The sequence below is a fragment of the Polypterus senegalus genome, chromosome 16 (genome assembly GCF_016835505.1).
Source record: "Polypterus senegalus isolate Bchr_013 chromosome 16, ASM1683550v1, whole genome shotgun sequence".
Taxonomy (NCBI): domain Eukaryota; kingdom Metazoa; phylum Chordata; class Cladistia; order Polypteriformes; family Polypteridae; genus Polypterus; species Polypterus senegalus.
Genome location: NC_053169.1, coordinates 81,837,835 through 82,126,192, shown reverse-complemented (window position 1 = coordinate 82,126,192; position 288,358 = coordinate 81,837,835). Strand labels below are relative to the sequence as shown.

General features: G+C 39.6%; 1 protein-coding gene and 1 long non-coding RNA gene across 11 annotated transcripts; both read left to right on the top strand.

Annotated features, from left to right (window-relative positions):
- Positions 1-39,417: 39,417 nt before the first annotated feature.
- Positions 39,418-58,980, top strand: LOC120516798. The gene is made up of 3 exons (XR_005630917.1): positions 39,418-39,456; positions 57,572-57,760; positions 58,687-58,980. It is a non-coding gene; the product is annotated as an uncharacterized LOC120516798 (long non-coding RNA).
- Positions 58,981-74,567: 15,587 nt separating this feature from the next.
- LOC120516736 (girdin-like) lies at positions 74,568-275,803 on the top strand. 10 transcript variants are annotated; one of them, XM_039738623.1, is made up of 34 exons: positions 74,568-75,344; positions 75,437-75,537; positions 99,008-99,116; positions 159,354-159,423; positions 165,490-165,548; positions 167,911-167,994; positions 169,750-169,890; positions 186,201-186,370; positions 196,252-196,333; positions 196,872-197,030; positions 197,658-197,804; positions 198,010-198,154; positions 198,340-198,524; positions 201,053-201,190; positions 201,935-203,005; positions 205,571-205,698; positions 207,405-207,546; positions 211,320-211,496; positions 212,995-213,156; positions 218,100-218,377; positions 219,693-219,836; positions 230,138-230,324; positions 230,763-230,908; positions 232,252-232,344; positions 234,887-235,098; positions 238,795-238,878; positions 239,794-239,997; positions 240,133-240,201; positions 243,233-243,319; positions 243,669-243,749; positions 252,974-253,242; positions 260,444-260,927; positions 272,668-272,768; positions 274,924-275,803. In XM_039738623.1, exons 1-33 carry the CDS (start codon positions 75,282-75,284, stop codon positions 272,730-272,732), a joined length of 5,736 nt encoding a protein of 1,911 aa, XP_039594557.1. In that variant the 5' UTR covers positions 74,568-75,281; the 3' UTR covers positions 272,733-272,768; positions 274,924-275,803. The 10 variants fall into 10 exon arrangements, with proteins under 10 accessions (XP_039594557.1, XP_039594556.1, XP_039594554.1 ...); XM_039738622.1 differs by having other exon boundaries at positions 252,971-253,242; positions 275,393-275,803; XM_039738620.1 differs by having other exon boundaries at positions 252,971-253,242.
- Positions 275,804-288,358: the final 12,555 nt, after the last annotated feature.

The following is a 288,358-nucleotide window of genomic DNA, read 5'->3' as shown; positions in this document are numbered from 1 at the left end:
TGGCAAAGCTTTTATGAATTTTAAGAAAAGTAGTGAATTACACTTACAAGTTTTTATCAGATAATGCAAACCATGGTAAATCGGGGAGCGGCTGATAATCAGGGTTCCACTGTAATTCAAAATTATAAGAAACCAGAAGCCAAAGAAGTCCAATGCTCAATGATTCTAATCTAAAGTATAAGAAAAACAGAAACACCAAAAGCAAGAAATAAGAAAGCTTAAACAAAGGAGAAACACCAACGAAAAAAACACCCACATGAGCTAATGCAACAGCCAGGGCCAATACCACCATTAAGGTGAGTTAGGCATTCTCCTATGTTGTAGATCATAAGGTGGCAGGAACCCAGCCACATAGGTTACTGAACAGTTGGTTGGCGCACTAATAAGCTTGGTCTAGGACAAAAAATAACTTAGCACCAGCATTGGCAACAGTATATTAATTGTCGTATCAGATATTCTTGTTGTAATTTTTCTCTGGTAACATGAAATAACAAAGGGTGCAAGGCCTTCAAAATTGCCCACAAAACAAATCTCACTCAAAGGCAATCTTGGCCCAAGAAAAACAGGAGGCTTCAGGCCTGACTGGGCCTCAAAAAGGAGATCACACATTTAAATTCAAAACAATGGCAAAGAGTCTAAAAAATCTGATGAATGTTTCATCAGAGGTACAACCGGGTAAACTCCGCCTAGAGAAGAGACAAGTCCACAAATAATCTTTATAAAGGAGGATGTTTATTTTCAAAATGCAGCAAAATATAAACAAGGCTTTTAAAGAGCAAAGAAAGAAGAGTTGCCAAAAATGCAATCCAACTCAAACCAATCATGTCATGTGATTTTCTTATCTGCTTAATCCAGATGAGGATGGCGAAGGGGGTGGATGGAGCCAATCCCACCCAACATATGGTGTAAGGCAGGAACAGGTCAATTCACCTAGCATGCATGTCTCAAATCAAAATCCACAACAACTACCCAAGTAACAGAGCAAAATAAGTAAAAAAACGAGGAAAAATCCATGAAAACACAGTGGAATCCACCAAACTCATCAGTGTACGTTCAATTGAACTGTGAGGACTTGGTGTTCTAGCCTGAATATAAAGGCTGGTGGCAGTCCCCCAAAGATGAGGTGAGGGTGGCCCCGCCTCTTGTGGTTCCAACCACAAAACACAAGGAACTTGGTAGAACAAAACTATACACATTGAAACTAAATAATCACAAAATAAAATAGTATTGCTGTATAGCACATAACAAGAAAAATAATAAGAATAAATAACAACATCTATGTAAACAAAAGTAACTAAAGCATCAAAAAATCTCAAAAACACAAAGTAATTGAAACATAAGCCAGGGGAGGAAACATGCCTTAAACATGACAGTTCTGAACAGGTAATTGTGTATCTAATTAAGGAGACACTCAAAAATGCTATTTGATTTGGAGTGGGGTAAGGGGGAAGAGACCAGAGCAACACACAACATGAATCTAAAGCAGGTGAGGGGAATGGGCAAATTGCAAGAAAATGCAATCCTAACAAATGTCTTTTCATCGGATCTTTGTTCTTGACAGACACGACAATGTACAAACAAATCATCATACATAAAATGCATTTGTTCATTTATTATTCGCACAATGTTTAGTGAGCAGCTATTTTTTTAACTTTCAAATGTCATATTTTGCATCCCAACAATATTTTGTTAACAAATTTAAGTTATATTTGAGTAGTGAATTTTAATCTAATGTCTCTAATAGACACACATAAGTAAGTACAACACTCCTACAAATCAAGCAAAACACCACAGACCTGGTAAAGGCAGACAGAGAAAAATACAATTCCAGGCAGAGAGACCAAAGGACACAGCAATAAAGAATAGAAGAGTTTCATAAAACATGTAAAATGTTACATAAATGGCATCTGGTTCTTCAAGATGACATTTTCCACACAACTGCTTCTGTTTTATGGTGGAATTGATTATCCTGGTGACATCTGTGCCTGACAATGTGCAAGAACATAATGACTGCCATGGTGACATCACCACGGGGTGACCATCTTCAAAATCTGGAAGACTAGTAGGTGATTGTCACTTGGAAAATGGTAAAGATTATTCAAAGAACTGCAGGAAAATTGACTTCAGTATCTGTCAGCACAGCACAGTATAAATTACCCCCTCTAAACTCCAAACAGTCCCAGCTAAACTATAGGTCAGCGTGTGCAGGGTAATGGAAAGTCTAAGCAGGGATAAAATGAACAGTTCCATGCTTTAATTGACAGTAACATTAACATTCTTGAGGAAGACTGACAACTTTTTAGGAAAAGTCAGTCCTGTCAAATAAACAGGACTGACTTCTTTTAGGAGGTAAAAGATTCAGAGGATTTGTAAAAAAACAAATATGTATGTATATATATATATATATATATATATATATATATATATATACACAAGTGCCAGGGAGCCATCTAGTTAAAGAGGAAGCAGTGATTATTAGGAGGAATGGCTTGCAACAGACTAAAGAGAAGAAAGCAGCAGGAGATTCTTGAAATAATGCCTATACTGGTATTTCCCAATCAGACTTCCGACTGTTCTTATGCATTATAAATGAATGATTCAGGGAAGGATATGAGATCCAGGACTATGAAATTCACAGCTGACATAAAGCTTGTGGTGGTCGCAGATAATAATGAAACAGCTGCTGTGATGCACGTAGGGCTCGATGCTGTGCCTGGATACATAACACCAGTAAATGCGAAGAACCTAGGAAACAATTCTCACATGGATCCATGAAACAAAATTTGTATGCACATCTTGGAGTTGATGTAGACCAGTTTATTCATCTACCTAAAAAGTGTGGATGGTGTTCAGAAAAGCAGCAGAGTAAGCATTAATCAATCAGCCTGTCTTGATTATATATACTGTAGCACTGTTCATAGACCCTGCGGCATTGGTGTGGTGGAGTTTGTGTACCCCAGTGATCTTTAGATTTTTCTTTCATGTAGTAGCAAACTGGAAAAGAGGGAGAAGCCAAGACAATCTCAAATATGAGTTCCACAATCTATCTCTATCATTTTCAGGAACAAGGATTCTAGGATTTGCCAGTGAAGTCACATCAGGGAGAGGTCTACATCTACAACATCTAGGGCTGCATGTATAACGCCTTACGTAGAATTCACACTAAAACATGCCGTATGGACAAAACTAAAAATGAGCGTATACCCAAAAAAATTCAGATGCATTTTTCCCATTACAAATCCCAATCAACATGAATTTTAATGCATATGCACAAACCTACAGCCCCAACCCAACTCCTCCCAGAATTTCACTTATTTGAATATGCAATTCAATATAAATAGCCATTTCCATTCAGCGTTTTTGTTAAAAGACAATGCCAAAAGCATCTTGAAAAAAGAAGAATTTCAGCGAATGTGAAATGGAGGTTCTGCTCAGTGAAGTGGAAGCAAGGAAAAAACATACTATTAGGTGGCTTAAGCAGTGGTATAAGCAACTAAATGAAACTGAATGAGTGGCACAGTGAGGCGGAGGCACTCAAAAGTTCAAATTACACAGTGCATGAAATAAAAAAGAAGTGGTCACATATCAAAGTCAGTATGAAAATCACAAGTCACGGCCCTCTGTCTGAGTGTCAACACCACTGGAGGAGGTTAGTGGAATTCTGGAGCTCACACCAGAGCTGCTGCAGTTATTGGTGAGACACTTATAATTGGCATTTTAATGTTGCTCAGTCAGTGTGTTGGCGAATGGAGTGAGAAGCCATGTCTTCAGCAGGTACCCGATGTCACCTAAGTAATCGTATTATATGGTTACATCATACAGATAACTTACAATTTTGACCAAACAGGTGATTTTAAATGTTTTATCTTACCAAGAAGCCAGACATTTCACACAACACCATTTTCAAGTTTGTTCCCAGTACTACTATTTTTCAGAATGAATGAATCCTGAGTTGAGCCAGGCTGTCTTGCCACAACATTAATGAGTCATTTCTGCATCACAGATAACTTACACATTATTAGAGTGGAAATGCTTTCTATTTGCATTAGCAAATTCATTCTCTGAAGGCGTCTTTAATAGCAATGTGCATGCAACTGATCGCTCCAATTAGGTTTGGAAAACCGGATGTTGCTGCAAATTGCAATATGATTTTGCCTATTCAACTACAGTGTAAGAAAATCTTGTATATCTGGAGGTCAGGCGGATAATACCATCTCATACAGCTGGCATGGCGCAACTCAGTAATGACTGAGAAATACTCGATTAGTCAGCCAGTTCACTTTGCAAAAGCTCCTGTGGCTAAAAACCCGAGAGTGTATAGAATTTGCAAAGGAGCCTTTGTCTGCCTTTGTAAAGCCGGCACCAGTTCAGCACACAGCCCCAAGAGGATCGCTCTTGAAATCGACTCAGAAGCCAGTCATCATCATGGGACAAGAAATCATTTGCTATGTCTTCTAGCAATGCTAAAGCAGCCATGGTATTTGGAATAGTTTGGCCATTCCGTGCACATGGTCTGAGGCTGCTGTGAAAATTGTGAATATGTGTGTAGCATCACCCCAAGTTTAGTTTTTAGATACAGTCATATGAAAAAGTTTCGGAACCCCTCTCAGCCTGCATAATAATTTACTCTCCTTTCATCAAAAAAGATAACAAAGGTATAGTATGTCTTTCATTTCCTAGGAGTACTGGGGTGTTTTCCGAACAAAGATTTTTAGTGAAGCAGTATTTAGTTGTATGAAATTAAATCAAGTGTGAAAAACTGGCTGTGCAAAAATGTGGGTCCCCTTGTCATTTTGCTGATTTGAATGCCTGTAACTGCTCAATACTGATTACTTGCAACACCAAATTGGTTGGATTAGCTCATTAAGCCTTGAACTTCATAGACAGGAGTGTCCAGTCATGAGAAAGGTATTTAAGGTGGTCAATTGCAAGTTGTGCTTCCCTTTGACTCTCCTCTGAAGAGTGACAGACAGCATGGGATCCTCAAAGCAATTCTCAAAAGATCTGAAAACAAAGATTGTTGAGTCTCCTGGTTTAGGGGAATGCTACAAAAAGCTATGTCAGAGGTTTAAACTGTCAGTTTCAACTGTAAGGAATACACTCAGGAAATGGAAGGCCACAGGCACAGTTGCTGTTAAACCCAGCAGGTCTGGCAGGCCAAGAAAAATACTGGAGCAGCATATGCGCAGGATTGTGAGAATGGTTACAGACAACCTACAGATCACCTCCAAAGACCTGCAAGAACATCTCGCTGCAGATGGTGTATCTGTACATCGTTCTACAATTCAGCACAATTTTCACAAAGAACATCTGTATGGCAGGGTGATGAGAAAGAAGCCCTTTCTGCACTCACACCACAAACAGAGTCGCTTGTTGTATGCAAATGCTCATTTAGACAAGCCAGATTCATTTTGGAACAAAGTGCTTTGGACTGATGAGACAAAATTGAGTTATTTTGTCATAACAAAAAGCACTTTGCATGGCAGAAGAAGAACACCGCATTCCAAGAAAAACACCTGCTACCTACTGTCAAATTTAGTGGAGGTTCCATCATGCTGTGGGGCTGTGTGGCTAGTTCAGAGACTGGGGCCCTTGTTAAAGTCGAGGGTTGGATGAATTCAACCCAATATCAACAAATTCTTCAGGATAATGTTCAAGCATCAGTCACAAAGTTGAAGTTACGCAGGGGTTTTATATTCCAGCAAGACAATGACCCAAAACACAGTTTGAAATCTGCAAAGGCATTCATGCAAAGGGAGAAGTACAATGTTCTGGAATGGCCGTCACAGTCCCCTGACTTGAATATCATCGAAAATCTATGGGATGATTTGAAGCAGGCTGTCCATGCTTGGCAGCCATCAAATTTAACTGAACTGGAGAGATTTTGAATGGAAGAATGGTCAAAAATACCTCCATCCAGAATCCAGACACTCATCAAAGTCTATAAGAGGCGTCTAGAGGCTGTTATATTTGCAGAAGGAGGCTCAACTAAGTCTTGATGTAATATCTCGGTTGGGGTGCCCAAATTTATGCACCTGTCTAATTTTGTTATGATGCATATTGCACATTTTCTGTTAATCCAATAAACTTAATGTCACTTTTGAAATACTACTGTTTCCATAAGGCATGTTATATATTAAAAGAAAGTTGCTACTTTGAAAGCTCAGCCAATGATAAACAAAAATCCAAAGAATTAAGAGGGGTTCCCAAACTTTTTCACATGACTGTATCTCAATGTGAGTGTGGAAACTGACATACACAACATTTTTGTGTGTACACACCGTTTATACATGAGGCCTTTGGTGACTAACATAGCCCTGTTAGGCTTAATCATAGAAGGTGAGTCGGGCCACAATGTGTGTCGACTGCCAATGTGCTAGAGCAGTGTTTTGATTGTATACCATATCACAAAGAAGACAAAGTAGCAGATAAAAGCTGAGTACAATTTTTCATCTAGGAAAACTGTATTTTAAATGAGGAAGGGGAAAATATTGCGTGGGGTCATCCCCAAACAAAAATAGATCAAACCAGGTCAAGTGGTAAAAAGGTTGAGAACCATCCCGGTAGGGAATGAGGTTCAGGCAAGTCATGTGACAGGCATATGTGGTATTACTAAGCATGTACAAGAACATTAGAACTAGTCTACACTTGAGACGATATTAATGGAAGAGCATGCTAGAGACTGAAAGGTATGGCCTAAAAAAACCTAGTATTACTATTAATATAGTACTTATAATGAGTGCTCACCCCCTTGGATGTTCTCTCATTTTATTTTTATATAACATTGAATCATCTTAGATTTCATTTGACTTTTGTGACATTGATCAACAGAAAAAGACTCTTTAATGTTAAAATTGTAGACAAGTGAAAAATTAAGTCCCAAGCAAAGAAATATTGGGACTTCAGCCTAGCCATCCGCATTTACTTCTTAAAAAATACCAAAAACACAAGCACCCAATGGTGCAGAGGCAAAGAAATAAATCACATAAAAAGAAGCCACAATTGGGCTTCATGTTGTTGTCGTTTTCTTTTAGGTCAATTGCATGGGTGCTCTGTCCCCTGTCGTGCTCTATTCACAGAATAATACCTGCTTCCGTTGACCCTGTAACTTATAGGTGGGAAACCAGAAGGGGCAGAGTCAAGTGCTGTTACTGGATGTCTTCTTGCTGCTGTTGGAAAAAAAGGAGAGGACATGATTAGTGACAGCAACCCGAGATTGAATTATATACCCTAGAGGAGCCCTGAGGGTTATCCACAGATATGCATGCATGACAAAATTAAAACAGATTTCTGTGAAATAATCTAACTTTATTACAAATATAAAACACAAAATAATTAATCGTATAATTGATCACCTCCTTTCAATGTTCGATGGAGATCACCTGTCTGTATTTAAGGCAGAGGTGCCCAACTCCAGTCCTGGAGGGCCACAGTGGCTGTAGATTTTCATTCTAACCCTTTTTTTAATTAGTGATCTGTTTTTGCTTCTTAATTGATTAATAAATTCTTAATTAATTTTAATTGACTTGGTTTTTTAAGATTTGTTTCCCTAAATTTCTTCATCATTCCTCTGAAATGCTTCATTTCATTCCTTAAATGGCACCTAAACAGAAGTGAAATGTGAAGCGAGTGAGCCAACAGAAGACCAACTAAGTCAGGGCCATAAACTCCAACCAATTTCACTCCAACCAGTTGCTTAATGAGGCGCCGAGTCTTGTCGTTAATTATACCCGTTCTTTAATTCCATGGCTTGTTGCTGCTCTCATTGTGCAATAGCAGACATTTGCAAAATTGTGGATTTTCTGTTTTCTAAGAGCAGGTCAGCATTCCTGAGACCTTTAACTTTCTGTATCTCCAGATATTGTATGGAGGTCACAGTTTGCTGGTCCTGTTTTGGCTCGTTTTGTATCTCATTATAAGTTTGGCTGCTAATTAAGGAAAAAGAAACAATTGAGGGGTCTAAGCCTTCACGAGCAAAGCAAAAGGCGTCAATTAGAAGCAAAAACTGGTCACTAATAAAGAAAAGGGTTAGAATGAAAACCTGCAGCCACTGCGGCCCTCAAGGACTGGAGTTGGGCACCCCTGATTTAAGGGGTTTCAGATGATTGTACAGGGTGTAGCAGAAAGAACTCCCACATTTTGAAAAATCACTGTGGGGTCCCCAAAGCAGGTAGAGGGGTGCGGTCCATTCCGTTAGGTGCATAATAAAGTTTTCAGTCGTCACCATGCCGTGGTCGGGTGAGCATCGAGGCTTTGTAGTGGAGGCTTTTTTCAAAAATGGCGAATCTGTAGCTACGACGCAGAGGGTGTTTCGCACGCGGTTCGGTTTACATGCTAATGAAAGTGTTCCAGACAGGAAAGCGATTTTGCTGTGTATTCAAAGAGTAAGGGCAACAGGAGGTTTTCAAGCATCGTCCTCGATCCTTGGACCAACTAAAGGAGGCTATTCAAGAAGAAATTGAAGGAATTTCACCCGACATGCTAGTGAGAGTGATGGAAAACTTCCAAGAATGGCTCCAAATGTGTATCGGCCGTCAAGGCCACCATTTGGACGATATAATTTTTAAAACTTAAAGTAAAAAATCTTTTTTATATCTACATTTGGGAAATAAAAAGTTTTTGGTGATACCTCATAGCATTTTTTTTCAATCCCCCTTTGAAATGTGGGAGTTATTTCTGCCGCACCCTGCAGTATAAACACACTTGCATCAGTATGGTGGCTTGATGTACACAATGAAGACAAAATAACACGCCAAGCAACTTTGTGAAAAGGCGATGGAACAGCACAAGTCAGGGGATGGAAACAAGGAAATATACAAATCACTGAATATCCCTTGGAGTCCAATTAAATCAGTCATTAAGAAATGGGAAAGGTATGGCAGAACTGTAAATCTGCCTGGTGCAGGCCAACTACAAAAACTAAATGATCATACAAAAAGACGACCAATGAGGGAGGCCATTAAGAGACCTAGGATAACTCGGAAGGAGTTACAGTCTACAGATTGGAGATTAGAGAGACTGTGCAGACTTATCTTTTGCTTTTGTGCTTCATCAGTCACAGCTTTATAGGAGTGTTTCAAAGAAAAAGCCACTGCTAAAAAAAATGCACAGAGAGCTTTCCAGAAAGCACACGTGAGACACTGAAATCAGCTAGAAGAAGGTTCTATGGTCATATTAGACCAAACAGAACTTTTGGGCCGTCAGACTAAATACCATTTTTTAACACTACCCATTATCAAAAACACCCCAATCTCACACTGAAGCATGGTGGCTGTAGCATCATGCTGTTGGATGCTTCTCTGTGGCAGGCCCTGGAAGGCATGTGAGACTAAAATCAAGTCAAGTCAAGTCAAGTTGGGGAGCATGCACTGGTACATTGCGTTGCTGCACCCACTACACGGCGAAACAACCGGTTGGCAACCCCCTAGGCAGACACGTGATCCAGTCCTACCCTCCGGAAATTGCCCTCCATCTGCTGCAGCCAGGTGTTACGTGGGCGACCCCTTAGCCTGGTCCAGCCAATTGGGTCCCCAACAATGAGGATCCTATGAGCTGGATCACCCTCGGGGAAACGCACCACATGGCCGTAGTACCATAACTGACGCTCCCTCACAATGCAGGTAATGCGCCTTATTCGGGACTCCATGAGCAACTGCTCATTCGACATGAGGTCAAACCATTGGTACCCAAGGATTTTCCAGAGAGACACAGTACCAAAGGAGTCCTGTCTTCGTCTCAGGTCACTGGATAGCATCCATGTCTTGCCACCATATAGCAAGACAGGAAGCACTAGGACTCTAAAGACTTGGACTTTCGTCCTTTTTCATAGATATCGGGAGTGCCACACACTCCTTTCCAGCGACCTCATGACTCCTCATGCTCTCCCAATCCGTCAACTGACTTCATAGGAAGAGTCACTAGAGACATGAATGTCTGTAATTAAATCTCTCGACAAGGTCGACACTCTCCGCAGACAGACACACTGCTGATGACTGTGCCCAAGAGGTCATTAAAGGCCTGGATCTTGGTTTTTATCAGGACACTCGCAGGCCCAGACACTCAGACTACTCTCTCAGTCTTTCGAGAGCCCCGATCAGAGCCTCCATTGACTTCGCGAAGATCACAGCATCGTCAGCAAAGTCAAGATCCATGAATCTTTCGGCACCAACAGATGCCCCACAGCCACTGGACCCCATGACCTTGCCCAACACCCAGTCCATACAAGCATTGAACAGAGTAGGAGCAAGAACACACCCCTGACGAACTACAGAATCAACTGGGAAAAACGCAGAGGTCCTGCCTCCACTCTGCACAGCACTCACAGTACCAGTGTACAGGCCGGCCATGATATCTAGCAACCTCGAGGGGATCCCATGAACCCTCAGGATGTCCCACAGGGCAGCTCGATCAACTGAGTGGAACGCTTTGTGAAAATCGACAAAGGCTGCAAAGAAACTCTGCCGATATTCGCGTTTGCGCTCTATGAGAACCCTCAGTGCCAGGATGCGGTCAATGGTAGACTTCTTAGGTGTAAAACCAGACTGTCCCGGTCGCTGGTAGGTGAGCAAGTCATCACGGATCCTATTGAGGACGACCCTAGCAAGGACCTTACCCGGCACCGAGAGCAGTGTTATCCCCCTGTAGTTGCTGCAATCCAGGCGATCACCCTTCCCTTTCTAGATAGGGACGACAAGTCCCATTTTCGAGTCAGTTGGAATGATGCCAGTCTCCCAAATGTAAGCAAAGATTACTTGCAATGCCAGGAGGTGCCACTAGGGGGTGGTGCAGGGATTGCCGAGCCTTACTTCCATGCGCTTCCACCTCACCTGGACCACACTAACATGCCTTCATTATAGGAGCCTGAGTCGGGAGGGAGAAGACAACACTTGCTGGAAGAGTGGAGGCAAAGGAAGAGAAAAGAGAGAGATAAGCAGGAGAAAGAAGGCAAAGACAAAATGATGTTTTCTTATTGTGCTTGGTACTCTACTGTACTGTACTGTGCAGATGGGAAACCACTGAATAAAAGCTTGAGTGTTGTGCTGAACTTGTGTCTGCATCGGGTTTGAGGAACTGGAGCGCCCCCTGCAGGCCACAGAGTAGATTTGTTTTCAAGCTACTAAAGCTACACAGAAACTACAATGTTAATATCCTAGAGTGGCTGAGTCAGAATCCAGATCTCAATCCAGTTGAAAATTTATGGCTGGACTTGAAAACGGCTCTTCACTCTCAATCAACATACGAGCCTGAGTAGCTTTGCAGTGAAGAATCAGGAAAAATGGCAGTGTCTAGATATGCAAAGCTGACAGCGACTTGTGCACACAGATTCAAGGCTGTCATGGCAGCCCAAAGGTGCATTTGCACTGACTTGAAGGAGGTGAGTACTTAAGTGATCAATTATTTTTGTGTTTTATTTTTCTACTTAATTGGATCATTTTGTTGATCAGTGTCAAAAAGCGAAATTAAATCTAATGTGATTCAGTGTTGTATATTAACAAAATGTCAAAACTTCCAACGGGGTGAATACGTTTTATGGACACTGCAAAATATGTATCAATTCTTCATACTCTAGAACCAGGCTTTATCAGGGGTGGTCTCTGTCTCCTCCTCAGGAGGGCAAACATAGAGACCTTCATAAACTACTAGTTGGTGTTTGCACAGATTGAAAATAGACAAAGAGAAAATTTTTGACTGTGTGTATGCCATTATCCCTGATTCAGAGTACAGTATTCCACCATTTTAGAAAAAGTGGGTTAAATTCTTGAAAGGGTAGCACTTGCTGATTATGAAGTCCTATTAAGAGATTTCAGGAATGAAATGAAGAATAAGGGAGATACCTGGAGGGATGCCCTGTCCGTGTGGTATTTCTGTGCTGAATATGAATTGTCTGTGGCAAGCACAAGAATGGCCATAAGTGTATCTGGTACCAGAGTGTATTGGACAAATATCAGTAATTAACTTTGCAGTTATTGGACTCAGGGGCGGCACGGTGGCGCAGTGGTAGCACTGCTGCCTCGCAGTTAGGAGACCCGGGTTCGCTTCCCGGTCCTCCCTGCGGGGAGTTTGCATGTTCTCCCCGTGTCTGCGTGGGTTTCCTCCGGGCACTCCGGTTTCCTCCCACAATCCAAAGACATGCAGGTTAGGTGGATTGGCGATTCTGAATTGGCCCTAGTGTGTGCTTGGTGTGTGGGTGTGTTTGTGTGTGTCCTGCGGTAGGTTGGCACCCTGCCCAGGATTGGTTCCTGCCTTGTGCCCTGTGTTGGCTGGGATTGGCTCCGGCAGACCCCCGTGACCCTATTCGGATTCAGCGGGTTAGAAAATGGATGGATGGATGGATGGTTATTGGACTCAGTAGTACAAGCTGCAAGTCAGCGGCAGGGATTTCAAAAGCCCTTCATTATGGACTGAGCAGGGGAAGAGGCAAAGGTCTTTTATAAAGATATTTTCTTGATTAGTCAAAGTTCTGATTCTGTTAAAGTGCAGCCATGCCGACATCATTTGTGGCACACAAAATAGCATGTGATGAAAATACTGAGAATGCTAAAAAATCTAAACAAGGTAATATAAATGAGTAACAACTGAACAGAAACATCCCAAATGAATACTGACATGTCACTGACTGCGATGTTACAGAAATGATGCTAAAACTAATATCAAATGGGAATTAAAAAATGAATAACACATTGTGGCGGACGGCCGAGGCCCTTACCCTGCTGGGACACCTCCATAGTGGAAGGACTGGAGGCGAGAATATGTACAGGGCACTACCTCCATGCTGGCCTTTCTTGGTTACTACAGGACCTGGATTCCTACAGGGCACACTGGAACTTGGAGTTTGTGGGCTCAGCCCTGTTGAGTTCCGGAGGTGCCACCAGGGGTGCTGATGAGCCACACCTCGGTGTACTCCGTATCAAGCTAATGGCCTCCTGGAATGCTCCCGGGTGCAGCATAAAAGAGAACGCCTCACTTCATTCAGGAAGCCAGAGTCAGGAGGTGGAGGACAAAACTTGTTGCAGGAGGAGTGAAGACAGAAGGAGTGAAAGAAACTGAGAGAAGAAGGTGAAGAAAGGGACGTATGCTGCTTTATTTGTACTTATTGGAGCCTGTGTACTGTGCTGGTTAGTGGGAATGACTGGGAAGAGTTTCCCACACCCTAATAAAACCTTGTGTTGTGCTGGACTTGTGCCTCATATCTGTCTGTGTTGGGTTTGGGGAGCTGGTGCGCCTCCTGCAGGCCACAACATAGAGACAAAAACAAAAAAATAATCAACCTTCTGTTGTTGACAGTAGCCAACTAGATTGAAGCTAGACATTTGGATATCGAGTGATTTTGACCTGTCAGCTCTTCTGCAAATAGAAAATGAATTATGTCCTGGGAACAGCTAAGAGATACTGCTGCTCGGGATAAGTTCAGTTGTCACCTCTGAAAGATCTTTGAAAAGATAAACCATGTGCAGTCTGAATCTATCCAGTACCAGACCACTGTAGTAGAAACAGATGTTTAGAGAGGAGGCTGAAAGAAAATTAGATTCTGTTATGGTTGCAAGCTTAGGCTGTCAAGTTAAAGAAAGAAGCCTTCCATATGGTGTAAGCTAGAAGGTGCCCATATGTGACAGAGTACTAGTGGCAGGTCAAGAAAAGTTAAAGGCCTGCATGTGAAAAAAATTTGGTGAGGTCGTGTGGAATACATTTATAGAAGTGTCGGAGAGGTTCCAGAAAACCATTCAGTTCCTCAGAAAAAGTGAACAGGATGTTGCTCAGATTATTCCCAAAAATGGTGAGAAAATATCGAGTTTGACATTTTCACATTTTGTGAAAAAGCTTTTTCCAATGAATGATCAATGTATGATGACAGAATTGGACACAAGGCTGAAACCAACCTTTAGATGGCACAGTAGTCCATTGCAATGCGTACTAAATGAATCAAACCTAGAAAAAAAATTGCTTTCTCACTTTTGGATTGTGGGAGATAACTTGAGAAACCAGGACTGGAAGTGACCCCAAGTACTTGTTTGAAGTAGTCTGAAATAATGTTGTTAATACAAACTGAGGCTTCTCAACTAGTATAGAGTAGTTTGAGCCATACACATATGTTTGGGCTGAACCCAAATTTGTGCAATGTGGTGAACTAGAATGTGGCACTTGACAAGGATGTCCCTTATCACCATTGCTCTTTGCAGTCGCCATTGAGCCATTGGCTGTTTACTTATGAAATGTGTAATGGATAGCCCAGCTACAGACAGACACGACAGCACAGTTTATTATTACAAACTATATACAATGGGTTCCGTACACTCACAACTCCTCAGTCCTTTAATCCTCTCTTCCAGCCACCTCCACTCCTCCCTCTCAAGTTCCATCTTTCTCCTCCCGACTCCGGCTCCTCGAAGGGAGTGAGGCAGCCCCTTTTATCATGCCCCGGATGTACTCCAGGTGCTGATGATGGTCTTCCGGCAGCACTTCCTGGTGTGGCGGAAGTGCTGTCCTTCAGGGCTCAGGAACCATCCAGGTAGCCCCTTGGTTAACCCCCACGGGGTTCTGCTTCCCAGCTCCGTCTCCATGGCCCTGGATGGAAATCAGGGGGACTGCTCTCTTGCGTCCAGGGAAATTATTGCCCTCTTCCCAGTCCTTTCCTGAGCCAGGCGTCCCGGTGGGGCAAGGTCCCTGGCCACCTGTCACAAATGCATCAGAGATAAAGGGGATTACCAGAGAAGGACTTGAAAAGAAAATATCACTATATGCAGATGATATGGTACTGTATACACTCACCTAAAGGATTATTAGGAACACAATACTAATACGGTGTTTGACCCCCTTTCGCCCTCAGAACTGCCTTAATTCTACGTGGCATTGATTCAACAAGGTGCTGAAAGCATTCTTTAGAAATGTTGGCCCATATTGATAGGATAGCATCTTGCAGTTGATGGAGATTTGTGGGATGCACATCCAGAGCACGAAGCTCCCGTTCCACCACATCCCACCACATGCTCTATTGGGTTGAGATCTGGTGACTGTGGGGGCCATTTTAGTACAGTGAACTCAGTGTCATGTTCAAGAAACCAATTTGAAGTGATTCGAGCTTTGTGACATGGTGCATTATCCTGCTGGAAGTAGCCATCAGAGGATGGGTACATGGTGGTCATGAAGGGATAGACATGGTCAGAAACAATGCTCAGGTAGCCCGTGGCATTTAAACAATGCCCAATTGGCATTAAGGGGCCTAAAGTGTGCCAAGAAAACATCCCCCACACCATTACACCACCACCACCAGCCTGCACAGTGGTAACAAGGCATGATGGATCCATGTTCTCATTCTGTTTACGCCAAATTCTGACTCTACCATTTGAATGTCTCAACAGAAATCGAGACTCATCAGACCAGGCAACATTTTTCCAGTCTTCAACTGTCCAATTTTGGTGAGCTCGTGCAAATTGTAGCCTCTTTTTCCTATTTGTAGTGGAGATGAGTGGCACCTGGTGGGGTCTTCTGCTGTTGTAGCCCATCCGCCTCAAGGTTGTGCGTGTTGCGGCATCACAAATGCTTTGCTGCATACCTCGGTTGTAACGAGTGGTTATTTCAGTCAAAGTTGCTCTTCTATCAGCTTGAATCAGTCGGCCCATTCTCCTCTGACCTCTAGCATCAACAAGGCATTTTCACCCACAGGACTGCCACATACTGGATGTTTTTCCCTTTTCACACCATTCTTTGTAAACCCTAGAAATGGTTGTGCGTGAAAATCCCAGTAACTAAGCAGATAGTGAAATACTCAGACCGGCCCATCTGGCACCAACAACCATGCCACGCTCAAAATTGCTTAAATCGCCTTTCTTTCCCATTCTGCCATTCAGTTTGGAGTTCAGGAGATTGTCTTGACCAGGACCACACCCCTAAATGCATTGAAGCAACTGCCATGTGATTGGCTGATTAGATAATTGCATTATTGAGAAATTGAACAGGTGTTCCTAATAATCCGTTAGGTGAGTGTATATCTGACCCACAAAAATCAGTGCCAGCAGTCCTAAAAGCACTAGCAGGTTATCAAAAGATATCTGTACCTAAAATTAATTTGAATAAAAGTGTGCTTTTTCCATTGAACTCTCTAGCACTCAATATTAGACTGCATACCTTTCATTTATCTTAGCAGATTGGTTTAAAGATCTAGCGGTAAATATAAAGCTCCTTTTTAACAAAATTTTGCTGTATGCATAAAAAAAATTAAACAAGACGTGAATAGATGGTCAACCCTTCATCTCACATTAGCAGGGAGAATCAACACTGTCAAGATGAACATCCTTCCCAAGCTTCTTTTTCTATTTCAAAGCATCCCCATAAACATTAACAAATGTTTTTTTAAGAAATTAGATTCAATCTTAACCTCTTTTATTTGGAATTCAAAACATTCCACCCTTCCAAAGGGCGACAATACAGCGATCTAACACAGGGGTTCCCAGACTTTTGGACGTCAAGTACCACCTGAGGTTAAGTGAGTTGCGTTGCGTACCACCCGCACCTTGTTGAAAGGGAGGGAGAGCTGTAAGGGGGGGAGTTTGGGTCTAAACCGCCCCAAAATCTGAATAAAAGTTAAAGAATTGGAAGAAATTATGCATAAAATTAATGAAAACATTTGTGCATGTACATAAATTGATAAATTCCACCCCGAAACTAAATCCTGCCTTCGGCCTGTATGTGACGCAGTTACCGAAGACAAAATGGTGTCGGCGTTGTGCTTAGAACTAGTGACTACGATGCGCTACAGCGGCAGTGCACGTATAACAACAAACGCGAGAGGTTTCTGTGAGGCAGAGTTACCGAAGACTAAATAGTGTCGGCGTTGTGCTTTCATCTAGTGACCAAAAGCTCAAACAGTGAAGAAGTAGAAGTTGACTTCCGCGAAACGGAATTATGGTAACGTTAAATGAACTTAATACTGATTCGAATAATAAGTTTTATTTATTCAGATGACGAAATTTCACACCACACTTAATTTGGGAATCCGCGTATTATTATATTTAAACAGTTTCATTGGTTTTTGCTCACAACAGGCTTGTCATAAAGGGTTTTACACAGATAAATTAAATTTCAGGGACCGCAATGCGTACCACCTGAAAAGGCTCCGCGTACCACAGTTTGGGAACCACTGATCTAAAGCAGAAGAGGGCATGGCACTACCTTACCTTTCATTTTTATTACTAGGCAGGAAATACACACAGATTCAACCTGCGACTGCTGCAGTCTAGCTCCAGCCTCACTGGGTCGCATGTTTTGGACGTGCAACAAATTAGCATCATTTTGGACAAAAATCTTTGAATGCCTATCAGACAGCCTTGGTGTCTTAATCACTCCTAACCCATTGCCAGCTGTGTTTGGTGTACTTCCAGATGGGCTTTAACTCTTTCAGGGCTGATGTCGACTTTTGTCAAAATTCAGGAGTAGAGGACGGTAATCAGCTGTAAACTGCAACAAAACTCACCCTTACGTTTTAGTTCGACTCTCTTTGCTAGAAGGAAAGTTACAGAGCTTTCTTGATTTTACCTCAATTCCATACACGTGCAGGAGTAGCGAAGAGCAAACAACCTCTAAAATGGCACCGACATCTGTCGAGAGACCAAAGTGAATGTGCAAAGCAAAATACTCCATGGACCTTTTACATAATTTTGTTGAATAGGAGTCTGACTTGTCGGACTCCAAGTTTGATGCAAGTGATCTGGAGGTGGATATCAAAAACAAAAGTGAGGTATCAGCATCATCTGATCAGTCCCCAGCTGATCGTGGCGTTGAACACTTTTGTGTAGCTGATGTGCCTACAGAAGCATTTGCCTGGTAGGACCACCACTTCTGATGTCAAGAAGTACAAACCAGATTGTGTCACACTGCAACACCCACCACCACCCACCCGCTGTGTGAAGACAGCCAGGCAGCTAGCCCACCGTGCATTCCTGCTGACCATCGAGGTGCCCCCATGCAGCCACTGCTGCCAGAGATGCCAAGCATATGCCAACAGCAGCCACAGTGCATAGTAACAAACGTTTTATGTTGACTAATGTGTGAAACCATTTCTATGTATGCTTTTCAGAAAGAATTTTTTGGAAAAAAATATTCAGCCCTCAAAGAGTTAAGTGGAGAAGGATAAAGAAATCATAATTGCCTTTACCTCACTACTAGCATGTACAGTGGTGTGAAAAACTATTTGCGCCCTTCCTGATTTCTTATTCTTTTGCATGTTTGTCACACAAAATGTTTATGATCATCAAACACATTTAACCATTAGTCAAATATAACACAAATAAACACAAAATGCAGTTTTTAAATTATGGTTTTTATTATTTAGGGAGAAAAAAAATCCAAACCTACATGGCCCTGTGTGAAAAGTAATTGCCCCTTGTTAAAAACTAACCTAACTGTGGTGTATCACACCTGAGTTCAATTTCCGTAGCCACCCCCAGGCCTGATTACTGCCACACCTGTTTCAATCAAGAAATCACTTAAATAGGAGCTGCCTGACACAGAGAAGTAGACCAAAAGCACCTCAAAAGCTAGACATCATGCCAAGATCCAAAGAAATTCAGGAACAAATGAGAACAGAAGTAATTGAGATCTATCAGTCTGGTAAAGGTTATAAAGCCATTTCTAAAGCTTTGGGACTCCAGCGAACCACAGTGAGAGCCATTATCCACAAATGGCAAAAACATGGAACAGTGGTTAACCTTCCCAGGAGTGGCCGGCCGACCAAAATTACCCCCATAGCGCAGAGACGACTCATCCGAGAGGTCACAAAAGACCCCATGACAACGTCTAAAGAACTGCAGGCCTCACTTGCCTCAATTAAGGTCAGTGTTCACGACACCACCATAAGAAAGAGACTGGGCAAAAACAGCCTGCATGGCAGATTTCCAAGACGCAAACCACAGTTAAGCAAAAAGAACATTAGGGCTCGTCTCAATTTTGCTAAAAACATCTCAATGATTGCCAAGACTTTTGGGAAAATACCTTGTGGACTGAAGAGACAAAAGTTGAACTTTTTGGAAGGCAAATGTCCCGTTACATCTGGCGTAAAAGGAACACAGCATTTCAGAAAAGAACATCATACCAACAGTAAAATATGGTGGTGGTAGTGTGATGGTCTGGGGTTGTTTTGCTGCTTCAGGACCTGGAAGGCTTGCTGTGATAGATGGAACCATGAATTCTACTGTCTACCAAAAATCCTGAAGGAGAATGTCCGGCCATCTGTTCGTCAACTCAAGCTGAAGCGATCTTGGGTGCTGCAACAGGACAATGACCCAAAACACACCAGCAAATCCACCTCTGAATGGCTGAAGAAAAACAAAATGAAGACTTTGGAGTGGCCTAGTCAAAGTCCTGACCTGAATCCAATTGAGATGCTATGGCATGACCTTAAAAAGGCGGTTCATGCTAGAAACCCCTCAAATAAAGCTGAATTACAACAATTCTGCAAAGATGAGTGGGCAAAAATTCCTCCAGAGCGCTGTAAAAGACTCATTGCAAGTTATCGCAAACGCTTGATTGCAGTTATTGCTGCTAAGGGTGGCCCAACCAGTTATTAGGTTCAATTACTTTTTCACACAGGGCCATGTAGGTTTGGATTTTTTTTTCTCCCTAAATAATAAAAACTATCATTTAAAAACTGCATTTTGTGTTTACTTGTGTTATATTTGACTAATGGTTAAATGTGTTTGATGATCAGAAACATTTTGTGTGACAAACATGCAAAAGAATAAGAAATCAGGAAGGGGGCAAATAGTTTTTCACACCACTGTAGACTTATCTGGCTGAACTGGAAGAATCCCCCCCCAACTTTGAAGTCAGTGGGTAACTGATGTTCTATACTAGCTGAAATTGGAAAAAATTAAATACTTCAAAACGTTTTAAAAATATAGCAGGATCTAATCAATAACATTTTAGAATAATCTTTTATATCGGGTGAAAAGGATGCTCTTCTTTCCTTGCTACTTTCTAAGATTTGCTCTGGCTCTCCCCTCTTTCTTTTGGGTGGGCATTACATTTTGGCTTTGTTAAGTTTGATTTGATTGTATGGATTGTTATTTACTTTCAATTAAAATCAATAAAATACAAAAGGAAGTGAACCCAAGTCGTAAGCAGTCCCTGTGCCGCCATCCTATTTTGTTTGTGATTATATTTATGCAGGTTCATGCGGCATTGGAGAGAATTATTTGCAATTTTAGGCAATGGTAAAACCAAACAGATTACTATTCTTTCGCCATGATGGTCCATATGTCATCCCTGTGTCCGTCCATTATATGAACCTGCTTTCTGCAATACAGCATTGCCACCTCACAGTTCCAGGGGTTTACTAGGCTGAATTTCCAGCTGTGCCACGGCTTGGGTGGCATTTACTCATTCTCTCTATCTCTCTGTGTGGGTTTTCTTTAGGTATTCTAGTTTCCACACACATCACAACAATGTGTCAGTTAGAAAGATTGGTAATGGATGTAAGAGTGACTTGTCCAGGGTTGTTTCCTTCATTAGCCTAGATCTACTTACACATACAGTACGTGGGTTTCCTCCGGGTGCTCCGGTTTCCTCCCACAATCCAAAGACATGCAGGTTAGGTGCATTGGCAATCCTTAATTGTCCCTATTGTGAGCCTGGCATGTGTACCCTGCAGTGGGCTGGCACCCTGCCCGGGGTTTGTTTCCTACCTTGCACCCTGTGTTGGCTGGGATTGGCTCCAGCAGACCCCCGTGACCCTGTAGTTAGGATATACAGGGTTGGATAATGGATGGATGGATGGATACTAATAAAATAGTAGTTTATGAAGTATAAAATTAGTTTATGAAGTATCAGTAAATGGTGTGGACTATAGGGGGCTCTCTGGCTCCCCAAACATGACACAAGCAGGCCTAAAATAACTAGAGAGTTTTTATTTGTGGAAAATGTTTTCTTTGTAAGTGTTTCCCACCACAGCCACAAGTACAACCACAATAAGCACACGATACTTTATCTTCTTCTTCCCTTCTCTCTCTGTCTCTCTCTCCCTCTCTCTGTCTCTCTGTCTTCTCCACTACTCACAGCAATCATTGGCCTCCAAAATCACTGAATAAAGGCAGTGGGCTTCTTTTATGTTGCACCCAAGAGTCCTTTCAGTGGCCTGTTAGCATGGTTTGGAAGCACTTCCAGGTGAGGCAGAAGCCCAGTGAAGTAGGGCTCTGCAGTCACCGCAGCTCTTCCTGGCAGCACCCCCAGAACCCAAAAGGGTTGAGCCACCAAACTCCAACTCCCAGCATGCCCTCTGGGAATCCGAGGCACTGCTGCAACCTAGGAGTAGATCTAGCGGTTCTGAGGAGATAGTGCTCTGTGCACGCTCTTTCCCCCATTCTTTCATTATGAAGGCATCCCAGCCGGGGCCATTACTACAATGGATAGAAAAATGTACTTGTATAAAGTAAATAAATAATTGGTACCACAAAGCAATATTATTTAAAATGAATAAAATAGTCAAAATATCTAAAAACGAAACAAGGGATAAAACGAAGAAATGCTGCAGAGATTATTTCTTTTGTCTCATTTGAAAATTGGCATCAGAGTCAGACTCCCTGAGGAGGCAAGTGTGCCATTTGGTCTGAGGGTTTCTGAAACTGTACTTGTTAAAATCTTTGTAGGGTCCATTCCTAATTTTCTGTAGGGTCATCTGCCACACTTGAATAAAAAAACAGATGCATTTAAGCCTTCTTGCAGTCCATGCTACCCAGACAGGTTTGGTTTTGTATAACCATGTCATGGAAAATAACGTAATGTTCTCAAACCTACATAATTTAATTTAGAGTTGTGAACATGCTAATTGGGTGCAAGGCACGAACCAGCCATCGATGGAGTGCCAGTGAATCGCAGGACCGTTCGGCAGACACATCCATGGGGCCAGGTTAGAGTCACCGGTTAACATAACATGCATGTCTTTGGGTATGTGGGAGAAAGGCTGGAGAACCTGATGGAAATCCCATAAAAACTTGGAGAGAATGTGAAAGCTCCACTCAGACCTGCAATGTTAGATCTGTAAGGCAGGAGTGTAAGAGACCGGGCCTCCTGTTATGGAAAATGAGTACTCAATGAATGGACGGGCTGTTATTTTTATTATGTTCTGAAACTGTAAAATCTTATCTTAAACATCAGAGAGATGACTATGGTTATTTTCTGATTTCTAAATGATGAGCAAACTAGGGTGCAAGCTGCAAACTCGGTTAATCAATTCGTTGTCCTTCGGCCCAGCATTCCATCATCTTACTCTCAGTGGGAAGTGTGTACCAATTACAAACTCTTCAAATTCCATTTGTAGGTTGACAAGTGCTACAAGATTCATCAGCAAAAACTGTGTTTTGGGAAAAGAACATCTCCGAGTAAGCTTATTTTGTCATCAGCAGTTTGTCGACCAGGTCAGTTAAAGACAGACTAGCTGTGGCCTTCCATTTTGTCCACCACTCCTGAGATGTGATAAGAAAATGCTGCTTTGACCTTGTAACAACAATGGGCCTGTTCTCTTATGTTAATTCAGCACTTTAAATACATCTGCAGTGTATTGCTCCTGCTTTAATGCTGCTGAAAGATGGTTCATTTCGTAAAAAGCACTCTGGGTCTTCGTTGTCATAAAATATGCAGACATAAAATGAGTGATTTACACTAAAAGCTCTACATGATTGTGACTTTACTGGAAAAATCATAAAACTGCTAGATTTAGGTTAGACTTTGAGTATGCTGTATGTTAAAATGTAAATACAGACAAAATATCATGGTTTACAGTATCTTGGAACTTTGGTGAAAGGAATATATCAGTATAACAGTTTTATTTATCAGCATGAGCAAGGGAATCCACAACAACATATGAACATAAGAGATCTGGCAAACAGGTGGTGACCATTCAGTCTATCCAAGCCCTTTTGTTTAGCTAATAGCTAAGCTGTCTCAATATCTCCTCCAGACACTTTTTAAAAGACTGTCAAGGTTTCTGCTTCAACTTCTTGTCTCAGTAGTTTGTTCCAGAGTCCCACAACTCTTTGCGTAAAGAAGTGTTTGCTGGGTTCAGTCTTAAATGCACTTCCCCTTAATTTCCAGTGATGTCCTCGATTACGTGATTCACGCTTAAGCCAAATGAATGTTGCTGGATCTACAGTACTTTGAGGATTTTAAATACCTGGATTAGGTTTCCACACAGTCATGAGACTAAACAAGGGCAATTCTCTGAGTATGTCAGAATAGGACATGTCTTTAAGTCCCAGGATGCACTTGGTTGCTCTCCTCTGCCCAGCTTCAAGTGCTGCTATGTCTTTCTTGTGGTGACCAGAACTGCACACAATACTCCGGATGCTGTCTTACTAGTACATTATATACTTTAAGCATAATATTTCTTAAGTTAAATTTTTTTTAAGTTGTAAGTTTTTATGATATAACGTAACATTTTGTCTTATTAATTGCTTCTGTGCATAGCTTTGTCAATGAAAATGTTGTGTCAACATAAACCCCTAAACCCTTTTCAGAGGGTGCTTCCCATAGAACAGTATCTGCCATCTTGTATTTATAACTAGCATAGCTGAAATACCCAGTGTTGCCTGGGAGGAAAATAAAGTTTTTTTTAATTGTTTAAGAAAAATATAATTAAAAAAACCACAACTTTAAAAATAAAAATAAATTAAATAACAATGAAGACTCACTAATGTGCTTGTCTTGTGGTCTTGTATGTACAAAGTATGTTATCATCCAGTTGACGCTCAGAGCCGGCCAACTCTATTTAATTTCAAAAGCAACAGGGGTGCGGTGGAGGTCAAACATAAAGAATGCTGGAAGTCACCTCCAGTTCGCCCTCTGGTGGTCGTTCCGAGTGTCAACTGGATGATAACATGCATACAAAACCGCAAGATCACCCCTCCCCACCAAATACCCAGAAGGGGGTGGGTTAGGGTTGATTTCACCCCACAGTATTTTTAGTCGACCAATGAGAAACATGTGTGCCAAGTTTCATGAAAATCGCTCCAGCCATTCAGAAGTGATACTGGAACATACATACATACCCTTAGAAGGGTGGTGTCCTTCAACATCTGCAATAAGATGCTGCAGATGTTCTACCAGACGGTTGTGGCGAGCGCCCTCTTCTATGCGGTGGTGTGCTGGGGAGGCAGCATAAAGAAGAGGGGCACCTCACGCCTGGACAAACTGGTGAGGAAGGCAGGGTCTATTGTAGACATGGAGCTGGACAGTTTGACATCTGTGGCAGAGCGACGGGCGCTGAGCAGGTTCCTGTCAATCATGGAGAATCCACTGCATCCACTAAACAGGATCATCTCCAGACAGAGGAGCAGCTTCAGCGACAGACTGCTGTCACTATCCTGCTCCACTGACAGACTGAGGAGACCCCACACTATGCGACTCTTCAATTCGTTTACGTTAACATTATACAAAGTTATCGTCTGTTATACCTGCATTTTTTAACTTGCACTGCATTTTTTTTCAGTATTTAATTAATCTATCTATCTATACATACATACATACACACATTGACTTTTATATATAGAGATTTATATATTGTGGTCCATGGTCCGGCTTTGTATTGCGGCCAATACCCCCAGGCCGCCAGAAGGAGCCCTCACAGCGGCATGGAAGGTCTCCGAATTCCAGCAGAGCCTCATGGACATTGTAGTTTTTATGAACAGCCCTGCTGGATACCATGGGGGCCACCAGGAGCCGCTATAGCGAGGTTTGGGGAGTGTTATTTGCCCTATGCCCCGGAAGTACTTTCAAGTCATATGAATGGAAGGAAGGATGTACTTCCGGGGTGAGAAAAAAGAAACTTTTATCTGACCCGGAAGTGATAAGGAATTATGAACTAAAGGATGAGAACACTTCCGGGTCGGGAACTATAAAAGGACCAAGGGAACTCCCAGACAATGAGCTGAGTTGGGTGGTAGGGCAACGCGTCTGGGAGTGGAGGATTGGTTATTGTTATTATTGGAGTATTGTGTCTATTTATGAATAGTGTGGAGTGGAGGGTGCTTGGTGCACTTTATTATAATAATAAAAATAATTATTATTGCACTTTTACCTGTTTGCCGTGGTACCTGAGGGTTCAAGGGAGCGATAGCGCCCCCTACTGCTACATATATATATATATATATATATATATATATATATATATATATATATATATATATATATATATATATATATATATATATATATATATACTAACTGTGCAAGCCCATGCTGTTAAAAGCACGAGATCTTAGAAAGTATTGAAATCATCAGAACTACTCTGGGCATCTCTCTGTTATGAGGATTCGTGTTGCCGACGTGCTCGCATCGTTTGTGCATTAGCAGCTAAGCGACTGACTTTCTTAGGAGGTTTCCTTTTGCCAATGTGCTCTCCTCGCTTGTGTATCCTCGGAACTGGAGCCCTCAACCTGACTCTACGTCTCACTTCTGGGCCGGATAGACACACACATTTGCACGTGTAGAACTCTATTTAATTTCAAAAGCAACAGGAGCATGGTGGTGCTCAAACATAAAGAATGCTGGCAGTCACTTCTAGTTCACCCTCTGGTGGTCGTTCCGAGTGTTAACTGGATGATAACATGCATACATGATCACAAGATCACTTCACACCCTACCCAGAAGGGCCTGGGTTAGGGTTGATTTCACCCCACAGTATTTTTTAGTCTACCAATGAGAAACGTGTGATCTAAATTTCACGAAAATCGCTCCAGCCGTTCGGAAGTGATGGTGGAACATACATACATACACACATACACATACATTGACTTTTTTATATACTGTATAGATTGAGGTTCCTTTTGCCCACATGTAGCACTTTACTCTTTTCCATGTTAAACTGCATTTTCCAGGTCTGAATCTTGTCCAAGTCTTTTTCTAGTTGCTGCCTGCTCAGTATCTACCATCCCTCCAATTTTAGTGTCACAAAGGGAGTCAACACTACTGTACAGAAAACAATGGAATGACATCATTGTGGCCTCCTCAAAAAAGAAAGGTTTATGCACCAGAGATACCTTTTAGTTCTCTTGTCAGGAGATCCATGGACCAGGCGGTCTGAGATGAAATCCCAGCACACAGAGCTGTCCAAACCTGATGTGTATGAGTCTTCCAAAAACTAAAACAAGATTCTTGCCCAGAAGAAGTATTAGAGCAATGTTTTTCAAACTCTGGGGCTGCAGCCTCTAGGAATTCTTTTTAAAGATTGTCCCTAAATTGCCTCACATAGTTTTAAAATGAATATAGCTCCAAATGTTCTTCCCTCATTGCATTAAAGTCCTATATCAATGCAGTTATAGACAAGAGCAGTGATTCTCAGCCTTTCTGGTACACAAGCAGGTGGCAGGTGGTACACAAGAGTACAAAATAAAAAATGAAACTGATGGAAACAAAGTAAGCCTCACAAGGAATACTGATTACACAGCAGCTGAAGCCGAGTCTTCAATTCCACCTTTCTGTCTTGCAACGCTCCTACTGCCAGACTCAACTCCTATCCTGTTCTCCTCTTCCGTGTCAATTCAACATCTCCCCTTAGCTCACGTGGGGTCTGAGCTAACAGCCGATGTATTCCAGGATCGAGATTGTTCATTGGATTTTTTTGCAAGAGAGCATTTTCACAGATTAGTGCTCTCTTTCTCACACGCTGTCTCAGTCTATTTCAGGTCTGGTCTGCCAAGGTATATTTTTAGTTTTAGATTAACTGTTTTGGTCTGCCATCATTTCTAGAGTTGCTTTAGAAACTGGTAGAGTAATATAGAAGAATATACAGTGAGAAACAAAAATGAATATTAACAATTAATAATAATAAAATAAACATATCTAGCATTCAGTTTTAGTGGAAAGTTATTGCTTTGGACAGAATCAGCAATGTTTGTTACCTTTAAACATAGAAATCACTTAACCTCTAGAGGCAGAACAGTGCGCTTAAAATGGTCAAAACTGGAACCTGACATAAGGAGCTTCTGTGACATGAAGCAGGCTCGGCCTTCACTTTGACTTGGAAACATTTGTGAGTTGTGAGTATTTATCTCACGTTTTCATGCAGAATGGAGAGAGTAGAAACCAATAGTGACCAATGCAGTACAATGGCAAATGATCTGATAGATAGATAGATAGATAGATAGATAGATAGATAGATAGATAGATAGATAGATAGATAGATAGATAGATAGATAGATAGATAGATAGATAGATAGATAGATAGATAGATAGATAGATACTTTATTAATCCCAAGGGGAAATTCACATAATCCAGCAGCAGTATACTGATACAAAGAAACAATATTAAATTAAATAATAATAAAAATGAAAAGAAGTAAAATAAAATTAATGTTCGCATTTACTCCCCCGGGTGGAATTGAAGAGTCGCATAGTGTGGGGGAGGAACGATCTCCTCAGTCTGTCAGTGGAGCAGGACGGTGACAAAAGTCTGTCACTGAAGCTACTCCTCTGTCTGGAGATGATCCTGTTCAGTGGATGCAGTGGATTCTTCATGATTGACAGGAGTTTGCTTCGTGCCCGTCGCTCTGCCACAGATGTTAAACTGTCCAACTTTAATCCTACAATAGAGCCTGCCTTCTTAACAAGTTTGTCCAGGCGTGAGGCATCTTTCATCTTTATGCTGCCACCCCAGCACACCACCTCATAGAAGAGGGCACTCGCCACAACCGTCTGGTAGAACATCTGCAGCATCTTACTGCAGATGTTGAAGGATGCCAACCTTCTCAGAAACTATAGTCTGCTTTGACCTTTCTTACATAGAGCATCAGTATTGGCAGTCCAGTCCAATTTGTCATCCAGCTGCACTCCCAGATATTTATAGGTCTGCACCCTCTGCACACAGTCACCTCTGATGATCACAGGGTCCATGAGGGGCCTGGGCCTCCTAAAATCCACCACCAGCTCCTTGGTCTTGCTGGTGTTAAGGTGTAAGTGGTTTGAGTCGCACCATTTAACAACAAACCAACACATCCATAGGAAAAAGAGAAAAAAAATTGCATTACTCATGTCACATAATCCACATCAGTTATCAAGTTGTATGCAAAAAATGTTTCAAACACATGCTTTTTTGATAAAATATTGTTAAATATGTTTCTTCCAGAATTATCAGTGGACATTATAAACGGGAAACCAAAAGCATTATTAGAAATACTTTTTGAATTGAAGACCCATCTCTGCTAGTGATACATTAGTTGATTCAGAAGTCTTTCGGATGAGGCTTTTGGTTTCCTGTTTACTGCCTACTAATGGCACTAGTACTGTCCTCTAATTGAGTACTGATTCTCTTTAAATATGATGGCTGTCAAACAATTTCCCTGCCCTTTTGGTGCTGTACACTGGGCTTCTGCAACACTTTTCCTTTGTTGGAAAACCCTGCCACAATATACACAAATATATGTAGTCACAATTCTGGAGCACCTGGAGCAAGAGCCACTGTTGTTATGTTCCCTGCCATAACAACAACAACATTTTATTTCTTGTTTAGCCCAAAATCACACAAGGAATGTCTCAGTGGGCTTTGATAGGCCCTGTTTTTGACAGCTCACCAGCTTTGACTCCCTAAAGAGTGTGGCAGATGGCTGGGGATCCTGCCCAGGTGGGACGCCAGGAAGGACTGAGAGGGTTACAATACCACCCTTAGGCCACAAGAGGGCAGCCACCCTGCTCTGCCTTGGGGCCATGGGATCAGAGCTTAGAAGCTCAACCCTGTTAGGGCCTGTGGCCACTGTCGGGGGGCGCCTGGAGGATCTGTATCATTCCCACCAATAATTAACAATTCTGTTTTATATGTGTCCGACGGCAAGTAGATCTCATTCATCAACTCCTTTAATTCACTAACGCATCTGATTAAGGACAACATCGGAGAAACGTCATTTGGTCTAAAAGAAAGGTTTAATTGGGTGTTATCTGTGTATGACTGAAAATTAACTTTATGTTTTCCAATGGAACCTTGTAAAGTGAAAACAGTAATGGTCCCAGTACTGGGCCCTGCGGGACACCATATTTAACTTCTGTGTATAATGCTATAGTACTGTCAGCAAATTTCTGTATATACTGGAATCAATTTGATAAATAAGAACTAAAATAGTGTCACAAACTCGACACAGAGTCATACAAAGGTTTGGGGCAGCCACCTGTATAATTGGTTTTCTGGCTGCAAAGTTGTGTGACAGGTGTCTGGTCACACTTACAGGTAATATAACCTAGACACCGTTAAAATATCCGACCATGCCACCCAGTTTTATCAAGAGACTGGGAACTCCTGAAATTTACCAATAATAGCACACAGGTTTCTTTAAATTGGGCGGTGAGTAAACACACAATGAAAGACACCACAGTAATTTCAGGAAAAGTAACAGTAACTTCAATTACACAAGATAATAATAAGTACATGGAAAAGATAAATGAACATAAACAAAATCTAACAATAGCAAGAACAAATTTCCTTTTTTCGAAAAAAGGAAAACACACAGTCCACACTCTAAAGTCCGTCAAAAACAGAATTGGAGCATACAACCTTTAGTGGTGCAGAGTCCAGTTTGCGCACTGTGTTATCCCAACACTTAATCATTCAACTGTCCACGGATGCACTCTGTTCACCAGACACTCGTTTCCCAACAGAAGTTGTGTCAAATTGTTGAATCCCTGTCAGCGTCTCTTCGTCGTTCCCTTTTTTTCCACTCTGGGCTCCTTGTGTTGCTGTGACCTAAGCATGCCTTATTTCTCGTCTGCCAGCTTTGCTTGGTCCTTTGATGCGGCTTCCCTCTCTCGCTGGACCCACAACCGGTGTCTCCTTGTAGAGCTGTCTCTTCCTCCCTGGAAGTATTGCCGTCGTTGTGCCTCACGTCGTGCCAGCCACATACCCTTGTCATGTCAGCTCTGTCCGAGTGCCTTGGCTGTGTTCTGTGTCCCTTTGCCTTTTCCTGGCCAGATCTTAAATCTCCTTCAGTTCCTGGAATTATCAGTTCTGGACAATCAGATTAAACAATGGCACATCTAAATTTCCTGGGTTTAATAAATAATGAAAACACAAGTTAACAAAATGTATTGTTACCAACCATTAATGAGTACAGAGCTGCTGATTAGAAACCAATATTGTCAAACATGTTAATTGCCAAGTCAGGTAAATACAGACAAAAAGACAGACAGTAAATATCGATATCCTGTAGACAGCCATCAGAATAACCAGTTACAGGATAACCTAGGAAATTGAAAAAAGGTCCCCTTCTGACAGTTGCTTAAATGAATACAGCACTGATGTGCACAAAACCGAGTCCAAAACAGAACTGAGGGAATAGGGAAAAGGTGGAGGCTTTAACTCTTTGAGGGCTGAATATTTTTTCCAAAAAATGCAGTTTTCTGAAAAGCACACAAAGCAATGGTTTCACACATAAGTCAACATAAAACATTCATTGCTATATGTTGTGGCTTCTCTGTTGACAGTGGCTGCATGGGGGCACCTTGATGGTTAGCAGGAATGCACGGTGGGCCAGCTGCCTGGCTGTCTGTCTTCACAAAGCAGGTGGGTGGTGGTGGCTGTTGCTGTGCTAGGCAATATGGTTTTTACCTCTTGTCATCATAAGTGGTGGGCCTCCCGGGCAAATGCTGCTGTAGGTGCATCAACTGCACGAATGTGTTCAGCACCACGATCAGCACGGGACCAATCAGATGATGCTGGTACCTAACTTTCGTTTTTGACATCCATCTCCAGATCACTTGCATTAAACTCGGAGTCTGACAAGTCAGAGTCCTATATAACGAATCGTCCATGGAGTATTTTGCTTTGCACATTCGCTTTGGTCTCTCACCAGATGTCGGTGCCATTTTAGAGGTTGTTTGCTCTTCGCTACTCATGCACAAGTAGGGAATCGAGGATAAATCCACAAAGCTATGTAACTTTATTTCTAGCAAAGAGAGTCGGACTAAAATGTAAGGGTGAGTTTTGCTGCAGGTTACAGCTGATTACCATCCTCTACTCCTGAATTTTGACAAAAGTCGACATCAGCCCTGAAAGAGTCAAAGGGGTTGGGCTCATGAAGGTCTTCAGCCATTGGTGCGAGCCCGGACGTGACATCACAGGTGCCGGAGCCATCAAGGTCTCCTTCCATAGGGTCAGTCCAGGAAGTGACGTCAAGATGACTAGGTGGAATCTCTGGTAAATGGTCTGCAGGCAAGGGAGAAAAAGAGTCAGTGCACTCTGCCACATCCCGGTATGTCTCGGAACTGCCCTTACTCAAGCCCTTTAGCTGCCTCCCATGTGCACGTGTGTGACACTAGGTAAGAACAATGCCTGCATGCCCAATGTCATTGTCCTGCTTGTGTAGTAAAATAGAATGGTCAATGGGGTCAAACGCTGCACTTAAATAGACAAATATAATTACAGTGGAATTTTCTTCATCAGACTGTTGTTTATAACACGTGTTAATGCCATTTCTGTACCCAAACAAAAGGCAAGACCTGCCGTTAATTCTAGTGTGAGCCTTTTTGATAGGCCTCACCCACAAGGAGCTCAGCCTCAAATGGAAAATGGGAAGATTTCTGGTCTGCAAAATCCCAATATGGGGTTAAAGCTTTAAAAGTTCAAAGAATTTCAAAATATCCACACATATAAAGAGGAGAGAAGGAACACCATAAAAAAACTCTGGTCAAATAAAAATTAACCAAATTTCTTGAATATTTCAAAATTTATTTAAAAATAAAAAGAGAATAATGCAAAGCAAAGAAGTTCAAAAACAGAATCCAATAAACATTAACTTAAGACTAATAAGGGGTCTGAATCCTAAAATAAAATACAAAAATCCTAAAAAAAAGATACAAAAATCATAAGTCAAAATCAAGGATTACAAAAAATAATGCCAAACCTGATGTGAGAGCTTCAGCTTCTTCTTAAATACTTACTGAGGCATTCCCTAGTTACATACTTAGGTGGTCCCGCCTTCTTGGGCTCCACATAAATAATACAGATCAGGTAATAAAAACAGTAACAGACAGCAGAATAAAAAACAATAAATGAAATCATCAATACACAACATAAAAAGAAGAACACAATTAGCAATATTATACACAAAGTATTGTTTTGTAAAATGTGAAAAAGATTAAACTAACAAAAAAATAAAGTTCAACCAGGGCAAAAACCCCCTGGCTGAAGCAGAAGTGTAACCTCTAGCCTTGATTATCTTATGAATTCCAATATTATTTGATTCAGCCTAATTTTCAGATGTACAGGTTGTCCTGTTTTTACAAAAAAAGCTTAAAAAGAATGTGACAAAAAGCATCACTCTGGTGTAAGTATAAGTGGATTTATGCCATTTGGTTTTTTTTTTTTTATAATTTTAGGAAACAGGTAGAACTATAAAATGAGAAATTCACACTGAGGAGGCAAGGAAGTTTTTTGAAGACTCAGCAGTCACCCGATGTCAGTAATCCCCGTTTGAAATTCTCTGTCTGTTTCATTACAGAGTGAAGAGAGATTATGCAATAAGTAGGTCACAGCATTTTATGTCTGCCTGTCGAACACTGGACTGTGCAGTAAATCCAAGGTTATTGCAAAGGAGGATTGCATGTGAATATAAAAACTGAGAGTCAAGGCAAGAGTCGCATCATGGAAAAGCATTTAGCTTTGCTGCCTCACAACTCTACAGTCTTGCGTTCAAGTCCAAGTGAAGAGTTTGCCTTTTGTCTACTGGGAGTTTTCTTCACATCATCTAACTTCCTCCTTCATCACAAAATCATTCACGTTTGAGGTTAATTGGTGACTAAATTAATCAGGTATATGCTACGATGAACCAATACTCTGTCTAATGCTACCAGAATAGGCTCTGGCACCCCACATCCCATATTAGAATAAGTGATAATGGATGGAGAGCATAGACAGTTAAAGGAAACATTGACACCGTACACATTTCCTGTGAGAAAAAAATATATTTTTTTTTATGGCTTAGATTTTATGAAACTTGTAAAAGCATCATTCAGTCATTTTCTAACCCACTTAGCTCTGATCCTGGGTATGACGTGAAACTGCATCCGGCCCTACAAGCGGTCCTCCATCTTGCAGGGAAATCAAAGAGGCTGGTAAAAGGATTGACACTTCAGCCATCCTACAAAAAAATCTTCACTCAGCTCTGAGACGACAGACAGGACTCCTTTCTGCTCTCCACAGGACTAGCTCTGCTGTAGCCGACCACAGGCAGGCTGCTCACATTATGAAGGGGATGAAGGAAAGCCCTTGGGAGCCCCATCCCAAAAAAGTCAAAACCATTGGAGCACCAATGGGGTCAGGCCTGTTGGGGATCGGAACTGGTGTGGTGCTGAGGCTCCCCCCACTGCACGACAGCACTTGGGTCGCAATTTGAGGCGGCCCATCTGGGTGAGTGCGCGGAACATCTTATCTCTCTGGCATGATGATCATCTTCCACTGCTGTTGTAGGAGCTTCTTAAACTTTGCATTTCAGTTGCGGCACTCACTGAGGTGTGCAGACCTGGGACTGGCTAGATCTCTGTAGGTGGGTACACCTTTTATTGGTCTGGTTGCTCTGATGACTATCGTATTTGGGGAGTAGCTGTTGATGTGGCGGATCAGCTTCATCCGATGGTGTCCAATGTCACTCCTTTCAACGAGTGTATTATGAAACTCAGATTAAGACACTCTCTGGGTGCCTTGTCTATTGTCTCAGTGTATGCTTCGACTGCGGTGAGTAAAGTCTCGGTGAGGAAGACGTTTTATTCACAGCTTCACTCAATGGTCAATCGGTGCTTTCAAGGTGACACTACTCTGGTCATGGGTGACTTCAATGCGACCACAGGCGCTGACAGGGCTAGCGACTGTTGTGAAAGTGGCTCCATGTTCCTTGACTTTGCAAAAGGTCAGGGGCTCCAGATTGTTGGATCATGGTTCCAACACCCTGAGCCACATTGTTGGACTTGGTACTTCAATATTGGTGGTGCGGTGAAGGAGATCAATCACATCCTTTGGGGAAGGTGCTGGCTTACAAAAACTGCAGGGTTTACAGAAGTGCCCAGTTTGTGAATTCTGACCACAGACTTGTTGTTGCTACTCTGAAGATCAAGCTTAGGTCCAGTAGGCTACCACCTACTAGGAGAATGAGGTTGGACCTGGCCAGACTGCAAGATCAGGCTGTCTCTAACGGGTTTGCAATCAGTTTGTGTGAGGAACTTACAGACTTGGGTGCGACTGCTGGTCCTAATGTGATATGGGAGACCTTCTTTGACAAGACCCTGAAAGTTGCTGAGGGGTGTGTTGGTGTTACCAATGTTCCCAGAAGGAGGTGTTTAATCTAGCAGGGCACCGTGGATATCATCGAGAGGAGTTGCAGTGCACGGCTTGATGGCAGCTCTGGTCTGTACCAGAAACTGAGAAGGACAACTGTAAGGGCTCTGAGGGCAGATAAGGAGTTGCTAAGTGACACAATAACTATGGTCTAGTGACCGACATCCTGTTTACAGAGGAATCGAAGCATTGCACACATCTGAATCTGTTCCTCGGAGAGTCGCATTCGGGGCTGGTTTTCCTATTAGCTGTGAACCACCCAATCTCACTGAGACTGCACAGGTGGTAAACCAGCTGAAGGTAGGGAAGGCTGCAGGGATCTGTGGTATCCAGGGTAAACTGCTCTGAGTTCATGGTAAGATTGTGCTGCTGTCATTCTAAGCAATCTTTGCTTCCGTTTGAGAGACAGGTATCATCCCAACTAACTATAAAATGGGACTTGTCATCCCTATCTGGAAAAGGAAGGGTGATCACCTAGGTTGCAGCAACTACAGGGGAATAACACTGCTCTCAGTCCCGGATAAGGTCCTTGCTAGGGTCATCCTCAATAGGATCCATGATCACTTGCTTACCTACCAGCGACCGGAGCAGTCTGGTTTTACGCCTAAGAAGTCCACCATCGACCACATCCTGGAAATGAGGGCACCTACTCACTGAGCATAAATGTTAATATTGGCAGAGTTTCTTTGGAACTTTTGTCGATTTTCATAAAGCATTTGACTCAGTTGATTGAGCTTCCCCTGTGGGACATCCTGATATTTTGCAGGATACCCTCAAATTTGCTGGGTATCATGGTCGGCCTGTACACAGGTACTGTGAATTCTGTGCAGAGTGGAGGCAGAAACTCTACATGTTTCCCTGATGATTCTGGGGTTTGTCAGGGGTGTGTTCTTGGTCCTACTTTGTTCAATGCTTGCATGGACTGGGTGTTGGGTAAAATCGAGGGGTCCAGCGGCTATGGGGCATCTGTTGGTGAAGAAAGATTCACTGATCTTGACTTTGCTGATGATGCTATGATCTTCGCGGAGTCAATGGAGACTCTCATCAGGGCTCTCAAGAGACTGAGTGAGGAGTCTGAGAGTCTGGGCTTGCAAGTGTCCTGGATGAAAACGAAAACCCAGCCCTTTAATGACCTCTTGGGCACAGCCATCAGCAGTGTGTCTGTCTGTAGAGAGAGTGTTGACTTTGCTGAGAGCCTCTGCAGCGACATTTATGTTTCTAGTGACTCTTCCTATGAATTCAGTACACAGATTGGGAAAGCATGGGGTGTCATACCGTCACTGGAGTGGGGTATGTGGCACTCCTGATATCTATGCAAAAGGACAAAGGTCCAAGTCTTTAGAGTCCTGGTGCTTCCTGTCTTGCTATATGATTGCAATATATGGACGCAATCCAGTGACCTGAGACAAAGTCTGGACTCCTTCGGTACTGTGTCTATACGGAGAATCCTTGGGTACCCCTGGTTTTACTTTGTGTCGAATGAGCGGTTGCTCATGGGGTCCCAAATGAGGTACATTACTTGCATTACTTGCTACAGCCATGTAGCGGGATTCCCCGAGGGTGATCCGGCTCAGAAGGTCCTCATTGTTGAGGACCTCAGCGGCTAGACCAGGCTAAGGGGACACCCACATAACACCAGGAAGCAAGAAATGGATATTCTTTTCCATAGAGTAGGACTGGACTGTGTGTCTGCCTGTTTTGTTGTGTGGTGGGTGCAGCAATACTCTCTATCTGTGCATGCTCCCCAACCTGATCTGACCAGACCAATTGTATATGGTGTCTTTTGAAAGGTATTAGCTATTTTATGTTAATATTTAAAAAAAACACAATGCCATTTTGTTTTAATTTGGACATTGCCAGTTTGGAGCCAAGTTACTGGACGGTTGCTGGGGTCACTCCCCCATGGGAGTTGCATCAATTCTGTGATAGTGTAAATAGCTTCTGGGGGAAACATTCACTATCCAACTTTGTGGATATATAAGGAAACTTTTGCATTAAAAACTGTCTGGTGCTTATTTTCTGGTTTTGACCCTGCATTGTTTTTGTTTTTGTACGATGAGTTTGTCTTGTCCTTCGCTTTAGATGCCAGATCTCTTATCTTCCTGGTTTTGATCCTTGCCTACCTGTTGACTTCTCTTCCTGGTTAGCCCCTTTAACCCGTGTGCTCATTTTTTCCTGTTTGTAGAAGAAAAAGTCAGATCACTTAAAATGAGCAACGCTGAAGAAAAAAGCTTGCCAGAGTGATTGGAATTACTAGAAAAACAATTGCCCGATCTAGTTGTCTCTTTCAACCACCTGGTGGAGTAATTCTGTAGGTTAAAAGTACTTGCAGAATCAAGCTTACCTGCTATAAGGAACAATGATCAAGATCACAACCCCTCCAAAAAGGGGGATTAAAAACAGTAGCACGGCTTTATCAGTCAATGTTTGGTTATTTTCAATTAACAACGCAGAACATACTCCACTGAGGAAGCAGAAATAGTGATCGTTATTCCCTTTCTAATAGTCTAGCCACATGAATGGGTGGTTTACTTGTACAGTATATTACCAATAATCCCATTTGTGACACACTGGAAACCTTCCTGAATGAATTCCAGACAATGTTTTACATTCCAGCAAGAAATGAAGTAGCGATCAGTAAGCTACTTACTCTTAGACAAGGAAACCGTAATTTTGGTGACTATGTTATTTCTTCTAAAATGATTGCCGTAGACATGGGATGAAACATTATAACATGAGAACACAAGAAACTTGACAAACAAGTCCATCAGTCTTGTTTCTTTAGCTAATAGCTAAGCTGTCCCAATATCTCATCCAGATTCTTCTTTAAGGTTGTCAAGGTTTCTGCTTAAACTCCATGTCTCGGTAGTTTGTTCCAGAGTCCCACAACTCTTTGCGTCAAGAAGTGCTTCTTGGCTTTACTCTTAAATGTACTTCCCCTTAATTTCCACTGATGTCCTTGAGTAGGTGATTCAACCCTTAAACAGACTGAATGTTGCTGGATCTACTTTATCAATGCCTTTGATGATTTTAAATACCTGAATTAGGTCCCCCCACAGTCTCCTCTGTTCGAGACTAAACAGGTTTAATACATTGAGTCTGTCAGGCTACAACATGTCCTTAAGTCCTGGGATACACTTTGTTGCTCTTCTCTGCACAGGTTCAAGTGCTGCTATGTCTTTTTTGTAGAGAGGTGACCAGAACTGCACAAGTACTCCAGATGGTTGCCTCACTAGTGTTTTGTATAGTTTGAGCTTAACACCCTTTGACTTTAATTTAACAGTTTTTCTAATATAATCTAACATTTTATTTGCCTTTTTAATTGTTTCTGTACATTGCTTAGTCAATGAAAATTTTATGTCAACAGAAACCTTGAAAACCTTTTCAGAGGTTACCTCCTGTACCTCTGAGTATATTAGTTTCCGTGTTTATAAACAGTCTGTTCCCTGAAATTAACGATGAACTCACTATAGGCACAATTTGGAGAAAACTTTATGCAAGGTTATTGCTGTAGCACCACATATTGACGCTAGAATTAATGAACGAAAATATGAGAAGGTTCATTGAAAAAGCGTAGGGGTGCAGAGCGGCTGCATTCACTTCTTCTTCTTCTATATCTTTGTCTACTTCACAGGAAGGATAGGAAACCTTGGAATTTGGGCAGACTGTTGTCAGAATAAAAGAATGACAACGTAGAGCACAAGAAAATCTGTGGTACTATTGTCACCATTTCGGGTACGTGTGTGGCTAAATGTCCCAAACTGCAGGGAAATTGAAGTGCTTGCTTTATTGTTGGGTTATTGTGCTGGGGAGGCAGGATAAAGAAGAGGGACACCTCACGCCTGGACAAACTGGTGAGGAAGGCAGGCTCTATTGTAGGCATGGCGCTGAGCAGGCTCCTGTCACTCATGGAGAATCCACTGCGTCCACTGAACAGGATCATCTCCAGACAGAGGAGCAGCTTCAGCGACAGACAGACTGCTGTCACCAACCTGCTCCACTGACAGACTGAGGAGACCTCACACTATGCGACTCTTCAATTCCACCCGGGGGGGTAAACGTTAACATTATACAAAGTTATTGTTCATTATACCTCCATTGTTATCACTCTTTAATTTAATATTGTTTTTTTATCAGTATGCTGCTGTTGGAGTATGTGAATTTCCCCTTGGGATTATTAAAGTATCTATCTATCTATCTATCTATTGTGACAGATTACGGGTTTTTCTCGCACCCTTGTACCCTCGGACCACACGTCAGACACCAGATAAAAGTCCAATCATAGGATTTATTATAATAATAAAGTGCACAAAGCACGCTCCTCTCCACAATTCTCAATAAACAATCAAATACCAATAACAAATAACCAATAAACCAATCCTCCACTCCCAGACGCTTAGCCCCCCTGCCTCCCAACTCAGCTCATTGTCTGGGAGCTCCCACAGTCCTTTTATACTCCCTGACCCGGAGGTGTTCCTGCCCAACAGTCCACAAGTCCTTATTCCTTCCGGGTCAGGGTAAACAATGCTTTTTCTCACCCCGGAAGCCCGTCGCTCTTCCTATGACGAACTTCCGGTCATAGGGCACGAAGAACTCTTCGGTCCTCCCTGCAGCTCCCTCTCGTGGCCCCCATGGCATTCAGCAGGGTGGTGCATAAAAACTCCATTGTCCAGAATGCCCTGCTGGTCTTCTGGGGACCTCCATGCTGCAAGGAGGGCTCCACCTGGCGGCTTGGGGGTATTGGCCGGGATAAACAGCCGGCCATCCTCCACATTATCTATCTATCTATCTATCTATCTATCTATCTATCTATCTATCTATCTATCTATCTATCTATCATATAGTGCCTTTAATATCTATCTATCTATCTATCTATCTATCATATAGTGCCTTTAATATCTATCTATCTATCTATCTATCTATCTATCTATCTATCTATCTATCTATCATATAGTGCCTTTAATATCTATCTATCTATCTATCTATCTATCTATCTATCTATCTATCTATCTATCTATCTATCTATCTATCATATAGTGCCTTACATCTATCTATCTATCTATCTATCTATCTATCTATCTATCTCCTTCCTGTTCTTGCTGTCGCTGTGCATGCTGGGTGGTTGTCTCGAGTGTGAGCGAGTGGAACTGGTGGTGGACGCTGAGGTGAGTGTGGTGATTCTTTTTTCTTCTAATTTTCTAGTTTCTTATTTCTATCTTTTCTTTGGTGAAAACAGCTACACTTGTTTTTGTACTGAGTGGCTTAGGCCACGGCAGCCGCAATGGCTGCTAATCTTGAGCGTTTGAGCCGCCGCCATGGGATTAAACTTATATCGGAGGAGTTTGTTCCTTTAGAGGCGGGGGTTTTGGCGGTAGGCGAAGTGGTCGGATGTGACAATATTAAGTCAGCTTCACGAATGAGCGGGAATATCGTGGTTTTTTTGAGCTCTGTGGATTTAGTTCCGACAGTGGTTGAGAAGGGGGTGGTTATTAATGGCTCCTTTGTACAGGGTTCCCCTTTAGCCGTCCGTCCCGTAGAGTAACAATTTCAAATGCGCCGCCTTTTCTCAAAAATGAAACTATAGCGAAAGAGTTGGAGCGGCATGGGCGTCTGGTATCGAAAATTCGGCACATTCCTTTAGGTTGTAAATCGCCTGATTTAAAACATGTCTTGTCATTTAGGAGACAAGTTTTTATGGTTTTAAATAGAATGGATGACGAATTAAATGTGGCAATGAAGTTTAGAGTGGACGATTTCGATTATGTGATTTTCGTCACTTCTAACGAAATGAAATGTTTTGGGTGCGGGAGTGAAGCACATTTAATTAAACAGTGTCCTGAGAGACAGCAAGGGAGCAAGAAAACTGGCCGTACAAACACAGAAATAGAGGGGCAGAAAGTGGAAGATCACGAAATTGTGGCTGATGGCGCAGAGGCGCAAGGTGATAAGAATAAAATGCTACTAGAGCTGAAGGGCAGGAGAATCAAGTGCCGCCCAGAGATGAGCCGAATGAAGGCGGTAGTGAAACGGTAGATCAAACAGCGACTGCAGCAGAAAGTGTGTGGGGAGAAATTGATATGGATGAGGGAGGCAGCAACGAGACAGAGGAAAAAAGTGAATTTAAACGTCCTGCTCAAAAAAGGCAAGGAGAAAGAGAAGATCGGGCACGAAAGAAAATTGTTTTAAGTCAGGGCTCGGGGGTCGTTGGAGAGGATCCCGCCTATGGTCCTTGTCAGGAGGATTTTCCGTCTTCGCGGAGACGGCCGATAACGTCTCAAATGCGGGAGTGTCGGGGAAGAAACGACGACGGTAATATCTCCGATGGGTCTGCTGCCTCGGAGCCCCCAGAGTTAAAAGCCAGGGGGGGTTACAGCGCTCAAAGTGTGAAAGAGTTTTTGGTGAATACCGCCGGAAAAAAGGGGGTGGATGTGGCCGAATTTTTCCCTGACATTGACCTCTTTCTATCGTCTGTCCGCGGGTTGCGACGAGACAAAGCAGCCTCCGCAATGTTTGATGTTAAAGAGCTCGTGAGGCTAAAGAATTTAACAAGTAAACTGAGAAAACAGTCCAATCTAAACACCACCTAATGGCTAAGCCCCCTGTTAAATCTACTCCACAGTCTTTGTGGTGGTCCCTGTGTTTCATTGTGTGTTCATCTATCTATTCTGTTACCATGGCAAGTGTACACATAGGAACCCTAAATATTAACGGTGGGAGAAGTCCAGATAAGAGGGTCGCATTGTTTGATTTTATCAGACAAAAGACTTGAATGTCACCTTTCTACAAGAAACCCACATTGATGAGCAAAATCAGTGGGAGTGGAGCAGAGATTGGAAGGGGGACATTTTATTTAGTAATGGGACAAATGTTAGTGCTGGAGTGGCCATTTTATTTCTTGGAGGACTTCAAGTAGAAGTTTGCAGCACTGATGAGCTGGTGAAAGGGACTCCTGAAAGTGACGGTGAAACTTCAAGGCAGTGTCGTCACTTTCATTAATGTGTACGCGAATGAGGGTGAGGAGAGGCTCCACTTCTTTAACAAGTTAGGAGATCTTTTATCCAAGTGTGACCCTGAGGAAGTGGTGGTGTTAGGAGGGGATTTTAATTGTACACTTGATACCAGAATAGACAGAAATAATGGGCTGGAACCGCACCCTCGCTCAGCACGAGCTTTAGGTAAAATAATTAAGGACATTGGGCTGGAAGATGTATGGAGGGCTAAAATGGGGCCTGTCGGCAATACACCTGGGGGGACGAGTGGAAATACGATCTCAATGGCGAGACTCGATCATTTTATAGTTTTAAGCACCTGTTAGGTTTATTTAAGGTGTGCTCTATTGTGCCTACTGGATTCTCTGATCACAGTTTGGTGTGTTGTACACTTATTTGTAACACTTACAGACCCGTAGTCCATACTGGCATTTTAACACACTCCTCCTTAAAGATCAGAACTTTAAAGAGTTATTTGTTCATTTCTGGGGAGGCTGGAAGGCTATGAAGAAGGAGTTCACCAGCTTACAACAGTGGTGGGAGGTTGGGAAGAGTCACATCCGGGCCTTGTGTCAGGAGTATACCAGAAATGTCACCCAAGTATTGCGGTCAGAAATGGCAGCTTTAGAAATTAAAATAGCTGAATTTCAACAGCTTCTAGAGAAGGGTCCAAATGAGCAGCTTCAGGCGAGCCTGACTTCTGCTAAACTGGGGTTGGCTCACCTGCTTGAGACCAGAGCTCAGGGGGCTTTAGTGAGGGCCCGCTTTCAACGACTGACTGAGATGGATGCACCAACTCAATATTTTTGGTTTAGAGAAAAAAAACTCGCAGAGTAAAATCTTACATTGCATAAGAACACCCGATGGCAGTGAGACACAAGAGCCCAGTGAAATAAGGCAGGTGGTCCGCGAATTTTATGAACTTCTGTTTGCTGCAGATGGAGATGGTGGCAGTGAAGACCAACAGGCCTTTTTGCAGGACTTACCGCAGCTGCCCAATGCAGATGTGGCACAGCTAAATAGAGAGGTGACCTTTGCAGAACTCACCACAGCCCTGGGACAGCTGAAAACAGGGAAGGTCCGGAATCGATGGAATACCAGTGGAGTTTTATAAAGAGTTCTGGGATGTCATCGGCCTGGACTTATTGGAAGTGTTCGATGGAGTTTTAAACTGGCTTGTTACCGCAGAGCTGCCGTAGAGCCGTGATCACGCTGCTGCGAAGAAGGAGACTTGTGTCTCATTAAGAACTGGCGCCTGTGTCTCTCTTATGCGCTGATTATAAAGTTCTCTCTAAAGCCTTAGCCAACAGGATGGTCCAAGTTTTAGGGAGAGTGGTGCATCCTGATCAGAATTACTGCGTGGCTGGCAGGTCCATCTTTAATAACATTTTTTTAATTCGGGACATTTTGGCTGCTGCAGAACTGTTTGGTTTTCAGACTGGTCTTATTTTTCTTGACCAGGAAAAGCTTTTGACAGGGTCAGTCACTCATTTTATGGAATGCCATGAAGGCGTTTGGGTTTGGGGGGTCTTTTATTAAACATATTCGCTTACTTTATAGTGACATTTCTGGTATCATAAAGGTCAATGGTGGCTTGTGTGCACCTTTCAGTGTCAGAAGAGGAGTCAGACAGGGATGTTCTTTGTCCGGCATGTTATATGCTCTGGCGCTGGAGCCTTTCCTGGTGCACCTGAGGAAGGTGCTGACTGGTCTCTCCATCCCCAACTGCAACATGGACCCTGTGAAAGTCACTGCTTATGCAGATGATCTTGCTGTGGTCATCACAAGCCAGAAGGATTTGGACAAATTAACTGATTGTCTGAGGAATTACAGCAAAGCATCTTCGGCTAAAGTGAATTGGAACAAAAGTAGTGCAGTGTTGGTTGGGAACTGGAAGGATGTAGTCCTCCTCGACTGAAGGGGTCTGCAGTGGACAACTGGAGGCTTCCTGTACCTGGGAGTCCATCTCGGAGATGACCACTACATCCAAAAGAACTGGGAGGGTCTGTTGGACAAGGTTACAGCTCGGCTTGCCAAGTGGAAGTGGATACTCCCTCAGTTATCCTATAGAGGACGGATGCTGGTCATTAATAACCTGGTGACCTCCAGCCTGTGGCATAAGTGTATTTGTCTACAACCTCCACCTTTGCTTGTTCAGCAGATACAGAAGGCGATCATGGATTTTTTTTGGACTGGTACCCATTGGATACAGAAGGGCGTTCTATTTTTACCATTGGATGAAGGCGGACAAGGACTTATTGACATTACCAGCAGGATTGCTGCTTTCCGCCTTCAGACCATTCAAAACTGCTGTATCCTGTCGAGCAGAGCCAGTGGATGAACTTAGCCGTACTCTTCTTTAAACAAGCCAGGCATATGGGACTTGGGAAAAGTTTACTGCTGTGCCACTTAGATAAGATCAAGACTTTACAGGTGCCAGGTTTTATAAAAGCCTTCTAGCAGCGTGGCAACTGCTGTTGATAAAAAAGGACTGTGATGACCTCTCCACATTTTGGGTCCTTCATGAACCACTGTTCTACAATCCTGCTGTTGGCACTGCTACAGGACTTTCTGAAAATTGTATTAATCATTTCATAATACATGGAATAACCACAATAAAGGACATAATTGACTGGGAAAATTACACTTGGAAAAGTGCACAAGTGGTAGCAGTGGAGACAGGGTACACTCAGTCCGCCTAATGGAGAAGTTTCTGTGGCAGGTACAATCATCAATGGACAGGGAATCCATGACACTCCTGCACGGAATTTTCTCATCACAATTGAAGCCAACTGACGAAACACCTTTTCCAACGCTTACTGTGTCTCCGGCTGTTGAACTGAGGGATGGTGAGACTAATGTTTTAGCCTTAAGTTCTCTAGAGGCGTTATCTCTACCTACAGTGCCGGGGAAACAGCTGTACAGGATTTGTGTGAAGGTGAACAACCTGGAGCAGCTGAGGACACGAAGACACGACACACCATGGAGAGACAAGCTTGGAGCCCCTCAAGGACTGAACCCCGCATGGAGGTCGTTGTACAAGCCGCCATTGGCCAGTAGGGTGGGAGACCTGCAGTGGAGGTTGGTACATGGGATACTAGCGGTGAACTCCTTCTTATCGATTATATGTCCGGGGGTCTCAGATTGCTGCCCTTTTTGTGGTCTGAGGGAAAGTGTCTTTCATGCATTTATGTATTGTGAGAGGCTCCAGACCTTTTTTAGTGAAATTGAAAGAATAGTAGAAGGGCTGGGGGTCCCGTATAATGGCACGGTGTTTGTGTTTGGGGTTAGAATTACAAAACACACCAGAGAAAATATGAACTTAATTAATTTTATTATCGGGCAAGCAAAACTGTCAATATGGAAGACCCGTAAAAACAAGATTACTGGGAGTGGAAATGAAAATGTTGTTGTATTTTTAGAAAAGTATGTGAAAGTAGGATATTAGTGGATTTTAATTTTTATAAGTCCACAAATAATTTAGCAAAGTTTAAGGAAATGTGGTGCGTGAATAATGTGCTTTGTGTATGTGATGAAGATAATTTGCAATTTGTGCTTTGACTTTGGTGTTTCATTCCTTTATAAATTGGGTGGATAAATTGAGAATAAGTGGGATTGGAGGGTGGAAACAATGGGGGGGATTAGATAAATATATACTCCAAGAACAATATGAATATGTAATGGTTTAAAAATGAATATTCATCATTAGGAAAGTGTGTACGTGTTTTTTTGTAAGACTTAAGATTTTGAGTTTTACTGTGTTTTTTTGTATTTATTCCTGTGTTTATTTAATAAAGTTTGCTTTTAAAAATAAAATAAAAAAAATATCTATCTATCTATCTATCTATCTATCTATCTATCTATCTGTCTTATTGAGGTGGTCGTTTGTAGTCAAACCCTGAAAAATGTGGTAATAATTCTAGCCACTACAGAAAAAGATAACTGCTCCACTTTGATTGTCTTAGAAGGCACAGAGAATTTTATTAGTATACAATTATGAAATAAACAATGTATTTAACCAATTCCCTTATCTGTTTATCCAAAATGAATCTTGATTAACAGGGTTTTTGGAAGCTTCAACCCCTCTCTTCTCTATGAATGTGGGAAACCTTCATGTGAAACAAATAACCTTTCTTGTGCTTAATTGTCAAAATCCCTGTATCATCTTAGGATATCCATGGCTAGTGAAACACAACCCAGTCGTTGATTGGAATAAGGGCCAAATCCTGAAGTGGGATTGTGATTGTTTCCAGCAATGTATTAAAAGATCTACCACCACCCAACCACCCCCGGACGGTCAATTGTGGGAAGGTGGATCTTTACCCGTTTAATGCCAAGAGTATGAAGATCATAATCACTACATCTTTTACTACTAGTTGTTCACCTCTAGCAGAACAATCTGAATTAATTATAAAGGCTAACAATGGTCCCTCAACTGCAGCGTCAGGGGTCCAGCCCCCCTAAGCTCCAAAGACAATTAACAAAAACATACCTTACAGGAACTAATATAAACCACAATAACATCACTTGAAAACTTAAACATGTCATAAGAAAATAACAAGAAACTAGACTAAACTTAAACATTAAAATGAAAGAATAATGAAGAATAATGAGGAAGGAATAATAAAATAAACAAACTTAATAACTGAAAAGAGAAAGCAGGGATGGAGCCATGGTTAAATAATAACATAGCCTAGTTGACAAACAAATCGCGTTGTTATTTTGAGCTGAGTAAAGCATTATTAAACAGGAACACTCAGACTTGCTGTATAAAAGAAGGCTGCGTCTGTTAACCACCTACAGACTTGCTTGGGTAAGGCCATGTTCATTTGATCTTTTGCTTCAACTCATCCAACTTGCAGGGAAAACTCAGGGGTTGGAGGCAGGATTGGCACTCCAGCCACTGTAAAAACCCTCACATTGTTCCATTACATTTGAACAAGTGTGGTGCTGAGGTGTCACCCATTGTACAGCTGTGCTTGGGTCCTAATTTGGGATCCTGAGATGGTTCATTGTGTGGTGGTTGTGTCAACATGCTGTATCACTGCTGGTCTGAACCTCACTCTCTCGGTTGCTTCTGAAACATGCTAATACACACATTTCAAGACTCAGGGATGGAGTCTAAATTAGGAGAATGGTTGTTTTGCCTTCTTGAATGCTATGTGACTACAATTCTTATGCTGCACTGTGGACATTCATATCAGGGCTCGTCTCAAGGCATGCTGCCACCCAGTGTACGGGTGAATGACCTTCTGGGAGGCAATCTCTCACTGCTTCACTATTCTCCAGGCCTCCTAAACAGGAAAGGGGTGCTTCTCCACCCAAATTGTCCATCCATTATTTGGGCCATCCAGCTAGGTAAGGCACACCCACCCATTACTGCTGGGATGCCAGTTACACTGCACCCACTGCCACAGTGCCACTCCATGCCCACCTCCTGGCATGGCTGGGAGGGGAAATGAGAAACATCCCTTACTGACCATCAACTATACCTGCCTCCTGGCCCCTGTTAAGGGAACAGGGTCCATCCCTGCTGGGATGGTGGTCCGTCCATCACAATATGTATATATTAACCTTCTGCAGTTTATTATGATATATTTTATTTTGACTTGCTTCTCAATATAAACTCTCATGCTTTTAGGGACTATATTGCTCATCTAACATAAGGGATGCAAAAGTATATCAATCAGTGAAGTCCACTATATAAAAAATAGAGAGTGGGATGGCTGGGATCCTGTGATGTACACCTCATTCTAACAACCTCCAAGATGGGATACTAGCTGAAGAGAATGCAAAGCATTTCACTCAAAAAAAGGTTTACTTTACTGTTTACTGTACAAACTGAAGAAAAAGTCACACAGAAGCATGTGACTCTGATAAATGAGGCTATAAAAAGAGTAGAGACGCATCTTGATGAGTAATGTGCTACAGCGGCTTCAGACAGACTGACCTTAATAAATACACAGCGTTTCCTACAGTAGAAATATTGCACGTCATAATAGCAGAATGCTGACTCTATTTCTCCTCCCTTATTAGTTACAATAACACAGACAAGCACATGACACAGACCTACTAGTGCAAACCTGACGACTTCTTAGAAATGGAAAATTATAGGTAAGTTGAGAAAAGAAAAAAGCCCTTTTTTGTGTGAACCCCTGAAGTATTTTCTTTTAAATATAAAAAGTCATTGTACTGCACTCCTGCCCTCAGTTGTTCCATGATTAAATCCAATTTCTCATCTCTGCTGGTTAAATAACGTAACAGTTTTCTCCCTCTATAAAAAGCCGTTGTGCATTTTTCAAACTGGGTTCATGTTTTCCTTCATTTTGGCTGCCTGCCCATCCCTTTCTAAAAACACATGGACGCCAGGCACAAGGAGTCTTAGCCAATTTGAAGAAGAAAAAAAATAAATAAATAAAATAAGCCAATCTTCGTCTCTGTGCAAACCGGCATTATTTAAAAATCAAGTTACAACTTTTTTTGCATTTTAAATTCAGCACTGGCTGACCGTTACTCATCATAACACGTTTTTTATATCCATCCATCCATTTTCCAACCCGCTGAATCCGAACACAGGGTCACGGGGGTCTGCCGGAGCCAATCCCAGCTAACACAGGGCAGGGAGCCAACCCACCACAGGACACACACAAACACCAAGCACACACTACGGCCAATTTACAATCGCCAATACACCTAACCGGCATGTCTTTGGACTGTGGGAGGAAACTGGAGTGCATGGAGGAAACCCACGCAGACACGGGGAGAACATACAAACTCCACGCAGGGAGGACCTGGGAAGCAAACCTGGGTCTCCTAACTGCGAGGCAGCAGCGCTACCACTGCGCCACCGTGCCACCCTACGTTTTTTTACATTATATCAAAAATGGAATATATGGACTCAAAAATTAGAATGTAATAAAAAATTTCAAAACCATCATCGTAGTTAATAAAGAATGATATGGTATTGTAGTGAGTAGCAATGCAGAGTCCAGGGTTCAAGCAGTCTGTTTTCCTTCCAGATCATCTGATTTTCCTCCCACATCCCAAAGATGAATAAGGTAAGGCTAAATAGGTATGAGGGACTGCCACCCTCCTTCCCAAATCTGGTTGCATGCAATGTGCCCCTAAAGGCTCCAGACTTATGAAACCCTACAATCTGATTAAGTAAATTCAGGAGATAGATGTTTAGGTAGAGAGAAATAAGGTTCAAACTTCTGGCACTTTACAGCTAAATGTGGAACTCAATGAGGGTTTCCCAAATATTTAGGCACTTGGGTTGCCAGTAATTGAATCATGATAATATTAAGTAGCACGCTGTGTAAAAGAGAGTTGACAAGTATCAACCTATGGCTGTTCATTTTAATGAGTCAACATGGTGGGTGTTTGGGACAATGTAAAAGGATGTGTGTTTGATAATCTTCAAAGTAAATATAACCCTTGTGATAAAAATAACTCGCAAGAAAAGTCAAAAAGAGTTGTTGAATGACCCCCTATATTGTCCGACAGACAAAGATGAAAAGCATGTGGTCCAATGAATCAAAATAGATCACAGAAAACATTTATAGCGTTTTTATAGACAAAATGGTGGAAGGAAGTGACATGGTGGAAATGACATCATCGGGAATGGCCGGAAATGACGTCATTATCGCAGCACCAGGAGTGATGTGATCAGAGCTGGCCGGAAGCGACGTCCTTATGGTAGTGCCAGAAATTATGTCATCAGAGATGGCCAACACAGTTGCGTGTTGTGTTGTTGCAGCCATTTTGTGAGCCCAGAAGTAAGGTAGGCGTGTTCTTATTTTTCTTCTTTATTTCCGTTGACAAAGAGAAAGAGACATCAGTGCACATAACCAACCCTATACCTGGTGAAGTAATACTCATCTTTGGACTTGATGGCTGCTTCCTAATCGCGCATCTATGACACCGTATATAACCCTAATTATGTCCATAATTGTTTAATATGAACTTGTTCTTTGTCTTCTTGAAATTGAATCAATACATTTTTCATAGTGAAATGTTGTGTTGCTTTATGCCTTTCAGTATTTAGGAATTATGAAGTATACAACTCAATGCGACACATTCAGTTACAGGACCCAATGCTTTTGTTCAGCTCAACAATCCATTTTGCATCTCTGCTTTTGTTTAGTCAAGATCTCATCTGTGGGAGGAAACCAGAGCACCTGTTTGGTGTGCGGATATGTGTGTGTGTTAACCCTGTAATGGACTGGCGCACTGTCCAGGGTTTGATCCTGCCTTGAGCCCTGTGCCAGCTGGGTGAGGCTCCAACATCACCCATGACCCTGGTCTGGATTAAGCAGGTTAGAAAATGACATTGCAAGATCTCATCTGCCACAAGGCATGAACCTGTAATAGATGAGAAGATTTACAGATCTCTTCTTCTTCTTCTTCCTCTTCATCTTTTCCCACTTCTGTGTGGGGTCAATGTGTATGATTACCCTTCTCCAAACAGCTTGGTCCTGCACCTTCTCACCGGTCAAGCCCTTTTCCTTCACATCTCCTTTTACTTTATCCATCCCCCTCCTCTTTGACTCCTTCACTTTCTCTTTCTCTGTAGGTCCATTCCCATCTCTCTTCTTTTACTTTATCCATCCATCTCTGCTTTGGCCTCCCTTGCTTTCCCCTGTACTTTCATTCCCATCACTCATATTCATTGTCTCTCCTGTCACTTGTCACTTCAACTTCAACCTACTTCCTAGACTTTCTCTGTCAGTAAACCTAGTATCATGAGTTCTGAAGATGATGACACAAGTATACTGAAAGAGGCTACCTGCTGTGCCACCCTGCTATCTTAATTACTTCTCTATTAATTATTATGATATATGCACTGTGGTCCCCGGCTGGGGCTGGAACCCGGCCGGGACGCCCAGGAGGACGAGAGGAGGGCTTGTGCCTCCTCCAGACTGCGAGGGGGCGTCCGTCCTGGTTATGTTGGGGGCCTCGGGTAAAGGGCTTGGAAGCCCAGCTCTGTAGGGACCCTTGGCCACCACCACGCGGCGCCCCAGTGCCTTATTATCCCGGGGGCCCGGCACTTCCGCCACACCAGGAAGTGCCGGGGGGAAGACGACAGGGGACACCCGGACGGCTTCTGGGTGCGCAGCCGGCACTTCCGCCACATGGGGGTGTGTCCGCGGGAGATTGCCGGGAAGCAGCTGGAACCCATTCGGGTTCCTATAAAAGGGGCCGCCTCCCTCCAGTCTTTAGTGGATGTCGGGTGGAAGTGGACAGAGCTGGAGAGAGGACTGGAGGCGGCCAGGAAAGAAAGGCACAGGAACTGTGAGCCCTGGACTTTGGGGAATCGGTGCAGAAGGCACTGGGGTTTGTGGTGCACATGATCCTTGTATATATTGTAAATAAACGGTGTGTTGGGTGAAACAAAGATGTCCGTCTGTCTGTGTCCGGGTCAGAGTTCACAGCACCCTGTTAACATTGAAACCAGAAAACACTTTAAAAATGTCAGTTTTAAATATTTTTAGGTGTGGTTCTTGTATGCACACAATGAGCAACAGAAACTAGCTTGTACATAACATTCTCAAAGCTGCTTAATCTTATTCTATGTCACTAGAAGGCAAGGGGGCGAGGTAGGAATTAACCCTGGATCAAGAATCTGTCTACCATGGGACCCACTCACATACCCACCCATGACACCAAATTAGAGCTGCCAGGTCTTTCCAAACGTAAGAGAAAAACTGGAAAACCTGGAGAAGGAAAAAAATATCTGTGGGGAAATTAACTCAACACATATATTACCAGGTTCAGACTTCCAAACTACAATGGCACATTCATGACACGGCAATGTTAAGTGCTGTGCCAAGACAAGACTGTCAAGTACAAAAGCATCTCAGTCCAAAAGCAACTAGCCTACACACTGGGGTCTGCCAAAAACAATGCCAGGCAACTTTACAAGATGGGAGCAGATAAGCTGATGACTCAGTACAAATACTGACCTGGCATATATATATATATACATATATATATATATATATATATACAGTGCATCCGGAAAGTATTCACAAAGCATCACTTTTCCACATTTTGTTATGTTACAGCCTTATTCCAAAATGGATTAAATTCATTTTTTTCCTCAGAATTCTACACACAACACCCCATAATGACAACGTGAAAAAGTTTACTTGATTTGCTGTGAATACTTTCTGGATGCACTATATATATATATATATATATATATATATATACTCACAAGCAGCTTGGGGCCAGACCCAGCCAGGACGCTGGGAAGAACTGGGAGGTGGTGTGTACGTCCTCCGGGCCACAAAGGAGCAACTGCCCTGGATCGGGAGAGGACCACGGGAGAGGAGCAAGGAGGCTCAAGCCCATGGCTACCGCCAGGGGCCACCCCAAGTCTCAGAGGGCCCGGGAAACATCTATTGCTGCCACACCCAGGAACATGGAGGATGATCCTTCCAGGGACGCCTGGAGTGCTTCCGTGTGCTCTCAGCACTTCCGCCACACAAGGTGGGAATAAAAGGGGCCGCCTCCCTACAGTCTGGGAGCTAGTGTCGGGAGTGGGAGCAGGACGAAGCTCGCATGGAGAGAGGAAAGGCGGCCCATGGACATTTGAAGAGAGGCCCAGATTAAGGGTGATTAGTGCTGGGAGCACTGTGTGCTGTGCAGGACTGTGTTGTTTGGTGAGTAATAAATGTGTGTGTTTTATAAAGATGTGGCCTCAGTCTGATGGTGTCATGTCTCACTATATATATATATACAGGGGGTCCTCGGGTTACGACACAGTTCCGTTCCAACAACAGTGATGTAACCCGAATTTTGGTGTAAGTCGAAAACACACTCTAGCCTAAGTAACTTACCTATCTTAACACATTTGCAAAATCATAATCTAGAACATAAAAACACAAAATCTAAGCCTCAGAAAAAGGAAAAGGACATAAATATACTGTACTGTACACTTTACTGTAGTAATAGAAAAAATGAGTGTAAAAAAAATTCTTACCTTTATTCTTTCTCATGTCTCAATTTGTTTTTATGGGAGTGAGCGTTGTAAACTCGAAATGTTTTATGTCGAAACGTTGTAACCCGAGGACCCCCTGTATATATATATATATATATATAGAGAGAGAGAGAGAGAGAGAGTGATGTGAGTGTCACCAACTTGCAAAAGAGAGAAGGAGGTGAATCCAGGTTTATGGAAATATCAGCTTTATTGTAGTGAAAACAGGAACGGTCTTAGCATTTATTCAAACGGGAGCTACCACTTCAGTACACACAGACACAGCAATCAAGCAGTGATGTTGTTGCTCATCCTTCATTAACTCCTTTTTTAGGTTTAGGAACAGATGGCCTCCCTCATTAGGTTTGTTCAGTGGCTACAGATCAGTGGCTGGAGCCCGCTCATTCTGGAGGAGGGAATACAGAAAAATGAATGCAAGACCAGGCCAATGACTGATTTTAAATATTGGGCGATAGATGCATTACGCAGTGAGCCTGCAAACTTGTAGTTGCACTGGTGGCGAACAACCAATCCTTGCCTGCGTTAACAGAGTTTCAGCACACAGCACAGCTGTAGGGTTGTCAGGGTCTCAAAAATCCCACTATATATATATATATATATATATATATATATGTTTATATGTTACTGGGCCTCTTCATTGCATTATATATGTGTTTAATTACTTATTTATACATATGTCAGTCAGTCAGCCATTTTGCAACCAGCTATATCCTAACACAGGATCACAGGGTCTGCGGGAGCCAATCCCAGCCAACACAGGGCGCAAGGCAGGAACAAAACCCGGGCAGGTGGGCTGGCACCCTTCCTGGGATTTGTTTCCTGCCTTGCGCCCTGTGTTGGCTGGGATTGGCTCCAGCAGACCAGCAGACCCCCGTGACCCTATAGTTAGGATATAGCGGGTTAGATAATGGATAATGGAAAAGATGTTTTCTAATTATATTCCCTTTTTAGGCGGGTTTGTATATAGTGCGTGAAGCACCTATTATGATAGACGTGTATGTCTGTCTGTCCATCTGTCCACATGATACAACTTAGCCCCCTATGGATGAGTTTTGCTGTACTGTGGCACACTTATTCTTCAAGGAAATTTGTGAAGAAAAATCTAGTTTAATTGGGATATCTTGAACATATCGCACAGTACGCAGTTTTGAAATTTCAGAAACTCCCATTGAAAAGCATTGCCAAAATTTTCAAGCTCTGTCTTAAAAAAAAAAGAAACATTCTGTGCAGCTTCAGCTACAAATTATTTGGAAACTTTCAAAAACTAAATACCCATCATGAAAGAAAAAAATTATGCTAAATGAAAGAAATGAAAACAAAATCTACTTCTACTCTATATTTATAAAATCCTAAGCTTAAAAGTGCAACGATATTGTGCAACGATTTTATGTGATGTTTTTATGTAAAGTTTTATGTCACGCTTTAAATCGGGCTTATTTTAATACCTACATATATATGTTTGGTATAATTTTTTTCAGAATTTATCAGACTTTAATGTGATGTTGTTAGATTTTCAGATTCTTTTTCTGTTTTTAAATTATAAACTAAAATAACAGAGTAAACTTTCTTTCACAGGAACAAACTATTAAAAAAAATATCTATTCACAACACCAATGTTTGTATTTAAGTGATTTAGTTAGCTGAAGGTCGAGTTACGCTGACCCATTGCATACCACTTTAGTTTTCACGTGATTTTTCCTGTTATTTAGTTATTAAGTTTTTTCTAGAAGAATGTCAGTTAAAACGAATGGATCGTTTATTTAGTCTCTTATAAATACTCATTGAGTATAGTGGACCTCAGTTTAACAGGAATACTTCAATCAGTCAGAGAGTAAATATTTTATTCTCATTTCATGATTTTTACTCCATTAAATAATAATTAATTTTTCTTTTACATATTGATAGAATTTCGTGATTTTGACTTCAATAAATAATAATTTTTCTTTTGTAAATTTACAGATTTTACTAATATTCTAGCCACAACTGGGAGTTGGACGCCAAAGGTCACTTAATAATAACAAGAGGTTTGTTTTAACGTACCACGGCCTGCACTGAACACATCGTTTTCCATTTACATGTGAGTCACTTACACAAAATGTAGGTGAGGGTGCGAACGCGTGCACTGCAATTAAAATATCATTTTTACTATATTTCAATTCAATCAGAGTGCCACCCTTGGCCCACTTTCTATAGGTTGCTGACCCCTGAAGTCGATCATACTTGTTAAATATGCTCACTTATGCGCTAATAATTGCAATTTTGAGCATTTTTGGGGTTGCACTTTACTCTTACCTTGGCTCGTCAGAGTAAGTGATTGTACTGGGCAGCCACGCATTCTACCTTACTATTGTTACAGTCTTCTGTGATGGAGGCTGCATATGTTCTCCATGTTTGTGTGAATTGTTGTTCAGATATTTTGGTTTTCCTCCCACATTTCAAATGTGTGTATGCTGGGCTGATTGTAAACTGTGAACTGGTCCAGTGTGAATAAGTATAAATGTGTGCATGCATGGGCCCAACAATAAACTGGTGACCAGTCTGGCATGTTGGGTTCCTTCCTTGTGCCTAGTGCAACCAGTATAGGAAATGACCCCTTGTGAGCGGGAACTGGACTATTAGGTTAGAAAATAGATGTCAGCAATGCCTTTAGTAACCTTAAATAATTATGCAGAGATTGTTAAAACACTTTTTTTGCTGTTGTTTATTCAATATGTTCTGAGAATTTAGTGTACTCACAAAGGGTGAGTATTCCGAACACAAGATGTTTGTTAATTTCTGGAAAACGTTCACCATTTGAAGAAAACAGAATTTCTTCTGTTCATTATTCCGATTCTGGTCCAAATAAACCACTTATACTTTAGGTGAAGCCGGTGCATGGGCTGCCTTGGCATGTAAACATTTGTGACGTTGCAGTCTTCTGTAGGTTAGAATGAGAGGAGATAAACATGTAAGGTGCAGGAAGTCTCAAAACATTAACGGCCTATGTGAAGATGAACCAGTTAAGAGAGTACATCTGAGGGTGATCTCCTCCTGCAGGCATGGCTATTTTCTCAAGTTAAAGACGAGAGTTGAAACTATTTTTGGCACTCCCATGTAATTATACATAGCATGGTGTACTAATCTTTTGCAGCCTCCGGTAACAGTTCTTGTTGTGAGTTTTTATATCCAGTGTGAATCATTGGCCTATAAATGGAGCCTTGACAACCCCTCAGTGTACCTTCATTACAATACATACAGGCACTAAGATGCTTCAAAATCATAATTTATGATCTTTATTATTTCAATGTTAATTTATTGTTGTTAAGTGCAATTTCATTTATTAGCCAAGCAAGCTATATGATAATTACAAATATAATATGAAAAAATTGAATCATGATCAACACAAAACATAATGTTGCAACATAAACAGAGAAACCTCATGCAATGGATAGAAAAATATACCTTGTGACCAGTAGGGGACATTGCAGCACCAGTGACCTCAGACACAACCATCACAACACAAGGTCCGGTACAATAAAAGCTTTATATTTACAAATAACTTACTAAAAGGCCTTGAAAATCATCAATACAATGCAGTTCTTTTCCTTCACTTTTCCTCTCTCCTTCTACTCCTCCAGGTGAGCTTTGTCCTTCTTCCAACCGACTCCAGTTCACCTAGATGAGGCTGAGTGACTTCTTTTATGTTATGTTATGCTAGAGCATACCCTGATGGAAGCACTTCCGGGTCAAATTGAAATCCCACAAGGCAGGGATGATGGATCTCTGCAGTGCCCCCTTGGTGGCACCCATGGAGCCCAACAAGGCTGCCCTATGGGACTACAGTTCCCAGCGTGCCATACGGGTGCCCACACAGGCAGCATTATCCAAGGAGGCTACCACCTAGTGTGTCGGGGAGCATGTAATCCAACCAGGTTGTTTCCCCCTGTCCTTCCAGTACACTGGACTCCCAGGCTGGTATTGTTCCTCTGTCCAATATTGCCAGGATGCCAGTGTACCCACTGCCGCACTGACATCTTCTGCATGTATCCTAGTTGAGGCAGGATGATCTTTACCCTGTTTCTTGTGCCTCTAAAAGGCTGGACTCCCATCCAGTTAAGGAGTCTTGCCCCAACCCAGTTGGGTCACCCACCCATTCATGCCGTCCATCACGACATATACACACAAGAAGGATGGTTTAAAATACCAATTCCAACTATCCTTGACCAGCTGCATTCTGAAGTGTATGCCATAGACAAACAATGACAATTTTCATTTGGATGGTTCCATCATATGCGACACCATACTCACTGAAGGCAGACTGAATTCCACTATGGATACTGAGAAGAGAAAGAAAATACAAAATACTTATTAATGGCAAAAAAAAATTAATGTGTTAACAGCATTACAAAAGAGCAATATGAAACAGCACCATCAGCTGCCTTAATAAATTTATGCAATTCTAAAATAATGAGATTTCAACTTTAATGTAAATGCTGAAGCCAATGAGGCTCCTGTGATATTGATGGGTAGATAAGTCCAAGATTTGTCTCCATAAAGTTAAGGGCTTTGTCTCCTACATTAGTTTAATTAATTCTCTAATTTTTAAAGAGACCCTACCTGAGATCACAGGATACACCCTGAAGTATAGGCATTTGTAAGTTCTACAAGGCAAGGTAGGGTTGAAACATTTACAGTTGCATATGTGACAAGTAGGATGTTAAAAGCAGCCCTTCATATAACTGGACGTGAAGCAGAGATCTATGGTCACTCTTCTCAGTTCAATGCAGTGGTTCTCAAACTGTGGGGCGGCCACCCCTAAGGGGGCGTGAAGATATGAAAAAAAGAAAACAAGAATCGAAAATATGAAAAATACATTTATTGAAACCAAAACAAATTAACTTAAACTATATTCTGATACTAGAAAAATAAATATAGTGTTAGGTTGAGAAACGCTGGTTCAACGTATGAACCTTCTCAACATGGCAGTGAGTACCTTCTGGCACCCAAACTTCTATTCTTTCTCCCTCTCAGTTTTCTGATCCCCGCTTGGTCTAAGAAAAAGATTTGTTTTTTTCCTGTTACTGTTTGCTTCTTATATCTTCTTTCTCATTTCCTGTTTCTCTTTAAACACTATTTACTTCTAATGTATTCATAATAAACACGTATATATTTATTTTTCTGTCTAGACTTTTATAGATATTACTTTTATATTACATGTGTTAATAATTAAATACTTCTGTAATGGTGCCATTAGCCCTTGGCATCAAAAAAGTATTGATCCATCTCTTTATCTCTTTTTATATACAGTATATATTGTAAATGCCCCAGAAGACTGTTGGGCATTCCGCACAGGATGGAGGTGGAATCCTTACCCAGCCAGGATGCCAGAATGGAAGGATGGGCTAAATGGGGGCAATACCCGATCTGGACACCTTATGATCCTTGTCCTGGGTGGGATGCCTGAAAATTAGAAGAACTGGCAGGACAGCTTGGCAGGTAGAAGTTCATCCTCCACTTTAATAGGTGGCAGTGGACACCTGCAGGGCTGCATGGGAGTTGGAGTCCGTATGAAGAGCCCTGTAGGGGTCCCTGCAGATGGTAGAGGGCACTGCTGGGGGAGGATCTCCCAGATTTTCTTACAACCCAGAAGTGCTTCCAGCTGACTGCATTGTGTAACTGGAAGTACTCCCAGGTCCCCAGTAAAAGAGACTGCACTGCCTAGTACAGGCAAGTCAGAGATGGGAGTCAGAGTGGAGACAGGCAACACTCAACTGGAGGAGTTGCAGTTCAGTGGAGGAAGAGGGAGAGACAAGGAAGAAGAAACACAGTGTTTTATTGTTATGCAAGGTATTTCTGTAATAAGCCCCCATTTATTTGAACCCAGGACTATGTTTATGTGTTTGTGCTTGGGACTCTGTAACACCCCCTAACCTTCACAATATGTATATTGTAACAGAAAGAGAGGACAACAACAAAGAGTTGGGGGTGCCAACCTGGCCACTACCTATAATTGGTTCCAGCAAAATCAACTAAACCACGCAAATATTGTGGAGTTGTCTCTGCAGACCTAAGTTCAAAATTGAACTGTCCCAAGACAGCTGAGGTTCTGGTTTAGGGCTCTTCTGACAGGAAGAGGTGGGTCCAGGTGGATGGACACCACAAGTGACATCAGATGGGTTCTAGCCATCAATCAATCGGTCTGCAGAGGGAGGAAGAGAGAGAGGCATTAGGACACAGCACCAATCCCTGGATTGGTGGTAGAACTGCAGTCACTAAAGCCCCACAGGCACATGCGCGTGACAATATCTATATATACTGTCACATACGTGTGCATGGGAGGCAGTCTAAGAGCTTAACTAGGAGTAAGATACAGAACCAAAGGTTGGTGAATGGTACTAATGCCCTTTTTCCCTCTTCCACAGGCCACCAGAACAGAAACCCAACTAAGACTCCGCTAACTTCCGCCACTACATCACGCCCTCCTGCAGACCTCATTTCGGGCTAAAATCCCACACCTTCGTATCCTTCACCTATAAGAACCAAAGCTTTCACTCTGTTAGTCAGTCAATGTTGGACCAGTCCTTTGTGATTACTCTGTTGAAAATGTATCACTTTATTGCTACTCTATACAGGGTGGACTTCCCCAAATCTTTGTCTGTGTTTGTATGCTTTCTTCACAATACATACATATCTCTCTTTTATAATAAAAAATCTTGGGAGACGAGACTTTTTATCCTGTGATGAGATGTGATCTTTTGAAGAGAGACACTTTCACGTCCCACGAAACAAGACTTTGTGTCACGAGACTTAACCATTCCCGGGGCTGGCAATAAAAGACAAATAATAGATGACAACGTATAATGTTGTAAAGAATTAAAAAATGTTGGTGCGTTACACATGCAGAGCAGGTTAGAGATAATAGAAGTACGAATAATCGAAAGTCTCAAAAAATGATAGTAAAGATTGCATTAGCACAAACAAACGGAAATTATTACTCAGTAAAATAACGGAGCAGTGAAAAGATCGAATATATTGTTCGGATTTAAACTTTAAGTTGGAGACTTGTAAATCATCTAATTCATGATGCCATTAGGGAAAAGTAGTGTTTCTTCCTAATGAAGAGGTATATCCATGAGAACTAAAAGATTTGTTGTTTGGTGAACCCCAAAAGAAGCCGAGGATGTCTGGGGGAGAAGAGAGACAAAGCACTGAGACAAAAGGACAGCTGCTGTACAGGCTTTTAAATGTTTGAAGCGCCGCAGCTGATCGAGCAAAGAGGAGGTAAAAAAAAAAAACTGTATTTGTTTCCCATTGTATCACCGTTTAAGAGGGGGTTTTGGAGGAGCAACTGCGTCTCCTTTGGGTGCGTTCAGCCCCTCTCTTCACAACGCGAGCAGCAGAGACGCGAAGTAGCTGGCGCATAGCACAGGCCACGGGGGAGTTGGCGAGCGAAGCAAGCAGGGGGCAAAGCCCCCTTGTACATATATATATATAAAAATCCAACGTTTGTCTGTTTGTCTCTTTTCACGAGAGAACTACTTAACAGGTTTAGATCGGGTATTTTTCTATACTTTACTTGAACATTCCGGTTGATTTTGTAACTTCTCTCATTGCACTATGTATCATAGTTCGCTTGTGGTACTGATTTATTTGTGTGAATCTGAGAGACACACAGTGGGTTGAGGGAAGTGGGGGGAGGACCACCTCACTCACGCACCAGCCTCAGGGCATGAATCTTGCATCTGCTTAACTAGTGAACAAGAGAACTACTTAACGGATTTAGATCAGGTTTTTTTCTATAATTTGCTTGAACATTCCGGTTGATTTTGCGACTTCTCTCATCATGCTAAGAAACAGTTCGCTTGCAGGAGCGATATATTCACACTAATCCAAGACAGAGGCTGCAGGCCAAGGGGAGGGGGAAGCTTGACATCAAGAATGGTGAGCTGGGCAGCAACCGCCTCAATGTCCTTTTTCACTACTACATGGGAGAAGCTGCTGGGGATGGACATATATATATATATATATATACTGTATATATATACTGTATATATATATATATATATATATATATCCATCCATCCATCCATCCATTTTCTAACCCGCTGAATCCAATACAGGGTCACGGGGGTCTGCTGGAGCCAATCCCAGCCAACACAGGGCACAAGGCAGGAACCAATCCTGGGCAGGGTGCCAACCCACCGCAGTATATATATATATATACAGTGGTGTGAAAAACTATTTGCCCCCTTCCTGAATTCTTATTCTTTTGCATGTTTGTCACACAAAATGTTTCTGATCATCAAACACATTTAACCATTAGTCAAATATAACACAAGTAAACACAAAATGCAGTTTTTAAATGATGGTTTTATTATTTAGGGGAAAAAGCCAAACCTACATGGCCCTGTGTGAAAAGTAATTGCCCCTGAACCTAATAACTGGTTGGGCTACCCTTAGCAGCAATAACTGCAATCAAGCTGCATGATAACTTGCAATGAGTCTTTCACAGCCTGGAGGAATTTTGACCCACTCATCTTTGCAGAATTGTTGTAATTCAGCTTTATTTGAGGGTTTTCTAGCATGAACCGCCTTTTTAAGGTCATGCCATAGCATCTCAATTGGATTCAGGTCAGGACTTTGACTAGGCCACTCCAAAGTCTTCATTTTGTTTTTCTTCAGCCATTCAGAGGTGGATTTGCTGGTGTGTTTTGGGTCATTGTCCTGTTGCAGCACCCAAGATCGCTTCAGCTTGAGTTGACGAACAGATGGCCGGACATTCTCCTTCAGGATTTTTTGGTAGACAGTAGAATATCATGGTTCCACCTATCACAGCAAGCCTTCCAGGTCCTGAAGCAGCAGAACAACCCCAGACCATCACACTACCACCACCATATTTTACTGTTGGTATGATGTTCTCTTTCTGAAATGCTGTGTTCCTTTTACGCCAGATGTAATGGGACATTTGCCTTCCAAAAAGTTCAACTTTTGTCTCATCAGTCAACAAGGTATTTTCCCAAAAGTCTTGGCAATCATTGAGATGTTTCTTAGCAAAATTGAGACAAGCCCTAATGTTCTTTTTGCTTAACAGTGGTTTGCGCCTTGAAATCTGCCATGCAGGCCATTTTTGCCCAGTCTCTTTCTTATGGTGGAGTCGTGAACACTGACCTTAATTGAGGCAAGTGAGGCCTGAAGTTCTTTAGACGTTGTCCTGGGGTCTTTTGTGACCTCTCGGATGAGTCGTCTCTGCGCTCTTGGGGTAATTTCACACAGGGCCATATAGGTTTGGATTTTTTATCTCCCTAAATAATAAAAACCATCATTTAAAAACTGCATTTTGTGTTTACTTGTGTTATATTTGACTAATGGTTAAATGTGTTTGATGATCAGAAACATTTTGTGTGACAAACATGCAAAAGAATAAGAAATCAGGAAGGGGGCAAATAGTTTTTCACACCACTGTATACTGTGTATATACAGTGTATTGTCACACACGTGCGCATGGGAGGCAGCTAAAGGGCTTGAGTGAAGGCAGTTCGGAGGCATGCCGGGGTGTGGCAGAGTGCACTGACTCTTTTCTCCTTTGCCTGTAGACCATCCCCGGGGGATTTCACCTGGATCTCCTGACATCACTTCCGGGACTGAGCCAATGGAACTCGGCCACACCAGCTCCAGTCCCTCTGATGTCACCTCCGGCCACGAGCCAATGGTGGAAGACCACGTGCCAGATCCATACGACCTCACTTCCTGTCTCCCCTTTAAAACCTGCCCCTTTCCTTTGTTTCCTCAGTCTTGTTTTGGACTCGGTTGTATGCACTTCAGTGCTCTGTATTTCTACACGAAAACGACTTTGCAGCCAGGATACCACAATATACGGGTGGCTGCCCCAACTCTTTATCTGTCCATGTCTCGTTCTTGTGACAGTATATACTGTATATATATATACTGTATATATATATACTGTGTGTATATATATATATAGTATATATATTTGTAAATTAACATGACAGTACTACTAATATTACAACCACTCTTCTTTCACTGCTATTATTGACTATCTTAATATAATGCCCTATCTATCTATCTACATTGTCCAGACCATAACAAATGGCAAAGGAGAAACAGGCTCTTGGAGGACAAATAATGCACAGACTCAAGGGAGCATATCCGATAGACCAGAGATGCAAGCGAGGCATCTGCAGCAGAGCGAGGAGTCTTAGAGAAGTTTTTGTCAATGAGTATTTCTCAATTTACAATTACAATATTCTGACATTCAAAACAGGCACTTTCAAGCCTCCCCTGTACGTGTAACTTACTAAATTAAGTAATACATTTCTCCAGAAAACAGCTTAATTTATTAATATGAATGTTTTACTTCTTTACATTTTTTTTATTGCTGAATGCTCACTTTATAAACTCCATGACTTAATAAGTAACCATACACTGCAGCCACCCAGCATTTGGATTAGTAAAAACAACCCTTGCATTTTCAAAAGGCTAATTCAATTTATGCCTCAGGATTTCCTGTGCATTAAGCAGGCTACTGACATGAACATCTAATTTAATTTCTGATTGTTGCTCTTCATTTTATTGACAAGCCCTGTGCCTCAAGTAATACCACGTTTGCCATTAGCCTATTTGTACGTACACCCTGATCATAATAAAGCAGATGCAACGAGTTCACTTCTGATTGGTGAGGTCTAATATTTATTTATTTATTTATATACCAAGCTGGATTTCAAATAAAGTAAATACTTGACTTTTTCCACTATTTCATATTACATTAATTAAACACCTGGATTAGGATTTTAAAATCATTTGTTGATGAAAAAACAAAAGACTCTCTGCTCCAAAACTGTGAAGTCACGGCAAAGATTTAGTAGTTCAGCTATAAATAACATTGTCATTAAGGGTAATGACACGTACAGACATGCTAATATTAAAATGACATACTGGAGACTGCAAGGTATTTAAATGTCTCAGCAGGGACACATGACCATTGTTTAATGGCTGCATCCTCCTGCTTCTCAATGCTCGGAGGCGGAAATGTCTAGTCAAGCTTGTTCAATTGAATGACACATAGGGGCTTAGTAAGTAAGAGATCAGGAAAGAGGAGGGAGAGTGCGGCACACTGGACTTCTTAAGATTGTCAGGGCAACTGTTGTGCGATTCCTACACTGTCACCAGCTCAACCTGTAAAGATGCACATCTTGTCAGCCGAAAAAAATACAAACCTGGAAAATAATTATACAACTATTAAAACACCCTTAGCGGCCATGTGAGACAATTAGGGAACAAGAGCTACGTAATAAATCATTACATCATTAGGGTCATTTACTTTGCTCATGAAGTGGAGCATTATTGATGCCTTTGCTACTGTTTAGAAATAGGTTAACCAGTTTAAATGACAATCAATTCTGTAGTCGATACTGCTGCAAATTGATTACTGCTTTTGGCTTGTAAGCAATAATAGTATTTTTCTTAAACTACTGCACTGAAATCATGAAGAAAATAAAACAAAACATGTTTGCAAGATAGAATCTGACAAGAGTTTTTGGTCATTCTGTTTTGCCGCTAATTCTCTGGGCATGTTCTGAATTAAAGTTTAATGATGTTTATGTCTATGTTTCAATCGATACTAAAGCTAACCTGTCATTGTTCTCTTTTTTATTACCTGAATCTGAAGCAAACATCTCATTCCATCCAGTGTCCTAATGCTTATTAACATATGCTAAAGTGGATTGCACATATTTACTGTTAAATATCCAAATTCTACAGTATAATTGAGAAACAAGCGGCTGCAGTATAAATGTTGTGCAATACTTCTCATAGGAAAACAATGTCCGCTTTAAGTAGGTATCTGATGAAATACTGGGAGAAGCTGGCTAGTATTTAACCAGAAGACCCTGACGGAGTGAATAGTTGTCAGTTATCTTATGTCCCTGGATAGAAATTAGACTGATTACTGTGTGAACGCTGGTCCCAGCACAGACAGACGGACGACATGTTTTCACCCAACACACTTTATTTACACTATTTACACGGTGTTTGCTCACGTGCACCCCCAGTGCCTTCTCGCACCGAATTCCCCAAAAGTCCAGGCCCACAGTCCTTAGTGCCTTCCTGGCCGCCTCCTGTCCTCGCTCTCCAGCTCAGTCTGCTTCCTCCCGACTTCCACCCATGACTGGAGGGAGGCGGCCCCTTAAATAAGGCTCCCGGATGAGCCCCAGGTGTTCCGTCTTTAGCCACGCCAAGCGTGGCGGAAGTGTCGGCTGTCTTCCTGGCAGCTCTCCGGTGCCACACAAAGCTTCCCCGCACTTCCTGGGGTGGCGGAATTGCCGGGCTCCCGGGATAATTAGGCACCGGGCGCCGCCTGGCGGTGGCCACGGGTCCCTACAGGGCTGGGCTTCAAAGCCCTGTACCCGAGGCCCCTGCCTAACCAGGACGGACGCCCCACTCTGTCTGGAGGAGGCACTCGCCTCCTCCGTCCTCCATAGCGCCCCGCCGGGCTCCTGCCCCGACCGCAACCGACGGGATAAACCGCATCGGGCGCCGCCTGGCGATGACCACGGGCCCCTACAGGGAAGGGCTTCCATGCCCTCAACCCGTGGCCCCCAACAGAACCAGGACGGACGCCCCCTCGCGGTCTGGAGGAGGCACAAGCGGGACACGGGTCCAACGGCACAACCCGAAGGGCAGCACGCCCCAGCGAGGGTCCTACTATGTCCCCAGGGTCCAACACGGCACCCTGGGACATCTGTCTTCGGCACCTCGCCGGCGCAAACGCCCCTGTGGTCTGCGCCGCCGCCCGCTGTTCCCTCCTGCGGGTCACTGTAGTCCTCCCGGCGTGGAGCACTCGCTGAGCGCCCGCTCCAGGCGGGCAGGTCCCTGTCGACGCCGGCCTCAGCGCCGCCGGGCTTCGGCCTGTAAAATAAAGGAACAGAGGGCCAGAAGAACAGCCAGGACACTCACCCCGAGCCCGCCGGTCTCCGTGACGACCGTGCTCCTGCCCCTCCGACAGCCCCCAACTTGCCTGCTGAAGTCGCCCGCCGCAGGTTCCATGCCCGCCCGCGCCGGCCTCGGCACCGCCTCGCAGGCAGCTCGCCCAGCCGCCCAGGGGATCTCCTCTGTCCATCCAGAGGACGGCCCTTCTCCGACGCTGCACCCAGCGCCGCGCTCTCCTATCGGAGGAATCGGCATTCACCCTTCGATTCCTCCTTCTTCTCTTGACGCTGACGGTCTGGGTCTGAGCACAGCAAAGCTCAAATCCAGCCCGTCTGCGCCCAGGCAGAGCGACAGGAGACAGCTGCGGGCTTGAAGCGCAGGGCGCTAGGACCCAGGGCACTCAGCAGCCCCGATCCTACCAGCGCTTGCGTGTTCGATCTCCCAGCCTCGCTAGCTGTCTGCACCGACGCATCCGCTGTTGGGAGGTCGCCTACTCGGAGCCGGGCGCCCCGTAATCGGTCACGCCATGTTCGCGAACCCCCACTTGCTCTACGGAACGGCAACACTCACCACTCCCGCCGTGTTCTGCCTGCCTCCGGTTCCAGCGCGCGCCGATCCTCCGCCTCACTCGGTGGCTTTCTCGACGCGACCGCCATCTCCATCAGCTGCTCACACTGAGCGGCGAGAACACGTAGCAGCTCCTCTAAAGACGGCTTGGCGGGCCGAAGGGACTCCTCCGACACACGCCGAGCCGCTGGTGGAGAGAGAGAGACAGACGTCGGTGGGCTTACCTGTCCATCAGCTCCGCGACGCCTGCCTCCTCTGGGCCACTCCTCTGGCCCAATCGGGTCCTTCTCCGACACGAGACTGGCATTCCTTGGGCCCGCTCTATCCAATCATCGGCGGGCACACAAGACACACCGCCAATCCCGTGCCTGTCAGCGGGCGGGACCTCCGCCCGCTGCCATCTTGTCTCCCCTGTTCTGGCTGCGAAGGCGTGCTCTTCGCCGCACCGCAGCGCGGCTTCACCGCGGCCTCCTCAGCGGCCGCCGCCGCTGCCGACAGCCCGTGGCCCGGCGTGCTCCTGCCACAGACGCGATCCGTTCGCCCCTCCCCGCGGAGAACAAGGTACACCCAACCCCGCAGGGCAGGGTACTCACCCCCCCAATCCCGCCGTGCCGAGGCCCCTGCCTCAGTTTGGCCTTCAGCGGCAACGCCGCCTGGCTGTCCGTCTCAACAGCGCTGCCTCGGAGCCCGCTGCGCCCAGCGAGGCCCGCCTCCTCCGCACCCGGGATGGCCTCTCTTCAGTCCGGCGGTTTCCGGGTAAACGCCCCGGGTTGCCGCACGGGCGCTCCCGCGGCCAGTGTGTGGGGTCCGCTGCTGCACCGGGCCGTTCACAGACATTTTGATTTTGATGCAGGTCCCCGCCTTGCACCAGGCGGAGCATCCTGCCGACTACGCCACTGTGAACGCTGGTCCCAGCACAGACAGACGGACGACATGTTTTCACCCAACACACTTTATTTACACTATTTACACGGTGTTTGCTCACGTGCACCCCCAGTGCCTTCTCGCACCGAATTCCCCAAAAGTCCAGGCCCACAGTCCTTAGTGCCTTCCTGGCCGCCTCCTGTCCTCGCCTCCAGCTCAGTCTGCTTCTTCCCGACTTCCACCCATGACTGGAGGGAGGCGCCCTAAATAAGGCTCCCGGATGAGCCCCAGGTGTTCCGTCTTTAGCCACGCCCAAGCGTGGCGGAAGTGTCGGCTGTCTTCCTGGCAGCTCTCCCGGTGCCACACAAAGTCTCCCCCCGGCACTTCCTGGTGTGGCGGAATTGCCGGGCTCCCGGGATAATTAGGCACCGGGGCGCCGCCTGGCGGTGGCCACGGGTCCCTACAGGGCTGGGCTTCAAAGCCCTGTACCCGAGGCCCCCTGCCTAACCAGGACGGACGCCCCCACTCTGTCTGGAGGAAGCACTCGCCTCCTCCGTCCTCCAAGCCCCGCCGGGCTCCTGCCCGACCGGCAACCGCGACGGGATAAACCGGCATCGGGGCGCCGCCTGGCGATGACCACGGGCCCCTACAGGGAAGGGCTTCCATGCCCTCAACCCGTGGCCCCCAACAGAACCAGGACGGACGCCTCGGTCTGGAGGAGGCACAAGCCCTCCTCACGCCCTCCTGGCGCCCCGGCCGGGCTCCAGCCCCGGCCGGGGGCCACAACTGTTTGCTCTAGAATTTCTAACTTAATTATGCTTTTTCATGTCTAATCCTCTGTAAGATGATACAATTAACAACACAAGAAAAGTCAGGATGAGATTGGATTGTTCAGCCTCAAATAAAAATTGTTATTCTTCTTATCTATATTAATAAAAGGCAAAGCCTTCACTGACTGACTGACTGACTGACTGAATCACTCACTCACTCACTGACTGACTCATCACTAATTCTCCAACTTCCTGTGTAGGCTGAAATTTGGCAGGCTCATTCCTTACAGCTTACTTACAAAAGTTAAGCAGGTTTCATTTCGAAATTCTATGCGTAACGGTCATAACTGGAACCTACTTTCGTCCATATACTGTATACGGCCATAGCCTGCAGCTCGGTCGCCGTGTGAGGCAGAGTTGCGTCCCGCATCATCACGCCTCCCACGTAATTGAGTGCCTGCCCATATAAGGTAAATATTCACGGGTGAAAGACTGTGCTTAGCATATTCATAAGTGCAGCTACTGCGGAACACTGACACTGAACAAGCCTTTGTACACATATCAATAGGAATGCAAGGTGTAAAGCTTAAGTTTAAATTACGTTCATAGACACACTGCCGCTAAATATTCGAAGGCAAATTCACAACTTTATACCGGGAATGCCTATTCAACATTTTAGATTCATGAGTACCGATTTGGGTAGTGATCACTTCGATGAATGAAACCTGTTCAAAAAACGCATTACACAATTGAGAAGGCAGCAAAAGAATATGAAGCGAGTGACAAGCATATTCATGAGTGCAGAAACAAAGCACAGTGTAAACCTAATGTTTAAATTAAGTCCATAGACCTGCTGCCGCTGGTGTTTGTCATGCCCACGACGAATACGATATTCGCGAGATACAAGTTTAATGAGAGGACGCAGGGTATAAACGAGACTTTTGATCACTTTGTAACAGAGTTAAAATTGCTGTTGCGGAGTTTAAATTGCTGGTATGCCAGGTCTGAGCTAACATTAAATAAAGCCGTGGACATTGCAAGATCACACGAGATAGCACAAGTACAGCTGAGAAGCTTCGATGCATGTACTCCGAGCGGCTCACGTGAACTGACTTTGCAGGACTGGGAAAGGTTAAATTAAGTTCATAGACACGCTACCGCTAAATATTCGCAGGCAAATCCACAACTTAATACCGGGAATGCCTGTTAAACATCTTAGATTCACGAGTACCGATTTGGGTAGTGAACACTTTGATGAATGAAACCTGTTATCTTTACAACGGTTGACAAACACGGAATGTAACTTGAACACAACACGTCCTCCAAATACGAACCTGATTGAAAGAAAAAATGATAATCAAATCCTTGATGACAGCAACACTCATAACAGTGACAAAACTATTACATTGACAATCGTGTTACGTTATTTTAAAAATGTTTCCTTTTCTTTTTCATAATTTCTTTAACACACTACTTCTCTGCTGCAAAGCGCGGGTATTTTTCTAGTTACAATAATAAAGCAACTCCCAACTCCACTGCAACTCCAGGTACCCTACCAGTCAAAGGTTTCACCCATTTTTTCAGTTTTAATTAAAATTCAAGCAGTGAATAAATTGAAATGATACAAAGGTAAGTTGTAAACTGGCAGAGGTTAAAAATGAAGTTTACTTACTTTAATTTTCAGAGTTATACAAAAAGGATTTTTTACCGTTGTTTTTGACCTAACAATTTACAGCTTTTCAGCAGCAATGGGTGTTAATGAAGCCATGAAAATCGATGCAAACAATTCCTATAGGTGTCCGAACTGTTGTTGATTACTTACAAACCCTCTGTGCAGTGTTAGAACAAGCACTGTTGCTATATCCTTTGTGTTATGAAACACAAGAGTTTCCAAGCACAAACTCCCAAAAACTTCCAAAAATGCCTACTAGAGGAGAATATTGCAGTCAAACCCCTGCTAGTCACTCAGTCATTTTCCAATCTGCTTATTCCTGAACAGGGTGGCGGAGGGTGCTGGAACCCATCCCAGCTATCATAGGCAGGAATAATTCTCTGGATATGGTGCCAGTCACTGGGGGCAATTTAGTATTACCAATCCAACAATCCTGCATGGCTTTAGACTGTAGGGCACCGGGAGGAAACCCACAAAGACAAGGATAGAATAAACTCCATGCCTCCTTACTGTGAGGCAGTGGCGCCACCATGCCACCCACCTCTGCTAGTAATAAGGGAAAACACAGGATAATTATAAAATAAGATTTATTATTTTAAAATGTTCTTGAACAAATGTAAACTCAGTGGAGCACAAAAGGCAAAGAGGAGTTGCCTGAGAACACAATGTTCACCAAACGAACAAGTCCCAAAACAAAATCCAGAAAGTGAGGTCAAAACACAGGGTAAGAAGGTCAGATTTTGCAATAAATTTTAAAAAAGCACAGAAAAGTCGATAGTTACATTCACCAACTCCTAAATGCATTCAAATGAACCGCAAGGGACTGTGGGTGGCCTCACCTTTTTAGGACTGAGGGAGTCCATTGCAGAACAGAACCAGAAGACAAGAATTTGAGAGCTAGCAACTTGCATTATGGATGCGTCAAATGACAACGGCCTCCATATCTCCAATTGTTTATTTTTTCCATTCTTTAGTTTCAGAGTACATTGAGACTGACAGTGGTTCCTGGCCTAAGCAAACCCATTTTTTATTTTGCAATTTTAACGATGGCTTTCTGGCAACCACTCAATCCGTCAAACCTGCAACTTAAAGTCTTCACTTCAGAGTTGAAAATGATGCTTACTTCGACCACTGTCCTGTGATGCACCATAATGTCAAGGTCTCATCCTCCAAAGTCAAGCTACATCCTAACAACAAGTATAGAAAAAGACAGCCCCCAATTGTAAAGAAAAATTGTGCTACAAATGGCACATAATTTCAATTACGGGCAAACTAAAATCACACATTGAATCTTTAACCTTGAAAACCCAAATTGGGTACAACATATCCATAAAAATGATACAAACAAGCCCACAGAAATGAATTTCTGAACATAATCATAACACCAAACTCCACATTCTACTTGTCATGGCTTTGGGTAACAACTCTACTGGTCTGAAGGTAATGAGACCACAGGTACCCCTGTATCTCTATAACCGTAATTCACCATGAAAGGGCCTGGCTGGTCTTCATAATATGTAGCTAACCTCCATACATTTACTTTGGGAGCAGCCGGTGGTCATGGAGTCTCTTCTTCAAAGGCAAAAGAAAATGAGCAGTGAATCTTGAATTTCATTCATCAGTCCAGTTCTCCAAGTGGTAGGTAGTGATGGCAGCAAGTAGAACAAAGCATCTCTGTCCCTCTCTTGGGGTTTGTCATGGCTGTTAGTGCCATGTGTCTGCCTTTATGTGTCATTCCCAAGTTCAGATTTAGTTGGCCATCCTTTTGAGATGCAGCTCTCACCACAGTTGGTTTCTGTCAGTCAGGAAGAATGGCTGTTGAACTTTCAAAATCTCCTAGATGTACCATCTCCTCACACCTTTGAGAGAGAGTAAAAAAAATACAAAAAGAGGTGATGGTAGAACTATTTAAACTTATAAAGGGGATGAAGATGACACCATGCAGTTATTTAAAGATATATTCTTGAACTGCAACATTGGGGATGAATGAGAGCAGGTTAAAAGGAACTTTCTCATAGATGTTTAGAAAAACTTCCCATGTACAGTCGTGTTCCAACCCCATATTCCTTCCCAGAAACCATCCCTGGAGGGGATGCCAGTCCATTCCCAGTCCCATTCCCATACAGAGCCAGTATGAAGCTGCTTGATCAGCCAGACCTGCAAATCTTTGGAATAACTGAAGAAACTGGAGTTACAGTGGAGAATAAGAGACAGCAAGACCGTACAAAATCCACAGTGACAGTGATGGAGCGATGAGGCAACAGCATTAATGACTGGACCACCATTTTCAACACATAGATAATAATTGCCTAATATTCTGTGGTTAAATAAAGCATAGCATAACCCCGATGGAACAAGCCTGCTATAAAGAAGTGACCTCTTGCAGCCAGAACCTTGATTAGTTACTTCTTCTTTGGCTTGACTAGCTAACGTGGTGGCTTTCAGCACTACTTGCATGGTACAGGTAAGGTGTGAAATGCAGTGGGGGCAGGTGCCAGGAGGGGATTTCTTGGACCCCCTAATTAACCTTTTGGACCCTCTGAAAGTCTGAAAACCTAAATTGTTGAGGGTTGTCCATAAATCAATTTTAAAAGCATTTTATGGGGTTATAAGTCACCCAAATTCCTGAGTTTGCAAGAAAGTAGTGTAGCTGACAGTCAATTAGAGGCTGGGTGGGCAAGGCAGTACTCTGGACGCTCTACAAAGAGTGAGTGGGACCAGGGCCTTGAGTGGCAGCAGCCTATCTGGTGTGATGGACAGCTGGGACTCTTACCCAGCTGAGATGCCTTCTTAAGGGAAGAACTGGGTGAAGGTTCTTACACGGGGCAATACCTCTCCCGGGACGACAGAGGGCAGCACCCCTGGCTTGCTACAGTGTCACAGTGGTTGGAGCATGGAAGCTCACTATGGGACCCGTGATGACTGCCAGAGGGCACAAGGGGAACGGCTGAGCCCTCCTTAGCAGCACAGCCACCAGACCCAGAAGTGCTGCCAGAAGATGATCACTGGACTCCTGCAAGCACTTCGTGACAAATAAAAGGAGCCAACTACCACTATTCCGAGTCCCAGAGTCGGGAGGAGGTGGAGAAAGCTTGAGGGAGGAGTGGAAGCGGAAACAAGACAGAGGGAAAAGGTAAGAAAGGACGGTGTGTGTTTGGTGCTTATTGTACTGTGCTGCATAGGTGGGAAATGAAAGAACAACGTATCCCACTCTGAATAAAGCCTGTGTTGTGGTGCGACTTGTGCCTCTGTCTGTTGTGTCACGTGTTTGGGGAGCTGTGTGCCCCCTTTTGCTCACACTGGCAGAGAAGGGAAGCATGGACTCTGACGTGCTTTGAGGGTTTTCCTAAAAGAGGGTGTAGACTTGTACAGAAAAAGTATAAATAGGAGCCTCAACCAGACATTAGTGCTGGACTTGGTCTCAGTGTAGTGGCAGATAAAAGAAAAATTGCTGATTTGGTGATACTGACGGTGTTCGTGATGTAGAAGACCACTGTTTTACCCTCAGAATAGTCTGCTTGTGCCTTCTGTGCTGTTAAGTAACTAGAGCTGCAATGCTGGCTTGTGTCAGGGTGGTGCACTGGTTCATGATGTGCAGTTACCTTAATGAAGTGGCCATTTTAGTGTTGCACACACAGTATCCAGCTATTTATACCTCAAGAAAAGTGTGAGGCCAGTTAGATGTACAAGGTGATGTGATTTTTGTTGGCAGGTTGTGTATTTGTGTATAATGTCATTTGTCTACATATATCAACTGATAACATTCTCCATAGCTAATTTACGGTATATTCCATAGTATCAGAGTAGGGTGTTGTATTATATTATCCATTATGGATGCAATAAGAAGTCAAGCAAAGTGATACCTTTTATTGGCTAACTAACAAGATTACAATAGCTTTTGAGGCAACTCAGGCCCCTTCTTCTGCAATTGAAGAAGGGTCCTAAACTGCCTCGAAAGCTTGCACATTGTACTCTTATTAGTTAGCCAATAAAAGGTGTAATTTTGCTTGACTTCTCATAGTACCAGAGTAAGATTTCAGTGTTTAGCTAAAACCGGAGCACTAACAGGAACTCCTAATTACAATAACGCATTTCACACACTGGACGCGGTTCCAAGTTAGCATCCCAGCAGCCCAGTGGAGACACTGTGAAGAAAGTGCTGGCAAATAATCAGAGCCAGGTTGCAAGTTCACCTTGTGGACCTACAGGTCTTAACTACAAAGAGATTGCAAATAAAAGACTCATCTGTGTGGTATGTCCTGCTGGTCTTGACAATAGAAGATGATCAGTAATGCAGCTCAACCAAGGGCGTTACCCTAAAACGCAGATGATGATACAGCTTGATTCACTAAAAAAAATAAAATTGACAGTGGGATTTAGAAAGTGGTGGGACATGTGAAGAAAACCATGGAAATGTACAGAACTGCAGACAAAATGAACTAGCTATAAAAAAAATCTCTAGGTTTAGGCCAGCTATTTTTTTTTTTTTTTTGGACCATTGCCAAAGATCTGCAGATCATTCCAGGAGCCATGAACTTGAAGAGTTTAATGGAAAGGGACACTGAATTCCATGGGGAGCTGCCATTGACCCACATCATCCTGCTTTATACACGTAATTAAAACGATACGGACTGAGCAGTCCTACTACCTAACCCTAACTATCACTGTCTCTATAGTAACAGACCCATAACTCTCACGAGGCACGGATATGGAATCTGCTCCGACCTTTTCACGAAACAGAAAAAAAAAATCAAGTGAGCGGAATTAAATATTTCATGGGGACTGGAGGGGGTGCTGGAGTTAGAGGGACGATCTCACAGCCACAAACACGGGTTCAAATGTCGGTTCGATCGCTGTGACATCACCGATTTCCTAACAAAAGTAATGACGGATGGGTTGAGTGTCGAGTTGAGTTTGTCTCTGCCCTGAATGCGATGTTTCATTTTGATTGTTGAGCGACAGGGCAAAGTTTTGCTCCAAGTTATTTTGTGTTTGCTGGAGTTCGTACCATTTTCGTGGTAATTTCTTACAAGTCAGCCACTCCTATAAAGAAATTAACCCCGTACCCTCATTTTGTTGTAAATCAAAATTAGTAAAAGATCAAATTATTATAAACCGCAAACGAACAATAGTATATATATTTTTTTTAAATGAAGAATTTAAAAGCAAAGAAAACCAAGTCCAAAGCGAACGCAGGACACTACAAAACGTGCTCAGCGGCGCAGCTAGTTCTAATAATGCCAAGGAATCGTGACTGTAAGATCCGCAAGCCTCTTCCTCCGGAAAGCCGACACACAGGCACTATTTTCTTTTTTTTTCCCCTTTTGCTACTTTTAACCAAGCGGAGGAAGACCAAGGTTGAAGAAAAGCAGCCCCGGGAGTACGGAAGGGGGGTGCGGAAAGACGAGGAGGTGGAGGATGTGCTGGAGGAGGAGGAGCTGCCGCTTCGGCTCTCGGGTTTCCCTTGGCTTCGTGCGTATCCGTTATTTGGTTGGCAGTGCAGCTGAGCCGTGAGCTTGGAGGAACGTGCGAGAGATTGAGGCGTCGGAGCAGGCGCGTGGATGGCTGGCACCGTGCGGCGCTGGAAGGAGATCGAGCGGGAGAAACCTTTAACGAGAGCCTTTTCTTTAACGACGTAGGTTTTAACTGAGGCTCGGTGGATTTTTTTTTCTTCTCTTTTTAACGGGTTAACGCCCAGATGACCATCGTCACCACCAAAGAGAATTAAGACGCCCGTTGATATTAGCACCAAAGAAAAGAACCACTCCTGTTTCATAGAAGTGCGGATTTTAATGTAGAGGCTTTATTTTATCTAAGACCGAGAAAGGCAGGGGGGCACAGAGGAGGAGGAGGAGGAAGAAGAGGAGGTGTGGATAAAGCGTCGATAATTAGCTTGACCGGTTTCTTGGAATTTATCACTTTTCTTTCAAATGCCGGAAAATTCTTTAAGGTCAAAAAAACGGAGATGCGCATAATCGCACGATTCCGGGACTCGCAAGCGATTGGATTTACTGATACCCATTGAAATGATCGGGTTGTGGAATAATACGACCTTGTTTAGCTCCTTTGGATGGCTCTGAGGCACTTGAAACAAATGTCTTTTTGATTTAATTGGCGCAGGAAGCCACACGTTTTGTGCTAAATAACATTTCGAGAAGAGGCACTGGGGAGCGGTTTGCGGCTCCTCGGGATTGCAGCCATGGATAGTGAAGTGTTCACTCCTCAGCTGGAGCAATTTATGCTCACTCCTTTGGTGACATGGGTGAGTTAACATTTTTTTTTCCCTTTAGAAATATCCTTTTAAATGAGTTATCGACAGTAATCACAGACTTGTTTTAATTGTTTTTCTTTTAGATTAAGACATGTGGCTCATTTACCACGAAGGACGGTGGCAAACTTGCAGAATACATGGAGTTAGTGGATGGAGTGTATCTGAACGACGTAATGCACCAGATGTAAGTAACTTGCCGTCGGTAGCGCATTGTGAGGTTCCAATTCTGTTATTTCAGTTTGTTTATACTGAGCAGAAATCCCCCTCCATTCCTTTGGAAGCGGCGTCACTTGAATGCGATCGTGTGTGTTGTGCGCGCGTGTCCGCCTTATGACATGTTCAAGTGCAGCGCAGAGATCCGGGTTGGGGACTGAAGCAGCTGATCTTCCACTTGAGCGACCATTGACATGGTCCTCTTCTAAATGTGAAGTGTCATCTGCGCTCGACTGGAGCCATTGTGCTAGAGTCTACTGTCGTCAGTGTGATATTTATACTTGATACGTTTTAACATCAAATATCAACCTAATCCCGCCGTTGTGCCGTTTTTGGCCTATGCACCCAAAAAAAGCTCCTTACTGAAGTGACATCGCTTTCGAACCCTTGTCACGGGGACGGGGCCGCAGTGCTGCATTAAGCTGCTTTCCTTGTGCTGCGCCTCGATAATCGCAAGCTAAAATGCAGTGTTCAGAATGGAGATTCTGAGGGAAAATGTAACGGTAATGACTATTTTTCAAATTGCTTATTTTTATTTTTTAATAAAAGCTAACTCGGGTTGGCTTTGTTTTGGGTCTAGGGTTTTTTAAACAATACGCAAGAGTACAAGAATTTTTCATAACGGCAATCTTATTGGGTGCAGTCTATGTTTAATATTGACTTGTAATGGCTAGCAGCTTTACATATATTTAAAAAACAAAAATGAGAATGTAAGGGGATCTATCAGAATGTTTAATGTTGAGGCATCCTGGAATCGGATCCCTCTCATGGTGGTCTGACTGGGATCTGCATGTTTTCCCTGTTCCTGTTTGGCGTTTTTTTCCTTCTGGTACTTTTGATTTTCTTCCCAAAACCTCGAAGGTCACAACTGGTGATTCTGAATTGACCCTGGTGCCCCATTCAGTGTTTAAAAGAAATAAAAAATATATAATGTTGCATAGCGTGGCCTGGTGGGTAAGATGTTGAATGCTAACCCAAGTTAACCTCCTCTTTCTACTTGACTTGCCATCCCAAATAAGTCAGTTGAAGAATTATTGAAGTAGCATTTTTATGGTTTGTTCATTGCTTTGGGTACTCAACTCATCAAGTAAATAACTTATAAGTGATTAGAAACTTTAAAATTGCCCCATAATAAAGAAAGCAGGTTAAAAAAAAAAGGAAGGTATGTGACCTAACAAATGTGATATCTAGAAACAAGAAATTTTGAACTTCCCCGCCTGTATTTTTTTTTTCCTCTTTTTTCTTTTCACTGTTTGGTTGACTCCTGTCTCATTTCCCTCTCACACAAATGGAGGAGCGTGGTGCGCTTTGCCACAATCTGTCAACAATGTCTCATGACCAGGGCATTGCATACTAAAAGTTTATTTCAGGTTGGTTCCAAAATGGGAAATGAAAGCAGATGGGCTTTTCAACAATGGGTGTATTGAGGGCAGTAGAATCATTTTATTTGCTTAGACTTGTTGTGTAACTGGCACAACTGGCACTAGTGTGAACCTGTTTTCATGATGCAATATTATCAGATAAGACGCCACCTGATCGTGTCCTGTCATTGATATGTTGTGTGAGTAGCTCTTGGGTGCCACTTTAGTGTTCATATGGGACAATGCAGAGGACACGTGAATAAGCTTGCAGTCTAATTTCTGGATACAGCCAATAACATCCATATAATGGGATTATTTAATTGATGAATTCATAAAAAAATTCAGATTGCTTCAAAATATCCTTAGCTTTGTAATTACCCAGCAACATTGTTTTCTGAAACCATACCATCATCATTCATAAAGTAGTTAATAGTATTGTCATGAATGCAAAATATTTATTATCATCAGACACTTTTAGTCAAGTTCAAGGCTGCAGGAGGGCACAGAGCTGAGCGGATTCATGGCAAACTGGTTTGGATCCAAATGCTGGAGAAAAAAACTGGAAGTATCTGAAATAAGACGCCAAGTGGATACGGAGAAAATGTGCACAGGTCACACAGACAGGCTGAGATTTGAACTATGGTTCTCGGAGCCATCATGTTGCAACAGCACTAGCCACTGTGCCGCCCAGCCACTCTCTTTGAAATCCAAGTCAACCTGCTGTTATATGCTACTCCATTGTCTGAATTAAGGTGTCACGAGCATAGCATGTGGTAGCCATTTAAATATTTTACAGCATTGCAGCACTATACAAGTTTGGCATGCTAGCTCCTTTGTTTGTTTGTTTTTTTTCCTTCTTCTTAGAAGATAGACCAATTAAAGAAAGCATTTGGCAGCCTGTTTTTAATATATTGTTAAGATCGTTTTTTGCAGTATATTTTGATTTAATGAATGAAGATAACTTTGTAAATAATAATTTATAACCACTATAAAGAGCTCTTGTTGTCTGCAATTCCTCAGGAGTCCTGCCATATGGTAAGGGTTTATGTTTGGCAGGTGTCAGTCAGACTGTCAGACAGTATTTCAATTGTTTCAAAGTTTTCTTTGGTACTAGGAAGTCAGCTGTTGCCGTACGTCTCACCAGCGTCTCTCGTCAATAAGGGTTCTTTATCGAGTGGTCGAACAACAGTTGTTGCATTACCATACTTCTTCATAAAGCTCGCCTTTGTTTCCTTCTGTTCCATCTGCATTTTGCTTTAAGCGTCAGTAACATAAAGCAGCCTTGCATTCTATCAAAAATATAAAGGGACATAACAATATATTGTATACTCGTGTGTGTGTGTGTGTGTGTGTGTGTGTGTGTGTGTGTGTATAAGCCCATCCATCCATCTCCTAAACTGCTTGTCCAGGATAGTGGGGCAGCTGGAGCCTATCCCCGCAATTCTAGGGCTCAAGGCAGGAGCGATCCCTGGACAGGGCGCCAGTCCTTCACAGACCAAAGACACCCACTCTCACCGCAATGCTAACTCATCTAAATTGTAAGTCTTAGGACTGTGTGTGGAAACCCAGACAGACACAGAGAGAACGTGCCAATTCCATGCAGGGAACACCTGGGATGCAAATCCCAGTCTTTTGTCTGATCTTCTTATATAATACGCTACCGTGGCTGGCCGTTTGTCTGTCCAGGATTTAAAATCATGTGTAGCTCACAAACCGTTTGAACTGTTGACCTGAAATTTGGTACACATATACTATGTGACATCTACTATCCGCTTTTCGGGTGATGATTGACCTCCAAGGTTTATGTTCTTGTAGTGTAGAATCAACTCTCGGCAGCGGCCAGCAGGGCGGCCGTGTGGTGCATGCGTACGGGTGACGTTCTAATCCCTACAACCTTCACCGTCACTTCCTCTACCTCTTCATATCTTAAATCATTCTTGAGGCAGATTGAAGACTTAAGTGCCAGCTTAAGTGAAAAATTAAAGAAATCATACTACATAATTGCAGCATAAACACTGACGTAATCAGTTTTAACACAAAAAGATGTCGACGAAAGAAGAGAAGAAGCGGGCTGCTAGGGAGCAGAAAAGAAGAGCTGCTCAGGAAACAGCAAGTGCATCAACCTCTGAGCAAACAAATGCTAAACGTACAGAGAGAGTATGAAAGCCATGAATGCTCAAGTCAAGTGTGCAGTGCACCTTTACTGGTGTGTGATAATGTGTGTGTATAATTTTTTTTGTTTAATCACATCTTTATTGAAAGATATAAAACATACATACAATACAATACCAACAGTATTTCCAACAGCCATGCAGAGCTCAATGATCTGAATGGAAACAAAAGAAGAGCCTGCTTGGGCCAACAAGTGAGGAGTGGTACTGCATCACCTCCATCAAGGAAGTTAAAATGTTAGGGGGTTGTTAACTTGTTAAAGACAATGTAGGTTGTGACACGTCCGTGTGAGTGGGCCTGTGAGGACTAAGCTAGTTTCACTTCCAGCCTTCTTTCAGGTCTAACATTAGTGACCCATTAATTAGAGCAAAGTTGATCAAATGCAAATCATGGAGGGACCCAGCGGCCACAGGGTTACATTTCAGTTAAGGTAGTTAATGGAAACTTCCTTTTTTTTTTTTACTTGAATTTTAATTACCTTAATCTTTTAAGATTTGCAAACATTAATCGATTCTTGTTTTCCTTCATCTTCAAACGATGCTGAGATGCAAAGTGAGCCAAAAGTTGGACAGCTAATTTGGTGTTCCCAAGCAGAGCTCCTGGAGGGGCCACTACTGTATTTTTACTCCACTCATTTTCTTAATTTGAAGGCATTTTTTCACTATTCATGAAACGCATGATTTAATTCTATGGCTGCTTAGTGCTCTTATTCTGCCACCTTAGAAATTCCAGATTGTTGATTTTTATTTTTTCTGAGAGTGCTGTCAGACTGTTTTGCAGACCAGAACAAACAAACACGTACATTTTTCTTTCAGATATTTTTTTTTGAAGCATATACTGTATGATGGACACATCTTCTTCTTCTTCTTTCGGCTGCTTCCGTTAGGTGTTGCCACAGCGGGTCATCTTCTTCCATATCTTTCTTTCCTCTGTATCTTGTTCTGTCACACCCATCACCTGCATGTCCTCTCTCACCACATCCATAAACCTTCTCTTAGGCCTTCCTCTTTTCCTCTTCCCTGGCAGCTCTATCCTTAACATCCTTCTCCCAATGTACCCAGCATCTCTCCTCTGTACATGTCCAAACCAACGCAATCTCATCTCTCTGACTTTGTCTCTCAGCCATCCAACTTGAACCGAACCTTTGATATGCTCATTTCTAATCCTGTTCATCCTCGTCACACCCAATCCAAATCTTAGAATCTTTAACTCTGCCACCTCCAGCTCTGTCTTCTGTGCCACCGTCTCCAACCCATATAACATAGCTGGTCTCACTACCGTCCTGTAGACCTTCCCTTTCACTCTTGCTGACACCCGTCTGTCACAAATCACTCCTGACACTCTTCTCCACCCATTCCACCCTGCCTGCACTTTCTTCTTCACTTCTCTTCCACAATCCCCATTACTCTGTACTGTTGATCCCAAGTATTTAAACTCCCTGCATCCTCGGCATTCCACTGACCTCCATCTCATTCACACACATGTATTCTGTCTTGTTCCTACTGACCTTCATTCCTCTCCTCTCCAGAGCATATCATGCAAATAAAGCCAAGTTAGCTGGTCATCCATTCTCTCATTATTATTTGGCTGCTGGAAACAATTAAGGCTTCTGTTTCTTAAAAGACAGGTCAACTAAAATGAACACAAAACAAGTAAGTTCAGTTAGCAGAAGATATTGCTTATGAAGAAGGTGGTTAGCATGATAACCTGCAGCCCTTTCAGTTCTCTAGGGTCTGAGTTTGACACCTGCGGATTAGGCTATCGGTTTAAAGGCCCGCCATCCATTCACAAAATTAAGGTTTTGAGATTTTTTTTATAATAAAGAAAATAATCACTGAAAATGCTAAAACTCCTGAAAGTGTCCCAGACAAGTCCTAAAAATCAGTCCGTGGTATGCCGTTATTACTGAAATTTACTGAATGTATATTTGTGAGAGGGACGAGGTTTCCACTCAAACATTCTGTATGCACCTTTCTGCCTTTGTGTAATTTGAGTGATTAAAGTGCAGCATAACTTACATTAAGGTGTTTAGTAAAAAGCCTTCTTAACTGAAAAAAATAAGCAATTTAAATTCCACTGCATTCTTCATGATGCGACTTTTTATATATAGTATATCGCTAATACTTTTTTTTTTTTAAAATGTATAAAAAAAATTATGGCAAATTTTAAATCTAGAAAGAGGACAGCATTCTGTGTAGCTTATCCTTCAATTATCCCCGAGCTTTTGTGGCCTCCTGGATTATTTCATGAATTACCCAAATGTGGACAGATGGTAGGGGATGATGTATGATGAGCTACAGTATGCTGCGAGTCGGTCACACTGTGACCATTAAGCTATCAAGTTCCACTTTAAATGTTGGTCAGTGTGTTAGGCAGGGCGTTAAATCTGTGCACCCACAGGATGTTGGCGAGTTCAGTTTCAGTGATCACCTGATCTCTATGTGCCATTTTTCAGTAGGTGTAGTGTGAAATTCTAACTTGCATGTCTCACTGACCTGCAATGTGTTGCCACAATAAATAATACTTTCAAATATATAACTTCATTTTATTAACAGAAACAATAAATTGGCTTGCACTCTATCAGTTTCTATAGATAAAGGTATATATTGCATTAGATGATCTGTTCTTTTCAGTTAAGCAAAATTTAGATTGAATAGGTCTCTACAGCTACCTGAAATGTACAAGAATCATTGAATCATACACTTGGTCTCAAAACATTGTGGAACGTGACCCGGACACAGACAGACGGACATCGTTTTAGCACCCAACACACTCATTTATTTACAGTATTTACAATAAAATTCAGTGCACAACCCAGTGCTTCCAGTGCCGATCCCCCAAAGTCCAAGCCTCACAGTCTCCAGTGCCTTCCTTCTGGCTGCCTCCACTCCTCTTGCTCTCTCTGAGCTCCGTCCTCTTCCACCCGACTCTTGCTCCCGAATGAAGGGAGGCAGCTTCTTATATACCAGCCCAGATGGGCTACAGCTGCTTCCCGGCAGTTCCCCCGTGTGGCGGAAGTGCCGGCTGCGCACCCGGAAGCCCTCCGGGTGTTCCCAGTCTTCTCCCCCCCCGAGCACTTCCTGGTGTGGTGGAAGTGCTGAGGTCCAGGCACCAGGGCGCTCCCTGGCGGTGGCCACGAGCCACTACAGGGTTGGACTTCCAAGCCCTTTACACACAACCAGGCCGGTCGCCCCCTCGTGGTCTGGAGGAGGCGTAAGCCCTCCTCCGGTCCTCCTGGGCGTCCCGGCTGGGTACCAACCCCAGCCACCCACCACAACATGTTTCAAAGACCTGAAGGTTCACACAGAGATGGCTACTTGACGGACAAGCAGATTCTCAAAGAGGTAATGGTTCTGGTCTTAGGTTTATATTAAGCAACAGTCTTAGGTGTGGTTCTTAGCAGTCCTTGTTTTAGTATCAGTACTAAATTTCCATTAGGAAAATACAGATTTCCTGTATTTGTGGTCAACCTTCTCATCTATTATTGAGCCCACAGGCTAGTGGGGAGTTGATCCTTATCTTATGCAGACTGATTTTTTTTTCAATATATTTTTTCATCATGGTAATAACAGTTACAGCATACAGGTCATGGAATGCCTCATGATGTTTCAAAGTGTTGCTGTGTTCATAATATGGAAGTGTTTTTCAAAAGATCTTAAGCTTAGTTTTGCCGTAGGGGTATAGAAAATTCTGGTTTTTTTTTTTTTTTGCTGCAATTATTACAGATATGTTACCAGAATGTAGCAGATTAGAGGAATTATTACAATGATTACGGTAGGCATTGCAGACTTTAAGGACGACCTTGAAATGTTTTAAATTCCTTCTCGACAGACTTGGAAATTACTTCATCATTTCTCCTGAATTTGATGGTTTTCATTTTTTATTCCTAAACTAGATAAGCCTCTTTCATCAAATAGTTTTTTTCCCCCCCCCATTTTTTTTTTCCTGTTTTACAATAGCAGTTGTTGTCTGGGATTTCATTCTTTTTGTGTTTCTGTTAATGCTGCATGTAATCGGTGCATTGTGCAGTGGCTTGTCTGGATGTACATTGTAATGGGCTTATCAAGCAGTTACTGTGATTATATCTTAGAATCCTGTGTCTTTTTATATTTAAATGACTTCATAATTGTGTAATTGCAGTTCACCACTCCAGGCAATGTGTTGTCATGGAAAATCAACACGTCTTAGCTGATTGTGAACATTCAGTCTCATGTAGCATGAAAGTGTGCATTAGCAATGAGGCCGTGTCCTCCTGTGAAAGGGGACCCGCTGTTCAGCATGTGGAGTCTTACTGTGGACAGAAAAACAGGATATACGCCCGCCTTTGTGTGTAAATTTATGATACCTCGTGTTTCAAACCTGACGGCGTATGGGAATGGCCTTATTGACTGCTGTATTCTTCTTGAAGGGGCACAGTCATTGGTATTGAGCTGCTAAGCATTTCACTACATATTGGACTGTGTGTATAATTTGCATGTGACAAATGATTTGATGAACAGTTAACTGCTGGTTAAAGCAAATCAATAATAACAAGTCTTTGTTTTAGAATCTAAATCTTCGATCATCAGTACAAATACAAAATTCACATAAAAAGTGTCTTATGGTGCTTCAGTTTAAAAGAAAAAAATATATACAGATAGGGGTGATGACAGCAAGCTAGATTTAATATTATTATGTAATATCAGGTAGTGATCTTTTTAGAGCACATTTAATTGTTCACTGTACCATTATGTGATCTCCAACGTGAAAAAAACTTACATTACAGCATAATAAAATATTCAAAGAGACACTTTTTTTAACAATATGCAGAAACCAGTAAACAGTCAGTCTGTCAGTCAGTCATTTTCCAACCCACTATATCCTAACACAGGGTCACTGGGGGTCTGCTGGAGCCAATCCCAGCCAGGACAGGGCGCAAGGCAGGAACAAATCCCGGGCAGGGCGCCAGACCACTGCAGGGCACACACACACACACACACACACACACAATAGGCCTTGATGTTGTTTTTAAGGTGCTTTATAAATAAACTAGCAAAATACCCGCGCTTCACAGCAGAGAAGTAGTGTTCTTTTGCTGCCTTCTCAATTGTAAGCGCAGTCCTTCACCTGCGAATATTTTGCGGCAGCGTGTCTATTGGATAGCTGCTGACGGACGGCCTTATATGGACAGGCACAACTCCGCCTCACACAGCGACCGAGCTGCAGGCTATAGCCATATATATGGATGAAAGTATGTTCCAGTTATGACCGTTACGTGTAGAATTTCGAAATGAAACCTGCCTAACTTTTGTAAGTAAGCTGTAAGCAATGAGCCTTCTCTGCAAAGTTATACAGTAAACTCTCGTTTATCGCAGTTAATCCGTTCCAGACTCTACCGCGATAAATGAATTTCCACGAAGTAGGATTCTTTATTTATGAATCTAATATTTTCGCAGTTAGAGCATAGAAAACCTGTTTACGGCCTTCTAAATACGTTTTTTTAACATTACTGGTGACCTATAGACATGAAATAACACCCTTTAGTCAAAAGTTTAAACTGTGCTCCATGACAAGACAGAGATGACAGTTCTTTCTCACAATTAAAAGAATGCAAACATATCTCCCTCTTTAAAGGAGTGCGCGTCGGGAGCAGAGAATGTCAGCGAGAGAGAGGGAGAGAGACGGAGAAAAGCAAACAACCAAAAATCAATACGTGTTGTTAGAGTTTTTAAGTGTGCGAAGCAGCGCGTGGGAAGCATATCGTATATCATTGAGGAGTTTTATTTAATACGTAATATATGCTCTGATTGGCTAGCTTCTCAGCCATCCGCCAATAGCGTCCCTTGTATGAAATCAACTGGGCAAACAAACTGAGGAAGCATGTACCATAAATTAAAAGACCCATTGTCTGCAGAAATCCGCAAACCAGCGAAAAATCCATGATATATATTTAGATATGCTTACATTTAAAATCCGTGATGGAGTGAAGCGGCGAAAGCCCAAAGCGCGATATAGCGAGGGATCACTGTATATGGTTTCTATAAGAACCTTCTGATTTAGCTTGAGTAGCTTTAACAAAGCCCAAATTGTTTTTTAGAATTTTTTTTCCTCCCTGCACCACGGAGCACTCATTTCATCTGCCATGATAGTTTTTACCATGTTACAGGATGCACAAAAGTTACATAATCAAGCCACATCCTTGAGTGAAATCCAATCTGACTGTTTAAATATGGGCTGGATCAGAATCCTTCTATATAAAAGCGGTCAGGATTGTCCTTCCGTCCTGTGAGTGCTACGCAGGCGCGGAGTTTCACACACGCCCCGTCCATTTTGCAATGCGATGGGATTTGTAGTTTCGTTTTTTCAGGTGAAAGATGATTTTCTACTCCAGGCTGTGCGATATCTTCTTCTTCTGTCTTACTATATAAAAGCGGTCGGGATTGTCCTTCCGTCCCGTGAGTGGAAAGCGTAGCGGTATTCCGCTTATCACAGACTCACTACTTGCAGCTTGCGTGCAGGCGACATGATGTGAGCAGAGTTCTGGTGCTCCCATCGTTCCCTTGCTTTTGTGTGCGATGCGCTGGAAGAATAGACAAAATTATGTCTCTGGAAATAATTAATGTTGATGGAGTACAAATGCCTAACCGCATAGTAAATATCAGGGGGGTTCAAAAGGGCGACCTCAATATAGAAAAAAAGTTTAAATTTCATCACAAAAATAACAGAAACTACGAGTATTAAAGTAATACCGCTCAAATGCAATATAACCAAATTAATGAGTTTGTATAAAATATCAAATTGATCTACATATTGAATTGCCTTAAGAAGTGGTCAACTTAAAAGTCGGTCGCCTTAAAAGGCAGGTCAGCCTAGTTTAGTTCTAAAAATGGCCTTTGTTCCACCTCAAAAAAAACAATCGAACAAAATTTTTAAATCTGAATCTGGTCAGATCTGTGGTGCAGTGTAAATGGTACCATAGACACTTATGTATGGTATAATATATGGCAGTATGGTTGCACAGACGTTTGCTTTTCTACTTCAAAGCTTGGTGGCGCTGTTTCCAATTTCCCTGCTGTCGGTGTCTTTCGATCTGACTGTTTAAACATGGGCTGGATCAGAATTCAGTTCTAAAAATGGCCTTTATTCACCTCATTTAGACATAGACACTTGTGTATGGTATAATATATGGCAGTATGGTTGCACAAGCGTTTGCATTTCTACTTCAAAGCTTAAAGCCACATTATGCAAGGCAGGTTTGAGAAAAAGAAGCTATCACCAGTTTGATCCCAGTAAAAGAAACCTGTCTATGTCCAGGGGCCATTTGGAGAAGAGAAAGCCATACTCTACAGTAGAGTGTCCTGCTTGCTTAGGCCATCTGTAATACACTACAGTGTCCAGCATTGTGGTGGAATTGTGTGATGGGCTTTTTTTTATTTGCAACATTATAAACCAATTTATGATGGGCTTTGCTGGAGCTTTTTTGGGAACTAATGTAATCCTTGAGGGAAATAGGCTTCTCTCTCATTTTTTAAAATACCAAGAGAGATAGACAAGAACATGAAGTGTCATGAATGCAACAGCTTAGTTATTCACTTGCTAAGTCCATTTATTTTAGCACATGGCTGCAGGTGGCTGGACCCTTTCATAGGAGAATCTAAGCAAGCCAAGAAGCAACTATGGACTGGAAGCCTGTACATCACGGGGTCCTGTCCTTCTCACACCTTCACTAGGGAGTTTTAGGGTTTTGTATCCATCTTATCTGGTAATCTGGTCTGACTTTGAAATAAGGGAGAACTCCCAGGCTCCACACAGTGTTTCCTAGAGAGGATTCGAACCGAAGACTCCAGAGCTGTGAGGGTGCAGTGCTCACCACACTTGGGCCCTTTAATCAAAAGGATTAAATAGCCAGGGTTTCGTAATCTTAAGGTATGTGTCTGGAAACAATGAATTCCATATGCCAGTACTACAAAGGCCTTTTGGATACATGGGGTGTGTTATATAATACAGTTTTGCAGTTTATACAAAATTTATTAGAATTTCTCAAATCCAGGAAACCATTCGGTGCATTAAAAAAGTATTTTGTCTGATTACCACAGTCCAGCTATTCATCCCTGTCTATGTTATTATTGCTGACATGTTGTTTATGTTCATGGACAGCTGCTAGTTGCGTGACGGCCATGTGCCTATGTATGAAGAAGGTCTCAATGCACTTTTTAGAAAGATTTTTCTTTTTGAGAGTGCAGTAATGTAAAATTTACTTGTTAGACACCATCAAAGGATCAAATATTTTGAAAGATACATAACATTTTTAACCTTTTCCACATATCCAGTATAAACCTGAACACTGGTCTCTACATCTTGAATGTTCCGGAAAATATGACTTGTGTATTTTAATTTTATATGTTGTTATCTCACACAATGATCATGTTTGTTCTTACTTTGGTGTGCTGCTCCTGTTGTACCGTTGATGAAGATAGGATTTTTAATCGAAGAAACACTTTACAAACTGGCACACGTACTTGTTCTCAGCAGTCAGTATTTGTTGGGAAGATAAGCAGATTTTCTGACCGACATATTTTCTTCCATGAATAATATTCCTATATGTTAGACTTAACAGTCTTGCACCTTTTATTTTAACACAGAGGACACAAGCATGTAATAGAGAATCACTGCCATCTGTACTGTTAATCTCTCATGGGATCAGCAGTGCACTCTGTTGCACAGTTCATCAACAGTTATGCTGTCAGTGTAGCAATGGTGTCTTCAGATTTCAGTATGGAAATTAAAGTTTATTGCAGCATAATATAAATGATATGAAAAGACTTTTTTTTTTTTTTTTAAATTGTCATTTATGTGTCCTCTCCAGAGCTATTTCTTGCCAGGTACCTAATGATGCCTGGGCTAGCCCTGACTCCCTGCAGCAATGTAATGAATATATGGATGGACTAAATTTGAGAAAAGCACACATTAATATTGTTATGTCTTAGTGCAGTTTTTTATTTTTAGAAAAAATTGCTTATTCTAAAGCATAGAAATATATAGTGTGAAAAATTATAAATAACACTTGCCAGTAATCAAAGGATCCCATGGGAGATTAACACTTTAAAATGTATTGTAAATAACATTTGTTAGTCATCAAAGGTTCCCACTGGAGATAAACACTTTAAAATTTATTTAAAATGTATTTTTCCTATTATATATTTTGGTTTTTAATTGGCAAAACAGTATTCAGTGAGTGACCAGATGTGTCCGTGCTGCAGTAACCTGCTTGAGTGGCACGGCTACTTTGTTGATCCTGTTAATTGTAAGCCTACCAGTAGCAACATCAGTCGGAAGTAAGTAATGTAGGTAAAACAAATATGTAACTGTGAGGTGGCTCTGATAATGTCAGGTTTCTGTTTTTCCTGCAGCATCAGATCGTCGTAAACATACGTTTATAACAAAAGCACATCACATACTATATGTTAATAAAACTAATACTACTACTACTGGACTATGGAGGGGATGCTGGCGCACGCATGTTGCTTCTGCTCATCCCTGTCATCAACACTAAGCGCCTTGAGCATTGGAAAGGCGCTATATAAATAAAATGTAGTATTATTGTTATTACTACTACACAACACCAAGACAATGGGCTTGAATCCCTTCTTGGTCACCGTCTGTCTAGAGTTTGCACATTCCCCTTAAATAAAAAGGTTCCATGACTTGTGTTTGAAGTCCCCTTTTACTGGAGCTTTCTCTCTCTCTTCTTTTTTGGGGGCTATTATTATTATTATTTTACGATTATTAACCAGTTATATTTCCATTAAGATTGAGTTTTGGCCTCTGGCTTGTTACTCTTAATCTTAACTTGAAGATATGCTGCTGTCATCACAGATGCAGACCCGAGCGGTTGACCCGTATCATCTGCCTTTTGAGCAGGCTGGAAACTTGAAGTTGTCATAAGGTGAGCGAACAGAATTGGAATAACCTGATGGCTACCTTTGTCTATAACATCTTAAGCTTGTAAGACTCTTGACATATAATAAATATTCCTGTACTCTGCTGGTAGCACTGTGATCACCCCTGCCCATAGCACCCTTCTGCAGGAGCAGCTTGACTGAAGATGGAACGAATACAAAGCAAGGATAAAATTGGGGGGGTATATATTTAGAATGGGCCTGTCTCCATAAATCTGGAATGTTGGTTTGATTTTTTTTTTTTTTTTTTATAAGTTGGATGAACTTTTAGAAAGCAAGATCAGGTATCGTGGCTTTTTATATTGCGCAGAACCAGATTAAACCTCATATTTCAGATGCTCTTTTAATGCTGAACTGCTTTCACCTGATATGATCAGATGGACCAGAAAGGGCAGGAGGGGGACTGGCGCTGAGTGAATGAGTAATGGTAAAAAAAAAAAAAAAAAAGTGAGCATGTTACAAATAAAACTAAAATGTGTTAACCAATCATTTTGTCCATATTAATACCTAGGGAGATAAGTTACATCATCCTGATGAATTGTTATTTACTCAGGAACAGAAATGATTTACTCTGTGCTGATATTCTAATAAATTAATCATTCTGACCCTAGAATGCTGTTGACTTAACCTGGGGAACATCACAACATGCAAAGTTCATTTAGTGTGTTGGATTTGTGGATAAAAGAAGCTGGGCTCGCTCTATTTAAATGTCAATATTTTTAAATTAAACCTGCAGTACAACTGCGTAGATCTGACCACATCTTATGTTTCATATGAACTGGGAAGTGAGAATTTTCAACAATCTGATATCCCGTTTTGAACTTCAGGCCTGGTCTGTCAACTTTGTCCAACTTCAGACTATGATGTCACTCAAAAATAGTGACGTAAACTACAAACCTTAGTGAAAACTGTAGTATTATACTGCTCACTAGCACTTGGGTCTGTTTACGTCTCAATAAAGTTGTACACACAGTACTATCCAACTTACATCTGCGGACATGTTTCTGTAGTGTTTGGATGTGCAGTTGGTATCCTTCTATATAAAAGCGGTCAGGATTGTCCTTCCGTCCCATGAGTGCTATGCAGGCGTGGAGTTTCACACACGCCTCGTCCATTTTGCAATGCACGATGGGATTTGTAGTTTTGTTTTTCCAGGTAAAAGATGATTTTCTACTCCAGACTCTGCGATATCTTCTTCTTCTTTCTTACTATATAAAAGCGGTCGGGATTGTCCTTCCGTCCGTGAGTGGAAAGCGTAGCAGTATTCCGCTTATCACAGACTCACTACTTGCAGCTTGCGGTACGAAGCGACATGATGTGAGCAGAGTTCTGGTGCTCCCATCGTTCCCTTGCTTTTGTGCGCAATGCGCTGGAAAAATAGACAAAATTATGTCTCTGGAAATAGTTAATGTTGATGGAGTACAAATGCCTCAACGCGTAGTAAATATCAGGGGGGTTCAAAAGGGTGACCTCAATATAGAAAAAAAAGTTTAAATTTCATCACAAAAATAACATAAACTATGAGTATTAAAGTAATACCGCTCAAATGCAATATAACCATTGTTGCATATATTGTATAAAATATCAAATTGATCTACAGTGGTGTGAAAAACCAACAAACCCCCTTCCTGATTTCTTATTCTTTTGCATGTTTGTCACACAAAATGTTTCTGATCATCAAACACATTTAACCATTAGTCAAATATAACACAAGTAAACACAAAATGCAGTTTTTAAATGATGGTTTTATTATTTAGGGAGAAAAAAATCCAAACCTACATGGCCCTGTGTGAAAAGTAATTGCCCCCTGAACCTAATAACTGGTTGGGCCACCCTTAGCAGCAATAACTGCAATCAAGCGTTTGCGATAACTTGCAATGAGTCTTTTACAGCGCTCTGGAGGAATTTTGGCCCACTCATCTTTGCAGAATTGTTGTAATTCAGCTTTATTTGAGGGGTTTCTAGCATGAACCCCCTTTTTAAGGTCATGCCATAGCATCTCAATCTCAACATTTCCTTCCACATCCCAATGTTGTCTAGTGATTCTAAGTTGGGTCAGTGTGAGGTTTGATAGATTGGGCAAGGAGTAGAGTTGGTGAAAGTGGATGATTTTAAATACTTGGGATGGAGATATGCTCAAGAGAGGAGAGGAATAAAGGTCAGTAGGAACAACAGAAGACATGTATGCAAATGAGATGGAGGTTAGTGGAATGTTAAGGATGCAGGGAGTAGAGATGGCAAAGGTGGATGAGTTTAAATACTTGGGATTAACAGTACAGAGTAATGGGGATTGTGGAAGAGAGGTAAAAAAGAGAGTGCAGGCAGGGTGGAATGGGTGGAGAAGAGTCTCGGGAGTAATTTGTGACAGACGGGTATCCGCAAGAGTGAAAGGGAAGGACTACAGGACGGTAGTGAGACCAGCTATGTTATATGGGCTGGAGACGGTGGCACTGATCAGAAAGCAGGAGACAGAGCTGGAGGTTACAGAGTTAAAGATTCTAAGATTTGCACTGGATGTGACGAGGATGGATAGGATTAGAAATGAGGACATTAGAGGGTCAGCTCAGGTTGGACAGTTGGGAGACAGTCAGAGAGGCGAGATTGTGTTGGTTTGGACATGCTGGGTATATTGGGAGATCGATGTTAAAGACAGAGCTGCCAGGCAAGAGGAACAAAGAAAGGCCTAAGAGGAGGTTTATGGATGTGGTGAGAGAGGACATGCAGGTGGGAGTAACAGAACAAGATGCAGAGAACAGAAAGATATGGGAAAAGATGATCTGCTGTGGCAACCCCTAACGGGAACAGTCAGAAGAAGAAGAAGAAGGTTCTTTGTAAAGGACCAGTTCCCTACATTTTGGCTCTTACCCTGCATAGCACTAAAATGAATTTAAAAAGACTTAACAATGGATAGATGTTCATATTTGATTTATGTCCATAAAGGTCACTTTCACATTATAACACCATTTTACTATACACAGCTATAAGTAAAACACAAAATTATATTTTCAATTATTTCACTTGTATATTAATCCTAGTCACTAAAGTGTTAACCTCAGACTGGGTCCTTGGGTTGTTTTTGTGTCAGACTTGCATTTTCATTCGATTTTTTTTTTTTTATTGCTCCACTGATACTGATGCTGCTTGTCGTAAGTAGGTTACTTGTAAATGTAAAAATGCTCAAGGCAGTGTTTTACTGCTGTGCTGTCTATTGACTTCACTAAACAGTCAGCCTATTTATTCCTTTCTATTTTTCGCTGAAGCTTTCCACATTACAAATGCTCTTGTATGATTATTTTGAATTCTGCCCCTATGATTATATGCAGTGCTGTCTATTAACTGAACTTCGGTTTGGAAATAAAACATTTGTTCAATGTATCATGTATACAGACACCAAGATAATTTCTAAAATACAGAGATTTCTTTCAAGCAAAGCCCTTTTATTTAACAATATCCTCGTACAATACAGAAAATGAGTGAAGTGGCCCCCCAGGTGAGCTGGGGGCTGTAATTTTTTTTTTTTTGCATCTCATCACCTCTTCACGACAAGGAAGCTTTATTACTGGTTTGCACAATCCCAGTGTGTTTAAAAGATGAAGCTGCTTAAGTTGTGTATGAGGTGCATTTAACTTTTTTTTAGATTAATGAAAGCATCTTTAACAACATTTTCAATTCCTTTTAATCTGAAAATAAAACAACTAGTTGACATGCAAATATCTTCAATCAATTCTGCTCCCTAAAAGACATTAGTATTTTCACCCAGATCTTGGCTAAGGTCGTAGATTTGCTTTATTTGTTAAGGAATATTGTCTTGCTCTGTAGGTGACACTGGTTTGAGTGGCCTGGGTTTGAATCATTTTCTGACTCTTGGATTTTCCTTCTCCTTGTGTTTGTGTTGATTTTTCACCCGAATCCCAAAGTCAGATAGGATAGTAAATTAACACATCTAAAGTGGACGGTGTGTGCTTGTCTTCTAATAGGCTGACACCCTGCTCAGTGTAATTCCAGCCTGGCTCCATCTGTTGCTGGGATTGTGGAATTGGTTGTGATTTCCCACTCCCCCATTACCCAGAATTGGATTGAAGAGCTTTGAGAATTTATGTATGCAATTTGGAAAATACTCTACAATCCTAGCACATCTAATTTATTTTTCTGCTCTAATTTCTAAACATATTCAGATAAGTGTTGGTTTGTGTGTGATTGATCTGTTAGCTGATATGGGTGGATGGTGAACAGGCTGCTGAGCGGGCATGTCAGTTTGAAATGGTCTTTGAATGCTGCTGACCACTATTTAATATTTAAAATAGAGCATCTAATTTGAGGCTTTTGTATTGTCCTTATTTAGCTTTATATTGAAGAGGAAACAAATACTTAAAAAAAAAAAAAAAAAAAAAGTTCTGTACATGCATGTTCGCTTAGAACAGTTAAAGGCAACCTTTTTCGAGTTGCGGCGCACTAAGTCCAAAAATTTTCTTTCGCGGCGCACCTGAGGGACTGCCCATAAATCGCCAATAAAAACAGTTAATTTTACAAGTTTGAAAGACATTTTATCAATAAAGGAATCAAAGGATAAATCTTAAATTTAATCAATATGAACGTTGAGATTGTTTTTCAGCACATATGAGATTGATGCGAGGATCAATTTTCGAAAGACAGACGCACATTTCCTTGTCGATCATTTGAAGTCTCTCGCGTTTCTTAGACTTCATTTCCGTAAGTGTTCCGTTATCTCTTTTTCCAACATAAGATATATTTTTTTTTAAACATTATCTTTTTAATCAACCAAAAGTTCAAAAACCACTAGCAATTTTAAATATTTTACAAAACCGGCGCACCGGTTGCCCGACAATGGCTTAGTAGATAATTGTATTCTAATACTGGGTCAGTTGTATGCACCTGGTAAGATGATTTGGTTTTAAATTTATTCTGTAAGAGGTAATGTTGTATTGTCACATGTACAGTGAAATCTTTACTTGTATGTCAGAAGTGTTTTTCTGCATTTGAAGAAGTGTATTTTGTGCTAGTTGGCAGCTTTAGCAGTATCACAACTGATAGCATTGTATTTTTTTTTTAATTTTATTGAATTTATTAAAATCAAAGTACACTCCATACACAACTCGAGTTTCACAAAAAGAAAAAAAAAGGTTAGATACAAGTTAACCCCCACCCCTGAGAAAGAGAGCTAGGCCAGCAGTGTAAAACATTATGTTAGTAAAGACAAATGAATAGATAAAATAATAAATGAATAAAGATAAATGGAGTAAAAGAGGGGAGAGAATCTGCTTCATCAATTTAAATGCTTATTATAAAATGTTATTGATTAGATCCCGCCAGGTTTTGAAACATTTTTGTACAGATCCTCTAAGTGCGAATTAGATTTTTTCCATTTTCAAATAGTATATAACATCAGTTACCCACTGACTTAGAATAGAAGAGTTAGGATTCTTCCAGTTTACCAAAATAAGTCTGCGTGCCAATAGTGTAGTAAAGGCAGTTACAGTTTGTTTGTGCTTCTCCACTTTAACCCCATCTTGAAGTACCCCAAACACAGCTGTCAGTGGATTAGGAGGGATTGTGAAATGCAAGCTGTCTGAAAGACATTTAAAGATTTTGGTCCAGAATGATGTTAATTTGGTGCAGGCCCAAAACATGTCACCCAGTGAGGCCAGAGCTCGATTGCAGCGTTCGCAGGTTGGATGTTGGCCTGGAAACATTTTGGACATTTTTAAATGAGACAGATGCGCTCAATATATAATTTTAAGTTGAATAATTGTATGCTTTGCACATATGGAGCTCGAGTGAATTCTGTACATTGCTACTTTCCACTCCTTTTCTGTAATATTGGGTAAGAGATTCTTTTCCCACTGTTCTCTTGGATCTTTGAAAGGGAGGGACTGTAAAATAGTTTTATATATTACAGAAATGCTGTCTGAGTCCTCGAGACTGATCATTATTTTTTGCGGTATATAGGTAGGTGGGAGTTGAGGAAAATTGGGCAGGTTCTGTTTAACAAAATTTCAGATTTGAAGGTAGTGAAAGAAGTGTGTTGCTGGCAAGGTTATTATATTTAACAAGAACTAAAATCAAAACTGAAACTATTATTAAAAAAACATGTTCGTTAACTGAAATAAAATAATTAACAAAACCAAAATTAAAAACTAAAACTAAACAAAACTATTAAAGTAGCTGGAAAGGCGAACTGAAATAAAATAATCATTTACTAAAATATTTTTAGTTTTAGTTTTTGAATGAATATTCTTGCCGTTAGTCTTTAACCCTTGTAAGTTCTGCAATCCTACTCTAGATAAACAGGTTTAGATAATGTATATGTTGTTCTTAATCTCAGACGCTGTCTCTGTTGTTTTGTGCCTGTCCATACTCTTATTACCTGCTCCTGCTCTGCTCATTATGGGTTTACTGTTCTTATGGTGGGCTATTCAAGACTTACCACCCCTAACCTTGACACTACATGCTTGTTGTTCTTTGTTTCCCTCAATACAGCTCGGTGGGGTCTGCACACTGACTCAAGCCTAAGAGTCCTGTTCTTCCTAAGCCCTTGTGATTTTCATGAGAAAATATTTAAAAAATTATAAAATTGTGTAAAATTGTTCATATTCAATGTCTAGTTTTGATTATGTTTGTTTTTTTAGACAAAAACAAAACCAGATAGTAAACTAGGCAGTGTAGTAAGCTTCCACTAACATTAAACCCGTATCCAAATCTGTTAAGTGTGCAGTTCTGTCTGATTGTGACACAAAAGTAACTCCGTAGGCGCTCCATACCATTATTACTAAAACTAAAACTGAAACTAATATATATAAAAATAAAATAGAAATACATTTGTGAAATAAAAACTAAACTAAAACTAAAATACACAATGAAGGAAAACTAAAACTAAACTGAATTTCCAAGAAAGGTCAGAAAAAATATAGAAATAAAAACTAATATAAAAAGGCAAAACTATAATAACCTTGGTTGCTGGTAAGTTTAAATTTGGAGTGTAATTGTTCACAGGATGCAAAAACATTTTCTATGTACAGATTTCTAAGTGATTTAATCCCGGATGCTTTCCAGGCATTAAAAACTGCTTACGTTTGAGAGGGTGGAAAAAGGTGGTTCTTGTGCAGAGGTGCCACAGATAGAAGTGGTAGCATTGTAACGTGTTCAGAGTACAGTAAACTTCTTACTCCTATGTCCAACCCACATGCAACATATTGTACACTCTTACACCATGATAAACAAGCATTTATTAAAATGCCTAACTTTATTTTAATTAATAGAAAAAAAATGCACAAATTAGTGTGTGCTCACTAATGTTGCCAGCATAGACACTGGCTCCTGAATAGGATAAGAAGGTTAGATAGTTGATAGATTAATGGGTCTTTAACCTGAGAGAGTGCATTGGATGGAGACTCGTGCAAATTTGGAGGAAGCTTTTAGACGCTATCTGACATTGAAGTTTCCCCATTCAGTATTGCTAATATTGGCTTTGATTGGCCGCCAACACTGCACTGTATAAGCAAGTTCAGGAAAAACGGAGGACATGGATATTACAGCATAACCATAATGTTGTATATGAAGCATGATTATAGGTGAAAATGTTGAGTCTGAACCTTCTTTTTATTGTGGTTGGTGAAAATAAGTAAAGCCGACAACGCGAGTAAATAATTCAGGTATGTTATGTCACCGGCTTACTATGGGCATCTCCTGGCTCCATTACTCTTGTTATGTGTTTGTGATTTTTGTTGGATTTGCTTTAAGTTACACCTTTAAGAGTATAAGAGGAATGTTTGAATAACCAGATTTGGTCTGTTGCAAAATTGGGTCAGCGAATAGTGAAAGCAGCCATCTGTTGTTAATGCTGTGGCGTTTTTAGCTTAATCTGTGCTTTTTCTATTTATATGGACTGTATGTTAAGGTCACTGGTTTAATATTTTTCAGATTAGAGATGCCTTGTAGTGAGTGATTGCTCGAGTGAATCAGTTAAGTTTGGTTGTTCAATGTGTGTTATACATTTTTGGATGCAACTAATGGTTGTGGAAGGTTAACCAGCGAGTTCCCTATATTGTACGTTTTGTTTTTATCCATTTCAGGGTTGAAGGGACCAGTGCCTATCCCAACACCGCTAAACAGCTGCTGTGGGTAGGAAAAATATAACAAAAAACAAAGTACAAAACATCAGTCATAGGACACACATATGCTCACACAGGGGCACTGCGTCACCACCACCTACTCAAAGCTTCATGATGCTCCAACAATGATGGACGGATTAAAAGGCAGAAGTCTACGTGACCATCATCATCATCAAGTCCTTCCGTGAGAACCCTAAATCCAAAGAGGACTGTTTCATTTATGTTAGGTAGATTGCCCAGAGGGGACTGGGCGGTCTCATGGTCTGGAATCCCTACAGATTTTATTTTTTCTCCAGCCGTCTGGAGTTTTTTTGTTTTTTCTGTCCCCCCTGGCCATTGAACCTTACTCTTATTCGATGTTAATGTTGATTTATTTTGTTTTATAATTGTGTCTTTCATTTTTCTATTCTTTAATATGTAAAGCACTTTGAGCTACTGTTTGTATGAAAATGTGCTATATAAATAAATGTTGTTGTTGTTGTTGTAGAGTCTACAGTTATGAGAGGAAAACACACATAATGAGAAAAATGTATTATGTTACAAACAAATTCTTTACATTTGATATAAACTTAAGTGTGTCATTGAAAGTGTCACTTTGAGGCCAGAGTTCAGAAGCCATGTAGGAGGCTAACAAAATGTTGGATTATGTACAATAGCAGGATGTTTGGAGTACAAGTCCAAGGAGGTTCTGCTCAAGCTTTATAATGGACTGGTGAGGCCTCATCTGGAGTCCTGGGTACAGTTTTGGTCTCCAGGTTACAAAAAGGACATAGCAGCACTAGAAAAAGTCCAGAGAACAGTGACTACACGGATTCCAGGGCTGCTTGGGACGCGTTATGAGGAAAGATTATAAGAGATGAGCTGAGCCTTTCCAGTTTAAGCAAAAGGAGATGAAGAGGAGCCATGATTGAACTGTTTACAATTATGAAGAGAAGTAGTAGAGTGGATCGAGACTGTTACTTTAAAATTAGTTCATCAAGGACACAGAGAGACAGTTGGAAACTTGTTAACGGTAAATGAAGTACACATATTAGGAAGTTTGTCTTCATACAGAGAACCATAGACCTACTGAATGAGTAGTGTTTTAGACAGTAGGACTTTCAAAACTCCTCTTGATGTTATTTTGGTGGAGTTAAGTGAGCTTTGTTGAGCTGGTTTGTTCTAGTGTACATTTTTCAAATGTTTATAATGTTTCCATGAGGCAGCTATTAGTATGCTTCAAAATAAATAAAAGGTAAAATAAAAAAAAACATTGTTGACTGCAATGGCTTGAATCATTTAAAACGATATAACTTGTAATGCCTTATCCAGCCTCCATCCATGACTTAAGAGACCTAACCTAATCTGTAAGTAATTAGGGTGTAGTGTGAAGACAGGATATCTGGAGAAAAATCCATATAGCCAAAGGAGAACACGCAAAATCCATGCAGAAAGTGAAGAGATTCACACTCAGGAACTGTGAAACCTCAGTGGTAACTGCTACAACACCATGCCACCCAAGCTGTACTAATCTCCTCTTAAACAACTTGTTAGCTTGTGATGGGTGCATTTAAAACCTAATGAGACACGGGACAAAAAGGAACCTAGTGCTCCCTCCATAACTTCACCCAAATCACCATGCAACTTCTTAGTTACTTACCCAAGTTGTATCAAAATTGATTAAACTGAATGAAATTGGCATCTTTAAAAATCAAGTGCTTTGGGATACCGCCATAAAGCCAGATCCAGTTCCCGTCTTTAGAATTTTTATAGTTGTTTGGATGTTTCAGATTTTAAAATGCATTTTATTTATGTTCAGTTTGCACAGTTTCCCTAAAAAACAGTATTTCTTTTTATTCTAGCAATCCAGATGAATCTGCTCAAAGAGCAAACAGGAAAGTGAACAACGACATAACTCTCCGGATACAAAACGTATCAATTCTTGTCAGGCAGATCAAATCCTACTACCAGGTAAGGCTTGTCAAGTTATTTAATCTCGACAGCGCTTTGTCAAGGTTGTTGCCAGTCCTTTACTAGGCTTTCTTTTCTGTCATACGCATTAGTACTCCCATTTATATAAAATCTGCTTAACTACTGACTAGAACATTTATTGTGTACCATTATGTGTCTCATTTCTGACAATTGCTTGTTTGTTTTTCTTCTTCCCAAGTGATTTTTTTTTTACTTCAGATATCTGTGTTAAAATGTTGAGTGGTTACAGCAATGTGCAGTTCTTGGAGGAGAAAAACAAGAAAAAAGTACACAAAAGCAATCTGCCTTTATTGTCCTCTGCACAGATGTTTGTGGCTTATGTGATGTGGAAATAATGGCTTACTCTTAAAAGCTCTATTATGACATACATCGAGACTAATTTGAATTGTATAGCCTACAGATATTAAAAGGATGCAGAACAGATTTTGGTATTGCTATAGTTTTAAACTGAGTCAACCTTAGATGTTTTACAATAAATGGAAAGCAGCGTTGTTTTACAGGGGTTAGGCCCAGGACACGACTGTCTGGATTATATTTGCCATTCTGTCATGCCAACAAGGATTTCCTCAATGTTTTTCCACATTTTGAAGATGAACATGTTGTGTTAGTTGTCAAATTTAGTACTAGTATTGTCACATGTAGTATGTAGTAGCTCATACGTTCATGTTGGTCCGGCATGCAACACTATACCATTCCTTATGCAGCATAAAACAAGAATATATTAAACTAAATAGCTATTTTTTAGATAAGATGAATGGATTTACAATCAGCAGCACATTGTTTGTAATTCTTTTCCAAGAAACAGACCTTCATTTGGGTTTCACTGTATGTCTGCAGCGGTCTGCCCATATATTTAATGCTTTAGGTTGCCTGATTGTAAACTGCTCAAAAAAATTTAAGGAACACTTTGAAAACCCATCAGATCTCAATTGGGGGAAAAAAATCCTGCTGGATATCTCTATTGCTATAGACTGATATGGTAATGTGTTAGGAACGAGAGGATGCCACATCGTTTGATGGAAATTAAAATTCTCAACTTACAGAGGGCTGAATTCAAAGATACCCCGAAAATCAAAGTGAGAAAATGATTCGGCAGGCTAGTCCATTTTGGCGAAATTTCATTGCAGCAACTCCAAATCGTACTTGGTAGTTTGTATGGCTCCCACATGCTTGTATGCATGCCTGACAATGTCTTGGGGGGTGTTTGCTCCTAATGAGATGACGGATGATGTCCTGGGGGATCTCCTCCCAGATCTGGACCAGGGCATCACTGAGCTCCTGGACAGTCTCAGGTGCAACCTGGTGCCGTCAGATGGACCAAAACATAATGTCCCAGAAGTGTCCTATTTTATTGGGGTCAGGCAAGTGAGCATGGGGGCCAGTCAATGGTATCAATTCCTTCATCCTCCACGAACTCATACTTTCACCACATGAGGCCGGGCATTGTTGTGAACCAGGGGGAACCCAGGACCCACTGTACCAGCATAGGGTCTGAGAATGGGTCCAAGGATTTCATCGCGATACCTAATGGTAGTCAAGGTGCCGTTGTCTAGCCTGTAGAGGTCTGTGGGTCCCTCCATGGATATGCCTCCCCAGACCATCACTGACCCACCACCAAACCGGTCATGCTGAGCAATGTTACAGACAGCATAACATTCTCCACAGTTTTCCAGACCCTTTCACGTCTGTCACATTCAGGGTGAACCTGCTCTCCTCTGTGAAAAGTACAGGGCACCAGTGGTGGACCTGCCAATTCTGGTATTCTATGACAAATGCCAATCGAGCTCCACGGTGCTGGGCAATGAGCACAGGGCCCACTAGAGGACGTCGGGCCCCCAGGTCACCCTCATGAAATCTGTTTCTGATTGTTTGGTCAGAGACATTCACACCAGTGGCCTGCCTGCAGGGGGTCATTTTGTAGGCTCTAGCAGTGCTCATCCTGTTCCTCCTTGCCCAAAGGAGCAGATACCGGTGGGTCCTGCTGATGGATTAAGGACCTTCTACGAGGGGCCCTGTCCAGCTCTCCTAGAGTAACTGCCTGTCTCCTGGAATCTCCTCCATGCCCTTGAGACTGTGCTGGGAGACACGGCAAACCTTCTGGCAATGGCACGTGTTGATGTGCCATCCTGGAGAAGTTGGACTACCTGTGCAACCTCTGTAGGGTCCAGGAATTGCCTCATGCTACCAGTAGTGACACTGACCGTAGCCAAATGCAAAATGAGGGGAAAAACAGATGATGAGGGAAAAACTGTCAGTGGCCTCCACCTGTTAAACTATTCATTCCTGTTTTGGGGGTCATCTTATTGTTGCCCCTCTAGTGCACCTGTTGTTAATTTCATTAGCACCAAAGCAGCTAAATCTGATTAAGAGCCCTCTCTGCTACTTAACTGAGCAGATCAATAGGCCAGAAGTTTCATTGACTTGATGCTATACTCTGGTTAAAAAGTGTTCCTTTAATTTTTTGAGTAGTTTATAATATAAGGATAGCGTTCTGTCAAATGAGAGGATTACGTTAGTCCATCTGATGAATTTGTATTCAGGCAACACAATGGATAACAGGGTTATTGCTGTTGTTGAAAGGGGTGTTTAGAAAGGTTTGTTGAACTGCGCAAAAGGAGAAGTGAATCACCTGCATGTAGTGACTTTGCCATTCCTTTCTGCCGTGTGGATCATTCGACAGTGGGGTATGCCATTATGTGGGAGTCGTTCTGTGGTCTGAGATGTGGTAGGTCTGAGTAAAGCTTGATCTTTATTAAAATATAATAAGTACTGTATTGTATTCTTGCTTTGGACCTGAACAATGATGATTTATCACTTTATATGCACTCTGTAAATTGGCTTTTGGTGGTTGAGGCAAAGGATTAGCATACTGAATTTTTATTATGATTGCATTTTATTGTATGATCTTTTTTTCTGAGAATAGGCATGTTTGGAATATATTTGAAGTTGTTTGTCTGTCTTATCACTAAGCAGTAGAATGAAGGGAGTCTTATTCAGTGAGAGAAGCCTTGACGCAATGTTTCTTTTGAAAACATATTGGGGTAAATGGCCTGTTCTTGTCAAAATTGTTTTAAGGGGTTTACAATGTGAAAGACTGAGGTGATAAAAACACGTCTTCAGTCAGCCTGATAGTTGTTATGTCAGTTTGGTTCTGAATGGAACAGAAGCGTATGTTTATCAGGAGTGTTTCTAGAATGACTCTAAGTCAGCTTGGAAAATGGAAGGAAAGGACATTTTCTTTTTAGTAATATGAGAGTTTGTTTTTCCAGTCTTAGGGTTTGTTGCTACTTGTGGAGTGTGTGGAAGTTTTGTTTAACTGTGGCTTTTTCATTCTCGCTTCATTCTCTGGCTGTTTCATACTTTAAGTCAAGGAATGAACTTTCAAGCAGTTTACTGCTCTTGTATATTCCTTTAATGACAACATATTTTTTGTAAAGTATCATTTTGCTGAAAGAAACATCACACAGTTCTGATTACTATGAGCTATACAGTTATGAAATGGTTGAAAAAGAGAAATGTGATCACAAGTGACAGTTAATTGTTTTTCACTTTATTAACATAATAAGGGCATTGCTTTTAATTTCTGTAATGTGATGGTCCCTGAAGCTTTTTGCAGGATTAAATTCTGCTACAGGTATCATGCTTGTATTAACGGATAAACTGAAAGCTGCACAGTAGTGTGTATGTGTGCTGCCATAGCTTTAATTTTCCCTGGCGTGCTGATCGGGTTTTCTGAGCATCTGGCTCTTAGCTGGTGACAGCGCTGCTTCTTTATAAATGGCTAGTTCTTTAGGCTGTGCTAGGGTTTCTGTTAAAAGATGTATAAAATCACAGAGCACAGTCTAGCAGTTATAGGCCTACTGTTACTCAGATTCATAAAATTACTTTTGGCAGATTACTGCATTTGTACATAACAGATAATTGTATTTCTCATTTTTGCATTCTTCCAATTTGTTATAACAAATCTTTCTTATTATAATAAAAAAAGTACTGGGATGAGACGAGAATTTTTAGCCTGGGACGAGACATGACTATTTCAGAGGGATACTTTCATGTCCTGCAAGAAGAGACTTTGTGCCAAGAGATTTAACCACGCCCAGGGCCGGAAATAAGACAAAGAGTAGATGAAAAAGTAGAATGTCTTAAAAAATTCAGAAACGTTGGCACAATACACATGGCAAGTAGGTTAGAGATAATGAAAGTACGAACATTCAAAAGTCTCAAAAAAATAATAGTAAAGATCGCATTAGTGCTAACAAACGGAAATCATAACTCGGTGAAATAACGTAACAGCGAAAAGAGATCGAATATATTATTCGGATTTAAACATTAAGTCGGAGACTTGTAGATCATCTAATTCATGTTGCCATCAGGGAAAAGTAGTGTTTCTTCTCAATAAATAGGCGTAATTGAGAGAAATAAAAGATTTGTTGTTTGGTGAAAGTGAAATCCACATAGGCGACTGGCAGAGATGCAAAGTGGCTGGCACGAGCGTAGGCCTTGGTTCGCAAGCAAAGCAAGCAGGGGGCGAAGCCCCCTTGTCTTTAAATAAAAACATAACTCATCATTTCCAATGCATGTAATATTTCGCAAATATTCTCCAAGTTGAGTTTTGAAGGTTTCAGAATTATTATTGTCATCTACAGTAATTAGTAGCTGCAGGAAGATGCACTTCCTAATATTTGTCTAAAATCTCCCTGTTTAAAAAAAATCCATCTATACATTTGTAGTCATTTTGAAGGACAGATTTTAAAGTAATAGTTGATGTTGGACTTACCTCATTCATCTATCTGTTTTCCAAGCCAAGTCGACAGTTCAGGGCTGTGAGAACCTGGTGCCTGTTCCAGCAGCATAGGGTGCAGGGTAGGAACCAACCCTGGATGAGACGCTCCTCACAGATAACATCTAACACTCAGTTATATGGGGTCAGTTAAGAGTTGACAGTTAACTTGACCTGCTCGTCATTGGCATGATCCTAACTCCATAAGAGGTTGTTTTGAATTTCAAGTTTTAGTGATTTAATGAATTACCACTCAAATGTTTTGTGGTTGAGACACCACTGTAATCGCATACATTTGTTGTTTGCTAAGCAGACGAGCATATAAGAGTAGTATAGAGCCATGTTGACTGTCCGCTAACACAGCAGCACTGATGACTAGGGTCTGTGCCTTTGCATTCATTCATCAATCAGACTTGTTTATTCCAGTACATGGATGCAGAGAGCTGGACCCCCTACTATTGATACCCGATACAAAGCAGTAAAAATCCCATTTACCTAGACAACCATATTTGCATGTACAGGGGAATACCTGAGGGGAAAATTAGCAACATGCAAACTCTGCCCAGACAGTGAATCTGAACAGGGTTTGAACACAGAAAATTGGTTTAATAAAATTGATGGATGTATAATTTTAACACATCTTTTTACTATCTCCTAACCTCATGGAAACTCTTGGAAACAAGGTAGCATCATGCTCCGTCCTTGAAGTGCCTGTGCTAGTTACTGATTACTTGTAGTGGTTCATTTCAGAATGATACGACTGACACAGTGGAAACGAGCAGTTTTCTTAAGAATGTGTTTAACATTAATAAGTGTGAAAGTGTTTGTGGCGCCCTGCCTGGGGTTTGTTCCTGCCTTGCACCCTGTGCTGGCTGGGATTGGCTCCAGCAGGCCCCTGTGACCCTATGTTAGGATATAGTGGGTTGGACAATGTCTGACTGACTGACTAAAAAATAAAAAAACATTCACTGCATGCTGCCTTCGATGACTTGGTGTCAATGTGTCATAAAGTGGAGTTCACCATCAAGTTTGGGTTTGTCCATTGCTCTGTCCACCTGCTGCACCAATAAACTCTTAATTGCATTTCTTACTATTTTATCATGCTATCTTCTTTTTTTTTAATTATACTGGTATAATATGATCCTTTGTCTTCCTTATTGACACGGAAGCACTCTCCAGTTAACTGTGGCTGTACTACCTTGATCCACCTTTACAAGCTTAATTGGTTGATTGAGTTAATTCTGTGAAATGCATTGAGCAATGTTTCCTTATTTTTTCATAAGTTGCCACAAACAGAGTACCTGTGTGCTTGCCATTTATTTGTTAATTTGTTAGCTATCACTGTGACAGTGCATCTCATCATATCCTGGCGTTTAGAATGTGTTCAGACATTAGTGTTAATTGCTTTGATTTGTTTCATATTTTCTGCTTTATTCAATTGTTATATATTGATACATAACTATCTTTGTATTCACATTTTCTGCAGACTGAATTATTATTTCACTATGCATTTTTGTTCCTTGGCTTGAACCTCAGAATTTTGTGAGTCGTTGTTCTCCCATCTCAAAAATTGACTCCATATGAGTGAGTGTAGGTGTGTGTGCATACCCTAAAATGTACTGGCAGACCATCCAGCTTCTGTTCATGTACTGCCAGGATACACTATGACCCCTGCAACCCAATACTGTAGAAAGTAGGTTTGATAACACTGAACAAGGAAGATTTTGCTTCCTGAACAATTTACAGTGTACCTTATGAATTTTGGCCTCCTGTTCACAAAAATTGCCTATAAATTTTCCCGTCATATACTGTTTTATTGCAATTTCCTGTTTTTGTGGTTTCTTCTCATATTGTAACAATACATCCACGGTACTACATCTGAATCATCTGTGGTGGTTTAAAAGTAGTGGTGTGGCCACTAAGAATGCAGCTTGAACATAACAAGTGCAGTTGTTTCATTTGATAATGAGACAGACTTGCTAAAAATTGTCATTGAATTTGGTTCCAGGGCAGAAAATTATGGCACGAAAAAAAAATAGTTGACCCAACAGAGATGTTTTTTTTTTTTTCCTCCTTTTCATATAAAACTTGGACTGATGAAACATTTTATGCAAGCAATGAACAAGAAAGAGGAAGGATTACAATGTTTGAGACCGATGTTTCTATGAATAACTGATGCCAAGATTAAGGAAGGCAGTTATATTGGTCCACAAATCAGACACGTTATCAGTGACAAGTGGCTCAAAGATCTGCTTGTGGGTCCGTAGGAAGTCACATGGAAGACATTCAAGAATGCTATTGAGAATTATCTTGGCTACTGCAAAGTACCATGCTAGATCTGGCTGGTTGCTTCAAGCATACAAAACAGGGAAGTGCAACATGTTGCCGATGAATACATTTTCTGCATGCACACTTGGACTTTCTTACTAATTTTGGTGTAGTCAATGACAAAGATGGTGAAAGGTTTCCCTAGGAGTTTGCTAATGGACTCCATTAATGCTATGCGAAACATCAGATGACGGGTACAAATAAAAATCAGCAGCAAAACATTTTTTACCTAAACTAAACTTATGGGATGTGTCAGCATCATTAAGCGATTAAACACACTAAATTCAATAAAAGTTACTTTCATGTTTCTCTAAATTCCTTCTGATACAGTCTGATAGAAGCTGTCTATCATATGTGACCAAAAATATTTTGGGAAGGATAACTTTTGAAAAATACACTTAACTCCTAATGCATTTAGGAATGTAGACATTGTGAAGACAACTTGCTGAAGTTCAAACTGAGCATCAGTATGAGGAGAAAGGTGATTTAAGTGACATGTAGCATGGTTGTTGGTGCCAGACGGGCTGGTCTGAGTATTTTAGAAACTACTGATTTGCCTGTATTTTCACCCATAGCCATCTCTAGGGTTTACAGAGAATGGTCTGGAAAATGAAAATATCCAGTGAGCGGCAGTTCTCTGGGTGAAAATGCTTTTTTGGGGCCAGAGGTCAGAGGAGAATGGCCAGACTGATTTAAGTTGATAGGAAGGCAACAGTAACTTGAATAACCACTCGTTACAACCGAAGTATGCATGTCAACATTGAAGCAGATAGAGACAGCAGCAGGAGACCACACCGAGTGGAATGGGAGATTCATGGATGTGCAGCCAACAAATTTGCAGCAACTACATGATGCTACAGTTTTAATATGGACCAAAATCCCTAAGGGGTGTTTCCAGCATCTTGTTGAATTTATGCCACAAAGAACTATGGAAGTTCTGGATACAAAAGGGCATCCAACCCGCTACTAGCAAGGTGTACCTAATAAGGTGTTTGGTGAGTGTATTGTCTAGTGTAATGGATGGATGAATATCCATTTTCCATATTAATTACAGTAGGTTTTGGCTATTCATGTATTTTGTCTTTACTAACCCCCTTGTTCAGAGCTGTGAATTGTTCCACACTGACCTGTTAGTTAACAGCTTCACTGCTTTTATCAGTCACACGTGTTTAAGCTATGTCTATGTAAGTTTTTCCACTTTTTCAATGCTGTTCTTGCAAGATTTGTAAAAAGCTTTCTGAGCAACTTCAGACAACGGTTAATCTTGTTCAATTTGTATTGGATGGAAACCCTTCCATTATCGTGTTTATTATTAAGCTTGTTTTTTAATATCTTAATTGATAAAACAAGAACAAGAGTTTATATATAGTACAAAGACATTTTACTACATTTTGCCACATAAATGCATAATCAAACAAATATTTTTTTTATTTCTAGAAGTATTTTAACACAAAGTAACAAGATGAAAACAAATTATGCATCCTGTATTGGGTGGCGGGGGCACTGACCATGGAAGAACCGGGGGAGAGAGTATTTTCAAGACTTGTTTCTCTCCTGGAGTGATAGAGGGCCTCCCCCTTGGCTTCCAGTGGGGTCACGGGTTATGACCATGAAAGCTCAACCCAGCTGGGGCCCGTGGCCACCACCAGGGGGCACCTGGAATTTTGTAGGGCCCTATTTGGCAACACTTAAGCCACACCCAGACGTTCTGCCGGAATAAGCTCGTTGGGCAACTGGACTTCTTCTGGCTGCCCTATAAAAGGAGCCAGTTACCACCACTCAGTGGCTGAGTCTGGACGTAGTGGACGGAGCTCATAAGGACGAGTATACAGTAGGGAGAAGGACTGGCTGAAAGAAGGGACTGTGATGTATGGACTGTGTGCTGTGTGGCAATTAGTGTCCTGCATTTCTGTGTCTGGGTTAGGGCGGCTGTATGTGTCCTTGGGCATCACAATCCTTATATATGTATGTATATCTTCCATCTGGATATCAACAGTAATTTACCTCTGCCAATTATAATTGCAAAGAGTCCTCGGAGTACTAGGCATCATGTTTCCAATTATTTCCTGTTTAGGTGAACTTTAAAATGCTCAATTTTTCCTTTCTTTGTGTTTTCTGTCTTTGGTTTTGCTGCAGTATTTTAGGGGCTGATAGTACCAGCTAGAAATGATCTTTCTGCTGTTTAGGAAGATGCTTGCATTGGCTTACTGTCACTTTAATTACAAGCACGTGGCACTTTCCTTCTCAAGGTTTAGTTGCCTCATTCAAGTACTGGATAGTAGCAGTCTGGATTTTTTTTGGGTTTATTGAGTTAGTTTTCCTTGGCCTTTGATGATGTGATGGCAACAAATGGGTAAAAATAAGACATTGAATTGTTTTGTGTAGACCTCCATTGTTAAAGTTGTGTAACAGGGATTATCAGCAGTTATATTTGCAATCATTAAAGATGGGGTTTTGGGGACTTCTGTGTTCAAATGCTGCATGGCAGGTGCTGATCAAGAGTGTAGTCACATAAGAGGAAGGTGTGAGTTCTGTCCTCCCTGGCCATCGAACCTTACCTTTATTCTATGTTAATTAGTTTTCCCTAATTCTATTTTCTTACTTATTTTGTCTTTTTTCACTTTCTTTATCATGTAAAGCACTTTGAGCTACATCATTTGTATGAAAATGTGCTACAGTATATGAATAAATGTTGTTGTTGTGTGGAATATTTTGTTGAAAAACTAGATGTGCTGCAAAATAATTTACCAGCCAATCCGGCATCAGTTGCTGCAGTACAAAAGGAGGTAAAAAGACTGATAAGACAACAGAAAACCCAAGAAACAAGACCAAGGTTCTTTACATTTAACAATGTGAGAGCATAATGGTATAAAATGTAATCTGCTCATTTAGCAGCTGGCAAATGTAGCTTGATAAATATTCCTGCGACGATATGAGGATGTAGCAGATATACTAACTCGCAGATGTGTTACAACCATAAGAGATTAAAGAAATGTTACCACAGAATACTGAAAACGGCACTGGAAAACCACATATCTCCTTTTGAGATTGGAACACTCTGACTAGACTTAGTGGGGAATAACTGAAGAGTTTCTTTTATGTTTCTGAAGAGAGAGCAGGTAACTTGAAGATTGTTATTTTAATGGATCAGTTCAAAGTGTTTGACGTTTTCTGATTGCCATGTTCATTTGCCACACACGGATGCTTACATCTTCCTGAATATGTGGGGCTTGCATACTTTGTAAATAGTAAATCCATTTCAGGCTCATAAGGGACAAAAGCTTATAAGGTACAAAGCAAGAATTAACCCAGACTGGCGAGCCAGGCCACAATACTCTCTCTCTCTCTCACACACACACACTGATTTAGAACTGGCAATTAACCTAACATACCATCTTTGTGATTCGGGAGATAAACTGGAGTACCTGAAGGATAATCCACATAGACGTGTGGAGAATGTGAAAAACCCACACAAATGTCAACCAGTTGTGGATATTAGATGTGAGGCAGTAGTGCTAACGAATGCCACCACCATGCTGCCTCAATAAATTGTCTTCATTACTTTTTCTTGTCACAGTGTATAACATATTTTTAATTTTCTTCTCAGTTTTATCTGAAGATATAGACATTAGGACTCTATTTATTCATTGTTTTTTTGGGAGAAATTAGTTGAATAGGATTGGGGGGCTTGTTTGACTGAATGGCCCATTTTTGACATGAGTTTTTGAATGTTCATGTACTTGTTTAAATGCTTAAAATAATTTTATAGCATGTACTGTACATTCCTAACTTTGTGCAATTCAGATACAGTAGTAGATGTGAAAGTCTATTGTGATGGGTAATAGTTACACACCTTTAACAGTGGCAGGTACCAAGTTCATTTTTATATTAATTTGCAAATTTGAGGAACTTTGCTCCTGTTGCTGTTTCTTAAATTTGTAATAAAGAATGAATTCCTTTGAAACCCTTTCCTTTACAACTGACCCTATGCCTGCTTAAAGACATGATTCAGCTTGCAGGAAATTGTAGACCAGGAAATTCTAGTGATTCACATACTGTGCATGTGTTAAAAAGAAAGAAATTTTGAGTTACATCAGACCAACTTTGTGTGACAGGATAAGGACGCTGTAAACTTTTTTTTTTTCTCTTCTTTTTCAATAGCAGATGTGTTGCCTGGTGTTCCATTAGGATATAATGATCGAGTATAAGGCTCTCAACTTTTTGCATTATTCATCTGCGTTAGTTGTGGCACGGGAGATGAAGTTAATGATTCTGTCCTTTAACCTTAACAGATGCTTAGGGAATAGAAAGCCACAGGGCATTTCAGTTACTGTATTGTTTCAGGAGAACTAAGTTGCTTCCTCATCTACACAGTCAATAAAATGTAAAGTTTTTAGCTTCCTCTTATTTAAAAAATTATGTGTTACCAGATCAGTGATTAAATAAACAAATGCCTGTCTTTTCATCTCCCTTTTAAATAGAAGCTGGTGCTCATTTTTTTTTTCTTTCAGTGCTATCAAAAAAACAGAAGTAATTCTGTTCCTTCATGCATCAGCAAGTGGGACAAAAATAACATCTTGAAACTGGTGCCTTATCCAGGCCTGTTTCCTTCCGTGTGCCCAGTGCTGCCAGGATTGGCTTTGATACTCCACAACACTGAAACCCTGGATTGGATTAACCAGGCCTGAGCATAAGATGAGGATAACATTGAAGCAGCATTAGAGACAAGGAATGAAGCATCCTTGGGCAAATGTGAATCAGTCTGTCTCAGGGCAAACCCACGCACACAATCCTGCACTGCTCTAGGGGTGAAGGATTAAAACTTGAGTACCTGGGAGTGAACGTGCCATGACAGACTTGGGTTTTGAACCCATTAGATCCATGATCCAGCAGTGTTAGCCACAGGGCCGCCATGCTGACCTGGGTTAAAAAGAAAAGGATGTAACTTAATAACACTTTAAAAAAATAACTTGGTAAAGGTATCTTTTGTATGTAATAGTGGGGGAAACAAAAGACTGGAAATGGACATGTTAAGGAGAATTTCTGAAAATATAACATTTTTAACAAACACATCAAATGTTGAGTGCTGGAGTAATGTTAAAGCTGAGCATTTATTCCTCCTGATAGGTCTTTAAACACAGAAACAGAAAAACCATTGTGATTGTGGTTAGAAGAGGTGAAATGTCTTAAAAAGAAAATTGACATTTTTTCTATTATCTATCTACTGACAGTCAAGTAAAGATTAGCATACCTACATTATATTTATTTAATAGAATAATATTTAGGATGGAAAGAAATATATTTGTTTTTTTTTTTTTTAATGGCATATCCTCATACATTTACTTTACTGATGCCAAAAGTAATTGATCTTCTAGGAGCACATAAAACATTTTCTATGGGGTAGGAAACAGCAGATTACTAATGGCTGTTTGCCTTTGAAGAAAAGCGAGCTTTGACTGAAGCCATTTAGTACTAGTATTTCATAGTAGCTTCTTGTTTGAATTATAAAACATTAGGCAAGCAGTGGGAGGAATAACGCCTCCTTTTTTTTCCTCTTCATGTGACCTTACTGAGTAAAAAGACTGGAACTAAAATAGCTGAATGTTTTCCCACCATCGTAGCTGCCATAGTGTCAGTAGGGGTCACTTGAGAGTACAGAGCTGAACAGTTTGGGGTTCACAAAGGCTATGATCTTAGCTTTATCAGAATCAACTGAACTAATCTTCTGATGTATGTGTTAGAGTTTTCCTTTGCCCTTTAGCATAATAAATCTAAGCAGTCGATATAATTTTCACTTGGAGAGAAGTTAAATATTGTGGCACAGAGGTGCCATAGTTGCTGCAGTGTGCAAAGTGGGATGACAAAACTTTGCATAGATTTTGATAATTTTACTAAATGATATGCAGTTGTTGATAGACAGCTATCAGATAATCGTAAAGGGGGACATCAAAATTGAACAGATGTCATTAGGTGTCACACACCACTGGTTCTCCCAGCTTACTAACCTAAGACAAGGTGGGCTGAACTTTGATAGCTTTACTGTGTGTGCCTTCAAATGCGTGCCAGATGGTTTGCTGTAATAAGGAATTTTATTGTCTCTGTAAGAAAGAAGCATGAAATGAAAACATAACTATTTTGAAGTCGTGTGACATTTTTTGCTTTATTAAAACAAAAAATAAATCCCAGTTGTTAAAACATCCATCCATCAGTTTCTCATATCCATGTTTTCAATTTCTGGGCTGTGGGGAACTCAAACCAATCCCTCTTATGTGGCTCACATGTGGAAACACTAAGTGGGAGACCAGTCTAATATAGCACATACTCCCACACACAGATTTGCTCACGCCAAGCCAGCTTAGAAATGAAATCTTCTGCAAAATATACGAAGAGAATGACTGGGCCAGAAATCAAAGTGGAATATCGGGAGCTGTGAGGCAGCAGCACTAACCACTTGTAACCTTTTTTTTTTTCTTTTAAAGAATCATGTTTCTTTAATTACTTTACAGTTATTGCTTTTTTCCAATGCATGGCAAATATTTCTGAATGTCAGTGCTGATATTAATCACACAATTGTGCAAATGTGTTTAGAATTTTCTCAAAATAAAAAAAAAAAAATGCACATTCGAAAAGTATTGCCACATGTGGCCTGTGTATAATACTTGAGAATGTTTAACTGTAAGCGGTGCCCAGATATTGCAGCTTTAAATAACACAATCCATTAGTTTTAAAAACAAATGTGCGTAGCTAAAACAATTGTTTGGGAAAGATCAGGATTTGCTTATGTACTGAATATTAATAAGGATTTTTGTTTTTAAATATAATGTTCCTAACCATATGATATACAGTGCATCCGGAAAGTATTCACAGCGCATCACTTTTTCCACATTTTGTTATGTTACAGCCTTATTCCAAAATGGATGAAATTAATTTTTTTCCTCAGAATTCTACACACAACACCCCATAATGACAACGTGAAAAAAGTTTACTTGAGATTTTAGCAAATTTATTAAAAATAAAAAAACTGAGAAATCACATGTACATAAGTATTCACAGCCTTTGCCATGAAGCTCAAAATTGAGCTCAGGTGCATCCTGTGTCCCCTGATCATCCTTGAGATGTTTCTGCAGCTTAATTGGAGTCCACCTGTGGTAAATTCAGTTGATTGGACATGATTTGGAAAGGCACACACCTGTCTATAGAAGGTCCCACAGTTGACAGTTCATGTCAGAGCACAAACCAAGCATGAAGTCAAAGGAATTGTCTGTAGAGCTTTGAGACAGGATTGTGTTGAGACACAAATCTGGGGAAGGTTACAGAAAAATTACTGCTGCTTTGAAGGTCCCAATGAGCACAGTGGCCTCCATCATCCGTAAGTGGAAGAAGTTCGAAACCACCAGGACTCTTCCTAGAGCTGGCCGACCATCTAAACTGAGCGATCAGGGGAGAAGGGCCTTAGTCAGAGAGGTGACCAAGAACCTGATGGTCACTCTGTCAGAGCTCCAGAGGTCCTCTGTGGAGAGAGGAGAACCTTCCAGAAGGACAACCATCTCTGCAGCAATCCACCAATCAGGCCTGTATGGTAGAGTGGACAGACAGAAGCCACTCCTTAGTAAAAGGCACATGGCAGCCCACCTGGAGTTTGCCAAAAGGCACCTGAAGGACTCTCAGACCATGAGAAACAAAATTCTCTGGTCTGATGAGACAAAGATTGAACTCTTTGGTGTGAATGCCAGGTGTCACGTTTGGAGGAAACCAGGCACCGCTCATCACCAGGCCAATACCATCCCTACAGTGAAGCATGGTGGTGGCAGCATCATGCTGTGGGAATGGTTTTTAGTGGCAGGAGCTGGGAGACTAGTCAGGATAAAGGGAAAGATGACTGCAGCAATGTACAGAGACATCCTGGATGAAAACCTGCTCCAGAGCGCTCTTGACCTCAGACTGGGGCGACGGTTCATCTTTCAGCAGGACAACGACCCTAAGCACACAGCCAAGATATCAAAGGAGTGGCTTCAGGACAACTCTGTGAATGTCCTTGAGTGGCCCAACCAGAGCCCAGGCTTGAATCCGATTGAACATCTCTGGAGAGATCTTAAAATGGCTGTACACCGATGCTTCTCTTCCAACCTGATGGAGCTTGAGAGGTGCTGCAAAGAGGAATGGGCGAAACTGGCCAAGGATAGGTGTGCCAAGCTTGTGGCATCATATTCAAAAAGACTTGAGACTGTAATTGCTGCCAAAGGTGCATTGACAAAGTATTGAGCAAAGGCTGTGAATACTTATGTACATGCGATTTCTCAGTTTTTTATTTTTAATAAATTTGCAAAAACCTCAAGTAAACTTTTTTCACGTTGTCATTATGGGGTGTTGTGTGTAGAATTCTGAGGAAAAATGAATTTGATCCATTTTGGACTAAGGCTGTAACATAACAAAATGGAAAAAGTGATGTGCTGTGAATACTTTCTGGATGCACTGTAAATGAGAAATAAAACAGACTGTATCAATTTTGCCACCCATGTGTCAAAATCTTCAACACCCTTTTAGCACGTGTGTACAAGGATGAATTGCAATATTTAACCCCAATATTTTTTTTTTTTTTTTTTTTGAGCCTTCAGTTTTGAGGACCCATAGCTCACAGAAGAATTGCAAAGAAACAATCATGAATGCAAATTATTTAAATCCGAGAACACCACTCTACTCGCCGCTCACTTGATCATACATGCTGATGCTTAATACAGAATAAAGGCAGTCTGTAGAAATACTTCACTTTACACAGAAGTAGTAGGAATAGTAATACTGCCACATTTAAAGAGTAAAGCAAAATTCTTATATACATGTCCAACTTGACTTTGAACCGCTAGATTAATTTTAGAATGTGACTGACTGACTGAATGAATGAATGGTTTCCTTGTGTAAAATGTGTTTTCTGCTGGCCTCAGTTTTAGACTCTGGGAAAATAACTGAACAAAGGTAACAAGTGCATGAGGTAAGCTGATTTGCGTTTTCTGTTAAATAAAACAAAGTCATGCATTTTAACGCATTCTGTTGGTTAGATGTGCAAGTAAGAATTTCCCTGTAGTCTGTACATGTGACAGTACTATGGCCACTGCTAACACTCCGCATGTTCAAATACAGCTTTTTAACCTATTGCATGAATTTGCGTATGAGAATTAAGTATGCGATGTATTTACAGCACCAAAATGCAGCTAATAAAACAATAAATGAATCCCCTCTACAATAAAATAACAGAACCAACTGTGCATAACTGAACAGCCACCAAGCAGTACACTTTTACCCACAATAGTTTTTGAAGACATTCTTGCTTCTGTGATCTCTCTGCTTATACACCACTTACAAGTTCTAAACCTTAAAATGTTTCAGAGGCAGGCTTGACAATATTTAGTAGCTAACTCAGGTTATTTTTTTTTTTGTTTTTTGGAACTGATGCAGAGTAGGCATTCCGTTTCTCAGTAAATGTTGTTATAAAAATGGTAGGTCTCATTAACTCCTAACATTACTCAGACTTGCTATACAGATTTATTAAAGAATGTAAGCCCGAAGAACGTGTTTGTGATAGGCTGTGTAAATATAATAATGATCAATGATTGTTGTCAATGCATTATTGGCAGATGTATGCTGTATCTCTGGGGACGACTCGTTTTTTGGTTCACTGAATATGAATGAAAAAAAAACATAGTTTTAAGCACAAATAATCTACTGGCACCATGCTGCATCTTTCTCCTTGTCTATCATTACTGCCTTTTGCTTTAAATATCATTTGAAATTATGAACTGGGTTATTCCTATCTTGAGTAACAGCATTTAGATCAAGTTAGGCAGCAAACCAAAAAAAGAAAAGCTAGGCAAGAGTGCTGGTCTGAAAGAGACTGGGATCATTAGATGTTTGCATGAACTTAAAGTTAGGGGGCTGTCGCCAATCAACATAAATTCTTGCTCTTTCAATTCAGCTTGTCACTGAAAAATCTGAACAGTCCTTGTGGTCTTTATCACCTTCACACACATACACACACACAAATGCCTTACTTTAAATCTAGAACAGTGCCCGTTATGTTCAGTCCTCAGTTATTTGCTGTAGCTGAAGGTTTTTGTCCCAACCAACTTTAGCTTTTAATTGGACTCCAGCTTCTATTAAGTGACATGTTATTTACCATCTCTCTGCTTTGGTACCAATCCAGAGATTACAAAATTGGGTTTGCTGAGTTACTACTAAATTTCGCTTACCTTTGTTTATGTTACATGAGTTATGTTTTTTATTTCATTATGTATTTATTAATGTAATTGTGATTTTCATTTTGCTTTTTTTTTTTTTGCTAATGTGCTTGCTATTGAATATCACACCAAACTAGCATCAGCTTTTTCAGCCTTCAGTGATGTTTACCCTGGTGTCTACATCTTTTGTTGTTAATTATCAATCATTATTAGGATGCAATTAAGGTAGAAAGCCCAACAGAAAAAGGTGAATTAATAGGAAAATAACAAAAGGACGTTGAGCAAAAACAATTGGAAAAATTCCAATATTTTAAAATTTTATGTGAATTTTGAAGAAAGAGGGACAAAGACCAGCTATATAAACACTGAGATCAACTAGACATAAAAGCATGTGCTGATTGTGAAACAAACAAGTTTGTGACTTGCATGTGACATTGGACATTCAGTTTTGGTGATCACATTGTCATATTATTATTAGCTACTTCTGCTAACATGCAGGTTTACCTAATAAAATGGCCACAGAGTGTGTGCCATTACCAATCATACTGATGATCTACAACTGTTAACTGTCCCTTCTCGGTTTACTGCGATTCAGCACATAAAGCTTATGAAGGCCTTTGGCTGAATTTTTATGGAAAATACTCTGCTGCATGCTGGGTAATATTCAGATCATTGTAAAAGGATACAATATATAGACTGGGAGGATAAGATTGCTACAGAAGCAGGTAAATACTAGAGGGCTAAGCAAGCCGCTTCAGTCGCCACATTCAAATCTCGCCTAAAAACGCACTTCTTCACGTTGGCTTTTAATTCTTAACCTGTTTCATTTTGCACTTGCCTTTTGCTATTTTCTCTATTTTATTCCTGTTTTTAGTATCTCTGTTTTAATTCTCTCTTAATGTTTGTTTTTAATATTTTGCTTTTAGTCCTGCTTGTTGTAACTGTACAGCGCTTCGGTCAGTTGTAATGCTGTGTTTTTAAGCGCTCAAAAAATAAATATGATATGGCATGGTATGGTATAACCCACAAGGTAAGTAGTTATTAATTTTGCTATTCAAAAATGATTAAATAGGATTGTACAAGTCTTTGGAATCTACAAGTATGTAAAACGTCCACTGGCTTCAGTGCATCCTCTTAAATAAGACTCCTGTTAGAAAATAAGAAGTCCAGTGACTGGCCACTTCACAATAGGGTGAAACAAGAGACCACACCATGATACAGCCCCTTTTATTTGGAAAATTGGTATTATTGATTGCTAATTGATTAGTAGGTTTTTTTTCTGCCAATAACATTCTTTTATTTTTGTTTTTCTCCACATCATATTTGCAGTTAATGCTTAGGCATTGCCTCCCCACAACTATGACCATCATAAAATACTGATACTGAAAATGTAATATTAACACATTTTTTTCCTGGACATGAAACACATATTTGCATAGAATGTTTCTAAAAGTGAAAATTGTATGTGTGTTCTTTCACATCATTTGACGCTCTGGAATAATTTTCACCTTTTTATAAATTCATGAATTTTTAATAGCTGCATTGAGAGGGACCATAATTTAGCTTTGATGGAAGTAATGATGTAGCTTTAGTCATTTTGTGAGGAATGTGAGACTCCTTTTTCTGTATTAGTTCACTTTTTATGGGTAAGAGTTAAATTCTAAATAAATGTGTGGATTTCATCAGATGACTCAAATTTACATGATTTATAATTTGCAATTTCAAGTGCTTTAAAGGATGTTGGATAATGTGTATAAGGGTAAAAAAAATCAGATATGCATTTTTATATATCAGGCCCTTGAATACGCAGAAAATATATTAACAGCAATAATTTACAATAGCATTGCTAAAAGCTTATATAAAGAGACATGCTAAACATGTTAATTGCATGAAACTGTAAATTAACAGTCAGCATGGTAGAACAAAAGGGTTGTCTGTTGGGGAAATCAATGAAACTGCCATTAGGCACCATGTACAATAGACTAATACAAGACCAGCTGATAAACATAAGCTTTGAACTTAGGTTTTGCATGTTGATTTGGTAACTGATAATTCGTGGGCTTTAATTTGCATACAACGGTGTTCTTTTTATTTTGAATGTTTTACCAAGTATGCTGCAGTATATTGAAGGAGCTGAACTTTTGCTACCAAATAATTTTATTTGTACCTTAAATACTACCCATCTACATTTGTTTTCTTTAAATTGTTACACTTTAGGAATATAAAATTGAGGTTCTGGTGCATCACTTTGTTGCATTTGGTAGAAAAATGATAAAGATTGTGACAGATAGGGGGCGCTCTCGCTCCCTTGAACCCCTGTTCACGACTCCTGACACCAGGTAAAAGTCCAATAATTGACTTTATTAAATTGCCACAGTGCACAAAGCACCCTCTCCTCCACTATACTCATATAAATCACAATAACAATTACAATAAACCAATCCTCCAGCTCCCAGACGTGTTGCCACCCTTCCACCCAGCTCAGCTTGCCGTCTGGGAGCTCCCACAGTCCTTTTAAATACCCTGACCCGGAAGCGTTCCAATCCCCAGTCCATGTGACTCTCAATCACTTTCGGGTCAGGTACAAGTCCTTTCTTTTCACCCCGGAAGTACGTCGCTCTTCCTCTGACTCACTTCCGGGTCATAGGGCACGAAGTCGTCTTCGGTCCTCAATGCAGCTCCCTCTTGCGGCCCCTGTGGTCTCCAGCAGGGTCTTGTATAAAAACTACATGTCCCATGACTCCCTGCTGGTCTTCGGGGCACCGCCATACTGCAGGGAGGGCTCCATCTGGCGGCCTGGGGGTATTGGCCGGGATGACAAGCCGGCCACATCTCACACTGTATAATTGTCTGTATCCACTCTAGCAGCTCTATCATCATTATGACTTTATAAGAATAGGCCTCTTTGTTATAAATCCTTTTACTTTATCGGATGTTGCTTTTAATTATGCATGTGAAAACTGAGTTCACAGGTACAAATAAAGACCAAATTGAGACCAAGCCTTCAGTGTCCGAATGGACATCCCATAGAGTTGCAAAAGTAGCATTCCAGTGTCACCATAATTAAAGATGTGCTGTCATAATGACCAGAAGAAAATGTCGCAACATCACCTGCATTGCGTGTGCATTTTGGCACAGCTTAGCTATTAGCTTAAAAACATGGGCTTGATGGACTGAATGGTCTCCTCTCGTGTGTCGAACTTCTAATGTTCCTATGTTCTAAATTCGTCCTTCCATTAATAGCATGTATGTGTTGTTCATTGGCACCCATTATAAAGATGTCAGGCTGCGATTAGAAGAACAACCCACGTACTCACAGAAAAGCAATCATTATTTGTAACATTTTGACTTTTGGTTTAATTATTCCTTTAATACCTCATTATTTGAAAGGTAATATATTTTGTTGCCAGTAGTGAATTTTTAAAAGGAAAATAATGGAAAATCTTTTGTGTTTTATTTATATTTTATCTTAACATGGTACTGGTTTATGGTAGTATAATTTTTTTCTCCAGCAACTCTGATGCTTTTTTCATTTCCTTAACACTGTCAGGGAATACCCGACAGTACAAAACATTACAAACAAGAGGTTTAAACAGTGTGTAAAACCTACACCTGATTTAAGAAAGTGCTGTACAAATAATTACATTAAACCCACGCTGATAAGAGTTCTGTGCAAATGACACTTTTAAAAAAAAGTTAAGAAGCATATCTGTATTTAATGTGACAATGTAATGCGTGACAGCAACTCGCTTATTGTGCTTTTCTTGTTGCTTGAGTTTAGGCATCTTGACATTTTAGTTTGGCTTCATCAGCAATGTGACCCTAATGATTCTTCTTTTTTCGTGGCTTAAAAAATTGCTCAGGCATTTAGCAATAATGTAAGCAGTAAAAGAAAATACCACAAACACATAGAATGTTTAAAATTCATGTGCTAATTATCCGATAATCAGTGTGGAGATAGCAAGGGCTGGGGATTCTTTGCATTCACATTTAAAAAGAAAAATTTCCAAATAAAGAATAATAAGTATTGAGATAATAACAAATGTCACTGAAATTGACGGCATAATTAAATTTGGATGCAGTCCATCTCTTTTCATGCTCTCTGTATGTGTTTTTTTTTTCCTGCCCTTGCACTGTATATTTGGTTAAAGTGTTACTTTAATCTAAAATTCAGTTTAATATAAAGTTATTTCTTTCCTCCGTTTTCTGCACCTGGATTGGTATAAGAGCAAGAGGCTTCTGATAATAGTGAGCACAAAGTGTTATTGAACCTTAGAAGGGACATAAGAACATCACCTTTCAAAGCCACTCGCGCACTTGCTGAGAAAACTTTAATTTACCAAGAGAAATCAGCCAGTTCACTTGTAGTAGTGCTGTCACACGCATTGAGAATAGTGAAATTCTGTTATGCATGCCCACCCCTCATTGGCATCATGGTAAACAAGAATGTATTCAATACTTCATTTCATTCAATTTGTTTCAACTTGAATAACTAGCAGCAAAGGTGAATATGAACCTATGATATTGAGCACCATGTTATCTGCACACAGAGGTACTTTTTGTTGAAGCTATTAGTGGTTCAGAAGACAGATTGCCTGGAGTTCAGTAGTGATTGCAGAAAGCCTTGGTCATAATGGACAATCCATTTGGTTCCATGCCCTAATGTGAAATTGTCTTATTGTTTATACAAAAAACAAGCTCCTGTGCTAGAGTAGTAACTTTATCCAAGCACAAATTGAGTCTAAAGGGTTTGTACTGTGACTCTGACATTAACATGCATTAACGCAAATTCTGAAGTGAACAAACCCTAGTTGGGAATCAAAATGGAGTCATAATGCAGAGGAATATACCGAACCATACTATTGACGTTCAGTTCCTGGACCTATGAAACATTCTGTCCATTAATTTTGTTTTCAAAATCTGCTTATTAGATTACTAGTGTGGATGCTGGCCCGGACACACACACACAGACGGACATCGTTGTTGAATCCCAACACACTGTTTATTTACACTATTTACAAGATCACGTGCTCGACACACCCCAGTGCCTCCTGCACCGATTCCCCCAATGTCCAGGCCACACCGTTCCACTGCCTTTTTCCTGGCCGCCTCTAATCATCCCTCCAGCTCCGTCCTCTTCCACCCGACTTCTGCCGATGACTGGAGGGAGGCGGCCCCTTAAATGGGAACCCGGATGGGCTCCAGCTGCTTCCCGGCATTCATTCATAGCCACACCCCAGTGTGGCGGAAGTGCCAGCTGTGCACCCGGAAGCCGTCTGGGTGTCCCCTGTCATCTTCCCCCCAGCACTTCCTGGTGTGGCAGAAGTGCTGGTCTCCCGGGATATTTAGGCACTGGCCACGGGTCCCTACAGGGCTGGGCTTCCAAGCCCTTCACCCGAGGCCCCCAACATAACCAGGACGGACACCCCCTCGTGGTCTGGAGGAGGCACAAGCCCCCCTCCGGTCCTCCTGGGCGTCCCGGCCGGGTACCACACGGGATATTCCGGCACCGGGGCTCTGCCTGGCGGTGGCCACGGGTCACAACCCCCTCTCCCCGCTTCTATATAGTCATTCATTGTCCAACCCGCTATATCCTAACATATGGTCACGGGGGTCTGCTGGAGCCAATCCCAGCCAACACAGGGCACAAGGCAGGAACAAACCTTGGGCAGGGCACCAGCCCACCGCAGAGCCTCTTTCTGTATATATAAAGGTCAACGTGTGTATGTAAGTATGTTTCAGCATCACGTCCTAACAGCTGGAACGATTTTCATGAAACTTGGTACACATGTTTCTCATTGGTCGACTAAAAATACTGTAGGGTGAAATCAGCCCTAACACACCCCCTTCTGGATAGGATGGGGGTTTCTGATCTTGTGATCATGTATATATTGACACTCGGAATGACCACCAGAGGGCAAACTAGAAGTGACTGCCAGCATTCTTTGTTTGAGTACCACTGCACCCCTGTTGCTTTTGAAATTAAATAGAGTTGGCCGTTTCCAAGCGTCAACTGGATGGTAACATACATACACATTAGTGAGTCTTCATTGTTTGTTAATTTATTTTTAATTTTTCTCAAACAATTAAAAAAAAAAAAAAAAAAACACTTTATTTTACTCCCGGGCAACGCTGGGTATTTCAACCAATTTGCTATAAATTGCCTTTGCTTCCTGTATGTCTAATCATTTTTCTTTTCTTGTCAAAAGCTTAGTAATAAAAAAAATATTTTAAGATACGCTTGTATCTTTCTCCCTTTGGATTTTAGCTACTAATATATGTGTTTATATGTATGTGTGTGTGTATGTATGTATGTATGTAAAATATATAAAACTTATAATTCTATATTGTGCCAATATGAAAAACATTTTCTGTCCTTCCATATGGCCATTTACAGAAACATTTACCTCCATTGCAGTGGTGCGCATATATTTGTCTGTGTATAAAAATAACAAGCAGTTATGTGCAGTGATGGCAGTTTACTACTGCTCACATTAAAATACAACTCTCACTGATAAAAGAAAAAACATGCCTTGTGAAGACAAAGGAATATTGAATGAAAATCTGGGATGAATTTATTGCACCAGCTGGAGGAAGGGGAGAAGAAAATTTTCTACGGAGCTGAACATCCTTAAAGCAGAGAAGAGTCCTTAATGAAAGAAATGAAGAAAATATGGCACAGCTGTAAAACTGCTGAACAGGGAATCCACTGAACCCAAGTGTCTGGGTGAAAAGGGCACTCGCTAGTCTCGGGAGCCACCAAGGGGGCTATGGCTGCTCTACAGTACAGCTGTAAAGGGAGAAATTGTGCACTCTGAGTCTGTAGGTGCTTTAGAAATCTGAGCTTCATGGGAGAAAAGCAGAACAAAAAAAAAATGAAAAACTTGGTTTGTGAAAGGAAATGTGGGAGAATCTCTGGTGCCTGTGGACTGATCAGACCAGAATTGACCTTTTTGGCCTGAGTGCTATCTTTGGCTCACGTGTAACAGCTTGCATCATCTGAGAGCACTGAGCCTATTGTGAGGCATGATGGTGTGCAGTGTCATTATCTGGGGATTTTTTTTTAAAATACATGTTCTTTTTTGTACAGTGTTTAATATGTTTGTATGTTGAATCATTTTACTTTGAAGGAATTGGTTGTCCATGAAGTTGCTAATGAAAATTCATTGGCCAATTATTTAAAATGTTAAAGTTTGAAAAAACGTTTTGAAGGATGTGATGTAGTTACATAATGTAGATGAAAGGAATCACCAGAAGATTATGCCTACATGTTAAACATGGAAGCTAAGCAATGATTGCTGATACCACAGCACTGTAATTGTCAATCTGTTATTATATGCACTTATTCATTTGGCAGGTTGGAGCTTAGATTAGCTACATAGGAGGAAAGGTATGAACCAACTATAAAAGGAACATCAATTCAGCATAATATAGGTTGAGTATCCCTAAACTGAAATGCTCCATGTCTAAAACGTTTTGAGAGCTGACATAACATCACCAATGGAAAATTCCACACCAGGGGTCTCCATACTTAAATCTAAGTAAAGCTTTATAAAAGAAGTGGATGTGAATAACGACGCGATTCAGAGCAGCATGGGGTGCGGAGGAATCCCCATAAAGCTTAGACGAGCACCACAAAGTAACTACAGATAACTGACGATCCTGGGTACAAACTAAATTACATTTATATGATTGTACCAGCTGTGTTATCTGATTTTGCTCAGGAAATTTCCTAAAACATTGGAAATCAGTTATAATGCCGAGGATAAATTTGAGGTATCAGAAGTGTTTTGGCGCAGGTTGACTCGACACTACCAGTTGTAATCCAGGAGCTTCTTGAACCTGCCAAAGCCAATAATGTATCCAAGGAAAGAGGACACAAGAAAACAAACAGCAAGGGGTAGGTGCAGTGCCAGTGCTTTTACTATTAAACAATCAAAGTGTCCAAAGTGCAGTGCAAAAAAGTTTAATAAATGAATAATCTAATAAGAGAAGGTGTTCAATGGAGGTTAAAATCAATCAAAATAAATATTCCTTAAAAACAAGTTTAAAACGAACAGGAAACAGTCTTCTGAAAAGCACTTTAAAAAGATGTCTCTATGGCTTATCCTTTTCGGACCTCGCAGCAGACAACCTACAGTTCCAGCTTGTGTCCTAGCTGCCAAGTCTCCACTCTCTCTGTCATCTCCAACCCTATGAGGAAGTCCCACTGAAGTACCCTGATTGCTCCCAAGCTCAGCAGGAGCAATCTTCAGCCCCCTGTTGAGCGCCGACCTCTCCCTCCCTCTCTGGGGCTTCAATCCCATCCTACTACTTCTTCCCATCTTTTACTGGCTCTTGCTCACTTTCTGCTGCCATCCTTTCAATCCCTTCCTTTAAACTCCTTTTCTTTCCTTTCTGCCCTTTTTTCTTGTGCCAGCTCTCCCTTATATGCCTCCATGTGTGCAACACCTCTGTTGCGCACTGTAGAAACCTGATGAAGCAATTGAGACAGACCACGCCTTCGTACAGGTGCTTCTCGCCTCAATTACCTCACCAACCTCCTGCAGCTGCACGAGCACACACCCCCATGGAGATCGAGATGGCCCATTGATTATTTTTTATTAAAACAGGCTTCTGATTGTTAAGCCACAATCCACAGAGACTGAGTTTGGGATTCAGACAGCAGGACTAAGTAGGTACAAAGATGTATTTAGAACCACTGCACCATAAATAATTTTGGTTGTTGGTTTCAAAAACCTGGATATTTCTAACTAGTTGATGTATTAGTCTTTAGAGATACACTGTAAGAATCAGCTTTCTTCTATATATTCTCATTTCTGTAAGGAGGAGGAGGAAAATGAGAGCATGAACTGATACAACACGTTCCTGCACCCACCATACAATGAACCACCTCAGGATCCCAAATTAAGACTTAAGAGCAGCCATGCAGCAACACCCACACTGGTCTGAATGGAATAGAATGGTATAAGGTTATTTATTTATTTTTTTTTCTGTGGCCGGTGTGCCAATCCTGCCACCAATCCCTCAATTTTCCCTGCAAGTTGGAGGACCTGCCTTTAGGGCTGGATGCAAATTAACATCATACAAAGGATAGAGGAATTGCAGGTTAAGGGCCCAATGGAGTGGTATTTATGGGATTCAAAACTGCCGTTGCAGATCCCTAGACTCGGAGCCACCACTGGCTGTATGGATAATCTGTATGGGATTACTAAGAATTTTTTGAAAAATGTGGGTTAATGATAGGCATTTTATGGAGGTAAACTGGCATAAATGAGAACAATTGTGCTTTCATCTTGGTGTTTCACTTATTGGAGTTCCATGCTTTTAGCTGTATGTTTGCAGTGTATGCTATTTCCTCTTACCAGTCTTCCCACTCATTTAATGTGTGTGGGTTGATGATTTACTGTCCTTATTTAGCAGAAGCCTTTACTCTAGGTGAATTATTGAAATCGCCAATATATGAATCTGAATTTCAATCTGTTGTATGTTTGGATGATCAACTATTAAAATGAAACTGTTATAGGTTGGAATGATGGTAATTAAGTAGTCTTTGATTAACCACTGCTATTCAGTTGTAATAAAACATTCAAATATAGTTTATTGTAAGGTACTTTGGTCCAAATTTGTTATCTCATTTAAGTTGGTTACCCAGTAAAAATATTTTTTGAATTGCATGCTTGTGATCATAGTTTGATTCTTTTTAACAACTTTCTTATACTCCAAAATGGTGTGTGCACTATAGAATCCAGCTTTAGTTTATGGCATTTTGATAGTTGTGACAAAAAGCATCATGAAAAGCATTATGAAGTATCATAAAAAATGTATTTACTCACAAAACAGATTAGCATTTCACTGTACTCTGTACATGTGATAATACCTGTACTACTACTTCAAATGTCTACTGTTTTTAGTCAAACATACTTTTTTTTTTATTATATTACAGGTTATAGGGAAGTATTAATGAAATGTTGATGTTCTTACATGTCCACATGTTTAGCTTATCAACACTTGCCCTTACCCAATTATTGTGCCCCCCTCACTGGGCCTGAATTTGTAACTGCTCCTTGTGAGTCATGGATAACTGTTCATTTATAATTAAAATGTAAAATGGTGCCAAGGAATATTAAATATACTGTATATGTGTGTCGTGTGTGTGTGTGTAAATATATATATATATATATATATATATATATATATATATATATATATATATATATATATATATATATATATATATATATATATATATATATATATATATATATATATATATATATATATATATATATATATATATATATATATATATATATATATATATATATATATATATATATATATATATATATATATATATATATATATATAAATATATATATATATATATATATATATATATATATAATATATATATATATATATATAAATATATATATAAATATATATATATATATATATATATATATATATATATAAACTATAATTGAAGAGCACCAGATTTACACAGTGGTTAAAAGCTTTAAATTTTAAAGGTTACCCAAATACAGTGCATACAGGTGTCAAAGCACATAGGACATCTTTTCACCATTTTTAATACTAAATGTTTATTCCTGCCAACTTTTAAAACTGTCTAGTAGACATTGCTAATTAGAATAATGTTCGCTGTGTTAGCCGTCCGGCATATTAAATTGCCATCTGGACTTAGGTGGTCTTTAATGACCAGGTTTCTGTCTCTTATGTAGGAACACTATATTGGAATTAGACAATCCTGCAAGGTCAGTAACAGTGAAACCAAAATACAGTCAAAAAGTAAAGTTAAAAGACAGGGAAATAGTCAAAATTAAAAAAAAAAATTAAAAGATAAACACAGCAGAACTGAAGGCACCATGTTATTTTTGTGTAGCGCTTTGATTTACTAATGAGGCAGTGACATCATTAAAAGGGGGTGGATTCCTTATTAGTTTTTGAATTATGATTGCTCTTTCCAAGGCACCTTTGTTTTGAGGCATGCCAATAAACATAAAGTAAATTAGCATAAATGCCTGTCCATTTTGAGGACCCTTATTCCCCCATAGCTTTTAAATGTCAAGTAGATAAATATGCTTTGAGAAGTTCATGTTTTTGACAGCCCATCAGCCAGAGTATATCCCATCGGGTTAATGCAAAGGGTTGCTTTTTGAATTTTGTTGTCCTGTACTTCATAAGTTCCATCCCATGTGTAAATTTGTACTGTGCCTTAACAACCAAAAATGGGTTGCAGTGGCTCACAAGTTTCTGTTGTATATATTAATAATAGGACATGATCTCATTCATATCTCTTGATTCACCAAGGGGAACAAGTCCTGGTGATGGTGCGTGACTCGCCAATAATGAGGATGATTTACCTCCGCTGCTCCAATGGTGTGCTCAGTAAGCTTAACAAGATTTGCTTTGTTTCTGAACAAATTTTCTTTATATAAACACTTGAATGATCATCACCTTACTGGGATACTGTTGCATCAAATGCTTTTATTATCTTGCCATATTGGTGAAATGAATGACACACATTAACAACTCACTTGTGAGGTTGACCTGGGGCGATTCTAGGCCAAAACAGATGAGTAGAGATGCTTTAACTTACAAACTCCAACTTCTTATGCTGATGTTGACACTTGAAGGATTAATAAGGATGTCATCCGCATGGGGATGGTGTAAACTAAACAGATGGTTAGTCATCATTCTCATATTTAATCTTCCAAATGCAGCAAAGCACATGTGAAATAAAACACTTCCAGTAACACCATAATCTGTGCAGTCTATAGCATGATAGTCAAAGTAAAAGCAAACTTTATTGTCATCTCAACCATATACAAGTATACAGACAGACGAAATTGCGAAGCTCAGGGTCCACAGTGTAACAACATGAAGTGCAAATAATAAATTAAAAATAAATGTAAATAAAAATTTTAAATTAAAACGCAAACAAGACAAGACATAGAAGTAGCAGCAATATTGATGTGTAGTAAGCAATATAAACATTGATGCAATGTATGGTATTTGCAATGCAGATACATATAGTCAATAGATATGTTAATATAGTAAAAAAGAAATAAATAAATAATAGATATAGATAATGCAGAAATTATCAGCATGTGATAATAGTTGTTTAAGACGTGTAAACAATGACAGGTCAGAACGTTTAACAGCAGAAAGATATCAAGAATGTCAAAATACTTAAAGGTCAGTATGAGATTTTCAGTTCTTTTCTTCATGCTCACTGGTCTTTGCAGGAAAGTGGCTTGCATGTATGAAAGTTCTGTTTTTAGAGGTGGTTGAGGAAATGTGGAAGATGCCAGGTGGCAGCCTGCTGTTAAGGAGTCACATACAAAAAGTAGCTCAAAGTGCTTTACATAATGAAGAACAGAAAAATAAAAGACACAGTAAGAAAATAAAATAAGTCAACATTAGTTAACATGGAATAAGAGTAATGTCCGATGGCCAGGGTGGACAGAAAAAAAAAACTCCAGACGGCTGGCTGAAAAAAAAAATCTGTAGGGATTCCAGACCATTAGACTGCCCAGTCCCCTCTGGGCATTCTACCTAACATAAATGAAACAGTCCTCTTTGGATTTAGGGTTCTCACGGAAGGACTTGATGATGATGGTCACGTAGAGTTCTGCCTTTTAATCCATCCATCATTGTTGGAGCATCATGATGCTTTGAGTAGGCCACCACCACAAAGAAACCAGAAAAAGAAACAGAAGAGAGAGTAGGGGTCAGTACGGATTTTAGAGCCACCATGAATAGTTATTATGATTAATTGAACATGCAGAGTATCAGGATTAAGTTAAAGTGAAGTTATAAATGTATATATATATATATATTGTGAAGGACAGCTGGGTCCCATGCCTGGCAGGGAAGCCCCTACTGCTTATGTTCCGGGGGAGCCACAAAGGGCAGTCCAGTACCTCCCCCGGGACGCTTGGTGGCAGCCTCCATGGCTGACGGTGATTCCCCAACCACCCGCAGGGCTCCATGGCAGATGGAGTCCTCCACAGCCTGGTTGGGGGCTCGAATGGCCACTAGACGAAGCTGCATGCACTCAGCAGCCTGGTTGGACGAATCTTCAGCCCCACCCGGAGGTGCAATTAGGACCAGGTGGTCAAGCACCTGGAACACTTCTGGGTGGGTTATAAAAAGGGCCAGCCACCACCACTCGAGGAGCTGAGCTGTGAGGAAGGGTAGCTAAGTGTCTGGGAGAGGAGGATTGTTGCGTGAGTATTGTATGAATAGTGTAGAGGGGAAGGTGCTTGGTGCACTGTATTATAAAAAAATAAGAGTCTTGGACTTTTACTTGGTGTTTGGAGTGGTACCTGAGGGTTCAAGAGATGGATCAGAACCTCTACTGCTACTATATATATATATATATATATATATATATATATATATATATATATATATATTTATAAAATATATATATATATATATTTATAAAATATATATATATATATTTATAAAATATATATTATATATATTTATAAAATATATATTATATATATATATATATATATATATAAAATATATATATAAAATATACATATATACAGTATATAAAACAAGGCGCTATATAAGCACCTGACCCGACACAGATTCACACTGGAGGCACATATAAAATAAAAAGACTTTTCATTTTTCTTCACCTGTGGGGCACATCTTCTCCATAATCTCCACAGGCTCAACCCACTCCATGGTGTAAAATAAGCACTACCAAAAACACACCACACACTCTCTTCTTCTTTCTCTTCCACCAACACTTCTCCTCCAAGCTTTGTCCTCCTCCTCCCGACTCTGGGCAATCAGTGGTGGTTGCTGGCTCCTTTTTATTAGGCACCCAGAAGTGCTCCAGGTGCTTGATTGCCGACATCCGGCTGCACTTCCGGGTGTGGCGAAACCAGTGCCCAGAAGGGTCCAGCAGCTTCTGCTGCAGCACCCACCGGCAGTGCGTGCGGAACCCAACAGGGCTGCACCAAACTCCAACCCCCATGAAGCCCTGCGGGAGTCCGAGGCACTGCTGCAACTCAGGGAGGCTGCCATCTAGTGTCCAGGAGGAGGTCCAGGGTTTCCCATGCTTGCTCCCCTGGAACATATGCTGCAGGGGCGTCCCGGTGAGGCATGGACCCTGGCCATCCGTCACTAATATACATTTAATATACACACACATATCATATATATTCATATGTACACTGTAATACAAAATGTTTTTAATCAAAGAAGGTCACATTGCAGTCCTGGGTTTTATTAAAAAAAATGTTTTAGTATAAAACATTTGCCAAAGATTTTCACCCTTCCATCCAGCCATTTTCCAACTTGTTTGCCATTTCAGGAACTCGGAAGCCAGTGCTTACTATGACAGCTCTGGGCAGAATTATGAAAAATAATAAATTCCTTAAAATTTTGAAATTTTAGTGTTAACAAAAGTTGAGTAAGTGGACACCAGTGTTATATTGGATTTTTTAATATTACTTGATGGTTGTTTATGCCTAAAGGTCACGTTTGTCACACAGTGACCTTCATGATCACAGACGACAGCAGAATAGACCTTTCTATAATTATTGTGTCTGTTTCTTAAGTCTTTAAAAACTGTATACGTTATCTCTCCAGATGTATCCTGCTGAATGGACACAAGCAGTTCAGGAAACAGATCTCCATTACAATTTCAAGAAAGATCTTATCTAAAAATTGCAGCTCCTTGTTTTGTGCTTAATTGAGTTGAGATGTTTATACAAAGAAAGCCTTTAGAAAGATGTTTAGTAAGTATAAAGAGTTAAATGGTTACTGGCAGTGAGGTCTCCAACCAAAGAGAACAAAGACAATCCTGGTGCGGTTTGAGGAAATAGCAAGGCAGTTTTTCTGTTAAAAAAAAATAAATAACAATGGAAACAAAAGTAAATTAAAAAAAATAGGAAAAAGTAAAATTATTATATACTGTACACCCTTACTGGGCAGCACAGGCTTACTGCTTTTCGAGCATTTTGGATTTAAATTTTGCACCTGGTCATTGTCTGTGTGGAGTTTGCATGTACTTTCCCGTGTGTGTGTGTGTGTGTGGATATTTCTTCAAATTCTCAGATTTTCCTCACACATCTTAAACACATGCATTAGATGAAATGACAACTGTACATTGTGTGCTTGTGTGGGTTTTGTAATGGGTTTGTCGCCCCATAAACTGTTAATTCTATTTTGCCTAACCCCAAATTTGTTCAACCAGGTCTGAAAACATAATATACCCTTAATGATGCTCATATAGCACCAAAATCTAAGAGAAAAGATGCACAAGTTATTTATTTAATTATTCTCTTGTGTGCAAAACTTTTTAATGCTTCGAGCATTTAAAATTTATGTTTCTGCTTAGGTTGAATTTTTCATTGTGTGTATTGGATTATTGTTTAAAAATGACAAACTACTTAATATACCTAACCATCTAAAACTGTTTCCATTTTTAATTATTGACAGTATGATATCCTCATTGGCCATACATTGAATTATTGTGAAATTGACACAGATTTGTATATAAAACAGTCATCCCTGAGTTAATTTTGAAGGATACTTTTAGACATGGATAATAACCTTACCGTTTGACAGGCCCAGCTGTTAACAGTTTGCTACAAGCTTATTTTACTGGTTCTGCAGGTTTAAGCCATATGGCTTTATACCCTGAAGGAGTCTTAGGGTTGGGGTGACTGATGTTGTAATGCTGTCGAGCTTTGGTAGGACCATCCTTATTAGAAAATAAGCCCAAGGCTTCAGATGTCCACACTTTGTTCTGAAAGATGGATAACTACGCAGTTCAAAGGAAAGAAGGGGGATGGTTACCAACTGTAACAATTCCAAGAATGCCTAATTACTAAGAGGGGCTTGAGGTACAGTGGGCTTACAGAATGGAGCAGTGTTTCCCGTGTTTTTATTATGATCCATCATTTTCAGCATTGGTTAGTTAGTGGTGAGCTCTGCTGCCCTCCCGCCAAAGAAGCCCAGGTTTTTTTTTCTTGGCCCGCTTTACTATCTGTGTGAAGTTTGTAGTTTTTTCTTCAAGGACTCTGGTTTTCCTCCACCATCATAATGATGTGCAGATTAAGCTGTTTGCTTATTTTCAAAATTGGCTTAGTATGGGCAATTGTGATTTAAGATCAACTAGCTCCCCATTCAGAACTGGTTCCTGCTTTGTGTCCAGGCTGCCACAGTGCGCTTTGGCTCTGCACAATCTTAAAATTAGACTAAGTGGATCTAGAAAACAGTACACGGTATGAATCTGTATGAGCCGTTTATATGTCTCCCATTGGAGGTTTAAGTGACCCGGTTCTTTGCATACTAGCAAACACTGACCCGTTTCAGAAATTGTAGCAAATCCAGGTCACTGTCTTTTAGCCATTGGCTGTTTCTGACCTACAATAATGTTCTCAAAGATTCTTTTGTGAAAAGCATTGTTTCCCTTATGCTAGAGAAGTAAACGAAGAAGCCTGATTTTTGCATTGTGACTCTTAGAATTATATAGCTTTGTTAATAAAAAAAAAAAAGTGGGGAACCTAAAGAGGCAGAGGCCAAATGTAGCCAAAGGCTAAAACAAATAAGGCTGGAAATGAATAAGTCTAGTCATGTTTCCATAGAAACTCCTGCTTGCCTTGTAGAATGTAGCAAACATAATTTAAGCATTCAGTGGTTTACAAGGAATGTTAGTTACTATAGATCCCCCATGAGAGCTGCTACATTCAACGCTTTCTAAAAGATAACATTCATAAGAAGGCATTTACAAAAACTAAACTAAAACTGAAAGCAAAGCTATGATGGAAACATGCTCTTCGGTTGAGTTACAGTTTATTGAAAAGCTGGCTTATAAAATTGGGGGTTTAAGGTCATTTGGTGTATAACTAGATTATTAAGAATTATTTAAATTAGGCTGCAGTAAGCAGTCCTTGACGAATCAGTTTTTTTCCCCACTTGTAAGATTCAGGGTCACATGAGGCAATAGATTATTAGGCGTGTTAACAAACGGAAAAAAAAAAATGAAGAAACACACCAGTGCTAAAGCATCATCAACTCTTAAAAGTGTATATGTGCCGATCTGTCTGCCTTATACAGCTTTGTCTGAAACAAAATGACAGAGATGTGAAAAGTGCTTTCATGAAATGAAAATACTATACCTTATCCGCCTAAGAAATCTATACTAATAAAAGGCAAAGCCCTCACTCACTCACTCACTCACTCACTCACTGACTCATCACTAATTCTCCAACTTCCCGTGTGGGTGGAAGGCTGAAATTTGGCAGGTTCATTCCTTACAGCTTCCTTACAAAAGTTGGGCAGGTTTTATATCGAAATTCTACGCGTAATGGTCATAACTGGAAGCAGTTTTTCTCCATTTACTGTAATGGAGATGAGCTTCAACGCCGTGGGGAGTTTCGTGTGACATCATCACGCCACCCACGTAATCACGCAGTACATAGAAAACCAGGAAGACCTCAAAAAGCGCTGAAGAAAACATGCATTATATAATTGAGAAGGCAGCGAAACAATAAGAAGCGAGCGAGTGACATATACAACCATATTCATGAGTTCTGCTACTTGGAAACAAAGCACGATGTAAACCTACACTTTAAATTAAGTTCATAGACAGGCTGCCGCTGGCATTTGTAATTTAGTGCCTGCCCATATAAGGCCGTCCGTCAGCGGCAATCCAATAGCAAACTGCCACGGGTAAATATTCACGGGTGAAGGACTGTGCTTATGGAGAGGAAGATGAGATGGTCAGGGTGGTGTTTGGCACAAACTCAGTGAAACTGCGAGAGAAAGTTTTAAGTGCCAGGACTAAGGTAACATTAAATACAGCCATGGACATAGCACGAGATGGCACCAGCACAGCTGGGAACCTTCGATGCATGTACACCGAGTGGCTCACGTGAACTGGCGCGAGTGCACAGATAAAAGCAACAGTTCCAAAGAGCTGAACAAAACCGAATTACACAATTGAAAAGGCAGCAAAAAATATGAAGCGTCTGATAAGCATATTCATAAATGCAGCTACTGTGGAAACAAAGCACACGGTGGAAAAAGTCAATGTCCCGCTAAAGGAAGACAGTGTAAAAAAACCCGTGCATGCAGTGTGTCAGGTCTCAGATAAAGAAGAAGACGAGCTGTTTATTGATGCAGTAAGAAACGAATCGATGAATGAAACCTGTCATCTTTACAACGATTGACAAACACGGAATGTAACTTGAACACAACACATCCTACAAATACGAACCTGATTGAAAGAAATAATGATAATCAAATCCTTGATGACAGCAACACTCAGTAACACTCACAAAACAAATACTGTATATTGACAGTCATGTTACGTTATTTTTAAAATGTTCCCTTTTCTTTTTCTAGCTTTTTTAACACACTACTTCTCCGCTGCGATACGCTGGTATATATATATGTATATATATAACCCGATCTACATACTCGAATAATGGATACTTTATTCGCCATCAATGATTGTTTTGGTAAAGCCATACTCAGTGTATTCATTAGATGAACGGTAAAAAGTAAGAGCGAGGGAGGATGACTTATCGAGGCATGCAGGCTGTAGTCTTGGCGTCAACTCTATCTGAATTGCGATCACATTTGAAAAAATATATATTTTCAAGTTCTATTTAGTCCATATGTGTCAAACTCAAGGGCCGCGGGCCACATCCGGCCCGGCGTGTAATTATATCCGGCCCGCAAGATCATTTTATATACTGTATTATTGTTATTAAAGCCCGGGTATATGAAGCGCTGGTAACACAATAAACTACAGATCCCATAATGCAGCGCTTCAGCTGCCTTGCCAACACTTACCGCTTACTACAGTTATTGCGCACTGAGTTTGCACGGCGCTTTGGTGACTTTGAAGAACAAAAAAAGTCCGTCTACATGCGGCTCGAACCTTGTGCATGTTTGGTAGCACATATCTGTGTGAGAAGCTCTTCTCAGTGATAAAGACTAACAAAACAGCACACAGGAGTCGCCTCACTGATGAGCACCTGCAATCCATCCTGAGAATCTCCACAACACAGAACCTCACACCAAACAGAAACGAACTTGTGGCCAAAAAGATGCCAGGCGCCCAGCTCTAAAATGACATATGAGCAAAGACAACTGAATGATTTGATTTGTTATTGCACGTAAGAGCGGAGTCAACTGTTTTAACAAACAGCGTATTGCACTGATCTGAAATAGCTGTGTGTGTATATATGTAGATATGTATGTATATGTATATATATGTTTATATATGTGTGTGTATGTATGTATGTATATATATATGTGTTTGTGTGTGTGTGTGTAATATATATATATATATATATATATATATATATATATATATATATATGACAACAACACTCATCACTCACAACAGTGACAAAACAATTACATTGACAATCATGTTACGTTATTTTCAAAATGTTTCCTTTTCTTTTCATTGCTTCTTTAACACACTACTTCTCCGCTGCGAAGCGCGGGTATTTTGCTAGTTTGGAAATAATTCTCTTTAAACTGGTGTCACATTATGCAACTTTTCCAGCGATTTTTAGTTGTAGCCTTCACTTGCATAATCTTAGTGAGTCAGTTGGCAACGTGCTGCCCTAAAGCCGATCACTTAAAGTGACAGCCAGAGTCTGCAATCTGCCACTCGCTGTGATAAAATCAATCCGGTTTGATTTTGTCGTTAGTTGGGGGGGTGGGCTCTGTGTGCAAGACAGCTGACAACCAATGAATGCTCATCTGGAAGTTCAGTAAATAGAATGTAATGTGGATGTTAGGGGTCGCTGTTGCCCCATTAACCCCAACAGACAGCCGCACAGGACACAGGCTAAAAGCAATGACAAATATTTTTAATTCTTCTCCAAATAGTGTCTTCAACACCACAACCACAATAAACAGACAATTAAACAAGCATAATTCTCAGTAATAATAATTCTCTCTCCTCCACACCTCCCAGCAAGTGTTGTTGTCCACCTCCTCTTGACTCTGGCTCGCTTTCTGGATTCACAGAAGTCCTTTATATAGTGCTTCTGTCCTTCCGTCCATGTGACTTGCCAGCACTTCCTAGTCAGATGGAGAACTTGGTTTTTCTTCATGAAGTACTTCCGTCTCTGTGACTTTAGAGTACATCTGGGCTATGTAGAGAGTAAAAATTCCCAGGTCCCAATGCAGCGTCTCCTGGCGGCACCCACGGTACCCAGCAAGGCTGTGAAGCCGAACTCCAGATCCCATGGTTTCTTGCGGGAATCCGGGACACCGCTATACTGCAAGGAAGTCGCCATCTAGCGTCTTGGGGAAGGCAGTGTGCCAAAGTAGCTGCCTTTCCCCCAGCCTTCCATTCTTGGGCTTCCCGGCCTGGTTGAGCTGCCGGCCGTCCATCACAGTAGTGACAAGGAATAAGGAACATGCCTGCTTTCAACCTCACAAATAGAAGAGAAAGTCTGATGTCTGGTGTTTTATATACTAAAACAGTATGATAAAAAAGAGAGAGCCAATACTGCATTTGAGTGCACCACAGCTATTAGCCTTTTGTACAGAACTGACTCTGTGGACTCGCAAACAGATTAGAAGCTCATCTGTCTGATGTCTTGTATTTTACATACCAGAATGGAGAAAAAGAAATAATGGGCAAAGATTGCTGCTGAATTCGTTGCAGCTGTTAACCTTTCATACAGTGCCAGCTCTGTCAGGCACCATTCTATTGGCTGTCAGGAAAAGGTCCCAGCATGACTGAGCTGGTAACTGTGACATGAGTTGCGATTTTTATTTTTCAGTCTCTCATTTGATATGATGCAGCAAAGATGTCAGTGGCGTCAGTCTTCAAATCCGATATACCAGACAAGAAAAAGTTGCAAAATGCCATATTGGCTTTATAGAATTAATTCAGAAAGAAATATTCCACTCATTATGGGGGCTGCTGTGTGTCCTGGAGTGATTTACCTTTAAAAGACAATCCAACCCAGAGGTACGACAGACTTTAACATTAAGGCCAATACAGATATCTGCCTGCAGTGATTTACATTCTGTATAGCATACTGTAGTAATGTAAGGTTTAAATAATTGTAACAGTATATGCAGGTGATCCCTTCACAAATGAAAAAATGAAAGAAAAAAAAGAAAATATTAATAAAAAATGTTGGTGACCTCTGGTTGTGCAGCACTGGGGAGTTACTATAATGCAAGCTAATTATTGAGTTTCTGCCTCTCAGCCATGACTCAGCCTCTTGCTCACTCCTTTTGCTCTCCATTTCCCTGCCTTTCTGTGCTGAATTGCACTTTGTTTTCACAGTATAATTAACTCTTAGTCACCAAATATGATGCATTTGATTTTGTGGCTGCTTCCGATTTACTGTAGTTGTGGTTAGGTGATAGGAGATTGGAATGTACCCTCATAGGCTCCATTGACACCTCACAAGTCTAACATTCCTTTAAAAAATTCTATAAGAATCGAAAAGGTGAATCTGGTCACTCAGGTTGCATACCCTTGCTCTCTTATAGCTTTCAAACAGCTGAAATGCCTCTCCTTTTATATAAGGATCAAGATTTTGAAATGCATTTAGCCCCTGAAAATGTCAAGTGTCTTCTGTGATGTTATTGCACAAGAGCTAATGTTATCATAATATGAAAAGTGATGCTTTAAATGGAATGTAAGGAAATAAAAGCGTATCCCATTCATACCTACTCGTATTATCAAATTTGGGGTCACGGGAATTGTGAGAATCCCTTTAGCAGTTTATATGAGAAAGGAATGTTGTGTATAGTCATATTCAGATTGAGTGGTTACTATTTTAGGTACATCTACTTAAAAGAGCACTGCTCTAGCATTTGCCCTTGAAAAAGAATATGTTTATGGGGATTCTTGGAAGTGAGATCAGCTGCTGCCTTAACTGTGGTATTGTTAACCTGACGAATGTGGCACAACCCTAACCCTAACCCTTTGCACCTTTCACCAGCATAAGAAATTTTTCTGTTTGGCAATAGGGTGCAGTGCAAAATACATAAAGATTTCGTTCTATAAAAGTTGTCCATGGACATCCTTATCTTTCACCTATCTGCTCTCGTTTTCACTGCTGCCTTTGGAGCAGAGTCAGGTGAGGTGGCTGCAGTGTAAGACTGCTCAGTTGTTCTGGTTGCCGTAGTCTGAGTATGGTGCCATTGCTGATCCTCCTCCCTTCTCATTCAGAGTGCTACGGTTTGCACTCTACTCTAGTCGATAAAAAGTAATAATTTAAGTGTCAAAACCCCTTGGTAAATGTAGATATAAAAATATTTTTATATTTTTGTGTGTTGGGCTTAGTCATTCTATAATAAACTGTACAAATATTATAGTGCATATGTGGGTGCAGATTGATTCAGGTTATAGACTTAACATTAGTTTGCTCTGCTCTTTACGATTCACAAGCCATGGCCAAGTCTAATTTCTGCAATGTGTGCCTTCAAACAACGTAAAAGACCATGGTTCTTGCAGGCAGTGATGCCTGTTTTGCCTGTAAATGTTTAAAAGGGTTCCCTCCTGCTGCTAAAGTTCATGAAGCATACATGCCACCTTTAATACTAGGCATCTCATGCTTGTTAATTTCTTGTGGAACTTTTCATATTTTCCTGTTGTATTATTTGTAGAGATTCACCTATCAATAGCACAAAAAGAAACAAATTCTGGTGATTAATTTCACATCCAATACACTTTTTGTTTCTCTTCTTTTTTTTAACATTTTATTGAATTTATTAAAATCAAACAACATTCCATACAAGCAAGTTACATTTTACAAAATTAGGTTCAAATCAAGTCAACCCCCACCCATGAGAAAGAGAGCTTAGACCAACATAGTGAAACTTTAATAGTAGAAAAGATAAGTAAATAAATAGAATAAAAAGGGGAATGGAATCCGCTTCCTCAATTTAAATGCTTATTCTAAAATATTATTAATTAGATCCTGTCAGGTTTTCAAAAAATTTTTGCACGGATCCTCTAAGTGAGTATTTAATTTTTTAACCAATTTCAAGTAGTATATGATATCGGGTACCCAATGACTGAAAAGAGGTGAGTTAGGATTCTTCCAACACACGTTTTTGTAGATCTACTGTTTAATATGAAGGTGAAGCTGGAAGCAGTCCTGGAAAGAACTCTTTAAAATTAAATTGCAACAAAACTGAACTCCTGCAAATTGGGACTAAAATGCAACTTAATAAAATGAGCTCCTTCCCAGTCCATCTTGGCGGTGATCTAATCAGACCTGCCTCTACTGCAAAGAATCTTGGTGTCATTTTTGATTCCTCCCTCTCTTATTCTGCCCACATAAATCACATTAAGAAACTTTCTTACTTTCACCTCCGTAACATATCCCGTGTTCGCTCCTTCCTCTCCTTTTCTAATGATGAGAAACTTCTCCATGCTTTTATCACATCCCGCATAGATTATTATAACTCGCTGCTGGCAGGTGCCTCTTCTAATCTTATATCACAGCTCCAGCTTATTCAAAACTTGGCCGCAAGAGTCCTGACTCGAACCAGCAGCAGCGAGCACATCGCACCCATCCTGCTCCATCTTCACTGGCTCCCTGTGTCTTACAGAATTGAATATAAAATCCTACTAATAAGCTACAAAGCCTTAAATAACCTCGCGCCAAACTACATCAGTGACTTTCTCCATCACTATGTTCCTGTCTGCCCACTAAGGTCCTCTAATTCTGGCAATCTTGTTGTGCCCCACACTAATCTCCACTCCATGGGTGACAGGGCCTTCAGCTGTATAGACTCAGACTCTGGAATGACCTACCGAAATTAATCAGGTCAGCTGACTCCATGAATTCTTTTAAAAAACAACTTAAAACTCATCTGTTCAGGAAGGCTTTTAGCTCTGCTTGACTTCATTCCCCTTCTCTCAGTTTACCTCTCTGTCTAGATGTTGTGAACTTGGCCCGGACACAGACAGGCGGACATGTTGTTTAAAACCACCACACGTTTATTTACACAAGTAATTACAATAATACGGTCACTCAGACCCAGTCCAATGGTCACACAGACCCTAATCACGTGCACAAACCCCAAACCAATCACAGTCCTGGCCACAATGCCTTGTCTTCGGGCCGCCTCCACAGCTCCTCTTGCCTCGTCCTTCTTCCACCCGACACTAGCCTCGAGTGAATGGAGACGGCCCCTTTTATAGAGGACCCGGATGAGCCCCAGGTGTTCCCGGCATTCCTCCGTTGGCCACGCCCCAGCGTGGCGGAAGTGCCGGCTGTCCTCCTGACAGCCCTCCGGGTAACACCAAAGATCTTCCCCCCAGCACTTCCTGGTGTGGCGGAAGTGCTGGGGCAACTAGTCTCCAAGACATCGGGGCGCCTCCTGGCGGTGACCACGGGCCCCTACAGGGAAAGGCTTCCATGCCCTTGACCCGTGACCCCCAAAGCAACCCGAAAGGCAAACCCCACGTGATCCAGGCAGGGCTCTGACCCTCTTCCGGTCCCTCCTGGCGTCCCGGCCAGGTCATGGCCCCTGGCATCCCTGACAATGTTCATGTAACCTGTATGTGTATGTGTGCGAGACCATCAGTTATGTTGTCTGTTAGGCTTTCTCTGAATTTACTGTCTTAATCTTCTTTCTTTATTTATTTGGTTTGTACAATGCTATATACTGTATACCCTGCTGTTCTTTCTGATATTCTGTAAGTGCCTTGAGCATGGGAAAGGCGCTATATAAATAAAATGTAGTATTATTATTATTAAAGAACAGACTTAAAGGCAAGAACAGGTTCAATAAAGGAGCACAGTTTATCACAGGACACGCACGTGCAAACATACAGCAATGTGTTTGAGCGCCGCAGTCAGCCTCGCATGAAATCACAGTTTGCAGAATTCAAAATCTGCTGTCCTCAGCAATTGCTCAGAAAGAACATCATATCTGCAATGTACTCAATATCTTATTCTCTTGTTTTCTTTCTGTGTCATCAGTTTGCTTTTGACTCTTTGGAGGATGTCAGTATCAAAATAAAGTGCTTTTTTTTGTTTGTTTTATTATAGTTCTGGAGAGTGGAAACATGCTGCATGTTGGTGAGACATGCAAGTAAGAATTTTGCCATAGTCTAGTCTGCACCAGATATACTGTACTGTTAAGACTACTATTACTCCTGTGTCCTTTTTAATGTTAGCACGTGATACGCGTAAAAAGTGTTTATACCTGAATTGGGCATTCTGAGTAATTTTGTGTTTGAATATTCTTAACAGGATATCCTATGAATATTTGAAAAAGAAAAAAGAAAAGTCACATTCCAGGTAGCTTTACCATGAATATATTCTGGTGGAGGTGGTGCTTGCCATCATTGTTAGCTGTATACTGTATGCTTGCTTGATGCCTGGGAGGCCTTGTATCAAGACTTGCATGTACAATACCAAGGGTGTTGCTTGATTTAAAGATTGTGTTTAAAGTGATTTGTGTTACAGTTGTGCTGTTTTAATTCTTGGTGATTATTCAAATAGTAAACTTCAAATTGATTATTTTTGGTACTTAATTAGATTAGTTATTGTGGATGTTCATGACAAAAATACAGAGATAGATAGAACAGTATTAGTCGATTCTTAGAAATTTTCTTTTCATAGAAGTTCCCTAATCAAATGAATAAATAAAAGGTACACTCACACAATGGTCAGTCAGTCAGTCATTTTCCAACCCGCTATATCCTAACAGAGGGTCACGGGGGTCTGCTGGAGCCAATCCCAGCCAACACAGGGCGCAAGGCAGGAACAAATCTATGCAGGGCGCCAGCCCACCGCAGCTCACACAATGGTCTGAACACAAAAGAAAGAAAACTTGTGACTTGGCCGTTACAGTCACAGTGAAGCATTATGCAGATGTATTGCTGTAAGTATAAATGGCCCCAGTTGTGTTTCTTGACACACTTCTGCTGAATAACTTGGTTGAAAGTCCTCAGTGTTAGTGTGTCACAGAGAGGATGTACAGCATCATTCATAATGAACCTCAGTTTTGCTTTACTTCTCTTCTCCACTACAACCTCTAAGGGGTCGAGAGTGTGTCCAATAACTGAGCTTGCCTTGTTAATTAGCTTGTTGATTTGGTGGGCCTCTCTTAACGTGATGTTACTGGCCCAGTACACCACCATGTAGAAAATCACACTGGCCATCACAGAGTTGTAGAACATAATCTTTAATAATCATGGCAATATTCTGTTTTCCAACATTCTTCATTACAAACTCAGAGCGCTTACACATTTACAGTATAATGCAACTACAGAAGATCAATACACCATTCAACATTTACATACATAAAAAAAATCTTAATGGTTAAATTAAACCTAATCCATTTCACATACATGACTCTGTGGGGCAGCATGGTGGCGCAGTGGTAGCGCTGCTGCCTCGCAGTTAGGAGACCCGGGTTCGCTCCCGGGTGCGGGTTAGGTGGATTGGTGATTCTAAATTGGCCCTTAGTGTGTGCTTGGTGTGTGGGTGTGTTTGTGTGTGTCCTGCGGTGGGTTGGCACCCTGCCCAGGATTGGTTCCTGCCTTGTGCCCTGTGTTGGCTGGGATTGGCTCCAGCAGACCCCCGTGACCCTGTCTTCGGATTCAGCGGGTTAGAAAATGGATGGATGGATGACTCTGTATTTAACTGTAAAGACTGCTGGTCAAGTGGAAATTTGGAGCTTCCAGACACTGTGCTTGCCATTTCTCAGAAGAAAGTTGAATTGCTCTTTAAGTGAAAACTCTCTGGTGTAGCATTTGCAAAAGCTGTTTAAGACACCCAAATGTCATATTTTAACAAAATATAATTTCATTAGCCATGATTAGTTTGGATTAGACAGAACGTTATTTGTCCCCAGGTGGAAATTTGGATTTTTATAGAAGCCCTCTAGTATAGACAGATAAATATATATGTGTACACACTATGGTCTGTACACACACCAGAATGATTAAAAAGGAAAAGAATTTTTAAAAGAAAGAAAAGAAAACTGGACTGTACAGTTAATAAATATAAATATATATATATATATATATATATATATATATATATATATATATATATATATATATATATATATATATATACAGTATAGTATAACACATATTACATAGTCTTTTATTAAAAAAAAAAAAAAATCTACTTTGTGTGCAGTACTTGGATACTTGATCTAAATGTGAGACTGGGGCCCTGTGACGGACTGGCAACCTCTCTGGGTGTGTGACCAGCCTTACTCCTCCAACTGTCCCTAAATTGGATTATGCAGGTCTGAGAATGACAGACTGATTTACAAATGCTAATTGAATACAGTACTTGTAACACTTGATGAATTATGACCATACCTAGCATGTTTATAATATAATCAATATGCTGTATATGATGTATTAAAATCAATATATGTGTGTTCATATTTTATAACATGCAAACTTTTACCAAAATGCTAAACAAGTTGTTTGAGGCAATATTATACCCCTTTACCCGCTGTGTTGCCTGGCATTCATTATTGCACATTACCTCTTAATCTTTCTTTCAACATGGCTATAGAAATACCGCAGGCCTGGTGTTTTACTAGATCAAATCTTGTAAAGTTGCTGTGCAGTGTGAGATCTGTGGAAATCTGGAGATGAGTTTTGTCTGCAGCAGTTCGCTCTTCTGCCTCATAGTTCAAGGGGCCCAGTTTCAGCTTCTGTTTGTGTGAAGTTTGCAGGTTATCTCCATGTATGAATGGATTTTCTCTGACTTCTCCAGCATTCTTCCAAAGTCATGTGTGTTGGGTTAATTGTCTATTTTAAATTGGTGTGTGTGTGAATGTGCAGTTTTGATCACTGGTGTCCCATCCCAGGTTCATATCTACAGATATACTTAGTACTACCTAACAGCTTTGTTACAGAGAAAGGGAATGAACAAATGGAGTATTGCAGGTTTGTTGAGTACAGTGTGCCAGAGAAATGTTTTTATATCCTGTGTATGTGGGTTGCTTTTGCTATGGGCAGTTAGTTGCCCTATCTAGGGCTGCCTCCTGCTATAGGCAACCACATTCTTCCTGAATATTCTACCACTTACTCGATCCTGAATTGGATTCAGTATGTTTGTGTATATAACTTAATGTAGTGTGGTGTATGGCTAGGTGAACCCTTAGCACTTGTTTTAGTAAAACATTTCTGTAAATCTATTATTTATCTCACTTTATTCATTTCAAGGTATCTGGGCTGGAGCCAATGTGTGTAGCACTGGATACAAGGCAAGTACCAGCTCTGGACTGGACATCAGCCCACCACTGTGCTCACTCACACAGGAGACCAAACGCAGTCACAGGGGCCAGTTTATAGCTACCAGTGAACCTAACACAGATGTCTTTGTGCAGTTGTTTCTTATTAAGTGAAGAATAATACGTTTTTATTGGCAGCTATAAAATGTGTGAATCCAGAACCCCTACACACCGTATAATGATTCTTTGAGACTTAAGTTTAGCAGAGAAAAGGACATTAATGTATTGGTTATGATAATGGAGGAACAAAGGTTTTTGCGGCACTTTCACTTTGTGGGACTTGTTAATATTTTTGTGTACAGTTTATCACATTAATACAATTAAGATAAAATATTTGGAAGAAAGGAATTTGAATGTTTCCAAAAAGGTGAAATGCAATCTGGGACTAAAGTATTATGTTTCCATTCAATGAGAACCTTAGCCTTGGCTAATCTTTGAATAATTAAAGTCATTAAATACAAGAGTAGAACAGATGAAATACTACGTGTTCAAAGAATATTCATAGAAGTTCAATACTATCATAAATTCATATTCTCCTGTGTTGTGTTTTTCTTTGTAATTAATTTTTTATTGATATCGGCAACAAAAAAAATACAAATTCATATGCAAATTGAAGAAACCCACCCCATCTGTAGCTATTTAAAAAGTGGATATTAAATTAGGACTGATGGAACACACAGGTCACTGACAGGGCCCAGAGGCGCGCATGAAGAAAGAAATCTAATAGAAAAGTGTCAGATTTGAAATCGGGGGTTCGCTGTCAGCCATGACTTGATCAAGGAGATAGCGTTTTCCCATTTACTAATAGTATGCGCAGGAGCCCCGTTAATCCTCACGGCTGAGGTTTAATCCCATTTGAGTGTATGCAGGGTAAGTGAATGAGTATATTGCCCATATACCGCTGTTTTGTTAAACATCACCCTTTGTCAATGGCTTGATTTTTCTTTCATTTTAAAATGAAGAGAGGAAATGTATATAAATATTAAAGTAGCTACAGTTTCTATAGACAACATAGTTTTACTTAGTTGTGAACATGACCTCTGCTTAGTATCTTTTTCATATTGATTATTTTTTTATTTTTTTCCACTAAACACTGTCAGGAGTACAGAATAATATTCAGAATGCTTTATTATAGTACTGTAACAGAAGATTTACAGGTTGGTCCTTAAACTTTATGGATTTTAGATCACGGATCTGTGTATTCACAGGTCAGACATAAATACTGAAATGGAAATTATTTTGCAAGTTTTACGACCTTTTGCAGAAAACCACAGACAACACTGTAGCAGCGCTACATAAATTGAATGCACATTCCAGTAACCTTGGGAGTACTGTGTCACCAACTGCTTTGCCGGTTGCTGCAAGGCCTGCCGGGTAAAACAAGATGAGGGTGCTATTTTTAAAAGTGAGCCATAGGAAGCCAGCAGAAACACAAGCAGTGGTGTCTTATTCTTTCAACACTTCACTACACAATGGGACTACAGTTTTCTGCTTGTCCTTGTAATTTTGTCCGCGAGAACCATTCCAAACTTCTACAAATCTACTCTTACATTCTCATCACGGTAGGACAAAACTTTACACACCTTTCAGGAGATTGTTCACACAGGATTTATTTTCATAGCTACACTACCATCATCTACATCTGGAATACTGGACTGTGTCATGAGTGTTTATTGTTTTGTTGGATTTCTCCTATATCATCTTCTTCTTCATTTTATTGGCTGTTCCTGCTAGGGGTTACCACAGCGGATCATCTTGTTCCATATCTTGCTCTGTCGCACCCATCACCTGCATGTCCTCTCTCACCACATCCATAAACCTCCTCTTAGGCCTTCCTCTTTTCCTCTTGCCTGGCAGCTCTATCTTTAACATCCTTTTCCCAGTATACCCAGCATCTCTCCTCTGCACATGTCTTAAACCAATGCAATCTCGCCTCTCTGACTTAGTCTCCAACCTGAGTCGACCCTCTAATGTATTCATTTCTAATCCTGTCCATCCTCGTCACATCCTATGCAAATCTTAGAATCTTTAAATCTGCCACCTCCAGCTCTGACTCCTAGCTTTATGGTCAATGACACCGTCTCCAACCCATATAACAAAGATGGTCTCACTACCGTCCTTTAGATCTTCCCTTTCACTCTTGCTGATAACCGTCTGTCACAAATTACTCCTGACACTCTTCTCCACCCATTCCACCCAGCCTGCACTCCTTTTCACCTCTTCCACAATTCCCCTTACTCTGTACTGTTAATCCCAAGTATTTAAACTCATCCACCTTTGCCATCTCTACTCCCTGCATCCTTAACATTCCACTAACCTCCGTCTCATTTACATACATGTCTTCTGTTGTTCCTACTGACCTTTATTCCTCTCCTCTCTAGAGCATATCTCCATCTCTCCAGGGTTTTCTCAACTTGATCCCTAGTCTCACTACAGATCATCAGCATGTCATCAGCAAACATCATAGTCCAAGGGTTCTCCTGTCTAATCTCATCTGTCAACCTGTCCATCACCATTGCAAATAAGAAAGGGTTCAAAACCAATCACTGATGTAATCCCACCACCACCTTGAATGCATCCTTCACTCCTACCACAGACCTCACCACTGTCACACTTTCCTTGTACATATCCTGTACAACTCTTACATACTTCTCTGCCACTTCCGATTTCCTTATACAATACCACAGCTCCTCTCGAGGCACCCTGTCATATGCTTTCTCCAGGTCCACAAAGACTCCTGGCCTTCTCTATACTTCTCCATCAACTCCCCTAGAGCAAACATTGCATCTGTTGTGCTCTTTCTTGACATGAAACCGTACTGCTGCTCACTAATCATCACCTCCCTTCTTAACCAAGCTTCCACTACTCTTTCCCATAAGTTCATGCTGTGGCTCATCAATTTTATCCCCCTGTAATTACTATAGCTCTGCACATCCCCCTTATTCTTAAAAATCGGTACCAGTACACTTCTTCTCCACTCCTCAGGCATCCTCTCACTTTCCAAGATTCCATTAAACAATCTGGTTAAAAACTCCCCTGCCGTCTCTCCTAAACACCTCCATGCTTCCACAGGTATGTCATCTGGACCAACGGTCTTTCCATTCTTCATCCTTTTTATAGTTGTCCTTACTTCCTCCTGGCTAATCCATTGCAATTCCTGATTCACTATCTCCACATTATCTAACCATCTCTCTTTCTCATTCTCTACATTCATCAGCCTCTCAATGTACTCTTTCCATTTCCTCATCACCCCCTCCTCGCTTTTTTACATCTTTATCCTTTTTAGCCCTAAGCTCCTGCACATCTTTCCCACCTCGGTCCCTCTGTCTAGCTATTCGGTACAGGTCCTTTTCTCTCTCCTTAGTGACTAACCTCTCATACAACTCATCATATTCCTTTTCTTTAGCCTTCGCTACGTGAATCTTCACCTTGTGCCTTATCTCCTTGTACTCTTGTCTGCTTTCTCAATCTAACTGACTATCCCACTTCTTCTTCGCCATCCTCTTCCTCTGTATACTCTCCTGTATTTCCTCATTCCACCACCAGGTTTCCTTTTCCTCCTTCCTCTGTCCAGATGTCACGTCAAGCACCCTCCTTGCTGTCACCTTTACTACTTCTGCTGTAGTTGCCCAGCTATCTGGTAACTCTTCACTACCACCCAGTGCCTGTCTTACCTCCTCCCTAAACTCAACCTTGCATTCTTCCTTTTTCAACTTCCACCATTTGATCATTGGCTTTGCCCTTTCTCTCTTCCTCTTCTTGATCTCCAATGTCATCCTACAGACCACCATCCTGTGCTGCTTAACTACACTTTCCCCTGCCACCACTTCGCAGTTTTTAATATCCTTCAGATTGACTCTTCTGCCTAGGATATAATCTACCTTTGTGCATCTTCCTCCACTCTTGTATGTCACCCTATGTTCCTCCCTCTTCTTAAAATGCATGTTCACCACAGCCATGCCCATCATTTTCACAAAATCCACTATCATCTGATCTTCTTCATTCCTCTCCTTGACACCATACCTACCCATCACCTCCTCATCTCGTCTGTTCCCTTCACCAACATGTCCATTGAAATCTGCTCCAATCTCCACTTTCTGTCCCTTGGGTACAATGTCCATCACTTCATCCAACTCACTCCAGAAATCTTCTTTCTCGTCCATTGCACACCCAACTTGCAGAGCATATGCACTAACAACATTCATCATTACACCTCCAATTTCCAGCTTCATAATCATTCCTGTCTGGCACTCTTTTCACTTCCAAAACACTCTTGACATACTGTTCCTTCAGAATAACCCCTTCCCCATTTCTCCTCCCTTCCACACCATGATAGAACAATTTGAATCCACCTGGCCTTACTCCCCTTCCATTTAGTTTCTTGCACGCACAATATATCAACCTTCCTTCTCTCCATCATATCTGCTAACTCTCTCCCCTTACCAGTCATACCGCCAACATTCAAAGTTCCTACCCTCAGTTCCACTCTCTTTACCTTTCTTCTCTCCTCTTTTCTCTGGACATGTCCCCCCCCTCTTCTTCTTCGGCCAACAGTAGCCCAATTTCCGCCAGCACCCTATTGGCTAACAGTACTGGTGGCGGTCGTTGTCAACCCGGGGTTCGACCGATCCAGTATGGAAATCTGTATTGTTGTCCACAAATTGATTTGGCAAAATTTTACACAGGATGCCCTTCCTGACGTAACCCTCCCCATTTATCTTGGGATCGTCACGAAGAAACACATTGGTTTTTGCATCTCCTGTGGCTGGGTTTGAATTTCTTCTATATCTGTAATATTAATCATTTTTGCCATTTACTACAATAAATATACAAACAAATGTATTAATAATAGGTTCAACTTTGAAAAACATTACAGTTCACTAAAGCACTTCTAAACTATGCACTTTGTCTTCGGGACTCGACTCATCTTAGTCTCTCCAGCCAGCCTCAAACATGTGATTTGCTTGTGCAGTGATCATTCTGTCTGATATTTCACACATTTTATTTAGTGGAATAAATTTAGAATATATGGGAATCATGGAGCAAAAACTTAATTTGGTTTTGTTCAAGTGGGTCCTGTGCTCATTCATATTTGCAGAATTGCTGCTAGTCATGACCACCATAACCTCAGACTTCTTTGGTCTGTCGCCAAGAAGTTGAGTTAGTATTTCCAAGTTTCTGGCTGTGTGCTGTCCTATAGCTGCCATGGTAGCACACACCATTGTATGTACTCCTTGCTTTGACTTTTTTCTGGCACAATTTCATACTACATTATTCAAATTTAAAATTATCTGCTGTAAAGTCTCACTTATCTGAATTAAAAAGTGAAAGAACTTTTGAGACAAACGTATTTGCATTCACTGAAGCACTCTGTCAAGTTCTGTATCCATTGGCTTACGCTTGGTGAGTTGTGTTGGCAGACCACAATGCTTAGTTGAAAGTTACAATACATTGTTAGATAATCTCAGTCAGCTTTAAGCTTGTTACATTTTGATTTTGCTTTGTGTTGAAAGAGTGTTCCCACATACTTAATTAAAATAATATTTACACTGTTGTACATATTCACAGTTCCTGCTACTTTGTATTTGGAAGGAGGTTAAAAGTGTCAGAAGAGTTTGCAAAATGTGCACAAGGAAATTCTAATCAAGAATTTAATGGATTCTTTCCTACTAGTACATACACAACCAAGATATCTTGGATGCTGGTGAGGGATTTGAGTTGAACGCCTGGCTTAATCATACTCTCTGTGTTCATCACGCTTCCTGTGCCTGGGAAAATTTTCTCGTACCTCAGTTTCCCGCTCCATTCATATAATGTTAATTAGGATATTGACCGTTTGGTTTTGTAAATCTGGGACTTGTACTGCAGCTCGCTTGTATTTTGTTCTGAGCTCTTCACTTGTGCTGATCAATTTTGTACCCTTGGCCTATGACACCTGCCTCCAAAAGGTTCCTAGTACGGATGTTACTTGCTTATATTGACTTCTTTTGTAAATCGCTTTGGATAAAAACATCTGCTGTAGAAATAAATGTAAATTAGGTATCTGTAAATATGCCTGGTTTGTCTGAGTGTGTTTGCAACAAAATTGATGGAGGTTTGTAGATGTTAAGAGGTTTCCTTGAAAGCTCGTCTTGCCACAACAGTTAATTAATGCAGAAAATTCACCAAATTGTTACATGGTACATTAATTAATGTTGAATGTTGAAAATATCACAATCAAATTAAATGATTCACATTGTTCTTTAGTCAGCTGCTTACAGGTACAACTTTATTTTAATGAAAAACTAGCCCCCTACTTGCTTCACGTGCCAACCCCCGTTTTTGTTTTTCCGTATACACACTATTAAGATTTTTTTTCTGTAAAAACAATATTTTGAATCTTTCGAGTGCCAATGTGCTGAATCTTTTTAATGAGGTCAGTGAGACATATGTTTAATGATTTTGTACCATAATTCAGAATAGCTTTCTCTTTTTGGAATTTCAGCACAGACAAAACGATCCACATCATCAACAGTTAATAATTGTTTAGCAAAGTAACCAATAAATGCATGTGAGGTAAACTCCGTTTTTGAAATTCTCTTGACTTAAACTTCAAAGCCTTACAATATTTACGTACATACTTCTGACATATCACCTATGTTCATATATTCGATCTCTATTCGCCTTTTCGTTATTTCTCCAAGTAATAATTTCTCTTTCTTTGCACTAATGCGATCTCTACTTTCTTTTTTTTGACACTGTCGTTTTTTTCTGCTTTCATATTCTGTATCTTGCTCTGCATGTGTTTCGCCCCTACATTTTTTTTTTTTTTGAGTCTTTTGAATTCCAGTTTTCATTATCTCTAACCTGCTCTGCATGTGTTTGGCCCCCTTTTTTAAACCTTTTTATGACATTTTACTTTGTTTTCTACTTTTATTTCTGACCTGGCTTTATCCTGATTTTTTTTGTTTTAATGACACCTCGTCCATGGTGATTATTTTCCCTTTTCGAGTAATAATTTCTGTTTGTTTGCGCTCCTGCGATCTTTACTTTTTTTTGTATACTTTCTAATTTTCCTACTTTCATATTCTTTAACTTTCTCCACAAGCGTATCGCGCCAATTATTTATTTATTTATTTTTTGTTTTTAGCCTTTCGAATTCCACTGCTTTCATAATCTCTAACCTGCTCTGCATGTGTATGGCGCCAACGTCCCGATTGGAGTGCTTTTTTTTTTCAATTCCACTTGTTCCGGGCTGATAATTACTGTCCTTATTTTCTGAATTTGCACCTAGATTATTCTTTTTCTTTTTTGTCCCTCCAACGCTTTTGAGTTTCTTTTCTCCCCCGTGTTGCTGGCTGCCCTTGCTCTTATTTATTTTTAAGTAGGGCGTATCTTGCAAGAATCTCATGTTCTACTTCATCGCAAGACGGTCCTGGGTCAATCTCTTGGCACAAAGTCTCATGTTTAAGGTCCCTGCAAGATGCTCTGTGGCCAATCTCTCTAGTCTCGTGGGTCTTTTAAGTGTCTTCCATGATCGTAACGTGAAGATCACGTATCGTCTCCCTACTGTTTCTCTCCAGGATTTTTTTTTTTATACCTGTAATAGAGAGATAATTTTGCCAGTAGTGTGACTTTCATTGATATCTTCCTTTAAAAGATAAGCACTGAAAGTATTTGAAATGTTCACAGGTTAGCTTTCTGGTGAAAGACATTTGTACATCTCATCTAAAATAGAAAACAGTAGCATCTAGTCTTTTACTGGGCCATGTACCAAATGTGGAACACCTGTTGTTTTTGTTACAGTTTATATATATTTTTTTAATTTCTACTCCCCTTTTGCATCAGTCCCTGTTTAGAAACAGACTAAATTCTATTTACTTGGCATATGGAACACAACGGGACTTCATTCAGGGCACAATGCCAGTCCCTGGTGGTTTTAGACATTAAGCTCTTACTTACCTTCCATTTGTTTCAGTTAGAAAGCCTTGTGAAGTACATAACCTTTCTGAAAATTCCTGTCATGTGGAATAAAGGGAGATTAATTAGAATTGAAAAAAGAGAGACTGCTTCATTCCAGTTTCCACGTTTAAGCAATCAACCAGGTAATGAACAATTAGACCACTGTTCTGAAGCAGCCTTCTTTTGACTGGTATGGGTACTGTATATACCGATCAGCCACAACATTAAAACCACTGACAGGTGACATGCATTAAGTAATCAGTTACTTCTTGAAGGTAATATGTTGGAAGCAGGAAAAATGGACAAGCGTAAGGACCTAAGCAGCTTTCACAAGGGCTATATTGTGATGGCTAGATGACTTGGCCAGAGCATCTCCAAACCAGCAAGTCTTGTAGGATGTTCCTGTTATGCAGGTATTAGTATATACCAAAAGTGGTTCAAAAAAGGACAGCTGGTGAACCATCGACAGAGTTATGGATGCCCAAGTCTCATTGATGTGTATGCGGGGTGAAAGCTAGTCCCAATGGTGTGATCCTACAGAAGAGCTACTGTAGCACAAATTCGTGAAAAACCTAATGTTGGCCATGAGAGAGAGGTGTCGGAGCCATCAATACATTGTAGCTTGCTGCATAGTTGTAGACTAGTCATAGTGCTCATGCTGACCGCTGTCCATTGCCAAAAGCATCAACAGCCGGCATGTGAGTGTCAGAACTGATCATTGTTAATGGAAGAAGGTGCCATCATATGATAAATCACGTGTCCTTTTAGATCATGTGAATGACAGGGTGCGTGTGAGTTGTTTACCTGGGGAAGAGATGGCAACAGGATGCCATATGGGAAGAAGGCATGTTGGCAGAGACGGTGCAGTGCTCTGGGCAGTGTTCTGCTGGATACCCTTGGGTTGTTTCATTCATGTCAATGTTACTTTGACACTTGCCACCTGCCTAAAGATTAGTGCAGACCATGTTCACCCCTTCATGACAACAGTGTTTTCTGATGGTAACGGCTTCTTTTAGCAGAGTAATGTGCCCTGCCACACTGCAAAAATAGTAGAACATGAGAAATAGTTCAAGGTGTTGACTTGGCCTCCAAAGTGGGATGTGCTGACAAATCAAGTTTGATTCATGGAGGCCCCAACTCACACCTTATTGGACTTAAAGTATCTGCTGATATTGTCTAGGTGACAGATACACAGAGGTCTGGTGAAGCCCATTCCTTGACAGATCAAAGTTGTTTTGGTGGCACAAGGGGAACCTACATAATGTTCTGCAGGCAATTTTTAATGTTGTGGCTGATCAGTATATACAATATCTAGATACAGTGGAACCTTGGTTTGCGAGCATAATTTGTTCCGGAAACGTGCTCGCAATCCAAAGCACTCGTATATCAAAGTGAATTTCCCCATAAGAAATAAAGGAAACTTGGATGATTCGTTCCACAACCCAAAACTATTCATATAAAATGATTAATATAAAATATAAAGTAAAAATACATAAAACAAATTAACCTGCACTTTACCTTTGAAAAGAATCTTGGCTGGTGTGAGTGAGTTTCTAAATTCTTGTGGGATTCCACCCAACAGGATGACTTGCGGAAGAACGTCAAAAAGCGATCGCAGTCTCCCAGCGCTGTAGCTGTTCGCTGTAAAAAGCGAATCCAGAAAGATCACAGACATGCTATAAGTGCCTGCCGTCAGTGGGTGATACTAGGAACAAGGAACATTATAAATGCGCAGGGCACAGTACTACTTGGCCACGACCCTGCCTGACTGCTGTGCCTGTGTATAGGAGAGTGACAGATCCTGCTACAATAAATAACCGCGCTGTTACTTTTTCAAGCTGAATAAAGCTGGTGGTGCAAGACGGGGACTTGCACGTCACAGCACACACATGCACACGCACTCACACAGTCACAGTGCTGTACTAAAGCGTATACGCTCGTACGGATGTTGACTATATGAGTGAAGCACGCTGACTCAGACGGAGAATGGGAGACGATTGCCCACAATCCCACAGCGAGAGCGAGAGAGAGAGAGAGAGAAGAACCATCAGCTCAGTTGTGATTACATGACGCTCAGCAGACAAAGTGTATACATGCTACTCGTATTGCAAGACGTCGCTCGTTTATCAAGTCAAAATTTATTAAAAATTTTAGCTCGTCTTGCAAAACACTCGTAAACCAAGTTACTCGCAAACCGAGGTTGTACTGTATATTATTGTGAATAACAGGGTTAGGGATCCAGGTGGAAGTCCTTGTTTAATTGGCTTCTAGCCAAATGGGGGAAAATAAAAAACAAAGAAAACATTAGCTGCATCCTCTTTGTGCCAATTCCACATGCTGTTCGACATCTAAAAACCAAAAGGGTAGGAGTTGGAAATAGTTCAGAAAACCTTGCCATGGTAATGGTCCTCTTGACTGTGAGTAATCGGATAAATCTGTAAGTTATAACACATCAACCAGATCCTTCCCCGGTAGTATCATCGAAACCTCTCCCATGAGATCTACAATGTTCTTGTATTCGACTATATATCGATACATAGTATATACTTTTACATTGACTTTGTGACGCATGAGTCACAGTTCTGCACTTGAGAGAAGACACAGAGTCCAAAGGATTCAAGAAAACCTACTTTATTCCAATCAAAACAGGAACAGTCGGGGTATTTATTCAAACAGGAGCTACCACTTCAATACTCACAGACGCTGCATTACCCATCGGGTGAGATATGTGTTACATGGGGAAGCTGTGTAGTTGCCTTGGTGGCTCTGTAAACCTGCAGTTGCCTCGGCAATGAACAAGCAACCTTCAACAGACACATCAATCGTTTTTTGGCATGCAGCAAAGTTGGGAATGGTCTCAAAATAATTTAAAAATGTACAAGTTATATACATGCATATACAATTTAGCAGAAGTTCTTGGTGTAAACGAAGGATCTACTGTACAATAAAAATATAAGTAATAAACTGACATAAGTAAGCATTGCAAAGGAAAAAAGGCAAGTGAAGGTTTAAGTGTGAGTTTGCATGGAGAACAGTGTGGGAGCATTCAGCAGTCTAGTCATTTGCCCATCTCAATTCATGAGTTATGAAATGCTAGTTCACATACCAACTTGAAGGTGCCTGGGTTTTCAAACCTCTACACTTGTATTCCCCCTAAGTTTTTACGATAATGTTTTTCTTGATTAATTTGAGACTCCGAGTTGCACAGCTCCATATAAATTTAGAGATGGAGACAGTGGAAATTAAAACAGTTGTGTAAACTGTGTTTCATCTTCCATATTTAATTACCTACACTTCCACTTTAGCCAAAAATGCTATAAAATGCTTTTAAGTATAAATAAAGAAATGCAAATCTTAATACAAAGCATACTGTTGAATCATAAGCAGGGAAGCAGAACTCTTTGCTACATATAAATTATGGATACTGTTTACTGTTAAGTCACAGGCAGTATCCTTTAATGTACTGTATGTGGGAGGATCTCCCCATCACCCCCACATATACACTTTCAAGCATTAAAAGATGTTTTGGTGTGTGGTGGGCCTCAGTGGATTCTGGTCTTCACTCTTTAATCATTTTTTCAACTGAGTCTTGGGAGCCAACCACTGATTCATTTCATGTTTACTGCTTTATGTATAAATGGTAACTGAGGGGTGCCTACCTATTGTCAATCCCAGAGAGCCATAGTGGCAGCCAATTTTCAATGGAACCTGTCTTTATTTGGAAGCTAATGAGCATCGTTCAGCTGCTAGCTGTCATTTTTTTTCTTACTCAATTCTGGATGCAGAACAAGTCCTGTTATAGCTTTCACTAAATCTTTCTGAAAAGCTCAGAATTTGCAATGAGCAAACCGTAATTCTGATTGATCATTAATAGAGATCTTATCCCAAGTCAAGTTGGGGAGCATGCACTGGTACACTTATCCCACGTAAAAAATAATAAATTTACACAGGTTCTGTTTCTGTAAAATGTTTCAATTGCCAGAAATGGTTTAAAAGGAATTAAAGTCCTTAAATACCTGATGACAACACTCATTTTCTGTTATTTTTGTGGGAAGAATTTTGAATCTGCAAGGAAAATGCATGAACCAGTAAATGACAATCCATCCATCCATCCTCTTCCTCTTATCCGAGGTCGGGTCGCGGGGGCAGCAGCTTAAGCAGAGAGGCCCAGACTTCCCTCTCTCTGGCCACTTCTTCCAGCTCTTCCGGGAGAATCCCATGCTCCCAGGCCAGCCGGAGACATAGTCCCTCCAGCGTGTCCTGGGTCTTCCCCGGGCCTCCTCCCGGTTGGACGTGCCCGAACACCTCACCAGGGAGGCGTCCAGGAGGCATCCTGATCAGATGCCCGAGCCACCTCATCTGACTCCTCTCGATGCGGAGGAGCAGCGGCTCTACTCTGAGCCCCTCCCAGATGACTGAGCTTCTCACCCTATCTTTAAGGGAAAGCCCAGACACCCTGCGGAGGAAACTCATTTCAGCCGCTTGTATTCACGATCTCGTTCTTTCGGTCACTACCCATAGCTCATGACCATAGGTGAGGGTAGAAACGTAGATCGACTGGTAAATTGAGAGCTTTGCCTTACGGCTCAGCTCCTTTTTCACCACGTAGTAAATGACAAATTAATTTAAAAGCCATAGTTAATCAAAACATTGAGATCTTCCTTCAGGATAGGACTTTACCACTGTACTGGTTACTTTAAACTGGTGCCTACTTCTGGCAGCAGTGTGCACAAGGTCAAAACCACCTCTGGGCTGGATGTATTTTCTCACAACAGGACAATTAAAGCAAGTTCAAAAACAAAACGAAAAATAGTGAGAAATATGTAGCTTCTGTGAAATGTATTAATATCATAAAAAACTGGAAAATCATTTTGAGGTTTTATGTGTGCCCCACAAAATTGAACAGCATCAAACTTTTTTGGATTGCTTTTAATTAACTGTTTGCTTATATCTTCCTTTTATTAATTACCATTTTAGTTCATAATTCACCATTTTCACTAAAAATCATGGTCTGAAACAAATGAAAAAATGGTCATACAATTTGGTGATTGACATCCTCCCACATGGCTGGATTGTATCCCAGCACCATTAGTCACAATGTGACACTAGTTAAACATTGACACTGAAGGTAAAAAGCTGAATGAATACATTTCAAGCTGTTGAATACATTTCATTCATGTTCCTTTCAACTTAATTGCTTTGGCTTATTTACATTGTATACTTGAATGATTTTGATATAGAGTTTGTAACCTAAAAGAAAAATTGATCAAATGATAACAATGCCTTGGGGGTACAGTAAATAGAATCATCATCTCATAGCTCTTGGGTCTTTCTCTGTATGAGCTGCTGCTTCCTCTGTGTGGACTTTGCATGTTCTTCTTTTTTCACTTGAATTTTATTTGGAAACTGTTTTCCTTCACTTGTCTAGAAAGAGATTTTATGTTTATTGGCTCCTCTAAATTGTTTAAAAAAAAAAAAAATCAGTATTTGTTTTTGTGTTAAAAATACACCATGCATTAACACTGATTCAGTGATTCAAAATGATAAGGAATGATTTGAATAACAGAACTGTCTTTTCTCTATAATACAGCAAATATGTTAGCAGCAGAAGTGAATCACAGAAAAGCAACATCTGTGCCTGCTAAATCAATATACTTCTTTGCTTAAAAAATACAAATTAGCAAGCACTTAAATTGTTACACTCCTTGAGTTTTTGAGATCCATAAATGGATACTCCACCCAAAATTATAATTTTTACTTTTTATATGTTATCACTTGTAGTTTGTAGTTGTGTCTAAGAAAAATATTTAGTGTCACGTTTTCATGGAGAAAGTGCATAATAAAGATTCACATTAATTGGGAAGATGACTAACTGTGGACAACGGCAAACAATATGTCTGTGTGTTTGAATAGAAGACAGGATTCTTGACCAATGAAAGAGGTGGAGTGGTGAATCTTCAATTCAAATGCACATTATAATGGGAATGTGCCATTCCTGGATATCTTTTTTTACAGTGAGTTTTCTGGAAATATTAATTATATTGTAGCAAAAAAATGTATTCATTTTGCATGTTCTGAAAATACAGATAGATACCAGGCATATTGTTTACGTGACATGAGTTATAATACATGAGAATTTTTTTTCTCCCATGACCATTTTCCATTGTCTAGTGTTGGTCGCTGTTCTGTCACATTCAATTTAAATCTTTGTTCTGTATTTTCTCCATGACAACATGAGTTGCAAAAAAAATAAAAAAAACCTTTTTTTTTGTAAAACCTATGTTGTTAATTTGTCATTCTTATTGTGAATCTTTAATAATGCAGCTTTTTAAGTTTTATTTTTTATTTAAATACTCTAAGTTGCTAAATTTTACGTACTAACCATTAATCTTCTAGGTTTTGTACATTCAAGATATGATTACTGTTTCAGAAATGGCTTAAGCATTTGAAACTGTCACAGATACAGCAGGAGTACAAAAAAGTACATTAATCAAATTAGTACAATATTTATAGGTACTTAGATGAACACATAATGTTGTAATATGCAAGTTGGGTTATGCAATTTAATAAAATATGTAATGTGATTTAATCTGAAATGCCATTAAGGTGAATTTCTATTGGTTATTATTTTCAATACTTTTTTTCTTCCCATAGGATACTTTACAACAGTTAATAATGATGCCTCTTCCCGATGTCCTTGTGCTGGGGCGGAATCCTCTGTCTGGTGAGTAACCTTCAGTGATATATTTTTTATGCTTCTAACATTTTATATTGCTAAGAGTAAATATTGCTTTCTAAACTAAACAATGTGACAGATAGGGGGCGCTGTTGTCACCTCGGACCAGAAACCAGATAAAAGTCCAAATGTTGACTTTATTTATTATAATACTGTGCACAAGCACCTCCACCTCCACTATACTTAAATAAATCACAATAACAATAATCAATCCACAATAATAAATAAATCCTCTGCACCTCCCAGCAGCTCAGTCACCCTTCCTCCCAACTCAGCTCACTGCTGGGATCTCCCACAGTCCTTTTATACTTCTTGACCCAGAAGTGCTTCTGATGCCCCAGTCCATGTGATTCCCCAGCACTTCCTCTTTTTTCTTCAGCCCGGAAGTACTTTATTTCTTCCGTTCTCGTGACTGGGAAGTACTTCCGGGCTATATGGAAAATACAAGTCCTTGAGCCTCCCTGCAGCATCCTCTGACGGCCCCCAAAGTATCCAGCAGGGCTGTGAAGGAAAACTCCAAGGTCCATGATGCCCTGCTGGAATTCAGGGCATCTCCAAGTTGTAGGGAGGGCTCCATCTGGCGGCTCGGGGGTATTGGCCGGGATAAACTGCTGGCCATTGTCCACAACAATTATCTATGTAGTGATAGGATCCTATAATCCCTTATAAGATAATAGGTTGGGACACTTTTTTAAATTTTTCTTTGACTCTGCTCCATGCCTTTCTTTTTTAATTTTTTTTTTTCTTCTCAATTGAAATTTTTGAATTGGAGAAATTCATATATTTCATTATCTTGATGATTCAAAATTGTTCTGAGTTTCTTAAAGTTTCTTTAAAGTTATTTTATGTCTTGGTGCACCATCATCTTGCTTTTTCATGGGCATGACCATTTTAATTGATGCTTGTGTACTGTTGCTAACTTAATTGCTACCTTGTGACAGCAGGATGTCTCCGTATGTGTTGAAATTTTTGTCTGCATCTCTGGCTTGATTTTTGGCATTGCAAATTGGGCTTGGGTTTCTTCTTTTGTCTTTTCACTCTGTTATTCATCTTCTGCTAATCAATTTCGGTCATAGAATTTTGTTTCATCTATCTCTTGGTCCACATTTACATTCTGTCTCTGCCTTTCTACCTCTCTAACAGGATAAAAGTTCTAGAAACTGAAAAGGAATACCCCTTATATAGATAGATGTACTGAGCCACAGCATTTTTTGATGCTAAAACAAGGGCATCTAATATTTTAAGAAAACAATACAACTCATTAAGTATACAATGCCTTGTGCGGGCATTCCATAGAACTTATTCCAGTTATTGTGCTGTTAACATTTGTATCTCACAGACTGAGGCTAGTCTTTTACAGACAACTCTACTTGGAACAGGTGTTTCTTTAGGCCTCCTGATATGACACATCTCTGACCTACAGCTGTCGTTTTTAGCAAGAGTGTCGGGCTGCAGGTTTTTGTTCCTGCCACTTTCATCATTAGTAACCAGTTACAACTGCAAATGGGACATATTTCTTTTCCCTTAACTTTAATTTGACTTGCTTTTTGCCTTATCCAGCTAACTCTGGAGTCTCTGACTCTGCTTCTCAAGGGCTACTGTTTTCATTCCAGTTTCCTTATTAGAAGCCTATTTTTGCAGTTAAAGAAAGATGTACTTTAATTCTTTGTCTTGTACGTACCACTGTTCTGCCACACAAGGTATTTCCAAAGCTGTGGGTTTTCTTTATTTCCTAAGAGAACTGTCAAAATTTTGTTTTGCCCAAAGCATATCTCAAGCATTCACTTTTTTTTCTTTTCTGAGTTTTTTTTTTAGACAAATATGGTGGACCAGAAGGCTCAAATGTGATGAGTTATCTGGTTACGTGTTTCCTCCCTTTGTAGCTCAGTTTTTTGGCTTTATTAAAGAGAAAAGAAACCAGGGTTCTCAATCAAAAAAGCAAGTCAAATGAAACAGCGACTGAATCACATTTTCAGAAAATCACAAATTAAATCCACTGATTAGATAAACTTTATTAACGCCATGGGGAAATTCAGATGGAGCAGTGTGGTGTAGCATGTCCACAGCGCATGACAAAAGGGCCACTTTTAAATAAATAATCCCCGCGCTCGCGGCTTAGCGAGGGGGCGTGGTAGTGTGGCTGCAGCAGTTCTCGGTGTGATTCGCAGTGTGGGTGTTTCTCACCTAAGTGCACAGGTGATAGGCTGTCCACATCCATGATTGTTCCTGGGGCCGCTGATTTCAACAGAGTCGCGCAATAGAAGCGTGAGTCGGTTAGAGGACGGAGAAAGAAAGAAAAATAGAGAGAACGGGAGGTTGCAGGTGAAAGCAGGAAGTAGGAGGTGAAAGTCGGTGCGAGCGAGTGAGTGAGTGCAGCCTTGCATGCAGCTGAACAAAGAGCCTGGGTGTTGGGCCGACACCCAGGGACTTGTAGTAGTGGTCGCTCCCGAAGATTTGGTTTTGAAGGGCGGGAGTGACCGGAAGGTGGATGACTCTCCGTGGAAGGCAGCACGAGTCGGGACTAGGGACGTGGTGTCCCCAGCGTGAGAGCCATGGTCGTTGGCGAATTCCTAAGTCACTGTCTGGAGGAGCCTATCGGAGGCAGGAGTCGGTAAGGCGATCCGAACAGCTGAAGCAGATAATTAGAAGGTCAGCTGCATGTAGAGCGACTCTCCTATTGAGAAGCGCACACGGAGGAAGCAGGGGAGTCGCAGGTAAAAGAAGACACCGGGCTTTGTTTTTTTTATTTTTAAAGGATTGCTTCCTGCATTATTTTAACATCGTTGTTTTTAAGACTTTTTCTATTTATTGGTTTTAACCTCCACTTCACGTCTGTTTTAATGGATTATTTATTTAATGACTTTTGAAGCACTGCACTTTAATTGGACACTTTGTTTTTGTTTTGATTACTGTTTTAATAAAAGCACTTGACACTTTTGCACCATCCCCTTGCTTTGTTGTTGCCTCACTGCTAAGCTCATCGGTGACGTTACCAACGGTGACTGGTTCAAGGGCTCCCGGACAGCAGATGGGAGCATGTAGCAAACCCACATCGTCACAAGCAGCAGAAACATCAAAAACAAGGATACATAGTCAAAGGACAAATAATACAGCCAATTAATTAATCAATTGATACATAAGTAAAAATAAATGTATATTGTACATATATTTCAACAAGTACATTGGGAGGAAGCATTGAATTGCTTGATAGAAACAGTGGGCAGAAAAGGCCACCAGAGTTGCTTCTTGGCACACAATAGTGGAATGAGTCGGATGTTAAAAGTGCATCATAATGACATACAGTTTTGCCAGCGTTATTTTCTACAACAGCTTCCCGTGTGTCCAGGGTCCGTCCTGTGATGGCACAGGCTTTCGTGATAAGTTTGTTCAGGCATTGTGTTTCTTTTGAGTTTAGGTTGCTTACCCAGGACACCACAGCGTAGAACACCACACTGGCTGCTATGGACTGACAGAACATTTTCAGCAGTTTGCTGCACACATCAAAAGACCTGAGTCTCCTTAGGAAGTCCACTCTGCTCTGGCCCTTCTTGTACAGCACCACTGTGTTTTCAGACCAGTCCAGTTTGTTGTTCATGTGAACTCCCAGGTACTTGTAGCTCTGTACCACTTCCACATCCTCCCCCTGAATGGGGACTGGTCTCCGAGACACTTTGGCATGTTGTATAACAGTTTAATGTGAACAGTTTGATGGGCTTGAATGCTTTTTATAGGCACTGTAGGTCAACATTCTAACTGGGTTTCTGAGCCTGTTGTTGAGCTGAAACGTGGTCTACCAAGAAGACAGTACAAAATTAGGTGATTGGTAAGCTTGGCACGGTTGTGGAAAAACAACCCAAATGGCATGCAGAAGCAAAACTCACTTGGCAGGGGTGGGTGTAATCTGTAGTCACAGTTTAGAAACTATCAGGAAAGACATTTAATTAACTCATGAGCTCGACAAGAATTACAAATTAGCTTCTGCTTAAGAAGCTGATGGCAATGAGAGTCTCTATCTTTACAGTTTCAACAGGATTAAGTATAATAGCCCTGCCCTGTGTGCTTCAGCCAGAACAGTCTTCTCTACAATAACAGTCTAGATGCACGTTTGCAGAGGTCCTTTATTAATCAGTCATCAAATGCATGTCATAAACATAGCTTTACATAAACAGTATTTTAGAAGTATGTGTTCTGTTACAAATAGAGCATTTGTCAATAGGCTTCACTGATCTTAAGAACTATGAACTGCTAAAGTTCTTCCTTTTCATCCTTGAAGTAATAAAAGTTCAGAGGTTTTACGAACACAGTTTTTCAACTACTCATAGCACATATACTAGATAAATTTGACTTTGTTGTTTCTTATTTTGTGCCATTATATTGCAACAAAGGTTGTTTAAAAATTTTATTTTGATTGTAATTTTCCTTTTTTTTGCAAAACTTAACTTATTTACAAGGCACGTTTAGTTGTCTGTGTCAATAGGCATTAGAAAGAACATGAAATAGAAATGTCTCCAGTCTTATGGCTCCAGCCTAATATATGTACACTATATAAGAAACAATTCTTAAGAAACTGATAGTGAATAGTGATAGTGACATCTCACAAATGGCTTGGAATTGTCATGTACCACAGCCTGTAGAGTTCATCAGAGTAAGATGCAATAAAAACAAAATAATCAGTGTGGAGCAAAAACACCTAGCTATTAAGGGAGGTCAGAGGTGAACGACCAGACTTGTTGAAGCTAATAGAAAGGCCACAAATATTCAGATAACAGCTCTTTACAACAGCATTGTGCAGAAGGGTATTTCTGAATGCACAGTACCCTGGACTTGTTGCTACAGCTGCAGAAAACCATATTGTTAGTTAAGACCAAGAAGATGAGCCTGCAGGGGCAAGTGATCATAGATCCATCCTGCCTTGTGTTAGTGTTACAGGCTGATGTTGGTAATGAAATGATGTATGAAGTGTATTCAGCGTGCACATTAGGTTTTTAATACCAGTTGAGCTTCATGTGAGTGCCACAGGGTGCTTAAGCATCATAGCTGAAGTTGAAACAATAACCAATTGTGAAAATTTGTACTTGCCTTTGTAGTACACAGACAATGTGACAGCCTTGACAGATGGGCACCTACCTACAGGAGAGTAGTTAAAAGAAATGTTCAGTATATCACTTATCTCAGAATTATTAAGCACCAGTATTGTAATAAGATTTTGTATAAAGGGAAAAGAATAGCCTTAAAATCTACTGCATAGGGTGGCAACTTTTTTTGGGAGTATTTTCTAGAACTTCAGCGTTTCACTCCGACCAGTTTGTTAAATTAGAAACCAGTTCTACTCATTTATGGAGCATCCTGTATAAATCGAAACTCGGCTCCAAGTTCACATTATCATTCTGTTTTCATGGAGAATAGGATGCAGCTCTCTGTCATAAGGAAAGCAGTTCAGAAAATGTATGGGACGAAGGATTAAGGGAGCTTTGTAATTATTTTGCACATCGAATTCTGATGTTCACGTTTTTTTTTTCTTTTATATGTACTTTTAATTTAAAACTTTTTTTGTTATCAAAAAAATCTTATGTAGTGTAATTTCTAATGAATGTGATAAAATATAGAACCTTCTAAGCTTACCTGTGCAAGAAAGAATGGATTATATGTGAAAGCTAGGAAATATGTACCTTTATGCATATTGAATAGAAGTCAAGGGATTTAAGATTTTTTAATTTTACTGTATGCTTATATTGACAACATTTAAGTGCTACCACCTAGGAAACAAACCTCCAGTTATTGGCCTTTGGGATTGTTTTTTATTTACTCAACCATCCCTCCTTTTTTCTGAGCCTGTTTTCCATTTGAGGGTCACAGAGAGCTGGGGCTGGCCCACCAGCATCAGGCACAAGGCTGAACACTTGAATACACAAACACATTAGCCCAGCTCTGCACCAGAGGCAGAATATTGTTCAGGAAATCTCATTCGCACAAATTTTTTTTTGCCTTTTTCTTTTAAGAACACACTGTTAGATATAAAACTTCCATATGAATCACTTGTATATTATATTTCAGAACAAGGTCTGGATGAAGTGAAGAAACTGCTGCTGCTTTTACTTGGTTGTGCAGTTCAGGTGAGTTATGTTACTCAAGGTGACCTGTCAGTCTTCCAAATTGTTTATTTGAGAGTAAATAACCAACTTTAAGAAACTGTGTTATTCCAGAAGAATATGCATCCACATGCGCATTGTTTTCTGATACATCTTTCTTGTATGCTGTGTTTATATATGGGAAGCTCATCTCTGCATTTATCATTCATTTTGCAGAGATACAATTTTATTTTACAATGCATATTTAGAATACTGTATGTCATTGAAAAATAGTGAAATATTAAATGACTTGTTATTGTCAAAATTTTAAATTGAGTTATTTATATATAGTAAATGTTAATTGGTATGATTTTGCAGACTTATTCATCATTGTCCATCTGGTCTGGACCCGTTTTCGGAAACATTTCTTGAAACTGGATTAAAAATAGATGTATACAGGATTCTCCAGATTAGTGTAAAAGTAGTCAGAAAGAACCCAATGTGTACAAAAACAAAGTTGCTAATGACAAATAAAAGAAAAGTAAGGAACATAGCTCAAAATAAACAAAAGATTACACAAATTCCTAGACCTCTACGTGGGAGCAGCAAGACCCACAAAATTCAGAGTTTCTTCAGTTTTTCTCTACTCGGCTTTCTTTAAAGATGTGGCTGTATTACTTCTATGTTAGTGAGTCTTTTCTCCACATCGTCTCTCAAGTTTATGGAAGTTGACACAGACAAGGATAATTCCATGTCGCACATGAAGGGTATAGTTCAGATTACAGCCAGAAACATTTATTGGAGTTACAGGGTGCCAAATAATATCCAGAGGCAGCCAGGCTTTTTATCAGTCTTAGAGGCCCATAGTTCCTTTAGGACCCCGAGTGCTAACCATTAATAAATGTGCCACATATCCATATTTGCTGACTGGCTGTCTGACATCCTCCATAAAGTGTACAGTTCCAGCACCCTTAATTTGGGATTTTGGCAGTGTCCACTGGTTTGATTTGAAAGATTGTATGTCCTTTTTGTCTGTCGCTGTTCTTCCTGTTATCAGGCCCTTCATGGAATTTCCTTTTCGCTAAAACCCTAAATGTTTAGGGCATGTTTTCCCATACTGGTCACATTTAACTACATAGTTCACATTTTGTACATGCCTACTATCTGTGGCTTCCTTTGTCCAATACCATCTTTGTGTCCCACTGCCTCTAGCAACAATATACTGTAACAACCTGTCATATTATGCTTAATATATTGTACTAGCGGGTTTGCACCCAGCTCGCTTCGTTCGCCAACCCCCCCGGATGCGCTATGCGTCAGCCACTTTGCGTCTCTGCCAGTCATGTTGTGAAGAAGGGGGCTGGATGAGCCCCCCCAAGGAGACGCGGTTGCTCCTCCGAAACACCTTCTTAAATGGTGATACAATGGGAAACAAATACAGTTTTTTTTTTTTTTTATTAACCTCCTCTTTGCTCGGTCAGCCGCTGGATTGCTGCTGCTGCCGTTCCGCATGATCTGCATCTCACGCGGCGCTTTGAACATTTAAAAGCCTGTACAGCAGTTGTCCTACTCTTTGTCTTTTATTTCCGGCCATGAGCATGGTTAAATCTCTTGGCACACAGTCTCATCTTGCGGGACGTGAGTTCTTGATATTTTTTAGTTTATAATTTAAAAACTGAATACGAATATGAAAATCTAACAACATCACAGTTAAGTTCGATAAATTCTGAAAAGAGTGATACCAAACATATATATGTAGGTTTTAAAATAAGCCTGATTTAAAGCGTGACAAAAAAGTCACACAAAATCATTGCACTTTTAGGCTTAGGATTTTATATACTCTACTGTATATAGAGTAGAAGTAGATGTTTTCATTTCTTTAATTTAGTATCATTTTTTTCTTTCATGCTTGGTATTTAGTTTTTGAATGTTTTCAATCTATCTTTTATGGTGCCATCCAAATTATTTCAGTAATATTCAGTGGTTAAAAGTATAAATGTATAGAATATCAGAGAAGGACAGAAAAATTAAACTGTATATTCTATGTCTTGAGATATATTTGTAAAACATATCGGATAGTTGCAGACATTCAAAATAAATAGGGAGTAGCATATTAAAGTTAAATTACTTTCTTTTATGAATGAGTTTTTAATGTTGGCATTCTGATGCTACCAACCAGCTCTCCTCATTGTTAATGTTGCATGCTGTTTATAACAGAGGATTAAATGAGTAATTTTTTAGTAAATACAACAAGGGATAAAATATAAAGCACCATTATTTGAGAAATATTAGTAAAATATGTGTTATTCAGAAGCAAATGCTATTAACTGTTTACTTACATCTTCTCTGTTTAAAATGAGATGAAATAAAATGAATATGTTGTTGATTTTTTTCACTCTTTTTTTAGTGTGAGAAAAAAGAAGAGTATATCGAAAAAATTCAGACGTTAGACTTTGACACGAAAGCTGCAATTGCATCTCACATCCAAGAGGTATTTAAAAGTGTGCATTTTGAAAAATGTATTTATAGATTTTGTTTATTATGGACAGTAAAACAATTTTGTTAACATGAAAATTTGTCAATGAGCTTACACTTGTAGTACTAGACAGGACAGTGGTGGTCAAAGTAAGCAATTGCCAAATAAGAAATAGAGGCTTTCCTGGTCCAGAAATCATCACCAGTCTTGATATACTCAATATAGAATAAATATAAAATTGGAGATATAAGTGCTGCACAGCTCCAGCACCTGCAGTATCCTGTAAGCTGCTGATTCTGTGAAACTTAGATAGATAGATAGATAGATAGATAGATAAATACTTTATTAATCCACAAGGGGGAATTCACACTTATACTCTGATTCTGTGTGGTTTTAGGTCTACCAGACCAGTTCCTGTCAGAGTTTCCTCCAGTTTTTGAGTTCTTTTTGATGGTGTTAGAAACTGTACACCTTGGCTTTCTTTGGAATTATCTTAAAGGAAATACCTGCACTTTTAAGAATTTTAATGTCTTGTTTGTCTTCCTTTGTTACTTGCCTATTTCTTGTCATTCTGATGGCAATATGCAGTGCAATGTATATTGTCCAAAAATGCTTCAGAGGGTGTAGCAACATAGAAGGTTTTTAAGTAATCAACAAAACTTAGGACACCTGTAGAAATTGTTGACATCAGCTTCAATGTTTAATCAACTTCCACTGCAGAAAAGCTGTCAGTTTACCCCATTACTTGTTTGTTGATCAATTCCTTTTTAAATAACTCCGACAATTTATTTTCCAGTTTATGGTAACTTTTTTTTAAACCTCTGCCATGCGTGTATTATGTGTATATATGTGGGAATGTATGTACGCATGTGTGTGTATATAATATATATACAGTATAGAGAGAGTATGGCAGAGCAGTGTACAGTAAATTGTGCCTATATTATATTATTGAATGTACACTTTATAGCATTTTTATTGATGGATACATAAGAATGAAAGTACTGTATATACTCGCGGATAAGTCGGGTCTTGATTTTACAGTATAATTTCTGGTATTTTATAATGTTGGTCATATAAGTCGAATGCGGAAAACTCACGCTATTGGTACAAGAGATTATGATATGCTAACGCCCACCTGAGAGAGTAACCATGGAGCACATGGCCTTTATTTTCTACGTGGGTGCAGCAATGAGCTGTATCAGCGCGTGCTCCTAACCTCTCTCTCTCTCTCTCTCTCTCTCTCTCTCTACTGTGCCTGAATACCCAAACTATTCCGAAGCAATCTTGATTGTGTTTTTTGTGTGTCATACCCTCATACACCTTTTAATAAAAGCATCCCTTATCTACGATGGAGCATTCGTTCAGAAGAAAATATGAAGCTGGTTTTAAATTAAATGTCATTGAAGTAGCAAAAGAAATTGGTAACTGCGCTGCTGCAACAAAATTCAATGTGTCTGAGAAACTGATGCAAGATTGGAGGAGGCAAGAAGATATTAAAAAAAAAAATTGTCGCATATTTAAAGGGCATGCAAGTCGGGGTCTGACTTTTGATTTTTCGGGTTTCAAGACCCGACTTATACGTGAGCATATACGGTAAAAAGTTATGTTGGAACGTGTGGAAAATGTGTCAAAACTATTTATATATAAAAAAAAAAAAAAAAGTAGCATGGCAAATCATATGTATTGAAAGCGCTTAATCCTACAGTTAAAAACCAGATAGGATAGTCTTGATTATTGTTACAGAAAATAAAGTTGTTCTTATTTTCACAGGTTACGCACAATCAGGAGAATGTATTTGACCTGCAGTGGATGGAGGTGACTGATTTGTCTCATGAAGACCTTGACTCGCTTTTAAGGAATATGGCATTTCATTTAAAACGACTAGTAGATGAGAGAGATGAATGTGCTGAGGTATGCAGAAAGCAAAAGCAAACAAAACAAAATGTATAAAAATATATGCATGATTGTGTGTATGTAAATATACAGTATAACTATTTGTGCATGTTTGCATATGCAGTATGGGTGTATATATTTCTGAAAGTCAATATGTGTATACTGTATATAAAATTAAAACATACAGGTTACGTGGATTGGCTCTGATAAACTGGCCCTAGCGTGCGTGTGTGTGTGTGTATGTTCACCCTGTAATGGCCTGGCGCACTGTCCAGGGATTGTTCCTGTATTGTGCCCTATGCTTGCTGTGATGTGCTCCAGCTTTGCTGTAACCCTGCTCTGGATAAAATGGCATTAGAAGTAGCTTGATGGATGGATATGTTAATTATTGTAAGTTTCATACTGTACTATAGATACTATTTTAACTGACAGGCAAGTACTATTTGTAGCATATAGTAAAGTCTGATAGCCTGCTAAACCAAGTTAAATAAACATTTCACAAGGTTCACTAAGGTTCAGATTGGTATGAACAGAGTGATACCTTATGGCAATAATAATTTTTTTTTTTTTTAAAAGTCTGGTTTATTGTATCCGATTTGATTTTGTCTGGTTTCCTCCCACAATCCAAAGACATGCAGGTTAGGTGGATTGGCGATTCTAAATTGGCCCTAGTGTGTGCTTGGTGTGTGGGTATGTGTGTGTGTGTCCTGCGGTGGGTTGGCACCCTGCCCGGGATTGGTTCCTGCCTTGTGCCCTGTGTTGGCTGGGATTGGCTCCGGCAGACCCCGTGACCCTGTATTCGGATTCAGCGGGTTAGAAAATGGATGGATGGATGGATTTGATTTTGATTTATGTTTTTACAATTATAGTTTTAATAAAAAAGGACTTTAGCATGTCACCAATTGCTTTTATGGTCACTGTTATAACCAAATACTTGCTTTTTATGCTCCGACAAATAACAATAGTATAAATCATTTGTGAAGACCCAAAAATGGAAAGAATATTAAAAAAGACCCCCAACGTTTACAGATGATAATGTGATGGGTGTGGACAACAGTGGTTAAGACTGGCTCTTTGTTTCTTCAGGAGACTGGATTCAAATGCTGGACATGCTACTTTCCATGTGAAATTTTCGCCTTCTCCATATGTTTGTGAGGCCTTTTCTGCCAATGATGGGGTCTGAGGTTATTTGGTAAATTGGTAGAGTATGAGTCTGCGTGAACTTGTGTGTGTGGTATAGAGCATCCACAGCTCAGATCAAAGGCCACTTTTTAAATAAATAGTCACCATACTTGTGGCTTAGAGGGATTGTGGTAGTGTGGCCGGAGCGGTTCCCGGGTGAGTCGTGATGCGTACAGTCCTCACTTACCTGCACAGGTAAGGAGTCGTCCACATCCATAATTGTTGCCGGGAGCTGCTAATTGCCACACCTGATCCACATCCCCATAATATTTAATAGAAGTGCAAGGCGGATGAGGGAGGAGAAAAAAAGAAAAGAGGGAAGAGAGAGCAGGAACGGAAGTTAATGGAGAAGGTGGCGGCAGTAAGGAGAAACCCGGTGCGGGAGAGCGAGAGCAGGTTCGTGAAAGTTTATTGCTGGTAGAAGAGCCCCAAAGGAGTGTTTGGCCAACTCTCGGAGGGAGCAAATTGAAGCGGTCACTCCAGCTGAGTAGTTTTGAGGAGCTGGAATGACCAACAGAGGGGTCGACTTGCCGTTGAAAGAAGCAGAGTCGAGGAGACTTTGGGCGTGTTGAGCCCAAGCGTGAGTGCCCTGGCCACTAGCGATGGAACCCAAGTCTCGGTCCGGCAAGAGCCGACGTAGCCGGGGATCGGAAGGCTACCAGACCAGAATTGAAGGGAGCTGCATTTTGCTGGTAGGGTGACTCCCCTGTTGCGGGGCCCGAATGGGAGAAGCAGGGGAGCCGCCAGTAGAAGAATTCACCTGGCTTTAGTTTTAAAAGAAAGACTGCTTCCAGCCATTATTTTAACCTCGGTTTTAAAAGGATTTTTTTCTATTATGTTTTTAACCTCCACCCTTTCACCTGTTTTTATTGGATTATTTATTTGAAGATTTCTGAGACACTGCACTATTTATTTGAACACTGCTTTGGTTTTATTGATTTTAATAAAAGCACTTAGCAGTTTTTGCATCATCCTCTTGCTTCATGGTTGATGTCTTCACTGCCTAGCTCATCGGTGACATTACCGCTGGTGTCGGGTTCAAGGGCTCCCAGAATTAAGATGGGAGCATGGAACAGAACCCGCATCGGCGCAATGTGAGAGAGTTGATTCCTGTCTTATGCCCATTGATGTTGACTCCCTGTGGCCCTGAATTGGTTCAATGCATTTTTTAAGTAATACATCTGCCATATTATACCTCAGTGATCAGTGCCTTTAGTCCATACCCTTAGGTGAGTTTTTTCCTCATCAAAAACCAGTAAAATAAACATTTAAATTCTGATTTGACGTTTTTACTTGCCACTTGAAATTAACTCTCACTTTCTTGGAAGATTAAATAATGTGGCATTAAAATTTATGTGTGTGTCAGTTTAAGAAATAAATACAAATCCTGTTGTGATTTTACCTCATATTCAGTTCAGCTCAGTTGAATGTTTTTTAATGAACATTTCCATGTAGCCAACATACTATAAAGTAATTACAGATATAAAGAATGAAATACAGCAAACATAAATTGAAATGGTAAAACATAAATAGTAAAAGAACAAGCAGTATATACAAAGGTATAAATATTTCTAGAAACATAATAAAATGGATTCCTCGTTTCCCTATGCCTTCACTGAAAGTGTAGAGAGCCTCAGTACTTTTTCAGTGGTTAGTATTAACTAGTAAAGTGCGACGAGCCTGCAAATGCTCCAAGTCTCTTTTATCCCTGACAGAGGAGTTTTTTTTTTTAGGACAGAAAATGCATAACCCTTCACCAGATGTTCTGCATTTTCACTACACTCCAGTAGATGGTGCCTTACAGATACCTATGGATGCAAACTTAGAAACGTCCAGATTTTGTTGCTTTTAATCCTCATTGGGTAGCCTTTTGTGTTAACAGTATGGGCTAACACACATGAGTAGACTAGAGGAAAAGAAAGTCGATGGAGGTTTAAATGTGATCAAATGTGACAAGACTCGAGCACTTAATGTATAGTGAACTGGCAGCCCCTAGTGGTTGAGGCATTATGCTGCTGCTGGCTCTTCATAACTGAATAAGCTTTACAGCCATTTTTAAAAGTAATAAAAGTGATTGTTCACTTTGGACATAAGTGTCAAGACTGGCCAAGCATTTGGGACAATGAGAAAAGTTTAAGTGGAACAGGATTACAGAATACCATTGATGAAGGTAATGAGAATTGGTTTGAAAGCTTTATTAAAGTTGCAGTGATTTAGTATTTCAGATCCAGTGCAAACAACCTACTTAAAATTTTTCTAAGAAGATATGTCTGCCTGTAAACCAAAATGTATGCTTGAAGAGAAAAAATTGGATGCTATAATAATAGGAATAATGAAACGTGGTGCATCCAGAGTTAATGATAAAGCATTCAATGAAATGGTGACAAACACAATGCTGTAGTAATTTATAGCGTTATGAATAATTGACGAATGCATGGCATTCATGGCATACATCAAGGGATGGGCAGGATCAGTGTTGAAGTAAGATTAGACACATACGGAAGACCTTGATCACCTACTGTATGTCATTTGAGACACTACATAGTACTGTTGATGATAACAACAATTACTATAGTACTCAGAAGCACAGATAAGTTCTAAAATGTAAGGTTTAATTAGGGAGGTTACCTCTAAATTAAAGAAATTAAAAATAAACCTCAAGACATTTATGATATTAGCTTGCTCAGTCTTTTCTTTTAAGACTCTCCATGAAATGTAATTTTTGTTACTCCAATGTCCTATTTATACAATCTCACTTTAATCCAGCTGAGGGTCGCGGTTTGGTGGAACCTGTCTTTGAAGCACTCTGCAAAAGGCAGGAAACCGTCCTGGACAGGGTATAGGTCCATCACAGTGCACTCTCACGCACACCCACTGACATAAGAACTGCAATATAATAAAGTATCACATTTACATTTTCCATTTAAAGGACACTGCGGTGGGTTGGCACCCTGCCCAGGATTGGTTCCTGCCTTGTGCCCTGTGTTGGCTGGGATTGGCTCCGGCAGACCCCTGTGACCCTATTCGGATTCAGCGGGTAAGGAAATGGATGGATGGATGGATTTAAAGGACAAATTGAGCAGTAGATGCAAATGTATTTAGGTGCTTATCTTTAGTTAAAGGTTTTAAAGTACATTTTTTGAAGGTGATATGATGGTAAAACTGTAACTTGTTAGATTGATCGATCACTTAAGAAAATGAGTCTGCTCCAATCTTTCTTATATAGTTCCTTTACTAGACCAGTCCAACTTATCACTGATGTGGATCCCCAAGTATGTGTAGGAGTGTACCCATCCCACATTCACTACCTAAAAGCAGGCATAGAGGATCTTTGGTGCTGTGAAACTCTATAACCACTTGGTTTTGCTGATGTTAAGGTTCAGACAGTTCCTTTGCACCAGGCAACAAAGTTCTCCACCTGACTGCTATCTTCTGTCTCACCACCACCTTGTGAGTAGCAACGTCATGTAATTATATAGCACTTTCCAATGCAATATAAAATTAATGGTGCCTTACATATGGTAGTTAAGTGGAAGCAAAGAAAAACAAAAATCAAATAAGCACTTATAAAAAGGGTCTGATGGTCAATAGGGAAAGGAAACAAAAAACTCCACTGGAGTATATACCACATTAATGAAGAATCATCTGAGAATTTCTGCAAGTGACCTGACCTGGTGTTATATTTATAAGTAGAGGTGTACAGAGTGAGGAGAAAAGGAGACAGGACTGTACCTTGTGGTGCTGCAGTGTTGCTCACATCCACATCAGAGGCACAGTTCTTGAGTCTCACAAAACTACCATGTAATGGACAATTACCCCTTACCTGGGATGTTAGCGTAGGGGAAAAATGTATTTCTTTTTATTAATTAAACCGCTGTTCTAAATACTTCAAACTATAAGTCAATCTGGATGGAAAAATACAAGCATGCAAATACCATGTTCTTGCTAAGTTATGCTAAAATATTAGGTAATAACATGAATTATCCTCTGAAACAATTCAACAAAAAAAGTCAGTAGTTACCATGGTCTCCTAGTACAGGGAATGGAGCCCGTGCCGTAAGTGATCTTGACAGCTCTTTTCAAGTCAAATAGTTGTATGTTTTAGGCTATTAAATTCCCTGTTTGCTAATGCTGAATTTTGAACATAATTTAATACATCATTTCTTAGAAGTTATACATATTTTCACAGGCATACAATTGGTTAATTGCTCTTTTATTGTGCTTTGTTTTTGACACAAGAGTGAGTGAAGTGTGCCAATTGACAGACTTGACTGTTCAATGCTCTTATTGTTGGATCCCTGCTTTGCCTTTGACTTTTCTAAGGCTTTAAGAATCACCCATTCTGAAGCGAATGAAATGTGGCAGCGTGTGAAAGGTTGACTGATGGCACATTATGACTGGCAAAGATAAAAGGAGAATCTTTGGTGAATTTTGAAAATGGAAACTGGTGAACTGTTTGAGCTCATGAGGGCTTTTTTTTTTTTTAATCTCTGTGCTAAATGGAATCTGCCTGTTGCTGCACCTGCTTTTGGATAATTGAGACAGAAAATTAGGGTTCTTTTAGCTTGTGTTTAGTAAGTTAAATTACTGTATTTTATTTTAGTTGAAGTGGAAGAGTGTACCATTAAATAATGTGTACTTGCTAACTTCCCTTTTTATTTCATGATAAGTGTTATCCTCTGGTTATGTGTTCTTATGATGGTCATAGTTTCATTCTTTTCAAGTTCGTTTTCTAACTACAGTAGAATGACTGCTTGATGACAGCAACCAAGTTATGCAAAGTATAGCTTTAAACAATTCAATTGGAGAAGGAACTGTTAATTGTGCTTTGCTTTAGGTTTATGGTTAATCAGATAATCCTGATCAGGACTCTTTTGTACTGGGAAGATTTACAGGCCTAATCTTTCATCCTTCTAATTGCATCCTGCTAAGAGCTGGGGTCATATGAAGTATGCTTTTTTTAATGTGCCAAACATATGTTATGACAGATTTAAGTATGAGCAAATGAGGTCCGTCGATGGGGTTGTGTTTATATTTAAAAAAAAAAAAAAAGGGCTATTGAATTAAAGTTCAGACCACCTTGGCACCACTGTGGCATTCACTTCCTCTTGGCATTTTTATGAAGTCTTTATTGACAGACTGCCTTATTTACTAAACTAATGTGAGTGTTGATTCAAATGTATGAACATGACTGTGGGCAAAATAACAGTAGTTAAGGAAGACTTTCACAGAATATTCTGAAGTAAAGTGTCATGTATTTTGTTCATGGAAATGACATGATTTATACAAAATCTGATATCTGTGAATAATCGAAAATACGTTACTCTATACATAACAATCATGGAATAAGCAATATACTTAACCATATATAATTGAGTAGACATAATAACAACAACACATGATAAGAGTTACAAAATGTGATTTTGGTGTTATTCTATTAGTTTGTTTTATCATAATGGGTTTTGGTTCTTTGAGTTTTTAGAAGTTTTGTTTTCGAGCAGTTTCTCTGAAAGAATCAAACAAAAATTTTATTTTTCTAATGCTGCATTCTTGTGCAGTTGGACAGATGAGGAATAGAGAGTTTGAGTGGAAAGTTTCATGCGAATGCCTTACAAAGTTAGAACTCAAAATTAGACAACTCAGAGAAAATGATGTTACCTGAATTCTCCAAGTTGTGACACAACTCTAACCTTTCACCTCGGTCAATTATATAGCATAACAAATTAACCTGGTCAGTTGGAAAAGCAAGTTTTGTGATTGAGTTGCATTTGGGGTAATGGAATGTACCTTTAGTATATCTAGTTTGCTATTTATTATTTTACTAGCAAAATACCTGCGCTTTGCAGCGGCGAAGTACTGCCTTAAAATTTTTATTAAGAAGAAAATTAAACCTTTTTAAACTGAGGGAAACTATACCAAAAATTATTTGTTAAGGATCTCTTTGTATACCACATTGTGAGTTCGGCCCTCCGGTTGTAATATGACCAAGCTGTGCGCTGAGCTTACTCTTGAGCATGCAACTTACAGTTGGCCATGTGAACAGTAATCTTGTCTCAAATCTCACAGCTTGGATTGCTGCTGTCATAATCGGTTTGAGTTTCATGGTTTGTTTCAATTATGACAGTATTTGCAGGACTTGTGGTGAAGTGACATTCGGCATCTGTCAAGCGTTGTAAGCACACAACCGGTTTCATCGATAACTTCACATCCAGCTTTTGAGAGTTTAAACATTCATAAACATCAAAGTGTCCACTACTGAAATCGTCACCTGTGAGTCTAAGATGTTTAAGAGGCATTGGCGTTTGTCGAAAGGTGTAAAATATTTGGCCATTTCGGTACACTTGAAAGTGACAACTGAACAATTCAGCGGCAGCCATCAACTCACATGCAGATCCATAGGTGAAGGGCTTAAGCATTTCACTCTTCTAGTGCTCCTGTGTAGTTTGGGCTCCTGTACCGTCATCAGTCCACACCTTGAACCTGTCCCAGTCATTCAATACATAAGACACAATGTTCCTCCGGATATCAAGAGTGAGCCTGATATGGCCGTGCAATATTGTAACAAGGAGAATGGAAAAGGTAGGTGCCATCTCCGGGCATGGAAACCACTCGGTAAGTGACAGTTCTTTGATCAATGGTGATTACCTCGATAGACATGTTAATGGGGGTACAGTTGGAATGATAAAGGAAATGGGTACTTGAACAATGTAAAGTAAGTCTAAAATACCTACACAATAACTATAATCGTAATAAACAAACAATTAAACGGCGGAGAAGCCGTGGATTAAATAAAAAGGTTGTAGTTATCAGCAGGGAGACGTGAATCCTGTGGCGAAGCAAGGAAGGGAATGAAGAGACCGGAGCAAGGGACGGCCCTATATAGGCCGTGTGTGTGTGTGTATGTATGTACAGTATGTATGTATATATATATATGTATTTATATATATATATATATATAATGTGTGTGTGTGTGTGTGTGTGTGTGTGTATATGTATATATATATATATGTATATATATATATACACACTGTATATATATGACAGCAACACTCATAACAGTGACAAAACAATTATATTGACAATCATGTTACGTTATTTTCAAAATGTTTCCTTTAATTTTTCATTACTTCTTTAACACACTACTTCTCCGCTGCGAAGCGCGGGTATTTTGCTAGTTTATCTATATATATATATATATATATATCGTCATATGAGAAAGTTTGGGACCCCATCTTAATTCTTTGGATTTTTCTTTATCATTGGCTGATCTTTCAAAGTAGCAACTTCCTTTTAATATATGACTTGCCTTATGGAAACAGTAGTATTTCAGCAGTGGCATTAAGTTTATTGGATTAACAGAAAATATGGAATATGCATCATAACCAAATTAGACAGGTGCATAAATTTGGGCACCCCAACCGAGATATTACATCAATACTTACTTGAGCCTCCTTTTGCAAATATAACAGACGCCTTCTATAGCCTTTGATGAGTGTCTGGATTCTGGATGGAGGTATTTTTGACCATTCTTCCATAGAAAATCTCTCCAGTTCAATTAAATTTGATGGCTGCCGAGCATGGACAGCCTGCTTCAAATCATTCCATAGATTTTCGATAATTTTCAAGTCGGGGGACAGTGACGGCCATTATAGAGCATTGTACTTCTCCTTCTTCATGAATGCCTTTGTAGATTTTGAACTGTGTTTTGGGTCATTGTCTTGTTGGAATATTCAGCCCCTGCATAACTTGAACTTTGTGACTGATGCTTGAACATTATCCTGAAGAATTTGGGTTGAATTCATCTGACGCTCTTTAACAAGGGCCCCAGTCCCTGAACTAGCCACACAGTCCCACAGCATGATGGAACCTCCACCAAATTTGACAGTAGGTAGCAGGTGTTTTTCTTGGAATGCAGTGTTCTTCGTCCGCAATGCAAAGCGCTTTTTGTTATGACCAAATAACTCAATTTTTGTCTCATCAGTCCAAAGCACTTTGTTTCAAAATGAATCTGGCTTGTCTAAATGAGAATTTGCATACAACAAGCGACTCTGTTTGTGGTGTGAGTGCATAAAGGGCTTCTTTCTCATCACCCTGCCATACAGATGTTCTTTGTGCAAACTGTGCTGAACTGTAGAACGATGTACAGATACACCATCTGCAGCAAGATGTTCTTGCAGGTCTTTGGAGGTGATCTGTGGGTTGTCTGTAACCATTCTCACAATTCTGCTCATATGCTGCTCCTGTATTTTTCTTGGCCTGCCAGACCTGGGTTTAACGCAACTGTGCCTGTGGCCTTCCATTTCCTGAGTGCATTCCTTACAGTTGAAACTGACAGTTTAAACCTCTGAGAGAGCTTTTTGTAGCTTTCCCCTAAACCATGAGACTGAACAATCTTTGTTTTCAGATCTTTTGAGAGTTGCTTTGAGGATCCCATGCTGTCACTCTTCAGAGGAGAGTCAAAGGGAAGCACAACTTGCAGTTGACCACCTTAAATACCTTTCTCATGATTGGACACACCTGTCTATGAAGTTCAAGGTTTAACGAGCTAATCCAGCCAATTTGATGTTACAAGTAATCAGTATTGAGCAGTGACAGGCATTCAAATCAGCAAAATTACAAGGGGACCCACATTTTTGCACAGCTAGTTTTTCACATTTGATTTAATTTCATACAACTAAATACTGCTTCAGTAAAAATCTTTGTACAGAAAACACCCCAGGACTCAGATGTTCCTAGGAAATGAAAGACATACCACTGTTATCTTTTTTTTTGTTGAAACTAGAGTAAATTATTATGCAGGCTGAGAGGGGTTCCCAAACTTTTTCATATGACTGTATTGTATATAGCAAAAATCTCAAATGTCCCAAGTCTAGAAAGCATCATAATTTAACTTCAACAGAAATGTGGCCACCTGTCTGTTTTCTTAACTGACGGCTGAGATCCAAGAATTCAAATAGTTGTGTTGCTTGTCTTGAATGACAAAGAAGTAACCTAATGTTGCGGCTGAAATGGCTACTTTTCTATTACATTAAAATGACTGTCCTGTACTGCAGTGTCTATTAACAGGTACCTAATTCGAGTTTATTTGACAAAGGTGCTGGTCCCTACTGATTTTGTAGTATTATCAGCTTTAAATCATATCTCCATCAAAACTGAGATTTTTAGAGTTTCATATCAGTTAGAAAACTTACTGCTGAATTTGTTTTTAATACCACCTTGCCCTGGTGGTTTAATATAATTCTTCAGCAGACAGTTTGCTATTCCACTGCATCAGCACTGCCTTGACTGTGATTCAGCGATGAAGTGGTGTGCTTTGTATCATTATTTCTTCTTCCAGAAGTGTTTTATTCCCTTCACTTTTTAACTGTTGTTTTATATGTCTGTGATGCTTTGTTTCAACACTCTTGCAGTGTGGCTTTGTAATTCTCCTTTTGAAGTAAATTGTGAGCCTTTTGTCTTTGTTATATGCACAGAGATTGTTGGTGATTTTAGCAATTAATATTTTAGATTGTTGTTTCACAACTTTGTTCATTTTTTCATTAAGCATAGCACTTTTCCTAGAATAAATTGTTGTCAATTCCTAACTATGAAAGTGATTTTCCTTATTTTAAGAATTTTCCAAATTGTTGGTATATACCTGTTTCTTGGATCGGATCACATTCTTGCAGTCTATCTGCTGTTCTTTCATGGACGTTCATGTTGTGTTAGACCTAGTGACACGAGAAACTGAGGCACCCAAAAGGAGAGCAGACTACCTCCACCACCACACACCTACAGTTCTTTAGACAGTGCAACAGGAGAACCAGAAACACATTTCATATTTTGTAGCATTTGTAATTAAAGCTGAGCTAAAGAAAATCATTAGTTTAATGTTGATTTAAAACCAACTCTTATTGTAAATGAGAAAACAAAACTTGTTGGGTATATGCTGGGAACCTCTGTGTAAAAAGTGTTGTTTACCTTGGAAAAAAAATTTGGTGTCATTTGGATTTTCAACGTTTTTATCCTAGTTTGACTTTGAAGATCAGGATTCAGTTATTTCCATGTTTTTTGCAGGTACAGAGACAACCCTCATGTCAGAGGTGGTAACTAAACTGACAGCCTTGCTGGTGACAGTTTAATCCCCTAAGCAGGCTCAATTTCTGGTCTGGCTGCTGTCAGATTGGAGTTTGAATATATTTGTTTTCTGTTGATATTCTGGTTTGCTCCTGCTCCCAAAGGCGTTCACGTCAAGTTTATTAGTAATTTGTATGTTAGCTCAATATGTTTGGGCTCCTTAGTGCACTCACTTCCCATCCTGTCTTTGTTTAATGCAAGTAGGTCAGGCTTCAGCTTCCACAGACTGAATAAGTAGTTTCAAATAATGTTTGGATGTTTTGTTCCCCTACTATTGGACGATTTAACCGGAATGATTTTTTTTATTTACACATAGATTGTTTGTTTGTTTATTAAGCTGTAATTACCCATGATAATTCTGAAGTCTTTGAACTAGCCCATAATAAACTACCCCATGTTCAAGATGGCATTTCATTCACCAAGCTGCATTTTTAACTGAATTTGTACTACTGATGTGCTGCATAGTTTCAGTAGTTGTGCCATTTATTCTGAAGAGCTCATTTTCTTCTTTGTCTTCATTCAAATCTATTAACAGGTGAAACTGAGCTGTGCATATTGTGAAATGACACTGCTCTAAATACTGCTGATATTTTGGATATAAAGATAATACTGAATAATAATTCAATTCATAGTATATGCTTGATCAGTTGCTTTTTTTATTCTCCCTTCAAAGTGCATGCAGATAGTGTAAATTTGCATTATGTGTGTTGCCTTGGTATTGAAAGGTGTCACAAAATCTCTCCATTTAAACAGAAGAAGATATTTAGTTAGTGCATATTGTAAGTGTTTTCCAGGAACAAGACTATGACAATAATCATATAGGATCATGCAGGGCCACAGAAAACATCCTGTCGGTAATAAGAGACGCCCTGTGTTTGCCAGTGTAAGATCGTAGGGGCCAGTGTGCCTTGTATCCTACAGAAGTGTAATGGATTGTTGCAGGGACACAGGCTCATCTAAAAGAGATAGGCAGCCTGGGTGGAAGTATACTGTAGAATCCTCCCCCAAGATTCTATATGACAAGCAACTCATCTGTTGGAAAGGGTTCCTGGTCCTCTATGCAAAGAAACTAAGGGCCAGGTAGAGAAAGTCAGAGGTGGGAAGTCCTCCTGCCCATTAGAGGGCACTAGTTCAGAGAAAAGAATATATTGAACTATGCTGTCTCTCTAACAGAGCACACACCTTACTAAAGTGCAGGGGCCATGTCATGAAAATGCACATAAGCCATTTGTTACGCAGAAATCGGGATTTTTAAAACACAAACTTGGTATGGAAATTGGCTTAAAGTTACAAAAAGTTTCGATCATCTGAAAGTCCTATGCAAGCTTTTATGTGAAGGCATTGTACTGACTTCAGAGAACAAGACAATGAAGCAAACAGAAAATCTAATTTTATTGCATATTTTGATGATTCGTCACTCATATGTCCATCCGTTTTTCTAAACTTAGTTGTGCTAAACCTGTAATGGAACTGGGACTGTGTGATTTTTGCATTATGGCCTGTGTAATGTAGGCTCCAATTCAGCACACAGCTCCAGGAGTACAGCTCTAGGAAGTCTAATTTGTTTAATTATGGCAAAATAAGCACTTTCTTATTTTAATAAGATATAAAATTTAGATATACTGTAGCACTTAGTTAACTGATTTGAAAGTGGAACATTTTCTGTTACAAACCGGATTCCAAAAAAGTTGGGACACTATACAAATCGTGAATAAAAACTGAATGCAATGATGTGGAGGTGCCAACTTCTAATATTTTATTCAGAATAGAACATAAATCACGGAACAAAAGTTTAAACTGAGAAAATGTATCATTTTAAGGGAAAAATATGTTGATTCAGAATTTCATGGTGTCAACAAATCCCAAAAAAGTTGGGACAAGGCCATTTTCACCACTGTGTGGCATCTCCCCTTCTTATTACAACACTCAACAGACGTCTGGGGACCGAGGAGACCAGTTTCTCAAGTTTAGAAATAGGAATGCTGTCCCATTCTTGTCTAATACAGGCCTCTAACTGTTCAATCGTCTTGGGCCTTCTTTGTTGCACCTTCCTCTTTATGATGCGCCAAATGTTCTCTATAGGTGAAAGATCTGGACTGCAGACTGGCCATTTCAGTACCCGGATCCTTCTCCTACGCAGCCATGATGTTGTGATTGATGCAGAATGTGGTCTGGCATTATCTTGTTGAAAAATGCAGGGTCTTCCCTGAAAGAGATGACGTCTGGATGGGAGCATATGTTGTTCTAGAACCTGAATATATTTTTCTGCATTGATGGTGCCTTTCCAGACATGCAAGCTGCCCATGCCACACGCACTCATGCAACCCCATACCATCAGAGATGCAGGCTTCTGAACTGAGCGCTGATAACAACTTGGGTTGTCCTTGTCCTCTTTAGTCCGGATGACATGGCGCCCCAGATTTCCAAAAAGAACTTTGAATCGTGACTCGCCTGACCACAGAACAGTCTTCCATTTTGCCACACTCCATTTTAAATGATCCCTGGCCCAGTGACAACGCCTGAGCTTGTGGATCTTGCTTAGAAATGGCTTCTTCTTTGCACTGTAGAGTTTCAGCTGGCAACGGCGGATGGCACGGTGGATTGTGTTCACTGACAATGGTTTCTGGAAGTATTCCTGAGCCCATTCTGTGATTTCCTTTACAGTAGCATTCCTGTTTGTGGTGCAGTGTCGCTTAAGGGCCCGGAGATCACGGGCATCCAGTATGGTTTTACGGCCTTGACCCTTACGCACAGAGATTGTTCCAGATTCTCTGAATCTTTGGATGATGTTATGCACAGTTGATGATGATAGATGCAAAGTCTTTGCAATTTTTCGCTGGGTAACACCTTTCTGATATTGCTCCACTATCTTTCTGCGCAACATTGTGGGAATTGGTGATCCTCTACCCATCTTGGCTTCTGAGAGACACTGCCACTCTGAGAAGCTCTTTTATACCCAATCATGTTGCCAATTGACCTAATTAGTGTTTATTGGTCTTCCAGCTCTTCGTTATGCTCAAATTTACTTTTTCCAGCCTCTTATTGCTACTTGTCCCAACTTTTTTGGGATTTGTTGACACCATGAAATTTGGAATCAACATATTTTTCCTTTAAAATGATACATTTACTCGGATTAAACGTTTGATCTGTCATCTACGTTCTATTACAAATAAAATATTGACATTTGCCATCTCCACATCATTGCATTCAGTTTTTATTCACAATTTGTTTAGTGTCCCAACTTTTTTGGAGTCCAGTTTGTATTTATTTACTTCTTCAAAGAGAGTTGTGAGAGCATTTAAGTATTTTGGAACAAAGATATATGTGACGTGTGATGGAGATTTGCTCAGACCACCTCACTGCTGTGTTTGTTCAGGCAGGAGTAAGCAGCAGCCATTCACACTACTGTTGCAATCATTCGTACTGGCTATTGACAATCTTTTTTGGTGACAGAAGCATCTTTTGGGACATGTAAAAGAGTAAATACAGTAAACAAAGCATACAAGTGGAAATAAATTATCAATCTATATCTGAAACCATGAACTAACCTGTAATTGAAATTGTTTAGAGTGCTTCTCTATCTTTTTTAAGGACTGGTGACATGTAAGTGAGAGTTGCATTAGTCAGGACAGATCATAGTATTCGATGATATATCCATCCATCCTGCCAAACCCACTTGTCTGTGGCAGGGGACAGATGGATCCTATTCTAGCAAGCAACAAGTGCAGGCAGAAACAACCCCAGGACAGAGTGCCAGCCCTTCGTAGGGTAAAATAAATACAAACACACACCAGGGCTGATTTACCATCGCCAGTTCACCTAACCTAACCTGCCAGTCTTTAAACTGTGAAAGAAAACTGAAACAAAATGAATTGGACTCAATGTGCACCCTGACCACTCATTACGTTTCTGTTTCATTTTCTGTATTCTCTCATGATTTTAATGTAAAGACATCACTTACAAACGTAGCCAAATTCAAGTGGTGATTAGGTCATGAATATTCAAAAATGGTGTTTTTTATGCTATACATGGTTACTGGTGGGAGGTGACAGGGAGTAGCTAAAAACTTGTGCACACATACATTACTTTTAAGTTGATTTGAGATTTATATAGGAACTTGGAATGGGACCTAGACTTTTTTTTTTTTTTTTTGAGGGTACGCTAGTATGGAATCTAAGTAAGATTTTATATATGAATCCCCAGGTCTCTTGAGGGGGATGAAAGATTAAGTGGTAAAGAAATACCAGGAGTCACTGGGGAGAGTTCTATCTACTTGTCTTTGTAACAAATTTAAGGTTGTCTTTGACCCAAGAAGTGATTGTGGTGCTTGGCTGAAAGTGATCCTGGGATGACCAAACAAGCTGCCTTGTGGCCAGGATGTTTTAGAGTATGGAATTGAGAGCAGGTACTTAAAGGGAGAGAAAAATAAACTAAGTTCGAAAAAAAGAGATGGAGAGTACATGACCTGCTACTTGGTAGGTGAGCAGGTAAGCAAGTCGTCCCACTGGAAAGGCAGAGATTTGAGACTTCTTTGGATGTGTTTGCATTTTGTTAGTTATTTTGTACATTCATGTGCTTCCTGTGTTCATACCTACATTGTTATTTTTGTTCATAAAGGGGGCTATTTGGTATTTAGTTTTTGCCTGTGTTACGTTACTTTAGGTGTGGACAGCAGCCATATGACGTTTGTTCAATTAAAGCTTATTTTTCATTAATTGTATGACTGTTAACAAAAGCTTTGACAAGAACACCAGAATCATTCCATTCCAATTTAAATGATTCCAAAATGATCCAACTTAATAAATTTAGTATTGTATTTTTATATTCTTTTTCATTAAATGCTATCTAATCTGTCCTCCTCCTTTGTTATTCTAGATGTTTATTTAGTCTGCAGTTTTTATTCTCTTTTAACTCCAATATGGCAGTTTTTCTTTTTGTTGCACGTAGAACTACAAATCTAACCCCATCCAACCCCCCAAAAAAGTGAATGTGTGTTTAGTTAATGGTGGTGTTTTGTATTTTTCATATAGGCGATCGTGGAACTTTCCCAGGAGCGGGAGTGTAGCCATATTCCACCCATCATATCATCAGTACCATCCCCTAATGGATCGCCAAGTATGCGGCGCACCGAAAGCAGACAGCATTTATCTGTGGAGCTGGCAGACGCAAAGGCAAAGATAAGAAGGCTTAGACAGGAGCTGTAAGTATACTTATTAGAAATAAGAAGGGATTTAGGCATCCAGGGGTCCAGTTTGACAGCAGCTATCTCCAGAAACACTAAAATGCATTCAAAAAATTAAACATGTTTCAGGATTTAAAAATCAAAGCTTTTGTACATAAAGTATAAGACTTTAAAACCAGGAATGATATTATTTTTAGAAGAGAATGTCAAACTGACACATTTATGTTTTGAAGTATAATCAGTTTTATTATAATCTGATTTTTTTTTTTTTAACCAACTTGCTAAGCACATCTTTTTAAAGTAAATTGGGCATTAGATATACAGTTACATTGCAGTCATTGAGTGCTGGAATATTAATGATATTCATTTATAAGCACTGCAGTGCAGCACTTCTAGAGCTTTAAATTATGCATTTATACCTAATTCATACAATTTCCTGCCTCTCCTTTTTAATGCCTCTTATTAAGCTTACAATAAGACATGTTTATTGACTTTAATGACAACAGAGATTCCAGTGTCAGATCATTTTTTATGTTCTCCTTGTATTGCTGATGGTGAAGGACACATCAACAACCCAGCCTTAACTGATTTGTAGTCAAGCCACACACATTTAAAATCGGTTTCTCTGACTGTAATGTGGCAGTGTATAAACTCTTATCTAGACACTTTATTTAAAAGTATGGAACACAGTGAAGGTTGTGTAAGAATGTGATAAAGAGTATATATGTAAATGTGTGTGTGTGTATATGTTATCAGTGCCTTCAAAAAGTATTCAGACCCCTTCATTTTTTTCACATTTTCTTATGTTGCAGCCTTGTGCTAAAATTGTCCAAGTTAATTTTTTCCCCTCATCAAGCAACACTCAATACTCCAGGATGACAAAGTGAAAACAAGATTTTTACAAATTTGAAGTGTCACATTGACACAAGTATTCAGACCCAGACCCCTTTGCTATGGCACTTGAAGTCTGGCTCAAGTGCATCCCATTCTATTGATCCTCATCGCAATGTTTCTATACTTTGTTTGGTGTCCACTTGTGGTGAGTGCAACTGTTTGGATATAATTAGGAAAGGCACACACCCAAATATATAGAATGTCCCATAGTTGAAAGTATGAAGCAGAGCAAAAACCAAGTCATGCATTTGAAGGAATTGCCTGCAGATTTTAGGGACAGGATTGTGTTGAGACACAGATCTGGCCAGCACTGCCAAATCCTTTCTGCTGCCCTGAACTTTCTCAAAACCACAGTGACCTCCATAATTTATAAAAGAAAAAAAATGTAAAGCTACCACAACTCTTAGAGCTAGCTGCTTAACCACACTGAGCAATTGGAGGAGAAGGACCCTGGTAAGAGAGGTCACCAAGTAGTCACTCTTGCTGAGTATTGGAGAACTTGTGTAGAAACTTGTGTCATTTAAAAGCCTGTACAGCAGCTGTCCTTTTGTTTTACTTCCTTGTCTCGTGCAACGTTAAAGTGTCTCCGAGAATTAGTTTGAAAGTAGGGCGTGACAGTCATATGAATAAGTTTGGGAACCCCTCTTAATTCTTTGGATTTTTGTTTATCATTGGCTGAGCTTTCAAAATAGCAACTTCCTTTTAATATGTGACATGCCTTATGGAAACAGTAGTATTTCAGCAGTGACATTAAGTTTATTGGATTAACAGAAAATAAGCAATATGCATCATAAAAACTAGACAGGTGCATAAATTTGGGCACCCCAACAGAGATATTACATCAATTCTTAGTTGAGCCTCCTTTTGCGAATACAACAGCCTCTAGACGCCTCCTATAGCCTTTGATGAGTGTCTTCATTCTGGATGGAGGTATTTTTGACCATTCTTCCATATAAAATCTCTCCAGTTCAGTTAAATTTGATGGCTGCTGAGCATGGACAGCCTGCTTCAAATCATCCCATAGATTTTTCGATGATATTCAAGTCAGGGGACTGTGATGGCCATTCCAGAACATTGTACTTCTCCCTCTGCATGAATGTCTTTGTAGATTTTGAACTGTGATTTGGGTCATTGTCTTGTTGGAATATCCAACCCCTGCGTAACTTGAACTTTGTGACTGATGCTTGAACATTATCCTGAAGAATCTGTTGATATTGGGTTGAATTCATCTGACCCTCGACTTTAACAAGGGTCCCAGTCCCTGAACTAGCCTCACTACCCCACAGCATGATGGAACCTCCACTAAATTTGACAGTAGGTAGCAGATGTTTTTCTTGGAATGCGGTGTTGTTCTTCCGCCATGCAAAGCGCTTTTTGTTATGATAAAATAACTCAATTTCTGTCTCATCAGCCCAAAGTACTTTGTTCCAAAATGAATTTGGCTTGTCTAAATGAACATTTGCATACAACAATCGACTCTGTTTGTGGTGTGAGTGCAGAAAGGGCTTCTTTCTCATCACCCTGCCATACAGATATTCTTTGTGCAAATTGCACGGAATTGTAGAACGATGTACAGATACACCATCTGTAGCAAGATGTTCGTACAAGTCTTTGGAGGTGATCTGTGGGTTGTCTGTAATCATTCTCACAATCCTGCACATATGCCGCTCCAGTATTTTTCTTGGCCTGCCAGACCTGGGTTTAACAGCAACTGTGCCTGTGCCCTTCCATTTCCTGATTACATTCCTTACAGTTGAAGCTGACAGTTTTACCCTCTGAGATAGCTTTTTGTAGCCTTCCCCTAAACCATGATACTCATCAGTCTTTGTTTTCAGATCTTTTGAGAGTTTCTTGGAGGATCCCATTGCTGTCACTCTTCAGAGGAGAGTCAAAGGGAATGACAACTTGCAATTGACCATCTTAAATACCTTTTCTCATGATTGGACACACCTGTCTATGAAGTTCAAGGCTTAACAAGCTAATCCAACCAATTTGGTGTCACAAGTAATCAGTATTGATCAATTCCATGCATTCAAATCAGCAAAATAACAAGGGGACCCACATTTTTGCACAGCCAGTTTTTCACATTTGATTTAATTTCATACAACTAAATACTGCTTCAGTAAAAATCTTTGTTCGGAAAACACCCCAGGACTCAGATGTTCATAGGAAATGAAACACATACCACTGTTATCTTTTTTGCTGAAAGGAGAATAAATTATTATGCAGGCTGAGAGGGGTTCCCAAATGTTTTCATATGACTATATATATGTATATGCAGTATATATAAAAAATACAAATTTTATAAATTTGGTGCTAATGGTTTAAGGATTATGAGGTCACATTTCAAACTGATTTCACGCTGCATACATTGTAGGGGACAATTTGTTTCTTTTTTGTTAATGAAAGTGTTTCCAGTACTGTTAGTACCATGTATTTATCATACAATTTTTCCCAGAGTGACTTCATGCATCAAGGGGCACATGCACTCCCTAAGAATGTGTTATTTTAGAATTGCAGCTCATACTTTGAACCCATACAAGAGAAATATGGTACAAAAGAAAGTCATGAGGTAATTTACATCTGTCTGAGTTACAGCAATTCATACTTAAGGCTGAGGGCCATAGGAAAACATTTAGGTAATAATGTTCTAGAAGCTGCCAGTACCTGGTACATTAATAATTATTTCACTATTACTATTATTATTATTATTATTATTATTATTATTTCATAGGGTTTTTAATGTTTTCTGACTTTTGAAGGGTCCTTTATGGTTTGTTTTGAGTGGAGCTGATCCACACGGGTAATTCTTATGCATTCGTCCTGCACCGCCTGTACACTGCTGTTTATCGACCTATATGGTCCTGCAACCTAATTTTTCCCTTTTTTTAAATTCATTGACGACCCACTAGCAGCTATTGCAAACTGCCACCTTAGAAACACAAGTGCGATTAGTGATGTTTCTTTGGTGAAACATACTAACTTAGAAATGGAGGAACATATCATGCAGCTCTGCCGATCATTTAACTGACCCACAGAGACCCAGTGGTCAAGAAACAGTTGCTTAGTTGACCTACCATGGCACACTTGCAAACCAATGAGAGCAACCTGCACAAAGTGGATGTGAAACACAGCCTTACATGGACCCAGTGAACGAACACGGAGACTTGAAGATCGGTTTGTGTTAGTCCTGTGGAAAGTAGCCCGGACACTGACATGCGGACACCGATAGTTCACCCAACACACGTTTATTTACACGCTCCATATTTACAAAGTGCCACACAACCCCAAACAACTCCCCCAAAAGTCCAGGCCTCTACCCAATGCCTCTTTCTCTTCTGACCGCCTCCACTCCTCTCCACTGATTTCCATTCTCGATAATCTTCCACAAGCATTCCCCAGTGTGGCAGAATTACCGGCTGCGCACCCGGAAGCACTCCGGGTGTCCCTGGTCGTCTCCCCCCCCAGCACTTCCAGGTGTGGTGGAAGTGCTGAGGACCAGGGCTATCCAGGCGGTGACTACGGGTCCCTATAGAGTTGAGCTTCCAAGCTCAGTTTCCCTGGTCCCCAAAGCCACCAGGGCAGTCGCCCCCTCATGGTTTGGAGGAGGCATAATCCCTCCTCTGGTCCTTCCAGGCATCCTGGCTGGGTGCCACCCCCAGAAAAAAGCCTTCAAGTTCAGTACCCTTACCACTACACCATACTGCCTTCCTATAAAAAAAATATTATGTGAAATGTGAGATACTTCTTTGTGTTTGTGTCTGTTTGAATGAATGATTTTGTGCCTTGCCTGTAACCTGGTATACAAATCATCCAGAGTAATGTGTACCCACACATTTCAGTACCTTACTTTCACACTGTGCATGCATTCTTCATAATCTGCATGCCTTTGCACTGACTCATAATACTGCATTGGCTAAACGTTTTGCTTTTATTTGATTTTTTAGAGGACAGTAACATATATTCAGTTTTGCAGATGTCTGTTAATTCTTACTCTGAGTAACGACCCAGCCACTATTCATATTTTCCAAGTGAACATGATATTTATTTATATGTTTTAAAATGGTAAATGGAACTGGAAAATAATGAATGAATATTCACAGTATAAAATGTCTATATCCCTGTGGTGCCATAATATGAAACATTTAGATGTGGACACATAAAAGAGGAGACTCATGTAACCATTGTCTTATAAAGCTCCTATCCAGAGATCTTAGTAGTACTTAGTAGGACACCAAGGATTAATATTATTTAATATAATGCTGGTTATTAAAATTAAAAAAAAAAAATCTTCTCCCAGACTATTTAGAAATATTCCAACAATCTATTGTCTAATCTTGATTAATTTATTACAGTGTCATGTGAAACCTGAATCTTTCCCAGCAGTGCTGAGCAAAAGGCAGGGAGCATTTCAGTCTATCATTGGCCTCAGTCTTCCACTAATGCTGGCCTTATTTAGAGTCACCAGTGTACAGGTCTTGTAAGAAGAAGCTAGCAGCCCTTTGGAAACCCTTAGACATTAGAAGAATGTACTGTGCAGTCTCCACATGGACGGTAGTCTGGCTCATAAGCAAATGATGGAACTGTGAGGTAGTAGCCCCACACATTGCTTCACCATTCCAGTCTTTTATTAATTTAAACTGTTAAATTAAGATGTCTAGAAATAGCCTGGTTTAATTAAGGCGATTAAATGCAATATTTCTGTAATTGAGTATTTCTCTTCCCTAACGTGAATTAATTTTTTTCCAGATTAACCCAGTGCGATGAGGGTGGCATGCTTGTGAGCAAAACCACACAGTTATATAAATCCCAATCATTGATCTCTGTATACTGGAATGTAATAAAATAAATAAACTTTTGTCCTCAATTACAGCACTTCAGATAAAGTTAATTTGGAGAGTGCAGTTGATTTTCATTTTAAATTGTACTTTGTAGTGACTAAGATGTGGCATGATGTGACAGTACTTAGCAGTCAAAACCCAACACACTTGCTGACAGGGAGCAGTCTGCATATTTCTGTCCCCATCACGTGTTTTCTTAGTGTTTTCCTTCAACATCTTAAAGATATGTGTTCATTGCACTGGTTACTTTAAAATGCCCCTAAAAGAATAAGTGTGAGGGGTGTGTGTGCCCCGATCCTGGCATGATTCCTGCATTTCTGCCTGGTACTACTGGGATTGAGCCACCTCAGTTGGAGTATGCAGGTTTGAATTATTGGGTAGATTGATATTTTTCACTAAATTCGTATTACTTATCTATTATAATTAATACTTTTAGTAAACCTAAAACTCTTGATAAGTTTAGATTGGAAGAATAGTGATGGATCTGATGAGCTTTTTTTTTTTTAATATTGGTTCTGTCTTTCACAACCCTGACCTCATATAATATTACTGCACTTACTTTTTGAGTCATCTTATTTTGTACACAAGTTTCTGGTGTGTGAACAGCTGTAAAGGAATAATAAGCATGAAGAGATTGCTATTATTTATTTGATTGACTAGCCATTAAATGGCAGACTAAGCATTCCCTGCAAGCTCTTCTTTGTGATGCAGTGCACCAGTCATTAATAAAACATGTAATTATTCTGCTGCTTAAGATACCTCATAGACTGAAAGAGGTTTGGCTCGAAAATTCATCTGCTGTAGTCTTGGCTTTCTCAACACAACACATCAAAGCATGACTTACTAATTTGGGGTCTGCCATATGAAAAAGGAAAGGCTTTTTGTAATTGCATGTTAATGCATTGTCAATATGTTTTTATAAATGAGGGCAAATTAAGAGCATGATCTACTTTGTCCTGTCTGTCCAAAACTAAAAGTAAAATATATTCAAGCTTTCAAGGAACATGTACAGTATAATGAGTGTCTCTTTATATACTGTATTTTGTGTACATAGTAGTTTAAATGAAACAAATACCACAACAACATCAAGAGCTACAGCTCCGCATCTCAGGAGGAATAATAAACACAGAAATCTATTTCTCAAGGCAGCTCTGATGCTGCCTTTTAGCTGCCTTGAAAGATTGCATTTGTAATCTATTTAGTTAGCCAACAAAAGGCGTCATTTCCCCCTACTTTCTCCTGTATCAATCTGTGACTAACACGGTACAACATTCTACTGTCAAGGCAGCTCTGGGATTTATTTTGAACCTGATCAACACTTTACTCTCCATGTCCAAGCCAACTATCATATCCTCTGTATCTTCTCACAACTGTACTAGCAAGGGTCTAAAATGAAAAGCGAAATTATAGTTGAGTAAAGAAATGCCTTTGCATATCAAAATAAAACTGGTTTTGAGAGATGCATTGCATCTTTTACAGGATTTAACTCTTGCATAGTAGCAAGAAGCCCACTTGTATTACTAGTAGTTTTTACATTGTCTGCTGTTTAACAGATAGGTATATGCCTGTTTGCTGTGATTGTGCTGATTGCAAGTATAGGATGAAGATTTCATAATGTTAAAGTCTATCTTTAAATATAGACATAACTTATTTAGAGAAACATGCCATACATCTTACCATTTAATACAAACACAGCGCAGAAACTGCCCGGGTCAAAATCACAAATGATCTTCTCCGGGCAGCTGACATGGGGCTTTTATCAATTCTTGTGTTTCTTGACCTCACATCTGCATTTGACACCATATCCCATCAGATACTTTTAAAACGGCTAGTTTTGGACTCTGTGGCCTTGTCCTCCAGTGGTTTTCTTCCTACCTCACTGATAGGAAGCAATTTGTTCAAATAAAGGGCTTTAAATCTGAGAACACAGTTGTTACTCAGGGAGTTCTGCAGGGTTCTGTTTTGGGGCCGCTTCTTTTTCTCATTTATATCTTCCCAATAGATAATATCTTCCAGCACCATGGTATTAAGTTTCATTATTACGCTGATGACACACAGCTATATCTATCCACTAAATCCACTTCTGCTTTCCCTCCAGATGCTCTTATGACATGTCTCCAAGACATAAAGACATGGATGACTCACAATTTTCTCCAACTAAACAGTAATAAAACTGAGGTGGTCCTCATTGGCTTAAATCGACACTTGTTAAGGTTAACCATTCTTCTATTTTAATCAACAATATTAACACAAACATCTCTTCCCAAGTTAAGAGCCTGGGCGTTACTCTTGACAGTACTCTCTTTTTCTTCCCATATAAGTAACATTTCTCGGACTGCCTTCTTCCATTTCTGAAACATTTCTAAACTTCGTCCTGTTCTTACCCAACACAGTACTGAAGTATTGGTTAATTTGCCGAGTCACCTCACGTATAGATTACTGTAATGCTATTCTATCTGGCATTCCACAAAAACTTATCCATCGCTTACAACTTATTCAAAATTCTGCTGCCAGGAAAATAACCTGCTGTTCTAAATCCACTGAACATATTACACCTACTCTCTCTCAACTTCACTGGCTCCCTGTTTACTATTGAATACAATACATAATATTGCTCTTAACATTTAAAGCTCTCCACAATCTTGCTCCTCCCTACCTCACCGATCTCCTCCAGACTTACACTCCCGCTCGCTCGCTCAGATCCTCATCTGCAGCTCTACTTTCTGTACCACACATTAAACTCTGTTCTATAAGCGTCTCTCATAGTGCTCCTCAACTCGGGAATTCTCTTCTCTCTCATATTCGTCAGCTTGATTCAATAACACAGTTTAAAACTGTCCTCAAAACTTATCTTTTCAAGCTGGCATACCAATTGCGAATTCTTCACTGCTCCTGCCTGTTATCTTTGTTTGTTTGCTAATTATTGCTTTGTGATTTATCATTCTCTTGTTTTTATTTTACTAATGTTTAATTTTATTGTAAGGTGACCTTGAGTGCTAAGAAAGGTGCCTATTAAATAAAATTTATTTTTATTATTTTTATTTTTATAGCTGATGGTAATTTAATAAGACTTGTTGTCCACCCTGTTCCCTCTTCTTGAAACAGTGGCAGAGATTGCAGCCGGTTTTTGAGTTGTGCGTAGGAGCAGATCTTTAATTTTTATTCAGGTTACTGTACATGTAACAACCCATTCATCCATGGCCTTCTGTCAGATGCCTGCTAATTCCCCTTTCATAAAGTTGGGGACAGTGGAGAGTGACCAGTTATCAGTCCTGCAGTTTTGTTTTTTTTTAAGCAAATGATTTCAAGGTATACATGGGGGGAAAAAAAGGTTTTCCTGCAAAAAAGAGATTTAACTCCCTCAACACCAGCTTTTAATGCTACAGCTAACTAATCTAATCAAGAGATTATGGCAGAGAGAAGATCTTCTCGGTAAGTCATACAGAAAGGTAGTTCGATATCCATATTTAAAGAGGTGTAAGTACAATATGTGTATATTCATATATATGTGTGTTTATATTAGGTGTTAGAACTGTCAGGCACCACACAGTATGATTTTTATCCCGATAATTAAGTCACAATACAGTAATAGTGCAAGGTTTGTTTTGGTTTTTTTTTTTTGCTTTTCATTATTTTGGAATATGTAATGTTTTTCAATTAGGCAAATCTGACTAAAATCGGAGATAAAATTATGAGTAAAATCTCCTACACTTAATATGGAAAAAATAATGTAAAGGCAACAACTAGCCTCCAGTTAAAAGCTGCTGGTTAGCCTAACATTTTATTGAGGATTGCTCAGAGTATCATGAGAAAAAGTCACACAGAAATATGAAAAAAGTGCAAACTCCAGACAGACAGTGCTAGGGTGAGGATTCATCTCTAGTACTCTGGAGCAATGAAGCAGTCGCACTAACGACTATGGCACCATTTTGCTCTTTCTACTTCTACAGGTCTGTTTTAATATACTTTTTTTGTTCTAAAACCAAAAAGACATAAAAATATATAAATAGTGGCACGGATAATGTGTAAAGTATGAAATTACACATACACACAATCTCCAAATGTGTGGGTTGTGTGTGTTATTTATACACAAACTTGTATATATTATAAAAATAAGTTTCACATATGCACAAATAAAGATTCACCTTTTTTTGTTCCTTTTAGGGAAGAAAAAAGTGAACAACTTATGGATTGCAGACAGGAGCTTGAACATATGGAAACAGAACTGAAGAAACTTCAGCAAGAGGTTGTAGATAACATAAAATTGGGTGGTTTTTATTAAAACTGTATTTATATTCTAAAATTATTACACATTCTACCTTAAATTTGTTTCAGTGAAGCTATTTAGTACAGTTAGGCTGAATATATTAACTCATGGCTTAAATATGGAGCACCAATGTACATGATGTGATTTTTTTTGTTTTTTTTGTTTAATTATATTACATGATAAGTGCATTGTTCTTAGCAATTCAAAGTTCACCATGCTAATATTTGTTATGTATTTTTGTAGCGATTATGTAGATAGCAGGAAATCTCATATTAATTATAAAGAATGTTATTGAATGATAGCAAAAACTTATAAATAAAATGTAAGTAATTAACAACCCATTTCATAAAGATCCCGTAAGTCATCTGTGTCTATATACGTATGTCACTGTCAGAACCCGTAAAGTAAGGTCTTGATGAATTACTGAAAATTGCAGTTAATATATCTTTCTTTTGTTGGATTTTTCAGGAATCCCGTCTTGATAAATAACCTTGCCCTAACCTTGTTTGTTTTGTAGAGCATGCAGCTTCTGGCAGATGCTCGTTCTGCCAGGGCGTATCGTGATGAGCTGGATGCTCTTAGAGAAAAGGCAGTTAAAGTTGACAAGTTGGAGAGCGAATTAGGACGATACAAAGAAAGGCTTCATGATATTGAATTTTACAGAATCAGAGTGGAGGTATGTTTGGAGTCAAAAGAGTAAAAGTATAAAAATACATGAGTTAAAATGCATTGGTAATTATCTTTCGTCACTAGTGCAGTTCCGCTCTAGATTGAGTACAAAATTGCTGGTTTATGTGTTTCAGTGCAAGGTAGTCTTTAAGAAAAGAATTGCAGGTTTTTTTTTTTCCAAGTGTTGGACACAAAAGAGAAAAACATTCACACAATACAAGTAATGAGAAGTTTTTTCATTGTCATTCAGCCTTGAATATACATTTGCTGAATAATTTAAACATATAAATCTTTCAATACTAAATTTATTTTAAATATTATATATTATCTTTATTCATTTAATTATCTGAAGTGTTTAATGGCAACGGTTTTGGTGTTAATGTGCATTGAAATAAGGTGTACTTACATTTTTGGAACCTGCTTAAGCTGTGCATTGACGCCGACAGCCAGAGCTTAAAGCAGGCAGCATCATGGATAGTCAACTCTGGATATGATGATAGTCATCACAGAAAATTGAAACATATGACATGTCTGTTGTCCTATTCTTTTCCAAAGTAAACTGTGAAACCGTTTATCAAGTTGTATTAAACATTAAATTATTCTATTTGTTTATATTACTTTTATACAATTTTAGGAACTAAAAGAAGACAATCAAATTCTTTTGGAAACAAAGACAATGTTAGAAGATCAACTTGAAGGTTCCAGGGCACGCTCTGACAAATTACATGAGCTAGAAAAAGAAAATCTACAATTAAAGGCAAAGATTAATGACATGGAATTGGTAAGCCTCACGGAATCTTTCCAACATTATAGAATAAACCAAATAAAACATTGCTATTCACAAGCTATGGTCAAAAATATTTTATAACTTTTTTAGGGGTATCAGCCTTGAAGCTTTGTAGTTTTACTATTTTTTTAGAGATCTATTGACAGCTTTAGTTTTCTTTATGCAACAATAACAAATAGTAAACATGGGTTATTTATAGGATCGGGACATTGACAGAAAGAGAATTGAGGAGTTGTTGGAGGAAAACTTAACTTTAGAAATGGCTCAGAAGCAAAGCATGGATGAGTCATTGCATCTTGGTTGGGAGCTAGAGCAACTATCTAAGACGGCGGAACACTCTGAAGGTAATGCCATTTATGTGGCCCCTTTTGTGTCCATATTTTCTTTGGCAATTTTAATTATCATTGGCTATTTAATATGAGGTACTTTTATTTGTTTAAACCATAAATTAAACACATATTTTACAGTTATACATACTATATTTCTGATTCTGATCAGCTGACAGAAAAATGTAAAATATTTTTTGCAGTTCCTCAAAAATCACTAGGGCATGAAGTTAATGAACTTACTTCTAGTCGACTATTGAAGCTAGAAATGGAAAACCAGGCCCTCTTGAAAACGGTGGAAGAACTTAAGACTATAACTGATCCATCTGAAGAAAGTAACTCAAGAATTTTAGAAATTGAGAAAGAAAATCAGAGATTAAGTAAAAAGGTAACATCTTTTTTTTTTAATGATCTAGTCTAATGTAATTTATTTTTGCATACTAATTTGGAGTATTTTCTATTGCAATTTTGAAAAGCGTTTTCAGAAAAGTGAGCTTTGTATATATCTTGTCCCACTGTCCATCTGTAACATAGTTAGCTCATTAATGACATGAGCTAAAATAATGACATTATCATGAAAACTATTTGCTTTATTCAATATCAGCCACTGGAGAAAAACACTGTTATGCAGAGTGGGAGAACAGAAGGCTACACAGTCTTCCACTCAGCCCTCCCAGAATTCAAACTCCTCTCCTCACTACTGATTACGCTCCTGACTAAACTAAATTGGTATTGTCTCATATCACTGAGTTTACAGCATCTAAAAACCACTAGTTCTTTAAGTACTGTTTAATGATATCCCATTCAGGCTTATGCGTTTATACATTTCAGTGATCAGCATTATCATTATAATAGGTTTATATAAATAAAAGTTTACTAAGCATCAAAAATTCACAAAATGTTTCATTTGAAAAAGAATTCCAGATTGGTGTTTTGCCTCAGTGTAGGTGGACATATTAAAACCCAGAATTGGTCAGCTCGCATCACTTGCCTCCATCTCCAAAACCATAGATAAAGTATCCTGTGTGCTTCTCGTATAAATGGAAGGTTAAGAATTATGTTGATTTTTCTAAACTGGAATTACTGGCAATTTAATTCAAAGATCTTTCCATTTTCTTTTTTGAAGCATAGATTTGCTGCTTGAGGAGAACCATCAGGGTTAAACTCTCTCAAAAAATAAAATGAATAATGATAATAATAGTGATAATAATAATTGTTAGTAGTAGTAGTGTAAAGTATAGCCTCAGACTAATATCTGTTTGCATTGAAGACATACAAGAATATATTACATGGCAGTACAATCAATCAGAATTATGAAATTGAACTAAACTCAGTTTTCTGTTGTAGAAAATGTGTAAACAATAACATAATTTAATATCATGCTTTAAAACAGCTCACAAAATTCCAAGCAGCGCCCCAGTTCTATTCTTCTATTCAGTGTGGTAAATAAACAAGCCTTGACACAACAAAAAGGTTTGGGGCAGCCACCCATATAATTCGAAGTGGTTGCAAATGCAAAGAGGTGAGAAAAATGTTTTTTACAGACAAGAGTCCAAAACAGAACTGAGCAGGTTAGGAAACATGGCAGATAATATAGTTGAGAAACAGGAAGAGGAGGGATCCTAAACCGGAACTGGAAATGAGGTCATCAGGCTGCGACTTCTTGGGTTGTGGAAATAATGTCACTGGGAGGTGGGCTGTTCTGCTAGTCTAGAAGTGACATCTTCTGTGACGGAACTGGAAGTGACATCATGGGAGTCAGGTAGAATTTCCCACGTTTGGTCTGCAGGGAGATAAGAGAAAGAATTAGTGCACTCTGCCACCCCCTGGTCTGACTAGGAATTTCCTTCTTTTGAGCACTTCAGCGTTTTCCTATGCGCATGTGTATGTTTTCTTTGATTTTTTTTTTTCCTCCATCTTTGATTCTTTTACATAGTTTCAAAGAGAGAACAGGTTTCATAGACTTCCCAAAAAAAAATTGTCAGTTCTTGGACATCTTGGAGGCCAGGCTAGTAGCCCATATCTGCCAGTCCATCAGTTTGTAAATCTGTTGCTCAGGCTACTGCAAGCCAGTGTGTACATAAATTTAGGCAGTTGCATAACACATTTAGGATTGTAGTTTTAATTATGTGAACTTCAAAACTGAAAATAATAATGTTTTATTTTCCTTAAGTATGACTTTCTTACGAATTCCAGAGAGATTAACAATCAAAAAATATTTGAGTAAAATTTGGTAGTTTTCTAATATAAATATCATTGATATTTGTCTTAAATTCACCTTTATTTTGGGCAGCAAAATAATGTTTTTTTTCAGTTGACAGTAGACAGTCATACATAATGAACATTTATCTTTGGTTCCATTTTCTGGTTGTAAATTTTAAAACTGGCATTAATGTTAATGAGACAAATACATGGAGTACAGTCGTCAACACTAATAATCACTTGTATTATTCATTACTTACAATTAACATCATTATATATACATGACAGTAAGTTTGAAGTTCTATAAATGGCTTTATTAAGAGAGCGAAACATTTAGAAAGTATGTCAAATAAATTAGAATTGTTTAATTCATCCTTTGTCTTTGGATTAAATAGTCTTAAAGCTCTTCATTTTCTGATAACATGTGTAAATATACTGTATTGTACACAAAATTCAGTTGCTTCATCTTTGTGGCGCATAATTAGCAGTAAACAGCTGGAGCTGTAAATCAGATGCTTTCAGCATCAAGACTACTCTGCAGGAGCTCAATGGAATGGTTGAGACGCTCAATATATTTATTATTCTTAGTTCAATCAGCAATTTTGGGCAAGCATTTTCCTAATTGTATCTGTCTGTGTATATTTACATTTAATTATATATGTAAGCTCAGTCTAGTTTCCTGCAGTCCTTCAAGCTGTTTTAACTGTTTTGTAGTTGAAAAGACTGGAAAATGAAATGAGCATTGACAAGCAAAGTTTACAAAATGCAGAAAATCTAAGCAGTGATCTGATGAAAGAAAAGGCTCAGCTTGAAAAGACTATTGAGACTCTTCGAGAAAACTCGGAAAGACAGGTATAGTTTCATGCACTCCAATCATTAAATGTATCATACTTAGTTACAAAAATGCACATTTTTCTAATTTACAAAAAAAAGTTATTTTCAAGTGAGTCAAGTTATGAATGAAAATAGAACTATCTGGTGTTTTAGCTTTAATTCTTAGGTTTCAGATCCAGTCAGCAGTCCTAATAAAAGAAGGCAGTTAAGCAAAAATGATGGCTTTTCTGATGTTATTAGAATATGAGATATTAATGTTATTATGAACCAAATGAAGCATTAGTTTTTTTTTTGTTTTGTTCAAACAATTTTTTTCTTTGTTTTTTTTTTTTTCTTCATTTTTCATTAGTTCAAAAAAGCAAAAAGCACACTGGATTTAGACAAATAGCATATGTAATCATGCTGAAATGTTTATAGTAGAGTATGTGTTTAAACAGTTCAGGACTGATTTTTAAACATAGATTCCAATGATCTTTATAATTAAGTACAATATAATATATTGTTTTTAAAGGAAATTTGTGTTTATGCAGTATATGTAAAGGTATTTTTTAAATAGACAAAAAAATTGTATGCTCCACTACCTCCAGACCTTAACCTAAGATATCCCAATGGAAACATTTAGCTGTTTATTTATCTATTATGTTTTACAGCAGATAGCTGCTTTGTGTTAAATACTTGCATTTAAGCGTTCTCTATATACTAAATAACTTATTCATCATATTGCTACTTTGCAGTAACTAAAAATTATTTATTTGTTACAAGGTGAAAGTACTGGAGCAAGAAAATGAGCATTTAAATCAAACAATATGCTCCTTACGTCAGCGTTCACAAATAAGTGCTGAAGCAAGAGTAAAGGACATTGAAAAAGAAAATAAAATCCTCCATGAGTCAATTAAGGAGACAAGCAGCAAGCTGAATAAAATGGAATTTGAAAGAAAGCAGCTCCGAAAGGAGCTTGAGCACTATAAAGAAAAAGGTGAAAAGACAGAAGAATTAGAAAAAGAAGCGCACCGTCTCGAACGAGAAAACGAGCAGCTTCAAAAAAGGATTACAACTCTGACAATCACTTGTGAAAAAGTGGAAGCGCTGGAAAAGGAAAATGCTGACTTAGATGTGGAAAACAGAAAGTTAAGGAAAAAGCTTGATAGCTTAAAGAACCTTAGCTTTCAGTTAGAGACACTAGAAAAAGAAAATACTCAGCTTGATGATGAAAATATTAAGCTAAGGAGAACAGTGGAGTCTTTAAAATCATCGTCCATCAAGGTTGCACAACTGGAACTTGAAAACAAAGAGTTGGAGAACGAAAAGGAACAGCTGAAAAAGAGCCTGGAGTTAATGAAAGCATCGACTAAAAAAACTGAGCGCTTAGAAGTCAGCTTTCAGGGTCTTGATACCGAAAATCAAAGGCTCCAAAAATCACTGGAGAACAGCAACAAAAAGATCCAGCAACTTGAAAGTGAACTTCAGGATTTGGAAACTGAAAATCAGAGCCTACAGAAAAACCTGGAGGAGTTAAAGATATCGAGCAAGCGCTTGGAGCAGTTAGAAAAAGAGAATAGGTTACTGGATCAGGAAACTTCACAGCTGGAAAAAGACAAGAAACAACTGGAAAAAGAGAACAAGAGGCTACGGCAGCAGGCTGAGATCAAAGACTCAACTCTCGATGATAACAACATAAAAATTGTCAACTTGGAGAAGGAAAATAAATCCCTGATGCGTGAAGTGAATGTGTTCAAGGAGTCCTGTGTAAGGATGAAAGACCTGGAAAAGGAGAATAAAGAGCTTGTTAAGCAATCGACAATCGATAAAAAGACTTTAGTCACTCTAAGAGAGGTAATGATTTGATTTTTTGTATTATCTTCAGACACTGTAGTAAACAATGTATAGCTGGTGACAAAAATGTTTACTACTTTTCATACTACAACATAGAAAATTAAGCTGAATTGTGACACATAATTAACTTTTGACACGCATCTTTCTTCTTACTTTTGTATAGTCTTTGACACTCCCAAATCAAACTAACTACAGACCACGTCTCTTTTTTTGCCTGGCTTTGCATGCACATCATACTGAAGATGTTTTGACGAAGGAATAACATGCACAGTCACAAAACTGCAAGACATGGTTTTAGGATAAGTTGCCTTGAGTTGTACCACATTCCTAGCTATACTTGTTAGTTTTGCTGCCAGTCATTTTTTCTTAGAGTATTCTCAGTAGCAAATAATGAGAGATGCTGGGTATATTGGGATGAGGATGCTAAGAATAGAGCTGCCAGGTAAGAGAAAAAGAGGAAGGCCTAAGAGAAGGTTTATGGATGTGGTGTGAGAAGACATGCAGGTGATGGGCGTGACAGAGCAAGATGTAGAGGACAGAAAGGTATGGAACAAGATGATCCACTGTGGCAACCTCTAACGGGAGCAGCCGAAAGAAGAAGAAGAAGATTCTCTGCAGCAAATAAGACAACCTGTTCATTTTGAATTACACAACTTTGCTGCATGTTCTACATCAGGGGTGCCCACACTTTTGGCTTGCGAGCTACTTTTAAAATGACCAGGTCGAAATGATCTACCTATATTAAAAATTATATATATATATATATATATATATATATATATATATATATATATATATATTGTGGAAGTTGACCCGACACAGACAGGCGGACATGTTGTTTTCAAACCACCACACGCTTATTTACAATATTTACAACAATAGTTATGGTCACACAGACCAAGTTAAATGGTCACACAGACCCAGTCACGTGCACAAACCCCAATTCACAGTCCTGGCCTCACAACGCCTTTCTTCGGGCCGCCTCCACACCTCCTCTGAGCTTCGTCCTTCCTCCTCCCGACTCCAGCCTCGAATGGAGACGGCCCCTTTTATATGGTTCCCGGATGAGCACCAGGTGTTATCGGCATTCCTCCTCTGGCCACGCCCCAGTGTGGCGGAAGTCCCGACTGTCCTCCCGGCTGCTCTCCGGGCACCGTCCTAAATCTCCCCCCCCAGCACTTCCGGGTGTGGCGGAAGTGCTGGGGTAACAGGTCCCCAAGGCATTGGGGCGCTCCTGGCGGTGACCACGGGCCCCTACAGGGTGGAGCTTCCATGCCCTGTACCCGTGGCCCCCAGAACAACCCGGAAGGCAACCCCCACGTGATCCAGGGTGGGCACAGACCCACATCCGTCCCTCATGACGTCCCGGCCGGGTCATGGCCCCTGGCATCCCTGACATATATATATATATATATATATATATATATATAATATATATATATATATTATACTGAGTATAATGTATGTTGTCTTACCTTGCATAACTGAATAACCTTTATGGCACAATAACAATTCAATACATTTATGGTCACTACAGTATTTGGATTTAATAATCGTCATGTGGGAAACGGCTGACTCACATAAATAAGTAGAGCCCAATAATGCAGTCAAGGAGCTTTTGAATTCAGCCGAGTGAAAAATGATGGCTATCCGATTAACTGCGATTTTAGTTCCCTCTCCTTTCTCTTTCTCAGATCGCTTTTTGGAAGGACGTCAGTTTCATAGTTTTTATGAACAGTTTGAAAATGCCTTTCCAGATTTTCCTTCTTTGGAATAGCAATGATAGATTGACAGATCAGACAAACGCACTTTGATTGTGACATTGTGAGAAAAAAAAATCCTCTTCCAATTCTACATCCAGCCCATACCCTCCCCAAACAATTTTTTTTAAATCCCTTCTTTAGTCGATATAAATTGGAAAGATAACTAGATCACAGCCGGAGTTTTGTAGTAGCTCGTGCTTTTGATCGTGTGAGCGGGATGACTAGTGTGTTAGAAGAGAAGAAATCTCAGACTGGCCGCCCTGTATGTCAATCAAGTGGCAAATACCATAGGGAGGATATATGATAGACTAACGTTTAAAACAAAAATTTTTTTAATGCAATGCGATCTACCGGTCGATCACGATCGACGCATTGGGCCCCCCTATTCTGCGTAACTTACATTAAATTATCTTCTCTAATTCTATCATATCTGCCTTTTTCCTGACCTGTGGAGATATGGCTTCAGCATTTTTTGGTGGCGGCAGGCATCAGATAATGGGAAGTCAGTCTTGTACTGAGCATGTGCAAAACTAGCCACACATTCACACACGGGTCAGTTCAGCTCAGCCAATTTGTATGACAGCATGTGATGTACATTCATTTTGTATTCCTGGTTTGCTTGTTTGAAAAGCTTTGAAACATTGTCTTTTCCTTAGGTTTCATGCATACATTACTGACTGGGCTATAGTGTGTTTAGTTTTTAACTAATGATTTTGTTAAAAAAAAAAAAACTGTTAATGTTAAGGTTGAATGATAATCTACCCAGTTATCTCTTATGGAAACTACCATACTGAAATTTTAGGAACTTGTAAATGAGAAGTTGAAGACTCAGCAGATAAACAACGATCTTGAAAAGCTGACACATGAACTTGAAAAAATTGGGCTTAACAAAGAAAGACTCTTGCATGATGAACAGTCTACAGACGACAGGTATGTAATCTGAGTTAGTACTTTGAGCAAAGGTAGCTTGATTTTTTTTGATATTGGACACACTTTAAAGGTTTTAAAAGACATATTTATAATTGAAGGAATTACCCTAACGTTTAATGGATTCTTGTTTATTAGTATTTTGTTTAAAGTCAAATTTTACACTGTATGGTAGTATGTTTGTTTCATGGGTGTAAAAATGGTTTGAGGACATATTTTTGTATAGCATGTTATGCTTTAGTGACAGGAAGAAAAGTACCGAAGTGTGGCAACAAAGGTGAAATTGGTTTCTGCATGTCAGCTGTAACAGTTGTAATAATTAAAGTGGTACACTTGCAAACGTTTACCTATTATTAGTTGATTCTTCATTTAAAAGTGGAACTTGCAAAACTTTGTACAGTGTAATAAAAATGTCTAGCAATATTCATTAAAGAATTCATTGTACAGCGGTACAGCAATTAGTTCATCATGTCACAGCTCCAGGGATTGATCACTAGTGTTAATAACAGATTGGAGCATGGATGACATTCTTTTTTTAGTTCCAAAAGATTTGCTAGAATTGCCTGCTGGTAACAAGAAATATGGCCACCCAGCATGGGGCTGACTAAACCAGGAGATGCTCAAGAATTGATAGTAAGGATCGATACTAGAAATCGGAGAAATTATTGCCTACACCGAAGAGCTTAACTATAAACCAAGTCGTGAGGAGAAAAGCTAAGAGTTACTGATCAAAAGATGGAATGAGAAGTCAAGCACAATGACACCTTTTATTGGCTACCTAAAAAGATTACAACATGAAGGCTTTCGAGGCAACTCAGGCCCCTTCTTCAGGCAAGATGTAATCAGAAGGGCCCTGAGTTGCCTCGAAAGCCTTCATGTTGTAATCTTTTTAGATAGCCAATAAAAGGTGTCATTGTGCTTGACTAATCACTACATTCACAGTACAAAACCCTAGTACTACATGATCAAAAGATGCTAATGGCTAAGAGTTCAGATGCCGGAATTGTTGCTGTAAAGAATCCTTCATTTCAGACACTGTGCTGAATGTGGTGAAGTATCAGTGATGTGGTATATTGTGCTGTACTTCTTGACAACAGGAATATTACAAGCTAAACATTATAAATTGCAAATTCAAAAAATAACAAGAATACAATTCAGTTAAAGCAAGACACCTAAAATACTAACGATTCTGTGAAGTTTTGAGAGTTCAAAAACCCAAAACAGGGCAAATGAAAAAAATGATTTGCAACCAAAAAAAACTGGCAAACTGGTCCACTTCATAACAGCCAGTCCAGTCGAAATGTGGGTGAAGTTGGCACGTTCTCTTCAAATGTTTGTATATTCTTTTAATAGCTCTTTCCTAAGTTGCCCTAAATGAGTGACTAGATAAGTGTGCATGACCATAAGCTGTTCACAGAGGCTGCCAACAATCCTGTAATGGAAATCATGCATTCGCTAAGTGGATGAATAATAGTTTAAGTTTTTATTTTTAGTTTTTGAATAAGATTTTTTTATAATCAAACCAACAAACTGAATGAACTTAATATTGGGTTAACTGGCAATTTCAAGTGTGGATGACCTGTCTAGTGCTGGTTCCTGTCCTTTTACACTATACTACAAGAACAGGCTTTGTAGGTTTATGTATGCATATTTTTTTATTAATGTATCTGAATGACGGCACTGATTTCCTGTGTTGATATTTCTAACAGTAGGTTCAAGCTTTTAGAATCAAAACTTGAATCAACTTTAAAGAAATCCCTTGAAATAAAAGAAGAGAAGATTGCAGCCCTTGAAGCACGCCTCCAGGAATCTTCAAACTTGAACCAGCAGCTTCGACAAGAACTTAAGACTGTATGTTTTGGTTACTTACTTTAAACTTCTTTTAAATCATCATAAGTATATATTTATTGCCTAATGCAGTACTATTTCAATTTACTTTGAGAAGAGTCGGTTTCCTCTTTTGTTTCAATGAAACAATAGTTATAAGAACCTCACTTCCTTTTTCAATTCTTGTAGTAAAAAAGTACAGGTTCTTAAGAATGATGGCAGGAGGTGATGAGAGGCCCAGAACAGGAGCAGAGTTCCCTTAGAACCGACTTTCCCACTTTTCTATAAGATATAGGAAATAATTTGTAATTTGAGCTGAAGTCACTCACTGTCCCTTACTGTGAGAAATGTGCATGCTGAAGAGTACGAGCGAAGCTCACAAATGATGCCTGTATTAAACTCAAAACGAAGTCACACACATTTTAATACTACAATTATAAGGTACATGTTGTAAGTGGCAGCGGTTTTACCCATTGCCTATTTATGAGAATAGTGACGATGATTTTTCATTTTTTATAATGACGGGAGGTTCAATATTAGATTTCAAAACTTGGCTCATGTTTGTGTGTGGGTAAGAGTGCAGTAGTTAGTGGTGTGCTGTACACCTTCAGCAGATTGGATTTGAATTCTTGCCTAGTCACTGTTTGTGTAAGATTTCCTGTGGATATTCTGATATACCTCCCATGCCCGAAAGACATGTTGATTATGTTGAATGGTGATTCTAAATTGTCTTTATGAATGTGTATGTGCTTTATCACAAAGTGCTGCCTAGAAGATTAAATTCCCAAACATTTTGGGATGTTACTACCAACCTCTCTTCTATAAACTGGTGCAGTGTGTATTTGCAATTTTAACAAATGGAGCACTGCTAAATTGTAGTCTAATGAAATTGTGGTGTTGAATGTGTTATATTTTCAGCTACACTCCAGTGTTTTCTTTGTGTCGTCCAAATGATAGCACTCACACTATGAACACTACTCACTTGTGAACACTGAATTTAGTATTTCCCAGACTAGCCAGTGTTTGTTTGCATGTGAAGTAAAAGCCACAACCTTCACAATGCCCGTCAGCACCTGCAGCTAGCAGGGTGAGTGATCCCAAATTTCAAAAGAGCTACACACTTCAAAAGGAAAGAGCTGTTCTTTGTAATTGGACAGAAACAAAAGAAACCATCCAGACAAAATATCAGTAAGCAGGGCATGAAAGTAATGTTCAGATAGTTAGGTGGCAAGCTGAAAAAAAAAAACTATACACAGTGGCAGTAATGAGTGGCCGAGTGGGGAGGTTTGAAGCTTTCAGTATAATTTTGAATATTCAAGCACATTCGGATAGATGGGTGGCAACAGTGGAAAGTAAATGAAACCTTTATGGTGATTATGTGGATAAAATAACACTTGGGATCCTATGATCCTCATTTAAGCATTGAAGATAGACGTTGCTAATCTTGGCAATCTAAAAATGTAAAATGTACAGTCATAGCTCTCAAAGCAATTGTGTCAAATGTGATGGTTTATTTGATTTGCATTTGTCAGAATTCCAAAGATCCCTTCCTCTTGCCTTAAATCATCAACCATTCATGCTGACTTCACGTGAAATGAGACTTGTTGCATTATTTATAATTTGTTACAGTAGACAGGCAGACCATGTTTTTGACATCAGGGCTGTATGAGTAGATTACTTTTAAATCTTAATCAAGATGCATTAGGTTGCCAAAAATTGCAAGACCGCGTTTGGCATTTATGGTCTTCAAAAGAAAGTTTTTACTTTGATATCGTTTTAGCATGAATATAATGCTGTGTGTAACTGATTTACAAGCGGATTTTGCATTGAAATACATTTTTTATTTATTCAAAAAGGCATAGTATTTTTGTCATATATTTTAGGTCTGCAGTGGTTTAACACATTAAGTACATTTAAACATTTCCATTGCATTGTAAGTACAGTGTTTAATTTACTAAGAAGTTAATGACTCTGTTATATCATGATTGTACTTGCCTTCTCTAGCAAATCTTTCTAAATAAACCCAATAAACCATAGTTAATTTCTGTTTGCAGAATTTAATAATGTTGATGAAGTTTATGTTGTCAATTTGCTCTTAAAAAGGAGAACATGGTCTCTTTGCTACAGCATACCTCCTCAGGCACATATTTTTTTTAGTGCAAAATGCCAGCTTGAATCACTGTGTATACAGTGCCCACTTACAAAATCTGGATTTCCTGTGGCTTCTTAAGCCAGGTGTCATTGCCAGATGAAATCAGTGTCCCATTCATTTGTGCCATCAAAGACACCGACGACTGAACATCGTTTAACGGAAATCAACATGTTATTTAATTAGCTTGTTTGATTCAGCATGAATGTATTTTTTGTTTCTTATATTTGCATTAGCAGCTGCAGCAAGTGACTAGTAGATGAGACGATGAAAATTTAACAACTTCACCACAGTGTCAAACTTGCATTGCCTTTGTACTCTGATTACAAAAATCACTCTATAGATCTTTACATATTAATGGAAATATGCAAATGTAATGTTATCCTTACTCAGAGTCATTATTTTGTGTACAGCCTTTGCTTAGTGCTTTAGAAAATAAACAACCACTCTATTAGCTATGTGAAATAATGCATTAAAGCTGCCAAGCATAATAAATTTAGATAGTAATTTGAACATTACACAAACTGCCAAGACTGAAATCCTAGTCAGTGTCGTATCCACAGACTGAATACAAAAATGGTTGCTCCAGATTTCAAATAAAAAGAAGTGGGTCTTTAGACTGGATCTAAGTTTTGGTTCCAAAGGCACTCTGTGCCTAGATAGAAAGCTGGACAAGTGTTGGTCATTTCCCAAATGCAGATCAGTTAAATTTTGGAATGGTAAGAAGGCTGGCGCGGCAGTTGCATGGATAAACAGTACTGAAGGTGGGCTTCAGGGCTTCATTGCTGGTGTAAGCAACTGTAGTCACAGCTTTGGATGTGAATGCCAGAAATATGAAATGATCCAGAGGCAAGCAATTCATTAGATACACAAGTTTAAGGAATATATGAAGTTATAAGGAACACCACAGGAAAAAGGATGCTCAAATATTTTTGCACATTTATTTATTTTTTTAATAATAAAATTAACTTTTTATTTTCTGATCCTGCTCATTACAGGACAAGGTTATAGGAAGCTGGAGCTTATTTTGACAGTATAAAGCAATGTTCTTCGTTGCTGAACTGAACTTGAGACAGTTCAATACATCTGTACTCACGTCTGTTCCATTGTACTGTTATAGCCAGCCTAGCCAGTAAAATCTTTACTTCCTGTGCACATGACCATCCTCAGTGAAGCAACAGAGTACAATGTGTTAAATCATTCCAGTGTCGGCGCCTGACTTAAGAGCAGCTGCTTTGATTTTATTTATTTGTTTTTATAGTTTGTTTGTTTGTTTGTTTACTGTTTATTTTTGTTTTAGTGTAAAGCTTAATGTAATATTTAGCCGTTGCATCTCTATTTTAAATCACGTTTTCTGTAAAACACATATTGATGCATTTACATTTAGATTTGTATTACTTTGAGTATTGTTTTGAGATTTGGTTTTTATATTGGATTTAAATTGCCTTTTAGCACGGGAAAGACACTATATAATTAAAATTTATTTTTATTTATCATTTAAAATGCTAAATATTTTCTTTGGCCAGTCATGCTTTTACTGGCAATGTGCTCAAGACATTCTTTATCTCTATGGGATAACCTAAATGTGTTTTAAATATTTAATGATGATATTATTATTTTAATGATGTGGTCTTGTTTTGGGGCAAAGGTGAAGAAGAATTATGAAGCACTTAAGCAGAGGGAGGAGGAGGAGAGATTGATGCACAGCACTCCCCCCAAGGGACATGAAGACTCTCGCACAATCAGTAAATGGGAAAAGGAAAGCCATGAAGCAACCAGAGAGCTTCTGAAAGTTAAAGATAGACTAATAGAAGTGGAAAGAAATGTAAGTTGCATATATTTTATTATATTAGACGTTTACTACTCAAAAAATACGGTGAAAGCATGAATTTCAAAAATTTTATTTTTTGTATTCTGTTATACAGGGTGGCACAGGGAAATGGGAAATTTTCAATTTTTGTTCAGTGCACGATTAAACATGTTACAAAATACATTTATTGAGGAAATGTATTTTACAGGATGTGAAATTAATGATGGTAATCCAATATTCATTTAATATTCATTTTATGTTTTGAAGATAACATCATGAAGGTGTTGTCCATTTCTTCATACACATTCTGACAGCCTGTTGTGGAAATTCTGCATTGCTTGACGTAACATGTCAAGAGGAATGCCAGCAATTTCCTCTTCAATCTTCATTTTTAGTTCAGCAATGGTTGCAGGATGTGTGCGGTACACTTGGCTTTTAAGATGTCTCCACAGAAAAAAATCACAAACAGTGAGATCTGGGGATCTCTGAGGCCATGGAATGTCAACCGTTGTGTGAAATGACGCGCCTTCCAAACAATCATAGAATCACTGCCATCGATTGTCGGGCAGTATGCAAACTGGCTCCACCTGGGGACTTTTTTTCTAAAGGTGAACCTGTTTCTTGGAAATTATGCACCCATGTTATAATCACATCAGCAAACTGGACACGATCATGACATCCTAACTGGTAATGATGCAGAAATTCCTTTTGCACAGCAGTCACCCTATTACCATTCTTATCGTAAATGGCTTTCACAGCGTTGCGCACCATTCCACTGCTCCATTAGATCTAATGGCAAGAGGTTCTAAACGAGGTTACATTGGTCCCAAATAACTTCTGACGCCCCATGGTCGCCAACACCTAGTTCCAAAATTTCCTGTTTCACTGTGCCACCCTGTATAATGATTTCAGTTACAAACATCTGGATATTTCATTACCTTTCCAAGTGGACTCTTAAAACTTTTATTCACATTTGAAGGTAGCTTTGTTTATAGTGGGCTATATGGTGGTGCAGTGGTTACTGCCTTATAAACCTAGCCCAAGTTCTACTGGTGTGGAGTTTGGTGTGCCCCCATGTCTGTGTGTACTTTCCACCAAGTACTTTGGTTTTCCTCCAATATCTCCAGTGACCTGTATTTTAGGTTATATGGAGATTCCAAATTGGCCTTTTGTGATTGTGAGTGCGGGTTTGTTCATGAGTTTGCCCTGCATTGGACACCCTGTGTAATGTTGGTTTCTGCCTTGAACCCAGTATTATTTGGATAAGAAGTGGCATCCTGCTGCTGTAAACTGGAAAAGTGTGATGTAAAATTAAAGAGGTTCAGTTTTAATAACCACAGATTGAAAATGGGTTGAGGTTCAATTTATACACCCACAAAAGAAGAATGCAAATGATTTTTTTTAGCACGTACTGTATTTTAGCTATGTTAAAAATGTGTTATAGTAATTTATACTGTATTTTATATCTTATTTCTTTATGTTTATGTATTTTATGACCTTTTTTGTTTAACAGAATGCAACACTTCAGGCTGAAAAGCAGGCTCTCAAGACACAACTTAAGCAGCTGGAGACACAGAATGACAATCTGCAAGCTCAAATCCTGGCTCTTCAGAGACAGACTGCTTCCTTGCAAGAACATAACACAACACTACAAACACAAAATGCTAAACTGCAGGTTATTTACTCAGCATTTTTTCTGTCTTTATATTTCTTTATTTAAACACTTTTCTGTTATACAGTATTTTCTATAATGATATGTTTAGAAAAAAACTATGCAGTAGTTCTTCTGTTTAATAAACTCCTTCAGAGCATAGTTTGTAATGCTTCAACAGCAAATGCATTTTATATAGGATTGCTTGAATTATTAAATGGATGAGAGCACTCAGCAGAATACCTAACTTATCAGTCTGCAAACAAAAATCGGTAAACACCCATAAAATTAGAAACTTACATTTCCTGAATTAAATTTATACAGCATATGCCAGTGGCCTTTTGGAAAATAGGAATAGAATAACAAAGACCTCAGACTGATGCAAGTCAGGAAGACCAATAAACTCCTGTGATCCCACAGTTCTTCACATAGAAAGAATGTCATACAAACAAGTTGCCCAAGCGTGTTTGTTAGATGACAAAGGGGTATATGAAAATGATTTCATGCACAAAATGAGACATCATCTCCATTCTGCTGGAATGTGTTGTATTGAATCTGATAATAGTCATTTGGTCAAAGGTAGTAATAGTGTGAAGGAGACTAAAAAGTTAAAGCTAATGAACTTAATAGTAATGAAAATAATGTTTAACCAAATACATACAATGCAAAAGCATCACACTCTTCATTAATCATAACATCTTAAGTAGAGTATATGAAAAAATAATTTAGATACAAAGTTTATTTATATCATGATCCATTTAACAATCCTCACCATTTATACAATAAGATAACTGTAACTTCAAGTGACAACACATAGTAGAATTTACTTTATTATTTTTCCAACAAGAATAATCCAGAAACCTTATGTAAAATGTAAAAGAACTGTGCTTAAATTCATAGTTTATTTATATCATGACCTATCTAACAATCCTTACCGTTTCTTAAATTAGATAAATCTAACTCCAAGTGACAACATATACTGTGGTTTATTTTGCTATTACATTTCCAACAAAAATACTTCAAATGTGGTTTCTGAATTAAGTGCATATTGCTGTCACTGCTTCTGCATTAGTTATGGAGGGAATTAAAACCAAATACTGCTAGTTAAATTAAGCCCATTGAATTAATTGATGATCTACAAATCCTTCCAGCTCAATATAAAAAAAAAAATACATTTCACAGTTCAGCCTGGAGCATTAAGGCCTGTGTTACTACTATACCAAAAGTAAGAGATGTCTACAGTGTTCCCGAAGAAACAATTGTTCTGTTCAGCAGGTTATAAGTCCACTTAAAACAGTTTGAGTTTCATCATTCTTCAGTGAGAAGGACAACTTTCAAATGGAGGACATTCAAGGCAGCTGTCAAGCATCCCAGCAATTATTATCCCAGCATAGGTACCTAAAAAAATCACAAAGAAACCAAAATCTGCATGAAGTCATTTAAAGGGCCCTGTAAATATGCTGAATGTTGCACTTTATCGCTCATCCTTCAGAAGATGACTGAAAAAGTATGACTTTCATGGAAGGCTAGCAAGGAGAAATCCTCTTCCTTCCAAGCTAAATACGGCGGCACAGTTTAGGTTTGCCAAGTAACATCTGAATGAACCCAAGCATTTCTGGAGCAATGAGTTCTGGCTACATGGAGCCAAAGAGTAGTGATTAGGTTATTATACATACAGTGCATCCGGAAAGTATTCACAGCGCATCACTTTTTCCACATTTTGTTATGTTACAGCCTTATTCCAAAATGGATTAAATTCGTTTTTTTCCTCAGAATTCTACACACAACACCCCATAATGACAACGTGAAAAAAGTTTACTTGACATTTTTGCAAATTTATTAAAAATAAAAAAACTGAGAAAGCACACGTACATAAGTATTCACAGCCTTTGCCGTGAAGCTCAAAATTGAGCTCAGGTGCATCCTGTTTCCCCTGATCATCCTTGAGATGTTTCTGAAGCTTAACTGGAGTCCACCTGTGGTCAATTCAGTTGATTGGACATGATTTGGAAAGGCACACACCAGTCTATATAAGGTCCCACAGTTGACAGTTCATGTCACAGCACAAACCAAGCATGAAGTCAAAGGAATTGTCTGTAGAGCTCCGAGACAGGATTGTGTCAAGGCACAAATCTGGGGAAGGTTACAGAAAAATTTCTGCTGCTTTGAGGGTCCCAATGAGCACAGTGGCCTTCATCATCCATAAGTGGAAGAAGTTCGAAACCACCAGGACTCTTCTTAGAGCTGGCCGGCCATCTAAACTGAGTGATCTGGGGAGAAGGGCCTTAGTCAGGGAGGTGACCAAGAACCTGATGGTCATTCTGTCAGAGCTCCAGAGGTCCTCAGTGGAGAGAGGAGAACCTTTCAGAAGGACAACCATCTCTGCAGCAATCCACCAATCAGGCCTGTATGGTAGAATGGCCAGACAGAAGCCACTCCTTAGTAAAAGGCACATGGCAGCCCGCCTGGAGTTTGTCAAAAGGCACCTGAAGGACTCTCAGATCATGAGAAACAAAATTCTCTGGTCTGATGAGACAAAGATTGAACTCTTTGGTGTAAATGCCAGGCGTCATGTTTGGAGGAAACCTGGCACCATCCCTATAGTGAAGCATGGTGGTGGCAGTATCATGCTGTGGTGATGTTTTTCAGTGGCAGGAACTGGGAGACTAGTCAGAATAAAAGGAAAGATGAATGCAGCAACGTACAGAGACATCCTGGATGAAAACCTGCTCCAGAGCGCTCTTGACCTCAAACTGGGGCGACGGTTTATCTTTCAGCAGGAAAACGACCCTAAGCACACAGCCAAGATATCAAAGGAGTGGCTTCAGGACAACTCTGTGAATGTCCTTGAGTGGCCCAGCCAGAGCCCAGACTTGAATCCGATTGAACATCTCTGGAGAGATCTTAAAATGGCTGTACACCGACACTTCCCATCCAACCTGATGGAGCTTGAGAGGTGCTGCAAAGAGGAATGGGAGACACTGGCCAAGGATAGGTGTGCCAAGCTTGTGGCATCATATTCAAAAAGACTTGAGACTGTAATTGCTGCCAAAGGTGCATTGACAAAGTATTGAGCAAAGGCTGTGAATACTTATGTACATGTGATTTCTCAGTTTTTTTATTTTTAATAAATTTGCAAAAACCTCAAGTAAACTTTTTTCACGTTGTCATTATGGGGTGTTATGTGTAGAATTCTGAGAAAAAAAATGAATTTAATCCATTTTGGAATAAGGCTGTAACATAATAAAATGGAAAAAGTGATGCGCTGTGAATACTTTCCAGATGCACTGTAGTGACATGTTTGGCGAAAATCAGACACTGCATATCACTACAGTACAAGAACATCATACCAGTCATCAAGAACAGTGACAGAGCAGTGAAGCTTTGAAGATGATTTTCAGCTGTAGTACCTGGATGTCTTGCATTCATTGAGTACACTTATAGGGCAGTTTGAGTCCATCTAAACAACAGGCAAAGCTTGACCAAATATTCACACATACAGTAGCTGCTGCATGGTGGCTTGTTTTTGTTGCGGGGAAAAAAACATAAAATAAAATTCATTAGGTCTTGTTTCCATCTGAGCTTTCATTTATCTAATTTTAGTACTTGGTGAGAACTAAATGATTGTTTGGTATGTTAACATATCTTAAACTATAGAAATGAAAAATGGTATACTTTTGTGTTTTACATGAGAATACAATATTTTAAATGTTTAATTTTCTTCTAGTACTATACACTAATGTCCCAAAAGATTATGACCTCTCCCATATGAAGCGAATGACATCATCTATTGTGTAACAACTGCAGATGTCGTCAGGGGTATTTTAGATGGTAATATGACATTGCATCATCGTTGAATAATTTTGAAACCAGAAGATATGGGCAGAAATGGCACCAGGATGCACTGTGGGAAGAAGACATGCCAGTGGGATTCAAGCATTTATGTGGACATTAATTTTATGCATAGTACCTACACAGATATCATTGCAGATCAGGCATTCCCCTTTATAACAGAGGTATTCCCGAATGGAAACAACATGTTTCAGCAGAATGATGAAGCAAATGGTTTGTGGAACTTGATGGAAAGTACAAGGTGTTGTTCTGACCTTCAGATTCCTCAGATCTCCATCCAGTCGAGCATCTGTCTGATCTGCAGCGGCACTGCTTTGCAGCTGATAGAAGTTACTGTATATACTTGTGTATAAGTCGGGTCTTGAAACCTGAAAATTCAATCATAAAATCAGACTCCGACTTATCTGCCTGTTTTTTTTTACATCTTCTTGCTTCCTCCAATCTCTCACCAGTTTCTCAGACACATTGAATTTTGTTACAGCAGCACAGTTACCAGTTTCTTTCTCCACTTCAATGAGTTTTAATTTAAAACCAGCTTCATTTTTTTTCTGATCGAATGCTCCATCATAGATAAGGAATGCTTTTATGATAAAGGTGTATGAGGGTGTGAGATACACAAAACAGTGCAAACGTCGCTTTGGAATAGTTCTGGTATTACTGTGTGGTCACGTAGGCACAATACATAGAAAACAAAGGCAGTGTACTCCGTGGCTACTCTCTCAGGTGGGCGTTAGCATTTCATAATCTCTTAGATCAATAGCGTGAGTTTTCTGCATTCAGTTTATACAACAGTCATTATAAAATACTAGAAGTTATACGATAAAATCAAGCCCCGACTTATCTGCGGGAGAACTTAAACGCGAGTTAATATGGCAATCAGCTGCTGACGTCCTGGTACCAGATACTGCAGGACTCTTTAAGAAGTCTTGTAGGGTCCATGCCTCAGTGATTTGGAGCTGTTTTGGCACCACATGGTTGAGCAACAGTATATTAGGCAAGTGGTTATAATGTTTTGGCTCATCAGTGTATATTTTTAAGTTATGGACTATTTACGTTTTGATAATGTATTACTTGTCATGTTGTTTCATAATACAATTTTCTTAAAACACATACAGGTTGAAAATTCAACTCTAAACTCGCAAAGTGCAGCGCTTATGGCACAGACGTCACAGCTGCAGTTTCAGTATACCAGCATGGAGAATGAAAATGAATTTCTGGTCAAGGAGAAAGAAGATCTGAAGTCCATGTATGACTCCCTAGTAAAAGATCATGAAAAGCTAGCTGGTCTTCATGAACATCAGGCTGCTGAATACGAGTCTCTGATTAATAAGCATGGGAACCTTAAATCTGTTCATAAAAATTTAGAAATGGAGCATAAAGATCTTGAAGACAGGTAAGTAGTTCTTAGCATTTCTGTTAACATTTGCCAAATTAAGAATAAGTTGTAAAAAGTTTAGCGAGGAGTAGTATATTTTGCATGTTCATATCAATAAAGAATTTAAATGAGATTTTCAATATTGAATACATTTCTTGCTTCTGGATTTCAGTTTTACATCCATGAGCAGGGTTGTTGAAGGTTGGTTTTCATCATGAATTAAAGTTAATGCTGTTTTTTTTTCTTTTCTGATAGTGTCTAAAATCACTATACTGAAATAAAACCTGACTTGGTATTTTTTTTTTGTATAGTATGCTGCTTTTGAAAGAAAAGCATAACCTAACTAAGCTCTTTTTCTAACATTGCATAAATGTTACAACTGTTATATAAGTACAACCTCTAATTCTTCCAAGAGCATAAGGACCAACTTCCCACGGACATTGACTAAGCAGCTATTCAGACATCTACTATGTGGTATGCATTTCTAGGTAATGACTGGTGGATGTATTGTCCTTGGTACAAGTTTGACAGAGAAGTGTTTATGCTCTGGTATCTACTGTACTTGAACTAATTCTGGAAGCATACACTTTTAGGCTGAAACAAGACAATGCTAGAGGATGGGTAATGCTATTTAAGTGTTGCTTATTTAAATGCTAAAATAGGAAAAAATACCTAATTAATGTCAATTAGATGGGAAAAAATTATGCTTGTCTTAGGTAATCCAGCAGACATTCATGGAACCATCTGAGGCCCTGAGCTTGATGCAGGGTGAGGCTGGGGTCACCTTTAAAATGCTTCTTATCCATCAGCTTGTCAATACATATCTTGGATACTGAACTGCAAATATTGGTTAGATGCTGTAATTTTCAAATTGTGAGAATTGGTTTAATTTATAACAATAAATAAATATTGTGAGATAATTTGTTTACAGTGATCCCTTGCTATATCGCGCTTCAACTTTCGCGGCTTCACTCCATCGCGGATTTTAAATGTAAGCATATCTAAATATATATCACAGATTTTTTGCTGGTTCGTGGATTTCTGTGGACAGTGGGCTTTTTAGTTTATGGTACATGCTTCCTCAGTTTGTTTGCCCAGTTGATTTCATACAAGGGACGCTATTGGCGGATGGCTGAGAAGCTACCCAATCAGAGCACGTATTACATATTAAATAAAACTCCTCAATGATATACGATATGCTAATATGCTACGATATGTAATTCATAATAATAGCTGTTTGTAAATACTGTATATTATTTTTAAAGTCAGAACAATGTTAACCACTTCATTTCTGCTAAAGTGTGCACATACTGATTCAGTAAACTCTATGCAGATACAATCAACTACTGAAGCAAAAATCCCAGTTGGAAGAGCTGGAGAAAGTTCTTAAAGCAGAGCAAGAAAAAATGCTTTTAGAAAACAAGGCCCATGAAACAACAGCAGCAGAGTATCAGAAGTTGCGTGAAGAAAACGACAAGTGAGTAGTGATGTTGAAGCATTCAGTACTGTTCAAACTTAAATAGTAAAATGACAGAAGATTTTAAATTGTAACTTTTATTTATTTTGAAACTGTATCTGTGGGCATTTGCTATGAATCAGGAGATCTTTACAATTGTGTCTTTCGTGCAAAGGAACAATGAGGGGGCAGTTGTTAACACTTCTTCCTCATTTTCCTTGGTTTGAATTTGAGCCTGGTTTTGGTCTGTGAGGAGCTCTTACTTTCTCTCCATTTCTCTGAATGTTCTCCTCCCACATCCCAATATGTCACCAGAAGATGATGTTCTATTGAGTTTTGGCTCCTGCCTTGTGCTAAGCGCTGCCAAGATAGGCATTGACTCCATGTGACCTTTTGAGATGGAAGAGCGGATTAGAAAATGGATTATTAAATGAATAAATTTTTCATAGTATGTATTGTTTCAAAGATCTAAATCAAATTTGAGTACAGGTTGAATTGAGCAAGTTATTGAATGCTTATTAGAGTAGATATAGCCAACATAATAAAATCAGCAGAGTTTTACTTCACATAAGTGTTGTTAAGATGACAGTTCAACATTATACAGGGTGGGCCATTTATATGGATACACCTTAATAAAATGGGAATGGTTGGTGATATTAACTTCCTGTTTGTGGGACATTAGTATATGTGAGGGGGGGAAACTTTTCAAGATGGGTGGTGACCATAGTGGCCATTTGGAAGTCGGCCATTTTGGATCCAACTTTTGTTTTTTCAATAGGAAGAGGGTCATGTGACACATCAGACTTATTGGGAATTTCACAAGAAAAACAATGGTGTGCTTGGTTTTAACGTAACTTTATTCTTTCATGAGTTATTTACAAGTTTCTCTTTGTTTACAGCCATTGACATGTCGCAGAGGTTAACACGTTAGGAGCGGATAGAAATTGTGTTGATGTCTGGTGAACGCAGTAACCGGGTCATTGCCGCAGATTTTAATGCAAGACACCCTACGAGACCACCCATCTCCCATGCTACAGTTAGCAAACTGCTTGCTAAGTTTCGTGAAACTGGTTCAGTGTTGGATTTGCCAAAATGTGGACGCATGAAAACTGTCACTAATGAAGAAACATCAGTGGCTGTCCTAGCTTCATTCAGCAAGAGCCCACAGCGTAGCACTCGCCGCATGTCACTGGAGAGTGGCATTAGTCGAACATCCCTTTGGCGGATATTAGCTACTCACAAATGGCACCCTTACAAACTCCAGCTACTGCAGCATCTCAACGAGGATGACCCAGATCGGCGCACTGAATTTGCAGAATGGGCAAAACAAAAATTGGAACAGGACCCTCAGTTTACGCAGAAGATTTTGTTCAGTGATGAGGCAAACTTTTATGTGAATGGTGAAGTTAACAAACAAAACCACCGCTATTGGTCTGACACTAACCCACATTGGATAGATCCCTCCAAGACTGTTGGAACAAAAAATTGATGGTATGGTGTGGTATATGGGGTACAAAGATAGTGGGGCCATTCTTCATCAATGGAAACCTCAAGGCCACTGGATATGCAAAATTGCTACATGATGATGCGTTTCCCTCTTTATGCACTGAAGCTGGCACGTTCCAGTTTTTCCAGCAAGATGGTGCACCACCACATTATGGGTGTCAGGTCCGAGCATTCCTAGATGAACAGTTTCCTGGAAAGTGGATTGGTCGTCGTGGGCCAGTTGAATGGCCCCCAAGGTCTCATGATCTGATCCCCTTAGACTTTTATCTTTGGGGTCATCTGAAGGCAATTGTCTATGCTGTGAAGATACGAGATGTGCAGCACCTGAAACTACGGATACTGGAAGCCTGTGCTAGCATTTCTCCTGCGGTGTTGCTATCAGTGTGTGAAGAGTGGGAGAAGAGGGTTGCATTGACAATCCAACACAATGGGCAGCACATTGAACACATTTTATAAGTGGTCAGAAACTTGTAAATAACTCATGAAAGAATAAAGTTACGTTAAAACCAAGCACACCATTGTTTTTCTTGTGAAATTCCCAATAAGTTTGATGTGTCACATGACCCTCTTCCTATTGAAAAAACAAAAGTTGGATCCAAAATGGCCGACTTCCAAATGGTCACCATGGTCACCACCCATCTTGAAAAGTTTCCCCCCTCACATATACTAATGTGCCATAAACAGGAAGTTAATATCACCAACCATTCCCATTTTATTAAGGTGTATCCATATAAATGGCCCACCCTGTAGATTAAATGTAAGAACCACAAGAAAGAAAAATTTGTCTTCATCTTGGATATGTTTATTAGGACTTAAAGGAGCTTCAGAGCAAAACACTGGGAAACAAGATCAAGATACAAGGCACTGCAGTAGTGATTCAGTGTTATTTGAGTGTACTGTAGATTAGCAAAGTAGTGTGAAATTGAGGGCTCTGGTTTATCTGTTACATAGGCTTATTTAATTTAACTATTTCTAAAAGACATATTTCAGTGTTTTTTAAATTGTAAGAAAATAATTTTCTACATCCTGTTGCCAAACAGGTATCTAGTTTCGTTGGGTTGCTGAAGTATTAATGGTTCTGATAGTGTTTATGATCTGTTAATACATATTTCAGTAATCCCACTGAGGAATAAAGAAGGCACAGCAACATACAATATGTAGAAATGTTAAGATGTTGCTTGTATAATTGGGTTTTTGCTTAAAGAGAAATCTAACAGTTTGTGTTTGAGGTCCTGTCAGATGTGGTCAGTCACAGAAAAGAATGGAAGCCTCGAGTAGCTGCCAAGATTGACTGACAAAGAGCCAAGCAACCCAAGGTGTGCCAGACATTATATAAAAGATGGTTCTGTTTATCCTGAAAAACAGCATTAATTAAAATAATAACCCCTTGTTAGACCTCATCATATTAGCTGAGATCTTCTTATTTACCTCATTTTATGTTATAAAGGCCTGAGAAGCTGTAAGTTCATTAAATTTTGTTGATGCTGAGTTTCCAGGGAGCCTGTAGGTCTTGACAGTACACCAGAGGTGTTAGGAACATTAGTTGGACTTTTTCTGACCTATTTGGTGCTCAAGGCAAGAAAATCTGCCACCCCCCCACTTCACACAACCATACACATAAACACACACGCAATATACTACTAACTCAGGTTAATCACTTAATTAATATAAAATAAATAAATATAAATAGAATAATAATAACATAACAGAACTCTTTTGAATGTAAACTGTGTATGTACCAAACAAATTTATATAAGAACAATCACATAACAATATAGAATCACTTTGCACGTAATAACTTAACTGACTCTACAAACTTTATATAGAAAAAGGAAATACAACAAATAAATATTAGAAACACGTTGCTGGTAAATGCAGGGACTTAGCAATGCTAACAAATGTCTTTTTAAAATTAGACACACCTTAAATTTCATGCAGGAAAATAATTTATAACATCATCATATGATATATTCCAAGACACGTCTCTGTTAATGCTCATCATTGCAAGGCAATCGAGATAGTCTTGTGTGTCCCTGCGTAATGTCCTCCAGGAGTGTATCCTGGTGGTGTAGTGGCCACAGTGTCCCTTCTGTAGTGCCAGTGCTCCTGCCTCCAAGATATCCCCTCCTCAGGCTCACCTGAGGAGCAACCCAAGCAGGCAGTGGTGATAACAAGAGGAAGCTTCCCGGACTCGGTTTTTTTACTGCACCCTGGTCAGCTGTCACTCACCCTGTGGCACCAAGCTTGAAGAAGTTGGTGGGGACTGGGACCCAGCTGTGTGTCCATCTGGCAGGCTGTGTGTCATGTATGAAGACCAAGATGTGAGTCTGAGTCCTGGTCCTTGCAGTGACTGCCAAAATTGAAGCGACTCTGCCTCACTGTAGCACACACCGTTTGGCGCACAGATAGTGAGAGGTAAACTGCACGTCACAGGAGATGCCTGGCACACTGCCTGCACTATTGTATGTAGCAACACACAGACTGTGTGCTATGCATAGTGTAGGCGCTGCTGAGGCGCACGACAAAGAGAGTGCCCGTAGGCCCTTGCCTGGACAACTTTTGCCCAGGATTAGCCCTGAACATATGAATACAATTGTAAGCTCACTTGGGTTGTTTTTAAGATATTGATAAAATTCTAAAGAATGTAAACAATTTCTTTATGGCTTTACCCATCTGGCGTCATCAGTGTATTTCTTTTTCATTAATGTTTTGGTTTTATGGTCATTTATCCACCCCTTCCTTTTACATAAGTTATCATCTACCTGTATTGTTATCACTCTTTAATTTAATATTGTTCTTTATCAGTATGCTGCTGCTGGAGTATGTGAATTTCCCCTTGGGATTAATAAAGTATCCATCCATCCGTGTTAGGAAACACTGCGTTTTCATTTATCTTACAAGCTTTGCCCATTATTTGTTATTGAATACTTTTAAGGACTAGACTAAATAGATAAATAATTATCTTTTCTTTGTCACATTTCACATTCTGTATTTTTTTTGATCCAATACTGATTGATTTCTATGTTAAATTTACATTGGTTCACTTAAGAATGGCTTTTAAAAGAATGTTCACAGATCCCATTTTTGCAATACAAGGAAGAACATTTTTAAAAAATCATTATGTATAACCAATATAAAATTTGTATATAATTTTCTTTTATATTTTTTCTGTATTTCTGTGTTTTAAAAATTAATAAGCAAAGTAGTAATTACGACTCAAGTCTGCCGTTTATATTTTGTATAATGAGATCCTTGAGCTGTGAACATTTATAATACTAACGTGTGCCGTATTTAGGAAAATTGTACATTTTGTTCACTTACAATCCTGATTTAAGCACTACTTAATACAGCTGTAGTTGTTTAATAGCATATAAATGGTATCTTTCTTTAAGCCACCATTTGTTCCTTATTTTTTCAGTATGTATTATGCCATTACTTAATTAACACTGAAGTAAACTAATGAAAATACAATGTTAAAACTTCAGCTAACTTAAAAAGAGCACCTGATATTTGGAATAAAAATCAATAATTCGAATAGACAGGTTCTGAAATTTTATGATAAATGACCACAACATTAATAATTGAAAAGGTTAATATACAGTACATTAAAAATGATGGGCGGCACGGTGGCGCAGTGGTAGCGCTACTGCCTCGCAGTTAGGAGACCCGGGTTCGCTTCCCTTGTCCTCCCTGTGTGGAGTTTGCATGTTCTCCCCGTGTCTGCGTGGGTTTCCTCCGGGCGCTCCCGTTTCCTCCCACAATCCAAAGACATGCAGGTTAGGTGGATTGGCGGTTCTAAATTGGCCCTAGTGTGTGCTTGGTGTGTGGGTGTGTTTGTGTGTGTCCTGCGGTGGGTTGGCACCCTGCCCAGGATTGGTTCCAGCAGACCCCCGTGACCCTGTATTCGGATTCAGCGGGTTAGGAAATGGATGGATGGACATTAAAAATGCATCTACTGATGCAGACAAATTTCAGACACAAGTGAAACCTGATTAAAAAAAGAAAAAAAAAAGTCTTTAATTGAAATGACAGTTATTATTTAGTTATTTATCTAATGCCTTTATCCAAGTTGACTTAGAACATTTGAGATACAATAGGCTGCATTTCTTGTAGTACAGGCCGGTGAAGTAACTTGCTCTGGGTCAACATCAGGATTTGAACCCACAACCATCGGGTTTGAAGTCCAATTAGCCACTATACAAATTCAAATAATGATTATTATAAATATTAAATAATAATGTGTACTTGCTTAACAACACTTTCAGGTGGGACTATATTTAGAAATGAATGGGATAATAATGAGTATTCTTTAAACAGAGACGGAAGAGAATGAAAAAAGATGGTGAGTGATGTCTGGACAATATTTGCCTGACAGATGGTGTAATGTAAAAATGATGCAGTCCTAATATAAACACTGTGCACTGTGCTGTCAATAGATGTTTGAAAATTACTGGAAGAGGTGGTGTTTGGTATTAGGAACAGTCTAGACAGCAGGATGTAGCACTCTATTACCTTCCATTAATAGAATGCTCTGAAATTGGGGCTAGTGACACATTTTGGAATACCACTTGCCATTGACTTACTATTTGCTAGCTATAAGACACATACACTCCCCTTTTTCTGTTTTTGATTTTGATTAAGTTGAGACTGATTTATCTTTGAAAAGTGCTGTCAGGTTTTTGAAGATAATAGTTTGCACTGAAAATTGACTTGTTTTTATACCGCTTTTATATTCCTTCTTTCAGAAAGTGGATGACCCAAGACTGATTTCTTATATTCTGATTAGTTCACTTAGCAGCTAATTTGATGTTATTGAAGTAGAAGATAGCAGTGCAAGAACAGTTAGCTTAATAAGAACCATCCATCCTTTAATCCATTTTAACTTGCTTTAATATACCATTTCTTCACATGTCGATTCTTATATCTTCACCTGTCCAATCAGTTGCCCATCCTTCTTTTTTTGTTACTTGTATCCTGTACTTAAGGTTGCACAGAGCAGATTCCTACTTTGCCATCAGTGTTTGAAAGACAAGACCTTGCACATGATAGCAACACAGACACAAGCAAGCCCATCCTTCTCTAAATATCAGAGCAGTTTACAGTATCCAATGTACTAACTTCATGAGTTTGGCTTTATTGGAAAAACATCTACTGAATATGGAAAGGACATACTCAATTCACAGTGAAATCTCTCCAGTTGGCAGCTAGTGTGCGTTTGAGAACAATGAGGTGGCAGTGTTACACATGAACATAAAAAAAGTAGCTTACTTTGTTACTCGTGTATCTTTCATGTTCTATAATACAATCATTTATTGTCACAAATATACACAGGTTTGATACCACATTTAAGAAGTCCTAAAATTGACATTCCTGTGGAGTTAGTACAAGAAGTTACCTGTTTGTGCATTTTGTAATTAAAAGGAATTTGAGTGAATGGCAGAGGATACACATTTGGATACGAACCTAAGCTCTGTGGTGAGAGATGGGTGTAATTTTTTGCACATTATCTTGATTAAACCTTTTTTTACAAGTTGTACCTAATAAAGAGTAAGAGGAGAGAGCAGAATGCTGAATCACCATTTCCCTCTTTAACTCTGTGAATTGTATGTAGTATGGAATAGTTGTATTTAGAATACAGATGATCTAAATTTGGACTTGAAACCACACTGTATTTATGTGCATATTGTGACAGATTGGGGGCGCTATCGCTCCCTTGAACCCCTGTCCAAGACTCCAGACACCAGGAAAAAGTCCAAATGTTAACTTTATTTAAATGCCACAGTGCACAAAACACCCTCTCCTCCACTATACTCATATACAAATCACAATACTAACATTAAACCAATCTTCCACTCCCAGACGCGTTGGCACCCTTCCACTCATCTCAGCTCACCGTCTGGGAGCTCCCACAGTCCTTTTATACACCCTGACCCGGAAGTGTTCCCAATCCCCAGTCCATGTGATGCTTTATCACTTCTGGGTCAGGTACAAGTCCTTTTCTTCACCCCGGAAGTACGTCACTTCTGTTGTCGCTCTTCCTATGACGCACTTCCGGGTTATAGGGCACATATGATTCTTCGGTCCTCCCTGCAGCTCCCTCTTGCAGCCCCTGTGGTATCCAGCAGGGCTGTGTATAAAAACTACATTGTCCATGACTCCCTGCTGGTCTTTGGGGCACCTCCATACTGCAGGGAGGGCTCCATCTGGCGGCCTGTGGGTATTGGCCGGGATGACAAGCCGGCCATATACCACCATATATATGATTTTTTTGTCTATATTGTTATATATTGTGGCATCGACGCCCAGGAGGACCGGAGGAGGGCTTGTACCTCCTCCAGACTGCGAGGGGGTGTCCACCCTGGTTATGTTGGGGGCCACGGGTAAAGGGCTTGGAAGCCCAGCCCTGTAGGGACCCGTGGTCACCGCCAGGCGTCGCCCCGGTGCCTGAATATCCCTGGAGCCCAGCACTTCCGCCACACCAGGAAGTGCTGGGGGGAAGGCGACAGGGGACACCCAGACAGCTTCCGGGTGCGCAGCCGGCACTTCCGCCACACTAGGGCGTGTCTACGGAGGAGTGCCGGGAAGCAGCTGGAGCCCATCCGGGTTCCTATTTAAGGGGCCGCCTCCCTTCAGTCGATGGCAGCCAGGAGAGAGGCATTGTGACTGTGTGGCCTGGACGTTTGGAGAAACAGTGCAAGAGGCACTGGGGAGTGCACGTGACTACCTGTAAATAATTGTAAATAAACAGTGTGTGGTGGAGCCAGTGTCATGATTTTCATATATGTTTCATTTCCTTATATTATGTTATATATGAGCTGAGGTCCTAAGTGTCAGACTTGTCTCTGATCTTACTGCAATCCCATTTTAAAGAACTAGAATCTTTTTACAGAAACATTGCAAAAAAAATAGTAATTGTAGTATTTTCAAAAATGTAATATGTAGATAACATAAAGTGACATTCTCATACACACTATTTCAGGGTCTCCAGCAGTCTTCGGTGCAAGGCAGGAAACCACTCTAGATAGGGTACCAGTCCATTGCAGAGCCCACTCATACTGCTAGGCTTTGGAATGCCCAGTTAACCTAAAACATATCTGTATGGATGAGGTAGAAAACCACAGTACCTCTAGATAAACTTAGGTATACATTGGGAAAATGTGGACTTCACATATACCATGAAATACCATTGAGCACAAACCCAGGACTCTGGATCCATGAGGTAGCAGTGCCATATAGTACTATTGTACTATGATATTCTATTTAGGAATACTTGCGTTCTGATCTGTGTATTGTATTGTATTTAACCCTCTTTTGACACCCACTGCACGCTCAACCTACCTGGAAAGGGGTCTCTCTTCAAATTGCCTTTCCTGAGATTTCTTGCATTTTTTTTTTCCTACAGGGGTTCTTTTTGGGAGTTTTTTTCTTGTCTTGTAGAGAATCAAGGCTAGGGGGCTGTCGAAAGCCAGGGTTTGCTAAAGCCCATTTCGGCACTCCTTGTGTGATTTTTGGGCTATACAAAAATTAACTGTATTGTATTATAATTCTGTGGTGGGCTGGTGCCCTGCCCGGGGTTTGTTTCCTGCCTTGTGCCCTGTGTTGGCAGGGATTGGCTTCAGCAGACCCCCGTGACCATGTAGTTAGGATATAGCGGGTTGGATAATGGATGGATGTATTATAATTATTTTATGTGAACATAATATTGTACATAAAGTTGGATTCTGTTTAGTTAGGATTGTGTGTCTGAGTCACTACAACCACATAGTATAGACACCAGTTTCTTAACAGGAAGTGTAAAATTAATACAAAAACAGTAATAAGTACAGTCAATGGAGTAAAGGAAGGATTTCAGACAAAGTTGTTTCATCAATAATACTATGAATCACTTGGGCCTTTCTTCATATATTTGACCTTGCTGTCAGAGAGTACTGTATTATGTTTCTCCTTCCTAGTTTGTCACCAATCACTTCTGAAAGTGTGGGCTTCCTTCTTGCCAACATTTTACTCCTGACTGAGCAGTTAGGGGCCTTTATAAGGTCACTTACAGGAGTACTTTTGTCACCCCTCCTGCCTATCAAGAAGCATTTCCAGAGTCATCAATCTTTCTGCTGAGTCTAAAAAAGCTTAATTTCTCAGAAGGTTCTCTTATTAGGATCTCTGATTACAGCAGAGAAAAAGACTGCCACCCATTACTGGTCTGAGAAACTACAGCACCTTATGGGTTGCCCTCCGGAAAACATTAGAGCATGCTGGCCCGAGAAAGAGTATCACTGCTGGGATGTGTACTAATGTACACCTACAACCCAAATTTGTGTTTCTGTTCATGTTTACATTGTATATTTATATATTATACATTACAAAAGCAATATAAAAATGAATTTGAGTATTAAGCAGGCGATAGTTGATAAGTCATCGGCCAGCTATAAACCACAATTGCTGAGATCTGGGTAGCCTATAATGAGTTTGGGTTTTCCTCTCTGTCTGGTAATAAAATTCTCCACAGCAGTTGTTCTTCTCTTATTGTATTCATCGTAATTATTCATTTGTGACCTTCATTACGTCCTGTGCGTTTCACATTCCATACGTGACCTACGTTTTAGTGCTACAGTCTTAGAAGCAAGGTTAAAAAAAGGGTGTCTAGGAGCTGTTTCAAGTCTTTCCAATGCTATATCTGATCAAAGTGATCCAGCATAATACAAGGAGACATTGAATAGGAGACTGATGATTACGTTAAATCTTATGCCTAAAATATGGTTGTCACTGTCTGTTTCAATTTATGTCAGTATCTTGTCATTAATTTTGTTTCCTTTTTGAAGGTTGAATCAAACATATAATCAGTTACTGAAGGAGAATGATAGTCTCCAAGCAGATCATAAGAGTATGAAAAGTCATCTGAACAGTGCAAAGCTGGAGCAAACTCGGCTTGAGGCTGAATTTTCAAAATTAAAAGAGCAGTATCAACAACTAGACATAACATACACAAAGCTTAATAACCAGTGTGAGGTGAGTTAAAGTATTGCTCAGATTACTGACTGGGTTTACTATGCATAATCTAAAACAGACCTGAAATATCAATTTTGTTTATTCAGACTTTTAAGGCATCACTACACATTATTTTTGCCTCAATTTAAAGTTATATTTTATGTTTTTTGAAGTTAATATTTTGCAGAATATTTTTGTTATATGATTGCTGACCTGTTTGAGGCCAAACTATGCAGACCAACAGAAACAAAAATTTGAACTGCGTATTACAGTATATCATTTGTGGTTCAGTCACCTCAGTGGCTTAGGAAAGCATTTTAATTTCCAGTGCAACATTTTAAGAAAAAATGTATATATCTATGGAAATTGTTTTATTGTTTGTAGTTTGTGTCACTTGTGTTTATTTGCTAGACTGGAGATGAAAGTTCATTTTCCTTAACAATTTACTGTATATTACAGTTGCTAAGTCAGTTAAAAGGAAACCTGGAAGAAGAAAATCGACATTTGCTTGATCAAATTCAGACATTGATGCTTCAGAACAGAACATTACTGGAACAAACTATGGAAAGCAAGGACCTCTTTCATGTGGAACAGAGGCAATACATGTAAGTACAAAAAATCCTGGGAATTTCCGCCCTTGAGTTAGCAATTTCTCTGTGCTTGAAAAACAGAACATTACTTCTCAATGTATGATAGAATTTTAATAAAATTATGCATTTTTAACTAAATATATTTCTGATGGTAAAGTTTTATACACTTAGAATCAACAGACAATAATCATAATCCATTAAGTGTAAATGTCGGACTTTGGCGAAAAATAAAATAGCAGTTTGCCAAGAATCTAAGCTTGATGTAAAAGCATCCAGACTTGTTTAAAGCTGTCTCTTGACAAGAGGCATTTTGAGTATGTGGTCCGGAGGAGAGATGGAACAAAAGGATCACCTGGTGAGAGGCAAGATAGACCAAACAGATGGTAAAGGAGGTGCTTTGTATGTGGTGAAATAAAAGGAGAGTTTATGAAATGGGGAGATGGGTTCCAGTTTTGGAAAACCTCTTTGAATGGAAGGCAGTTTCATCTTCTCATGAATGAGACCTCCTGCTTAAAAAGCGCTATTGCTGGCATCAAGAAGATTCTTTCTGTAGGAGAGATGCATTTGGTGTTTCTGCTCATTGAATAGTAGAGGGAATTCTTAGACTGGGGCGGAACTGATGTCAGTGGTCCTTTGGGGCTTTCTGTGCCATTATGGAGGCACAGAAGGAAAGGAATTTAAAGACACTGTTTCACCTTCACACTTTCCTTCAGTTCGTACCTATTTAGAATCTGAGAAGCATCCCTGGGCTCACATGTATCACAGTGTGAAAGTGTGAAAATTTTAAATTATTTTTTGTCAAAATACATGTCAATGGGTTTGGGGTATCAAGGGATGTCAAATATCTCCATTATGTGAAAGAATTCATATTAGCATAATGATGTTCTTCATACATTGTATATAGTATGAACTTAAAAAAAAAAAATCTAGCAGAGGATCTCAGATGTTCAGGATTCTGTGTTTCTTGCTTCAAAGAGCCCATACCCCTGTAGGGGGCTTATTTGTTGAATTTGAAATGATCTTTTAATGCTAAAATGGATTTCCTTATGGAACTTTAGCTTACTGCCATAGTTCAGTCCAGTATTTTGATGATTTCCACAAACTGTGTTAAAGGAGAATGGATGTGTGTTTTTGAGTTTGTTCCTGTTGACTGTATTCTGATCTGTGAGCTTATGCATTGGCCTTTGGGTGATTCTGGGGTACATTTGAGCCTCCCTTGATCTTCACCAGGTAGCTGATGGTTGCATGGTCCATGATAACTATACTCTTATTTAAAAATATATATTTACTCAGTGTTACAGAGTAATGGTGATGCTCTTCACAGATGACAGCAGTTTAAACCGGTAATAATTTTTCAGAGACAAGCTGAATGAGCTGCGGAGACAGAAGGAGAAGCTAGAAGAAAAGATAATGGACCAATATAAATTTCATGATCCTTCTCCCCCAAGGAGGTATGCTCATTTGAACACTCATAGTATAATATAGTACTTTACATTCTCAAACATGGTTTCCAGAGAAGATGGTCTGAAATGGAAAATATTAACTGCTTGATGGATTTGGTAATATTGTATTTGTGGGGTAGTGAAATCACTGTATGGCACAATACTGTAAGTTGGTGTCTGAGTAGTACATGGAAAAAGCAGAAAAATGAAGAGCATTTAAAAGTCAAATTAGCAATGCTTTAAAAAAAAAAAAAAAAAAAAGACGAGTATAAATTGAAAAGCTGTGAATGCATTTTTCTTTTAAAAAGTTCTAAAAAAAGAAAATATGTTAAAGAATTACTCCATCCAAATTTTTTTGTTGTTATTTTACCCTATGTAGTTGTAGTGATGGCTGAGAAAGCTTTTTAATCTCGTGTTTTAATGCAGAATTGAAATTACAAAGTTTTTGAAGAATAGATGTTTTTGGTGACCAACAATGGGCATCAGCAAACAATATGAAAAATTCTCACGTTAGTCATGTTGTATAATCCACAAGTGAAGTCATCTTATTGTATGCTTACAATGTCCTAAACACATATATTTTTATAAAAAATATTGTAAAATAAGCCTCACCCGGAAAAACGCTCCTGCGATTAGCAATAAGATGCAAATGACAAAGGAACCAGCAGTTCTCCGTCTAGCTTGTTTCCATTTACACCTATGTTGTTTCCTCATGCACTATTTGGTATTTAATAAAGTACTCGGAAGGGAACTAAAGAGAAAGTGAAGAATTGAAAGTTACTCATCCATTTTAGGTTTCAAATCATTTGGGTGATATCATTAGAAAGGAAAAAAAAATTCTGATTTAAGAATGACCTGACTTTGCACAGTTAAAACACTAACAAGTCATGACATTAAATAAGACATTATTGGCAAGGATTGAAAGAAAACCCTACAGCCACTGAGACCCTCCAGGACCAACACTGATCACCCTTGATGTAGCACATGTAAAATGAGATTTTTGTCATGGGTGTTTTTGATATTGTTGTGTTGGTTTTGATAGATGACAATTCTATCAGAAACTTTAGTATCTCCATTCTGCTTGAAAATATGAGATGGATTTTTTTTGGCCATTGCTAAAAACTACAGTAATAAAGCTACTCAAAATGAATTAATAATAAAGAATATATTATCCAAAGAAGGAGGGTAAAAAACAATAAACAAAGAACATGCCTGCAAAAGCCCATCTAATTTTTCCAACGCTGATGATTACTTAACTAACACTGAACAAAATTATTCACAAAATGGTGAACAGTCAGGATAGACTCCACAAACAGTCCAGTTCCACAGATAAAGTTGATGAATGATCAAGGGAACAGCCTCCTGAATGAATGTTGCTCAATATGAAAGTTATTGTCCTACCATTTTCTAATTATTATGTGAGGATCTGAAGTGATTGGGAGTTCACCACAGTTGAAGATGTATCCAAACAAGGTGAAATCATGCAAACAAGCAGACACAGGATAAGAACATAAATCCAGAAAAAGCTGTAATCCATGGTAGTTGTTCAGTATTTGTAAGCTGATGGAGGGTGAAGCATTGAAACAATTAGACATAGATGATCGCAATCCTGCCTACTTCTTAATCTCCTTAGCGTTACATTTTCTCTCAAAAAACATGTAAAAAGCATTGCATTTTTTGCCTTGAAAAATTATATTTTTATTAAATCTCATCTTTCTGCTGTAAAATGTGTGAAACACTAAAAGAAAAAAGTCAGAAGTGTAGAAAAAATAGTAATGATACAAATAATAATGATAATAATATAAACCGTACACTACTGAGAGCATGTTCTGATAGTTATCACGTTGCCACACTCACCACATGACAAAACACCTGGATTGGGACCCGAGTGGAGCAAGTGACACCTCAGCACCACACTGGAACAGTGTGAGGTTTTTTTGTGGAAGCTGGACCCTCACGTTTGCATATGTGCGAGTGACTTTCACTTGCATTACTTTTGGATTCAGCAGAATCACTTTTAGTTTCACTGACTGATGAAAAGCATTTCTTACAAGATGCTATTATGAGGCTAGGAGAAGACACATTTTCACCGTTCCCCAGGTGACACTCAGGCCTGACACTTACGCAAGACACATCTATATCATTGCCAGAGTAACATTCAGCACTAACGCTGTTGGTACTTTTACAGCCCAACTAAACCTCATGTCTTACGTGAGATATGTCTGTATCGTTGCCTGAGTGACATTTGGGACTAATGCTGTTAGCACTGTTTTTTACAGCCTGAGTAACACATGGGTCCTAATGCTAAGGAGGTTAAAGGGTACCCTATACCTTATTTCCCATATCAACCCCTGTAGCAACACCCAAAGCTGCCCAATAACGAAAAAACTGCTGGTGCTGTTGGGATTTGAGGTCCATTTAAGTTGTGCTATTACAAAATTGGGATTTATATTCTGGGATTGTTTGCTTACTGTAATAAGATGTAACCTTAAGAAATGCTTCTCTTGCTGTTTGCTATTATTCTAATATAGTTCAATGTGTTTTACTATAGAAGAGGTAACTGGATCACCCTGACAATGAAAAAGTTTATAAAACCAAAGAATCGAGAGCGTATAAAATCAATAACTATTACTCCAACACGGTCTGAATCAAGTGAGGGATTTTTGAACTTACCTCAACAAGACAGTCAGGATAGCTCTTCGGTGGGTTCTGGCTCCAACTCTCTTGATGACAGCCTTTCATTTGGAAATAAAAAAAGCAGCAGTGAGTATCAGAATTGCCTTTTCTTAATGGATATTAAGTGTATTAATCAAAGTCTAGGTTATTTATGCATAAAGAGTATAAACACTTATTTTTAACCAAGTTGTACCTTGAATGTTTTGGATAAATATGCAATATGAATGAACCATGCTCACCGTTATTGTTTCCCAATGTGGTTCTATATGGTAAGCACTAGCATTTTAGATAACACAATTTACTAGAAATTACAAATGTGTATTGTAGTCATTGTGTTTTCTAATTAAAATATTGTCTTAAAAGGAACTCTCAGAAGAAAACAGATATACAAAAATGATGAACAGTAGACTTTAACTACTTGCTTTGCTGTATTTGAGGTGGTCAGTAAAAAGGTTGCTAAAAATGACTGACTCCTGGACAAATCTATCCGTGGCATTCCATGTTACAATGGACCTCATGAAATTGTTGACATACTGTTAACTTTCAAGCATATAGCCAACCATGTGGAAATACGGTAAAGGTTCATGTTTTTTCTGGCTTATCTAAAAACATAATAGCAGAAACGGTAGATGAATATAAACATTACATTAACACCAAATTGGCCAACTTGGAATACCAAAGGCTAACAATAATTTGATAAAAGATGGTGAATTAAATGTCCCAAAAATAGTGCTGTGTGTGGTGTGGTCCATGTAACAAGTAGTAAGCAACAATTATCCTTTAGAGGTAAAGTTTTTTTTTTTAAGTCTGTTTCTATAGCAAGCAGACATGTGCATTGAAGTCATTGTGATTGATTGACATATACAAATTGTTTCTTTTTAGGTAAACTTGTTTTACTGAATGCTTTTACCATACACATTATTAACTTCCTGCACAACTGAAATTTTACCAGGCATAGTTTCAACTCCTTGTATAATGTTACACTTTTTCATATATTAAATATGTAAATCAAATGCATTATTACATTGCACTTGTATAGTTACAGAATTTTAATTGTTTTAGACTGAGTATTTTTGAAAACTTGTCTCATTAACGTAATGGCCTGTTAAAAAATATATTAAATGAATTCCAAAAACCCAAATGCAGGGAAGATCGCAATGAGCACAAATAACCTTTTAACAGAACACACAAACCTGCCCATCATTCTTCCTAAGGTACTCTGGCTCTACACCAATTAATTCGCTTAAGTGCTTTGAACAAGGGTAAAGTGCTATATTAATAAAATACTAGCCAACGCCTGACGTGGCATATGGCGGTGTAAGAATAGGAACGGAAAACGGTGAGAAAGGAATTCAGAAATCAAGAAGAAAGAAATACTTCTTGAAAGACGCAGTTGTGAATAGGTGTTTTACTGGAGATAACAGATAATGAGTCAAAAGATCTAACCCTAGAAAAAGCCACGTACAACAATAGTTTTGTTGTATGTAACTTGGACTTCCTGGAAATGTGGATGACAATATGATCATTTTGCTTACACGTACATTGTTATTTTCAACCTTTGCCTGCAGTGCGTCTGATAATCCTTTGCATTGTTCCACATGCAGATCTTGTTGATGTAATCTGAGTTAGCTGAGACGCATGCCCTCTGTTTTAACATACACATCTACGATGTACTGTTGGAATAGTTTGCCGCTGGAGTGCAAAATACTAAATGTATTCCTCATTGATAATCTGTACGCATAAAATTGGCATTGAGTAAGCCTGATTCGGTTGGTGTATGTTTTATTAGCAACGGGTTGTAAATCTTTGTGCTAGCCAATGTCTCCATAAGGGAATAAAAGTGAGTAAACCATAGGATCGCAATTCATATTGAGCATGGAAATCTGTTTACAGGAGTTGCCCCTGGGATAGATGCAAATGTCCCTTTCGGCAGGGGGTTCGGCATCTTCTCTTACGAAAACCACTACAACATCGGTGTGACATGTCAGGGCATTGTATCGTCGTAAATCCTTCCCAGGGTTTTCCTTGAATACCATTTGTACAGATGCTGTTGGATTGGACTGAGCTATTTCATGCATGTGTTTGTATGATTTAGCGAAGGGGTTGATAGTTCTGAGCATGGAATCTAGCTGGAGAAGTAAATTTTCGCTGTATGCAGAGTTTGCTTTCTTTTGTAAGCGTACTTCAGTAGCTTGCGCTGTGTCAAAAACATACAACTGTCCATATCCTGGAGAGGTAGAAGTATTAGCATGTAGTGGAGAGATTTGGTGATAAATTTGCCAGTGTATTTTAAAACCGTATGGTTCGTGGCCAGGAGGTTGAGTTATCTGTGCACCCATGGAAGCAGACGCTAGAGAAGAGTTGTATTCTCGAATGTGTTCACGATAATTTTTAACTTCTGATGTTTGCTGTGTAAGAAGCTGTTGTAAAGACACAGGTGGCTCCCGCAAAGGTGGTAAAGCTACTTTACCATTGTGGCAGCACCTCGAGTGCGTTGGTTGACTGCGTGTGGGCGGGACCAGTTTTGAATAGGAGCCACAGGTAGCGTGGGGAAGGGTTTAGAAGAGGACGAATAGGAATCAAGAAATGCCGTGTCGGCTGCATGTGGGAGGGACCGGTTTTGGAAGTGGAAGCAGGACGAACCAGAAGAGAAATATATATAAGAGATTAAATTATTGTTATTATCTGGTTGTTTACTCTTTACCTATTTTGGGATCACATATGGGTCATTGCAAAAATCAAACTGCCCTAAATAGTCCCACAGTCCCACTTTCTTATGTTTCAGTCAATCGTTTGTCACCCAAGACTGCCTAACTTTATACTCACCAGATCATCCCATGTATCTTTGGTGTTATCCATGTTTTATGAAGCTAAATTAATATAGGAAAGCACATAAGCATGAATTCTGTTCTGTTGTATCAGATTCCAAGGAGGAAAGATATTACAATGACCCTTTCCAATACTTTCTCAAGAGCTGCAGACTTCTCTGTCACCACACAGAAAATCCAACTGTTTCAGTAATTTTGTAATCCTTCACAAAAACGTTTCTGAAAACTCTTCCCTTGTTCTGTGGTCATCTCCTACATTTGCATTCCATTTAATGACTGTTTTACTTTTGTGGCTTAAATACCTACTACCAATCTTCAATTTTTTTACTACATATTTCATGCTGCATCTGACATACATTTTGTAAAATAGATATCTGTAAAATATTTTGGTCTTTAGCTGAACGTTTTCAGCCCTACATGCAGTAACTACAGTTTTGATGATTAGATTTCAATCAATCACCTTCCTAATGATATGTATACATTGAAACAGCATATAATCACTTTTCCATCTGTGGATTTGCTTTAGGCTTTTGAAGGTTTGTTTTCCAGACTGGATTATAGCTTGTTGTTTTTAAACATGATTATCTACATTTTACTTTGTAACAGTTTCCATCATGACATACAGTATTTGTTGTAGAATAATTGAATCATGAACCTGTATGTTGATGTTTTCTTACCAGCTCTGTCGTGTCATTTGTATGTGTTGCATTTTGCTGTCTATCATATTTTGTTAGTAAATCACTCAATTTTATGTGCATCTCTCACGGTCATTCCTCTTAATAGTGTTGGTTTGTTTGTGGTAGTTTTGTAGTTAAGCATGAACAGCTGAAACTCAAAATGCACTGGTTTTCTCTCCTTAGTTTCAGCATCTGTTAACTTCCATCTGTTTTCTCCTCCCTCTTTTCTTTATTTAAATTTTCCCACTTCCGTTTTACTACATGCTTTGACATAAAAGTGGCTGCACTGAAAAGATTTCCCTTTATGAGGAACAGACCGAAGGAAAAAGACAAAATGAAGGCCATCTATCGTCGTTCCATGTGTAAGAATTTCTGATAGCTTAGCAATCTTTTTAGTGGCTGCACTCAAGTCTGTTACTAATTCTAACTTTCCCTGGTACCCCTTTTTCACTGTGTGGTGCTAGCCATTGGCCTGGTGAATTTGGAATCGAATCCAGAAATTTTAAATGAGATGGCGCCCTTTAGTTCAAAAACATACACTTAAATTTTGCATCTTTGATCAAAAATTGTGTGATTAATGTTAATTTAAAAAAAAAAAAGCTAAATACACTGTCAGTTCATCAAATGATGTCCTAATGAATTAGAGGTAATGGACATTTTGAGTTATATGCTGCATTTGGACATACCAATTATCACATTTTTGGCTTTCATACATAAATTCATTAGTTTACATTCTGATAATGCAGCATTGTTTTAAAATTTTTTCCATATTTAAAACCATTGGTATTTGGAGTGTCTATTACACAAAAAAAAAAAAACTTTCACAAGAAGGCACCATCTTTTGAATTAGGCATTGAGTGTGAAAAGATCCTCTGTGTTTACCCTGCACTGACCATGGACCCATTTTCATTTCTTCTCTTAGAATTAACTGATCATTTCCATTTTGTTCAGATCCATGTTCACCTTATCACAGAACTCCATTCCCAGGCTTTAGAGCTATGCTGCACATGAAGGCAATGAAAGCATGGCTTTGCACTGTATGAAAGCAATGAGATCTGTCATAGATGAGCTAAAATGATAGCAACTGTCTTAACTGCGCTTGTCAAAGCTGCATTTCAGCTCTTTGCATGTCTTGATAACATGGACGACCAAATGAGTGTGGCCTGATAAAGAAAGCTGTTCTCCAAAGCTAATGTATGGGGAAAAATGCATTAAAAAGGGAATTGTTTTCAGTACACTCTTCTATGGCAATTCATTTATTTTCATTTCCATCTCAGCCATGAATGACCTGTTGCAAACCATGGTCGTGGCAGGAGGACAGTGGGAAGGTAGTTCTGAGAATCTGGATGGGCCTGATGATGCTTCTTCCAGGCTGAGAAGGAAAGAACTTGGAGCTATGGCCTACTCCACTACAGCAATCAACAGTGCCACACTGAATCCTTCAGCTGGCCTCAGATCCAAGAACAAGCATAAAGCTAAAGGTATAGATAGGAGAAAGAAATGGGTGATGTTTTCAGTTATTTCTTGCCTTCAAATGTACACTTTTATGTTCCATTACTTGCTTGCGTGAATGAGGTCTGCAATTCTAACTGAGCATATCATGTGTTTACCTCAAGACAATGCATCGTGTGAAGATGTGGCTCCACGGGTCACAGAAGAACCTAGCAGTGGGTTACGGGTTCAAGGTAAGTGTCATGTCTGACAGCATGAGATGCTATTTTAGGGAAGGAATGCTTTCTGTGGGCGCTTCAAGGAATGGCAGCACTGTCAGTAGCATGCAACCATGAAGCTGTAGCTGGTTTCATTTCAGCATTGGCATTAATTATGTTGTTTCATAATCACATTGCATTTTTCTTTTACATTTAGGTGCTTCATTTATATGTTATGTATCTTGCGTTAAAAAAAAAAATTAACTCTTTATATTGATATTATCTTAGTGTAGAAAAAATAGTTTACATGTAACTTTAGTATTCTGCAATTGTGTGATATTGATACAGAATATTTTTGTTTTTACTACCGTTATTATTTTGGTCTATAATAAATGTATGAAGTTAAAAAGAGAAACATTATAAGATTCTAATTGGTTCATTTACCTGAATGTTAAGCAGTTTTAACATTAAATCCAGATCTACAAGTAATAATATACCCGTTTTGAAAGGGTTTCACTCATGTTGTGATTAATTATATTGACCCTCTAGACCAGGGTTGAGCAACTTAAATCCTTGTTCTATAAACTGGTGACAGTTTTTTAAAGTTGTAACAGCCTGTTTGATCAGTGTTAATTTTGTGTCTGTAAATTATTACTCTTTTGCACTGTTGTTGTTAGCGAATTGATACTCCTGCTTGTTCCATTCAGAACTACCCAACCTCATACATTTTCAGCTGTCCGAAACACTAGCTCTGATTTCAGTTTTTGTCTGTCATGCATGTCTGCTACAGGACTACTACATTCAGCCTCACCAATTTGAATATGATTACAATAGAACCTCATCTTACAAGAATTCAGATTAATACAAACTGGTGGTAGAAGACACAATGAAGGAACAGAATGTAAAAGCTAAAACTGGTGTGGCACAAAACCTCTTTATTTTGTGGTGTGCAGGAAGTAGTGAGATGTACACCTTCAGCAGTTGGGCTCCGCCTCAATAATAGGGGTTTCAGGATGTGTGAGACACACTCTCATTTTATCTCACAAACCCCTGCATACAAAGAAAGATGCTCTCCCCCACACAAACTCTCATCTCCCACTCACTGCTTATTTCGTCTGGTATATGTTCACTCTGGCTAAGCATGATTTTTGTGAAACAGCACACTGCTTTACCTGTGGCTGCTTGGGACTTAAACTGGGTGGCATGTCTGCCTGTGATGTAGTTTCATGTGCAGTGACTTAGTCATGTGCACAATACTATTACTGTACACAGGTATGGTGTGCATTTATATATGAAGTGATTGATATAGAGTATGCAGGAAAACAGTACAGTATAAGGCGATGTCCATATACACCATACACAATGTCTCGCTGTAGGTGTTGCCTAAGAATGTATCCTTCAGGTAAGATGAGGTTCTTCTGTACTTAGAGTAAAAGGGGAAATGAAGGAATACATTAAACCATAAATAACAAAGAGGTCTAATTATGACCATTTTAATCACCCACCATTTCTTATGCAATGACCATTGCTTTGCCATCTAAATGGCTTGGGGATATCAGCTAAGATTTCATGGCATTTCAAAAGTTCTTCAGTGGTTTTTGGCAAGTCAGCTATGCATACTGCTTTACTTTTTAATCTCTGGTCATTTTATGTGTGCCTGTACAATGTAGCTCTTTGTACAGAATTAATCCTGACTTCCGGAGATAATTATTACCAAAAAGAGGCTGTACCAGAGAACTGACTCCCTGTTGGTTAAACAGCAATAGAAAGCCATGTTCTTGTAGATTAAGGTTTTTGTGAATGACTAATTCTTACTTAAGACCCAGGCTTCCAGTCAAGGTGGTATTAATAAGTCTCCACTTTGCCACCATTTTTGGGTGAGTAGATTTTTTTTTTTTCCAGATTGCCTTTCATTTCTTTATTTTATCATTTTAAGTCCTTATCTTAATGTATCAATTTAAATGTTTATTATTCAAACTTTAATATAACTACATGTTACCAGAATTGATTTTTGAACATAGTGTGAACAAAATTCAGGCTTGTAGTTCAGTGTCCGAACATTTAAGAATTGCATTAATTTCCAGATCTTTTTTTGGGGAAAAAAATATTATTTTGAGGCTATCCCACTTGAACTAATTTGACTAGTCATAATTGTTTTTTTTCTGGAATCATTTACCAGTATTTATCAGTTGTCTGGCATACACATTTTCTTACAAAGTAATAACAATGGCCAATAAATCCTTTATAGGCTGTGAACATTGCCCCAGACACAGACAGGCAGACACATTCATGTCACCCAGCACACGTTTATTTTTTATCGTTTGACACAGTTCAGTACTCACAAGCCCCCAATACCCCTCAGTCCAGGCCAATCCAATGCCTTCTCTCTCTCTCTCTCTCTCTCTTTTCTTCTTCAGGCCACCTCCTGCCTCCTCCAGAGATCTTGTCCACTCTTCCACCCGATGCTTGTCCATTTTCTGAAGGGAGGCGGCCCCTTTAAATGAGCACCCGGATGTGCTCAATGTGTGTTCCCGGCAATCTCCCACTAACACGCCCCAGTGTGGCGGAAGTGCCCGCTGTCTCCCTGGAAGCACTCCGGGTGTCACTGTTCCTCTTCCCCCCTGCACTTCCTGGTGTGGCGGAAGTGCTGAGGTCCAGGGTCCTCCTGCCGGTAACCATGGGTCCCTACAGGGTCGAGCTTCCCAGCTCTTTACCCGCGGCCCCCAGGGCGGTCACCCCCTCGAGGTCTGGAGGAGGCACAAGCCCTCCTCCTGTCTTGGGCGTCCCGGCTGGCTACCACCTCCATCCAGGTACCACAAGGCATATATACTATATACATTTTAACGCACATTGGAGGGTAGTTTTTAATACAAAAAGAGGTACACATTTTATTAATGAAGGAGTAAGTTAATTTGCAGGCATGAATGAGGTAACTACTGATTAATAGACAGGATTAGCTTGTATGGACTGCAGCCTTCAAGGACCTAGTGTGCTCAACCCAGGCCAAGGTGTCCAGTGCATGTGTAAAGATACTAACATATGAATTTGTCTCTGTTGCATTGGATAGGAGTGCAGAATATTAGCTTTGCAGATGCTCTTGCTCCTCCTGTTCTTGGCACTTCTACAATGTGCAGAATTCCTTGTAACATCTGTTGTAAGTGATTTGCTTGTGTGCATTTTTGTTTTATTCACTTCTGTTTATTGCTTAGACCCTCGTAACCTACTAACAGCATTTTAGTTCAGTCATTTTATTTTCCTTTTTTGTTTGTCTTCATCCTACTGTTTGTTCGCTTTTCCTGTAGTGCCCTTTTCTAAAGTGTCCTCTTGGACTCCCTGGAAATCCCTCGGCTTTCAGACTTGTAAGACAATGGTATTTCTTGACAGTGAGCATGCTCAGCCTGATACCCAGTGCATGGCTCCTGCCTCAGACCATTCTGTGATCAGAATTTATAGGTACATTATTTTTTTTTTTTTTTTTGTCACTTTTCCAATTTTCCATCCAGCTTCCAGGCCATCCAGTCTTGATAGTGGCAAGACAAGCAGTAGTAATAGCAATAATAATGCATCGCCGCTTGAAGCTCAAGGTATGATTTTTGTCACAATTTAATTTTTGTTTGCTGCTGCTTTTTGCTTTCCATTTGACCTTTCATCCACCTGTGTTTGCATGTTAGTGCAGATGATGTGTATTTCATAGCTTGACCCATCCTTTTGCATATATTTTCAGGTTTTTTTTTTTTTGTTGTGATTAATGTGGCCTATGTAACACGTTAAAAAATATTGTCGCATCTAGGGCCGGCAACAAGGTGATCACCTCAGTACTTTGGTCAGCATGGGATTTTCATGTTATTTTTTTTTTAACATTACGAAACATTAATACCAAGAAGTTAAGTATGTACCTACAGAATTACATAGACATCCAGTACTGTATTTATATACAACCTTTAAAAATTTTATTAAATAAAATTTTCATTTAAAGGTTTAAAATTTCATATTATGTGGTGCACAGCAATAACTCCACATGTAAATGCGTAGCACTGGTGTTCATTTTCTTAAATTATACATACTGAAATAGGTGAAGGGGAAATGGGTTTATGGCAGTCCTGGTGCAATGCAAGAGATAAGTTGTAGTACTAGGGTGTTGTACCGTGTTAGCCATTATGAATGTAGAGAAAAGCCAAGCAAAATGACACCTTTTATTGGCTAACTAAGAAGATTACAATATGCAAGCTTCCGAGGCAACTCAGGCCCCTTCTTCAGGCAAGAGTAATCTTGCCTGAAGAAGGGGAATGAGTTGCCTTGAAAGCTTGCATATTGCAAGAGATAAGTTGCAAAGGTAAAAATTAGGCTCTTTTTTTTTTTTTCATTTCATATTTCTATAAGAAGGTTGATTCGATGTCCTATCACATCAGTGCTAAATAAGATATCTTTGAGTGGCACTAAAACCAAAATAAGTCTGTAGTATCGCTCTGTCTTTAACTTGCCAGTCTGCCAGGTAGCTTACAGTGTTGATTGCCCTAATATAATGACAAAATCCTGCAAAGCAGAAATCTAATGATTATCCGTACCCATGATTCAGGTTTGCAGTATCATCACTAATTTATGCAAAGAATGCTAAATAACCATCCAAGTAATGCACAGTGTCAGTTTTAAGTGAGATGTCAGCTATGGAGATCTTTCTTAGCATGGCAGGAGTAAAGGTGTGGGTACAGCAGTGTTTTCTGACCATTTTTCTGTCGTGGCACATCTTTTGTAACCCTAAAAATCTCACGGCACACCATGATTCTACCCACCACAAAGGCATTATATCTCTTATATGTGTTAAACTGAAGGGGCAGAACAGGGCAGGGGTCAGCAAAAAAAGCAGCTTGGAAATTGGCACTTGCAGACACAGCACTTGTATAGAGTATAATTTTCAATCGTTGATAGAGATGAACAATTGAGGATAATATTTGTGGAGTTTTAACACAAGTTTGAATGTTTGCCCATTTAAGAAATGCTTATTCCTTCATTAAATCAGTCTTTAGCGGTGCATTCAAAGTCAACAGACGTTTCAATCATTTTTTGCTTTGATATGTTTGTGTATCATGTGCTATGCCAGTCTGAGAATGAATACATTGGTCTCGTTTTCTTATTGCCTTCTTTTCAACTTTCCTTTTAGGAAGGCATTCAGATTCAGGTTGTACTTGCTCAAGTAGTATTTTGTTAAAAGGTCAGGTTTAAGGTTATTGTTTAAGCTTAAACTATGCCATTATTTGTTTTAATTGCTTTGTGCGGATTATACATTAATTTTCTGATTCCCAGCCCTTGTATATATAAACTGAGGAGGTTTCTACCCTTGGCCATATTTCTCTGTTTGATCTGTACAGCCCTTTCAAATGTAGCTTATCTCGTAAGTCCCAGCAGGATTGTGCTAGTTGAAGCATTCCTGGCCTTTGCTAAGGTATTCTAAACGTCATCCCTTTCAGGGGAATTACCCGGGCACAGCAATAGGTCCTTGACCCCTGTAGAGGTATTCTGAAGTTGCTTTGTATTTGATCTGTAAGCCGGGAAGGGCAGCATCAGGCCCTTGGCCTCTGTTGTGTTGAACGAATGTAATATAAGTTAGTAGGATGCAAGTGTACAGTAAATTAAGGCTAATTGTTTAGGCATTTCCAGTATTAACTTGTCCACCAATATAAAAAAATAAAATTGGTAACACGTCCTTCACCTTTATTAGTATACCTTCTAGGAGTATATGTAGACTATGAGTATCCATTGCAGGGGTACCAGGTAAGCACCCAGTGGGCCCATGATTGTTTTTGTGGAATACTAAGTTAAAGGTATCACCTCCTATCATTTTACTGTCTCCCATGCCATGGATCAGGGGTTTAAATGCAGTCTAGCCTGAAACATACAAGGACAGGGGACATGTAGCTGTTAACTATTGTTAATCTTAACAAACAACATTTGTGTATATTAGAATAAACAAACTAAATGACCCTATATAGACATAGAGCCCTGTGTTTAAACTCGGACCCTGGGCAGTTAGTATGTCAATATTGCACATTTCTGAATGCAGGGAATCTGTTGCACATACAGTAATTTGGGTTTCAAGGGCTACATTACAGTAATTTTAATATAGTACTTACTACATTCAGGCACTGCAATTTTCCAGTGGCATACAAATATTGATCAGATCAATAATCCAATCCTCCCATACAAAAAACAGTCCAGAATCAACATTTTATTTGCAAATATCAATAGCATAGTACTTGTCTATTTTCAATTAAAAGTAGCTCCACAAAACAGCAGTAGTTTACTTCCATGTGAAAATAAGGCCAGGAAGAAATTTTTGCAATTGCTCTGTCAGTTTGATAAACAGATCATTCCTCATGGCGATTGATCATAGACCAAGATTATTGATTGAGGGCAATTTATAAAGAACATCCATTTGGGATGAGGAGTGACATTTTATTTATTTGGTATCTTTTTTTTTTATATATCCTTGCTTTTTCTTTTTCTAGAAATTGTGTTCAAGATGAAAATATTTATTTATTTTTTTAAAACATTTTTGGATTCCTAAAGTGCCTGAAGTTGTTACCATTGAAGAAGTAATCTTTGAATGATTTTGTTTAATGGATAACAGGTTATTGATATATTCATATATTTAGTGTGTAAATTTATCTGTAAATCTGTATCATTTACAATAACACACCACCTTCCTGCTAGTCCAAAAATATTATATATTAGTCTCATGGAGCTAGATGTGATTCTCAAAATGTCTGGGAATAACCCTTAAAAACGTCTTCCTAAAGCACTCACCCCCAGTTCCTCCAGGCCTTGCATTTTAAACCGCCGCTTGGGTTTTAGGAAGAGAACAAAAGGTACGGAACAAAACACTTAACGCTGCCAAAAAATAAAAACCTCAAACTGATGTTACTAATTCAAGAGCTCAGAAGCATAGGGTAACTGAGTCTTAATAATTAATTTGCATGTTGTAATGAGTACAGTGGCTGTGGAAAGACACCTGCGCACACACACAACACCATAACTACTTGACTCCACATGTTTGAGAAGTGCTTCTGTCTGCTAGGATATCCTTCTGTCATTTTAAGTATTACATTACTATATGAGGGAACAACAGCAAGCAGAGTTTAGATAAGCATTGTGGTTGATGAATATTCAATGTGTTAAAATTGTTTGCATTTCCAATTAGACAGCAATGTTACATTTCCTTAGCTATTAGTTTAGACGTGCAGTCAGAATATTGTGGATATTGTGCAGCCTTGTCAGTGTTTGGTTAGTGGTGTTGGGCAGAGGTTGCTGATTTGGCTGTTTTGAGTACTGAAATCTGCATCTCCTGTGCCTTTTAGTTTTCAGCTTACTTAATGACACACTCTTTACTTCAAATGCATATTTTGCAGTTCATATTTTCATGAATTAAAAGATACAGACAATGAAATAGCAGATGCCTTAAACTTACATTTTTCTGAGGTGTTCACATGTGAGCAAGTGGATAACCTCCCAGAGGTAAACGCAACTACTAAGGAGGTACTGAGGGAATTAGAAATTGTAGAGGGAGAAGTGCTGCTCAGATTAAATAAGATGAAATCAAACAAATCACAAGGCCCAGATGATTTTTATTCTCGAGTTCTTAAGGAGGCAAGTGAGTACATATATAAACCCTTGACACATATTTTTAGGAAGTCACTGAGCACTGGAGAGATTCCAAAGGACTGGAAAATGGCAAATATCATCCCATTATATAAAAAGGGTGACAGGGCAGATCCAAGCAACTATAGGCTAGTAAGCTTAACATGCATCACAGGAAAATTAATGGAAGGAATTATTAAGGATAAGATTGAGCAACACATGGCAAGGACAGGAGTTATTCTGAACAGTCAGCATGGGTTCAGAAGAGGGAGGTCGTGTTTTACTAACATGTTGGAATTCTATGAGGTTGCAACAAAAGCATACGACCAAAGTGGAGCTTATGATATTATTTATCTGGACTTTCAGAAAGCATTTGATAAGGTGCCACATGAGAGGTTGGGCATCAAGTTAAAAGAAGTGGGAGTTCAGGGTGATGTTTTTAGATGGGTGCAGAATTGGCTCAGACACAGGAAGCAGAGGGTGATGGTGCGAGGAACCTCATCAGAACTGGCCGATGTTAAGAGTGGTGTCCACAGGGGTCAGTGCTAGGGCCGTTGCTATTTTTAATATATATAAATGATTTAGATAGGAATATAAGTAACAGGCTGGTTAAGTTTGCAGATGATACCAAGATAGGTGGATTAGCAGATAATTTGGAATCCGTTATATCATAACAGAAGGACTTGGATAGCATACAGGCTTGGGCCGATTTGTGGCAGATGAAATTTAATGTCAGTAAATGTAAAGTATTACACATAGGAAGTAAAAATATTAGGTTTGAATACACAATGGGCGGTTGGAAAATCGAGAGTACAGCTTATGAGAAGGATTTAGGAGTCATAGTGGACTCTAAGCTATCAACTTCCCAACAGTGTTCAGAAGCCATTAAGAAGGCTAACAGAATGTTAGGTTATATAGCACAATCTATGGAGTACAAGTCCAAGGAGGTTCTGCTCAACCTTTATAATGCACTGGTGAGGCCTCATCTTGAGTACTGTGTGCAGTTTTGGTCACCAGGCTACAAAAAGGACATAGCAGCACTAGAAAAGGTCCAGAGAAGAGCGACTAGGCTGATTCCAGGTCTACAGGGGTTGAATTATGAGGAAAGATTAAAAGAGCTGAGCCTTTACAGTTTAATCAAAAGAAGATTAAGAGGTGACATGATTGAAGTGTTTAAAATTATGAAGGGAATTAGTACAGTGGATCGAGACTTGTATTTTAAAATGAATTCATCAAGAACACAGGGACACAGTTGGAAACTTGTTAAGGGTAAATTTCGCACAAACATTAGGAAGTTTTTCTTTACACAAAGAACGATAGACATTTGGAATAAGCTACCAAGTAGTGTAGTAGACAGTAAGACGTTAGGGACTTTCAAAACTCGACGTGATGTTTTCTTGGAGTAAACAAGTGAATAGGACTGGCGAGCTTTGTTGTGCTGAATTGTCTGTTCTCGTCTAGATTGTTCTAATGAATGTAGATACTGGTTCTTTCAGGCTTACATCGACTCCTACACTATCATTGTATGGTGAACAGCAAAGAGCACACACAGCACCTGCAACAACATAGTTCACCTTTCCATTCGTCCATTGATGCCGTTGAATGTCGATGTATTACCTGATGTTACAGACAGGTTATGTTTATTTTTAAAATGTGTGCTCTGCACATACAACCCACATTTCTATGTCTAATGGTTTTTTTTTTAGGAGACATTTCGACTGTCAGTGGTTCATCATATAGAGAAGCTTGCTGTCTGTTGAACCAGGGTAACAAAAGCACCGCTGATCTTTGCAGTTTAAAATCACCGCTCCAACACTGAGTGCCGCTTTCAGAAGGCATTGCATTGGTTCAGAAATGAGCCTGTCAGTGAGCCATCTAAATGTTCCCACCCAGATTTAAGAAAAATTCACTCATGGTTGTCTCTAGACTTATAAATTATACATCTGGCTACAGCAAGACTAATTTTACTGTATATTAGCTTTAATTTTAACCTGTCGAAAATTTTAGTGCAGTGTTCTCTGCTTTTCTTTGCTGCACCTTGATTGGATAGTAAAACAGATATCAGTTAATCAGGGCTCAGCCTTAGCACTGTTTGAATATTAACGTGAGGTGCTTGTCTGAATTTTTCTGCTTTTAAATATTAACATGATGTAACATATTTAGACAATTTGCCTCAAAACTGTATGGAATAATTTTGAAAATGTATGTACATTGTAAGATGGCATTAGTAGCCACTGCTACCTTGCAGCTCCATGAATTGGCATTTGAACCCTAATCACTGACATCCACCCTGTGTCTGTGTGGGTTTTCCTGTGGGCTGTCCAGGTTAAGTTTATTGGTGGTCCTACAGTAGCCCAGAGTGACTTAGCATGAAGGTGTGTGTGTGGATGTGAGTGTGTTGAGTTGGTGCCCCATCCAGAACTGATTACTGCATTGTACCCTGTGCTGCCAGGATAGATCCCAGCCCATTGACCCTCATTGGGATTAAGTGTGTTTAGCAACTGATGGATATAAAGTTATATTGTGTAACACCATGATAAATGACCTATCCATACAGTAATTTGATTTACCTAGAAAACACTGTGAATTGAATCTTCATAATCATCATTATTCCGTTACCTTAAAGATTTTTGCATTGAGGATTCCCATACACCACCCCCACTGTGTTTGTGAAGCTTCCATATAAAACTACAGAGTTGTCCTTTGACAACAAAGTCCTGTCATTCCTTTTCTCTAAAACTGTTGCCCTAAGACCCCTTTGAGTCAAAAATCAGAGTGGAGGAAGCTTGTTTAATTAACAATTTTAATTTTTCTTCATGAAGAGGGAGCATCCCGTCACAGCAGTTTAAGGGAATGGTCCCAGAGCAAAGTCAGAGTCCCATATTTATAGACAACAGTGCTGAATTAATGCTTACACAACATCTGATATTTACTGTGACAAGTTCACTAGCTTATACACCTAAATAAAATTCTCATTCTGCTACGTTCTTTTCCTTCTCAATATTTCTTGCAGTTGCCACTTTCTTTCATCCCCACCTAGAACATTCAATCTCTTTGGTGCTCAGACAACCTTCATCTAGTTTCCTAATATGCTTGCTGAGGCAACAACCCGTTGCAGCAGTCTCTTCATGCTACTTCTAAGATAAATGCTACATTTTAATGTGGAACGCATACCAAAACACTTCATACACAATAACCATATTATCCTAAGATAACTATATTACCCTTTGATCCCCTTTGTTTTCTTTCACATCTCTTTGTTTTGTGCTAGCTTGTGTTTGTTTTCTGCTGAAGTGCGTTTCATTTTCTTTGCAATCTAATAGAATGGCGTAGTGCTTGTGTGAAATCACTACTGGCTTTACTTCTGGTAATGTGAAGCTAAGAATATGTAGTATATCATAGTTTCTGCGCAGATGTTATTGAAACCCCTTAAAATGAATCTGTTTGTACTTTTCTAACTTCACCAAGTAAACATTTGTAAATTATTTCTCTCTTATATTTTCATAAATTTCCAATAATGCGAAAATGCTACAAAATTTAAAATAACTTCATCATTCAGCTTTATTCAACACAGTTGTGTTGTGCAAGATGTCAATAAATGAAACATTGATGTCACTAGTGAACTAACATTTAATTGGTAATAAGAAAATAAAGATGTAATTTCTAAGAAAATCAGATAACCGGGTATAATATGTGAAATATTAAATTATTTGTGAAAAGTGTTATTTTGAGATTTGTAATGTACAAATCTGTTTTGTTATTGTTGCAAAAATTGTATATTTTTAAATACTATTAATCACATCTCAGATTGTATATAGAATGTCAAATTGTATATAAATATGTATATGGGTTTAGATTAGACAGTTTATTAATTAGATGCTAGTAAAGTGTACAAGTTAAATTTTAAAAATGGACCCTTGTCCCTTGTTGCAGGTATTGCCTTTTTCCTTTAATGTCTTTGTGTGATTTCTGCCACTTTTTGAACTGTTTTACTTTTCTACTTAATTTCACTTTGCTCTGTTGATCCATATAGCTGCCTATCAAAGAATTCTCTGATCAGGATTTGTGATCATTGCCTTCTCCTCCAATATCTGGTCACAGAATCATGTAGAAACAACTTTTAGCAGTGAGGAAACCATCTTGTGCATCTCGGACATGCTGTGCTGTCTTATCACAGATTAATAAAACAACAATCCCTGAAATTTTGTACTATTCATTTCTCTTTTTGTAATTTTGCTTTCATCAACTTTCTAGGCCTGCCTGTTGCATTACAGAATCAGGCTATCCCTGCATTCATGGATTGAAGGTAGAAAATCTAACACTGGATGGGATTCCAGCCACCTACAGAGAACACTGCACACACATCTACTCTCCACTTAAACGTGTTATGCCTGCAGAGAGACCAAGGTTCTTTTTAATGAGAAAGGACTAGGGGAAGAGATGGCAGTAGGAAAGTGCCAAGTTTGTGTTTTTTCATCAAACCCTAAACATTGCATTGAAAGTCAAAAACCTTTAAACAAACCTGTCTTTTTAATACCAGAAGTATAGTATTTCAAAAGAATAACGTACAGAAATCTCTCAATTTGCATATCTTGAATAACAAAGGGAATTGCACACCTACCTTTATATGGTCGCTCCAATGATGTCACATACTGCTCTCCCCAGATGCCTTCTAGGTGAAATTACCATGGAAACTGCAACAGTAAATCACAGAAAATGGTGGCGCCCATAATAAAACAAAATGATGACTTTTCTCAGGAGACCTCAAACAAAAACTAACACCAGAAACCTATCATCTGAGGTAAAAAAGACATACTTTATCTAAGCAGTATGCACAAAAGTTACAAAAAAAATATGAAAAACATCGTTTATAACAACAGTGTCAGTCTAGTGCCTTGCTTGTGCTTGTTTTGGAATGTGGCTGGAAAATCACAAAGACACTGGGAGAACAAGGGAGCTCCACAGGGTCAGTATCCTAGTTAGGCTTCAAACCGGGAGCTGTGAGGCAGCAGTATTAATCAGTCTTTTCTAAATTTGGTAATGAAATTCATGCTTTTCATTTAATCATCATTTAAATGTTTTTCAGTTGTTTGTGCCAATAGCTTGTAGAAAAGTGGGAGATTTCTGTTTCTTTTGCATCCCATTTTAATGTTATTCCTTATTCACACAAAAGCAGATGCTGTCAATGGGAGTCAGAGTCGACCACAAAGTCAAAGCAGCGGTGAATTTAGTTTGAGCGTTGATGCTGAAGTGTGGTCAAGTGGCAGTAGTCCAGTCCAGCAACCTGGCCAGGCTTATCCGAGATCTTCAAAACAGAGTCCTTTGTTTTTTCGAAAAACACTGGAAATTCAGAATCAGCCGAAGAAAAAAGCAGCTTCTCCTGGAAGTGAGGTTGTTTCGTTGCAGCAGTTTTTGGAAGAAAGCAGCAGAGTATCACCAACAAATGTAAGATCTTTTTATTTTCCTAAGATAAGTGAAAATGTATTAACTTTTGATTACATTCCTAATATTTATTTGATGGTATAAAATGAGCACTTGAAAAATAAACACTTGTGGTTATTTAATAAGGTGGAATTTTAATGCATATGTTGCAGATTTTGACTCACAGGTAGGATCGATTTAAAATCTAGAGTATTAGAAAAGTTGTGCAATTTGTTGTCTTATGTAAAATATTTAACTAATTTACAGAGTACTACTTTTCTTATGCCAGACAGTCTGCGTCATATCAGTACAGGCCCGAACATGGGTGCTACTTCTATGTTTCCACATCTTCAGGTTTCTTTATTGGCATAATTTCTAATGTGGAGAGTCACTTCTGATACCTGCAGGAGATCGAGACTCATAGCTTATTTACTCTAAGCTTTATTCCCCACCAGGTGACATTGTGGCATCCCCAAACACTGAATAAAGCCAAGAAAGAGAACATTTCATCTTAAGGAAAAAATTAATAGGGGGGTGGTGGATTTAAACAATGGGAAATAGTAAACTGGTAAGGTATTAGACATCACATCAACACCTGATGCCCTTCCTAGGTTTCTAGGTATTGATCCCTGTTAAAGTCAGGCAATGACTCCTCCATGACTGCTCCTTGGTAAGCCTCCTGGCTAACTCCAGTCAAGTGCTCACACAGCTCCACATTCAGTTAAGCCACGTGCAAAGTGTCAACTTCAGTCCTGTCTGAGACACTACCATAACAACTATTAAGTAAGGCCTCATTAATTCTGATGGACTCCTGCTGGATTGCTTGCATTTGTGTCCACATCCTACATAATACAGTGAAACCTTTACCACATGCCATGTCATATAGTCCATCACTTGACAAATAAATGACACACATTTTTTAGTTGTTTGACTTTAATCTTCGTTGTTACCTTTGTGTTTGTTGTGAATGTCATCTTAGTACCTTTGGCACATAAGTGGTACTTTAGACCTGAGATCTTCAGATATGGCTGTTTCGCACCAAAACTTTTAAACATACATCAGAGCAAGTGAATGCCATCTGCATATAACTGTGATATTCTTTTCTTATTTTTTTTAATTTTATTTATTTTATTAATTTTATTACAATCCATACATAGCAATCAAGTTTTTACAAAAAAAAAAAGAATTATGTTAAGAACAGATCGATCCCCACCCCTGAGAGAGAGCAAGCCAAACGGTGTAAAATTTAAGGCTTGTAAAAATACCTAAATTAATAAATTCTCTGTGCTTTATAAACTGATTTTAAAATATTACTGATTAGATCCTGCCATGTTTTGAAAAAAGTCTGTACAGATCCTCTAACTGAGTATTTGATTTTTTCCAATTTCAAATAATATAACACATCGGTTTCCCACTGACTTAAAAGAGGAGAGTTTGGGTTCTTCCAGTTTATCAGAATAAGTCTGCGTGCCAACAGTGTAGTGAATGCAATCACAATTTGTTTGTCCTTCTCCACTTTAAGCCCCTCTGGAAGAACCCCAAACACAGCTGTTAATGGGTTAGGAGGGATTGTGAGTCCAAGGCTGTCTGAGAGGTAATTAAAATTTTTGTCCAGAAAAATGTTAATTTGGTGCAGGCCCAGAACATGTGACCCAGTGAGGCTGGGGCTTGGTTGCAACGTTCGCAGGTTGGATCATGCCCTGGATACATTTTGGAGAGTTTTAGTCGAGACAGATGTGCTCGATATATAATTTTGAGTTGTATAATTGTATACACATATGGAGCTCGAGTGAATTCTCTGCATTGCTACTTTCCACTCCTTTTCTGATATATTAATTGAGAGATCTTTTTCCCAGTGTCCTCTTGGATCTTTGAAAGGAAGGGATTGTAGAATGATTTTATATATTGTAGAGATGGAGTCTAATTCCTTAAAATTGAGCAATATTTTTTCCGGCGTGGATGAGGGTGCAAGATGAGGAAAATCTGGAAGGTTCTGTTTAACAAAGTTCCTGATTTGAAGATAGTGAAAGAAATGTGTAGCTGGAATGTTAAATTTGGAATGTAATTGTTCATAGGATGCAAAGACGTTGTCTATATAAAGATCTCTAAGCAAGTTAATTCCAATTTTTTTCCAGATATTAAAAACTGTATATGTTTGTGAAGGTTGAAAGAGGTGGTTTTCTTGACTAAAGTGTTGGTAACCAGCTCCATTTAAGTCATTTTCTCAGGAGTGTGGGTAGTGGTGTGGGGTGCAGCTAAATTTCTGTATCTCATTTAAGTCTGCTGTCTTAATAGACCTTGTGTGCCGCTAAAAGCCTAGCAAAATGGGCAATGCCCACTTTGTCCTATAAGCCACTATTATGATGATGTACTGAAAACTAGCTTTGTTCACTTGAGAAAATGAGTCTCCTTAGCACAGTTCTATTCCTCTTGTCTATATTCATGAGTCCCTCTGCCACATGGGAGAAGGTATTGCCACATTTGGTGTCCCTTCACTGGCCTCACTTGCTATCTTTTGGTCTTTGCAGAGGGGGTCAGTGTCAGGCATTTCGACAAAGTCACCTGTCCTCTAGCATCATGGAGAAGCACACCTTCTTTCTGTCCCCTTTGTGGGTTACCCTACCTACCGCACTTGAGATCCACCTAACACTACCATGAGACATACTGCCGCCTGGTGACTTGTACCTGTCTGCAGTGACATGATGTATGACGATCACCCTCTGTACAAAAATTACACATTTAAGGATGGCAGGGAATCCACCCATTTGGGAGTTTGGGGGCTATAATAGTGAATTTTAGGTGGATTTCTCATTTGGGGGTTGTATGCAACATGGGGGGGGGTGCCTCGATTTCATAAATACCCTGCCTCAGCACATTTTTTTCCAGAAGGTCCTTCACACATGAAATGAAAAGTAAACCACCAAGCTGGCAAAATGGCCGAGTGTAAAATGCAGCCAAACTTTTTATGAATTGCTCATTTGTTAGAGGAGACAGCAATCGGCTGTAAGAAAAAAAATCACTTATACTGTAAACTCAGGGTTAGGAAGCACCGCTTGTGCTGAGTATCTACATGGAGTAATGTAAACACTTTTATGGAGTGGCCTTACAGTTTTGCTTTTTGTTGAGATGTCTTACAGCTCATAATTTTTTTTTAAACTGATGTTAGTTTTTGAATTTCTGACATTGCTATGTGGCAGGGCTGCTCAATTACAATTTCTGCTGGGCCAGATTTTCAACCCAAGAAATTTAGCTGGGCCAGACATTTTCAGCAGCCGGGAAGCAGCAGGTAATGACAAATTTTTAATCAATACAAATTAATGTATTGAAAAAACAGGTCATGTTTAGTCATTGTTTCCCTTTAACATTGGGTCACCTCTGACAGAGTCACATCAAAAATGTATAACAAAAAAAGAATCTGAGGTAGCAGCAACACTTTCTGTTTCACTTTTGAAATAAAAAATAACCATTTGGTTCACATTTGACCCAGGTACATCTCAAAAAGTGCATGAAATCAAAAAAGGTGCACAGTATTAGCAATAACATTCCCTTTTGAACTATGAGATCCTGCCCCAATTTAAATGGGTGGCCATGACGGGCAAGGGATTTTTTTTTTCCATAGAAACTTAAATGATTTCATTCACACAGTTTTAATCACTCATATGACAGAGGTTAAATTTGAGTTCCACAATAAAGCCTTTCCTGTTGAAATTGTTTCCCTGACACCCGAGAAAAAACTATGTGAGTAAATGTTTAAGAGCAAGGCACCACATATGACGTTAAAATGTGGATTGGTACATTTATTTTAATGATTTGTCTTTAAAATGTCTTTGTACAGTGTTCTTGGGTGTCAAGTAATGAATTATTAATTATGATTATTACTATTATTATTTTTTTGCTCAATCTTATTTTCTATGTTTCTTTGTTGATGTTCTCTCGTTGAAGAATTTATTGGTAACAGAATACGAACACCAAAACGACTGAAGTAACAACTAGCATTTTTGATAACATTTTAACAAAGCTTACTGTCTGCTGTCAATCACACAGCAGCCCATGAAAACAGCTTTAACACACCTTCAACATTAAAACGCAGACTTCGTCACATCGCTGTGCGTGACGAAACAGCGGCAGGCAACTTGCTCATGTATGTTTACTGACGGACAGGTCAGCATTTTGCATGGAGTATGCGTTAAATCAAAAGAGAAATGGCATGGAAAGATGCGCGAACAAAAGGCGATCCGTGACAATTGCACCTTAGTGTGCCACGCCAAATCAGAAGAGGCAACTGAATTCCACAGGGCACAAATATATTTATAACAGGGGACCTATATGATGGGCAGATCAATTTGAAATGTTTTGCATACCCACCTTTTTTTGATGACCGGTTGCATCACATTCAGCTCTTTGTTCATTATTCTGGCACATGTGTAACTTGCCTCTTGTTGAAATTTATGGCCATCCCCTCAGCAGCGCTATCTACTTAGAAATATTTTCACATGCACGTCTCCAATTCTGATGTAATTTTTGCCGCAACTCCCTCGCACCCAGCGCGGGATATAAACTAGCCTTTATGTGGCTCAGGGGATATGCAAGAGGGAGCCAATACAGGGTGGTCCAGATCTAATTATGCAGATCCAGATCGACTGGATGACTCTGATTTATGCGGAGACGATTCCAGTTCGGCGCGAAGATGATTCTTCATGTCGTCAGTTTGCACACTTCTCAATGGTCTGGGATTTTTCGGCTGATTTTCTATGTAATAAACTTACTAAGTTATAGCGTAATGAAAATTGCATAATTAGATCTGGACCACCCTATACTAACACATATGTTAACATCACATCCGCTTATGGCCTTTTGCATCTGTTACAATATAATTAGTTTAAAGTTTCAATTATTTCATTTGTAACTGGTGAACTAAGTAGAAATAATAATTGCCAAAGCCTATTTTTGGTTGTATTTGAGACCATTTTAGTTGCAGTCTGGAGCCTTAGCGGGACCACGGGCTGGGCCACTGCTTCTGAGCCGCATGTGGCTCACGGGCCACCATTTGAATAGCCCTGCTACAGTGGAGTGAGCAACTATTTGCCCCCTTCCTGATTTCTGATTCTTTTGCATGTTTGTCATACAAAATGTTTCTGATCATCAAACACATTTACCCATTAGTCAAATATAACACAAGTAAACACAAAATGCAGTTTTTAAATGATGTTTTTTATTATTTAGGGAGAAAAAAAATCCGAACCTACATGGCCCTGTGTGAAAAAGGAATTGCCCCCTCGTTAAAAAATAACCTAACTGTGGTGTATCACACCTGAGTTCAATTTCCGTAGCCACCCCCAGGCCTGATTACTGCCACACCTGTTTCAATCAAGAAATCACTTAAATAGGAGCTGCCTGACACAGAGAAGTAGACCAAAAGCACCTCAAAAGCTAGACATCATGCCAAGATCCAAAGAAATTCAGGAACAAATGATAACAGAAGTAATTGAGATCTATCAGTCTCGTAAAGGTTATAAAGCCATTTCTAAAGCTTTGGGACTCCAGCGAACCACAGTGAGAGCCATTATCCACAAATGGCAAAAACATGGAACAGTGGTGAAACTTCCCACGAGTGGCCAGCCAACCAAAATTACCCCAAGAGCGCAGAGACGACTCATCCGAGAGGTCACAAAAGACCCCAGGACAACGTCTAAAGAACTGCAGGCCTCACTTGCCTCAAATAAGGTCAGTGTTCACGACTCCACCATAAGAAAGAGACTGGGCAAAAACGGCCTGCATGGCAGATTTCCAAGACGCAAACCACTGTTAAGCAAAAAGAACATTAGGACTCGTCTCAATCTTGCTAAGAACATCTCAATGATTGACAAGACTTTTGGGAAAATACCTTGTGGACTGATGAGACAAAAGTTGAACTTTTTGGAAGGCAAATGTCCCGTTACATTTGGCGTAAAAGGAACACAGCATTTCAGAAAAAGAACATCGTACCAACAGTAAAATATGGTGGTGGTAGTGTGATGGTCTGGGGTTGTTTTGCTGCTTCAGGATCTGGAAGGCTTGCTGTGATAGATGGAACCATGAATTCTACTGTCTACCAAAAACTCCTGAAGGAGAATGTCCGGCCATCTGTTCGTCAACTCAAGCTGAAGCGATCTTGGGTGCTGCAACAGGACAATGACCCAAAACACACCAGCAAATCCACCTCTGAATGGCTGAAGAAAAACAAAATGAAGACTTTGGAGTGGCCTAGTCAAAGTCCTGACCTGAATCCAATTGAGATGCTATGGCATGACCTTAAAAAGGCGGTTCATGCTAGAAAACCCTCAAATAAAGCTGAATTACAACAATTCTGCAAAGATGAGTGGGCCAAAATTCCTTTGCAGTTATTGCTGCTAAGGGTGGCCCAACCAGTTATTAGGTTCAGGGGGCAATTACTTTTTCACACAGGGCCATGTAGGTTTGGATTTTTTTCTCCTAAATAATAAAACCATCATTTAAAAACTGCATATTGTGTTTACTTGTGTTATATTTGACTAATGGTTAAATGTGTTTGATGATCAGAAACATTTTGTGTGACAAACATGCAAAAGAATCAGAAATCAGGAAGGGGGCAAATAGTTTTTCACACCACTGGTATAACAAAGGACTACCAGTATCTTCTATTCCCCTTTAAGATTCTTTTATTATTCTCCACACTTGTGCCATTCTCTGCATATTCCCGTCCCTTTATGTGCTGACACCTTGCTGACCAAGTGCGACCCAAACAACACTTTGTCACAGTTGTTCTCCTTGCTAAGGGATATAAGCCAAAATGGTGCGGGTATTAATGTAGAATGTTTGCGCTTTTCTGATGTGGAAACAGAATATGAATTATTGTGTAGTGGAAAAAAGGGATTTTACGGTCAGTGTTCATAACAAATAATTTAATGCACTGGTATAATAAATTACATGTATACCTATTTTTAATGCATTATATATACATTAAACATAGCTATATATAGGTACCAAGTATAATAGTTATTTTAGTGCCACTTTTCAAGAGAAAAGTATATTTTAGAATAACAATATTCTGTTCATTCTTTCATTTTAAGCTTACATTTTAGTTAAGCAGGTCCTTGTGATATAACAAGTTTGGTGTACTTTTCCTCTTGATTGTTATTATTGTTATCACAATTAATATTAATGTATCTTTACCTCAAGATATTTCTTGTTATTCTTTTTTTTCTAGTCGGAAAGCCAAGAGAACCTTGTGATTGAGACTGCAAGGCGAAGCAGTGACTCCACAGAGACGACAGGGAAATTGCGAAGAGAGAGGAACTCTACTGGCGGCCGAGGCATCATTCGGTCATCGAGTGGCAAAACAACAGTGGATTTTTCTGATGGCAGGCCCCCCAAACCTGGACAGATAGTCAGACCTAGCCTGAGGAAAGCAGAGAGCACACGTGTTAAAAGCACAACAGCTAAGCCTACATTAGGAACTCAGGGAAAGGCCACATCGCTTGCTGAAAAACTAGACAATGTTCAACAGCAAACAGCACAGAAGGACTGCAGCACTTTTTCCACATTACCCCGTGCCAGTAGCGTGATCTCGACTGCAGAAGGTTCTACGCGGAGGACAAGCATTCATGACTTTATGTCTAAAGACAGTAGGCAACCAGTGTCTGTTGATCCTTCTCCATCTAAATCAGAATGCCATGACCAAGAAGCAATCAGTGAGTACTATTTAGGTCATCATCCCCATGTAGTTCATGGTGTACATAATCAGGATTGTACAGATAGCCAGAATTACAAAACATCTAGTGCTTTAAGGCAGAAGGATTTTGTTGATGAATGTAATTATTCAGGTAATATGTACCAGCTCGAGACAAATTCTAAATTCACTGACAATCCTATTTTTAGAAATACAGGAAGTTCACAAGCTTCAGCCGGACTCACTTCTGCAGCTTATACAGGACGGCCATTCATATCTCTAAATACATCTTTAGTCAGTAACATAAGTGGCCCTCCTTTGAGGGCCGCTTCCGGTGCGGCTCGGACACAGTTTTTGTATCTCCTGTTAAACCTTTTCAGGAGAATGCTATCGTAGAGCCTGCTGATCAGAGTTATTCTCAACTGAATTCAACAATGCCCAGTGTGGGAAACAAAACAAGTAACAGTGAATCAGCGTCTCCAATACCCTCTGAAGATAATCAGTCTTTGTGGTATGAATATGGCTGTATTTAAAGCATACATGAATTTCATACCTTACTTTTCAGTTTATTAAGTCAAACTCTACACGTTTGCTTAGACTGTTTAGTTTCACGCCATCCTGCATTCTCTCCTGAGTTGTATATAGAAAATTAAATTTATATTGCATGTTTTATGTTGTACCCTTTTTTTTTTACTCCAAATCAATACTATCCTTAATAAGATTTGTGAAAAGGTATTAAAGATGCTTGTTTTTTGTAATTTTTTGCCTATACGCCAAACGTACATTTTCTGCAATAAATATCGTTTTGTTTGCGCCAGTCAGTTTATCTGACAAGCCAGTCGTCTAACTTGTTCCAAATGGTTTAATCCAAGTCGAACAATACTGAAACTCCTAGTGAAATCTCAAATGTATGATATTTAGTTTCTGTAATGCATAACCAGTCAAAATGCCAGTTCTGAACCTAATATCACAATTTTATTTTTCTTTCTAAACAATTTGTGAAGGTCTCCTAAAGGTAGGATGAATTGATCAGAGTGATTTTTCTTAAATTAAAGAAATGATCTTAGAGCACATACTTTTAAAATTAAAATGTTCAGTCTTTATTTTTTTCTCAGATGGTTATTTATGTGTCATGTTAGATGAGTATTGTATCAGAAAGTACGTAATGAATATAATTCTAAATTATTTTTATTATATTAGTAATACTTCTAAATTTGCTTAAAGTGCCTTGACAAATTAATTTTATGGTAACATTCATTACAATAGCTTTAGTGTGTGTTAGGTTTTATTTCTGTTTATTTGAATTTATATATGTTGTAACAAAAGGTGCTATATAGGCACCTGACTCGACACAGATTCACACTGGCGGCACATATAAAATAAACTTTTATTTTTCCTTACCTGTGGGGCACGTCTTCCCTGTAATCCCCACAGGCATAACTCAATCCCAAGTGTTACACAAACGCACCAAAACACCACGCTCTTCTCTTTCTTCCACCACCGTTCCTCCTAGGCAACCTTGTCCTCCTCCATTCGACTCTGGCCGCTGAGTGGTGGTTGATGGCTCCTTTTATGGGGCACCCGGAAGTGCTCCAGGTGCTTGATTTCCGACATCCAGCTGCACTTCCGGGTGTGGCGAAACCAGTGCCCAGAAGGGTCCAGCAGCTCCTGTTGCAGCACCCCCTGGTGGCACTTGCGGAACCCAACAGGGCTGCACAACACTCCAACCCCAATGAAGCCCTGCGGGAGTCTGAGGCACTGCTGCAACCCAGGGAGGCTGCCGTCTAGCGTCCATATATGCTGCAGGGGTGTCCCAGACGGGCAAGAGCCCTGGCCTCCTGCCACTATATATATATACATACACACAGTGCATCCGGAAAGTATTCACAGCGCATCACTTTTTCCACATTTTGTTATGTTACAGCCTTATTCCAAAATGGATTAAATTCATTTTTTTCCTCACAATTCTACACATAACACCTCATAATGACAACGTGAAAAAAGTTTACTTGAGGTTTTTGCAAATTTATTAAAAATAAAAAAACTGAAAAATCACATGTACATAAGTATTCACAGCCTTTGCTCAATACTTTGTTGATGCACCTTTGGCAGCAATTACAGCCTCAAGTCTTTTTGAATATGATGCCACAAGCTTGGCACACCTATCCTTGGCCAGTGTCGCCCATTCCTCTTTGCAGCACCTCTCAAGCTCCATCAGGTTGGATGGGAAGCGTTGGTGCACAGCCATTTTAAGATCTCTCCAGAGATGTTCAATCGGATTCAAGTCTGGGCTCTGGTTGGGCCACGCAAGGACATTCACAGAGTTGTCCTGAAGGCACTCCTTTGATATCTTGGCTGTGTGCTTAGGGTCGTTGTCCTGCTGAAAGAAAGATGAACCGTCGCCCCAGTCTGAGGTCAAGAGCGCTCTGGAGCAGGTTTTCATCCAGGATGTCTCTGTACATTACTGCAGTCATCTTTCCCTTTATCCTGACTAGTTTCCCAGTTCCTGCCACTGAAAAACATCCCCACACCATGATGCTGCCACCACCATGCTTCACTGTAGGGATGGTATTGGCCTGGTGATGAGCGGTGCCTGGTTTCCTCCAAACGTGACTCCTGGCATTCACACCAAAGAGTTCAATCTTTATCTCATCAGACCAGAGAATTTTGTTTCTCATGGTCTGAGAGTCCTTCGGGTGCCTTTTGGCAAACTCCAGGTGGGCTGCCATGTGCCTTTTACTAAGGAGTGGCTTCCGTCTTGCCACTCTACCATACAGGCCTGATTGGTGGATTGCTGCAGAGATGGTTGTCCCTCTGGAAGGTTCTCCACAGAGGACCTCTGGAGCTCTGACAGAGTGACCATCGGGTTTTTGGTCACCTCCCTGACTAAGGCCCTTCTCCCCTGATCGCACAGTTTAGATGGCCGGCCAGCTCTAGGAAGAGTCCTTGTGGTTTCGAACTTCTTCCACTTACGGATGATGGAGGCCACTGTGCTCATTGGGACCTTCAAAGCAGCAGAAATTGTTCTGTAACCTTCCCCAGATTTGTGCCTCAAGACAATCCTATCTCGGAGGTCTACAGACAATTCCTTTGACTTCATGCTTGGTTTGTGCTCTGACATGAACTGTCAACTGTGGGACCTTCTATAGACAGGTGTGTGCCTTTCCAAATCATGTCCAATCAACTGACTTTACCACAGGTGGACTCCAATTAAGCTGCAGAAACATCTCAAGGATGATCAGAGGAAACAGGATGCACCTGAGCTCAATTTTGAGTTTCATGGCAAAGGCTGTGAATACTTATGTACATGTGCTTTCTCAGTTTTTTTATTTTTAATAAATTTGCAAAAACCTCAAGTAAACTTTTTTCACATTGTCATTATGGGGTGTTGTGTGTAGAATTCTGAGGGAAAAAAATGAATTTAATCCATTTTGGAATAAGGCTGTAACATAAAAAAATGTGGAAAAAGTGATGCGCTGTATATATATGTATATAAAATATATGTACATGTGTGCATATATTGTGTGCTTGTGTGTGCACATTATATTACCAAATATATATGTATATCCTTGTTAGTCCTGTTTGTCTCAAGGGAAATAAAGCATATTGCAGGCTTTTCTTATCACACACAATGCAGTATCATCTAATAATAAAATAGCCACCAGGTTTTAGTCATTAAATTCGGCATAGAAATCCTTTTTTTTCACTTTTTTCACTGTGTGAGATCCATATGAAGCTTTTAGTAATGCTTTATGTATATTTTACAATGAGTAGAGCCTGGATTTTCCTTGAGTATATGATCATCATGATGTCAAGCAGCATTCTGGCAGTTTTCCCTGATGTGATTCTGTGGCACATGATGTTTTATTTATTTATGCACCCTTTACAAAATATCCATGGTGCAGCAATTAGTCTGCTGCTCAGTTTTCGAAAGACAAAGGTAGATGCATATCCATTGATACAAACTCAGATTTCAATAGTACAATACATACTAAAAGAGTAAACCAGAAAATTTCAAAAGGTTAAAAATCACTAAAACACAAGACTTAGTAGAGTCCGAATGACATAGAAAAGGTTTTTGGTCAAAAAGAAAAGAAAAGGAGGGTAAAAAGAGCAGGGGGCAGTAAGGTTGATTCATTTATGATTAGTGGAAATACATGACCTGAAATTGTCAAAGTGAATGAGGTGGAAGTACATCATCAGACTCTGATAAACCAACATTAAGTAATCAGAAAATTTTAGAGTTGTCTGCCATAGCAAAAATGTGTATTTCAGGAGAATAATAAATTATGGGGTATTTGAGAGCACTGCAGTTTTTGAAGATGCACGTACAGTGAATTTTACTTCCAGACTCTTTTAATTAGCAAGTAAAAATATGGGCATCACATAGAAATCTATGTACAGTAATTCCCTCTATACTGTAACTAACTTTGGGTATTGTGCTAGAAATCAGTTGTCTCCAGCTCTGGCCATGTATACGACTCTTGGTCAGCCATTACTAATTTGTGGTCAGCAGTCTGATTTCTGCAAGAATCACATTTAGGGTCCAATTTTAAATTCTGTCCACGAAGGAGAGTGCTGAATGTTTTATTTTTCACACTAGGCAAATTACATTCCTGGACAGTTGGAAAAAACTCCCTTAGTAATCGTGAAGTATGGACATCAAGTCATGTTCTTGAAGCACTATGATGGCTGCAGGCTTTTTGTTCCAGCCACTTTCTTAATTGGATGTTGCCGTCAGTTGATCCCCTCTTGATTTGATGGTTTAGTTCAGCTATCTGTTGTCTCAGAAATAAGTAACAGTGTGGTGTTGGCTTTCCTGCTGAAATGAATTCTAGTATATATTCAGTTTCTTCATTTTGTTCATTCTAATTAAGAATTTTAAATACTTTGTTGACTATTTCTTCATAATTAGGATGCACTCAAGAAAGGGACACATCCAAGGTAGGAGAGAACTAACCAAACAAACTCACCTGCCTGTCTTTTCATTAAGAATTTCTGTTCCATTAAACATATGAAAAAGTAGCTTTGTTAATTTCCCAAGAAAGGCTGAACAGATAAGGAGGGAAATTCTGACACGTTAGGGTTGTAATAGGAATAAGAAACAAATCCAATGTAATAGCATAGGTCAGATTCATATGTATGTCCTGTCAATTAATTCTTATTTTATGTGAAAAAAATCTTGTATTTAAAAAATATATATATATATATATATATATATATATATATATATATATATATATATATATATATATATATATATATATATATATATATATATATATATATATATATATATATACATTGGTGAATTCTCAAATAATTACTGTGCTCTTCTACCAACTGTGATTACTTTTCTTACTTCGATTGGTTATTCAGCACTGGTAGTAACTCAGCGTTAACGTTAGGCATTAGCTTGTGCGTACATGTAAAGTCATTAATGTAGATCATTGATAATTACACAGCAGACAGCTTTTTTCAGAAATGATAGACTGCATATTTGTTCATAAAGTCACTCCTGCAGCTTTTATTACAGGCAAGGTTAGAGAAGAAGCCCAATCCATTATTTTAGTCGTAAGTGTCCACACTGAGTGCATTTACATGTGCTTTATTTAATAAGTTGATCATTTACAGAAACCCGGTTTCTAAAATCCCATGTTAAACCCTTTATTCCAGTTAGAGAAACCAGCTTAACACGTGTAGATTTTTCTGAGAATAACTCAGTAATTTGGTCACAGTTAACGCTCAACCAGGTTCCATTGAAGCATTTTTTTTAGTCTGCGCATGTCCATTGTACTCTGTTCACCTGCTTAGCTTCAGAGTTGCTTTCAGCAGCCACAGGTAAAAGCATCCACAAATTAAATTTCCCGAGGCATTTGCTCAGGAAATTGCATTATTCCATTTCGTGGTTGAAATAACCTGTCTCCGTATTCTCTCAGAACTCTCTAAAATTATGTTGATGAGCTGAACGTATGGTGCTAAACTCAGCAGCACAATCTTGGGAGCCGTGTTGAAGGGAACACATTAAAAGTAATGTGCATTATATACAGTAGTCTGATTGCTTTTTAAAGTAACAAGTAGCCTAAGATCAAACTTGTTTTATTGAAGTAAATTATATCCCAGCAGCACTGGGTGTAAGACAAGAAGCACATGAACCAATAAGCCACTTCTTTGAAGGGCTCAGTCATACCGCCAAGCAAAAAAGTGTTAGCTGCATGCAATCCAGTGACAGAAGCGTTTTTAAAAAGTGCCAATTTAGTTTTAATCCAGCTATGGATGTGTTGAAACTGTGTGATTGGGTGATGCAGTGGCCAGTGTTCATACTGTAAATCATTACTGGCTTAGGTTGAAGAATTTAAAAGGGCATGCTTATTATTTACTTACCAACACAGGAAAAACTAAATGTATTTATAAAACACAAGAAAATTATGACACACTTCATGCTTGTTTTCAGATTCACATCAAGTGATGATGATGTGTAACTTTTTTTTTTTTTTTTGCACAGTTTAGTGACATTGAGGAGTTATGCCAAATGAAAATTCCAGAAATGTAGTGTTGCCTGTAAATGGAGGTTTTTAAGAAAACAGGCTCTGCCTTAACCGGGTTACTCACCTTATCCTGGTTCTGTGTGTGCACAAAATGATAGCAGTTGGAAACAGAATTCAGCTAGCAAGTGTTAGAAACGGGGCTTGTGCTACTATTAGCTGTGAGGGATGCACTGAACAGATTCAGACTATTTCACACATGGCAGGTTTGTTCACAATAGATGATGTGGACATAAATCTAATCCTGAACAAGTTGTACTGAACACATACCGGGGGAGTTCCACACATGGTGAGTTATCACTTTCATCTCTCTCTGCTTTGCTATGTGTGTGCACATCCTGCTCCCGGTACACTCTTTGTATTACTTATACTGCTATTGTGATGCTCTATTCTGCTGTAGAGTGCATAAATTATTATAGAGAATAGCATTTGAAATATACAAGGAGGGTTCAAATATAAACAAGAATGTATGCTATACTTTCTTTATTGAATACAACGAAACAACATACACACTGTTTTTCTATGTACAGTAGTCTCCTGCCTCTGCAATATACTTGTTCCAGCTCTCAGAAAGCTTCCTAATCCCAGAAGTCTTTTGACTGCATGTTGACGCATTCTTACACAGCATCAATAACCTCCTCATTCGACTTGAATTTCTTTCCTGCTAAAAATTCTTTAAGTGGACTGAAGAGAAGATAGTCCCTCTCTGAATGATTTGCCCAAATCATACACTCTACGCTGAGAGAGACGCACACATCCCCAAACTGATTTTTAAAGTCTCAAATAAATATGAGATGGAACGACTCCTTCATCTGTCAAAAATGTAATAATTAGTAATTGTGCAACACTACTGTATAATTCCTTCATCCAACATGTTGATTACAACTGGCAGGAAGGGGGGGAAAGAGCAGCTAGTACCACGAACGACAAGTTCATATACTGTATGTGTGTGTTTGTCCAATGAATCAAGTCTATCATACACGCTTTATAAGAACAGAGCATGAAAATTCCTGTTTATAATTGAACACCCCTCATATAATATTTGATTATTTTATTTTATGCCTACCACATCTGATGTGTCATTCAAAGCGTATAATACTTTTGTTGTCTGGTTGTATTTTTGTGCTGTTCTTTGGTAAATTCTAGTGTGGTTTCTGAATTAAAGTTCTTTTCCGTTGATGTTAGTTTGTCTTCTGGAGTGTAGGATATGTTTAATTACACTAGATTACACATCAGCATCATTGATGTTTGTTTAATTTAAATTCTCTTGACCTTGGTGCTTTATTAAAGTACAGTAGCTGTCACAATGAAGATTTAATTAAGAATTACTTCAATTTTATATTGGAAATTGATATTGTTACTTACTCACAGAAATTCAAATGCCCGCCCTATGATTTTAGTTTGGGTGACAGGTCTGGCATGGTCCATTGACCACAAGAATTAGTGTCTGATTAAGAAACTGGTTGGAGCACAAACCTGTAGTTACTGTAGCCTCCCAGGACTAGCAATTAGCAAGTCAGAATCAATTAAAAAATAAGCTTGTCATTTACCGTATTTACGCATGTACCACACGCACATTTTTTTCCCAAAAATTAGCATTAGAAAATCAGGTGCGCGTCATACACGAGGAAATGTAATTCTGTAATGTTACTTACTCACGCTCTCTCTCTCTCGCTTGCTTACTCGCTCTCTCTCTCTCGCTCGCTTACTCGCGCTCTCTCTCTCTCTTGCTCACTTGCTTGTGCTCTCTCTCTTGCTCGCTTTCTCACGCTCTCTGGCTTGCTTGCTTGCTCACTCGACAGCGCTCTGTCTCTCTCTAAACGCTTCCTATACAATCACAACGCGCTGTACACGGGATAAACCTTTTTTCGCAATTTTCTTTGTAAAAATTAGGGTGCGTGTCTTACACGAGGGCATGTGGTACACGAGTAAATACGTAAATAAGTTTTCACAGGCCAGCATCAAGCAATGAAAGAAGAGACATTCAGACTACTGTAAATTATTGCATTGTACTATAATATTTGGTTTCTGATCTTTGCTTCTTTTTCCATTTTTGTTCTGTTCTGCCTCCTCATTTTTATTTATGTGATGATTTCTCTGACAGCCCATTTTATAACTTCACAATAGTTTTAAATGTGATAAATATTCCTGTTCCTAACTTAAGACCTACATAAGTATTGACTATTATGTGTTTATGTGGACACAGGGCTGGTACGTGAGGCGATCGCCTCAGGTGGCACTTTGGTAAGGGCAGCATTTTCATGCAATGGTATTCTTTTTAACAGACAAAATTATTCTACAAACATTGAGAGTTAAAGGAATAATTTTTTTTTATTAATATATCTGTTACTTGAGCCCCATGGTGTTTGTGGTAATAGCTGAGAAAACATTTGAACCTCATATTTCTATGGAGAACAGAGATGACAAAATCATATGTGTCGCATATTCTTTACGCGATATATTTTGTTCGATGCTTTCAATGTCCCAAACACAAGTATCCATCCATCCATCCATTCTCCAACTCACTATATCCTAATTATAGGGTCACTGGGGTCTGCTGGAGCCAATCCCAGCCAACACAGGGCGCAAGGCAGGAAACAAACCCCGGGCAGGGCGCCACACCCACACACCAAGCACACACTAGGGACAATTTAGGATCGCCATTCCACCTAACCTGCATGTCTTTGGACTGTGGGAGGAAATCAGAGTAGCCGGAGGAAACCCACGCAGACACGGGGAGAACATGCAAACTCCACGCAGGGAGGACCCGGGAAGCGGATCTCCTAACTCCGAGGTAGCAGCGCTACCACTACACCACTGTGCCGCCCAAACACAAGTATTCTGGCAGAAATATTGTTAAATAAACCAAATTATCAAAATTGTCTCTTGAAAAGTTGGTAGCTGTGTTCAAATAGGATTGAGCTTTTGATTTGAAGACCCGCCTCTCCCAACATTCATTGGTCATTAAGCTACAATTTCTGAAGTTTCCTATTCAACAATATTTTAGCCAAAATGCATGTATCTGTGAGCATACAACTGGATATGGATTATGCAATACAAGAAAATTGATGTGTTTTGTTTTATAGATGTTTTGCTATTGTTTGCTGTTTGTTCAGCATTGGTCTCAATGGAATCCTGTCATGTCAGGAACTGTGTGTCCATAAAAACAAGATACGGCACCTTTTTCTTGGCCATTACTAAATAGCAGACTACAAAATACAGGTTTTGGGTGGAGTGTTCTTCTGAGTATGAACTGAAAGAATTACATAAACCATCTAGTGTCTTGTTTATATACTGCCTTTAAAATTTCAGAAATGTTGTCATTTTTAAAGCTCCATAGAACACATTTTGTAGCAACTCATCACAATTTCACCATAAGAGAATCCAAACTTCACATCGGCATTTTGACACTCCACTTCAGTGCACAATTTTGACTTTCATTTCCTGATTTTCACATATTAGACTGTGTGTAATACTGATTATGTCCTTTTCTAAAATTTGGTTATTTTCTGGAATGTTACTAAGTAGTCAGTCACATGCACAATGTCTGTGAAATGTCTCATTAAGTTTACACCTCATGTGTCTAGTTAAAAACAGCAGGGGCCTTTTAGTTTACTGGACAGAAACAGCCAAAGTGTTTTGAGAAGCTAAAGAACGAGAGAAACAGCTGGGTTTCGTTTTGCGGTCAAACAGAAGCAGTGAAGAACATATACAAATTTGTTTCCAACACCTATTTTATGTATTGTATTGTTTTTAAGGTATTTTTTCCATTGTTTCATATATATATTTTTATGCATTTTTTTAATTATTATTTTATTTACTATTCTGAGGCAGAACTGTATAGGGTGGTCCAGATCTAATTATGCAATTTTCATTACTCTATAACTTAAGTTTATTACATAGAAAATCACCCGAAAAATCCCGGACCATCGAGAAGTGTGTGAACTGACGACATGAAGAATCGACTTCGTGCCGAACTGGAATCATCCCCGCATAAATCAAAGTCATCCAGACGATCTGAATCTGCATAATTAGATCTGGACCACCCTGTATTATGAATTAAGTGAATACTCTCATGTCTAGTAAGGATATAGAGTATTTTTGGGGAGCAGAAGGTGGCATTATTTGATGTGCCAGCCCTGTGAGGATACAAAGTCTTAACACCCTGGACATGACAAGTGTCAGTGAGCATAAACATTAGAGGAAGGGGAAGAAGATAGCATAGCATAGTATTGTAATAATTTTCTTTTTTAATCCTGTATATAATGAAGGATACCCAAAGAGATTTGATTTTTTTTTTCTTTTCTTTTTTTTTGTTTAGATATTCTCTCACATTTTTACCTATGCAGATGTGATGTCAGTTTTAACTTCGTTGAAATAAAATGACACTAATAAGTTGCAACAATTTAATATTGAATGGCACACAACAAGTAGCCTGCAAGTCATGGAGTACACACTGACATAACCCCGTATGTTGTGCTAATGTGTGTCAATTTATGACACTTTTTTCCATACAATTTGCAGCAACCTCTGTGCTACAGTCAAATACAGTGGCCGCCTTGGTTTTTATTTCACTACTCACTTAGTCAGTAGTATATCGATTGCTGAGTTTTACCGGAACACTTATATTGGGATATTGTTCACAAATTCCTCATGTGCAAACTTGAAGAGGCCTTTATGAGCTCCATAATCACAATATGCTGCTCTAATGAATGCAGCCTGTCCTCTCTCTAGCATGCGTATTGATAACAGAACTAACAAAGCAAAACAATGTGTGTGGGAATGTCCTGCTTGCTTCATCTAACTATGCTTGCAGCAACTTAAAATAGGGATGTGGGGTGGGGGGCAGTAGGTGTGTTCTCCTTACCATGTGTAAGACGAGTCTTTTGTACACCAACACAAGTAAAAATGATGGTATGGTTGTATGGCAATTCCCATGAATTATAATCAGTAGAGTGAGCATTGTTATACAGTAATTAAATGTTTGTTGACTACGTAATTCAAGTGGAGTATCCATCAAACCATTGCTAGTAGATGAGTTCGGTGCATGCAATATAACAAGTCAAAGTGAGGTTAAACAAGTCCTAAAACAATAATAGCTAAGCCTGAATCGTTTCTTTGACATAGAGAGAATTATTTTTTAGAAGATGTCATTGTGCAGTTTGTTTCTGATGCACTCCATCATTAGAAATAATATGAAATGCCTTTTTTCTGCAGATTTGGAAAGTTCACAAGAATCCAGAAAATCAAAAAGCAGATCTGGGGAGCAACATAGCTCCTAAACATAGCCACCTACCACCAACAAAATTGACTACGTGGTGAGTTTCCTGCCCAGAACATAAATGGGTGAAATCCCATTTAACAGACTAACAGCACTGCACATTCTCTAGAAATGCGCACAATAACATATTTCAATTTTTTTGCTTGCTCTTTGGATTGGCTTTGTTTGTATTCAAAGGTGATCTGCATTGCCTCATTTTCAACTGCATGCTTGGGCAGGGGACTTCGGCAAAAGCAAGCAAATAAAACTCAATCTGCATTTCATGTTTTTTTTTTTTTCCTTTCTACTATGTGCATAATATGTTGCGTACTGTGCTTAGTTTACACACTCACACTACAGGAATAGATACATGTATGTGTAAATTACCTGACTTAGAAACAATTGGAAACTATTAGTAAATTTGAATATTTCCAAGCTTTTGTGGTGCACTGTGCTCGTAATTTAAGTTTCTGTTTAAATCGGCAACACACAGTCATGTCTCTCTAGTGACAATTTACTAGTCAGCTATTTAATATTAAGTCTTTCTAACTTGGTCCTGCTGTACAGGATGTCCTTGAAATTGGATATACTTTATTCATCCTAATGGAAAAATTAAAACTTTACAGAAGCTCAAGGGAAGAAAAATGTGTGTATGTACTGTATATAATATATACTTGTATTATAACAGACAACACCGCCCCTAAACACACACACACACAATCATCTGGCTTTGATAATGAAGAGCTGCTGCTGTCGATAACGGGGCTTATAGGTGGCAGTAAGATGGCGAGACCTGTCTAGATGTACCACAAGTTTACATTTGAATACCGCAGGTCCAGCTTGCAGTGTCCACAAAGGGAACACGTCGTTTAGAAATCTTCATTCAAAGTTGTCTAATTGACGACACCAGCGCTCAGAATGATTTGTCATGTTCACGAGTGATTCATTTCTGTTTTCGAGTTTAAAAACAAGCATCAACGGGATGGTGTGATACCCCTCCTGGTCGGTGATATGTAAAATATAGACTGACTTGCAAAGTCTGGAGCACACATTTCAGGTTTAATTGTAATGTGCCTGCTTTTTTAGTCTCCAGACCTCTTTCCACTCTGTCAGATCATATTGGATGTAACCCGTCCGGAATTAAATGGCAGCTGAAATAGGAGATTTAAGTCGTCTGTCTTCAATACCCAAAATGCTACAATACATGAACTCCTTGTAACTCACCAAGAGGCGTGATAGTTCTTTCAACTTAAAGCTATTGAAGCTGTCCATTTTGAATTGTCTCTCCACCTTAAATTCATCCTTGCTCTGGATCTTTGCCCTTGCATTCCTTGGATAAGCTGTTCCTCCGATATGGTCTGAGATGGCTCCTTTGGCAGTAGTGATTGCAGTGCCATCAGCTGAGTACAGGAATATTTAATGTATCCCATTTTACTTTATTTAAAGTCTCTTCAATTCACAGATGTTGTGGATGTAAGTAGCCTTTGGATCCTCGTTGCTCACCACGTGACATCTCTCAAGTTCACAGCTTGTCAGACGTGCGATTTGAAATGAGCTGTAACTGAGGTCAGCTATGACAGCAGCATATCCTCAATTTTAAAATCCATTAAAAATATGTAATAACTTCTAATATTAAGCCAGAAGCCTAATCTTAAACTTTATGTGGGGTTATTAATTTTATCAAAGAAAAAAATGAAAGACAAGAGAGAGCTTCTGTAATAAGGATACCACATGGCAGGGCACCAGGAAGTAAAGAAATATCAACCACGTAACTACAATTTTAGATATTAAAGACAACAATCTAAATGCACAGAGACTTGTGATTAGCATCGTGGATCTCTGTCTGTTTAGTTTGAAATAGAAACGTGGCTGTGTATGTGTCAGCGTGCATGGAAGTCATACGTATAAAAAGACACAGGCCAGTTTTATCATTGCCTCGGTTTTCAGTTCAAGTTAACACAACTCGCCTGATGGCTTAGTGCTGAGATCCGTGCTTTGTGCGCCGTTTTGACACAGTTGTCTTGTTAATTTCCTAAGCAGATTCCCATTTCTACTTCATGCCTTTTCTGTCAAGTAGCTTAACTTTGTTGCTTTCTGTTCACTTTTCTTGTCTTTAAATGCATGCTTTTCCTGTTGGTTTTAACAGCTTGTTTCTGATTAACTTTTCTTCTCTACCTTTTCTCATCTTCTTTTTCTGTCTGTCTCTTACTTAGAGAGAAAAGTGACCTTCAAGTTGTCATTTTGAAGCCTTTATGTCTGGTCTACTGAGACTCTTCCCTGAACTGTGTGTTTGTAAAGCTAACAAAACGATTTATGAGCCCTCCTTCAGTAGAGCATGTTAGAGGCACCAGAACTTTCCTTGAATCAAGGAACAGTATTGGACTTCAGTTACAGAAAAACACATTTTAAGGACCGAAGAACGTTTTGGCAATTTGCACTGCAGCTCAGTTTTTTAATAACTGTTGAAGCAAATTTTAGGACCAATGTGGTGTACTGGTGCCAACGCCCGTTCCTGTAGAGACACTTTCACAACTGGATGAAGAAGAAGAATCATCATTCGCACATCTGATAAATGCTTTAAATGAGACTGTGTGCTACTTCTTGTTTTGCTTTCTTGTAAATAGGAAGCATGTACACAAGTGGTGGAACTCGGCTGAATTCTGCTTTTGCTCCAACCTCTAGGCATGAAGACACAGCCTTTTGATTTTACCATGTTCTGCATGAAGCAATCTGAATATTTCTGTAAAAACACGACAAGGCCTTGAGTTACACAGTCTATTGTACCAGATTCATCAAAGCAACACTTACTACATGAACATTGAATTGTTCTTCACTTGTACTGATGCGGAATGTTTACATGCTGAAAAGTGTGAGTCGCTGAAGCAGCTGAGTGAAAACACAACCTTCTAGTAAATGTACAGGTACAGTGACTTTCTGACTGGTATTCATTTAATCTAGCTAGCACCCTTTTAATAACTGTGATTCTGTAAAGATCATTTCCTTTTCCACTTTTACATAAATGCATTTGATGTGTTTAATGGTCTTTGTGCTTCTGAGACTTTTATTAAACATTAAAATGCCATGTTGTGTGTAGCTCACAGTACTGTTCTGCCATCTTGAAAGCTGAGAGCATTGCCAGGTAATGCTTGAGGAAACACTTTAGGAGTGCACACGGAGACTACTGAATCTATCTATCTATCTATCTATCTATCTATCTATCTATCTATCTATCTATCTATCTATCTATCTATCTATCTATCTATCTATCTATCTATCTATCTATCTATCTATCTATCTATCTATCTATCTATCTATCTATCTATTATATATTGCCTTATCCGCCTATTATCTAGTTCCTTTTTTTATCTATCTATCTATCCATTGTGACAGATTGGGTCCGCTATCGCTTCCTTGAGCCCTTGTCCAAGACATCAGACACATGGTAAAAGTCCAATAACTTATTTTATTTGGACAATAATGTGCACCAAACACCCTTCTCTCCACAATACTCATATAATTACACTACAATAATTCTCAATAAACAATCCTCCACTCCCAGACGCATTGCCACCCTTCCACCCAGCTCAGCTTGCTGTCTGGGAGCTCCCACAATCCTTTTATAATCCCTGACACAGAGGTGTTCCAATCCCCAGTCCATGTGATCTCCCATCAATTCAAAAGTCAGATCAAAATCAGATCAAAAGTCCTTGTCTTCACCCTGGAAGCACGTCATTCCCCTCGTCCATGTGACTCGGACGTACTTCCGGGGCGTAAGGCAAATTTTCGTTGTTCCTCCCTGCAGCGTCTCCTAGCGGCCCCCATGGTATCCAGCAGGGCTGTGCATAAAGACTCCAATGTCCATGATGCCCTGCTGGTCTTTGGGGCACCTCCATACTGCAGGGAGGGCTCCACCTGGCAGCTTGGGGGTATTGGCCTGGATGAATATCTATCTATCTATCTATCTATTATATATTGCCTTATCCGCCTACTATCTATCTATCTATCTATCTATCTATCTATCTATCTATCTATCTATCTATCTATCTATCTATCCATAAGCTGTGACATCATGTACACCTTAAATCTGCCGTTCATTTAAACCGAAGAAGGTTACAGACGTCAGTCAAATGGTGGTGTTTAAGCAGGAAATGGGCAAAGAACCTGTAGACTCTGTCTGGCTGACTGGAAGTGAGGTGGAACATTCAATGGCTTGAGAGGTTAAGTGTCGCTCAGCCAAAAGACCACCACCGTAGACAAGTGCTGAACTATTGGAAACTTTGGTAAAATAGTCCAGTCTGCCTCCAGCTGACATTTCTCTGTCTGCCTTCTCTCGTTTCTACTGTGCACCTCACAAGGTCACCAGATGGGCTTCACACTAATAAACTTCCTCTTTTTTAATGGATTGTTTAACCAAAGATGAGACATGTTTATGGTCATCTGGTGGCTCTGGGCTGCAACCATAAAATAAAGAGAAAATTACAGGCAATCTTAATTTGCAAACCAAAGTATGATATTTTGTTAAAAGTTGTCATAGTTTAAATATGGGTAAAAAAAGGTTGTTATCTATCCTCTTTCAGAAGGCACACTCTTAATTATAGTACCAAGGGTACACAAATGTTAGGCTGACACTGCTGGGCACAATCCTCAAACTACTGGGTGGGACACCCGACCTTGTTTTGGGGGTGCACAGTAACTCAGCCAATTTAGAGTTTCCAGAGGCAACCCGAGGACCAGGAAACCAAATCCTAAAGGGGTTGTAAGGATGTGACCTGAGATGTGAACTTGGGCTGCCAGGGATGCGTCGCAATAGTGTGTCACCCTAGAAAATGACTAATCCATTGCGTTTGTATCCCTCCACACCAGGAAAATGACATTTTATCATAAAGTGAATTTGGGTTGTCAATGTGTGATATCATTGAAAATGCTTTGTTTTAAACACTATAAACCATCGTTCTGTCGTTAATATTTTTTTTTTGCAGCAACCGAGCGCTAATCCCATAAGAGCCTGAACAGAAAAATAGAGACTAAAATATAATTCTTTTTGTATTCAAATAATTCTGCAAATAATATATATTATGTAATACTTTTTAAGAAGCATCTCGTTCATGAGAAATGATTTAAGAAAAATCATTTGCAAAATACTCAAAAAAACTAAAAAGTAAAAAAATAAAATATATAAAAGCGTTTTTAAGTAAAACAATTTTATCTACTTTAGTTATAAATGCACTAAAACGCAAAAAATAAATTTTTCTTTAACCACAATTTTCGTGGTTAAATGTGACTAAATAAAATCGTGGGGCGCACTTAATTCAGTCAATTAATAGAATAGAATAGCTACTTTCATCATAAAATATAAATAAAACAACATTATAATTCCCCACCACGCTAAACAAGTTTCAAAAATTGTTTGAATCTTTTATATTATTTGTACTCCTCGACTTTATTTAGTCATGTATAACCACAAGAATTGTGGTTAAAGAACATTTTATTTTTTTATAACCACAAAAATTGTGATTAAAGAAAAAATGATTTTTTTTGCCTTTTAGTGAATTTATAACTAAAGTATATAAAATCATTTTACTATAAAAAAAAAAGTATATTTTCCCATGCAATAAAAACCCCTTCCACATTTGTTTGTCATTTTGTTTTCACTTCTAAATTAATTTTCCATTCATGAAAATATGTAGTCAAAGCATAATAATCACAATATTTACACAATCCTCTCCTCCTCAATGTCCGGCTCTTCCACCAAAGATTAAAACAAGACATGGAGTAAAGGAGTCAGACGACTCAAATTCCAGACCGGCCGTTAAGAGGTTATAACCAAAATGCTAACAGGCGCACCAGCCCATCCCCGAGCCCACCTATGCACCCCTGTACTGGTGCAATGTAGAGACGCACACATCTTTTGGACAAGGGATGAGAACTGGAGGTGTTAATTCAGTGGACAGTTCAGTTATTCAGTGTTAATTTGTGGACAGCCATGTAATTCAGCAGGTGCCAACACAGCCATGTGGGTGCCATAAGTTACTGCTCTCATTCTTTTCTACATAGTGATGGGTTCACTTTGAAATTTGAAATTTCAAACGTGGGTTTGCCAGACTTTAATGAAATGTACCAAGCATTTATGTATGTGACTTGGGGATGATTTAGTGTTTTTATAATCTTGGTTTTTAAAATGTTATCATTAGCATGGTTTTCATTCTGCCTTTCCACTTGTACTGATTATTTTGTAGCGAACCCGCTTGTGGGTCTGACACTGAAGTGGCTGCGGCCTTCCATCATTTAGTGCCGGCAGCCCAGGTGTCTGCTCCACTCACCATTAATTGTCATTATCAGGATACAATGAATGGTGTAAAGTCCACAGGTCAAAGGCGAATTAATGGGAAAAAAACAAGTTTAATAAAAAATGAGTACCTTTGAATTTCTTATGAATGTAAATCTCACACTGCTTCATCTTTCTAAATGCAGAGTGAGAGAAGAAAACAAGACCAGCTAAATAAATGATGAGGTCAACTTGAGATAAAATGGCTCATTGATTGCGAAACTCGGGAGTCCTCGAGGACTGGGACTGGACACCACTGATATGGAAGATATCCCGCCATAGCTATTGTAGCGGTCACGTAGTAACGTACTGTTAGACGCTCCGACTTGTGATGGTTCACTTTCCCACTTCAGTGTGTTCAAGTGAATATCCAGTCAGACAATTCAGAAAAATGCGTAGTCGCTGTTGATTTGTTACTCAGTCTGTAAAAAGAGCAAATCGAGATGAACTATAGTTTTGGTGAAAATAAAGAACAAACTAAACATATTAAATGTGTGTCGCTGTACGCCCAGTGCAATTCAACCACAAACATGGCACATCTGGCTGACCAGATTATAACTGACTACAGACTAAGGTGAAAGGTCAGCAGGACTTCACAACGTGAAGGTTTGGGGTAGTTTTGTTTCCTCTGAATTTCCTGACTAATAGCTCTCAGTTCGTAGGGCATTCATGTCAAACTTCCACCTCGGAAACTCCCAGCACGTGAACACAGCATTAGTTAGTTACTAATTAAGCAAAGACTACATTTGGATGAATTAAGACAACTTATTTGTTACTCTTCTTTGTAAATTCACAGTAAGAGAATCGCATGGCAGACAAGTCAGAATGTCCCAATGTCTGTCAACAGGCATGTTTATTGACAGTTTTCCTCTGCTTACTTCCTTCACGGTAGTTGAATAATTTTAGTTCTGCTTAATATGTCTGCCCGAAATCTACTTTAAATATCACTGAAAACTGGAATCTGTCTTGTAGATTCTGCACTTTTTGATCATGATGTCTGTGACAGATTAGGGCTTTCTTGCTCCATTGTACCCTCAGACCACACGTCAGACACCAGATAAAAGTCCAAATAATTAATTTATTATAATAATAATGTGCACAAAGCACGCTCCTCTCCACAATTCTTCAATACACAATAAACAATCCTCCAGACTCTTAGCCACCCTGCCTCCCAACTCAGCTCATCTGTCTGGGATCTCCCAGAGTCCTTTATAGTCCTTGACCCGGAAGTGTTTGTCCCTCAGTCCATGTGATTTTCTATCGCTTCCGGGTCAGGTAAGAAACTTCTCATTTTCTTCAGCCCGGAAGTATATCATTTCTTCCGTTCCCGTGACTTAGAAATACTTCCGGGCTGTACGGAAAATATAAATCCCTGGGCCTCCCTGCAGCGACTCCTGGCGGCCCCCATGGTATCCAGCAGGGCTGTGTATTATGACTCCACTGTCCATGATTCCCTGCTGGCATTCGGGGCACCTCTATGCTGCAAGGAGGGCTCTATCTAGTGGCCGGGTGTATTGGCCGGGCATATCTCATGTCTCACATCTTGAAATATTGTGAAATGTTGTGATGACCACTCTAACCTGTGCGACTGTGAAACCAACCAAAGAAAAGTGACAGATTGAAATTAAATGCTGGATACACTGTCGCGGATGGCCAGGCACCCTGCCCAGCCAGGACACCGAGCGGATGAAAGGACTGGAAGGACTGGGGGACAGAGCATGTTCAGGGCATTAATCTCCTCTGGGATGCTAGAGGGCAGACCCCTTGGGTTCTGGGGCACCACATATTACCCTAGGGCATGCTGGGAGTTGAAGTTCGCGACATCCCTTTTGGCTTCTGTAGGTACCACCAGAGGGAGCTGCAGAGCTCTTATGTCAGGATTCCATCCCACATGGATGTATGTCCGTAAAATGGTAATGGGCCATCTGGTTTGCTCTCCTGTGTGGCTTAAAAGGCGCCAGCTACTACTACTTGAAGAGCCAGAGTCGGGAGGGAAAGAGATTAAGCTTGCCAGAGGAGGAGTGGAGACGAACAAGAGAGACGGAAAGAGAAACAAAAAAGACGGCAAAGAAAGTAAAGTGTACTGTGGGAAGCAAAAGAGAACGCTTTACCAGTAAAATAAACGTATGTTGTGCTGGTACTTGGGCCTGGTGTCTGTCTGTGTTGGGATTGGGTGGCTGGTACGCCCCCTGCAGGCAACAGCACACACAAGGAATAATCAAAAAGTAAAGCCAACTTACCCTTTAACACCTTTCTCCACATAGGTCAATGCACTTCTTGTATCGTTCCACTAACTTCTTCATTCCTTGGCAGTGGAAGCTTGTTTGGCTGCTCACGAATCCAGATCTGCACCGCTACCTGAACCTCATCATCACAAGTGGACGTGCCTAAACCTCTATTGGAGACGTCTAGTCAAAAAAAAAATAAAATAGCAACCCCATATAAAAATGCAGAGGAATAAGATATAGTGAATGGGACCCATGTCAAGTATCCTGGCTGGGACGGGTTGAGGTTCCTTACCTGAACAGGATACCAGCCCATTAGGGGATCACCAGAAGAAAGGTGAGGTGAGATGCCCTTGGAGAAGTGGGTTGGCTGGTGTCCTGGCTGGGATGTACCAAAGATATCCTTACCCTATTGGGGAGCCAGTATAATGGAGAGATGTGTGTGTGTTAATCGTCTTTAACTGTCTGCTCCCTCAATACAGTAGACGGCAGAATTCCTGGGCTTCAGCACCCATACAGACACCTGCAGGACATGCTGGGAACTGTAGTGCTATGGAGCTATCCCGTTGGGTTCTGCCAGGGGGATTCATGGTCCCCACTCTTGATAACTTCTGCTTGACCCGGAAGTGCTTCCAACGGCTTCCGCCCTGCCACCGGAAGTACTGAGATGTCCAGTTTAAAAGGAGCCACACTACTTTACCCAATGAGTCAGTGTTGGGAGGCAGAGGGCAGAAACTCTTTGGAGGAGTGGAGGGAATTGTACTTCTCCGTTTTGTCATACTTTGACCATGTTCACCCATTTTTCAAGGTAACTTTACTAATAAAAGGGATAATATTTAACCCCATGACTGTGTTTACTGTGATTGTGTTTGGGGTGCCCCCTGCTGGTTACAATATATATAATTACACTATAACAATGTTCTCCACTTGTACACAAAGATCAGTGGTCCTCCAACTGTTTGATAATGTGGAGCACTTTGCCAAAATCAAAGACAAGGTAAGCCACCTCTGGCCAACAGTTACACCTTAGCATAGGCTTCACATCAATCACGATTGCCACATTTATTTTACTGTACGTGTTTAGGTCACATAATTGAAATCAGTTGAGTGACTCTGAATGTTTAAATTTATGTTATGTGTTTAATCCTAACATTCAAAACCAGCACTGCTTTGAAACAAAAGGCCAATTCCTAGGTTGAATCCACAAAAGGCCCTGCGGCCTTGAAAATCGTTTAAGGGCTGACAGAACTGATGAAGCTGAAGGAGGCATCATCACATTAAGGGTGGTCTAAATAAAGAATGCCACATGATGGCAGAGACCGTTGGGAAGGGATAGAGAAGGTGAGTCTGAACTGGAGCTCAAACACGTCAAGAGGGAGGACGATCGCTTAACGAGAACAGTAGCAGAACCGTACAACAGAGCACTTCATGGTGGCTGTTTGGAGCTCTTCGCCATGGTGCTAAGAACAAGGATGTTCATTCAGGAGCTTGGAGGGTAGGCAGCGGTGTGATTGTAATAAGCAAAGAACTCATAAGACACGTAATTATTTACTTCAAGAGGTAGAAGTATATAATAAACAAGAATAGTTACGGCAGATACTTGAAATATGAAAATGTGTGCTTCAGTTTAAATGTTTAAAGTCAAAATATCTTCACTTGTAATAGAAATGTGTAATTTTTCACCCTATGCTGGAGGTCCATAGAGGGCTAAATCCCTAGCAATGGATCAGAAATAACATATTTGGAATCACTGACCTTGAAATAGCCTAAAACGAAACCCTACATGCTTATGTTTGAAATTTGTCATTTTTAACCATCCAAAAGGGGCTCTTAAAGGTCTAAGACCACTAGTGAAGAATCAAATATCAAAAATATCATATTTATGATCATCAACACAGCATACAATGACACTCCACATGACTGTATTACTGACCCTCATTTTTCTGACGTTCTGTGAAAAAAGGAAATTTGACGCCTCTTATCGCTCATGATGGACTGAACCCCTGGGGTTCCGAATCATTTTTAACGAAGACAGCTACTGATTTACTGTTTATTGTAAGAGTATAATTACCAGCAAAGATATGGTCCACAATGGCCTAAAAATGAGGTTTTTTTTGGGTGCAATGGGCCAAAAACCCCCAAAAATCTTGGCACCTCGCATAACTGAACACCAAACACGAGTCAAACGACATATCGTATGTGGGGGTCAGGAGGGGCCAGACGAAAAAAATAAAAGTAATTTCAAAGCATCTGTAGGCAACTGTGATGAACACAATACTCAGACTCATGTAGAGTATTTGAACAATTTTGAGCTCACCTTGCTCAGATACTATGATTGTCAACTTGCTGACCACACTTTGAACAACTAATACCATGATCTGAAAAGGTCGATAACAGTGCTGGAGAAGTTCAGTTTAGACAAGAAGTTAAATTTAGAATAAATCTGGACCCTGCCAATGAATACCTTTTGTTAGCTGGCATTTTCAAATGAAAGATGAGCAGAATTACTTGGGAACACCTTCTGCCTTTATATCATCAAAGATGAAACATGTCCAGAGGAATACACCATGTAGGACGTAGACACTGGGTGTTATTCTGTATAACTAAAGTTGTTCCCTTCCATTTTATAAACTAGGGGGCTCTGCCCTCTGCTCACTTTGCTCACCAACCCCTGTGCAGGCCCTACTTGCTAATCATTTCCCAGATCTGCCACTTGCGGCGAATCGCGCTGTGCTTGTGGATAAACACGAATATCAACTCTTGTCTTTGATATCTCCGTTTTTCGAAACTATCATCACTAACAATTTGTCACATGTTGGTTTATTAAAAATGCGACTGTGATCTTTTGGATTCATATAGAAATCCAAGAAAACTTCTTTGTCTGTGTTTTTCTGATAAATATCATGTAAAGTGCGATACTTTTGGACGTATGGATTTGTATCCATTATTGGCTGTAGAATTTCTAATACATCCGATCATTTAACTCTTTCGATTCTATGTTGCATCACTTCTCAGTGATCATAAATATAAACCTGACTGAACTGTGGTTTCTTTAAAATTAAACTTGTAGCTTTTAATTGTTGCAGGACCACAGATTCTCATAGCGTATGGTCCTGAATCGTGTAAATCTACGTTTTAAGCACTCATGCGAACGCAAACAGATTATTGTAGATTTGGATATTTTGCCTGTAATGTTTGTGGATTTCACTTTCACCAAATAACAAATTTTATTTCTCGCAGATACCCCTCTTCATTGGGAAGAAACACTACTTTTCCCTGATGGCCACACTTAAACTTTAAAGCCGAACAATATCTACATACTTCTGTCGTATCACTTATGTCCATATATTCGATCTCTTTTTGCTGTTCCGTTATTTCACCGAGTTATCATTTCCATTTGTTAGCACTAATGCGATCTTTACTATCAGTTTTTTCAGACTTTCAAATTTTAGTACTTTCATAATCTCTAACCTGCTCTGCATGTATGTCGCACCAACATTTTTTAACCTCTTTACAACGTTCTGCTTTGTTTCTACTCTTTGTATTTTATTTCCACCTCTGCTTAGACCTGTTAGGTTTTCAATTCCACTTGGTCCGGGCTGATTATAACTTTCCTTATTTTCCGAATTTGCGATTTGCATTTGCCATTGAGGTTTCATCTAGAACGTATAAAATTATTGTTTAGAAAAGGACTACATTGAAGGAAACAAATCGATTGTATGTCTTGTATTAAAATGAGGAAAACGTAAAAATGTATAAGAGATGAGAGCACAGGAACTGTGTCTGACAATCGCATTCACGTGAAAGAGACGTGAGTGGACCGTGGGCATGGTTAAATCTCTTGGCACAAAGTCTCATCTCACGGGACTTGAAATTTATCTCTCTGAAAAAGTCTTATCTCGTCCCAGGATTTTTTATATGATAGAGAGATATATCTGTGCATTTCCACACAGAGGTGAGGCAGGTTACATTACTTTACATGTCCTAAAGATTAAACTACACCCTACTGGAATACTCTTAAAGACAAAATCAGTATGCCAATAACTGACAAAGACGATTATTCCATACCTTGCATTATCAAACCAAATATGTACAGTATGTATTATTAGCTGATGAAATAACAGTGTTTGGCAACAATCACTCTACTTTAAAATACAAAAAGAAATCAATTCCATAAACGATAAATCCAAGATTTTTTTTTAATAAATTCATCAAGAATAGTTTCCAATTTTAATCAGTCTTCTTTTTAAATCATAAAAAAGCAAGCTGGACTAAACAAGATGGAGACGTAAAGGAGAAAATGAAGCCAGCTCAGGAGGACACAAACTGACGAGTACTCCCAGGAGGGCTGACTTACTCAAAGCTCTGCAGTATGGGTTCATGCCCAGTTTCCTTTAAAAACTTCATAAAGTCTCCAGGTCTTAACCCCGTTGACGCGGAATTAGTCATTGGATGAAAATAAATTAGTTCATAGTCTCCGTTAACCAAGCTGCTGTCTAAGACGAATCTGACATCCTTCGGTTTGTCAAAAAGCAGAGCAAGCGGAGTGGCGCAGCCCTGGCCAACCTGCATCTTCTCCAGCATGGCTGCTTCTTCGGCAAATCTTAGGTTTCCACTTCCCACTCCGAGTTTTTTTGCCAGGTCATTAAGATTGACTTGTCTGTCATGCCGGGCTGTGACGAGCCAAAGGCCTTTCTTTTTTTTGTCTTTGAGAAAAAGATTTTTGCTGACAGTGCCACTTAAGTGTCCTCCTTTTTTCAACAGTAAATACCTAAAACACAAAAAATATTAGTTTTCCTTTAAAATAACTATAAAAACCATATACATATATCGTTTTACTGTACTTCCTATAAGGCTGAGCAACACAACAGTGCGTGTATATAAACAGTTAAGCAAACATTCCACTTAAATATCTGGAAATCTTACTTATAATTGTCCAATTTATTGTGCCATACTCTATGATTTTACTGGAAAGTATTAACCAAGTCAAATACAGGATTTAATGGCTTACTGTCTGTGATGAGAACTTCACATTCACTTTAGGGTGCTCTGCAGTATGAACGAAAATTATGACCAAACTATATTTTTGCTTTAACAGTAATATTGTGTACCCACTTAGATCAAAATAATAGTGAGAAGTCAAGCAAAATTACACGTTTCTTATTGGCCAACTAAAAAGATTACAATATGCAAGCATTCGAGGCAACTCAGGCCCCTTCTTCAGGTAAATTGTAATAAAAGGTGTCATTTTGCTTGACTTCTTACTACATTCATAATGGCTAACACGGTACAACACCTTAGTACTACAAGACAAAATGATAGAAATGTACATTACTTTCATTTTGAAACAGTCATAAGCTTTTGAAATGTAAAGCTTCCAAGTTGGCCGTCTTCACCATGTGATCAAGCATATAAGTATATCTTCAGTGCTGAACCTTATGGCCACCAGGTGGCATACAGCCCCCCAAACCCCAGACACAACAGACACTGAGCCCCAGTCCAACACACAACACGCCTTTATTCAACTGTGGGAAACGCTTTTGGCTTGTCAGTACAGTACAGCACAGCCACCAATACACTGTCTTGTCCTCTCCTTTTGCCTCCACTCCTCCTCGCAAGCTTCGTCCACCTCCTGCTTACTCTGGCTCACTGAGTTGTGCCAGCTGGCCCATTTTATAGAGCACCCGGTGTCCGGGTGTGGCAGCAGCCCTGCATAGGATGGCTCAGCTCTTCTCCATAAAGTCCCCTTTGGCGGTTGCCACAGGCACCAGCAGGGTTGAGCTTCCCTGCTCCTGTGACACTGCCCTCTGTCGTCCCGGGGGAGGTATTGCTCCGTCCAAGCTCCATCCCCTGGACCTTCGGTTATGGAGGCATCCCGGCCAGGTAAGAATCCTAGCTGTCTGTTACAACATATACAGTCACTTTTGAAACCGCTTAATCAAAAGTAACTGACAGAAGCAAACCTGAATGCGGGTGGCAGTTGAGCCCTAAGGACACTCATTTTGACACCCACACTCACTCATACTGAGACCGTTTTTAGGTCGACAGTTAACCTAACATGACTGTTCATAGGGAGGGAGAAGAAAACCCATGAAGACACAAGAGAATGTGCAAAGCCCCCAAAGAAGCAGAGGCCTGAGTCTGAACCTTCACTGCTTCGCCCCAAACTGCACCATCATGGAAATGTGGGAAAGTTGAAACCACACAGGCTGGGATTTAAGTCCAACTCTGAGGAGATGTAAAGCAGCAGTTCTACCACTGCCATGCCACCCAAGCACACAACACAAAACAGATATTTGGTTTTAAATAATAATCACTTTAATTTCACAATTGAGAAAATGCACTCAATGTCTGTGTTAATGCCAACGTGTATGCAAACCTTACACAACAGCAAAAACATTCACTCGTTCTGGCAACACCACTGGACTCCTGTTAAATGAGGAAGGACATACTGGGGAACCAGAGATAAATGCACAGAGAAGAAGAGCAGAGCAGTCAGGCAGGTCAACCCGGAGCGGACGAGCTTTCGTTTAAAAGATATAAAGGAAGCCCCAACTTCAGCAAAGACTGTGACAGAATGTCTCAATGCTGCACAACATATTAGATAGCTTCTTATTATTTACTTACTGTAGGTGTTACCATCAATGTTCTGAGCAGCCATTAATTACAAGTGTTTTACAAAAAAATATGCCAAATAGTTTGTAAAGCTGCCTTTCGAAATGCAAACATGTATCACGATTACAGAAACAGACGATCAGTTGAGTACGGAAACTCACATACACGATATTTTCACATACGTACATGATACTTTCACGTTCGGCCGAGATAATTTCATCAATTAATATATCAAGTGTACCTGGGCTAAGCAAGTATTACCTGCAGTTTAACTTGGATCCCTCTTGTCAGAAATGTGACAATAAAAATCCACTGCAACACAATTTAGCTGTCTGCTGTGCCTTTAAATATCACAGTTCGTTCGGCACAGTGCTACTGATGACGCAGTGTGCTAGGTTTGCCAGTGGATTTGACTAGGATATTCAAGTTTGGCTTTTTAGCAAGGGTACATTTCTTGTCTGAAAATGGAGGTAATTAACATCT

Excerpts from the sequence above, each read along its gene's own strand:
- LOC120516736 (XM_039738622.1), top strand. The coding sequence starts at position 75,282 with ATGGATAGTGAAGTGTTCACTCCTCAGCTGGAGCAATTTATGCTCACT. Across the intron at positions 232,345-234,886 it reads GATCCTTCTCCCCCAAGGAG|AAGAGGTAACTGGATCACCC; the intron begins GTATGCTCATTT and ends GTTTTACTATAG. Across the intron at positions 260,928-272,667 it reads CCATGACCAAGAAGCAATCA|ATTTGGAAAGTTCACAAGAA; the intron begins GTGAGTACTATT and ends TTTTTTCTGCAG.